Source organism: Gobius niger (genome assembly GCF_951799975.1).
Source record: "Gobius niger genome assembly, chromosome: 3".
NCBI lineage: Eukaryota > Metazoa > Chordata > Actinopteri > Gobiiformes > Gobiidae > Gobius > Gobius niger.
Window position 1 is genome coordinate 32,974,539 of NC_136854.1, and position 243,793 is coordinate 33,218,331.

The 243,793-nt window shown below is 41.2% G+C and overlaps 1 protein-coding gene across 4 annotated transcripts; it reads left to right on the forward strand.

Annotated features, from left to right (window-relative positions):
• The first annotated feature begins 4,151 nt into the window (after positions 1-4,151).
• sorcs1 (sortilin-related VPS10 domain containing receptor 1) lies at positions 4,152-243,319 on the forward strand. Of its 4 annotated transcripts, none has more exons than XM_079553284.1 (27): positions 4,152-4,931; positions 110,533-110,600; positions 126,552-126,651; positions 149,107-149,265; positions 157,491-157,564; positions 172,429-172,493; positions 176,586-176,704; positions 176,851-176,940; positions 181,173-181,352; positions 185,177-185,323; positions 187,955-188,057; positions 192,573-192,649; positions 196,661-196,752; positions 197,465-197,572; positions 203,420-203,537; positions 208,695-208,828; positions 213,400-213,513; positions 215,049-215,220; positions 216,625-216,811; positions 222,001-222,134; positions 225,962-226,085; positions 228,015-228,127; positions 230,849-230,983; positions 235,606-235,705; positions 237,997-238,102; positions 239,120-239,277; positions 242,181-243,319. In XM_079553284.1, the coding sequence occupies exons 1-27, from the start codon at positions 4,356-4,358 to the stop codon at positions 242,243-242,245; spliced, it is 3,618 nt and encodes a 1,205-aa protein (XP_079409410.1). In that variant the 5' UTR covers positions 4,152-4,355; the 3' UTR covers positions 242,246-243,319. The 4 variants fall into 4 exon arrangements, 3 of the variants coding, with proteins under 3 accessions (XP_079409410.1, XP_079409411.1, XP_079409409.1); XR_013792708.1 differs by having other exon boundaries at positions 4,153-4,931; positions 225,959-226,085; positions 239,124-239,277; XM_079553283.1 differs by having other exon boundaries at positions 4,153-4,931; positions 225,959-226,085.
• The last annotated feature ends 474 nt before the right edge of the window (positions 243,320-243,793 follow it).

Below are 243,793 nucleotides of genomic sequence, written 5' to 3' on the forward strand. Positions count from 1 at the left end.
AGGCACCGAGTCACACAGGCCCGCTCCGGGAGTATAAACTTTAGACTGTTTGTTTCTGCCAGATCCAACAAACTCTGATGGCAGTGGCACTGAAGTGAAAAGGGATGGCTAAACTGGTCACTGCAAAAAAAAAAAAAAAAAAATGTCAGGAGTTTTAATTAACTGGTTTTGTGTATGTTACTGCCTCCATGGAAATGTTCCCGCTGCAATTGCCCCATCAAGTCAGGAGCATTGGGTAACCACCAGGCATTTGAGCCAGGTTTGGAGTGAACTACATTGCTTAATGATTATATTGTGGATGTTTGGGGAAATGGGAGCGTGGAAAAGAGAAAACAACCAAAAAAAACATATGCAAATTCCACACAGATACTCAGAAAGGCCTCACGGTGCAGAAATCAAAACCTGGGCCTTCTTGCTGCGAGGCAAAAAACAAAAAACAAAACAAAGCAATAACCATATTTTAGCTAAAGGAGCAGTATTAAAAGGTGTTCTCCTTATTTAAAGGTGCATTATGAAACTTTTATGCAAAAATTTGTGCACCTGTTTGTGACCCAGTGGCTGTAGTTATTATGGCTCCTTTACTTTCTTTCACGGTGGCCTCTACAATGCTCCAGGATCAACTGTTTTGTATGTTGTTGTTTTTTTGTGAGAGAGTTGTCTAAAACTATAGGTCATACCGCCTCTGCTATTTCCCAATCCCGTCAGATCTTGGAAGCTATACAGGGTAGGGCTTGGTCGGTATTGGATTGGTATTATTGATTGACTGCGGAATTCTTCCGCAGTCAATTATTGGTTTTCATGTTCTTTATTATTATTCCTCTTCCATCTTTTTCCCGATTTTCTAGAGCTTTCAGCACCTTCATGCTTTGTGCAATTTATGCAAGTTATGCATCAAAATGTTCCGCATGTTGAGGAGAAGGGTGCTATTACTTTTGGGACTTCTGCAATTTACGTTTTTTCCGCAATCGGCCAAAATGTCGGAGATTTTTTCCATTGACTTATAATGGGGCTGCCGCAAATCCATGCTTTTCTGCACTTTTTTCTGCATTTTATGCAATTTCTGCACTTTGTGCATGTTCAGCTTCTGCAACTTGGGTTTTGAGAAAAAATTGTCCTTCTGCAGTTTTCCAGTTTTTTTATACGGGAGTTTGAAATTTTTGCATTGGTGTGTATGGGGGAATCCAGCCAATGGGGAGACTCCGCCTTTCAGCCATTTGTGCAGCTTCTGCCATTGAAGCACTGAGGCCATTTCCACAGTTTCACCAGTTTATGGAATATAGTTTATGCAACATTAATAATTTATGCAAATTAACCACTTTATGCATTTTAAACCGTTTATGCAACTTAAGAGTTTATGCCATTTTGGACTTATGAATTTTAAAGAGTTTATGCAATTTACATAATTTATGCGAATTAACCCATTCATGCATTTTACCACTTTATGCAGTTTATACAGTTTATGCAACATGACATTTTATGCATTTACCAGTTTATGCAAATTAGATTATGCACATTAAGCAATTCATGCAATTTGAAACTTTATGCAATTTCTGCATTCGCTTCCCGCAATTCCGCAGTCAATTGCAATGGCGCAGCATGCATTGCATTTCTAGTTATTATTATTACTCTCTCTATAGTCTCCACATTTGATATTCTGAGATCATGAGTGATTACAAAGAAATGTCCAACCCGTCACACAGTTCAGCTGTAGACCAGTGGTTCCCAACCCATTCCAAAAACTATGGCCACTACAAATGTTGAAAATAATGAATGCTAAAAATAATTTCAAACAATCTGCAATTGGAGTGTTTGATGCACCCGTACTCTTTTGTTATATACTACAACGACAATATGTTCGCTAAACTCAGGGAATAGAATTCAAGAGACAGTGGAATAAGTATGGATAAATATTAGGGGTTCAGCTCTAACGGTTTAGTTCACGGTGCAGGACCCGTGGTTTGGTGCATCACGGTAGTGTACAATCAAAAAAAGTAATAAGTAGGTTTTGAAATGAAATAGCCTAATGACCGTTGTTAGACAGTATTTATAACTGTACAATAAAATTGGCAATGCGTTCAAAGCTGCTTTAGAAGAAAATGTACCTCTGGGCTCGCAATACGTGAAAGCAAAATAGAAAACAAATGGTCCAGCAGCAAAAAAAAAAGAAAAAAACTACGCAGTGCAGGCCATGCGCTCGTTAAGTTGTAGTTTCATTTTCGCTTTTACTCACACGGAGGAGAAATCAGTCGGAGCAGCGCGTGTGATTAGAGGCTTTTGGGCAATGTTTTGCGTGTACTGTTTTTCGGAGACAAAGCTTAGAGACGGAATACTGCCTGGATCTATAATGAACCACAGCCTCGGTCACTGCAGGAGAGACTTAAACAAAGACGCGCAGATGTCTTTTGGAGGATGTAACTGTACCTGTGCGGAGCGTCTGCAGGTTAGCGGTGAGTGACGATGACACACATCGCACTGTTTGGATGCGCGCACACGCACGGCAGTCAGATCTCGTGCACTCGCGTTGTTGTGACGGCGGGTTGTCCTCGGACAGCAGCACCGCGGTCCATATGGACCCGTGGTCAATGCCCGCGGCTGGTGGGACCATCACGTGGGGGCCGGCCGCGGATATAGCGCCTTTCCAGACGCTCAAAGTTGCTGAACAATTATGCGCACATCAGCCCCCACCACCAACCACGCACAAAGTCACTACTGTCGCCAGGCTTCCTGGTGTTCCCAAACGGTCTCCCATCCCAGTCCTAACCAGGCCCGTCCCTGCTTAGCTTCAAAGTCGGTATGGGAAATAAACATGGCGGCGCCCAGGCGGCGGCCATTGAGATAGCGTTTTCTATAATAGATTAAAACAATTGATCCTTGAGCATCACAGGAACCATTGTGATGCAAGTAAAGGCGTCATCACTCATACAGCCACTTTGTCATCTAAAGGTCTATTACACGCAAATAAAATCAAAATCAAACATTTCCACAAAAAAAGTTCCATAATGCACCTTTAAGAGACCAATAATAAATTATGCAAAATGACGGCCTATAGGAGATATTTTTAGATTCTCTCATCTGTGAGAGGGCACCACTGCATCTTTTCTTCGATGCGATCTTGTTGGTTTTGGTGCCAAGCTTTTCAATACCATGGCTTTTGAATTCACCCTTATGTACATATTCAAACTCGTACAGGCCTATTATTTCATGAGTGTTCTGTATGGCTGGCAGCACTCCCTATTGATGATGAAGGCCATAGTGAACAGGAGATTCCGTGTGTTGGTGTCCTCGAGACACTTATCCTCCCCTTGAATGTCTGAGTACACTGCTGTGAATGGGTGAGTGTTTTTCGCATAATATACTTTGATTGCCAACTGGATACGATAATGTTTTTTTTTAATTTCTGTGCATATTTTGGTGAGATTTGTTCAGCGCAACTTGACATTTCTGATATAATTCTGCGCCTAAATTGCTTTTACTACTTTTATTTTTCCACTCAAGACCTCTGTGTTAAACAGCAGGAGTTCTCATTCCTTCAGCTTGAGCTTTTTCATCCGTTATCTTCCTCCAAATTTAAAACGATTAAATATTTAACTTGCGTCTGGATGTGTGTTTGCTCCATCCAGGTAAGTCCCAGAGCGCGCGGGGATGTGTCACATGACCTGCTGGGATACATGCTCCGTCTCCGAATAACACGCGCGTGGAGACATGTTGAGCAGCAGAATCCCTGTTCCTGCGTGGTCTCCTGAATACTTCATTGGCGTTTAATAAGTCATAAAGTCTATCAGCCTTGGCACTACACGCGCGCGTAATTGGGCGCGCATTAATACGTTCCAATTAAAAAGAGCTCCTGTTGAGAGTTTAAAAAAACCGGCAAACCAAAACACGCTTGTCACGGGGGGAAAAAAACGTCACTTCATTTGCTAAACGAGGACATTTATTTCGTGTGAAGGGCGCGCGCGCGATCCCATCAGCGCCAGGGCACTCGTGGAATGAAACGAGACGAGTGAATTAGCGAGTGCTTTGAGGTAATAAGGGGAATGTGGAAGTGTGGAGAGTGGAGAGAAAAGGCAAAGCAAAACACAAGCACTGGCAACAATTCCACTTTCTCTCCCTCCCTCTCTCGCTCCTCCCTCTCCCGCGCGCTCATCAGATCAAATCCTTCAACTTGGACCACTTAGGCTCGGGCTCACTTTTTTACAACACCGCATTTGGGCAGCGCCACAACTTGCATCGGCAGTAGAGGCAAACGCACCAGCGGAGGGGGGAAAAAGGCGATCGGCATCAGGTTGCTCAAGACACTCCTGGAGACAAGAAAGCGAGAGGCGACGTGGGGTTTTCTGCTTCGGGGTCCAGTCACGATGGAGCGGGGGGTCAAATCGTCAAGTCCGAAGTGGCACCATGCGCTTTGGGTTTCGCTCTTCGCGGCGCTGGCTGCGCTCCACGCGACCAAGGCGGACATAACTTGCAGGTCGTGCCACTCCGGACATATGTGGCGACCGGAGGGATTACTGGTGCGTTTCGACGCGAGCGGAGAAGTTTTGGGACGGAGCGGCAGCGGCAGCGGCGCGGCGGCCCATGCCCGAAGTGCCCGTTGCGCGAGCGGTGAATGCGCGTCAGGATCCGGCGAGGACGCGCGGGATGCGGGGAAGCCGCGGGAGTTTAGCGGTGGGGAAGTTGCCCGCGATGCTGATTTTGTGAAGGGCGAGAAAGTTGGTGGGAAAGCCCGGGCGGATGGGGAGGAAGGCGGTTCGGACGGAGGGGCCAGCGAAGGACGCAGAGTGAGGCGCTCGGAGCTGCGCTGGAGCGGAGAGGAGCGCAGAGCAGCGGCGGTGCCAAGACAAGACGAGCTCAAACTCAACAGCTCCACGTTCGCCCTGTCCGGAGACTCCTCGCACAACCAGGCCATGGTCCACTGGTCCGGTCAGAACAGCAGCGTAAGTCCCCCCTCCCTCCCCTCCGCTCACTCTGACTCCCTGAGTGTGTCCACTAAAGCTCACACTGTTGTGCCAATGCCGCGGTGCACGACGCTTCCATGTCACTAACTTTCCAATACACAATTCAACATCTCTACAGTGTCAATTAAGCACCAAACTACATAAGCAACAAGGGAGCTGACTCGTTTTTTCTGACGACACATTCAGCAGAAACAGCACAACAGATGTCCACGTATAGGTAGCACATGGTACGTGCAGATTAAAGCAAATATACATACCTTCTTAAGTTTTCTGATTTCCTCCCCACACTACTAGTCGACTAAATACAATATGTCCTCAAACGATCAAACGTTTTTACAACACCAACCACTTCCCTTTTGCTTTACGAGTCGGGATAACTTATTGTACTTCCCCCCCTTGTTCAATTTGCTGCGTAGAAAAGGGCAACATTTCAATAAGTCCAACTATAATATACCGGTAAATTCACTTTTGAAAGGTTTTACTGTGCTGTTAGTTGTTCATTTATGCATTCGGTATTTGTTCTGCGTACTTGTGATCACTATTGTCTGCTGTGTACCGCAAGCTTTTGTCATTCAAATTCATGTCCCTTCATCTACAGCGGTTGAGAGATGCTTTGTTGCAGTGTTGGAGTTTAAAAAATATTCGATTTGACCTTGCCAGAGTCCGGATCGCGGGGCAAGTGTTGCTGCAGTGGTGGCACAAGAGGTCAAGCTTTTCGTTATACCCTTTTCTGCTCATCCGGGGGTGAAGCAGGATTACAAAACCAGGCGATTGAGAGGGATACAAAGCATGTAGACTGTATGTACATGAGATTCTTAGTTTCAAGGTTGAAAGTTCAGGGTCAATACAAAATCAAGCTGTGGGTTGTCGGTTTCTTGTGAATTCATTTGGTCCATTACATCTTAAATCATTATATCGCTGATGTTTAGCATATGAAAAGCGGCATAATATAGTAACTCGATGGCCGCGCACAATTTCAATGATTCATAACGCTTGGTGGAAAAGTAGAGGGTGTAATTCTTTACGCTTTTTACTCGCATTGACAGAATTTCTGAGTATTAAAACAAGTAAGATTTAACGACCACATTGTTATACACTGTAAAATTGAGGATGTTTTTACCGTTGAATCAAAATCACAATCTCTACTTGGGGCAATCTCAATAATGGTCTTGGGACTTTATATCCGTCAGGTTGACAGCCATTTCTTTGGTAGAAACAGCGCCATTTAGGTTTGGAGTTTTGGATGAGATGAAGGGACATTTCTGAATGTTAAAAGATACTGGAGGAGAGCATATGTTTTTGTTTGAGCTGCTTTGTGTAAAAAGTGTGCCGAAGTTCATGAATCAGCTACATGTTTTTATTTTACTGTGAAAAAGTAAAATTGAATCAAAATCGATCAATATGAGGAAAAAAAACAAAACATGATACATTCTTTTGCCATATCGCCCAGTGCTATTTGACCACATTTCATTATTTGACATTTTAAATGCATAGACTTGATGCAGTAGACACAACAATGTCAGTATTGTCACCAGCTAACTCATATTGACTGAAGAACACTTTTAACTGACCTTTGAAGCAAAGCATTTCATTTACTTGTGTAAAATAAGTAATGAAGTCTTTTCAACCAACTAATAAGGTATATACAGGTACTTTATTGTCCCCATAGCTTTTGACCCATCCTTCAGTGCCGCTGGGGGAATCTGTCAGGAGCAATGGCACACCGCAATACAGTGGCCCTGGAGCCATCCTTTAATCTTTCGCCAGACTTTTGGTCTGTTGTACCTATAGATGGAGGTGTTGGACTATACCATGCTTTGTTGATAGTGGCTGAGAGTGAAAACTGGAGCATTTATCCTCACTATTGCTTTGGTGAACTTCTTTTCTTTCCATTAAGATGCAGTTACTAAGTCGTGTTGTGAATCATGACAAAGAAAGAAATCACCCCTATCATCACAATCCATTTTCCTCTTCGGTGAATAATCATTGCCGTTATTGCCGCAATTACGCGATCAAAATCAATTCCGTGAAGCGGTTAGCTGCTTGCAACCTTGTGCGAGCTACTTCGATACTTCAAATGCTGCGCTTGTGTTTTTGGCTGCCTTTTTATTGCTGCTTTCTCATTGTTTCTCAATTCTGGCGTTCACCTTCTGTGACGAGCATTTAGAGCAGTCAAAACCATCGTGGGGGCCCAGTTAAACAAACAGCTACTTCTAATTTGTGCTTTGTTTCAGTCTAGCAATTTTAATGTCCCTCCTCTGTACCACTGTTGTATTGTATATCCGCTGTTTTTGTTTTGTTTTTTTAAAGTAATTTTGCTCCATTTTTAAGACGCAAGAGAAGAAGAAAACAGAAAATCCTTTGTCTTATGTTAAATCAAGGAGGAAAAAAACATGGTGCATCCCGAGTGATAATCTTCAATGCTGTGTTTCTGGCGATTGCTTTAAATTTTAATTAACATTGGTGGAAGAAAGCTTTGAGGGAGAAGAAAGTGACTCGATAGCGCGCCTCTGTCTTTTCCTTTTTGAGTTTAAATGCAATTAAGTTTGGACTCAGAGACTCACATAAGCCGTTGTACAGCTGCTGCGATATGAAGAGATGCGTTTAAAGCTGTAGAAGTGTGTTTTCCGTCGGGATGAAAGATTTAAAAAAAAAAAAGTGATTTGCGATATACACATGCCCTTGAACATTAACATTTGACACAAGACTGAAATATTAATTGTTGAACTGTCACAGATTCCTATGCATTTCAGAGCATGCCTTAGGTAGCAAGTTTTGTACATAATAACATGGAATTAGAAAGCTGTTCAGTTGTTTGCAGAGAATGTCTTGTCCCCTAAATCACTGCACTCTTGGTGGTTTGTTAATTACGATTATTCAAATTGCAATTTGGATTTGATTGTAAATGAATTAATCATGCAAGCCTACTTAGATTTCACATTACAGTCTGAATGGAAGATGAGTACACAATATACCTGCATAAGTGTGTGCTTTCACCACTTAAGCAAACATAACAATTTCCAGTCAAAGTAGTTTTGTTTCTCCTAGAATTCCTCCTCCTGAGCACCAATTAAGTGGATGTCACAAAGAAATGTGTTTTTCTTCCAGTAAATGGCAAGTTAAGACATTAAACTTTAAATGGGAAATCACTTATTATGAGAAAGAAACATCACAAAATGCTCCAACTGCTTTTAGAATTAAATCGGAACATTGTAATTCTATACATGTGTACACTTTGACTGTGTATTTACCAATGGCCGCTGGCGGCTCTGCTTTGTGACGACGACACGAGAAGCCGCCATTGCTCCATATAGCTGCTAGTTACCCATTGGAATGCATTGCACTTCAGACACGTTAAAAACAACTTTGAAGCCTGGTTTCTAATTTTCTCAAACTTTGTAAAGCTAGATATTCCTCTTGTGATAATGCTGGGTTAGTTACAATTAAAGAAACCAGGGTGTTTTTTTTTTAAATCTCGTACTAATGAGGGCCGGACTGTCAGCATTGGAGTAGTGCGAACTACACGCCACTTAAAGGCCACGTCTACAGTGAAGATCCCGCCCCATATGCTCTTTTTTTTAAGGAACATGCTTCGTCAGATTTGGGGAGGGGGAGTCTGTAAATCCGCCAGGATTTCCCCCTTGAACGTATTTATTTTGTCAAACGGGGAGGAGTGAGTAATGACGGTCTATTAATATAATATGTCCATGGTATTTACTGCTGCACTGCAAAAAGAATAATCATCTTGAGGAAGAAATTACATAAATCTGCTAAGTGTGAGTTGATTTGTTATGCTCTCAGATCAGATAAAACCTTTTATTCCAAGCAGGACTGAGCGCTGCCTCATGTTCTTCCGTTAGCATTACGGGCTTTGATAAGCTCTATTGGTCAAACTAAGTACTTGAGTTAAACTGTCTGTGTCCGGTGTCCTGAGAGAAAGACAGTACAGCCAGTCTCGCCGTGGTGCCAGTCTGCACTCAGCCGTGATAATGTCACTTAATGTCATAGGTGTCTAGGCCTAGATTCAATACATATTGAGGCAGGAAAGTATCGCGATAAACTATAATATTTACTCTAACGATACTAGATACTGTCAACTCTCAGGCATAAAAATGACAGTAAAACTTTGTACATAATAGTGCACAAGCTGCAATAAGCATGAAATATAAGGTAACTCAATTTGCTTCAGTTAGAAATTAAAGGTTTACAAAGAAAAAATTGTGTCGAATGCTAATAAATCTATAGACAAAAACATCAAGCCCAAAATATATCGTCTAACTGTTATTTATTGAACAAAAAGTCGATATAGTAATTATCGTGACAGCCCTAACTGTCCTCCTACTAATCGCAAAAAGTTATGCTATAGTCTGCGTTTTTGGACAAAACAGTAAACTCTTGAAAGGAGCTGTAGGGCTGAGAGAGACATTCAGCAAACTGTCAGGACGTGGGATGTGAAGTCATGACACTTTTTAACATTTTTAACCTGTCTGCATGTACCTAAAACTGTCAGATCATCTCTAAAGCATCACACAACATACGAACATTTCTATTTAAGCCCCATTATGACAGATGCAGAAACCCTCTTTGCTCCTCTTCCAGCTGTCTTCGGCTTTATTCGCCGCGTGCATTAAATATGTAAAGCAGCATTTGTGTACGATCGGGGCAGCTGTATAAATAACGCCGCGTGAGTCAACACCGAATGAAAAGGCTCCAGATAAGACGCACTTTGCTCTTAATGGTTCACCTTTAAGGCCTTTATAGTGTGCCTTTGCCTTCCCACGTCATGCACGTCGCTCACTTTCAGATAGTATTCAGCTCTAATTATGAATCACATAAGCCCTGGCCAATGGGGATCACATATAGCAGCAGTGAGAACAGCACATTAGCGGTAAAAATACATGCACAGCGATGATAATGGAGCAATAAGACTGTGGAGGCATGGGAGTCCTTTGGCACTTTATGCCTATACAACTGTTAGTCATTATGGATTCAATTATAAAATGTGTACAGTAAGGACACGAACTTAGCCCTGACAATGTCTTTTATGGGGCCAATAACATTTACTGTTTTCATCTTAAACTATGAACTGTTTATTAATGCAAAATTGACTTTTTAGAGCCCTTATCTTGTTACAATGCTTTCCCTTCAGCAAATACCTGAAGTGTTGTTTTGAGCCTTTACTCAGTAAATCTTTGAAGTGGCTCGATACCAGCTTATAAAACCAAATTCTCTTGTTCCCGGGTTCCCCCCTGCTTTACTTTCAACACAGCAGCGCAATTCTTCAGATATTTCGAAAATGGCTCTACGTGTTGAATTTCTCTCCAAGCAGGTTGTCGGGAGAGAAGTTTGTGGTTGAGAAAGTTGCAGCGGAGAAGCGGAGGAGCTGCGTAGGTGGAGAGACAGGCACACGGTGACAGATCTGAAGAGCGCCCCCCGCTGGGCCTCTGAGCGCCGGCACTCATCCGTCAAAGTCACTGAAGGCGCCTCCTCTCAGAACTCGCGCAGCACTGCTTTGCTTGAGGGAATTGGACAATTGCTTTCACTGTCATTGGTAGAAAGGGACACAAGGATTTACACAAACTTTTCGTTTATATGTACTGTAAGATTGCAGTGCTACAAGGAATTATCTGTCAGTAATTGCGTTGTGAGAAAACGATATCTATTGTCTTTTTTTATAAGAACAGTGCTAATGTTGTACGCACAATATCAATCTGGAATGACAGAAGACAGACTTTCCCCTGTCGCTGATTGGATCAAAGACGCCTCATTTGAGCCAATCACAACCAAGCCTCAAAACGTAGCCAAACAACAAACCAGCAGACCAATTTAATATTTAAGTTTAAGATAATGTTATTTTTAGAAGGGGGCGTGGCCTCGCCGAGGGGAAGAGCAAAATATGAACTTATTTATCACATACAAATAAAGTCAAGTCTAAATCGGGTCCATATGGATGTTAATGGTGAGTTCCACTTACTGTATGTCGGAAGTCGGAAAATCCGACCAGGATAAAATGTTTTCTCCGAGTTGTAGCGTTCTAGTTATCCAGGTCGGAAACATCAGAGTGTTAGACTTTGTTGCTCATGTTCGAGCGTCATAATCAGTTTACAGACAAACTTCATTGTAACATTACACAATAGTATAATGTATTCATTATAATTGTTGTAAATACAATTATAATTTAGCACTAGTAGTTTATTTTTTTATTATTTTTACCGTTAATAAGACGCTAGCAACAGAGCGGTAAGGCTTATCCGTTTCGCGTTGACATCTAACAAGTTTATTAGGGAAACATCTGCCAAATAACACAGTTTATTGAAGCTTTACATCTCACGTCTGGCGTAGCCATCGGATTCTGTCCAGTGTAACGCACCATTATTCACAGAAGCGGAAAAAACAGCATTCGTAGCATTAGCACGATGCTAACTGGACGCGTTATGTTTGCATTCTCTGTTATTTATGCATTTATGGGATTATGAGCCACTATGCTCCTCTCCATGTCTTTGTATCTTTATTTAGTAGAAAACTATATTCATAATTCAGCATTTGCTAAAGTAGTTTTTGAATAATTAGAGAAAGTTTAGAGTTTTCTCCAAATTGTTTCCCCCCATAGCTCTTTTCAAACATGACCATATATGGTTGATTCCAGCAATGCCGTCTGTATCTATACCTAATCGTTGTAGTGTTCTTAACAGCTAATAAAACTTTTGGTTCGAGCCATTTGTGGAGTTGATGACAAAGACGATTGACTATAAAGTTTCATGTCATCCAGTGTTCTTTAAAGTAACTGGTGTCCGTCCTACTCTGGGCAGCATTACAGACATTAAGTTTAGGTGCACTTCTGGTTTTATTTTGTTTATTCGTATACTACATCTTGAATAGAAAACGGAAACTTTGACATACCGTATAACAATATTCCGCAGGTTCGTCTCCATCGATTTAAACCTGACGTTTTTTGATGATCAGTGCTTGATCTCCTTATACCGGCCTGGTTGCACATGTGGCTTGCTTACTCGAAGCCTTGACAGCAGGAGCCCTGGTGTGGTTGATCAGAGTGCTTTTTCCTGCTGAGTTCTTGACAGCAGCGTCACTTGCGTTAGTGGATTCATGAAAAGGTTATAGACTTAAAGCAGCCTGCCTCTCCAGGGGTCTGCGGCATTCAGCTCCAATGGATGTAGGACCTGACATGGACAGTATTCTTTACATTAGCAAACGTCGAGCTATACTGATATGGGCGCAGACCACAAGTCATTAAGACGAACATGTTTGCGCTGGAGCGTCCTCTAAGGCTTTATCTTTATGAAGTACAAGTGAAGATATCTTAGAGTGCAATTGCTTTTTGTTGACACTAGCTTGTTGTGGAGCAGCATCACAGAGCAACACATTTTATAAGGGCGAATACTTACATTATAGGGAGGATGGATGCTCTAAGTCAGTGCTTAGAAATAGTATCTAGAAATAGAGATTGACGTGCGCCCTCTGCTTGTGTTATGCATAACTACATTTGATTACATTCGTGTAGCTTTATTCTCTAGATCCACATACTAAAACAAAGAGGAAAAACAAGGTCTGTAAAGTAGTTGAACCTTTTAAACAATGTCGTGTCATCGCTCGCACCAGCCCATTGTTATGATTGAAGACTGTCGGAAATGCGCGCCGTTCATTAGACGCGAACAAGCTGCTCATTCAAGATGGCGTGCCGCTTGCATGCGCCGTGGCAGCTGTAAACATGACAGACGCGTGGCAAAGTGACAAGGATCATCTGGTGATTTTTAGCAAACAGCAAACACTGACTGTTTGTAGAACGACTGCTTGTCAATTGTTTTGTTGCAACAGTTAATTAAGACGACAGAACTTGCAATTAATTGGTGTAACTCAAAGAAGCAAGAATTAGTTGATGAAGAATATATAATGCAATAAGCCATGGAAGCATTTATTGGTGTAGCAAAACATTCTATCTATTGTCATTGGAAGAGATATCCTCCCTTTGAAGGAAATGGCACTGAGTTCAGCACCACGGACAGCTCCCCAGCCTAAAGCCGATAACACACTGACGCCGAGTTTACTCTAAAAAAAGGCCGCCTGGGAAACACATTTAGGAGCCTTTAAGAGAATCCTCGGATCGATCATTATCTGCTGTTTCACAACCTGCAGAGTACAAATCTTTAAGAAACTCTTTGTCCAACAAGAGAACTGCATTTGATCTAATTCGTCAAAGAGCTTGTTTGAACCCTTTTCAACCGTTTGAAGTGATAGCCAAAGACAAAGAGACAATCGTGTTCTTGGAACTCAGTAAAGCATGGCCTATTTTACATCAAATTTTGCTCTTTCTGACAAAATCCACCTAAGTCATCGTCTTAACTTCTATGACGCATTTGTGACTGACTTGAGGCTTTAGTCACTTTGTCTGCTGTTGTCTGCTGTCACTGAGCCTCACTCAAAGACTTGGCAGCCAGTATTTTGCATACATTTGACACATTTACATTTTTAATGTTTACTGGTAAAAAAAAAAGAGTATATTTTCAAGAAGAAATGCGCTCATGTCAATGATGGTTAATTTACATTGAGTTGTTCAATCACAACATACGTTTTGACTGGAATCTCGAACATCCATGTTGTTAAGGCTTCTGTTTTCAATCACCTAAAATCAACTTGTTCAATCAACTAACAAATTTCCTATTTTTGTTTTCATTATTATGTATAGTCTACCATATTCAACTATACTTGTTACTTTGCAATGCTGAGCTGATGATATGAAGAACTTGATGGTTGGATCCAATGGGAGAACCGTGGTGTTGAGAGGGGGTATGTCTGTGATTGTTATTGCCTATTACTGTTCCTTTTATGTCTAGGACCCCCTTATAAACGAGGTGCTTTATCTCAAGAGGATTGATTTTCCTACGGATATTTACTTCAGCTTATCAAACCTGGTTGAGTACATTCTTTCAATTTTACTATATTTATGCCTGTAATTTCTTAACTTGTTACTGAGCATCTGTTACTCCTCCATAGTCTTACTTAGCAATGCTAGTAATATGTCTACACCGCCGCCTAAATCATAGATTCTACAGCCTTCATTCAATCAATGTGTGATTTTGGCAAACTATTCAATGATGAATACAAATGTTTGATTAGATTTGTGTGAACAGTGGTTGTTACATTTATCTGAGGGCCAAACATGTTTCTCGACAAACACTACGGAGGTTGGCAGCTTTCATGAGACAAAAGTGGACCTAAAACAACTGGGAAAAATATATTTATGATCACTGTCCTATAAGATGTATCGTGTTGTATTTGAACAGTGAGCATCCTTTCATGAATCGTTCAGCACCACGGACAGCTCAACAATCACAGCCTCCTTCAAACACAAACTATCCTTCGTAATACACGGCGCATCTGTTTATCCCGTATCGCCAAATTGTATGCGTTTATAAACCCACCCTCTGCCTCTTCGTACACACGGTGCCTCACTAATCTGTCGAAACACAGACCTGTTACTTCACTTCCCGCTGAGATCAGACGAGAAACCCACAAGATGCACGCGTACCAAGCGCCAATGCACGCATTCTCGCTAAAAACAACAAAATAACAATGTGAAGGATTCTGTGTTGGCTTTAGCGTCCTTAGGGTGTGTGCGCCTCGCGGTGATCAGACAGGGAAGCACTGTCACGCTCCAAAGATTTGCCACGAGGATTGCCTTTCTAAAGAGAACTAACCACATCTCCTCACATCCTTTGAGCTAAAGTCATTATTTTTGCGCAGGTTTGATGCCGTCTGTCTTATCTCTAAGGTACTGCGGAAGTTTACAAATTGGGTAAAGGAAGATTTTGACGTTCTTTCGCCCACAGGACCCTCAGGTGGCTTGGTTCCTGTCGGAAAAGAAAAAGCACCGCCACCCACTCTCGGGCAAATTCAGATTACTCGCACTTACGCGATGCTACAGTTTCCGCTTGTGTTTTCGCGTCGGCCCACTCGACTGGTAGCCTCTTCAAAGTTAAGTAGAGAAATCAACCCCCTCGCGGTATTTTTATGTGAGATGAAATGCTTTGTGCACTCCGGCGGCGGATGCTCGGGAAAATAGTAATATTTTTATCTTTTGTTTCGGAAAAACGGTCTCCAAACTCTGCAGCGGGAGACAGGTGTGCTGGGGAGGTACGTTCTTTGAGATCGAGTGTTGACAATGCGATTTGAGGTTTTAGATTTAGTTTCATAATCTTGCCTTGTCTTTTCTGCTTTGGATAGCTCTTCTAGTTTGATTTGAGTTTGGTACTGGCACTAAAACAGGATCATTTCTCTGTAACAAGACAGAGGATAAAATATACTCTGGAAGATCTTAGATGAATTGCTTAAAAAGTGCTCAGATGATTTATGCTGATTGTGAGTATGTTTGGACTGTCTTGAAAGAAGTGGAACAAGCATTAATTTGCTTAAAATTAGGGAAATTACTTGTGCACCTAAGTTGTAGATTTTCTCCAGTTTGGCATTACCTAAATATAAAAGTGAAAAAAGTGTCAAAATAGTGACGAAAACAAGGATGAAAACGCAACCTAATAGTGATGAAAAAGCGGCAAAAGAGCGACAGAAACAGGCCAGAAAAGCAAAAGAGCAAAAAAAAAAATGACAAAGAAGTAACAAAAACTCATCAAAAGAGCAACAAAAAATGTATGATAACTCCACCAAAAAGTGACAGAAACTCACCCAAAAATGGATGAGAACGTGATGAAAACGCAACCAAAAAAGCGAAGTAAATAAAGTGATTTTATAGCAACAAAACCCCCCCGAAAACATTACAAAATGTGACAAAAACACAGTGACAAAGCGACAGAAGCTTTCACATGAGGCTTTGCACTGGCATATTGGCTGTGAAGCTCTGAGAAGCTTTTCGATTTGGGTAAAGTTTAGATGGTAAGTCATTTTTTATATCTAAGACAAGGTGGCAGCTTTTGCAGCGTACAGCATATACGTGAGAGCTCAATTTGATTTTGCCTTCCAAAACTTAGTTATGTAACAGCATTGCTAACTCCTGTGTCATCAAGATGGTTGTTGAGAGAGAAGAGCCTGCATGGAGATATGTTAAAGTAAAGTCGAGTGCAAACTGAGGCAGCACCATTCATTGCACCGGCATTCATAAAAACTACTTCTTTACTTTTTCTTCTGCACCACTGTAACATTGTCACGAGTCTGTATATGTAGAACAATGGCTTCTGCTCTCAACACTGCAGTGACTCTCCCGCACTCCAAACAGCAGCGCTTTCTGCCCCCCACTGTTCCGAGTGCCATTACTGCACCCCCCCCCCCCCCCCCAGTTCCCCCCCCCTGCCGGCCCCCGGGATGTGATTGACACTTTGATGTGAGTAATGCTGATGGAGACGATGGCCTTACAAACAGACCAGTGCGCGGGGAGCGGCGGCGCTACAGCTCACAAATGGGATTTCTTATTCACATATAGCCCTAATCCGTATCCTGATTTGGCTTGGCACTGTAGCATAAAAAAGTGTTATGTATTTGAGATTTTTGACAGTATTTTCTCATAGACATGCTTTAACATCGTCAAATTGAACCAAGAGGCTTCTAATGCAACTGTAACATGTAATCACTTTCAGCCCTAAATAGTGATTTCTCCCGGGCATCTAAGTGGTTACGTCCAGAATATTTTGGATTTTTCAGTTTACCTCCTGGATCTGATTGAGTCATGTTTGTCTTGTTGAGCTGGTGGAGGTGAAGTGATGCCCTCGCGCCGCTGATTCCCCGTCTGAGCTAAACCGATTGAATTGTGCCCGGCGATGTTTATATATTATCTGCTTCCTTTGAAAGATCTCCACCTCATAGTGACACAGATGGACAGGGGGCGATTGCAGTGCAGTCAGCCGCCCCATCTCGCTCTCTGATCGGGGGCAGAATTGAGCGGGACATTTTGGTCCAACAAATTGGATTCTCGGATGTCTGTAAAACTGCTGCCATGTGCCTCAAAGTGGAAATTAAATAGGTGTTTTTTATTTCCAGTGCGTCCTGACAGAGACGAGCTGAGAGTGTTCTGAAGCCAAGGCAAAGTGACGAGTGGCCAGTGCTCTTGCCTCACAACAAAAAGGGCCCAGTTTGTATGTACTCCCCGTGTCCCTGTCAACACAAAACACCTACACCTTATTTAGCCTGAAAAAACGATTCAGTAACACTTTACTTCTTCACCCACATATGAACCGAGCACATTCTCCAGTTCGACTTGACCCAAATCTAAAAGCATATTGAAGAAGATTGAAACAGGCAACAAAAATGCAGCAAAAAAAGCAACAAAAAAGTGGCAAGAATGCAACAAAACAGTTGACAAAAAAGTGATGAAAATGAGACAAATGAGGATGAAAAAGCATTAAAAAGCCCCCCAAACAACTTGCACCAAAACAGGCGACAAGTACGCAGGAAAACAGGCTTCATAAAAGCAACAAAACACTGCAAAAAAGTGACGAAAAGAAGCAACAAAATACGACGACAACGCTAGGGAAAAATATATCAGTTTTGCAGGACTTAGCTTTTAACTCATTGACTGCCAATGATGTCTATAGACGTCAATTAGGTTTTTCAATGGGAACAGCTGTAGCAAAGCCTTGAGCATGTCTGGTGTTAAAATCTTAGTTGTGCTGCCTAATGCTGCCACTTAGTGACTCAATAAAAGTGTTAGGGACCAAGCAGTGAGACAATGAGACAAAGGCTTCAAATCTCAAAAAAAGGCACTTTATTGGCCACAACAAACATAGGCCGATAAAAGAGGTCAACTTAATGTAACTTTACAAAAATAGAATGTGCAAAGGAAACTAAATAACACAAACAAACTGACCTCCTCAAATGAGACAAAAGGCAACTTATATACAGCTTGGACCATACCAAAACATAATGAGCAGAAACACAGGGGAGAAACAAACAAAAGCAAAGGACCAACAAAGACCCCTTAACCCCAGTCCCCCTCTGCAGTGGTCTGGTCCACATAAGGCCGCCTCCAGCTCTCTCCAGGCCCGCCCCTCGCCACTGCTCAGTTCTTAAAAGGGACAGAGAACAACATTAGGTCCAATCTCATATGAACTGGTTACCTCTGTGTGGCTGGGCCATCACAAAGAACTTGCTCTTTCGTTTTCTCAGCTTTTTGTTTTCACCTATTTTCTACGGACAATAACTGAAGAATGGAAAGAGGTACATTCGTGTTGACACAGACTTCGACCTAAATTTTCTGTGGGTCTTGAAAAAACAGTCAAAATCCTAAAAAACCTCTGGCAGTGGGGAGCTCTGGCTGGCAGTCAATGAGTTAAATGAGTCATTACACTGGCCTATAGGCTGTAAGGAGAAGCTTTTAGATTTGGGTAGAGCTGAACTGGAGAACATGTGCTCGGTTCAGGTGGGAATTAAGAGGTTAATTCATCATGAACAATTCATTAGTTAAGTGTGACTAACACTTAATAACTACTTAAAGCAGTACTAAGTAACTTGTTTACCTTCAAAATCCTTTTCGTAGTATTACCCTATTGGGTAATACAAGTGTTAATGGGATGATTGGGGGGGTCTTTCATCTCCCCTTGGTGTCTCTCTCCAGAAAACCACAATTGCAACTTTCCCTGTCACCGACAGGGTGTTAATTAAGTGTTAATCCATCATTGATTAAGGATAAATATGGTGTAGTTATTATAAAGTGTTACCAAGGTGTGTTACAATGATCTAAACAAGAGGGAGATACAAGCATGAATTCAAGCTCAGTGTTGAATAAAATTAACCTTAAAAACAGTTTTTGACCAAGCATCTAGAAAAATTGTCAAGAATGAAGATTGGTCAAACCACACACAAAGATTTCTGGTGCTCGACTGAACCAAGGAGCCCAGAGAACCAAGCTGGTTCACAATCAATGGGATTTTCTGCTCTGGAGCGATTATCCAAGTGTCAGACTCTGACAATGTATGCATCTCTGACTCCTTCAACAAAAAAGTATTGAATATGACTGGTGAAAAGAAGATATGAAGAAGGAACAATATTAAAGCTGTATATTTCTCAACCTAAAATCACGAAACTTATCTAAGTAGTCCTGAGTAAAGATCTAACAAGCAGTTGTTATACTGGAGGCTGCGACACACAAATAGAACCACTGCCTAAATGATTTCTGAAATGTTTATTCAAGTTTCAAACATACAACTAGTCACTCACCATTTTAAAGCCACAAAGGAATAATGAGAATAAAGAATATACATAAAGAGTTTCTCTTTAAGGGATGGAATACCACTGATGGCAGATGACTCATTGCGAATTGCGCTTACAATGAAATAACCTTGTGTGGTCCTCAGACTCTCTTGAAATTAACCTCGCACAACTACAACAAAAATATCTTAGTGCGGTTTTCACTTTGCTCTTATCTGCTTTCTCCTCAGCCCACTCACTTCCTGAATCCACTGTCAAAGAGCGACCCACACAAAGCATGGCATAATGCTACCTAAGTATTAGCCCAGAGCACATTTTTGTCATAGGGAAACAAAAAGATTAGGCCTAATGTTTGAGTGATGGCTTTCATTTATGTGTTCCTGGGTGGTCAAGTTCACACCGCAGCTCCCTCTTTATGGGATGCCAAGGTTTTTAAAAATGCTGCCAAGGAGGCTGTTGAAAATAATGAGTGGTGATGTGGGTGCTACGCGCAAAGCCAAGGTTGGTCTGAAAAAAAACAAAACTGTTGCATGCTTTCAAGTCAACTAAATAATGCAAAGAATGAATAACATTGGTTAGTACGTGATTGGAAGAATTGAATAACATGAATTAGCTTCAAACTTGATTACTCGATGATAAAGGAGCCACAAAAGGTCCCTGTTCACAAACCTCAAAGTGAGGATTGTGTTTGAAAGGGTAATTGGCTTTGAATGTGTAAATACCCACACTAGACACATCCATCAATTAAGCGACAGCATTTGGGAGTATGTACATTAATGGCATACAGGCATTGTCAGTGTACTTGTTGAACCTTTAAAGTAAACCTTTTGAGATGTTTGTGTAGGCCAGGGGTGTCCTTTTTTACCTGACAAGTTACAAAAAACATTGTAGAGCGACTGCTTCAAAGACACTTGTGTAAAATGTGACTAAGGCGGAGTTTGCCCTAGAGTTGCCAAGATAATGGGAAATAAATAACTTGAGCTTTGTCCATATGTGTTACTATGCTGACCCTAATGTCTGCAGAGTATTATATGTTTTGCAAGTTCAGAACAAAAACGAAATGCATAGAATGTGAGTCATCAAGCGTATGTAGAAATGTTGAAAGTGTTTGGCGAGATCCTTGGTGGAGGCTCTCAGTTGTCCAGGCGTCCACCATCGTAGCTTTTAAATGGTCTACCTTCATCAAGCGCTTTACAGCAAAGGACCAGTCAGCCATTCAGTCTCTCATTCATAAACCAATGTACGCAGACTCTGGAGGCAAGGAGGGTGAATTGGCTTGCTGAAGGACACAACAACAGTGTGCACCTTCAGGAGCTGGGATTCAAACCCCCGACCTTTCAATCATGAGATGACCTGTTCTTTCAACTGCGCCATTATCCTGGATTTTTTTTCAGTTGAGGACATTTTGCTGCTTCCGCTTCAATAAAGATCAGAAGACGCCTTTGGTGAAGAGGCAACAACAGTCCAGTCCAGTTGAAAACTTTAGAAAAATAGTAGTCACTCTGTTCATCAAACCTATTGCTTGGGAGCGTAGCACTCACCCCAGTCCAAATTGGCTCTTTCCAACTCCCATCAGAAAACCATTGACTTCTCTGATTCTTGTCATGGCTTTTTCATTGTCGCACTAATTAGTGATTTCCCCCCCAATCTTAGCTTATGTAATCCTTGTAGAGAAAATGTTGCAAATTTAGTCCAAGCAACAGTTCTTTTTTTGTTGTTTTTCTACAGTCAGTCACAGTGGCTCTCCCTCCCATTCAGCGAGAGACATAGACTCTTAGTACTTTCATGCCGACGTTTGAGTCTTAACAAGGGTGAAATGAGTTTGTTATTGCCATTTTCAAACATCACATTAGCTTCTCAGAAAAAAAAAAACCAACAGCAACATATTAGCATTCTTGTTCTTTGGGAAAACAGCCGACCAACAGTTGGTGCTGCTTTTTCACTTATTGCTGGAAATCAAACAAGTCTCTAGGAGAATACAATGACATTGATGAGCCATCTGGAGCACAGAGGAGATGTTTTACAACAGCACAAGAAAGCATGAAAAGTGTTGTATTGTTTAATTAAAGCTGCTATATCCGATTTCTTCCACTCTCGAGCGCTTATAAAAGGAGGAAGCTGAATTTAACCTGTCAGCCATGACTCAAACGCCTGATCGTGATTCTTTACACTGCGCTCCAAATGATTATGCAAATTGTATTTCAGTCTCAAAAAGGTATATAAAAAAAAAAGTTTTTCAATGAAACTCATGGATGGTATTGTGTCTCTGAGCTCTTTGAATCACTGACATCAGTCTCAGGGGGGGACAATTAGTTTTCAGGTTAAGCCCAATTAAGGCAAAAACTACTGAAAAAAGACGTTCCACATTATTAAGCAGACCACTATTTTCAAGCAATATGGGAAAGAAAAAGGATCTCTCTGCTGATGAAAAGCGTGAAATAGTTGAATGCCTTGGACTAGGTATGAAAACCTTAAATATTTCATGGAAGATTAAGCTTCATTGAACTGTGATTTGTGGCTGATTCAGAGCACACACGGGTTTGGGCAGATAAAGGCACAATGAGGGCAGTTTCTGCAAGACAAGACATCAGATTAAGAGAACAGCTGCTACAAAGCAGCAAACAGGTATTTGAAGCTGCTGGTGCCTCTGGAGTCTCCCGAACATCAAGGTGTAGGACCCTCCAGAGGCTGCAGTTGTGCATAAACCTTCTATCCGGCCTCAACCCTATTGAAAACCTTTGGAGCGTCAACAGGCAAAACTTCTATGAGGGTGGGAGGCAGTTTTCATCCCAATAGCAGCTCTGGGAGGCTATTCGGACATCCTGCAAGGAAATCCAAGCAGAAACTCTCCAAAAACTCTCAAGTTTAATGGATTTAAGAATTTTGAAGCTGCTATCACAGAAGGACTCCTATGTTAAAATATAACTTGACCTGTTACGATGTTTTTGATTGAAATAGCTTTTGATTTCAGTAAATATGACCTAATGATACAAATTCAACAAATGACCATTTTCAGTTAATTACAAGCTTTAAAATGTATTGAAACAATGAGTTGCATAATCATTTGGAACCGTAGATTTTGAGTTTTTTTTACTATATTTATTTTTGAAAAAAATACTGTTATCTTTGTGATGTTTTTTCAACCACATTTAAATGATCCTCTAACAGTTTAAGACTTGAAAATTATGCTGACTCTCATTTGAGTTGACAATTCAGAAAATCAGAGTAAAATGTCATTTGCATAATAATTTGGAACGCGGTGTATGTGCCTTACCTTTCCCTTACACTTCATGGATAGCACAACAGTTACATTAATTACCGACCTTATAGCTAGAGCCTGAACCACATACTCTTCGGAGTTGTAGGTCTAAGATTAATTTGTCTTTTTAATTGTTTTGTTTTTTTCCGTCAAATAATCAATGTGGACCTAGTCGTTGTTACGTTTTTTTCTTTCTTTTTTTTCTCTCTCTCATCGTGCCCCTGATCGCACATTGCTCCTTACAGCTTGTCCCAGTGGCTTTGAACGATGCATTAAATGAAAATCAATTGAACAACACAACTACAGTATGTCTGAAATATTGAGCGCTAAACTAGTTCAAAAGCCACATTAATTTCAGATCATATTTGTAGAGGTATAAACTGCAGAAAGTTGTTTTTTACCCACAAATGCAAGTAATACAAACTCATGGAGACTTTGTTGTTTTCGACTGCAATTGATATTTCACAGCTTCTATAGATACAGTATATGAACACACAAAGCTTCAACTGTCTCATTAGGGGCCCATTTTTTATCAAAGCATACCAGGTGCACAGCAATGCATTATTTATTGTTCATTGCGAAACAAGTGGGTAAATCAAACTACACTCGCCTTTTAACGCCGCCAGCGCTGCTCTGCCGGGGTTGTCAATGTGTTTTCTGAACCTGGATTACTTCCTGGATGTTTGGCAGCGCACATCTGTGTATAGAGACATCTCGTAAGACTCGCAGGGAAGACAGCTGGAGATACAGTGCTTGCCGCAGATGCTAATGTCGCTGCACATTTAGCCTGCGCTCGTCATTAGCCGCTGAAATTAGCATGTATCGGTTGCGTGAAGCTTTGATCGTCCCCCCTCCTCTCCCTGACACGGCGCTCCCAGGCTTCATCCACTCATCAAAGGCCATTATAAAGCAGCGAGTGAAGCGCGCGACAGCTAAAGAGTTGCACGCTGTCAAGGTCTCTGTTGGAAATATGAAGAAAAGTGGTGAAATGTAACTCGATGGCATAAATCTATGGTATGGGCACTGCCAGTGTGATGAAATATCTCTGACGCTCCATCACGTCGACCTGTAAAGTTAAGGCCACTGCCAGAAACTGAGCGCACATTTTCTGGCACTGCGTGTGTCTGACTTATCTGTGACTTTGAATGTTGTAAAGAAAAGGGTAGCAAATCTATTGTCCGTACCAGAATTTAATTTATTCACTCAATTATTTAAATGTGGGAATTGTACATTGCTCACAAATAGCTGCAGTTTGAGTACAGAACTGCACAGAGAGTGAAGCCACATACTACTATGGATAGTATGAGGGGACAGCGTTGGTTTAAAATGTCGAAAAATACATTTTAAAATGTCGAAAAAGACATCGATTTTGCATGTCATCCCCTCTAAAGTTGGGTACAGTGTTGGGGGTAATGTATTACAAAAGTAACAAGTTACAAAAATATATTACTTTTTTTTCAGTATCTAAGGAATATAACATACTTACACACAATACAGTAATATATTTGTCATTACAATTCAAGTAACTTGAGTTACAAGTGCATTTAAATGGTTTGCTGATGTATGTATGGCAAATAAGATCTGCGTGTAGCTAATGTTGTCCAAACAAAACATGAGAGAATGGGGAAAGCGAAGGAAAAACCTTCCACTTTCCAACTTTGCACTTTTGCTCGGTGGCAGTATTACTATTTTCGCTTTATATTTTACAAAAAGTAACGTAGTGTAACTCGGCCACATTTTAGAAACAGTAATATGTTATACAAATATAAATATATATATATATATATATTTAAACTGTAACTACTAATATAGAATATATTACAATTTAAAGTAACTTGCCCAACACTGGCTGTGCATTGATTAGACATATAAGTGTTACTGAGTAAGAATACCTTTGCCCTTATGGTTAAGCATTAGTGACAGTAAAGTAACTATAGATAGATCTGTGAAAGCAATGACTGAGAAACAATGTGCAGTTTGTATTAGCGGAAACATTTATAGAAGGTCTGAGAAGAGGACTGTGTTATGAGAAGCAAGCAGGAGTTAGACCTGACTGATACATTATGTTGACGATATGAACTGTTGATTATACTGTATGAAATAGAAAGACAGAGATAGATGTTGAAACAATGCAACTTTGTGTGTTCCATATGAGATAAATGTGCATGAAATGTTGGAAATGTTGCATTGCAGTTTCGGGATGCCGTTTTTCCCGGGGATCTCGTCACGAAAGGCAGATGATAGATGGCGCAGCTACACTGGCTGGCTCATTAGTATTTCGAGTATCTTCCTGTTGAACACTGCAGACACTGGGGTCTAATTAATTCGCCCAGTCCGCAGTGAGTGAATCCAGGGGCACCGCGGACCTTATAAAAGAGGGGACTGTATCGCCGCTCCGATCCCTCCCGCGGCTCATGTATTATGGGCAGAAACGGGACCAAAGAGTGCCTGCCTGGTGCGACGGAGCATCCTTGTCGTTCCTATGGGCTACGAGTGGCTCTGAAAGTGGCTCAGGGGGCCAAAGCTGCAGATTCACTTCCTCCTGCTAGTATCTATGATGTAGCTTTTTCCTCACATATTTGACACTAAACTCAGAGTCATCGCAAAGCCTTGGATTGAGATGAATCCCACGTTAGGGCACCTGAATCATGTTAACATAAATGGGCACTCTAGTTGTTTCATAACATTGTTGCAGTGTAACTTTGTATTCATTGTTTTAGTTGGGGAATGAAACAGCCCTTAGCACCTTTTTAAGAAGTATCATGCTCTAACTTTGATAGGACAGTGCAGCCGAAGCATGAGAAGCGCTGTGATGTTTTGACTCACCACTTGGCCGCGGGGCTGTGGAGGTGTGGGAGAGTGGGAAGCATTACATGAGGAGGGCACTTTGATAAAGCCGACTCTAAGACATGCACAAGAAGAAAGGGAAAATTTCACAATTATATAAACATACTGGATAATTAGCAGAAGAACAGAAGACACAATTAAAAGTAAACCCATAGTTTCGTTTCTTAATGCAATGTAATGAATAGGCTTAAGGAATAATAGTAGCGTAGGTGGAACATTGTTGATTTATTCATCTAATCCAACCTGTTTGCAGTAAGTGCGCATTACTTATCACTACAGAAAAACACTTAAGAGATCAAAATCACTGCTCGCCCGAGAGATGGAGAGGATGAGGAGGCTGGCACGATGTGGTAAAGGTAACAAAACTGAAAATAGAGTCTTCAATTGAATTAAAAGAAGTTGAATATATGAAAAGGTTCTATACTAGATAAGCTTTCTCTTGGGTACCTTGTTATTGATATGTTTACATAAAGAAATGCAATAAGGGAACTCCAGGCTTTTTTTTTTGGCCTGGAGTGCCCTCTGCAGGCAGCAGTGGGATTGACACACTATAAAACAGAAAAAACTAGCTTTTGATTTCTGATAATGGCCTGCTGGAGCTGCAATGAGCACACTTTGAGCACAGCACTGTTCAGAATGGGTCCACTGATGAATTATAGGGTTTTAAAATGTGGAGGGCAATTTTGTTTTTCCTCTATGATGCAAACACATCCAGGAAATTACAGATTAGAGTATTTCAGCAGAAAGGCCCAACAGTAGAAAGTTGACCCTTTCAACCAATTGCTCTGGGGCGTGGAAGCATATACAAGTTGAATAAGAGGGGACCCAAGATTGACCCCTTGGGGACTCTATAGGTCATGGCAGCTTCTCAGGTAGATCAGTGCAACCCCCAGGAACTCATCTCCAGATCTTGTGCTTGGTTTGGTCAGGATTCCCTCGGTTTTAGCCATCTGTGCAGGGATGACCTTTTCTCAGTTGTTTTTCCGTTAAGTGCTTCTTTCTTTTTATAGTCTCTTGTTCTTTTCCATATCAACCCATGGCGGGCGCGTGCCTCTCCCGTAGCTTTGCCCTTTGCACTTCCTCTTCCGTTTGGTCACCTTCCAGTCAGAGCAGCTCCACACGGGCCGGAGCTGTCCAAACCGCAGGGCCATCTTTGCACATTTGGAGCTTGGCCAGGCTGTTCTTTGTGCCAGTGTGACCAGGTGCGGCGTCCTGGTGATCGGCGCACGAGTCGGCTGTGGATCCTCGGGCAGATGGCCTTTCCATGGGGCCACATCACTCACACCAACGTCCACTGGCCTCAGATACGATCCAGTTTGCTTCATTTATGTTGCACATCTACATGCATCCCGAGTTTCCAAATGACTCAAAGTGAGAAATGAATAAAGGAAATAAAATAACGGGGGCCTCACACGCGTTAGACCAACACACCGAGGTTAGTGCCTAATTTTTCACAAAGTTAACAGGATTATCCCAGGAACTCATCAGCCTCCATTGATCGCCTTTTAGCAGTGCTTGAGAACAGCACAAAGTGTACAATTGGGTCTTGTTTACCTCATGTGGCTGCATTGTATTGTGTAGTTAACCACAGCGGCCTTTGTGGACCGGACACATTCGGCTACGATCAATACTGGCTCAATAGACATTTCCCTGGACATCGGAGGACATTGAAGCTGCTGATCATTTTATGGCGCTTATTACAATCTGTCTCAAAATGAAATGGCAGCAATTCTCGACACGCCATGGCCACTCGTCGAAGATTGAAATTCATGGTCATCAATAGACTTTCGGGACTTAGGCTTTCGGGTGTGGAGCTACTATTCTTTTTGTTTTTTTTTCCCCCCAGCACACTTCCTGCACGTCCTGATTGCTGTAAATCGAGAAAAGGAACAATCAATGCCTCGAATGACAGACTACGCCGCGGCTTTCTTGTCACCTGCTGCTCATAACGTGCCCTCACTACTCCCCCGCCGGTGCAGCGAAGGTCAAGGATACTGGCATGAGATCGCAGCAAAGGAGCCAAAGAGAATATAGTGGCCGCTGCGTATCTCATAAGAAACTTCCTCAGGGCCCGGCCGCTGTCACAATGTTATCTGGCTTTGAGATGGCAAGCCTCGATAGGAACTTAAAACAGGCGGTAGTACAAAAACAAGAGATTGGAAGCGGTGATAGGTGGTGTGAGAAGTCCAGCGCTGCACTAATCTCAATGTCAGCCTGAAAAACAAAGTCATTTTTTATCAAAAGTAACAGGATTCATAGAATATTGATGAAATAAAAGCTAAAACGGGGAAAAGAGTTAGGGAGGGGGTATAAAGCTTTTTGGAAGTAATCTCAAACACATCTTTATTTCAACCTTACACTTTGTTGGTCAGAAATTTCACATGATCTCACATGATTTGGGAAATATAGTTGGTGTAGGTTGTGTGGTAAGTGTTTTAGACTTCGCGATGAAAGGATTAAGCTGAACAAGAGATCGAAAGGTCCGGAAAGTATTCTAAGTAGGACCTGTAAGTGAACTTTTTGTGAGTTTCCGCTGCGGTGCTAAGGATAACCACTAGAGATGATTCAAAGATTACTCAAAGATGTGCCAATGAGTTGAAACACAGCCCCAGGTATGATCTTGATGAGAGAACCAAATTGTAACGTAAAAAGCTCTAAAAGTCTAGTTTTTGTTAAGTTTAGTTTAGTTATATCAGGACAATGTGCAGTTACATTAAAAAGATAACTTCACCAGATTTAGCACTATGCTATTTTCCATCTGTAGTCCTACACAATTAAAATTATATAACAGAGTTATAAAAATTAAGTGCAATATACAAATACAAAGTTCAAATTACCATTTTTGTGTGCAATGTCATAACGTGCAGAAAATATATGGAGTGCAACATTTTTTTCTTTTTTTTTCAAAGTCCTTATAATACATTAAACACAGTATAGTGTAATAGCCATCAGATGGTGCATGCGAGAGTATCATCTGATGGCCAAATACCCGTCTGGTACTTTTAGTGAGGACAGGACTGGTGGTCTAAAAGCCAGTCTTTGACTGCCCGTGAGAAGCTGTGAAAATCGGCATTGTTCTTTAGATTGTCTGGGAGCCCATTCCATTCTTTAATGGCTTTATAGGAAAAGGTTGATTGGGAGAAGGCAGCCTTTCTTTTGGGAACATTGCAGTCACCCCTGGAGTTTGCATTCTCTTTAAATCCAATGAGAATACATTTTTTTTTAGGATAGAATAGGGCAGGGGTCTGCAACCTTCAACAACTAAAGAGCCACTTTTGTACAGTTTTTCACCAAAAAAAAAGTCTCAAAGAGTTATAGTAATTATAGTTATTATAGTATTATTAATAGTATTATTATCTGCAAACAACAAAACATACACATTTTTATTAATAGTATGATGAAAAAATATGTAAACTCTTTGAAACTGTTGTAGGAATTATAAGTGATCTGGATGGTCCTTCCCTGCAAAATGTCAACAAATAATTTGTCACAGCCTTTGTTCTGGCGCAGATTTTGCTTCATTGTGTTGCACATATAAATACAGGTTTTAGGAGTTTATCAACTACAGAGTACAGACGATGAATGAATTGTACCTTCATCTTCACCACACGCTTGAAACAGCCGCATGTGGCTCTTGAGGCAGTGGTTGCCTGTCCCTTGGATATGGGATTGTGTTCTGTTTCTGTGTAATTACACTGATGATTGACCATCTTATTACACTTTTAGATACCAAGCTATAAAGATGTAACACTGCCCTGCAAAGTAAAGTACCTGTTACTCAAATGGAGTCGAGGGTAATGCCATAAAACTTTTCTTTGAAGTATATCCATGTAAGTTTGATGTAACTCATTACGACCACCTCTTATAATCAAGCCCTATTTTACATCCACTTTGTTCCTTCCGTTCTAGCGCCTTGCCCCGAATCAACAATGCATTATTCATTATCCGGGGATGGCATGCTCGTGGAGTCTTAACAAACTCCGCAACCGCCACACGCAACTTTGTCTCAGCGGTGGAGAAATAGACACTTGGCTGTTTGCTTTGGGCCGCCGTTGCCTCCTCCGCGCCTCACTCTCGCCTGTCAGATGTTTTGACTGAATCAGGTTAGGCACGCAAACACAAGTGGCGCTGATGAAAATGACAACGCACAGAGTTTTCTCTCCTCACAGTTTGGAAATTGAGATGCACAAAAGTCGCTGGCTCCGATCGGCTGTGGGAAGAATGCGGCTTATGTAACTTGCAGGAGACAAAGCAGGTGCACACACACACACAAGTGAAGCGGGTTTAAACAAGCAATGGGTGATCTTAGAAGGAATAAACGCTCAATTATTAATGTGAGTGGAAAGGAGCATAGTATACAACAAGTACATACAATGCTGCTCTGAAAACAGTAACAGTAGAGACAAACATCTCTGTTCTATTTTGTATGTGTGCAGACACTTAGTAAATCAGGCACTAAGTGTTTCGCCTGAGGACACAAAACTAAACGCATGCTGGCGCAGTTGTAAATCGCCCTCACATGATTTGAAATGGTTTATGTGGAGCTACTGTCAAAAGACATAGTACACTAGGGGTCAGGATCTTGCTGGTAGCCTATTAGCGCTAGAGTGAGACCCATAGGTGCATTCTCTCTCTCTCGTGACATGGACAGTGTTTAACTCACAGTGGGAGAAATAGTTTGTAGTTTGTCTTGCAAAACCTTGATATCTTGCGTGAGGTTGCAGGAAATACTAATGTAAGAGGAGAGCAAAGGGAATGCTCTTTTTTGTCTAAGTGGCGTCCTCAGGCCACCAGCGAAAGAACTGCTGCACCGCTGTTTGTACGCAAGATTCCAACTTTGTCTTGAGCAATGCTGTTGTTGCGCCAGGCGGAAGATCGGGTCCTATTTGTTTGCATAAGCTCTGAGTCATACAGGAGTTTTCCATCATATATCATCTGTACTGGATTGTTATTCACCTCATTCCGCCCCGCCCACTTTTGCCACTTTTTGCGTTGTCTCGGCACTTCCGGTCATCCAGACACTTCCGGTCGAGCGCGAAGCCCGTTCATTTTAACGGAGAACGAGGGAAAATATTCTCCGCTCAAATCTGATGTTTAGTCGATTGATTTGCGTAAAATGTCCAATGTTCATTTGCACCAACATGTAAACACTGCACCGTTTCTCTGCGCGGCCGAAAAACGGATTTGTTTTCGTGTAGTAACTGATTTTATTTGGACTTCTCCAGTCCCATGTTAACATATAGGAGAAAAGGGGCGGGCACAATTCATGGCGGCGCCCACGCGAGCCTCCGGAATAAGGTGAATAGGGCATCAGCGGCAACTAATGATATTTTAGCTGCAGGCTGAATATATACTGTATCAATCTAGTATGGAGAGTTTATGTTCCACACATCTGTATTATTAAACAAAAAGGATTATTGTTTAACACGGTTACATACTCTTTTGTTGCTTTTACTGTAGACAACGCTGAGACGAAGCCTTCAGCAGTTTAATTTTTGCCCCGACAGTAGCTTTTTCTGATTTGTCATTCAAATAAAAGCTGACACAATGAGTGCAGGTGGCAGTAACATTAAGGAGCTTGATGTGCATCCTGGAGACATTTCCAACGGCTGTTCTTCTTTGGCTTTTTTTTTTTTTTTTTTTTTTACATCTTACCTCTGATAAGAACGCGTCAGAATGTGTCGTCTCCGTAAATAGCATCAATCACGAGTCGCTGACGTCAATGGATGAAAGGGCAGGTTAAATCAATTTGGAAGATTTTCCTGCTTTTTTTAAAATGCAAAAATGAGTACCCACAGATAAGTGCAGCATCTTTTTCCATTTTATGCATCGACCTGCATAAAATCCGGCGCTTGTAGTTGAGAGATCTTTTTTTCTTTTCTTCGCAATTTCCAGGTCCATTTCCCTGTGTGGATTCTTAGGTCCCAAAAAAATAGCTGCCCAAAGTTTATTGCTTTAGAAAGAAAAGTCCTTTGAAACAACTCCATAAGCCAATATCATCACGCCTAATAATTAAAAAAAAAAACAGTAATCGAGCACAAATCTACACAGTATTTATAGTTTTAAAATTGTTCAAACTTTCTGATATTTTTATGAGTGTTTTTTCTTTCATTCTTTTTATTGATCCTTCCTTGCATTGTGCTTTGTACGTCCTTGGCTCATCTCTAACAAACCCTTTTGTAAACAACATGAGCAGTAACCTTCCCTCGGCCCAAAGAGTCAACAATGAGCCAGAACATGTGCCTTCACATACGGAACAGTACATTGGAGACATGGGGCCGTGTGATCAGCCAGTGTGACAAGTGTAGCACTGATTTTCAACTCCTTGGGCTTTACGAGACGACATTACAAAATACATCGACATTACCATGACATGTCGATGCAGTTGCATAACAACAAATCCTAAAACAGTAGCAACATGAATAACAAGATGGGCCGAATTATATCCTCTCAGTCACAGACAGTTTGGTACAGGTGATGGTCTTAGAATGCTTAGACAGAAAATGACTGGACTGTGATCTAAGAAACAGTACTGCCCATGAGTGTTGCCATACTGGCCAACCAGAATACGCGCTTTACCTATTCTTCACAAAGACGTCTGGGATCAGGGGTGATTTCTTCAAGCACATTAACCAACCAGAGAAAAGCCGGATGTAGGACGGCATGTGGCGTATTTTGTAAACAAGGAAGTGGTTTTACGAAGCATCGGCTAGAAGAGCGGAGACTATAATGTGAACGATCTATGTAATTTCTGTCACCAAAAACCTATGAATACAAAGGAGACATCAGCTACTTGGGTCAGATTTTAAACGTCGGAGAGTTCATCACGAATGCGTAATGGCTTTTTCAATCATTTCACGTTTGGAAAGAGACAAAAATACTTTCGATAGATGGCATCAAGAAGAAAATACGCTCAAAGAAGCATCATCATCTACACAGGTACATTCTTCCCGTTGTGACGATGTCTTCTATGATTGGATGGATGTGAAGCTTCTCGAGACTTGATTGGCTGATGGCAAAGTTCCACACGGTCCTGCTTTTGGAACAGATGCAAAAAACAGGAGTGGACGGCTGGCCAGGCACAAACTTCATCGAATTAATATGTGATCACCAGCACCAGCATTGCCCCGTCTAGAAATAAAATAATCCGATCGAGCCCATTCTACCACAAGGAACCAGGTATTGTATTGCTTCCAGTTGGACTTTTTTCTTACAGCTCGCCTCAGCAGCCACAGATAAAGGTCTAAGCCTGTTTGAAGTTATTTTTATCAGTACGCGACTCTTCTCTACCATCTTTAGGAGACTTTCTTGTGTTTATATATGTGCTTCATATGCAGAAGTTACCCAACTGGGAATCTAAAATCTTGCTGTTTCTTGCTTTTTTTCCCCCCTTTTTTTCCTTCAACTTGTGGCGGGAATTTGCAGCTCTGCATTTTTTTTTTTTTCAAAGTACCCTTTTTCTTCATTGCCACCACAGCACAGCGATGCGAGCCGGATGTGTTTTTGTCTTTAAACCCGACTGCTTGGATGTCGTACAACGTAATGGGGCAGACGACTACAAAAAAGACAAGTGCTTAATGAGATTTCCTACAGCCTGGGGGCTTGGTGTCTCAAACGTAGTTCAAATGGAGGTCTTATTACCGTATTCCTCAATCGAATGGCACCTTCAGATTCTCACCTCAAGCAAATTTCTGTCCTGTTTGATCCTCCGGTAGCCGTGCTGTTGGGTCGATCTAAAGGGGGAAAAAAAAAGATAAAAAAAAAAGTACAAGAACAGTCAGGAGAGGCCTGCTGTTCCCTCTCCAAGTTTAATTGCTTTGCGAGCGACGGCTGGGTCAGAATGACATCGCCATTTTGTCGTCGCAAGAAAGTCTCCTTCCCCCAGCCCAGAAACATTTGGAGAAAAATAAAACAGACAACGGGTATTACTGCATCTAATTGACAAATGGTGAAGTGTTTTATTTTTGGTGATTGTCTAAAACAATCCATGAAGTTGTTTAGAATATAGTAATATAGTATTGTTCATTTATAGGGCTAGGATTAGGATTAACAATCATTTATATCCAAATCTCAAAGCGTATTGACTGGAGATTTTACAGCATATATGCCAGTGTGATACCTCATTTGAAAAGCCAAGACCTTCTAGTTTCTAAAAATATGTGTGAGATCTGTGTGAGTGAAACCCTAATGGAAGAATGGGTCCGGGAACAATATGTGAATAATTCGATTTTGACAAAATGTCAGACAGAATCTTTTAATCCTAAAGGGACCAAATCTCTCTCCCGGCTCTCCTCTGTGATTGCCTAAGGATAAAATATGTACACAGACCTCTCCTCAACATCCCAACTACGATCTTCAAAGTCCGAAAATGGGTCCCAGGTGCTGCACTGCAGTCACTCCCCGCATGAGATCATTTGTGAAACGCCATTCGTTCTACTTAACTGTATCCTTCCAGGCTGATGCACTCTGCCACAATGGACAAAGAGACTTTACTGTAAAAGTCAATTTAAAGTTTACTAATCTTTTATCACCAGTATTGTAAATAACAATTCATTAGTATGATGTCAACAAAAAGAAAAATACTAGGAAGGAAGTAGTAGTAGTAATATTCTTCTTCTTTTTTTTTTTTTTTTTTTTTAAATAAGATGTGACACAGATGAACAGAGACAGACCTGCTCAGATGATGGAACTGTAAAAACAAAGAGCTTTAGAAAAAGGCGGAGACCCAAACCCAAAGTAAAACTCATTATTTGATTTATATTTATACACTTGTATATTGCTTGGTAGAGTTAATACATTTTGGGCAGAACTGTTACATTGAGGTCTTGTCACAAAATAAAGCAGTGCAAATATATATACATAATTATCGGTGTCATTATCGGTTATCGGTATCGGGACATGCGGAATTATCGGTTATCGGTACAAATTGACATTATCGTGCATCACTAATTTTATTATCAAGACCACCTTTGGTCCTTTCAGTCTTTATGCATTCGTAACTTCCCAGTTCTTTGCTGAAATGATTTTATAAGCAAGCGTCACACATTTCTGAAAGCAGAAGGTACGGTAATGTTCACAAATATCAGCAGTAGACTTTCTTTTAGCATCAGTACTATTTCTGGATTAATAATTACAGCACAGTTTCTCCCCACAGATGTTTGTAAGTATAAATTGATTTCACATCAGATTGAAAATGAGAACATAGAGTAAAGTGCCTTTATGGTGTTTTATTATTATTATTTTTTATTCATTTTATGTGGTAATTTCCTGCTATCTGTCAATTTTATATTGTTATTTTACTGCTGCTTAACCAGAGTAGTAACTGCGACACCTGATCCATCGTCAGACGCTGACATCATTTTCCGTGTGGAACTTGTTGTTTACGGACACGGACAGATTTGCATGAGCGGCACGGGCCGGGCCACAGATAAAACGCTGTTGGCCTGAGGGATATGAGAGTCCAGGCCCCGTCTTCATTACCATCAATCACACTATTGTTCATTTCAGTGATTAATGCGAGCTTCAGTTGCCTCTGCTTTTTCGTTTCGCGCATTTTTAGCCCACGGAGATAGAGCCGAAGCAATGTCGTGACAAGGAGAAATGACGGTCATTTTTGTTTAAACTAATGTTGCAGAAATGTAGTGAATGGATAATTGGTGTGAAGTCAAAGCCCTCGTCATTCACAGGGTAATTTCGAGGCATAATGATGAACGCTAATGTACTGTTTGTTCAAAACTTGTTCAGCGTCACATACCGCTCTGTATTAACATGCTCATTAAAGATGTGTTACTTCACAAACTTTATTTCCTCCTCATTGCCGTTGTGAATAACTGCTTCTATCAAAGTTCTGAAGACACTCCTCATTATTATGCGAAGGTCAAGCAGTATCTCGCCCACAGCTCGTAGATGCAGAACAAATGAGTTGAATTCTCTGAAACTATTTAGTTAGTTTACTACTGTGGACACACATGACATTTCTGTGATTTGTGTAGGTGCAGGGCATAAAAAAACCCCTCTCTGATTATTGTGGTATTTAACATAGAGCAGTTCCTCTCAGCTTCTGTTTCTATTGGCACTGACAAATGCAATTAACCATAATTACACTCTCACAACTCTACCGTTAATACAGCGGGCACGCAAGAGGTTTTTTTCTATTGTTTCCTCGTCTCTCCCCGCACATGTGCTTGGCTGATTTATACTGTCAGCGCAGTCCTCACGTATTTAAGTGACATTGTTGACAGTGAGAGCGGGTTGTAAGCCTTTTTCCTATGGAGAGGCCTGAATTATGCATAAACAAACTGCACCTGAACCCTCCATCACAACACCGCTGGCTGTGATTACACTGATGTTTGCTGAAAAGTGTCACTACTGTTTACACAGAGCGGCTCTATACACGACACTTCATGTTTTCTAATGGGACTTTTCCTAATGTTATTGAGACCGCTCTAGAGGGTAAGTCAGTTTTAAGAACGGAGTATGACAAGATACAATCAACTGGAATCTGCTGCAGCGTCTACTCAAACTTCCACTGCCTCCTCCGGGACATGTGAAAAAACATACTGTGCATTTGGTTTAATTGATTGTGTTGTGTTTGTATCTTGACGTCATTGTAAACGGGGTTTGGCAGCAGAAAAGAGAATTTATTCAATTATTTTCGACTTCGAAGTCAGGTAGAGCCTCATGCCCCTTGAGGCCATAAGCGTCACTGCAGGTGTCGTAGCATGTTACGTTTTTTTACTCATTAATTGTCCCTGAGAGTATATACTATGCTGGCAGAAAAGACAAAGGGAGAGAGGGATATCCATTAAATGCACAATGGAGATTTTTTTTTCTATTAGTGTGTATTGTAGATTCTATTAGTGTGTATTGGTGGCTCCAACACGGTGGCAGGAAAGTTGCAATTGTGATTTTCTGGCCAGAGACATCAAGGGGAGATGAAAGACCCCCCAATCTACGACTATGAAAAGGGTTTATTAAGGTAAACAAGTAACTTAGTACTGCTTTAAGACAGAATCACAGAAAGAGATTTAAGTATCACTTTATTTTTCAGTACCTTGATACATTGTACCTAACTAATTTTAGTACAATGTAATGTGCTCTGCAACAATCTGTAATAACTTGTACCTATGGGTTAGATACACAATGGAATAACTTGTAGTACTTTGTGGGTACATAATGTAATAGAACGTGAGACCCTTGGGGAAGCCTTTTACAAAGCCTTAGGGTTAGGGCTTAAGGTTGGGGTTAGTCTTATTACATTTTGTACCTACAAACTCCTAATACATATTATTCCATTGTGTATCTAACCCATAGGTACAAGTTATTACACACTGTTACAGAGCGCATTACATTGTACTAAATTTAGTTGGGTACAATGTATCAAGGGTAGTATAAAGTAAAGTGGTACGTTGTAGTGTTCCTCTGTATGTGTGATCATTGCAAGATCCTGCTATTTTTTTTTTTTTTAAAGCATCTATTATTTTAAAGCGCATTACTAAGCAACTGCTGTGTTTAACCTATGGGGAGAATAAAACATATAAGCATATATATATATAGGCACACTGCATAACACTTTGGATTATACTGTTGCCAGCAATACAAAACATGCTCTTAAAGACCAACCAGTGTATTTACCAGGTTATTTTTGCTGGGGGCAATCTAAGAATGGCTCTAGATGAGGACGTAAACTATTTAAATCTCTTGTTTGGCTGCCTATAGTCAACATCTCCATGGAAACGAGCTGGAGACGTACCCACTCCCAGTAAAGTGGGGAGAAGTAAGAAGTAATTTAAGATTTTTTTCCTTTGAGACAAGTAAAAGTAATGAAAAGCTTAATAGACATATTAAAGTTTGTCGACTTTCTTCTCCTTAGTCGTGACTCATATCGGTGCACGGTTGTTGCCTCCAAAACTGAATTACAGCGATCACTACATAAGCGGCTGCATTTACTAAGGAATCCTTCAAAATGAGCTTTCCTAACGGTAATAGATTCTGCTCACTTTGGACCATGAGGTTTTGTAAAACACAGCTGGTTTCTCCTGCGCGTTTCCGTGTCTGTAATTAGCAGCGGGGCCTGTTTAGATTCACAATTGTACACAATGCGCGCGATAAATCAGGAAATTGGATGAACTGGAGTATGAGCAATTTGCCATTTAACTCAATATTGCGGTAAATTGGATATGTGTGTGTTTTGGTGCGCTCTGGGCTGTTTTTTTTTTTTCCCTCAGCGTGGGCGCGTGGTGCGAACAGCGTGTTCGTAGAGCTTTCCACAGCGAGCCAGAGGAGCATAAGTCTCTCATAATGTCACCGTGATTCTTTATTGTGACTGCGGCCCCTCAGCCCCGTGGAGAGGACAGCTGCGCGCCCATCACTCACTGTGTGCAGTCATAATGCTCACTGCACAGGTGTACCAGGGGAGGATGCACATAGGTAATAGAATAAGGTCCCACTCATGATTTTTATCTACATTTGTTTGTTTTTTTATATTACAGACACATCTTGACACTATAGAGATAAGCCAGTAAATGTTCAGTTCAAAAAAGCACGATGAAAGGTGGGCGGGTGGTGCTACACTCGCTACACCGCCACAGGGTACAACCACAATCACACTAAAACGAAACATGCACTCACTTTGATTATAAAAGCATAAAAATATTGTTGAAGTCAAATGAATGGAAATACTATTACTTAGTACATTTTGTGCACTGCCTGATAATTTTTTTTTATAAAAGTTGCCATCTGGATTTAAAGGCCCTGTACCTGATTTTCTTTAATAGCGAACAATGGAAGAGGAAGCCACAAAATGAGTTAGTTGTGGTTCAAACTCATTTCTAACATATTTGTAGCATTCCAATTCTACATTGGAGCGAGTTTGTAGGCATATTTTCTCAGGAATGCTAGAAAACTAGCCTGACACGTAAAATTGTTCCACATGCTTTATAATTACAGGCACAGTGTTTTTTCCCATAATTGTCTGAGTTTACAATAAACTCAATTCCGTTCTATTTCAACCTGAAAATACATGATTAGTTTTATTAGATCTTCTTTGGGCATGCTGAATGAATGGAGGAGTCTCCCCCCCCTGGAGCACGGTCAATGGAGAGGCCAAGCGGAGGAGGGGCGGAGGTGGGTCACAACACACAGATGGGAAATGGCCAGCCGTGACCAGGGGTGCAGCTTTAAAGCGACTAATTGATTGCTGCAGGTAGTTGAATTTACGCTTAAGCTTCATTACTATTATAGTGCCTTTAACTAACTGTCATGATCTGGAGCTGCTGCAGTTGGCCAGGTCTAGGTTCAGCAACACTATGTGCCCAAAGAATGAGATCAGCTGACGACCTGAACATTCTGAATGACTGGGTTATTCCATCAGTGGATTTCTTCCCTGATAGCACGGGCATATTCCTAAATGACAATGCCAGGATTCATCTGGCTCATGTTGTGAAAGAGTGGTTCAGGGAGTGTGAGACATCATTTTTACTGACTCTGACTCTGAGTTAAGATCTCAGAGTCAGAGATCTTAACTCTCTGACTCTGCAGACACTAAATCAAAGCAAAAGTCGGTCCAACGAAACATTGAGGCATGTTTTATAGAGACTTGTTTTCGGTGTATATGAAAGTGCTTCCAAACCATGGGCAGTAATTTTAACTGGAGTATTCGTTCCATCAGCTTTCCCCATCCTCAAATTAGCATGTTGCCTGTTCTTTTGTTTGTTTGTTTTTTTTGTCCGATGGTGAGAATTGCAAACCCTAATTTCCCATATTCAAGACAACAAAACCCAATCTATCTTTGCGTAACCTTTGCACCAACCATGCGTTGTGGAGTCATTACATGTTATTTCCATTTCAATGAACACTTCATTGTATATATCAGCGTCATTATATTTTCTACTATTCCATCTGTGGAGACTCATTTATGCCTTCACTTCTTTTCCAACTTTCTTTCCAGCAATTCAAACTTTAAATAAATTCATGGGCCATTTTCATCAAGCCGTGGTGTAATATACTGCTGTCCTCAGGGACTTCGCGCCTTTAAATATTCACTAAAATATTGTTTTATCAAAGTTCTGATTAAATTAAAATAGTTTTGCTTCGTCCGTCTGTGGCTTGGAGCAACAAGAGGGAATGGAGTGATATAACAGAAGAGCTGGCAGTGAGACGAGTCAATGTCTGTACTGCAGAATACATTGAAATACCGTGTCGCATTGTTTTATTTCTTCATAGATTTTGCGGGACCAGTACATTACATGTGTGTATTGACTGTCTGTATTGTTTGAACCACGATCAAATAGGCTCTGCTCACAGTGAAAATATCTCTTTCTAGTCGACATAAAAGACTCCTTTAAACATACGCTTTGTCCTTATATCTCTTTTCTGCTGATCCAGTGCAATGCAGCAGCTCTTCTCTTGCTAATAACACTGCACACCGATTTTGGTTCCGTGGGTCAGACACTTGCCGTGCCTGTGTGAATGTGATGACTGACTTTGGTTGGAGAGTTTGAGAATGACATTTGCCGTGACAATAACTAACTAGACACGCTTATATTCACCGCCTGTGTGGGCCGATCGCGACAAATGTGAGGTTTTTAAAAGTAAAAATGAAAGCACAAACCCATAGTTCATAACTGTCAGAAATCCTTCAAACATTAAAACACTGCACCATGGGAGTGGGCGCACTGAAGAACGCTACGTCTGATCCCCGCAATTTTGTTGTACAATTGTATAATGACAAATAAAGCACTTTTTTTTACATTACAGTAGCGGTTCTCGATATGTAATTAGAATATCATGAGTAAGTGCATTTACTTCTGTTATTCATCTTAAAATGTGAAACTATGTCAAGCCTTTGTTATAATTTCGATGATTATGGCTTACATTCCATTTTTAAAATATTTTTATTTTCTGAGATTTTTAATTTGGGGTTTTTAATAGCTGTGAGCCATAATAATCAAAATGATAACAAAGGTAAATAAAGGCAACATATCTCACTTTGTAGTTTAAGCTGAATAACAGAAGGAGATGCACTTTTTCATGATATTCTAATTATATGACGAGCACCTGTATATACAGTGCCTCTCGAAAGTATTCATACACCTTGAACTTTTGCACATTTTGTCATGTTTACAACCCTAAACATAAAGATTTTATTTTGATTTTTTTACTGAACGTTCACACACAAGTAACAGACAACTGTGAAGTGAAAGCAAAATGATACATGATTCTGTTATTTTTCAAAAAATAGAAAACCAAAAAGTGGGGCTTGCGTAAGTATTCACACAGCATGAATTAATACTTTGTGGAACCCCCTTTTGCTGCAATAACAGCAGCAAGTCTTTTGCGGTATGACTGTACAAGATTTGCACATCTAGAAACTGAATTTTTAGCCCATTCCTCTTTACAAAACAACTCCAGCTCTGTCAGATTTGAAGGAGAGCGTTTGTGAACAGCAGTTTTCAATTCTTTCCACAGATTTTCAATAGGATTTAGGTCTGGACTTTGACTGGGCCATTCTAACACATTACTATGTTTGTTTTTAAACCATTCCATTGTAGATTTAGCTTTGTGTTTAGGGTCATTGTCCTGCTGAAGGGTGAATCTCCGCCCCAGCCTCAGTTCTCTTGCTGACTCCAGCAGGTTTTCCTCCAAAATGTCCCCATATTTGGCTCCATCCATCTTCCCAACTATTCTTACAATCTCCCCAGTCCCCGCTGAGGAAAAGCAGCCCCACAGCATGATGCTCCCCCCCCCATATTTGACACTGGGGATGGTGCACTCAGGACGATGAGCAGTGTTAGATTTGCTCCATACATAACGTTTTGTATTTGGGCAAAAAAGTTCAATTTTTGTCTCATCTGACCAAAGCTTCTTCTTCCACATGGAGCTGTGTCCTCCATATGACTTCTAGCAAACTTCAAACTGGATTTCTTATGGCCTCCTTTCAATAATGGCTTTCTTCTTGCCACTCGTCCATGAAGGCCAGATTTGTGAAGAGTACGACTTACAGTTGTACAGTACAGATTCCCCCAGCTCAGTATTTCTTACCAGTGCTCTCCTTGTTCGCTCTGATATTTTAGATGGACGACCGTATCTTGGTAAGTTCGCAGTGGTGCTTTACTCTTTCCATTTCCGAATGATGGATTAAACAGTGCTCCGGGAGATGTTTAAATCTTGGGAAATCTTTGTATAACTTAATGCTGCTTTAAACTTCTCCACAGCTTTATCCCTGACCTCTCTGGTGCTCCTTGGCCTTCATGATGGTGTTTAGTGACCAATACACTCTGACCACAGCTCTGAGGGCTGTTTAGGGTTGAAAACATGACAAAATGTGCAAAAGTTCAAGGTGTATGAATACTTTCGAGAGGCACTGTATCTGTCACAGACCAGACCCACGTCTGTGCCTCTGCAGAAGGTTAAAAGCCTGTGTTTGTCACCTCAGCGCCGCATCTGTATTCAACAGATCTGAATCGTGGCGCGGGGTCCAGCGTCGCCACGTGTCACAGCAACCTTGGTGTGCGTTCTCTCATAGAAAGTAAAGGAGGCGGCTCTTTTGCTGCGCGTCAAGGCATTTCGGTGTGTGTTGGGCTTAAGAGGCCGCCTGCTGCCAAAGATCATTTGTGTCGGCTCAATAACCTTAGTCTACAATGGAAAAGTTATAACCGAGAGTTCACACAAAGAGAAATGCATTTTGTGACCGAGTGGGGAGCAAATAATACTGTAAAGTGTTTTGAGAAACTTGTCAAAATAATCTATGATAATAATATCTATAACAGAAACCCCTTTTGTTAATGGCAAAGTAATGTCTGATAGTAGCTTCTGTAGTTGTTGCAGTGGTTTAGTTATATGTCACTGAAAGGTGGCTCACTGTCGATTCCTCAATTCACCTGCTTAAGTTGAGGGTGAGAATCCAAAGTTAAAACAGAAGGAGGACTTTCTGACTCAGGAGAATTAAACCCTTAACCAAATTTGGAACACCGCCACACACTCAATCAAATCCACTTCTTGTCAAAATCCAATAGCTTTCCTTTACAGTTTTTGTTTGGGGAGAAGTGAATGAAAGTTTGAATAGAGGCCTTTGTTTTCCATGTCAAACAGCTGGGCCCTGCGCTCCGCTGCGAACCATCGCTGCCTGGGTTTGTTTCCACTATCAAAAGACTTGAGAGAATAGGGCTTTGTGGGGAACTGTGCTGCGCTGCATAATTACAACTCATTATGCTGGTCCCGGGCTAACAGCTCATCACACAAATGTTGGGAATAATATCGACTTATCGACAGACGGAGTCATTGGCAGGATTTCTGTCAAACAAGACACAGTGATCTTTTTCTTTTAAATTGTTGATGTTGAGCTTAAGCGTATCCACGATGTAATACCTCCCTGCGCACTTGTAAGCCTGAGGGTATAGCAAATAATATGTTTAAAACAAGACACATACAAATAATGAAAAAGAAAAGCTGCATATTTAGACATTAACTGTTCAAGGGCTGCTTTTATGAGCTTTTCCCAACAAAAGCAGTAGTTTTTTTGTTGCCACTTTATTATGCAAGTGTCGATTTTACAAGTGTTCTCTCTTTTAAACTACACCAAATACATTTACATGAACTTTGTACCTGGGTCTGCTATCCAAGTCAGTCATACCAAATTAAAGTCAACCTCTACAAAGTCATGTTGGTGGCCTGCAAGAAAACTGTTACAAGAAACTGGCTGAAGAGTCTTCGTTTAACATTGTCACAATGGAAGGAGATTATGCAGGACATTTTCAAGATGGAAATAATCTCGAAAGACTGAAAATGGCCTATTTTGATCAGAGATGGAAGAAATTGATAATTTGTAATACCTGAACATAAATAAATGGCCGCTGGCTGCTCTGCTTCAAGACCACCATTTCTGTAGTACCTCCATATAGCTAGTCTCCCATTAGAAAGCACTGCCCTTTAGACTCGTTATAAACATCTTTAAAGCCTGGTTTCTAATTTTCCTAAACTTTCTACAGCTAGATTATGCTCCTGTGATAACGCTGGGTGTGTTACAATTAAAGAAACCAGGCTGGTTTTTGTAAGAAACATTTTAGAAATCTCGTATACTAATGAGGGCCGGACTTTGATTGACAGGCTGTTAGCATTAGAGCTAATGGCAAAGTCTACATTGAAGGTCCCGCCCTTATGCCCTTTTTAAGAACATGCTCGGTCAGAGCTGGGTAGGAGGAGTCTGTAAATCCGCCTTGATTTCCCCCTCGAACGTAGTTATTATGGCAAACAGGGAGAAGTGAGGAGGAGATGTCTATTATTTTTTGTGGTCTACGACATAAATACCCCACTGTTTGGCAAGAGAAGCTACACACAAGTGCTCAGGAACTCAATACCATAGAGTTGTTGATTTTAGGAGAAGGTGCTCTTTGGTGTTTAGGGGCCAGAAACAAAACAAAAGGCATTCCTCTTCCGCACCGTTGTTTTGCTTGTTTGTTCCATTTTGAAAATAACATACTACAACAACTACTTTTTTGAGATACTTGTTCTTCCACCCCGAAGATATTTGCAAAAGTCTGCAAAGTTGTACCGTATATGAAGGCGAGACTTGGACTTCGGAGGGTTAAAGATTTAAATGCACAATGTGGCAACTGCTCGAAGCCAAAAAGAACTTGGGCCCTTCTTGCTCAGTGACAGAAGCGCAAACATCCGTGTCCTTGCGCATAACGTGCAATACTTGTTTTTTCATGTTCATGCCATTCAGTATTTGAATTCATGTTTACATTTCTTATAAAAGTATCTTATATCATTGCACTATATTTTCAGTTTCATAACAGGTACAATGGAAGAGCTCATTACAATAGAGCAGTTCAAACAGGCTGTTTTTAGATGCGGTCATTAAATATGACTGAGCGTAGCACGTATGAAGCTACAGAGGTTTCTGCCAACTCTCTCACACCGCAGTGTTAATATATTCATAAAGCGATCGTATTTAAAGAAACAGTTCATTATTTATGGCGCCGCTATGAGGTGCTGTGAGCAAGAGAGGAGCGCTTTTGAACCGCCTTTAAATATATTTTAAAGTTGCGTAATGCCCGGATTTAGACAGACTTTCAAGAGTTAGACGCACGAGCCGAGCACAAGGATAAATATGTTCATGTTTGATATGGTATGCATTGAACTCCAACAAAGCGTGTTCTGGAAATCTGAAACGTTTATGATTCTTTTCTTCTCGGAAACAGTATGTGCCCCATGTCATTCCCCCATGACCTGAAAATGAAAAAAAACATTTAATGAAGTTGAGATTGCACAGCTAAAAAAGGGCAATTCTGGATGATGTAATTTGGACGTTGTCTGTGTTGAAGCTTGGCCAACAATCGAATGCCATGTTGACCAAGACAGTGGCAAACATTGACAAACTTCTATACATAAAAGTATTGTTTTCGCTTTGAGGCTTCGAACTAACAATAGCCCATTATTTGACCTTCTCGGATGGACAGCGCTGAGCCTGGAGGCCGGTGAGTAACAGCTTTCACAGTCTGAAGTGCTTCCAACAAGTGTAACTCAAACTAGACACGGCTTTAAATACGAGTGGATTTAGAAGCTATTGTAAATGTGTCAGTGAACGCCCCGGAGAACCGCAGCTATACGCGGGCCTCGGCTAATTTCACTGTCCCTGGGAAAAGAGAGCAGCGCACAGGCTACTTCTCCTAAGTTATGTGGGTTTTCTGGGGCTAAAAAGTCTGTGAGCCCGTGGGGTGGAACAGACTGTCATAGAGCCTTTTTTTTTTTTCTTCTTTTGTCTCTCTCGCAACACAGCGGCTCTGCAGGGCTCGGGCGACTTCTGGAGAGACTTTCCCATGCATTGAGTGGCTCTTTTCAAAGTTTATTGTATTATGTCTAAAAGTTTCCATTAGCAATTTCATTTTTTAATTAAACACAGTGGTGCTTATCTTGTCTGGCATTGGTACCCACTAGGGCGGGCCTCACTTTGAAAGACGGGACTGGCATTTTGTCAGTGACGAACCTGCATTAATGTGGTTGTTTCTGTGGGGCTGTACGACAGACAGACATGTAGCCACACCACGTGCAGAGATCGCAAATGTTTGAAGCAGCTGAAGCCGCAACAGTTAGCGGCAAACACAGTCAGAGTTTAAGCATTATGACAGAAGTTTAGAAAAAGATCGTGAACTGACACACATCTGACCGACTTGCTCTGATGCAGCTGAAATCCTCATGAAATGTCCATATGTTTTAAAGGGGGGGGGGGTATTATGCAAAATCGACTTTTCCAAGCTTTACATCATGTTATTATGTCATTCCCTCATTAAAAACATGCCTGAAGTGTTGCCTTGGCACATTCACGTATTTTTGAGTAATCTATAAAAACTCTGATGGCGGCCATTTTAGGGATAAGTTTGCCTGAGTCCTCCTAGGAACGCCCCCACCTCCTGGAGACGCCTCCGAGCTTTCGTCACCAGCCGAGTAACCAACCACTGCTCCTCTAGCAGAGCCCCCTCCCCACTGATGCCACAGACAGCGTGTGGAGGGGGCGTGTCGGAAAGGATCAGAGGTTCTTAAAGAGACAGAGGCCTATTTCAAGACATTCGCTGCAGCCATTTTGAGAGAGCAATTTTTATACAAGGCAGTTATTCTAATTTACTGCAGTTACAGACCAACAGAAGGTTTCGTCATCATTGTAGTGTGATATAGACTGGTGCTATGTGATTGAAAAAAGCATAATACCGACTCTTTAATAATCCAATATGTACAGGGAGCAGTCAGATCGTTTTCCTCCTTATGATTATAAAGCACCGGGAGGCAGGGAGGCAGTGAGGCGTTCAAGGGTTGTGTGAGAATAAAGCTCTGCACTGCCTAGTTCTAAATGGAAGTGTTATGATCTAAATACCAAAAAAAAACAAAAAAAAACAGAGTTACAAGAAAGTTTCAGTTTTGCAAGTAAATATGACTCTCAGAATGTTGGATCCTATTTATTATACTGCGGGAGTGAGGGGCGTGGGTGAAGGGGGGAAAGCAAGTGGAGAGCAGGATTCACCACTGACACCTACTGACACAAAAAGTTCAAAAAGACAGCTTAGTGCAGCTTTAATAAAGCAATGAATTGTAATTGAAACACCAACAACTTGTCACTTGCCGTAAAAAAGATGTTTACTTGATAAGCACTAATATAAAATGTATTCACAGTCATTATGCTACGGTTCGCCAGAGGATTAACAAGAGCACGCCGCGGTGTCTCAAGGACCACCGTGAAACCTTTACATTATTACCTTTAATGAGAAACAAGTCAATCTCATTTCTGCGTGAGCCGATCCAATTTGGACGAGCAGATTAATACCTAACTACATTAATTTACATGCACACAGCGCCAAGGACACTATGAACACCCCATAATGCAGTGTCTGTTGCCTTCAGGTGTGTCTGCACTGTGGCGTAAAAGGCCTAAGGATGTCCTGACAAAGAGCTGCAAAAGGACCTGAAAGGCATAGACCAGTTTTAAGATACTGGTCTTATTATGACACTGTGAACATACAGGGATCAGACCTGGAACTGAAAACTGAACGGTTTTGTTGTTAGAGTAAAGAGTAAAGAGTAAAGAGTAAAGAGTAAAGAGTAAAGAGTAAAGAGTAAAGAGTATGATATGATACGTTTTTGGAGAAAGAAGCTGTTACAATAACCATAAAATGCATGACATTGTTTAATAGTAAATAGTAAACATAAGATGTAGGGCTGGGTGATCTGTTTTTCAATTTGATTTAACTTTTTCATTATAAATTAAATACATCTTGCTGATTCATTAAATTAGATACATGTTTTATTCAAACCTCAGCTCAAACAAAAACAAATGCTTTCATCAAGTCTCATTTAACGCACAAAAGTCTTCCATTGTCTCGTCCAAACTCCTAAACTAGGAACTGTCTGTGACAAAGAAATGGCTGTAAACCTGTCAATTAAAAAGTCCCATGACGATTATTGAGATTGACCAAAGAAGAGATTGCGATTTCGATTAAAGTTGCCCAGCCCTAATGTATAGTGATTTTTTTCATGATTTATTTTGTTTCACTAAGGACAGTCCAGAGCCTTGCAACAACAATTTTATTATCATTATTTTTTATTTAACTTTTATTTAACCAGGAGGTCCCTTGAGATAAATCTCTTTTCCGAGGGAGACCTGGCCAAGTGGTGCTGGTAACAAGTATGAAACAAATAACAATTAAAGCGACTATATGAAAATGTTAAAACTAAGTATTTTCCTCCCCCTACATGTTCCAGACATGTCCTAATGTGTAGAATGAGCCCAGACCTGTTCACCACAACTGCCTCTAAAATCTTACACCGTCACTCAAAAAGTTGTTACTTCAGGTCCGAAGTCCCGTCATGCACGAGCTTAATATAGACACTGCAGTAGCGAGTATAAAACTGGCATCTAGTCTCTTTAAGCACAATGAAAACAATTTACAATCAATTCAAGAATAACATGAACATGGGAATGAGTTCTTGAAGCCCGAGAGAGTTCTGAATATCATTCCTTGACCGGGGAGCAGCGTAGGAAAAAGCTGTTCTGCCCAGTTCAGTGTGGATCCTTGGAACAGCGAGAAGAATTCGATTAGAGGAGCGGGAGTTGTACCCACTGCAGGCAGGAGACAGAAGACGACACAGATCCGAGGGCAGTTTACCCAGTACGGTAGATGATTAGCCAGTGCTTCTGTCTCCGGGAGTTCAGGATTCAATTCAGTCGATTTGAAAGAGTTTGTAACATATACAGCTCAAAACTGCATACATATTAAAACATTTTATGAAATGTAATTTTTACTAAAACATTTCTTTAGACTTTAGTCTTTGGAGGCCCCTGCAGTGCCTTCTGGACCCAACTGTTGGAACCACTATCTTGAGCCGGCTGTACACTGCACGATTTTGGCTGTCTGCGCTGAAAGATCACTCGCCGCGGGGGAAAATCTCAGATCGTTGCTCTAGATTGTACAATGAGACAAAGATTTAAAATAAAGATGAGCTGCGACCAACATCAATCCTATATTTTGGAAAGCAAGTCGCGGAGTGAGCCTCCTCTCGCTGCATCTGTCGAAGTGTCTCTTCAACAAAATACACTGAGGCGCCACAAAAGCAACACAGACCAGGCATGAACACGGGTCTGACTCTGCATTTCACTTGCACTTCCACTCCATGGAGGTAAACACCGCTAGCATGCGGCTCTTGCCTCAGCTAAACACACGCCGTCTGGAGCCTGAAAGTCTTTCGGAGTGAATTAGGTCCAAAAGTGGCAGTTACATTCGCATGATTCGCCTCCCTCAGCAGATGGGTTTGGTTAGCTGTAATCAGGGCTTTTAACACTGGATAACACAAACTTTAATGAGTTCAATGCAAACTTTCCCTCTCTCCCTCGCAGCCACTTTGCCTGCGAGTCACAAATCAATCCATTATTACAGGTAAAAACAACAGCGGAGCGAGAGGGAGGAGGAGGCTGCGGCCATTAGGCTAGACAAATGGAGGACCGGAGGACGCTGGGTAATTCGTCTGGAGCTGAAAGTTCTTCCTCCAAAAGCCAATGAGAATGAGGGTTTGGTTCAGCACAGCACAGCGTTCATTTATAAACACTTAGAACGCAATTAGGCACAAAATGGCTTCTGCTTTCTTGCTCAGTAAATGCCCCAACTAATCTGCCAGCGGTGAACACATTTTCACTGCAGTAGCTCTGGTACTGACAGCATATTTTATCTACAGCAGTGTTTTTTTTTTACTTCTTTTCTTCACCAAGTGCCGTGTCATAAAATATTTAAAAGCATAACCTTCCAAGTTCCACCACCAGGCTTAGATTGAGATCAAATCAGGACTAAATTAGAATTCTATTTCTAATTAAAGGGGCTAGATAAAGTTGGCCATTTTATACTCACTACTGCCACCTCAGGTCATACGAGTAACTGCACCTTCTATATTAAGCTCGTGCATGACGGCAATTCGGACCCAAAGCAACACGTTTTTGAGTGACAGTGCAGGATTTTAGAGGCAGTTGTGGTGAACAGGTCTGGGCTCATTCTACACATTAGGACATGGCTGGAACATGTAGGGGGAGGAAAATACCTAATTTTAACATTTTTAAACTCCGTATAGTCCCTTTAAATAAAGTCAAAAAGTACGTTTTGTGAACCACATATTTTGCCTCTCATCCTCTCTTTGATCTTCATTCAGGGCCTCCAGCTCTAATTTAAGCAATCTTATAAACGCCAATCAATTTGGGGAAAGAAAATAACCCTTTGCAGGTGTTGATTAGATATGATTTGATTTTTAAATTCAAATCAGATTAATATCAAAATGAATGTGTTTTACTCGGATTGGCTTCCATAACAAGGAGCACTGACAATTGAGAGAAGCCTGAAATATTATGAAAAACTAATAGAAGAATTAAATGCTTTCGTGAGTGCAAACAACGAATTCAAATTAGCCGTTTTGCTACAATCTGGTGTGGCGCGTTTACATGCACTGTTCAAACCAAATAATCTACTATATGATACCCACATGTACAATTACTCACACTAATGCTACAGCTTGTTTCTTTAACCGCATCTATCTCTGCTGCTGTAATTTATATAAACTGTCAGTCCAGTTCCTTCACACACATAGGAGACACATTAATTATCCTGTATGCTATTGAATATCTGTTGAAGGTCCATCTTCAGAGCAAGAGATGAGCCACAAGTGGTGAATATTACCAGCCAGTCGGCTGGATGAGTCCAACGGGTGAGTGATGGTAATGGCGTTAATTTAAGTTATAATGAAGATAGAAGTCTTGAGATGGAATTACATACGTAGTTATAATGTGAACATATTGCCGAGAGTCACGATTCATTAACTCCATCCAGACTGTGCCTCTGCTCCAACAGTTCTTTGTACTTTTATGGCAAAATAAACACATAAGGAAACAACTTGACTGGTACCTATAAATAGAGACAGGGTTATATGCGGTGGTTGTATCCAACGCCCCAACAGCTGGGCTCAAAGTAGATTTGACCAATACAACCTGGATGGTACGCTCATTTGTTTAGAAATCAATTTTATGATCTGATTTAAGTGCCTGACGTATTTCTTTGAGATACTAAAGCAGGCACCTTTACTGAAATAAAAATGTCCATCACCTTGTATAGTCTGAGGGGGTTTGTTTGGGAGGCACAACAAAAAAACGTTGTACAGGCATATTGTACATGAAATCACACAATGGAGCTCATTTTTTTCACTCAAACTTGACTGTAAATACTGTTTAAGTGGTGCTAGCCCGGAGTTAGGTTTGCCCGTTAGCCTGATAACTTCTTTTTCGTGATTCCACCAGTGTGTATTGGGTCTCCGGGACGGAGCAGGGAAAGTTGCAAGGGTGATTTTCTGGCCAGAGAAACCAGGAGGAGATGAAAGACCCCCCACTAAAAACATGTGCAATAGGTGAATCCTCCAGCCAGGTGATTCTGACCATCAGCCTGGCTCCACATCATGGAGATGGGTCCCCGGGCGCGGCACTGCCGTCGACCACTGCTCCTTACGGGTTGCCCCCCCGGCATCGAAGGATGGGTTAAATGCAGAGAACGAATTTCCCTACGGGGACAATAAAGTTAACAAACAAACAAACAAACAAACAATCATCCCATTAACACTTGTATTACCCCCAGAGGGACTACGGAAAGGATTTATTATGGTGAACACGTTACATAGTTCTTCTTCAACATGATCTGTTTTGTGCTCTGCCTTTGCTTAGAATCGTAGAGGAGAAGAAGATATCGATTATGTAGTTTACTAAAATACTATGAGACCCGTCTGTCTTTGATTAATTGCAATTTCCTCACAATTTTTACAATTACATTTGCAGTTTGTTTTCGAATCCGCATTAAGTCCCCTGGGCACATTTTACACACCACCGGAGACCAACCCACTTTAAAGGCGACTGATAAGAATAGGTTAATTACTTCAAGAATCATGACATGTTTGCAGTGGCCTAAACAGAGAAACTTCCGAGTTAGTTTTTAAGACCCCATGGAGACAATCGTCTTTTTATTTTGCTTTCACCGCCGCTGCCTAATTAGCTGTAGCCCTTGCAATTTGCCAGTTGTGACAATGAGGATTGCATTTTTATTTTTATTCCAGATTTAATCTTGTAAACCCAGTTCAGTTCTTCAAGCTCTTGCCATCATCTTCACACCGATGCAGTGTGACAAAAATAAATTTCTGTCTTAATGCTTTATTTTCCACCGAAACCTTTTGCCAACCATCATTTCTTCTTTGAGTATTATTTCTGACCACCTCCATTCGCTTGTTATTCATGTGACAGCGGCGCGGCTCGCCTAACTCCTTTAGCGTTGGCGAAACTTCTTGTGTAGCTCTTATGACAAAACTGAACAGTGACAAGCGCAGTCAGGGTAGTCAAAAATAGTTTCCACATTTCCCATCACAAGAGTTTGAGAAGGCAGAACATCGGCGGCAACTTTTCTCTCCGCGACTCTCTGAAAAGTTTCTCGCTGCCTCTTCGCACTCCTTGTACATTTTGCTGGCTGTGAATATAACTGTATTCGATTGCTATTAACGGAATCAAGACGTCTTACTCCCTGTCAGGCAATACAGTGACTTCTGCTTCGGTACAAACCCAATGTGTCCCCCGCATTCAGTGTTATAAGGATGATTTGAACATTTACCTGTATATCATGCAAATTTATGACTGGATAAGTTAGGGGTTGAACCAAGTGCAGTGTAAACAGGAATTAGGCAGCAATGGTGGTGAAGTGTCGTATCCATACAAGAGGGACATTGTGCGCCAACATCTCACATCTAAACATCGTAGTAATTTTCCCACATTTACGTAGTACTGAATAGGTCATAAGGCCTGTGTGTTTAAAGGGAATAGGTCACCGTTTTTGCGGATATAAAGGGGTTCTATATTGTAAGGCGTAATAATACCTTAGGAGCACTTCGACGTCCGCAATGTAAAGTGAAGATATTACTGCGCAGATGTCAAAGTGCTCCTAAGGTGTTATTACGCCTTTCAATATAGAATATATCCGCATATAAAATCGACATGTTTAATTTTGTGTAACTATACCGCTTAAATAGGGAAGACATGGAAGAGCTTGGTCGCTTCTAACTTAAAGAGGGGGTATTATGCTTTTTTCAGCCACATAGCACCAGTCTATAGGACACTACAATGATGACGAAACCTTCTGTTGGTCTGTCAATGCAGTAAATTAGAATAACTGCCTTGTATAAAATTGCTCTTTCAAAATGGCGTTAGCAAATGACTTGAAATAGGCCTCTGTCTCTTTAAAAACCTCTGACCCTTTCCGACACGCCCCCTCCACACGCTGTCTGTGGCATCACAACAACACTCCGCTCGTTGTCTCAAGTATTGAAACTACGATCGGTGCATTTTAATTTTTATTGTTGGAAAGGACCTACTGTTTATCACTTTGTGAACAATGGCCACACAGGATATTATTTGGAGACGAACCTTCCACACCGGACGCTTGGAAGGGGCTCTTGCCTGAAAAATAACTGCTGTTTGGAGGCTATCTCTTTGCATCTGCCATGCCCTATGGATCTCTAACTATACCCCCATGGACGACACCAGGATCTGCAGGAGCCCATACGATTCAAAGACGGACATTATCTGTGCAGGTGGACAATGGTTTTTCGAGGTTACCCGTTAGCTTGTTATAATCGACTACAGCTCATTGTTGATGAAAAGTCTGTAATAAACCACAAATGTGTAAAGCCAGGCTCATTGTGTGATCATCGTAAAGGCTGCTTCGAGTAGTTGCCGGCTTTATTGACGTTATTTGTGCATAATATGCTGCCTGTTTTCAATGAATGTTGTGAAGGTGAAGGTTGTTAGCTTGTCGCGGCTAATAGTGCCTTAGCTCCGAGAGAAACCACTCGGCTACGACTCACTGTAGATGAAATGTGAGCAATAAACTACACAATCAACAAGCCAGGCTCCGTGTGTGATCATCATAAAGGCTGCTTCAAGCAGTTGCCTGTTTTAGTGACGTTTTCAATGCATAATATGCTTGTATTCAGTGAATTTTCCCGTTAGCTTGTCGCGGCTAGCTTGTTAGCTCCGGGAGAAAACCACTCGGCTATGACCCATTGTAGATGAAATGTGAGCAATAAACTTCCAAATCAACAAGCCTGGCTCCGTGTGTGATCATTGTTAAACGGTTCTTTATGTGTGTGGTGGTTTTATTGACTTTATGTGTGCATATCTCTCGTTTTCACGTGATGACTCGAGGTTTAGCTTAGCATTAGCTTTCTCCGGAGGCTCTGTGCATCATCAAGGCCCAGCGCAGAACCAGACACTGAAATAAGTGTTCTTGTCACCGGTTTTAATCCTGGGTGTTTCGGTAACAGAAACACTGATGTGTGTCTTTGTAAAAGTCTGCTGTGGCTCCGGTTCACAACACATGAAGCTAATCATCCATGATGACTCTGTTTACATCTTAGGGCTAGACACTGCGGGGAGGGGGTTCTGCTGAGGAGCAGTGGTTGGTTACTCGGCTGGTGACGAAAGGTCGGAGGCGTATCCTGGAGGTCGAGGGCGTTTCCTGAAGGAATCAGGCGTTTTATCCCTAAAATGGCTGCCATCAGAGTTTCTACAGATTACTCGAAAATACGTGAATGTGCCAAGGCAACACTTCAGGCATGGTTTTAATGAGGGAATGACTTAATAACATGATGTAAAGCTTGAAAAAGTCGATTTTGCATAATAGGCCCCCTTTAACAACATCCTTGATCTTTTTGTGTGACTGAGCGCACGCACAAAGACCAGACAGTTACGCATCAACTCGTCTACGCTCAGGTAAGAACATTTCTCAGTATGCAGAAACGGTGGCCTGTTCCTTTACAGCTCCGTGTTGCTTGTTGAAAGGCGCACACTTTTTATTTCTTTTTTTGTCGTTAATTAAACTTTTATTTATCTAGTTTTTACTTTTTTTTTGGACCAACAAATCCAAATTTAAAAAGAAAAAGTTATACAACCGTGATTTCTCATAATTGCCAGATTCTGTCAAGGCCACTCAGAGTCAAAAAGGGCCACTCGTGGACTTTAATTAAAAGCAAACGATTAGAGGACCTTGGATAGTTGGATTGGGGAAGTTTAGAATATCATCATAAAACTTTCAATTAATACGAGTAAATGACAGTAATTTTACCGTAAGAATGGTAGGGCTGACTTCAGACACTAAGCAGGGATGTTGTAAGCCGTAAATGAATAATAAGCTGCTGCGGTGGCCAAATGGACGGACGGAAAAGATTGGCAGCATTGCTTCCGTCAGTCTGCTCATGGGCAGTTGTGTCTATATTTTGAGGATGTGCAATCTCTCGCTAAACAAAAGAGACTACAGTAAGTGGTTGAAAAGCCATCTTCTTTACAAGAAGCGTTCGTCCTGTAGCGTCTTGGCAGCTCCTGTCTGCTGCTGCTGAAAGTCTCCCCTGTGGTCCTGATGTCTCCACCTGGATAAAACACAGCTGCCAGGCACTTCCTCAATGCGCACAGACAAACCGACAACTTTTGATGGATCACTCAAGGCTCCGCGGAAAGAACAAAAAGAACTTCACAGCCAATTAGCGTCACATGCCAAAGACGATGTTTCTTTTGCTTGCTCTGCTTGGAAGATGTTAGGAATTGATTATCAGCAAGCTTCCTTTGTCGTTGCTGAGCTGAAATTGAAGGCCCTGAAAGGGGAAGTGGCAAATCGTTTTTGCATTTACATTTGTAGCAGCCCCATGTCTGGAAAAAATCACAAGCTTTGCTTATTAAAAGAGGACACTAGTGGCAGAGAAAAAACAAAGCAAATCCCAGAACAGAGGCAATTCTGGGATCCAACTTCAAATTTGAAGTTCCTTCTGAGATTCAAATTCCTGTTTCCAGGAGAATCACTACCAGAGAAGAAGTCATTATTTAGTGATAGAGAAAACATGCAAACTCCACCCAGAAAGGAATTTGGGATCTTTTGCTGTGATGACAGGAGATGACAGTGCTCAGGACATCGATCAGCCTTTAAAGAGGACCACGTCTGAAGTCTGGGCATATTTTTGGCATTTGAAGAATACAGGAGGGACAGTTGATAGAAGACAGTTTTCCGTTTGCAGAACATGCAGGAAAAAAGTGTCTGCTGAAGGCAGCAATACTTCGAACCTCATGACTCATCTGCGTGACCATCACCCACAATTCTATAGCCAATGCACGTTTACGTTTTAGCTCAAATGCATAATGTGGGGACTTTGGGTTTCAAGGGAAATGCAACGAATCGCCCCATAGTGCAGTCGCAGCCGCCACCGCCAGCATATAAGCCGTGTCGCGTTTACCTCCATATTGAAGTGGCACAATGCATTATGGGGCTCCCAGGGGGCAGATTGCTATAGATTCACTCTTGCTGCATTATTATGAATTGAACAATGATTACTGTCTGATGACATTTTCCCAAATCTGCAAGCACACTGGAAGGACACAAACTGAGGACATTACTATCCTGATATAGAGGGTTTATTTAGTTGTCCGAAAATATTAGAACACGTTTCTGGCACTAAAATGAGTACATGTAATACCCTCGAAACGATCAACAACGCCAGTTTGTGTAGGACTACCAATGCCTTCTGAACATATTCAACATACTTTCAAATAATTTTGGTCACAATAACAGTGAGGTTAAATTTTCATACCGTGACAGCCCTACAACTGTCATTGCCCACCATCAAGCTAGGATGATGAGCTGTGACCCAAATAAAAATACATTTTGTTTTAAAGGTGCTTTATGCAACTTTTTATGTGGAAAAAAGTTTATAATTGTACTTATTTGACCTTGTCGGGACTCACTGACTGTATGAGTGGTCGTCATGGCAACTTTACCCTCCGTCAAAGTGGTTTCGAGGAAGCTCCAGGATCAGTTGTTTGGAAGGTTTTCTCTGCTGATGGACCCTCTCACCAGAAAACCAACAAAACAATTGATGGAGCGTTGCAGAGACCACTGGGATCGAAAGTGCTGACCACTCGTACAGCCGCAGGGTCACTACAAACTAAAATACGAACAAATATCAACTTTACTTTTTCACATAAAAAGTCGCATAATGCACCTTTAAACAATGATAGTGCATTTTTCCCACAAATGATTGTTGAATAAGCATTAGATGAGCCAAAGTTGCTGGTCCTGCCATCTGCATCTGCATCTCGAAAGAGAAAGAACATGAATAAATGTATCGGTAATAGTCACGGTTTTCATGCCAACACCAAACTGCCACGCTGTCCTGTCTGCTGGCGGTGTGCGATAAATCCTCTGCAGTCCAGCCTTCAGCCAAGCCCAGAGCTCCACCTCCCTTCAGAAAAGTCCAGTTTCCAGTTAATCACAGGGGAGAACAATGGACTGCCCGCGCTGACTGATGCCCTTCCCTGGCAGCAGCTCCATCCTCTCACTCTCCAGGACTTTTACTGAACTGACGACTGGTGAAGGTCAAACAGCACAGGGCCAGGAGAATTCAGCCACAAAAACGGAACATTTTTATCACCATTGAGACAAGTGTGACCACAGAATCTAAAGCATTCGGTCAGGTTTACTTCCTTTGTGCTAAACCTCGGCTGTAATAAGAGCAACTCAGCGGAACAGTCATTTTGACAAAGTTACCGCAAAGCAACGGACTTGTCCCCGTTTCTGTTTCCAACCTGATAAGAGCTCTTTCTCATTGACTTTTCCTGTTCTCTTGGAGAATTTGGATTTCCCCAATCAGTCTAGTGCTCCAAATGGACTCTGTGCATAACATCAAATCATAACAACGCCGCCCAAGAAGTGACTTCCTGTTTCGATCCAGCACACCAAAATAAAAGCACACAGCTCGCCTCATTGATTAGTTCAGCAGGTACTTGCAACATTACAAGAATATAATTAAATACACACATTTTAAGTATTTTGTCTGTTAATAGTGAGGCAGAAAGAAAGTTGAAGATGGTGCTTTTATTTTGGTGTGCTGGATTGAAACAGGAAGTTACTTCTTGGGCGGCGTTGTTTTGACTTGAAGCTATACACAGATTCAATTCAGAGCAAAATGTCAACAGCAAAAAAAAAAACTTCTAACTTCTCACTTCTAACTGGAATGCTTTGCACAAAATATCCTCACACTTTGACCGCTAAAGGATGAGGTTAAAGGATGCTTTTATTCACCAACGTATGAACAGCAGACCAGGAGTTTAAGGGTCTTGCCCAATGACACAATGACTAGATAAGCAGTTGCTGGGAGAAGTTACATTGCCGGCGCTATAGCAAATAAGCAAATCTTTTAAAGTAGAAAGATTACAGAGATTCTTTATATTGCACATTTTATTAACAGAAACAGTTTCCAAAGTGCTGCACAAACAACAGTTGATATAAGACGTTAAAAAGAACCCAATTAAGAGTAATAAAAAGCAATAAATGGCAGACAATAAAGGCCCATAATAACAACAACAAAAAGTCGAAATAAAACGAATGATCACATCAAGAAGACAATAAAATGAACGGCCCAAACAACTCATGCAGCGTTAAAAGCAAAAGTAAATGGGTTTGAAGCCAAGACTTAAAACACTACTCCATACATTTTTACGTGTCATCTCTAGAGCTGGCCCTTTGGATGATGTCAGAAAGTCTTTTGTCAGTCATACTTATACATTTGTTTTGGTTTTAAAGGAACATGCCACCGTTTATCCATATTGAGATATGTTCTTACCTGAGCTTAGACGAGTTGATGCGTACCTGTCTGGTTTTTGTGCGTGCCCGTGGAAGAGCGTGGTAGCTTCCAACTTCACCCCCGTTTGGAGCCATGGGAATACATTGGGAGAGGCCAAACGCTAACAACTTCTTTGGTCGTTGTGCGGGACTGAGAGCAAGAACATATCTCAGTATGGAAAAACGGTGGCCTGTTCCTTTAAGTCTGCTTCTACAGGTTTGGAGACCAAGCCTGCACAGCTTTGCAACTACGTGAAACTACCTTGTTACGTTGCAGCGCATTGGTCCAACATTATAATACTGCATTTCACTGTGGCCTACTTTCAGTAATTGAAACAGCTCATTTATCTCGGTGTTAAAATGCAGTGCAAGTCGCTGAAATCCCTCCTCAAGCACATTATACCTTGAGGCTCCTAGCTGTTTACCGGCTACTAATTAGCCACAAAAACACTTACTCGCATCATTTCTACACACACAAAAAAAAAAAAAAAACCTCCTTTTCATTTATATAAAGATGTCAAAATCATGTTACAGCATTTCAGCACATTAAGTTGTTAGGAATTGTTGTCAATCTTCGCAAAAACAACCGATTTTTTATGCAGCGTTGCGTTGCAGCTGCCGCCGGAGGACCTCTGAACCCGCTCCGGAGAAAATATGTCATTGATGCATGGGCCTTCCTCTGCGCGCGTGATTGATACGGCACATTGCAAGCTCTAAATTGCCACAATTTGTTTAGATCCCTGGCAGAGAATATTTTGCATTAATAAAACATTATCAATCATTAGCATGAACGTGTGTGCACCCGTGTGCAAATTACTCTTTCGCCGTGTTTTTTTTTTTTTTTTTTTTGTGTGGCCTGAGACAGAGAGAGATAGAGAGAGACGATGTGTTCCTCATTGCAAGCAAAGCGCCCAAGTCTGGGAATTTGAATAAGCAGAGGAGAGAGTGGAGTCTGTGCTTGAGGCGTAACGCTTATCTGCTTTCAGGGAGGAGAGCTGACAGCGAGAAGCACACTAGAAAACACACTTTTGACTTAACGCTTTTGATGACAACTTATTATAAGGGAGTGTCGTTCTGAGCCGCGCTAATATGTGAGGGGTTACGCATTAGAGGAGAGGATGCGATCACGTGCCTGTAAAGTCCCTTCAGTAAATATGTCAGATTGGACAGTGGTTTGTAACTTTTAGGACTTTGGGTTTTGGTCCTAAAACACATTGACAGCTTCATGAATAAAATGTCAAGAGTTGGCAAACACTTTATCCGTCATCTCAACCAGGTAAGACACAAACGGGCACAGAAAAGTCAGCCGAACGGATCAACTTTTAGCATTTAGATCTTTTAGAAATGCAGAGGCTGAAGTGGCTGGTGGTTTGGCTGCTGCGGTGGGGCGGGGAGTTGAGGCGGCCCGTCGTTGAAAGGGCAGGAGGAATGAGAGAGCGGAGGTAATTGGTTTATCAGAGTTGTTTTATCGTAAAGCTCTCTGAAGACCAACAGGCAGGAGCTGCTTTCAAAGGGAGGAGCGTGTGTTTTGTTGCCTCTTTTATCTTTCATGTAATTCCCCAAAATACATCCTTTCTTTAGTCATCATCCAGACCGGGCCCTTTGATTTTCCCGTTTCCTGATGTTACACCGAGTACAAAGTAGACATTTTTACGCTCCATTGTCTACCAGCTCTGAGACATGAAAAAAAAACAAAAAAAAAACATCCAGACAAACACACTTTTCAAAGGAAACAAGCATTTGGGAAACATTGGCACACGCCTCTTTTAATCTGAAATGCTTGCTTTTTGGAAGCAAAAAAAAAAAAAGTCAAAACGTTAATCATGATTCTTGCCATGATGTGGATGACAGGCGTTCAATATTTGTGCCTCGGCTCTCATTAGCTGCGTAATGAATGGATCAGCAATTATCTCAATTTGTTTGTCCACACGCACCTTCTCCATTCATGAAAGCTATTAATATTAAAGAGCTGATTAGAGTGTGTTCATGAATGTGTTATATTGTTTCCATGGCGTCGTCTTGATTAATTCCTCGCCCTGTTACTGCTTTTTCATCATGGATTTGGAACATTCGCGGAGATTGGCTTGCGAATAACCCCGCTCTATTACGATGTGTTTAGAAATATCAGATCTGTAGGAAAATGCTTCAATCACGAGGCATATTTTGGCCTTGGCATAATTCTCTTCGGGTTATACAGTTGTGACATTCTGCAGATCTTAGCTAAACTGAATTTCTTAATAAATGTATTGTCAGACCTCTTTTGTCATAAAAGTCTATTGTCCATAGACATTACATGAAAGGGTTTTGTGAACATCTGAAGTAGCACTTTTCTTTGTAGCACAATAGGGTGATATGGAAATCAGTGGTGCGCAGTGGGGTTTCAGTCAATAGCAACCTGGGTTCATGCACTCAAACACATATCAACTGATCAACAATAGACATGGATAAATTTGCGTGCCAATTTTGCGTGCCATTTTTTCGCCAAAGGATCTATTGTTCCTCGTTCCTGTTGCTTTGCTATCAAAGCTCTTCATAAGTATAAATATGCGCAAGCCTCAAATCGAATTCCGTTGTGTAGTAAACGCAATGACAATAAAGTTGATTCTGATTCTGATGAATAAATCCACTTCATTTTGCCTCGTTCAGACATTTCACAAGAGGAATATCTGTTTATCAGGTTTAGTAGAGCCTGCCCTTCTGATTGGCTGGAACATCTTGCCCATGCGCAGTTACATTAGGGAGAAAGTAACAGAAGGCCCTGGGATACTGTCAATGTACATCGAATTCATATCGGCTGATAATTCTGGCAGTCACGCTGCGTGTCAATCATGTGTGCGTCCTGACAACACTGGCCCTGCAGAATCTGTGGTGAAGGCCCAAAAGAGTAGCAGCTCGCCAGAGATGTTTAAGGCACTTTTTGAGTAGGAAATTACAGTTACACATCAACAAAACCAATATAAGCGACTCAACTGTACATTATATAAAAACATTTGAAATTAAATATACTATTAAGACATTTTACACTTTTTTTTCCTTCATTTGGCCAGCAGAGAAGGCCTTGCTGGCCCTGACGGCACACCACTGATGGAAATGGCACAAGACAACGAAAGTGTAATAGCATGGTAATTATGGTAATTGCTTGGAAATGGGAAAAACACCAAATTTATTCCAGGATAATTTGACTAATTATAGTCCTTACCCTATCATTTAACCAGTGGTAATGGTGTAAAATACCAGGAATCATTGTATTTTACTGGTAATAATATGAAAACAGTAGTGTGGCCAGAAAGCCTCTCATACTTTCTGTTTAATAGCGGGAGCATCTAGTATGTCCTGAATCAATTGCTTTGTTAGTCCAAACACAGACACACATTGATTTGGCAGAAGGTGACACTGTGTTCTGTCTTGTAATTTTATTTTTAATTTCTTCATACTTCATATAGGACAGACTATGTGATGATTCTCACCATCAGCCTGGCCGGTCTATGACAACAGGGCTGCAAATGACATTAACTCTCATTATCCCTATAGTTACCATGCTTATTCCATCCTATATTATCACCTCAGTACTGCGCTGTAAAGTCAAGTGCAACCAAATCTTTTCTTCTTGTGTTAATAATCCATAATGTCCATGAGCTTCCCCCGCTGTTTGCTATTCGGCATTGGGGACTATCTGAGGGAAAGTCATTAATTGTCAACCTTTTGATTCTTGCTTCTTATAATATCTTGCAGAAAAAAGACGATGGATGTTGTTATGCTGCTTTCTGTTCATTTTATGAACAATGTAAATGACACCAGTCGGCATTAATAAGCTGCTGTGAATATAGCTACAGCTCTTCCCTTGTCAATCTCAATGACAATTGTATGGTGGATAATACAATTGCAATGGATGAAATGTAATTCATAAACGGGTGCATGTACATAGCTGTATTTGTGCCTGTCTATGAAAAGGTCACAAGGGTGTGTTTTTGACTGGGGATGTAATAATAATTTCACATAATACCTAGTTGTCTAAAGTATTTTGTAACTGAGAAACTAAGGAAGGAACTATGTTGCTGAATTTTTGTCTGCAGTTACAGACCTAATGTTATATCGTACTCTATCAATGTTTGTTACGGATTAAGGGGTAGACATATATAAGCTTTTTTCCAGCTTCCATAACTGTATAATGCGCATGTTGCAAGAACGTAAACTGAAAATAAAGTAAACTGAACTAAAACTATTTCATACCATTAGCTGATGTAGTTATGGAAAAGCTGCAGATTATCCTGTATACCAAAATTAAGTTTCATGTAATCGCTCCATTTCATCATTTGCATGTGTTTATGCCTTATTACTTTCCCCAATCTACTTTGAGTTGTGGGATTCGACTTGTCTGTTGCACTTCAGTTCTTTGGAAAGCCAGAGCTTCGAATCCATGGCAACACAGGACGGACATGCTGACACGATGCGAGACCATGTGTTGCCTGTATGAAGAATGCCCCGCTCCAAACTTTTTTGTTGACGCTGATTTGTGCTGTCATGAGCTCTTTCTTCATAACTTGTGTCTTTTATTCCAAGAGCCAAAATGGAGATCGCTGCTGACTGCGACTTGGCAGGGCTCGCGCTTCCTGATGCTTCCTCCATGCAAATTAAATAGACAGAATGACATTTAAAGTAAGAGTGGTGCATTCGCCTTTGACTCGAGCCACTTTGCCAAGTCCCTGGCACTGTCCTGTCTCTCAAAATGATGGCGTTTCCGCTCTCAGCCCCTGTCGCGGCGTCCCATAGAAAAAAAACTAAAAGCTATTGGTGGGGAAGATAGTTTGTTAGTGTGGTGCGTCCTAAAGGTAGAAATGAATGGCTTCACACGCTTCTCAAAGCACTACCGTGTAATTATTGGTCATTCACTTCGCCTCATTTGGCCTGTGGTAAGCTACAGGTACAGCCATTAGCCCCTCCCGGCACTACTAATCACTCACACTGCGTTCACGTAGGCAACAGAGGTGAAATGTCTTGCCCAAGGCCACGAGACAACATGAACAGACCAGAGCAGCATCGTAATCGCCAACTTTCTGTTATAAGATATATACGACAACTCTCTTTATCTGAGTGACTATTGATCTATTTAGACAATGGGACTGCGTAAGGATTCAGAGTGTGTTTTTGAAGAGTCGAGTATACTCAGGGGTCAGCAAAGGAATTGTGCACATTCTGTCATTCTAAGTCAGGGGTCTCCAACAGGCGGCCTGCGGGCCAAATTCAGACTGCGAGATGATTTAATCCGGCCCCTGACTTGTAGAGCACAAATTCCTGAGTATGTCAAATAAAGAAAGTCTCTAGCCCCTGTGCGAGGTTATGATTTAAAAAAAATAAATAACCAGAATGCTCACTCCAGCCACTAGGGGGCAGCTTAAAGAAAGAAAGGAAAGAATTCCACATGTGTCCAGCAGAGGTTAATGACATAATAAGAGATCAGGATATTACAATCCTGTGGTAAATGGACAGTCTGCCCCTGGGCAGCTGTGGCTACTATTGTATCTTACCACCACCAAATGCTGAGTGAATAAATAATGATTACAGTGTGGCAGATACTTGTGACACAGGCTTGTTAAATACAATACAAGTGTAAGCCGAGGTTACGGCTCATTGTTATTCATTTATTGTAGAAAGTTTCCTCAGTCGTATTTTCCCAATCAAAATGCATTTTACTTTAGCTTTTGTTTATGGACCCCGGCAATACGCTTCCGATATATTTTGGCCCCCAGCGAAATTTACTTGGAGACCCCTGTTCTCTTTTTTTATTGTAGTTTTTACCATTTGGACAGAAATATCAATAGCATCGAGAGCATGGAAGCACAAGAAATGTGATTAACGTGGGGTTTTCTTTTTATGTTAAAGATGAATACTGTGATTTTGAGTAAAAAGATGAGATCTGTTTATTGCAGATTTTTTGCGTGCCATTGATAGATACAGAGAATTACAAACACCTCTTAATTGGATGTTCGTTGCTCACCCTATTTCCACACCGCTGCACAAAAGCGCCGCTACATCGGTGAAGGTCTGCGGTTGCTTATCTTTCAATGTAATGAAGTTGAGAGTTGCCAAATCACCCTGCAACATTCTCCAAAATCAGAATGCTGTGCAATAATTTGTTGAAGGTGAGTACACCCCCCCCGCCGGGACTCTGAGCTCTGGGTCTCGGATTTACAGTGCGGTCACCGAACTCTAGTACGGACACAGTTTTCAAAGGGAGTTCTTTGTGAACTTTCTGAAAACATTCGTAATGTCTGCAAAGTTCTGCGATGATACTCTAGTAATACCTCTCTAATCCCCTCATTTCTGGAGGCGTTTTCCATATTCATAAAAAGTGATAGCCGCTTCTTTTTTTGTGGGGGACGGGAGGATATTGCAGCAGCATTTCAGACTGTGCAACATGTGAGTGCCCGTGTGTGTGTGTGGCTCGTCCTCTCTCGGCAGTGCAGTCGCAAACCAGTGGCTACTTGGACTCGGAGGTATTTAAGATAAGGTGCGTGTGAAGATGGAGAGAAGGAGGAAGAGAGCAGTTTCTTTGTTATCAGCTGTGCCCCGGGGCTGGATGGGATTTCCCGCGAGGTTTAAAGTGCAAACAGTCCATACTGGGAAGCCAGTGAAAATGTCTGCTCAAAAACCATTGATGTGCACATAGCGATGCACAGAGGATCGGAAGATTTTTGCCTCTTGTAAATGAGAAAAAACCTCTTGCTCTGATTTGTTTAAAGTGTTTAGCAGCTGTACATAGTAATTGAGTTGGGCAGAAGTTATGCTTTTGAAAAATGTGGCTTGAAAAATAATGACGGTTTGGTTTGATCTTTTCAAACCACAATAGTCTCTTTATTTTCGAGCTTGCATCACTGGAATGTGCACACTGTTGTGTACATGCTTAGAGTGGTGCATTTCTATTACGCATGGCACCCGCTAAGTGCAGGGTCTTTAATGATGTCTGCAGAGCTCTGTTCAGACATTGCTCAGACATTCATGTATGTCAATAAGGACTTGTGCGATAGTATTTCTGTCTGCCCTCAGTTTCACCCTTTCAAAAGCCATTAAACCTGCCCACACCACAGCCTGCAGGCTCATTGACAAGAAAAAGTGTTAGCAGTCATAAATACCTTAACAACACAGCTTTCATCATCTCAAGAGTTCACACCTTGGAGCTTGCCAGTGGCATGCTGGGACCTAATTTCGGCCTGGGAGTTTTATTATTTAGACTGCCCCAGTTGCCTGCAGGTTTGCTCACCTGGCAGGGAGTTGCTTAATAAGGCTGTAGGACCCGTCTTAGCTTATGACACTTTCTCTTTTCACTATATTCTGGACCTGATGCATCTCCACTGTCAAAATATAATGAATCCACATTTACATTGGTTGTTAAAGGGACTAGACGCAAGTTGGCCATTTTATACTCACTACTGCCACCTCAGGTCTTACTCGTAACAGCAGTTTCTATATTAAGCCCGTGCATGACGGCACTTCGGACCCGAATTAACAACTTTTTGAGTGACAGTGCAGGATTTTAGAGGCAGTTGTGGTGAATAGGTCTGGGCTCATTCTACACATTAGGACATTGATGGAACATATACGGGAGGAAAATACATATTTTTTTTATATTTTTAAACACCGTATAGTCCCTTTAAAGGAACACGCCACAGTTTTTCCATACTGAGATATGTTCTTACCTGAGCTTAGACGAGTTGATACGCACCTGTCCTGGTCTTTGTGCATGCCCGTGGGAGAGCGTGGTAGCTTCCATCTTCACCCCCGTTTGGAGCTGTAGGAATACATTGGGAGAGGCCAAACGCTAACAGCATCTTTGACTGAGTGCACGCAAAACGACCAGACAGGTACGTATCAACTCGTCTAAGCTCAGGAAAGAACATATTTCACTTTGGAAAAACGGTGGCCTGTTCATTTAATGCTTATCTTTTACTGCAGCACATGAGTTTTTTTTTTTTTTATCTCTTCACTTCCTTTTGAGACCAACCACAAAACATAACCTCATTGGCATCAAGTAAATGAAAGAAAAGCCAAAAATGTAGCTATCTTAAATTGGCGTTTTGCAACTTTGACCGAAGCGCAACCATTTACTTTCTCTCTAAGTGCAAACCTCTGTGGATGTTTGTACCCATTACATTCTCCAAAGACCTTTTTCCAATCAACACATGCAAAATACTGTCTTGTTTCACATTTGGCTGGTGTTACATTACCATCACTGCTCCTCCTCTGCCTCCCATTGGGCCTCATCGCGGCGCCGACAGGCATAATCCCCGCTCATCTGCTCGTGTGTACTGAACAGTTTTAAAGGCATTGCTTTGTTTCCAAATTGGATCAGAGACTTGAGTCCTGTGTTTCTGTAAGTCCTTGGCCTATTGGAAAGTAAAGCAGTCCGCGGTAACACCCCGTCAGCAGTAACGGATTCCTCCTAATCTATCTCCTCTCATTAAAATGCTCCGCAGCTCATGGACGCGCCGTGACTGCCGACCAGCACCTGTCTGCCTCGCAAATACCTTTACAACGCAGGTGTGAGCATGCAGAGTGCTTTCACCCGCTATAAGGCTTTTGTTTTGTTAATATCTTGTTAATAAATTAAAGCAGAGTTTTGTGAGACCAGTGAGTTGAATTACAAAGCCTTATATCGATCGTGAACTTGCGGGCCAGTTGTTGTTGATTACATTACCGTTACAGTTTTACTCCCTGGAAATTGTGAGACGTGCTTATAAACCTACCGCTATAAAGTACATGAGGATGTTAAAAAGGTATTAGGAAAGTTGGGAATGAGTTATTATGAGGCTCCCGATTCGTTTTTCGTGTTGATTTTATGATTCTTTTATTTGTTTATGAATGTCCTCGCTCCACAGTATCTCTCTGACATGCTGCTGCCCTACACTGCTGCTCGCGCTCTCAGGTCGGCAGATCATTTATTGCTTGTGGTGCCCAAAACAAATAGGAAGCTGCGAGGGGACAGCTCTTTTTCTGTTGCCGGGACCCAAATTGTGGGGCGCACTCGCACTGCATCTAAGACAGGCCAAGTCACTCAGGACTTTTAAGTTAAGTTAAAGCATTACTAAGTATCTTGATTACCTTAATAAATCCTTTCCGTAGTCCCACTGCGGGCAATACGAGTGTTAATGGGATGATTGGGGGTCTTTCATCTCCCCCGGTGTCTCTGGCCAGAAAACCCATGCTTGCAGCCACCAATACACACTAATAGAATCACGAAGAAAAAGCTAACAGGCTAGCAGGGAAAGCTAGCTGCGGGCTAGCACCACTTTAAACCATATTTACCGCCACGTTTGAGTGGAAAAAAAATATCTCCATTGTGCCATTGGATGTACAATATCCCTCTCTCCCTTTGTCTTTTCTGTCAGTGTAGTATTTACTCTCACGGACAATTAATGAGTAAAAAAACGCAACATGCTACGACACCTGCAGTGAAGCTTATGCCCTCTAGGGGCATGAGTTACTTAGTACTGCTTTAAAAGTTAAGTTATACTTTATTAATCTCTGTAGAGAAATGTGTTCTCTGCATTTGACCCATCCTCAATAACGCTGGGCGACCTGTAGGAGCAATGAGCTGCTAGCATGTGCTGGCACTCGGGGACCTATCTTCCTGATGTGGAGCCAGGCTGGTGGTCAGAAACACCTGGCTGGAGGATTAACCTATTGCACATGTTTTTGCCACTAACCTACGCAGACACGGGGAGAACATGCAAACTCCATGCAGAAAGGCCCCGTCCAGGTGGGAATCAAACCTGTTTTTCCTGTGTTTGACCTTTTTGGGGGCATATATATACCACACCGTATATATGTATACATATATATATATACACACACACACACATATATATATATATATACTTTTTCAGTCACTAAGGAATACAACATATTACTTACACAAAATATGGTAATGTATTAGTCATTACAATTCAAGTAACTCAAGTTGCAAGTGCATTTAAATGATTTTTATTGATGTACAAGCAAACAAATCCAAATCTTATCCAAGATGGCGGCGAGTAAGGTTGCCTTGGTGCTAGCGTGCGCTCTGTTGTGTCTGCACGAGTGCACCGAGAAAAAATCCTAGTTTGTGAACCTGTTCTCAAACAATGGCAATAAGTGCAATTTGGATTCTGATTCTGAAATTCCAAACTTCCCGCAAATAAAATGCAGCACTAAATCAAGTTGGACACTGGTGTATATGATCTGCAGTTGCGTGTTGCTAATGTCGTCGAAACAAAAGAGAATGGGGAAAGTGAAGGAAAATAAATTCCTTGAGCACACTTTTGCTCATTAGCATTATTATTCATCACTTAATAGTTAGTCTTTAATATGACTCAAGAACATTAGAAAAAAACATAAAATGGCGTTCTTTATTTTGACAATGGAGTCGTGTTGCCAAACCTTCTGGTGCATATCTAGAATTAGTTTACTGTCAGTGTGGATACAGTCCGCAGAGATGGGCTCAGAGAAGCGCTGGACCATATAGTAACAGCCTGTGGTGTTCCAGAAAAGGATTTATACAACAATAGTCTGGGCTTTAAAGAATAAAATAAATAGATATATGAGATTCCTACCGCATTACCACGGGGCTGATGTTTTGTTTTTCCCTGCCGTGCACTGCATATGCATTTCTTTTACATCTTCTATATTAAAATGTGTTGAAGTAATAGAAGTACTTTTATTTATGGAGCCCAGTCATAAATCCTTACCTGAGAAATACTTTTGCTAAGCGAGATTTTTCCCCAAACTGATGCAGTATTCAAAGAAAGAAAATACACCTTATATGCAGTCTTTAATTTTCCCATTTAGGGGGAAGCTTTTATGGAATAACCACAATTTATGCTTTAAATGGGATACTATCTTCACTCAATTTACGGTTTTCAAGCTCCATTTTTTTTTTATTAGGAATGTACTTAAAGACTGTCCGTGACCTGATAGTGCCACAGCGGAACTCTTCAAGTGTACGGAGTATTTGAAGGAGTACCCTGTTTTAAAATGTCCTCTGTGTGAAGTTGCAGAGGCAGCAGCTCGGTGCCGATGGGGAGAAAATGACTTTGGTGTCTGGCACAAGTCCCCCCCCCCCTCTCCCAGTGGGGACGCACTGCATTTACATAAGTTACATCTTGATTTGCTGTGAAGTGAAATTAGGGCCCCGCGCTATGTTCAATTAACTCAGTGGAACGTCTCGTAATTAAAACTTAGCTGTCACCCCACTGTTCGCTAACTTTGTGCCGGGAGACCAGCGCTGAGCGAGTGATGAAGAGGGAGAGAGAAAGAATATTGATGGGTCGTTCGAAAGGCTAAGTCATTTTTATATCGCTTTCTTTTAAGAAGTCAATCTGATACCTCCCATTATATTTTCTAAGAGAGGCACACGTTTTGATTAAAGTGACACACCTACTTAAATGACTGTTATGTGCTCTATTTACATAAATGTACTGATGGATTGTTGAAACTTGTGCCACAATTGAAGAAAACAGGCCACAACTGCAAACAAAACACTTTATCCTGCTTCGCTATTGTAGTCATTCTTGTGTTTGCTCAGTTTCTAAATGAATAAGAGCTTTTGCAGTCGTCAGTCCCAAACTCTGAAACTCTCTCCCACTAAATATTAGAGTGGCTACTTCAATGGACAGTTTCAAGTTGCAGCTTGAAACCCACTTTTTTGTACTGGCTGGTTAAACAGGACATTGTACCATTAAATGTTTGTTTTTGTTATTCATATTCTTCTGTTCTTGGTTGTGTGTACATCACTTTGGGGCAGTTGATAACACCTTTTTTTTACACTACCCTTCACTACCCTGTACACTACCATTTTACACTAGGGAGACAGTGGGGCAGTTGGAAGAGCGGGTCGTCTCGTGATTGGAAGGTCGGGGGTTCGATCCCAGCTCCTGCAGATGCACATTGTCGTTGTGTCCTTGGGCAAGACACTTCGCCCACCTTGCCTCTAGTGTCTGTGTACATTGGTGTTTGAATGAACATTACTGTGTATTGACACTTCTAGAGCGCGAAGCCAGTCAGGTTAAAGGAACATTCCAATGTTTTTCTATACTGATATGTTCCTACCTGAGCTTAGACGAGTTGATGCGTACCTTTCTGGCCTTTGTGCGTGCGCTCAGTCACGCAAAACGACCAAAGATGTTGTTCGCATTTGACCTGTCCCAGCATATTCCTATAGCTCAAAAACGGGGGTGAAGTTGGAAGCTACCACACTCTTCCACGGTCACGCACAAAGACCAGACAGGTACGCATCAACTCGTCTAAGCTCAGGTAAGAACATATCTCAGTATGGAAAAATGGCGGCCTGTTCCTTTAAAGGGAGAACGAGGGAAAGCGTTTGCCACTAAAATCTAGTGTTTAGTAGATCGATTTGTGTAAAATGTCCAATGTTCACTTGCACCAACATGTCAACAATGCGCCGTTTCTCCGCACGGCCGAAAATCAGCTTTGTTTTTGTGTAGTAACTGATTTTATCTGTTTAACTGATAGGAGGGAAGGGGCGGGCACAATTCATGGTGGCGCCTGCGCGAACCTCCGGAATAAGGTGAATAAGTTGAGACCATTCACCATTTACCCTTGATACATTGCACCTGCCAAATTTAGTACAATGTAAAGTGCTATGTAACAATGTGTATTAATGTGCTTGGAGGTACATAACGTAATAAGACATAAGACCCTACTCTAACGCCATTTTATATGTACAAGAACAATATTACAATAGCAATTACAACACATAAGAGCCAACAAGCTCTTAATGATCTGATGTACTTACAATCACTGATGTTGTCGATATGGTTAGTCCAGCGCAGAGAGGCACCCCCCACCCCCGCCCAAAAAAAGCCTGTTCATTACTTAAAATGAAACTGAAAACCTCTTGTGCGGCGTCTTTTTGTCTCATACAGAGACAGAAAGTGAGGAGATGGTTGGATGGACTTGGGGACGTCTAAAGATAAAAGATAAAAGGCCTCGTCGTGATTTCATCAGAAGTGACCTTGGCCAGGAGATGTGGCTGGAGGAGAGCCACCGTGTCCATAAGTTGAAAGTTAATGTGCATGCATCAGATGTGGCGCTGGCTCTTTATGCTGCCCTTGCCAGCTGTTGCGTGGCTATCGCTAGCTGTGCGCTGGTTTGCTAATGGGATGTTTCTCCTTAAAACGGTGTTAGCTTGTGGTACAAACTGAATTCACATGCGAGGCAAAGTCATTTGACAGATTATAACATTGAATGAGGCCATGTTTGTGACATTGGCTTAGTTGTAAGATATGTGGTTCTCAAGAATATTTATGAGAAAATGTGTCTTTCAGTTCTCAAATTGTGATTATTGTGAAAAATTAGTTTTTTTTTTATTAGCATCATTTATGTCAACCAAAAATACTTCTATTTAATATACAGTATTTAAAAAAAAAAAAAAAAATCAAATTTCAAAAGTAACACAGTACATGTTTTCAGAAAAGGGTGAACTCAAACTCAAACTCAAAAACAAGAAACAAAGTCATGCTTTTCAGTTCAGGGAATCTTGGCTCAACAGTCACATACGGGGTCCCAAAGTGAGGCCCGGGGAGCGTATGTCTCCCTCAGAACAATTTTGGTTGGACTTCAGGTTTCTTGCTGAGTTGGCAGACATCACCAAAGATCTTACATTCTACGGCAATTTTGATCAGGGTTAAGGTATACTTTATTGAAAAATAATTTATTATATTATAGTTATAATCCATATGATTACAACCTCAATACTTTAGTATGAGAGAGCTGCATTAATCTCTTAACCCCCACCTGAACCAAGTACCTTTTCTCCAATTTGGCTTTACCCAAATCTAAAAGCTTCTTGAAAAAAGCGTCAAAACAGCGACAAAACGAGAATGAAAATGCATCAACAATAAAGTGACAAAAAAAAGCAACAAAAGATCTACAAAAACACGATTAAAAAATTATGAAAAAAAAAAAAAACAAGTCACAGATGAGCGACAAAAGTGTGTTCAGGAAAGCAACAATAAAGAAGACACAAAATAAAGAAAACAAAAACATGACTAAACATCAACAAAAAAACATACAAAACCACGTGAACAACGCAACAAAAAAATTCACATCAGTTTTGTAGGTCTTAGCTTTCAAATGAGGCATTACTCTGGCCTAGAGGCTGTAAGCTCCAGTCAAGAAGCTTTAAGATTATGGTAAAGCCGAACTGGATAAAATGTGCTCGGTTAAGGTGTGGGGTAAGAGGTTAAACTTCTAAGCCTAATTAAAAGTGTAATTTCAGAGTTATGCTAAATGCACCCCAATGAAAAAGGGTTAGACTCCCCTGCACTGCTCTGTTGATCTGTCCTCTCCTTCAGGCCTGCAGGATATTACCTTTATTAGGCACTTTCTTGATGACTTTTTCGATGCATTTCAAAGCACGCAATAGCCCATCTCGCGGTATGGCTGATTAGCATGGAGACAAAGCCGACCCTCGCCATCTTCATTAGTTCTGCTTACACCTGCATTCCTGTTGCCTCGTCCTAATATCCTGCTTGCTATAAAGAACCCTGCATATATTAGAAAATACATTACATAAAAGACATCTCAGGAAAATGACCCCCCACACCCCCCCTCGCTCTGTGTGGTCTATTTTTAGAGAACAACCCGTCTAATTGGCTTGTGCTACAGTACTAGTCTCACACTTTGGCGTCTGTGTGCTAATTGTGAAGCACATTAATTGTCCAAATGATCTTGCGCGATTAGTCAAGGCAAGCAGATAAATAATCAGCGGGGATAATTGGGCGTGTGATGTGTTGCTGGATGGTCTTACAGCCCGAAGGGAAGCGTCTATCGGAGGAGGCGCTGGGAGGCAGGGAGTTGGCAGCTTGTGTCCACTCGGGAGCGGCCATGGAAGTGCATCCCCGCCGCGAGGCACTGCTTGAAGATATCACGAATGTGCTGACAGTAATGAGAGGCCCGGGGATGGAGGGGAAGATGGGGGAGGGGGGTTAGCGTTGGTGGGAGGGGGGTCTGGTGCTGAAGGTGGATGTGAGAGTGGATGACAGTGGGTGGTTGTACGCTCTTGTAAGACTATGGGTCATTTGCATTGCCAATTGGTGTCTCAGTATCTATCTATCTATCTATCTATCTATCTATCTATCTATCTATCTATCTATCTATCTATCTATCTATCTATCTATCTATCTATCTATCTATCTATCTATCTATCTATCTATCTATCTATCTATCTATCTATCTATCTATCTATCTATCTATCTATCTATCTATCTATCTATCTATCTATCTATATTCAGTGTCTATCTATATCTATCTATATTTAGTATCTATCTATATCTATCTATATTTAGTATATCTATCTATCTATCTATCTATCTATCTATCTATCTATCTATCTATCTATCTATCTATCTATATTTAGTATCTATCTATCTATATCTATCTATCTATATTTAGTGTCTATCTATCTATCTATCTATCTATATCTATCTATATTTAGTATCTATCTATCTATCTATCTATCTATCTATCTATCTATCTATCTATCTATCTATCTATCTATCTATATCTATCTATATTTAGTATCTATCTATCTATCTATCTATCTATCTATCTATCTATCTATCTATCTATCTATCTATCTATCTATCTATCTATGTATCTATCTATCTATCTATCTATCTATCTATCTATCTATCTATCTATCTATCTATCTATCTATCTATCTATCTATCTATCTATCTATCTATCTATCTATCTATCTATCTATCTATCTATCTATCTTTCTTTCTTGTGGATATCCCTTTTGAAAGCCACCAATAGCTAATTGGTAAGCTAAAAAACTAGAAATCACACTATGCTTCACATATATCCTTGGAAATATGTCACAAAAAAGGCTTACTTTACAACAGGGGTCTCCAACCATAGGGCCCAAAACAGCCCATAGCAGCTGCTGACCCATCCTAAGTATCCAGCAAAGACTTGAGATTATATGATGGTGTTTCATGAGAGTGTTCCGGTAACTGTTTTGGCCTGTTCCCCAATCAACCCTTAAGTGTTCCTGAAACTACTTAATTACAAATTAAGCTCTGGGCGTTCACCGGACGGGCGCTGCTCTCTCACTCCCTCGTTGTTAATCTCGCTAAAGCCTCACACGCTTGCATTCACACTCTTTTTACAGTCTCGCAACACACCAAACGGTTGTTTTTATTCCACTGGGAGTTAAAACATTGTCCTGAGAGGAACAGATTGTACTGATGGCCTCGCTTTAGCACTGGTATCAAATTGCTGGGCTTCAGAAACATGAACAATCAGCACAATCTGATTGGGGAGGCGCCCGAGATGACCAATGATTCCAGTTTAGCGTGTTACCTCCTTGACACACGGTGCTCTATATGATCGCAAATAAAGTCATCAGTGGACAATTACTTTGAAATTAAACTTAATACATATAACATTTCACCAAACGAACACGCTCTTGACACTGTCTAAAAATCTGTGCTCGCAGCAGCCAAGTCTCTCTCTCTAATGGCTGCACCACGGAGGGACCATCTTTTAAAGAAGCAATTTTGTAATCACGAGAAAGTTAATCTTCAATCAATAGAGAATGTAAAGTAGTGGCTTTTGGTGGTATTTGTGCTGATGGCAGCTTAACGCACTCTGGCAGCACTCCTGGACATGCCCCTCTTAAAAGTCCATGAGGGAAAAGCGCATTTTAGGACCAATCATTAGGGATCGGCATGTTTCAAAAAGCATCGCATCTGCGTTATTGCCGCATTTTGAGGTTTGTTTGTGAGTTTCCTTAGTCTGATAAAGAAACAGAAGCAATGTGAATAGACAAGATTGAAACAAAAGCATTTATTTTTACTGTTGAATGAAAAGAAGCCATCATCAATATGTGTCTCCTCAAACCTGCTGGTATCTTTGCTGGGAGCAGGACATCACATGGAGATGTTGCTGCCAAACATGAGGCACAAATACATTCGGTCCCCTTGTAAAGGACTTATTTGTTTTCCCACGACAAAAAGAAACAGCTTTGGCGGTGTCTGGCAGCACATTACAGACACGTATTGGTATTGCTACTATGTTAGTTTATGGTTTTGGAGTTTTAAGATGACAAATAATAATCATAATGCCTCACACTTGTATTGCGCTTTACAAGCCTGTAATACCAAGTTTCACAAAGCGCTACACTGTCGTCATTATTCATTCACGCCATACTAGGTGGTGGTATATAAGCTATTGTTGCCTTCACAGCTGCCCTGGGGTAGACTGACAGAAGCGAGGCAACCAGTCTGCACCATCGGCCCCTCCGACCACCACCAACCACTCACTCACACACTATATTCGCCAGGCTTCCTATCGTCCAGGCCCTTCCCTGCTTAGCTTCCGAGATCTGACAGGATCGGGCAGATCAAAGGCGCTATGACCTTTGCTTGACGCCACATTGTTTCGCAATGTGGCTTCAAGAAAGTATCACAACATTGAGTTTCTGTTTACCTGTATTGCATAAGTGAGTTAAAAATAGTATGGTCATTTTGGGGAGTTTTTATGTATATGGTGGATTTAAAGTTCTTGTCAAATTCTATATGCTAAATTCCGTGCGAATAGTGTTGTTCTGTTGTAAAAACAAAACATAAAGAAACATTTTGTCCTGGCTATTAAAGTTATAGTGCAGTGGAGTGCGAGTAGCAAAACGCCAAACATGTAACAATTTATTCATTTCAATAATTTGATTCTGTTGTAATGCGTTTAATGTGGTTTGCACTTTACACCCCATTTTAGAGATAAATTACTCCACTTGAGTCAGTTTCTAGACCGACTTGGTCCTGACTTTCTCTCCATCTAGTCCTGGTTGTGCCTGCAAGGTTCAATGTTTCACATATATATTTAGGTGGTGAAAAGTTTGAGAACTGCTGTTATAGCGCATTACATAAAAACATACTTACTTGTTCAACACAACCGGACTTGCAATGTATTGTGGGATGAGCAAACACTTTCTCGACTGCAACGCTTCCAAAATTCAGCAGCTTGACTCTTAACGCCTGGACGTGAGAGCTTCACACCAGTTTCATAATGACTTTCTTGGCGGCCGATGGGTTTTGGAGTTGATTTTAAAATAATTGTGTTAACCTTTATGTAATGTCTGAATGGCATCACCCTCTCTTACCTCTCTGACCTGATTCAGCCCAATACGCTCCCTTAGGTCAGCAGATCAGCTGCCGCTTATGGTCCCCAAGACCCAGCTCGAGCTTTGTGGGACTGTGCTCTTTCCGTTGGAGTCAGTTGCCTATAAAGATTAGTCTCACTCTCTGCCTGTTTTTCTCTTGCTTTTGAAAATGTTTGTTGTTGATTATGTATATATTTTCTGCCTACTGTATATATCTTGTGTTTTGTGTACGGCTATACAATTAATAACGATTAAGAAACATTCAAAATGGCGCCCAAAACAGAGAAAAAGTCTTGTGGCTGTAACCCATTTGTAGATAACCTATGAATATTTAACGGGTGAAAATACACAGAGATTGAAACTGATTACTCCACAAATGCTGCATGTTACAGTAGGCACAATGTCTGTCCGCCTTTAAATATTTTGCATGCTGTGACGTAATCTCAAAATCTTCAATAATAGAAGAGTATTATCAGTGAATAAGTAATGAGTGCAGATTCAAAGGCTTTTGGAGCGGCACTCACTGCTTTTATTTCTGCCTCACTTTAAAGTCTGGGAGATCAGGGAGCCAGCGTGTTGTTGTAGCCTTAACATTTTTTTGTTTTGCTGACACCGGGGCTTTTGCTAAGTCATGAAAATGCATAGCAGCTTGTTATGGTAATACTTTGTCAGCTAGCGTGTCAGGCCCTGATAACGGAACTTGGGACATTATTCAACCTTGAATCTTTACGACGCTCAGTAAGCAGCTTCCTACTCAGAGTCCCTGAAAGGATGCATCGAATGGCATCAGCCGCAGGAATAATAGGCAACATTAAAGTTTTATTTATGCATTCGCCGAGCTCAAAGAGATAAACTGTGGCTTGGTGCTGGTATGTTAGGAATATGTACGCGCTTACAGTATCATAGGTCTAAGTGCGTCTTAACCTTTTTACTTAGTCCCTGCTTAGGGGATTTACTGAAAATCTGTTCCGGCCTTAGAGATTCGGCTTGTCTAAGAAAATGTGGTGCAGAGTCTCATATTGATTCATCACCCAAGGCAAACTGAGTTAATTTCAGTGTTGCAATGATTTCAACAAAGTTTTGATAACAGTTATAAAATGTTGTTTTGTTGTATTTCAACCAAGCAACATCCCCAATGATAATAATTACATGGTTACAAAGCAATCTAATTACACCCCCTGGCACTTGCACATGGGAAATTTGTAACAATTTGTCCAATTTTTAAATTTGGTCAGGCGAGTGTCGGGCGTCAAAGGTCAAATAGCACAGCTGTGCGGCCCGACTGGCTTAAAGGGGCTTAAAGGAATAGGCCACCGTTTTTACATACTAAGATATGTTCTTACCTAACCTTAGTCGAGTTAATATATCCCCGTCTGGTCTTTGTCCGTGCGCTCTGTCACGCAAACGGAGCACATACGCAGCCTCTCCCACATGTCATATAGCTTCACGTAACTTTATTTAAATAGGGAACATGTGGAAGAGCTTGGTAGCTTCTATCGTGAGCTTTTTTGGAGCTATATGACATGTGGGAGAGGCTGCGTATGTGCTCCGTTTGCGTGACAGAGCGCACGGACAAAGACCAGACGGGGATATATTAACTCGACTAAGGTTAGGTAAGAACATATCTCAGTATGTTAAAACGGTGGCCTATTCCTTTAAAGGGGCTAGATGCAACTTGGCCATTTTATACCCACTACTGCCACCTCAGGTCACATGTGTAACTGCACCTTCTATATTAAGCTTGTGCATGATGGCAATTTGGACCCGAAGTAACGACTTTTTGGGTGACAGTGTTGTAGTAGTTGGGCTCATTCTACACATTAGGACATTATTACTAGTATGCCGTTAAAAAAAGAAAGAGTAAAATATCGCTGAATTAATCTTCTCAATAGGCATAAGGCTGGAATTTTGAAGTAATTTGTCCATTGTCAATTATACAGTAAATTATATATATATACTTATATCGCGATATAGATTTTAGGACATATTGCCCTGCCCTAATATATATATATATATATATATATATATATTTACCATTATGTACATTTGCTATGACAGTATTGCTTTCCTTCTTCTCTCTATTCCACTCTTTTACTTACAGGCAAAGCATCTAACCCGGTGCAAGTGAAGATAGCAAAAACTGAATTCTCCGCCTTGCCCTCAGTAAACCCCAGTATAATGACGGTTGGATCATTTCATGGATTTGTATGTCATCAACACTGCTCATTATGTCCACTATAAATCATATCTCGCTGCCTCCAAGAAGCGCTCAAAGCTCCTCCAGATTCCCCACACCTCAAACGCATCGTAATCGTGTTGGCCACCTGTTTTGTCTCGCTTTTGGGCCGCGCTTCACCCCATATTTGACTAATTGTACATCATGTCAGGCTGTTTTTGGGATAATTCTGTGGAATATTTGGAAAGTCGGTTAAAGTTTGGTATGCTGACCAGATGTGCTCGGCTATCATCGCTGTCTATTGACTTTTAATGATGGTAAATGATGAATTGCTTGCATATACTGGAGCGTTGTGGACCACAAGTTATTGGGCAAATCTTTTCAAGTGATGGATCATTGGATCATGACCACTACCAAATAAAGTGAATTAATCTTAATTTGTTGCATCTTTGTGAAATTGGTGCAGCCAGTGATGTTTTTTTTTTTTTTTAAACCGTATTCATGTTGAGACATACATCTTAGACGTGTTTATGCATAATAGAATCCATGAAGGTTCTTCAGTCCTGTGTGTTTAGTCCTGCAGCGTAGACTTCATTTAGTCTTAGTTTATTGGTATGTACAGGGCTTGACAGTAGCAAGCCTGTTGTTTTTGTTGTTGTTGTTGCTTTTAACTGTTTATGCTGCTTGCATAAAATAAAATAAATATACATGAAGGTTGACTGATCTATCAGCCAGCTATTATACAATATTAGCTTATCTATAGGTGAAACTCGGAAAATGAGAAAATCGTTTCTACATATGATATAGACTCATTACATGCAAACTGACATATGCCAAGCCTTTATTTGTTATAATTTTGATGATAATGGCTTACAGTCAAAATATTCTAATTTCTGAAATTTTGAATTTGGGGTTTTTACAAACTGAGCCCTAATAATCAAAATTATAGCAAACAAAGGCTACACATATCTCACTTTGCATGTAATGAGTCTATCATATATTAGTTTCACAATTTAAGTTGAATAACAGAAGTAAATTCACTTTTTCATGATATTCTAATTATATGACACGCCCGCCCCTGTATTATTATTATACTTACTTTATAATCAACGTAACAATAGGGAGGACAATAACAGGTAAGGGCAGACACACATGCCGATAAAATAGGTCTATCTATATCTTCCATATCTGAAAGTGTCAGAGATGCATTGGAAAGAGACCCTCCTAGACCACAGGGGAACTGAGAAACATCAAAGTTTGTACACCTCAGATTTTCTGTTGCAGATTTTTGCTTATAACTTCGTAACCACAAGAGCAAGAGACTTATTGTTGTATGTTTTGGAAACTGCTGATTGTGCTGATACACATGAATCAGCCCTCGTGCCTTAATGAAGTGCCCCCTGCTGTTACTGTTCAACACTGTCATATTTGTTCAGTTTAAAAGCATCATACACAGGATTATAGATGAGACACTTGGAAAAATCGACCAATCAAAATCCCCAAAAAGCGGTGTCAGCTTTAGACAACCCTTATCGGTCGACCCTAATTTACATGGAACATTCTAGGCTGAGATTACCATAGGCAATCAATGGCTTTCATTATACTGAAAATATGGGGAGAAAAACTTCTTTATGAATAAAAATGTTTCTAAAGTTAACATGGCGTAACATTTGAAAAAGACAATGAACAAAAAGTATTTATACAGCCACAAAAGCTCTGGGATCGATTGATGGAAATGTGACTGCTCATAACTCACAGGCTGGTGTTTGAAATACTGCTGCGCTCCCCTCTTCACATTGTTCCTGTGTCCTTGGGCAAGGCACCTCACCGATCTTACCGACGCTCGACTGCGTCACTGTTTTTGTGTGTTCGTCACTGAGGCGATGTAGTTTCCCTCAATTTCACCGCCGTCCCCAGTGACTGTGGGGTGAACGAACAAAGCAATGCAGATTGAATTAGCCCAGAGAAGCAATACAAGATCACTGCATATTCCTTATTTCTAAAAGCCAGAGGTGGTGGTTCATAATGAAGCAAAGCAAGTGCTGTCTAAATTGTTTGCTAGTGCCGCGGGCTTCAGCACATTAAGCGCTATATTGAGAGTTTTATTTATTCAAACGGGCATCGGAGTCCGTATTAGCGCACAACAAAATCATTGCAAATCAAACATGAAAATGAGCCAAACTGTGTCGAAAAACAGACGTATAGTTTACATCATTAACATTAACGCTGAGTTTAACTGGAAATGCTAACTGTATCCTTTACTCTTCTACACAGTTTGCAGCTGTGAAAAGATTCCAAATGCCATCACTGTAACTTTATTAGTTTGGGGAACATCTGCTTGTATTTCATGCTTGGCTTTATTTGCTCTTATCAAGTAAGACACTGTATCTCAGCATGGCATATGGCGGCACTTCAAACTCTCTTGGAACTCATAAGTGTGTTTCAATATAAAGTTTTGTTCATTTTAAACTTTCATTCAGCATCTTCCTTTCGCTTTGGTTTGTGTGGCGGGGCGGCAGTGGGAAACAGGAACGGTATATACTGGGTCGAAATTAAACAACTCCCTCATTTATGGCTAAACGCTTAAAGCAGAACTAAGTAACTCTTGCCCCTAGAGGCCATAAGCGCAACTGCAGGTGTCGTACCCAGTTGCGATTTTTTTTAAATACTACGCTGACAGAAAAGACAAAGGGTGAGAGGGATATTGTACATCCAATTGCACAATGGAGATATTTTTTTCACTCAAGCTTAGCTGTATACTGTTTAAAGTGGCGCTAGCCCACAGTTAGCTTTGCCCGTTAGCCTGTTAGCTTCTTCTTCATGATTCTGTTAGTGTGTATTGGTTGCTCCGGTCTGGTGGCAGTCAAGTTGCAATTGTGGTTTTCTGGCCAGAGACACCAGGAGGAGATGAAAGACCCTCCAATCATCCCATTAACACTTGTATTACCAACAGAGGGACTACGGACAGGATTTTTTTTAAGGTAAACAAGTTACTTAGTATTGCTTTAAGCCACGACACAACTGCATCTGGCTTTGGGACCAAATCTTTATTTCGGGTGTACACAATGTTGGGCCAGGGTTGTGGTCATAACAGAACTCCGTTGAAAGAAAGACATGTCTAATGCCCCATGTCCATATAAATTAATTATATGCCACATTGCAAGACATGGGGATTGTCTCCACGATTGTTCATAGAGAGAACTGTAGATACGATTTAAGTTTTGTTGCAGCCTGTGTTTAGCTGAGGCAGGTGCCGCATGCAAGCTGTGTTTATTTCCATGGAAAAGTGAAAAGTAAAATTTGGCCCCATTCATGCCTGGACTTTGTTGCCTGTGACTCTGGCGGAGGTGCTTGTGCGCTGATGTTGTATTTTGTTGATGAGTCGCCTGACAGAGATCCGAGTTGCAGCAAGTGGATGCTCACTCCGCACACATACTGTATCTCCTCTTAATCTTTGTCCCTGTCTCACTGTATGACCTAAGACCTGTGATTTTGAGCTACGACTTAAGATTTTCCCTACCACACAGTGTACACCCGCCCGGCTAATCATAGTATTTCTGAATGTTCGCCCTGATTCATACTACAGTTCGACCAAGCTGTATGAGCACCCAAAACCTGCCCCAATGAATCCAGATGAAGATTTGGGATGTGTTGGGGTGTTGGGAGAGCTTGAGTTGAGGCAGCAGCTATAACAAAATTATAAAAGCAGCCTTGACTTTCACAGCTTGAAAACTGAGAAAAAGAATGGGTTACAGTGCAGTGTGAAAATATAAAATAAATTTGGTTCAAGCGTTTAGACGGCCTGTTCCTTTCCAAAAGCTGACAGTAAATGGGTGAAGGCGAGAAAAAGTCACAAATTGTTTCGGTAAAAGAGGGTTTTGTGAGGATCTTTGTCTGTTCCGTTGCCGGGCGCGCCAAGTGACTGAACTTGGACAGACGAGAGATCAAATTGTCGGGAGGGGGTGTGATAATCAGAGAATCGCGGAGAGAAAATTGCATCAGAATGGAATCATAAGCCCAGCCAGAAGTGTGGATTTGCTGATCCCTGACCTTCTGTTTCTGAGCTGCGGATTTTAAGTAATGAGATCTATGCACTGAGACAACTCCTCTGCTATTAGGCCGGCAGACGGAAAGAGTGCGGGTGGACCGCATAGAGTGAGCGCGAACGAAGGATTTCCACACATCTCCGACAAATGTGCCGGCGCAGCAGCCAACTCGACGGGTTAAAGGGGGAAGGATTGGGAGAAGAATGGCATTGTGTTGGAATACGTATATCAGGTGTGACGCTCCGATAAGGGGCAATGTTTCATGGTGTGGAATAGGTAAAAATAGTCACTTAGGAAACTGCCAGCTACTCAAAAACAGATTTTAGTAAAGCAAACCAGCCACACTTCCATCATTCTGGGGTAGATATTTGTCAGTTTCACTGGCAAATATTGCATTATTGTTATCAGCTACTAAATTAGACAATACAAACGATTAAGGGATATCAATAAGTGGATCCAGACAGGTAGAGGTGATTATTTCATGTACCTTGGAGCAAGAATACAGAAAGACCGATACACTTCAAGCATTACAAAGCATTACAAGCCCTGAAAAAGATGTGGCAAAGACAGAACAAGCGAATGAGGTTAAAAAATCTCAAGGCCCTTATATTTCCTATTGCTACCTGCATGTGAGACATAGATCCTCAGAAAGGACGATGAGCCTGTGGAAACACAGGGATTTTAATAGTGCCATAGATTCAATGTAGAAGAATTTAAGATATCGGAAGTGACTGAGAAATGGTTGCTGACTAAATTTGTAAGACATAACAGCCGAGAGAAGAAAGCTCTGGAAGCATAGGCCTACATACAGATAACAGACAAAGAGGAAGATCAAAATATGGGTAGAACAAAAACAGAGGTGTTTTACTCCATGGAACAAGCAAAAAAAAAAAAGGGGCAGAGAATACACTGTCATTTCTCAATGCGATAGGACAGAGATCACAAACAAACGGACCCAAATGCTGACCCGAAGATCAGGCCCTAAGGCTCTTATGTCTTACTATGTACACATTATTCTAGTGAGTATGTATGACATAAATGCAGGTTATTGAAGATTGTTACAAAGAACATTACAATGTACTAAATTTAGTTATACAATGTACAATGTATACAGGTAGTGTAAAATATAGTGTAACCAACATGCACACTAGGCCAGAATGAATTTTACATGCGTAAGCCCCATGCTCATTAACATGCTCTGTCTGGACCTTAGCAAATAAGTACATTGTAGACTTAATTGATTAAATAGGTCCCACATATCTTTTTCCTGATATTAGTTGGCATTAAACATCCTGTAAAGCTTTGTTATTTTCAGCCATTCAGTGAGATCAGTGAAGCTTGAAAGGTGCTGTTCCAGAATGCCTGCCCCATACAGCAACCGTTGCACATTTAACACTGACAATTAGCCTGGATAATTGACCTAATTGAGCCAATTTGCTTCATTATCTTGTACTCACAGATTGTCTTTGGCTGCTGGGCTTTCTTCTTCTTGGACAATCACTAATTAAACTGTTTGAAAACATAATGAATGAGTATTGTTAATCTGTGTAACATTTGCAAAAGCAGACATGATAGTCATTCAAATAGCATTTTAATTTCAGACCTTACACCAGCAGTGGCCGGGTAACCTTTTTCAGATTTTGAGCCAGTAGGAGTAGCTGGAATTAGATGGATTGACTACTGTGGTTTGTGTATTACCGGGGGTGCTAGGGTGTTTATTAACGATATTTGTTTTTATAAAAGTTGATGGGGAAATTGAGCCTCTTGATGAAACTTACTGAAAACAACCTGATTGAATTTGATTCTTTGAAGATGCATGTTTTGGGGAAAAACTGATTTTCACTTATCCGTGTGCTAAAGTGCAACTTGGAACCAGTATTTTCCAATCGTGGGAAATGCTTTGATTGATGGGAGTTTGATTATAATGTAACAACCATTCACACGTCCAACATCAACATTCAGCTGTCGTCTCCATTGTTCTGTGCCTCTAGATAGTTGTCTCTGGCAGGTAACTTGCATTTGGGGCTGTTGGCTTAAAAACAACTGCTTTGTGCTTTGGAGGCTGATAACGGACCAACTCCTATCCCTGTGAACCAAAGCAATAAACACAGGCACCAATGAAGCAGAGGAGCAGTAGTGTTAAATGAAAAGAAAAAAAAAGCTTTTGGTAGTATTTCAATACTTTGGTTAATATAATTTATATCATACAGAGGGCCCAAGAGGTGTTATTATTGTAGATCTATTCCAGTATATCATGTTCAAGTCTAATAGTGAAAATGTTCAATTTTTTTTTTTTTTCTAATTCAAATCTACACTACACTTTAGAGGCAGCGCCTTTTTGTGTGTTTTTATCATGTATTATCAATACGTTATCAGTAAATTTCAATAATATTTGTGTGTGACTGCTATATAGAGATATGCACAAGTGGTCTGAACTTTGTGAACCCACCTGTTTTGCAGCTTGTGGTCAGAGATTAACACTCAAAAATGGGCAAATGATAAATGTGAAAATCTGCTTCAAAACTCCACCATCTACAAAAAGGAGGATTTTGGCAGGCCATTACAGCCTCTGGTACCTGTCAAAGCTGGATGTGAAACTGTCTTTTTGTTATGTTGATGGATCAAACTATATTTGAAGCTTGAAAGGCCTGTTTGGAGCGAAAAGTGGAGCCGAACAGGCAAAGCAACAGGCTCAGTGCCAGGCACAAACACAATTTTTCCCCCTAAATAAAGTTTTAAAATCCGTACACAGGAAGTAAATACAGTATGTCATAAATTGGCCGGGGTCTAAAGAAATTGCCTCAAACTGTTGCAGTGTTTTTTTGTTTTAGTGACATTTGAGTTCAAAGCCATGTAGAAAGCATACATTTCAGAAAACAGTACCTTTTTTTATTTGATTACTAATAATATAAATAAATACATCATAAACATTTTAAGTTCTCTGAGGATAACCTGCTAGATATATATTTGTCATGGCGACGTGTAAACAGGCAGCAACCTCCCCGTCTCTCGGTGCAGCTGCACTTTTTGCCTTTTTCTGCTAACTGCATTTGTGGTTTCTGTGTTCCACCTAGTTTTACTGAATACTGTGCATCTTTGCTGTGTTTTTGTGTGGTCTGTGTATTATTATTTTTTTTACTGCAAATAGTCCATAATTGTCCTGAAGAAAGCAGCTTTTTAAAAGTAAACTGCTAGCTTATCAACTAAAGGTGTTTGAGACCTACAGTGTCTTAGACACTGAAGAGGCACCGAGAGCCCCCCCACACCTGCCGCACAGTGAAGGAGTCACAAGAGGCGCTACAGGAAACAAAAAAGAGACAAACGAGGAGGTATCCGGGCGAGACTCACAGCTAAGCCTGATCTGCTGAGGCGACAAGGAATAACCTAAAACAGGACAAATGCCTGGATTTTTGTAGCTTTGAAAAGAGATAAACAGAGCCTAATTGCTGTCTTTAACCTAAAAAAATAATAATGATTTGACTTTGATTTCAATTGCAACCCCTAAATGTGATCAGATTGGATCTGGTAGTTCGGTTCATTCCGACATAAACTCCCACGTCATGACTTGTATCGCTCTCACAGCCCTTTCATAGTTCATAGTTGAGAAAATGTCTCACACCACAAGGCACCTGTTCCCTCATCAATGCCAGAAGTCTCCAATCCGACCTGCCTCTGCATTTGAACCGCAGGGGCAAAAGGAAAAAAAAAAAATCTGAGCTTTTCCATCTGCTGCGATTGAGCGTGACACCGAGGTAACCAGGAAAAGCATTTAGGCTTTTAAGTCTGTCCCAGGTCATGATTGGCGCCGCAAGGAGCGGGGTTTTTGGATGATTATTTTCAAAGAATGTTGCACTTTGCAGCAATCACCCGAAAGAGAGAGAGAGAAACGGAAAAAAAGAGGAAAGGAAGAAAGAACTTTACTTTACAGCAGAGTAATGGCATGGTAACATGATGGAAACAGTGTGTAATAACATGGTAATTATAGATAGATAGATAGATAGATAGACAGATAGATAGATAGATAGATAGATAGATAGATAGATAGATAGATAGATAGATAGATAGATAGATAGATAGATAGATAGATAGATAGATAGATAGATAGATAGATAGATAGATAGATAGATAGATAGATAGATAGATAGATAGATAGATAGATAGAGAAGAGTAACAACAATGGTGAGAGAGAAAGTAACACAGAGAGATGTGTAGGCTCATTCTCTGCGTTGGCATTTCCAACTCAAGACATAAATCTCAACTTTGCCATTTATAGTTTGGACTTTGGAAATTGGACTTTTCTTTTGCTTCGTATATGAATGCGTCCCGTGCCCTTAAAAAAGAAGTATCTGAAATTTACTCTGCTTTCTTTTGCGCTGTGTCATCTTAACAAGGGCCAGAGTGACATTTTTAATTATGAAAAGTAAATACGCGAGGGACAGTGAAATTGATCCAGGCCAATGCTGATCCATCAAATCCCTCCGTCACATGTCCTCAGCTAATCACGGTCTTTCCTGAACACACAGCTGTAATCACATTTCGTTGAATAGCCCGCACGCTCATAAAGCCCCCCCCCCGCGCTCATTTCTGTCCCGCAGTGGACATTTGGGAATGACATTTAGTCAGCAGAAGCGCGCAGATTTAACAGGGATTCTCGTAGCTCACAAATCAATCCCAACATAACCATCTGACAAATGAGCCACTGACCTTTTTGCAAACTCACTTTTTCATTTGATCTTGTGACGGATAAGTTTGGCTCTGTCAGGCTTGGATTCAGACTGACAGACAGTCCGTTCATCTCGTCAGGGGTTTTGAAGCTATTTAACATGCTTCAGTTCTGCTTGCAGTATGCAGAAACCAAAGTTCTTGTTGGTTGTGCTGAAGACAAAATAAAAAAGAAAGTTATTTACATCAAGCCTCGTTTTAATCCGTCATGTCCCAATGGCAGCGTACAGTACACATATATATATATATATATATATATTTTAAAGTCAAATGTTTTACTGTTTTTGGCTACAGTGCTTTATTCTCCCATTTGGACACACATTTTCAAGTATATTATTTTAAAATTGGAACAGGTGCAATCATGAAACGTAAGCACAGAGGTTGTGGTTGAGAAAGGGAGAAGAAGATCTTTATTTATATAGAAGAAGATCTTTATTTATATAGCGCCTTTCACAGACATATAGTCACAAAGCGCTTTACATGAGACAATTGTACATTCACTCCACACTCGGTGGTGGTAAACTACGTTTGTAGCTTCAGTTTCCCCTGGGGGAGACTGTCAGAGGCGCTTTCGCGACTACACACATCTGCGCCAACGGACCCTCTGACCATCACCATACATTCACTCACACACAGCATTCATCCTGGCCTATTGTGCATGTTTTTAGTGGTAGGGGAAACCGGAGTGCCCGGAGGAAACCTACGCAGACACGGGGAGAACATGCAAACTCCACACAGAAAGGCCCGTCCAGGTGGGAATCGAACCCGGACCTTCTAGCTGTGAAGCGAGAGCACTAACCGCTGCGCTACCGTGCCGCTACCGAGCCTCCACTTCTGATGTTACACAGTTCCAAGAAGAACAAGAAGAAGAACCAGAAGAACCAGAACCAGGAATGGCTCGTTTAAAAGTTTGAACTGTTTAATTTGTGACACAAAAGACGACAAGTCTCTGTCACGGTCCGTTCCAAAGTTTTGAGTGAAAATCGTTGATGTCGTAGTCTCATCGGCTTAAAAGGTAATTTGGCGCCTCATCCTACAGGTTGGTTGCCTATGCCCAGGGAATTTGTTCTTTACATTTGATCTATCCTTCAAGAAACCAAAAAGAGCTGCTGCACACAATTGGAATATCCTTATCGAAATCATGAGCTAAGATCAGGGTCAGCAGTTGTTCTATAGCTGGAGTATAATCCACCATCAATAGTACTTACTGTAGGCTCCTCTGGGGGTCTAGACTTAGTTTACTATCCAGCAATTTTATTCACACTTTTTCTCCTCCTTTGGGTTGTTACCTTAGTCACAGTTTTGTCCCTTATTGATCTGGTTTGAAACTGGTGGTACTTTGAAAGATAAATCCCTTTGTAGGTGTTGTAACAAGTTTGAGAAGCAATGGCCTTTTGTAGACCCTTTAGCTTAGCGGTGGGCATGGGAGCATGGGAGGATGGATATTAGGAACAGGCCACCGTTTTTACATACTGAGATATGTTCTTACCTGAGCTTAGACGAGTTGATACGTGCCTGTCTGGTCTTTGTGCGTGCGCTCAGTCACGCAAAACAACTAAAGATGTTTTTTTGCATTTGGCCTCTCCCAATGTATTCCTATAGCTCCAAACAGGGGTGAAGTTGGAAGCTACCACGCACAAAGACCAGACAGGTACGTTTCAACTCGTCTAAGCTCAGGTAAGAACATATCACAATATGGAAAAACGGTGGCCTGCTCCTTTAAGGCAAAAGACACTGAACATGATCCAGAATTTGATAACCACTGAAACATAATGCCACCTTTTTCCGTTTGTCCACTCTTCCCAGTAAAAATCCAGTATGGAATAGTTGGCTATAGGGTTACTATCAATGGACAAAGCAAGAACAACTGCCATTATCCGGTCATCCTTTCACCTTGTTTGAGGCAGGGAAACAAAAAAAGAGGGAAGCTTGACATACAGACATCTTCCCTCGTTTAACTCTAGGTCAAAGCTCTGGTCAATAAGCCGTTATTGAGTAAAACTTCCACACCGTATAAACTGCTAATTCTCACCCCGCAATCAGCCTCTAGCCTTCCACTGGACCTCTGCCTCTGTCCGTTTCAGCTGACCACAGGGAATCCATGGTTAACTCCACACTGCAGTGCAATAGTCAGTAGTGTCCTGTGCATGCTTTAGGATGCCTCAGTAAGCAATAAACACGCTCGCAGATATCAGAAGGGACAAGTTGTAATTCGGAGGCGTAATGTGTTGGATGGTTTGCAGCAGGTATCGCTGTATTGGTCTGTCGTGGTGAAGAGGGAGCTGAGCCGCGGGGCAAAGCTCTCGATTTACCGATCGATCTACGTTCCCACCCTCACCTATGGTCATGGGATTTGGGTAATGACCGGAAGGACAAGATCGCTAAAACAAGCGGCCGAAATGAGTTTCCTTTGCAGGGTGCCTGGGCGCACCCTTTGAGATCAGGTGAGGAGCTCAATTACCCGGAAGTAGCTCGGAGTAGAGTCGCTGCTCCTTCACATCGAAAGGAGCCAGCTGTGGTGGCTAGGGCATCTGTTTCGGATGCCTCCCACAGGAGGCGACCAGGGCCTCCTGCGGGAGGTGTTCCAGGCATGTCCTAGTGGGAAGAGGCCTTGTGGAAGGCCCAGAGCACGCTGGTGGGACTATGTCTCCGAGCTGGCCTGATTTCACCTCGGGGTCCCCCCAGAACAGCTGGAGGAGGTGTGCGTGGATCGGGAAGTTTGGGCATCTCTGCTGAGACTGCTGCCCCAGCGACCCGGCCCCGGATAAAGCGGAAGAAAATGGATGGATGGATGGATGGTTTGCAGCAGGGGTTGGGTGACAGACATGGACTGATCAAAGCATAGTCTGCACGTAAAATCTATAAACATTGAAAAGTGTAGCACAACAACACTCTAATAGCTTGCAATGGTGGCAAAGGTTGAATCCTGATAATAGGCAAACACTGTATCACTGAGCCACTGATGCCTCCGAAAGTCAGCTTTATAGTAACTTTTACCACATGTGGAGTTTACTTTCTTTTTGAAATCCTTTTATCTTTTCACAGTTTTTTTTTTTTTTAATGATAGTGCATAGTTCAGCATATTTTCCAAACAACTATTTTGACATTATCTCGATGTATACAGAAAATATATCACCCAGCTCCAGTTTGCGCCTCTGTGATAGACTTGAAACTCCCCCTTTTTTTTTGCATTCAGCGTGTTTAATAATTTATGCATTAAGTTGGAAAGACTCCAGGGTGATATTTCCAATGGCAACCGCTCATCTGTGCTTGCTCAACAGTAAGCAATTGGACGATAGGAATACCATTAAAAAACAGAAGGAGGCTTTGCAGAAACGGGTCAAACATCAATCACTCTCAACTCACACAACAATACCATTTTTATTATACCATTATGTGTGTATATAAAATAAAAATGGTATTGTTGTGTGAGTATATACACAATATATATATATATATATATATATATATATATATATATATATATATATATATATATATATATATATATATATATATATATATATATATATATATATATATATATATATATATATAATCAACAGGAAGTTCAAGCTATGATCCAGGCTGTTGTTTTCCAGTGGGAAGAAAACACATGTAATTGTTCGGGGGCACTTGTATAATAGCATTGCAGGTCAATATGCAGCACTTGAATATATCATAAACACAAACAGAACAATATGTTGACTGGAGGATAAGACATGGCTGCGGGTTTTAAACCTCTCCATCAAAACATTTTCAAAATATAAATCAAATGTATGGTTGACTGAAGCATACATGGTTTCTACATCAATGCAATGTTCAAGTTATAGGGTTGAAAAACTAGGATTGAGTAGATTCTCTATTTATCGATTTATTGGGGCTTCTGTGACGTAGCATCCGTCCAAGAAAACATAGGTCATGGTTGGTTCCCAGCAGCCAATAGGTGTCTTTCCACAGGCAGGCGTGTATCAGCCGAATGTCTGGTCAACCCCGGTTTGGTGAACTTTTCCATAACAAAGGCGAGGGCCCAACTGGTCTGACCAGGTTTAAGTTTTGGGACAGACCTCTGGCAGTGGCCAAAGTGCGCTAACCCGTGTCTGATGTGATGTGAACAGACGCTGGCCTCTGATTGGCAACGAGAGAGTGGACAGCCCTCACTATTAACACACAGGTCATACGGATTTAATATTTCACAACATCATACCGCTGTTCTAAAAGGGGATTTTACCTATATTAGCATTAGCAAAAATGATAATTGTTCCCGCTCGCTGCCAACCAAATAGTTTTTTTGGATAGTCAACAAATTGCCTGATGAAGGACCGAAACGTTGACTATCCAAATAAACAACAAAACAATTATTAAGTGTACGGGAAAAAATATTATTTTTGCTCATGTACGCTGGGATTTCCCTCATCTCCTATACGCACCTGCCCCTGGTAATTGATGTGCGAAGTTTTCTCACCTATATTAGCATTAAAATGTTAGCGCAGTTTTAGCTGGTGTTTGCATAACATTTGCATGTAGCTTACCTTCATAGTTCATATTTAGCGGTTTCTTTTCTGTTTTAATGCAGCTCGGCACCTCTAAATGATTCCATAACTCCCAACAGAAGGCAGTGTTTGTCCACATTTGTTCTCATCACGGCTTACAAAACGTTTAATGACGATCTGTGCAGCATACTCCTCTGTGCGGGCCCCGCCCACAATAAATGCGAGTGTGTGTGGAGGAAACAGAAAGGTGTACGGCAGGGGTTCCGGCGCCCCATGACAAACTTGTGATGGGGGGCCGGGCCGGGTTGGCTGTAACATTGAATTGTATGACCCAGACCAAAATGCAGCAGGCCTCATTGTGAAGTTGTATACTAGCCTGGCACAGCCTGGTCATCCCCACTACTCTATCCACAAGATCAACACTTGATTCCAGCCACATATTTGTTTAGCTGTAGTGGTTTGCAAAAAGAGTAATCAAGTCTTCACACTACAGGTATTCCATACATTTTTTTGTGTGTGTGAATGCGGGACAGCAGATTATGAATAAGCAGATCAGGCACATGTTCATGTGTGCCCAATAACATGTAATGCCCCAACCATAGAAATATGAAATATATATTAGAATAGTTTCAAGGGTACAGTTCACTTGCAGTTTGGAAACATCTGTGAAAAGACTGAAATATGAACGATTACAAGAATCACACATAGATTCAGAACCGAGGTGTTAAATACGGGGTTAGCAGGTTTCAGACTGGAAATCTCATAAAAGGTGAAATGCGTTTTCATCTTCTCGCTATAAGAATGGCACGTTTGAAGGCACATTTAATCTTGTTCGGAATCAGTGCGAGGTGAAGAGACAGAGATCACAGGAGGTAAAGGCCGGTGGAATGAGGGCAGTTACAATCAGAGCTGTAAAAGGAGCCATTAAAGATATCGACGCGGGTCACTGGGAGTATGCGCCTTCTCTCGCTGGGGCTGACGGACTGTGGGAGATGGACATTGATCATGTGCGCTCCTGTTCTCAGCATTAACCCCCCGCTAAACCATCCATACTCGTCGATAAGTCTGACTACATCATCAGCACATGGGCCAGGCTTACCAAACTCTTCCGCTTCCTCCATCTTAGGTCAAAATATAAATGATGCTTGCATTTTTTTTGGTTGGTTACAATTAGACTATACGTTTATGTAGCCCCCCAGTCACTCAGAAATGTCTGTTGTGGCAAATAGCATTTCTAAAGGTAGTCATCTGAACTGGGTAGTTAAGAATGATTGTACAAGTTTTTGGTTTTTTTCGTCAACTTCCCTTCCTGGCCCAACATTCGCTATACTTTTCCAGACTTGGACATTGCAACTGTTGGGTGGCTGAGTTTTCTCATGAAATATTCATTAAGAAAGAATGTTTTAAGTTGTAATACATAACTTTATGTGGCAGCAAAGAAATGAATAAATTACCAAAATGTTTGCAATGCTATATCACAATCTAAAGTTGAATCCAAAGTTAGAGGTTATGTATCAGAAACTTTTTATTTTCTTCCACAAAATGTTGCAAGTCTCATCCAAGACAGTTGTACATAAAAAACAGTATATGCACGAAACCTCACAGCAGAGAGGAAAAAGTGAGAAGCCACACATTTCTTTTGCCATTTCCTGCATGTCGCATCCTGCCAGTTCATTTGTCCTTGGATGTATCTGTGTAATAGGTGAGCCAGCTCCTCCTGTCTGGACCGATGCACAGAGTCTGGGGCCAGGACCGGACTCAGTGGCCTTCATGGACTTCCGGACCAAGTGGCTTAGAAGCGAGAGCAGCAGGAGGATATGGCAACGCTCACTCACCTGGCATCTTTGCTTGTGTCATTTCAGGGATAGTTGGACGTGTTTAAGGTTACTGTTGTTGAGTCTGCTTTTTTTATTGGTTCGGTAAGAGGTGGATTGGGTCAGTGCACACATTCAAAATAACTGTAATAGCTTGATATTTTTTTGAGTAAGATCAAATCAGAAAGGTTACACATGTTGCACTTTTCTCCTTTATATGTCGAGGTTTGCGTTACAGATGATGGAGACACAGTGGTTTGTCAGCTAGCAGGTGTTGAACTATCAACCTTTGGGTTAGCAGGTATTGACTTGGCTTATTTCAAACAGTATTTCAGCAGGGTAGAATTGGACTAAATAAGAATGGGAACCCAAATGTACATCATGTTTGAAACACATATCAAACCTATATTGGGGAAAGAAGGAGGGCATTAAGCAACAAAACAAAATGCTCACAAACCACAACTGATCATTGCAAATGAGAAAATCATATCATGGAACTGGAGAGAAGCAGAGTGGTTCAACAGCCCATAAATACATAATAGCAGAGGATGCTAACCATAATCCTAACATTAGCATCATGGTACATGGTAAGGGCTAACTTCAAGTGCCGTTTTCTTCTACTTCTACTGGACAATCTGACCCAATTTTACCTTGATTTTATATGTATGACAAATATGCTTGAAGCCAGTCAATGATAGCCGACTTCCTTCCCTCTTGAGGCCACGTATCCCTAGTATCTATGTAGTATCTATGGTGCTAAAATTGCAGTGACAAAGAGCAACCACAAATGCCGGAAAAAGGAGACAATATAAATCTAGAAACTTCCCCACTGGACAACGATCCTAAGACTATTTTTTGCTTTAACTGTCCTCCCACCTCTCCGAGAAAGAGGTCCGTGCCAAAACCTGTTTAGATCAACTCCTGACACATCACAGCAACATCCAGTGATCACTCTGAAGACGACTGCAAGTGAGCGGTTAAACTGCCAGGTCAGGGGGAGAAAAAAAGTATGTTGAGTTCAGTGAAAGGATTTCATAGAAGACCAAATGAACTTTATTTCACAATTAACTACCGCCTCTGTATTAGTTGATTGTTACAGAGCTGCCCTTAATTGCTTTACGGTCTTACAGTAGTTGGAAAACTTGCCTGGGGGGAAATACTTTTGGAGATGTGGCAGCCTGTCTGTGCCCCTTTGACCCTCACAAAACCCCATACAATAACACCAACATGTCCATAAGCCAATTCACAAGTGCAACAGTTTGGAAATTTCAAACTGTGGAACAGGCAAACAAAAGAACAGACGAAGAGTAAGTGCATCCATGTGCCGCAGGGGGATTGAGTGGAGCGGAGAATGACAATTTAACAGCGCTGGGAGTTACATCTCAAAGTTAAAATGAGCCTATACAGTCACAGAGTATATATTCAGACGTTTTCACTGTGTTTCCAACCCTGTGCGCTCCTGAACGACACAGAGAAAAAGCGAACGCACAGATGCCGTGATTTGACATGCAGTAGACGCCTCAGCTTTGTAATTGTATCCTATTCAAATCTAAATATGAAACGCAAACACGGTGTTTGTTTTCCCGCGTATGCCGTATACATACATGCATGACACGCCACATACACGCCTCCTCTCTCCTCTGGGACCAGACGACGCCATCTCGTTATCACAAGGTCGCGATCCACGCAAAATATAATCTACATTCCGGCGTAGACGTTGCCTGTTTTCATCTTGCCATGTCTTCTCTACTTCTTTATTACTAAACGCTGTTCGTTTTCCTGGTGGTCGGAACAAATGAGCTATAGGCACAGTGCCGCTGTCCGCTTTGAAGAGACTGTTTGAACAAAGGAGGGTCAGTGTCAAGAGCAAGATGCCTGTCCTGATTACGTCGTACAAGAAGCCGAGCGCTCGTCACATCTTTGTCTAACTACCCTTAATCACATGCAAATGGCACGCTTTAATCTGCAGCTAACGTGAACAAAGGCAGACGGGAACATACATAAAAGCCTGTTAGCAGCAGAGTCGGCTCGGCTCCCCCGGCGAATCCTTCGGGGCGCCTTTTAATCTAGCTTCGCCTTGGGCAAACTGCAACCCGGCCCCACAGCATCGGAACGGTATAAATTGAACACAATCAATGCCACTTAATTCTCTTTGAGGAAGTTGACAAATTCCCCCCATTTTCTGCGCGTCTCGGCGGAAAGTGAAGCAGTTGTAAATGTCTTTAGAGGGCCATTAAACCATTAGCGGCATCTGATATCCTGAATAATTGTGCTCATTGGCAAGAGGGGTATTTTTTATGGTTTGTTTTGAATGCCGCTTTTGACCCTGTGCTGCAGTAGGAGAAGGGGAAAAAAAGTAGCTCAGAGGAGGTTGGCAGTGAGATCCCTGCGACATGAGTTGCACACTGTCATTATCTTTAAGGTCTCCAAAAGTGACAAGACACATTTGATTCCGATTCCGAACCCATCCCTAGTTTCCTATTCCTTCTGTTTCACTTTTAGCTTTGATCCTCCATTACACCAGCGCTTGGGGACATCTCCGTCTTTCTCTGGGCTACGCACTGCCTTCAGCTCTTCTCTCCAACTTCACAGACGTCTCGATAGCTGCTCGATTATTTCCACCGGAGAAACTTTGACACAGACAAATGAATGGTTTATTCAATATATCAACTTTTGTGCTCTGACTCGTATTCCATTTGTTGGGGGTAACAGTCTTCCTCTGGGCCTTGGCGAGTTTGCTTGGTGGAGGCCCAAATTTTTCCTCAGTCAAAAGACAAAAGTCAAGAACCACTTTCTAGAAGTACTAAAGTGTTGTGCGCCTCACAGACCAAACTGGTAACGTTAGCTTTTTCTACTACAGGCGAGAGTGATGGTGGAGAATGGCAGTGCACAGCTAAAATACAAGGCTAATGAAGGGGAGAGAGTAGCTTTGGAAGACTAAAAAAGCAGGGTTGATTGGCTGATTGACAGAAAGGTGACAGGGAGGTAGGAATGAGCAAGTGTTTACGCATAATCACGTCACTTTTCAACCCACCATAGATACTAGTGATGTCAACCCGCGGGCTTACAACATACAGTGCATTCTTATCCATAAATGCCACACAAAGTCGGCTGTGTTTAGTTGAATGTTTAGTTTTAAGGGGCAAACTTGTTTAGATGTCACCTGGCCTATCGCTTCTGTATGACTTTGATCAATGCTACAAATGCAACACAATAGCCGTCCCCAGGCACATAATGACACACACATGTGATGAAAGTAATGCATCAACAAGAAGCAAGTCAAAACTAAAATAAAAGACAGAGCATCTTACTAACCTGAGGAGAGCAACTACTTAGCACCAAGTAAAGGCTGCACCACTTTAGTCCAAACTCTGTTTAGTTTGACAGAAAGAGTCGTCCATGACGTGGTTGAAGTAAAGCCTCATGATAGTTTCTGTAGCAAAACAAGCATCAAGTGCTAATTCCCCTGTTAACTCGCAGTCACGTGACGCGCTGCCCGTTGGAGGGACAGCCAGCTGCAGCGTGACTCATGCAGTTTTTTAATGTGTGTGGGTCGGGTCGGCAAACTGAGAGGCTCGGGTCGGGTTTAAATTACAGCGGGTCGGGTTGATGCGGGTCAGAAAAAAAGCTGACCCGCACATCTCTAATAGATACAGATGGCATTGCATCATAGAAGGGGGCCTCGCCGAGGGGGAAAACAGAATCTTTTGGGAAACACAATTTTTCACTCTTTTTAGCCATTTTCTGGCGAAATATAAACTTATTTATCTCACACAAATAAAGTCAAGTCAAAATCGAGTCCTTATGGATGTTTATTCACAGCAGATTGTTCTGTAGAAGCAAAAAATACGGCAGTTGTAGCAAGCGCTAGCAAGCGTTAGCATTAGCACGATGAAGCATCATGTTAGCATTCTCCATTATTTATGTATTTATGGGCTGGTGAACCACTTTGCTCCTCTCCATGTCTTTGTATCTCTATTTAGTAGAAAACTATATTGATAATTCAGCATTTGTTAGTAGTTTTTGAATAAGATTTTTCTCCAAATTGTTCTCCCCCTTAACTGTTTTCAAACATGACCAGAGAACAGAGAGAACAATTCATTTTTCCCAAATATGATTGAGTATATAGTTGGGAGTAGCTTCATATTCCGCTCAGGCCAAGCATTGGGCTTGTCCTGTTTTTGTTTTATCAGTTTGACGAGTGTCCGTGAATTTCTTTTCAATAATTTTGTCATGTGTTATCGCCTCCCTTATGACACAGTGCTAAACAGTGATTTATGGCCGGCATATACAGTACTGTCTGAGCAGATGCTTTAAAAGTTTGGCACTTGCGTATACTACGTCTACATCAACACAGCGCTCGGCTTTCTGCATATTCATCGGAGCATATGCATGTATTTCTATGCAAGGTTTGCGGCTCATGCATTATGTATGGGGAAGTACAGCGGCAGCACTCCTTGGCCCCACTCGGATTAGTAATATGTCATCTGGTGTCCCTGCAATACAAACTCTATTAAAGGTGTAGTTGTGTAGTACGCTGTTCTGAGCTGTTTGTGGGGTGGCAGAGTGGTTACCCCTCAGTTCTCTTTGAGAGCAGGTTGTGTGTTTATTCTATCAAAGCTAATTCTCGTGCAATATTGGCGCTCTCAACCTCTAGCAGGAAAAGGCTAGGGAATCTATTAATGGCCTGTTTATCACCACTTCCATGTGCCCACTTGTTGCGAACATCTTAAAATGCATTAACGGCACTTTAGCTTGAAGGATCACTTACTTAATGGCCATAATTTTCCCTCACTCAGTTTGGCCTAGACTCTCTGGAGAAATATCTACAAGTTGCAAAGTGGGTCATCAGCCAATTACGCAGAAACAGCCGTTACAGAGAGCGAATAAGTCTATTTCTGAGTAGCACTTTTTGATTTCAAACAGACGGGTTGTATATAAGGCTATATATATATAATCTGTGTGCTTCTTTGTAAATATCACACATCTAAAAATAATCTGCTCCAATGGTTTTGAAAATAGAAATAGCATTTTGCTGTTTTCTCAAGGGAAGACACGCAAGTGTGATTTTAATCAGTAGATATAGTGAGACACATCTCGGGGTCTATGATGGATCCAGGCTCATTTTAAAGCTCGAAAATGAGCTGACAGACTTGTGCAGATCAATACTTTATATCTCAAACTTAAAAAAAACGAACAAACAAATATTGTTTAGTCTGTCTCTTATTAGAGGTATTTAAATGCACCACTGAGATAAATTGCAGTTTATGGGCTAGATCAAGCATGTCCAAAGAGTGTCCCTCAGACTATTTTTTGGGTGGCCATCAGGCTTCTTGTTGTTGTACACACCACCAGAGATGGCACTTTTTACTGCGATCTTAATAATTCCACACAATTAAAACCTCAAAAAGTAACATTTATTGTGAGACAGAGCTGGCGGTTCCAAGCCTAAATAAAGATGTTGATCAGAATATATCAGAATTGAAACATATGGCACTTTATTTTTTAAATTTTTCATTCAATATCATTTTTACAAAAATTCCAAAAAACCCTCAATGCAGCTAGCTGGTGTATTAATATACATTATTATGTATATTTTGGGTTGAGGAGCAGACTCCATGCTGAAATGCCCTATTAGGTCTGAAAATCTAACCCAGTACCTTCTTGCTGTGGGGCACCATGCTGCTCTGCCACGTTTCCGAAGTAACATCATGGGTGGGATGGGGATTATTATTATTCATGAAAATCTTTTGACCTTGATTGAGCACTTCCTGGATGCACTTCACTGTATCATGACTAACTCCACCTCAGCTACTCAGCGCCTGTTGCATGTTCTTTGAATTGCTCATGACAGCACCAAACCTCCAGTGAACCCTAAATCGAATTTAATTTGGCGAAACATACAGTATTACTCTCAGCTGCTTGACATGTGCCAGAGAACGGTATACTTTTTTGCATTCATATTAGCGATAGATTGGCACGAACGGTGAATCTTCATAGGTGGAAGTGACAGGAAAATCCATGGGGAGTAGCAGAGCTCCCCAATCTGAGAGTGTTTGGGAATGAACCTGATTTACATCATTAGACTTGAATATTGCATGCTTTGCCCACATGCTTCATTAGATTTCTGTCATTAAGGAAAATATACACAAAAATGCACAAACATATATCATATAATGCATAGTCACAACAGAATAGAAATAGCATTTCATATGTTGGCACAGTCAAAGCAAGAAATTACTTTTATCTTTTCAATTCAACTCATTTTGAGTTTATTCCATACTGCAAATTAGTTGACTCTGGCAATATCTGACAGTCCCATGTTTGATTCTCAGACTGTGGTAGCGACAGCTGAAACTCTAGCTTGTAAATCACAATATAAATGTAAGTCAGTATTTCTGAAGGATATATGAAATACAGAGAACTATACGGGCACACATTCATATCAAACATTTCTAAAGTGTATTAAAAACACGCATGGTAGGACTGCGGTTTGCACTGGAGCTTCACAGCAAGAAGGATCTGCGTTCGATCCCCAGCCGAATGGGGACTTTCTGCGTTAAGTTTTCATGTTCTCCCTGTGTCTGCATAGGTTTCTCTACCACTAAAAACATGCACAATAGGTTAATCCTTCAGCCAGGTGAGTCTGACCATCATCTGGTTCTACATCTGGGAATGGGTCTCCGGGCGCCAAGTGGCTGCCCACTAATCCTAATCCAAGGAAGGCTCAAATGGTGAGGACAAATTTCCCTATGGGGATCAATAAAGTACACCTTTAAATACAGTCAGATTACAGACGGAGATGCTGACAAAACCCAATGGACATTGACTTATTTTCATATTCACAATGATGCTTTTATTATCTTTATACCAAGTTATATTCCTTTTATATGTGTTTTTTTAGCCAAGAAACACAGTACTTTTGTTCAGTATAGAGTTTTTTATTTTTTATTTTAACATTTTGACAGCAGCAGTCCTCACCTACTTCATTGAAAATACTGTATGTGTCCACAGGCAAAGCACTTTACCCATCTCGCCTGCATTTTTGCAAGTCATGGGGTGATGTTTGATGTTAGCAGCTTGACCTTAGAATTTCATTCAACCCGACTGTGTGACAAGACTCACATCTTTATGTTTTCTGTGGTGATAATAATTTGTGGGCATAAAACGTGTAGCTGTCCCTTGAAGATATCAGGCCACTAGTGATTACAAAAATGAGATGTAAGAAAAAACAAATAGTTAAAAATGCCCCGCGGATCAAACTGCGAGTCCAGGCCTGTGTTTTGGGAGCCTGACAATCTGCGCTAATACTCTTTCATATTTGTTTATTCGGCACCGCTCCGCCTCAGGAAATGGTAATTGTTGTTTGTATATGCATGTTTGGGAATTTTGATCCACAATGATATTTTTGCTTCTCTATCCAAGGACAATTACCACGCGGTTCGAGGAGATAACAGTGTTCGCTGGCAGCAAAGGCAGACTTTTGATTAAAAAGAAATAATAGGGAGATATATTTGAAACAGGCAAAAGCTTAGCAGACGCAGTAGTGGCTGATCCCCACCTAGAGCTGAGGATTCCCGCTGCATGTCTAATATCGCCAACTGCAAAACCTTCTGCCGCTGCACCAAGGTCAAATTTAACTTTGTACTTTAGCTGTGACTAGACCTTCAACTTATTATTATTATTCCCTGCGTATTTGAATTAGCTATGGGAGCTTTTATGTTACCATGACATTGTCCAAGAAATACAGGAAACCTTGACATGTTTTGAGTGCTCAATGGAAGTGGAACACCTCTGTCTTAATTGAGTTTAACAGACATCACCTTCTTCCCATCCCGAGATCAGATCCCGAGGCAGCTCTGTCCCAGCTCTGACCAATGTGTCATGATTTTCTCAATTTAGCTCCAGTTTACCCATGTTTGGTCCTGATGCTTTTATTCTTCAAGTGCTTGTTCTGACTCAAATTGATGAAAAAAGCAAGACGAAGTGTCTATTTTTGGTTTGTATATCGAATATTGCATTTCTTTTCACTGTACAACCCTAGTACTATATTGCAGATCACATGAAGTGGGCACAGATTGATTGTTCTATTATAGAAAAGTAGCCCCAATGTGACCCCATTCCTCTTACTTTATACTGCATATAAAAACATTTATACTTACATGCCTTCTCCAAACCGTTGTCTTTAGACCCATGAAGATAATCAAAGGAACAAGTTGCCCACATCTAAAACATGTTTTCTACATGTTCACAGCTCAGAATGGTCCATCATTATCACGCATTTACATTGTTATTTTAAACTTCAATAAGCACTGGCTTCATTACTCCTCTTGAATGAGCGGAAAGCCAGTTTCTGTCTTATAAAGTCAGTCACCGGAGATGTTCTCTGACTTGATACTTCGCCTTTTTTATCCTGACTTGAGTGGGCTGTGTGACTGCGGCGGTTACTGTAGCATATCCAACATAGTGGCAGCTCCTTTTGATCATCCTTGGCTCAATCCTTCAGATGTTTCCACACTATATCTAAAAAAAAACAGCCTTCTTTTCATTACCGACAAAGTGCAAGCGCTGGTTCACATTTGACAAGGTTGGATCTTATTGACTGTGTAGCAGAATTTCCTGGAAGATATTTAAGGTTGTCGGGATAATGAATGAAGTCACAGTCGCTGTTGTTGTTGTTGGACAGGAGCTGATGCACTACGGCACACTCTGAACCTCCTTGTTGTTTTGCTAAGGTTTAGGATTAACTGAAGAATGTGCATATTCTTTCAGGGTCTAGGTTGATCTTCTCATGGTGCACCAGGTTTCTGACATTGTCCTACACATGATGACCATATGAAGTATGCATTTCAGTCCCTCCAAGATTTCACAATGTTACTATTACAACTAGTAATGCAATAAACAAACTGCAAAGTCAAAGCTACTTAACCAAAGTCCCTTAAATTTTAGAATCAGAAAACTGTATTAATCCCATTGAAGGGCAATGCATTGCATTAACCCAGCCAACCATACACAACAGAACAAACATGTATAACACAGTATGAGCTACAACAGTTCACAAGCTAACAATGGTCCAATGAGACGGAATACAAAAACAAACCCATAGTTTGAATTTGAAAAAGATAAATGAATTTGAATAGCGATTAGTTCTGATCACAGGCAGGTAATAATGCTGACCTAAGGGCATTAAAACATGACAATAAGATGTCCCTCTGATCTAAGCTTTCCTAGTGATGCATACATTCCCAAACTATTGCAAAAAATTAAATCAGTTGCCATCACTGTGGAAAGAAAGAATCATACACACTCCCAAATCTGACCACTTCTCCTGCTCATTCTTGACAATCTGCATTGGCCCAGCGTGTGGCCGTTCCAAAGCATCTGTTAAACCCACACACCAGCAGTCAGACTTGAACTCATCGCGATGCCTTCATGGTCCCGTGCACATCTCTGGCCTGTCAGCAGTGAGCGTGTGCCTGGTCTGGGAGGGCAGTGGCTACAGCAGGACATGCCCATAGGCCTAATTGGCAGTGGTCAAGTGGTGGAGCATATGGGGTTTCCCTGTGGGGGGCGTTTGACAGACGGACGCATCCTGCCCTTCATCTCATCAAGCCGAGTGACCAGCAATTACCTCACTCTTCCCAATGACTTTACACAGCCTCGCAGCGATGATAGAGATAAAATGGACACACTATAGACACACAAGTCATTTGGACAGTAGTCACCTTGATGTAAAAGCATAACTGGACCATTACCCCAACCTTCACCTAACTCCTTCGTAATAGTCTCTGCACAGATCGCCCCATTCCATCTGATAGTTTTGGTGTCATGAACTGCTGAGCACGCGCAAAGGAACTATTTTCAAAATAATTGGGTCTAGCATGTGTGCAGTAGCCTTGTTAAGGCAACTGTAATTTAACATTTACGACTGCAGGGCCGTGAGATTAAACAATGTATAGTGACTTAGTGCACACGGCAGGTTTTGGCAGCACTATCTTTGCTTTTTTTTAGACTTCTAATAACTTTTTAATTATACTATTGCAACAACACATAAGCGGTAGGGTAAAATTTAAAATTTAATTAAGTTACAGGCCAAGTTAAAGTGATAGTCTGTAAATTTAAATGTGTTACGAAATTCATAGATTGTGTATAATTGGATCTGAAATTTGACATAATAATAATTCCTCCCTTTTATTTCAGCTACTAATCAGAATCCCTGGGCTATCACCTTGACCAATGAGATGAGCTTTCCTTTGAACCGGCCTGTCAGGTCCAATCAGGAGAGAGGGGCAGGGAGCTTGATTACTCGCTCAACTGGGAAAAACTGGGAAACGCGGGTTAGAACAAGTTTCTGCACCGGACTGCGTAAATCAGATGGTTTCTTTATTTACCATTTACAAGGTGAGCTTTCTGGTTAAAGCAGTACTAAGTAACTTGTTTACCTTAATAAATCCTTTTCGTAGTCCATCTGGGGGTAATGGGAGGATTGGGGGGTCTTTCATCTCCCCCGGTGTCTCTAGCCAGAAAACCACACCGGTCGGAGACACAATACACACTAATGTAATCACGAAGAAGAAGCTAACAGGCTAACGGGCTAGCACCACTTAAACAGTATTTACAGCCAAGTTTCAGTGAAAAAAAAAAGATCTCCATTGTGTAATTAGATGTACAATATCCCTCTCACCCTTTGTCTTTTCTGTCAGCGTAGTATTTACTCTTACGGACAATAATTTGTAAAAAAAAAAACGTAACATGCTACGACACCTGCAGTGGCGCTTATGGCCTCTAGGGGCATGAGTTACTTAGTACTGCTTTAAATGCTGCAACATTCTTGTGTTTTCTGTGAGCTGCCGTTGTCCTCGGAGTAACGTAATTGTGAGAGAAATTACCAACGTTAATGCAACACAAAAAGAAAACTTTTGTGATATTTCATAAAACCAACAAACCAAAGTTTAGCTTTTTAGACGCTAACACCACATTTAAATGGTTAGCTCAGTTAAGCGCTAATCAGTAAAAAAAAATAGCGTCTTTATTAGGTGTCATAAAAGCAACACACTTTCCGATATAAAAAGCACATGAACAAAAATGTGTTGGGCAAAAAAAAAGAACACAAACGCTTCTTTAAATTGCATGAGCTGAAGACATTAGCAAGCAGAACTATGCAGCCTCAAACTTGTGTCCGTGGTAAAGTCATTTGGATGCAGGGGTCTACCCAGTTTGGACTTTTTAAGGTCACTCACTCCCAGGGCCAGCTCTCTCCAAGTACTTCTCTGAATCAGTGACTAGATTCTGTTACTCGAACATCCCCCGCTGTTGCCACGGGTCACAGCGGCCCTCCAAAGTCTTGATGGAACCGTTTGGGGCTCTGCAGATGTTGCTGCATGCTTAATAAGGGCTGATCGACACAACTCCAGCGCCGCAATCTAATTCCTTCTACCCGAGGTGCATCTGTTCTGCTTGTACTCACCGGAGCCCCATGCTGCGGCTACACTTTCTCAAAGTCACCCCAGTCGTCCTGCGGAGGCTGAAGGAGAGACGGCCCGGGCCAAGGGGAAGCGGCGGGGTGACGGCAGACAGCGCAGCGGGGTGGACGCCTTACACACAACAAATAAATGGTCGAGCCGAGGCGTGTTTGTTTTATTTGGCAGGAGCAGGTGGAGCCGGAGTAGCCTCGGTGTCAATCATCTCGGAGTCATTGGTGGTTTGTTTGTTGTGTTTGCTGGTGCGAGAGGAAAATCAAAAGAAAAACGCAGCTTCAAGGGGATCTGGGACTACACAAACACTTTTTCAGCACACATTGATTCGTGTTCTCTATTTCATAAAACATTTCACAAAATAAAGATAAGTCAGCTGTTATGGGGGGTAAACAAAAACAGCAGGCTTGGTAACAATAAGTTACCCGTGCCGTGTTTCCATATGATCAGCATTTTGTAGTTTTTGTTAAGAGTAGCCAATTCTCTATGGTGATTTGGCTTTTTTCTTTTTTAAAGCCCACATTTCTTCCGTTGTGTGATGGAGAATTTTTGTCGTACACTCACACACCTACAACTATGGAGGGTTGTACCTGAGTTGACGCATACATTTGCCAACTACCCCCAGGTTGCACAGCTCAATTTCCACTCTTAGCAAACCACACTGATATTGTGTCTTTGGGCGAGACAGTTCAGATCAGCATATGCGAACATCTTTAGTGACTAGGTTATACCTTCAATGGATTTCTTATTCCCTGATGGCACGGGCATAATCCAAGATGACAATGCCAGGTTTCATCGGGCTCACACTGTGAAAGAGTGGTTCAGGGAGCATGGGAGTCCAAAGGGGTTAAGATTAACCCCTTTGAGAATCTTCACTCTCTCCCATCAATGCTGCACTGGATCTCCTGACATTGCAGAATCTTATTGAAACAATGCCAGAATGTGTGCTGTAATCAAAGCTAAAGGTGGTCCAACGAAATATTAGAGCGTATGTTAACATGGTATCTTTGGAATCGGCCATATATGGTCATGTTTGAAGGATTTGAGGGGGGAAACAAATAGGTGAAAAATCTGAACTTACTATAGTTGTCTACTTAATAAAGATTCAAAGACATAGACAGGAGCAAAGTTGTTCAACAGCCCATATTTACAAAAATAACGGAGAATGCAAACTTGATGCTTCATGTTAGCATCATGCTACAAGCTAATGCTAGCTACGACTGCCGTATTTTCGCTTCAACTGAACAATCTGCTATGAAAAAAACATCCGTATGGACCCGATTTAGACTTGACTTTATTCGTGTGTGATAAATAAGTTTATATTCTGCCAGAAAATGGTTAAAAAGAGTGAAAAGACACTTCCTCCTTGGAAGTTCCTTTTGGTCAGGCAGTGCACGAATATTTTGCTTGCACTGGTTTTTAAAGCAGTACTATGTAACTCTTGCCCCTAGAGGCCATAAGGTCAACTGCAGGTGTCGTAGCAAGTTGCGATTTTTGAACGTATTAATTGTCTGTGAGATTAAATACTACGCTGACAGAAAAGGCAAAGGGAGAGAGGGATATTGTACATCCAATTACACAATGGAAATACTTTTTTCACTCAAACTTGGCTGTAAATACTGATTAAAGTGGTGCTATGATTCTATGTGTATTGGTTGCTCCGGTACGGTGGCAGTCCAGTTGCAATTGTGGTTTTCTGGATACACCAGGGGGCGATGAAAGACACTCCAATCATCCCATTAACACTTGTATTACCCCCAGAGGGACTACGAAAAGGATTTATTAAGGTAAACAAGCTACTTAGTACTGCTTTAAAATAAGTGGCAAAATCCAGCCACGATGACTAGTTTTTGAAAAAGTTTGCTTGGGTGGATAACGCCAGTATGTCTGTGAGATTACAAGGCACTGCAGTTTAAACGTCTTTCTGTTTGTTTTATTGAATTCGATTAGTTCGTTGGCTGCATTTGTCATCCTAATATTCTACATAGGAAGACAAAATGTAACTCACGCCCAAAGATTCTTGTACCACTGTCCAGATATGCAACATAATATGAATTGATACCTCTCATTTCGGCACCATCTCCTCCTGTGTGCCCACGCCGCATCACCTGACCGCTGCGCCGCAGGTTAATCCGCGCTGTAGCGATTGTACTGTCACCGCCGAATCTCTCCCTGGGGGGCTTCCTCTGCTATCACAATGAAACACAAGTCAGGGGGAAGTGAAAGTAAAGCACTGGCGTACAAGTGCTCCAAAAAACTCAACTTTATTAAACCTCCAAACTGCCGCGCTCCCAGTGTAAATGTACTGACTTTTATCCAATTTAAATGCACCTCTAGCCACAAAGTAAATAGATTTTGAATTTTTCCGCAATGCCTTTTTATGCTCACAGCGATATATATAATGTTTCTGCCAGCCCGGAGTCGTTGGCTGCCCCACTTTTCCCTGATCCCTCGCACCTTGAGGCTGTGCGCAAAAAATAAGAAATATGTACAGTTGGGTGCTATAAATCTGATTTGATTAGGTTTGAACTTCAGAACAATAAACCGAGGGAGAGATGAGCGGGAAAAGTGTTTGAAAGCTTTCCGTGTGTGGGTGTAAGTTTGTTAGCGGCTAAATGACTTTGTGACAGGGGCTATATTTCAGAAAATCATCATCTATGGTTATGAGGATATTAAGAAAGATAAAAATAGTGTGTGAAAATGACAATGTGCAAAAGTAAGTAACAAAACGAACGCCTGTACTTCAAAAGTGCAGTCATAACATGCTGGCTTTTGTCTTTGTGCATACAGGGGCACAAAGCAAATTCATCTATAATGAAGGGGAGTGCGCTTCAGACAGAATCATCAATAGTCTACTTTGTGTTTCTTGGGACTCGTACCATGCTTTGTTATTTACTTTAAAAAAAAACTTTGTCTTGATGCTTTCAGCACACTCGCATGCGCATATCAAGAGGGTATTCAAAGTATTCCAATGAAAAGGGCAACGGGTCAGAGCGGTTGGAACTGTAAATAACAGAAAACTATGTCGGAGTTGAGATCTTGGTATATAATGCTGGAGGACAATAGCTCTTTTGCTTTTTAGCCAAAATCAATTTCAAAAGCTATCGATATAGCACAGTGCATTATAGATTGTGCCGAGTTGTACCTTCAACCCCTCAACTTTAATATTAACCGGCCATGGGAATATTCCCAATAAGCTGTTGCTTGGTATTTTGCTCACAGAGAGACGCAACAGAAATGTCACGGCAAAGAATGGCTATGAATTAAAGGAATAGGCCACTGTTTTTCCATACTGAGATTTGTTCTTATCTGAGCTTAGACGAGTTCATGTGTACCTGTCTGGTCTCTGTGCTTGCGCTCAGTCACGCAAAAAAGACCAAAGATGTTGTTAGCATCTCGCGTCTCCTCCTCTCCTCTGTGGTGCCAAACGGGGGTGAAGTTAGAAGTGAAAATGCTCTTCCACGTTTTCCCTATTTAAATACGGATACGTGAGTAGTTACACGATCCAAGTCAAGTTACACAAAATTTAACATGTTGATTTTCTAAGCGGATAAAAAGGGGTACTATATCGCAAGGCGTAATAATACTTAGACTTTTTTAGCAGACGGTAAAAACATTAGACAAAAAAGAACAATTCTTATCACTATTGTAAAGTCTTTACCAAACCTACATTTACAGGAGTTTATACAGCTGAATGTAAATACAAACACACGCTCATCAAGCAGAGGAGACTGTAAAATCCCATTTAGAAAGACTTCTTTTGGACAATCTGCCTTCTCAATACATGCAGCTCACCCCTGGAACTTGATTCCAACAGATTGAGGAACCTGACCTCATTCCACACTTTTAGAAATTCTGTGAAGAAGTGGCTTTTAGAGAGTCAGACATGTGAACACACCATGATCTAAAGTCACCAACCACTGATACATGTCTTGCTGTGTGGAGGATTGTGGTGTTTTGTGTATTGTCCCTTTCTGATCTTTTATCTGTAGTAATTTACCTTTTTTTTTTTTTAACTACAGTATATGTTGTCATTCATCATTCACTGTTTGTGCCTGTTATATGTTCTATCTGTCATGACATCAACCTGCCATGGGACTATGGATGAAAATTAGCCTATATGGCTAACTCTGGCACATTTACATGTTGAAAAAACACATGTTGATTAATGTGCACTGTCCCAATTCAAATAAAGATAAAAAATAAATAAAAAAATACCATACCAGCACTTGACTATACTTGGATCATGTAGCTACTCACGTAACTGTATTTAAGTAGGGGAAACATGGAAGAGCTTGGTCTCTTGAAACTTCACCTCCGTTTGGCCCCATAGAGGAGAGGCTAAATGCTAACAACATCTTTGGTCTTTTTGCGTGACAGAGGGCATGCATATAGACCAGACAGGTATGCATCATCTCGTCTAAGCTCAGATAAGAACATCTCAGTATAGAAAAACGGTGGCCTGTACCTTAAAGTAATTGAGTCATTTATTATTATGGACCGGACTATGATTTATACTATAAAATGGAAGGACTACCTGGAATATATCAGAAGTAGTGGAGTGTTCTGTATCATAATGTGCATGTCAGCGCTTCTGAAGCTACTGAATAATAATCAAAGGATGATTAAAGGTTTATTCCACCAACTACACCTTAGTACCTTGTATGTTGCCCGTCTGCAATGTAGCCTGCATTTTGTGAGCACTTCGGCTTTTAACATGCATTTATGAAATTGTTCATATGCTCTGAAATGTGAGGCTTGTTGTGCTTAATGTAGCAGCTATATTGAAATGGAGTCCGTTTAATCAAATTTCAATATTGTGACTAATATGACTGAGAGAAATACATGAACAGATTGACAGCATTGAGTATCATCTGGTTCATATTTTATCTTTAGTATATTTATTTTTCCATTTGTTCCAACTCATTCTAACATAGATGCCGGCTCGTTCTAATGTGTTGCCAAAGTCTCTAGAATGAATGATGAGAATTGTTCAATATAAACATATAACAACAATGTCAATTAATAAATATGTTTCACTTGCTTTGCTGCCACGTCAGTGAGCCTTTTCGTCGCATGTTGTCATCAGCAACGTGTATTGTTGGGCACAATTGCGCATGCCCATACCCTGTGGTAATATGGGGAAAAGATAATGTTTTTAATAGTGCCTGTGTACACTGGTGTATGAATGAGAGTGTGAATGGGTGAGTGGTTCCTTGCTCTAAAGTGCTTTGAGCGTCTAATGTAGGTGGAAAAACGTTATGCCATGCAGGAACCCACATGTGATTCTCCTAAAATCATCATATACAGTCTGCCGAATCACATTTGGAAACACCTGAAGCAAACTTGTGGGTCCCCCGTTTCATCTCGCGGTCAGTTTGGCCTTGGCTTGAAAAGCAAAGGAGATTTCTGCTCGTGATAGATCGTCAATAGATTGAAGATTGGAATATCGTATTGGAATACATGATACAAACATGTTGGATTAAGTTGCACCATAACAAACTGCAGAACGAACATTCACGAAAATAGACACTGACAGTCATTTTCACATTCATATCGATGCAGCACTTTGCTTCACACACACACTTTGAATTCTTTCCCATTTGCTGTTGTTCGTGTCAGTGGTGGATGCATCACAAAGCTGAACTCTTTTTTTGAGCTTTATTCCCAGAATGGTGTATTGACTAAAATGTTTATCTCGTTTCGCAGGTGATTCTGATGCTGACCAAATTATTCGACTTCAACCTCAACAGCGTGACCGAGAGCTCTTTGTGGAGGTAAGCTTGTCACGCCGCACGAGCCGCGCACCTTTTATATTTCACACAATAAATTGGTCCAAAGAGACTGTCTAGTTTTTAGTCCTGCCGTTTCAACTGCTCACGGCAAAAAAATGTAGGGAAAAAAATGCCAAACCAATGGATCTTATAATGTGAATTAAACATACCCAGCTTGAAAAGGACGATTTCTCACACGAGGAATGTAAAATTGGCCGCTCTGTCTTGGTTTAAATGTCTGTGGGCAGCCGTGATAAAAGTCGCCCATCAATGCCTGTAAAGCTATAGAGATGTTCAGCAAATTACCTTGACCAGCCTTGAACATGGTGTCGGCACATTTCTGATGTGAGGCTGTCAGATGGCTCATAGCAAGTAGCTGCTCAGAGAATTAATGCCTCTAAAAGCGTGGTAACAAGAGTGTTTTTGCAAAAGTGTTTTCAAACCCATATTGAGCAGCAAATTGCTTTTCACATAGCGTACACCTGCAAAAGTTTGGTGACTAATAGAACATTTTTCACTAAAGTATCAAAGTCTTATTGTAGCATCGTTTTTGCAGAGAAGTGCAGAGACAACTGAAAAAGAAACGGTTTGCAACCTTGTGAAAGATTATCAAGGAAGAAACTTGTAGCCTATGTCTTTTCTTCATACAAGAATATGTGAAATAATAGCCTCAAATTGGATCTTATTGTAACATAGTTTTATCAGAGAAGTGTAAAGAGACATCTGAATAAGGAAAAGTTTGCAACCTTATGGAAGACTATTAAAGCAGTACTAAGTAACTTATGCCCCTAGATGCCATAAGCGCTACTGCGGGTGTCGTAGCATGTTTCAGTTTTTTACTCAGTAGTTGTCCGTGAGAGTAAATACTACACTGACAGAAAAGACAAAGGGAGAGAGGGATATTGTACATCCAATTACACAAGAGATTTTTTTTTTCACTCAAACTTGGCTGTAAATACTGTTTAAGTGGTGCTAGCCTGCAGATAGCTTTGCCTGTTAGCCTGTTAGCTTCTTCTTCCTGATTCCATTAGTGTGTATTGGTGACTCTGACCCGGTGGCAGCGAAGTTGCAAGTGTAGTTTTCTGGCCAGAGACACCAGGGGGAGATGAAAGACCCCCAATCATCCCATTAACAATTGTATTACCCCCAGAGGGACGACGAAAATGATGTAAAGGTAAACAAGTTCACTAGTACTGCTTTAAGGAAGAAACTTGTAATCTCTTTTCTTCATACAGGAATATGTGAAATAATAGCCCTGAATCAGACGTTTAAATAAATGTGTTTAAGACGTTAATTACTTTGTTAGGTCTCTTCTCCATACATACGTTGATAATACATAGCTTTCTTTTTTGCAAATTTACAGTATAAGCCACACATGTTAAATGCTTAAAGTGCATATGACACATTAGACAACATTTTTGATAAAACATAGTTAATTAACATTGTTTACAGCTGATCTTATCTTATCTTATCTTAACACGATTATATTAAGATTTTGCTAAAGATCGTACCCAGCTTTCTTTAGTTTGGCCATTTTTGTGATGTTTATAGTTTCACTTCCTTATTGGACAACGACAGGAAGTGACATAGGTATAAGAAGGTAAACAATTTTAAACTGTTGCTATGCCGACAATGTTACGTCAATGGGAAATGAGCCTTCTCCTATTTCACTTCCTGTCAGCAGCTTACAAATTCAAACTTTTCTGCCCAACATTTCTTCATTAAAATTGCTGCTTCACTGAAATAAAAGGATGATTATGCAACTGATGTTATCATTCTAAATAAGCCATATTTTCAAAAGCATTAAAACCTGCCTTATGCACTGTAATAAAAAGAAATAAACAAAACACATCAACAATGCATATTCCACTTTCTGCTTTTTCAAATTGTTTCTGTCCTATGACAGCCTGAAATGAAGAAATAATTTGGAAGATCAGCTGTAAACAATGGTAAATTGATTTTTTTGGCCGTGCATAGGTCGTACACACTTTACAATCACTGAGCAAACTATGTCAAATTCTGATTGTGGATTTCAAACTGATGGATTCACTGGATCAGGCAGTTCCTTGTCTAAATTCAGAGAGTTTGGCTGTGTGACTGTGAAATTTGTTCCAGGCGTGTGTGATCACGGAGCTACAGTCACAGAATCAAGTGAATCCAGCCATTGTTGATCGATTGACTTTGTAAGAATAGAATATCAAATGATTTAAAAAAAAAGATGTATATTCATATACCGTTCTGAACATAGTTTGTAACACGTAAATGTGTCTGAAATGTCAGTAATGTCTGTGCTAAACTTCACAAATGAGTTAAAGTTTGGTCCATTCTTTCAAATCCTCAATCGTCCAAGATCGAGACGAGAACTAATAAAAATGTCAGCGATTACATTTTGAAGACTTACTCTGTTCCGAAAGACTCTCACTTGTGTTCATTTATTCATTATTTTCCCTCAAAATTTAATTCTAGATAAGCGCGTTATCAAATATGCCGGGATTATGGAGGGAAAGTGAAATAAAATGATAAATAGTCCGAGATGATTGGTGCTGATGTAACGGTGCAACTTTCGGCCGTCATTCGCGCCCGGATGCTTCGCTCGATATTGGGTTTCCTCTTGGCTCATGGCGCTGGTGTAATGCCGTCAGTGTTGAAACTCGTATCAATATTTCAGGTCCGTTCATAATGAATCTTCTCCGTGCTTATTGCTCAGGCCTGGCCCTCAGTGCGCAGACAGGTGATGGATATGTGGAGATGAGGGCTGCACCTGGGTGCATTTGTCAAAATAAGAAGGGCACAGGGAACACAGGCAGAGAGAGAAGAGAGCAGGGATTCACTGTGCTGCAATATGCAAACAATAACCAGCTAAATTTACGTAGATGTGTTGTAGAACGAGGATCAATGGTTTAAAGATAGCAGTGGTTTTCAAAGTTTAGTGGTCTTAACTCGCATCAAGAATTTATGTAACATACGAGATCAAAGATTAATGTTCCAAATTCTAAGTTTTTCAGTTTTTCTTATTTCCATCAGTAGTCCTGGGACAAACTGCAACACCGTGATGTGACGCTCATGACCCAATCAGCTCTTTTGAAAAGCTCTTAAAGGTGATCATTTCGAATCTGATCTCAATTGTGACAAGTCAACTAACAAGTGAAAGCTTTTTGTGCTAAAAATGACAGTTGTAGACAGTTGTTTTCAAAGGGTAAAAATCAGTCCCATTGTACAGTATTTTGGGATTTATTCGATCAAAAGGGTTCGCCTGATAGTTTGAGTTTTCTGGCTGGTGTCATTAAAGAATCTATATAAAATGATCCACTCTTCCAGTAAAGAAAGTTCTGGGGTCAATTCCCAAATCACGGGGAGGCTTGAGTGGAGTTGTCGTGTCTTTGTGTCTTTGTGTCTTTGTGTCTTTATAACTAATCATGTACCTTCGGTTTGGACCTGAGTAATAATGACCAAACCTTATAGAGCGGGTTTCATTAATCTTGGAGTTATGTCCTGTGTAAGGGGCTTTTTTAGACGTGGCAGTTGAGTTAGTTCATTTCCATCCCGGTTTGGTTGTGATTCTGAATGCTGTATATTTCCTGGGGTGATATGACTATGTTTTTGAATCAGGTCTACACTGTTTAAAGTAGAGTATAGGTACATTGTATGGCACAGATTAGTACTTTTTTTTTTTTATCTCTATGGCCGATAACATGCGGAGCCGATCTGTTGGACTCACTTTTGGATATGTGTCCTGTATTCCTGGCAACACCCGTTTGTAAAATACTAAGTTACAGGTACTCTGTCACTCTTAAAGCAGTACTAGGTAACTCATGCCCCTAGAGGCCATAAGCGGCACGGCAGGTGTCGTAGCATGTTGCTGTTTTTTACTCATTAATTGTCCCTGAGAGTAAATACTACACTGACAGAAAAGACAAAGGGAGAGAGGGATATTGTACATCCAATTACACAATGGAGATATTTTTTTTCACTCAAACTTGGCTGTAAATACTGTTAGCTGCTAGCTTTGCCTGTTAGCTTCTTCTTCGTGATTCCATTAGTGTGTATTGGTGGCTCCTACCCGGTGGCAGCGAAGTTGCAATTGTGCCATCGGGGAGATGAAACACCCCCCAATCAACCCATTAACACTTGTATTTCCCCCTTGAAGTACCTTCTTCCTACAAATATCCACAGGGTGCAAAGGTTCCTGCCTATACTGCGCATTTATCCAAAGGGAACCCTCTTATGCCTGTGGTTATATTTTGTAACATGGCAGAGAAACATTGCAAATCAACCCCCATCGCGATTCAGCGATAATTACTTCATTTTCATCTTTTTTTAGGAAGTAGAAATTACTCGTTTTTACATGCCCAGTAATGTGTTTTCAAATGTAGCCTTGCACAACCCCTGAACGCCATATGCCACACTTGATTAAATGCATTCCTGGTGCGTACGACCAAATTGCTTCCACTATAGATTTAACTCGGCTGTGAAGGGGCTACATCTTTGAGGGCTAAAAGTCTGCCTCGGGCTACTGCAAGTGTAAGCCTTTGCTTCGTCCTCAATAGCCCGTCCAACTAAAATGGAAGATGGATTCCTCAACATGGCATTTAGTGTGAGTTGACCATGGGAGTGAATGATCTGAAGGACTATTTGGGGCGCAGCCGTCTATATCGTGAATATAGCATCATTTTTGAGGCGTGACTTTGGGAATACATTTATCTGAACAAGTTGCCGAAAAGTTTATGCCCCCCCTCAGTGGAACCGTAAAGTCTTCCGTTGTGAAAGAAAAGCAATGCGGAGTTTCCATAGGGGCTGCCCTGAGGCTGTGTCCACACGCCGACTGCGGTAAACGGATGTGAGTTTGACTTCGCTCAGTCTTAAAGGTAACAGGGCTGTTTCTTTCCCTGCAGATAACATTGACCCGACAATACTAAATCTATACTGCTGTTGCTGCAGATTATTGTGAGTAAATAGCCGCTCATGAAGGAGAGTGTTTTGAAAAAGAGGCCGTCTATAATTAAAGCATTACTCATCCATGTCAGATCTGACAAAACACGACTCCACTGATGACGAAACAACATTATAACAAGGTAAATAGCGAAAGAACAGCCAGATTAGTGTAACAACCTCCGTGTAAATCCATTATCACTTTTGCCTGGCTGTTTGTTTACAGTAGTTTGAGAGAGATAAGTCTGCAACAAATGTGGCCGGCATTACCAAGCATTTCAGCCCACTAACGCAACAGATAAATGCTTTTAAAAGCTCCTCTTGGCATCCCCGCGCTCCTCGAGGGAGAGTTTGAGACTAAACCAAACACATCAGCGTGTCCTGTCCCCGAGACACAGGCGCATGAGGTAACAGCTTGAAACACAAAAATCCATACTCCTTGAAATTATGAGACGAGATGTCAACAAGCACAACCGTGCCGAGTGGATTGCCGCTAGTTTTTACCATGAAACAAATGGGATACAAATGTTTTTTTATTTTAACAGAACAAGTCAGCCTGTCGCTTTGGCTAAGATCATGAAATCCTCGACGATACAGATCAAAATATTTCAGACCTTTTTTCATTATAAACTAAAATCTATAATCTATTTATTTTCTACTGGTAAAAACGAATCTCCTTCAGGGACAATGTCTTTGTCAGTTTCAATATAACAGGAATGGGATGAACACGTATATAGAACTCATCATCACAGTCATACAAAACAACATCAAATATTTACGGAGTCCATTCCACAAAGACCCAAATACCGTCATTTATCCAGGTCGAGAAAGCACCATAACCATAAAAGCAATATAACATTAAGCATAAAACGACTCATCTCAATCCGAACAATACGTACCAATGGGCAAATAGCAGAACAATGTCCACTTAAAAAACAATGAAGGCGTGTAATTGGTGTTGTTTTTAGTGTGTAAATATTGTAATTTGTTCTGTGTGGTTGTAGTAGCTGTCTCAGTGGTTTTGGAGAATAAGCGCATCAGTGGAGCAGGAGAAGACACACACGTTTCCTGCCTCAGGCTATTTGGGAGAATGCTTGAATTTCTCTTATTTATTCCTTGATTTATCATTTTAATGGGTTACTCTGGATTCGTTTTTGCAATTTGCTCCCACTGTATTTAATACATTAAGTTTCGCCTTCAACAAAATCTCAATGTGGACATGTCTTGCCAGCAGGGTCGGTAAACATGTCAACCCTAAATCCAGAAGTTTAGTAGTTCAATGCTCATTTCCCTTACTGTCATTGTGCTCTTGATGTGTGTGTTATAGATACAGATGGCATCTCTGGACTCACCCATATATGGTCACACTTGAAAATGGTTAAAGGGGGAAAACAATTTGGAGAAAAATCGAGACTTTCTCTAAGTATTCAAAAACGACTTTAACAAATGCTGAATTATGAATACAGTGTCCTACTAAATAAAGATACAAAGACATGGAGAGGAGCAAAGTGGTTAATTAGATACATAAATAACGGAGGCTAACATGATGCTTCATGTTGGCATCGCGTTAATGCTAACGCTAGCTGGCACTTGCTACGACTGCTGATTTTTTTGCTTCAACTGAACAATCTGCTGTGAATAAACATCCATATGGACCCGATTTAGAACAATTGTGTTTCCCGAAAGATTCTATTTCCCCCCTTGGCAAGGCCACGCCCCCTTCTGTGACATTATGCGGATATACACTTAGTTATACACACTTATACACTTAGTTACAGTTTGCATGTTTTTCTTGCTCTGGTTTCCCTTTCAGACTTTTTTAAAGAAGCTACCCCCTCTGTACCAACAGTGCTTACCCTCATGGCCTCCTTGCCCCCAGGTTGAGAACCACTGGCCTAAAACATGCCCAATGTGGTCTTGAATGTGATGAGTAATCTTGCAGTCCCACGACTTTCTAACAGCCCCTGCAGTCATGAAATTATAGCAGACACGCGCCAACGTAACAGGCACAAATAGGGCGCAGACTCCTGGATCACTAATCACATCCTGACACTGAGCCTCTGAGTCGAACGCATTTGTTGTTGTTTGCCCCATTTGGCCCCGATCTGGGACGCTCCACTGTCACCGCCCCGCTATGGGCTCATGCTGCTTCCATTTAGATGAGCAAATAGACCCACGCTAAACTTCCAAGCCCCAATTACCCCTGGCCCACACTGTGTTTGTGTAAGCTCACAGACATAGGAGTTTTCCATGGACAAAAGCTCTTAAGCAGTCATCTGTACTGGGTTGTTTTCATAGGTATTTTGCCTCTCACTCTTTTTCACAACATTTGTTCTTTGTTCTTCTTCTAAAACTTTGATTTCTAACTGAAGCAAGTTGACTTACATTGTATTTCATGTTTATTGCAGCTTTTGAGGAATTTGAGGATATGATTATACTTTTAGAACAAAGTTTTACTCATTTTTATGCCTGAGAGTTGACCCTCTCTAATATCATGAGAGTCGATATTATCGTTTATGGCGATATTTTCCTGCCTCAGTATATCGGACTTCAAATTTGTTATTGTGACAGGTCTAGCAGCACGTGGAAATGAAATAAGCCAGCAGCAAGCTTCTAGTACCCTTCTATATAGGGTATCTGGTTGATATGTTTCACATAATCAAATGCAAGTAACTGTAGTAGATAAAAGAAACACACGAGAAAACACTTAAAACACTTCATTTATTCTATTTACATTGGTAAACTGGACACTGGGCGCAGACTTTAGATTAAATTCAACATCATCTGTTTTTTGTTGTTGTTTTTTAATGTAGACTCCTCCAATGCATGTTTTCTGTTGCATCCCACAGCAATTGTATTAACAATGTCTTTCAAAACAGCGAGTCCAAACTTTCAGCTTTCAACGCACTTCTTCAAAGCCTTCAAACTGCATCAGACAAAATGGTAGAACATGTAGTTACTCCTGTCTACAAAACATCAAAACAAGCAATATTACATAAAAAAAACCTTTTTGTCTAAACATTTTAGCATGGCTTTGAGATGGTCTAATGGAAAATCCCTTTTCTTTTCAAATAATACATTATTAGAACTAGGTTTTCAAGTGTTTGCCAAAATGTTATTACAGAAGTCAATTTGCCTCTTTGAACCACTTGCACATGTATGAAAGTGCACTACAAGTTTCCTGAAATTAAACATAACAAAGAGTAGTGCAGAAACTCTTCGGAAGTCCTGGCCCTAGAGAGAAATTCAATTCAATTTTATTCCGGACTCGTAGTCCATTAAAAATGAAATGAAAGACAAGACAAACAATTAGTGGAAAAACCGGCGCATGTTGAGGAAACCAACACATAGAACCGACCCCGGGATGATCGACAAGGCATAGTGAGCGTTACTCATCTATTACAGTCACAATATTGTCTGACTTTATGCGACAAAAAGGACATCTATGAAAACAACAATGACAACTGCAAACAAAAACACACTGCACCACTTGTCGTGTCAACCCAAAACTGACAAAAAGGGGGCACTAAAGCTATAAGAAATATAACTTTTTGCTACCAGTGTCTCATGCGGGTGTTTGCAGAGCGCTAACTGAGCCCCTGACCTCATGTTAACTGCTCTGAAACGCAGCCCGCAGCCTCCGAACATCATTAATCCTGCCCCACTGAGAATGTAAAAGCTCCCATACACCGACTGCCCATCACTGCTCTGTGCTCTCCAGAAATTATAATTGAAACACTATCTAATAAGGGCTTTAATAAGTCACTCCAGACATCATTCTAATCTATTACAGAGAATGTGGAGCTGAACCAAATGGGGCTTTAGGCATTTTGTGTTAGAATAAAAGATTGCGGGACAGAATTTAGAGACCAGAGAATGAGTAAATTATCCCACTAGCCACTCTTTTATAAAGGCGTAATTCGATAGACATTAATCTTGTCACTTCGTTTCACGACCACTCCAGCCCTGGTTTCCCTGGTCTTCCTCATACTTCTTTATTTTTGTTTTAACCTGCTGAAAAATAAATTTGATTGAAAAATATTAATTTGACTTTTTGCAAGGTTAAAAATTCAGAAAATAAAGCAATCACCTATGTGTTATTTAGTTACAGGGAAGGGCTTATACAACATCTGTATAATGCATTCCAGAAGATTACATTGTTCATGTTTGCACGGGCTTTCAGTCATCCATAAGCTTTCTATCATAGTCAAAGTTTTCCAAAGTTGTCGACTCACCTCTTTCCTCAGAGGCTTCTTTACATTCATCTGATTAGGATTCTTGCTTTTTATTATAACTTCTAATGCAACTATATTAACAGATTTCTTGCTTGACAAAACACCAATTTACATAATCCCTATTAGTTGAATGCCCCTTGAGAGGTAGCATCTCATTTTCGAGGGTGTCCATGGTCCATATTATCTTTAAACCTTACAAACCTCTCTATTATCTCCAAATCTTGGAAATCTGCTTTTGTGCACACTGGGCTATCGGGATTTGTGCCCGAAGCCTTGGTTGTAGTGCCTTCCGTGGGCAGAAGGAAATAAACAATGCTAAAAACTGGATGCAAGCTTTCATTTTTTCCCATCAGTATGCTAGCAAACCAATGGTGCCATGATGAATGCACAGCAGAACGGCTCCAGGAATGAAGCCGAGGCGTTAATTCAACCTGGTAGACTAATATCAGCATCACCTACCTCCAGCCAATGATCACTTCCGAGAGGGCCCCACCTCCGCCTCAGCCATCAGCGTAAGAGCCGCACCTCCGTAGCAGCCAATAATCGCCCTCGATCCCGCTTTTAAGCTCCAGCAATCATGGTTCGTTCGCTTCCCAGCTGTGCTGCGACCCACCTCCACCCCGTCTCCACCTCTTCTGCCCATGGCTTCTCCCTGCTGCATCCATCACGGGTCCACCACCAGTGTCCAGGCTCCGGGGGAAGACATCCCTAACTCCAAGCTGTTCATCCATACTGACTCACATACATACATCGATGTCTACCGCCGGGGTCTGATCGCCAAAACTAATATACATGTCAATAAATCTCTGTAATCGCAGCCTGTGTGTGTTTGAGTCTATCCATGTTGAATTGGATTCCAATGCTTGAAGACAAAACAGCCCAAGTAGACAGGACACCTCAAAACTTTATAAAGGAAAGTCCTGCCTCAGGGGCAAAGATTGCAGGGTCTAAATCAGTGACACCAACTGACTGAAGGACAGCTTTACCTGGCTGCCTGGAAGCTCAACTGTCAAATTACACTAATTTATACATTTGATTTTGTGCTGAATAGTCTTTACTCTGATCTTTTTGCACCATTTTTGCACCTTTGAGAGCAACATAATTTAGATTTTAAGCATTTGCATTGCATGTAATGGATAAACAATTGAATTAAATGGTTAAAAGCAAATTTGGTATATATGGCTTTTCCGTCAATATTATTAATGGATTTTTCACTTACCCCCCTTTCTTTCTCTTTCCCTCCCAGTGAGTTTAATCCCACATGTGGCTATAGTGAAGTATTACCTGCCCTGCGGAGCCAATGGAAACCATATCGACTGGTCACCTCAGTTTCCCACCCACGCGCCGCGCTGTCAATAGCCTCTCACAAGTTTCTCGCCACATCGGCCGTCCTTGAGAAACCATCATTCTCACTTTATGCCTCTCTCATCTCTGTGGCCTCTGGTGGGCTTTTTATTGGGCCGCGGCTGAAAGTTGCAATGACACTAAAAATAAGCCGTTGGCCCCTGAATCATACAATCGGGTGTCCCCTGTGAGGCAGGTCGATATCGGTGATGTCACTGTCCCCAGATGTGACCAGGGCGGTCGCGAGGAATGGTGCTGAGTTTGATTAACGGCAACGGCAAGTCATATCTTGAAGGGGTTAGGAATGAGAAAACATGTGGTCTCATAATAATCTGGCTCCTATTGTGCCGCCCAAAGCTTCTGGTCAGGCAATTTTATTTGTAGAGCACAATTCATACACAAGGCAATTCAAAGTGCTTCACAGTTGCATAAAATAGCAAGAAAGCAGATCAAGTCAATCCATAAAACATCAACATAAAAATTAAATAATTATTGTAAAAAGCAAGAGTGCAGATAAAATACTTTCAGTTGAACATTCTCAGTGTTGTGGCCTGTCTCACATCCTCATGAAGCCTGTTCCATATTTTAGCTGCATGAAACTGAAACGCAGCCTCACCGTGTTTAGTCCTGACTCTGGGAACCACCAGGAGACCCTCCCTGAAGTTCTCAGGGTCCAAGATGGTTCATGTGGCTCAAAGAGATGTACTTCGGTGCTAAACCACATGTGACCACAGGTGATTTCATGTGACCCCTGACTTGTAGAGCATAAATTCTAGAGTATGTTAACAAATAGAGTAAGTCTCTAGCCCATTTCTGTGCGGAGTTATGATTTTTTAAAGAAATAACCATTGTGCTCATTCCAGCCACTAGGGGGCAGCGTAAGTGTAAGCCATCGTTATTGATTGGGCTACAGTCAAGTTGGCTTTGACTAAATCATCTATTTTAAAATCACAGCTCATTATTATTATTTATTTATTGGAAAAATGTTCGTATTTTCCTGTTTGCATTATATGTGGCCCGTGACCCACCATGGGAGCTGAATTTTGGCCCACGACCCAAAATGAGTTTGACACCCCTGCATGAAAAGACACAAGCAGAGCTGTTTTAAAGTCTATTCTCTGAGTGACAGGAAGCCAGTGCACAGACCGGAGCACTGGACTAATATGGTCGTATTTCCTGGTTCTTGTTAGGACTCGAGCAGCAGCGTTCTGGATGTACTGCAGCCGTCTAACAGCTCGTTCCGCTCACTAACACTGAGAGCACTGCAATTTATAACCCTTTGTTTATTACTGTATTTGGCTTTTCTTTCAAAGTGTGAGGCAACCAGCCAGGAGGGACACTCAGGGACTTTCTTGCAGTGAGAATGCAATAACTTGCTACTGCACAAATTTCATATAGGGCTGAGCAATTAATCGAAATCGCAATCCCTACTTTGGTAATCTCAATAATTATATGATACTGGAGGAAAGCGTGTTTTTGTTTGAGCCGAGGTTTGTATAAAACATATGTCTAAGTGCATGAATCAACTACATTTATTTATTTTCTTCCAGCCGTACTTTCATATACAACAATCTTAACAATATAAATCACTTGTTCTTATTCCGTAGATTATTCCTTATTTCTGTTTCTGTTTCTGTTCTGTTTATTTCTATTTCTGTTTTTAAATCAAACTGAGGCTTAGTGTTAGAGACAGGGAGAGATATTTAGCAAAAGGCGGGATATGAACCCAGGTGTTCAGGACAAAACACTGTTGTACATCATATATACTGTATACTAGACCACTGGCTGCACTTCAAAATGAGGATGTACTCAGTAACAGGGCAGGAAGGGGAGACACATTCTTCACACAATTGTAAAATATGCTATGAAACTGCATTAGAGGAATGAAGCCTTCCGAGAAAAGCTGGCGACAACAAACACGAGTTGATGCCGGTGATTGCCTCGTTTGAAGTCTCAAGGGGTTCTCTCACGCTGTCTCTGCGTTTTTTGTTGGGCTTTCTGAGAGTTAGCTCTATTTTCACGTGAAATTAGTCCTAGAAGGAGGCTCTCGAAATAAATCCGTCTCGACAAAAGTATTAAGTCATTTGAAGTTTTGCAGATGCGGTTGAACTGAACACAGATTTGGAGTTACTTCATGAATAGCGGAGCTCATTCCTCTGCCTCACATCTAACACTTCATTCCTTTTATTTATTTGTGAGTAGTAGATTATATTTTAAAGGACCAGTTTCAGAATCAGTCCTGCTGTTTTCCACTGAAATTCCACTTGGTCCATAAACAACATAACAACCTGGTTCTAAACCTGGCTCTGGTCCAGAACTGACAAGTCTTCCACCTTGGAGGAAAAGGTGCCTCAGTGACTCTTGACTGTTGACCTGTTGCCGCCCGCCTTAACCGAGTGCATTGTCTCCAGTACGGCTTTACCCAAATCTAAAAGCTTCTTGACTGGAGAGTAACAGTGAGTAAGGCCTACAAAACCTGATGCTTTTGTTGCGTTGTCACCGCATTTTTGTGCGTTTTTGCTTTGTTTTCATTGCTTTTTATGACGCGTTTTGGAGGTTTTTTTTATATATTTGTTGCATTTTTGTCATTTTTTGCCTTTTTTCATAACTTTTGTACGTTTTTGTTGCTTTTTTTACACATTTTTCTTGCGTTTTTTTAAGAATTTGAAATAAATGAAAAATGACACATGATAAGGCAACAGCAATTTGACATTGAACAACAGCGGGGTTGTATTTACAGATGTGTAGGCGTATAAAGTGATGTAAGGTGATATAAAGTGATTAAGTGATAAGTGATATAAGGTGATAGTAGCGGATCTAAGTGTGGACACACCACACAGTGCAAGTGCAGATAACATCAATGAGTCTGTAACTGAGCTATAGAAACTTGTTTTTGTTCATTAGTCTGACGGCGGAGGGGAAAAAACTGTAAAGCCAAACTGGAGAAAATGTGGGTTAAGAGATTACCTCATAAAACATACTATCGCCTCTATGCGCGTACAGTTGTCCCATATGATTGTCTTTTTATGGAAACATTGACTGTGTTCACTACAATCGGCCATTACAAAATATTGAATCAGTTTTGGCTTCAGGGTGACTATGGGATCCCTGTGACAAACAGTACAGCCTTTAGATATGATTTTGTTCTACAAGGCTGACTATTGACTGATTTCTCATTATGTTCTGACTTCTAATGCTGTGTTGCAGTGTTTATCCGCATAGAGTTATCAGTGAACGATTATGTGTTTTGGACGAACATTCACTTTAGCCACACACGGAACCTTTTGGCTTCGGAGTGCTTTTAATATCTGCGGCCAACCAGCACACTGAATGATAAATTTGTTTTTTTTGTCCTATTTGTTGAACACATTCAAATTCAGCTGCAAAAATACACCCTTTTCAAAACAGCGCGGTGCACAAAGTTCACGTTTGGATCTGCGCTGCTGGGACTTGGTGTTTGCGAGGAGGATTAGTGCGACTTGGCCGGTGTTGACTCGTCTCTGAAGGTGCTGTGGGGTTGAGGTCAGGACATACATCAGAAGAGTGTGCTCTGTGTGGACACACGTCCGGGGCAAAGATGTTCTTACCCCATTGGCAAAGGCAGCACAGACGCACAAACTTTCACCGATGTGTTGACGCTGAAAGTTTGACTCACTAACAATGATACCAAACTCGAGACTGCGCTTGGGGCTGAGCCAGTTATGGACAAAAAAAAAATTGGATACTGAATTTGACAATGATTATTTCTGCATCTATTTCATATCTCGTATTGCAACTGCAGTGTGATGAGAAGAGCTTTTAGCTGTGGAAATAATGCACATGGCTTTGCAGGCATTTGAATTATTATAAGATTCAAACTTGGCTTTTAATGGGGGATAATGGGATAATGGGCAAAACAATGTTTCACTTTGCCTTACGTGTGCCAATGCTCTCTGGGTTGTATTGTTGTTCCAAATTTTGTCATTCTGTCGCAAAGTATTGTGTTATCGCAGATTGTGAACGTCATTGGGCTGTGATCTACTGTAAAGAAATATGGCTAAAAGGATCCAAAAATATATTTATCAGGGATTTGACAGCAGGCCTATCAAACAACATTGGGAATCCTCTTGGAAAATCGTGCTCAGAGTTTTCCAAAACATAATAACATTAATGCAAAATTGTGCACTTTATCATGAAGTGTCACCATTATTTGGCAAGAATTCATTGTGATTAACTAAATGCTTGTTGCCATCTATTGCAAATACATAGTCATTCCTCACTTATGCTTCATTCGTAGTATAGTAAATGCCAGGTGAAAATTACTATTGTTATTGTTCTAAAGATTATTCCACTTCAAAGACCCATCCATCCATCCATCTATTTTCTTCCGCTTTATCCGGGGCCGGGTCACGGGGGCAGCTGTCTCAGCAGAGATGCCCAGACTTCCCGATCCACGCACACCTCCTCCAGCTGTTCTGGGGGGACCCCGAGGCGACGCCAGGCCAGCTCGGAGACATAATCCCACCAGCGTGTCCTGGGCCTTCCACGAGGCCTTGTCCCACTCCCGCGGGAGGCGTTCCAGGCTGGGCCGCTCAGTTTAAATGTGCAGGTGTGAGGTCTGGCCAGCAGGGGGCAGGTGTGAAACAGAGACCTATCTTTAATCAAAGCGTATGAAATCATTTGCACTTTTATGACTGTTCAGAAAACAGAAAATATCAGCATGGTTTTTTATTAATAAATAAATAAAATAAGATAGACTTTTTTTAAAGGCAACAAATAATCGTTGGAATAATCGGGATTTCAATTATGACTAAAATAATTGTAATTATTATTTTTTCAATAATCGAACAGCCCTACTTGGAATATTTAACTGTGCACATAGAGAAAAGTCCAGCACTTCATTACGCTGATGGTGCTTCAAATGTGCTTGTAACAGCGTGAACAGCTGCGGCTTATAGACCAATGCGGCATATATGTACTTTTTCTTTTTCTTTATAAATTATGTTGGTGCAGCTTATATGCAGGTGCGCTCAATAGTCTGGAAATTACTGTTATTCTAGTGTAGTTTGTTATAAACCTGGTAAAAACACGAATAGAACGTTATTGTTTTTAATAAACATTATGCATGCATTTCCCACAAATCTTGCGTTGTCCCTTCATTAATTCTCTATTAGTCCTGTGAATAAGCTGCTTCCTAATGAGAGCCACTTTAATTAACATTCATTGGAGGCGAGTTGTTTGTTGCTGATAAACCCGGCAGCTGAAGGCAGTGAACAGTGACCGCAGTGCCATGGTCCTGCCGAACCACCCCTCTGCTCCCCGCCCCCGTACCCCTCCGCCAACCTTCTGTCCCAAACTGCACTCTGAACTCCAATGCGTCAGCAGCCTTCATTCACCAAGTCTGTATTCTTACCAAAGACTGTTAATGGCAACAAATTGATTCACGAATATCTGTGTTACGTTGCAGGTCGACGGACCATGGAGCCACTTACCAGAAGCTTAATGACAAAGTGGGAGCTAAGACCATCCTCAGCTACCTCTACGTGAGCCCCAACAACAAGAGGAAGGTAAGAACATAGTGGTTGAAATATTGTTGGGTCTATGAGTGAAATTGGTGAATAAATGATCTGTCATTGTGTCTCCCACAGTGCAGTATGTACTTTAGAATTTCTTCTATTTTGTTCAGGCCAAATCACCGGATAGCAAAGTTCAAAACAACACAGCAGGCCTTTAATTTAGAGAAAAGCCAGTGTTTGTCCAGACTGATATCTGGTGTTCTGCAGTGTGAAAGTTATAGTTTAGTAATAGTATAGTTAGTGTGTACAGATGCTGTCTGAACATCCCACTATATAAAAACTTTTGTCTATGCTGGAAAACTCCTGTATGACTGAATGCTTACACAAACATTTTAAGTCTAGCAACACCACAGATATACTGTAATATACAAGAGATAGACGGTCCGTCATTCAGTCTCATACATGGTAATAGGTGGTAATGTCGGCTCCCAGCCATGAGGGCCAAAGAAAAGCGCTTCCCTCACCCATTGAGCTACACTAATGAGAAATATCATCTTTTATCCTTCAAAATCCTCACAAAGATCTCAAAGAGCTTAAGTTACGTTGGCGTCATCGTTTTTGTCCTTGTTTGATAAAGCTAAACATAGCCAGACTAATTAATGCGTGCATCAATGTCTGCTCCAGTTAACTGTAGGGCAACGCTTTTGTGCTCACTGCGAAATCAACATCCAACTAAAGGGGCACATATTGTAAAAGCAATGAACGCCTTGGTTGAACTGAAATTTCTGTCCTTTTGCTTTGGTCCATTTGCTAACTCATTCTATGGACAATTCAAGGCCAAACTCTTCGTTATCTGTGTGTGTGTGTGTGTCTCTGCTGCTTATTCATTGTATAAGCTCAAACCATCCGTCTCCATTTGCTGTGATCGTCACCTTGCTGCCTCACAAGACTCTTAATAACCCAAAGCCAAGTTCTCCTGACTAATTATCTTCGGAATAATGAAGAAAAAAAACGAGTTGTGTTTAATTAAAGAACTCTGACCGCCCACATGATCGGTTTGGCCCGACGTGATTGGCAAACCCCAGAGGTCTGCCGAGGTGACGGGCTTCAAATTACTCGGGAGGTACAGTTGGGAGCAGTGTCTTTTGTTGTTATTGAGGGAGGATTGAGGTGAGGAACCCCACAGGTTTTCCTTATTAAATCTACAGATCACTTTGAGAGAAATGACATTCGGCAAAACACTGGGGAATCAGCAAGGTCGGACAAACCATGTAGACGGAAGATAAACACCATGAAATGTTTGGAGGCTGAAGTAGCATAAAGGTGTGTTTTGATGTGAACAAAAAAAATAACCTCATGCAAACTTTTCAAAATTTAAAATATAGTGTTATGTTTGGATGATTGAGGCACAGCAGTTCTTTCTTTGGCCGCACTGTATGAAGGTCTCGGCTCCGTTCCCTGGGCTGGGGCCATTCTTTGCATTTTCTCCTCTTGGCTATAGCAGGGGTAGGCAAGCCCGGGGGCCAAATCCGACCTTTGAGTGTAAAACCTTGGGCTGAGGTGATTTTCAGAAATATTATTACACAATTCAGAGCTCAAATACCTACTCTAAAAATAATGGAAAATGTCAAATCCTTAAAAATTCCCTTACTCATTTAGTCATATATGATGTTCAGCACTGACATTTGCGGAGAAAACATGCTTTACTTTGGGCTACAATTGGGAGGTTTGCAAATCAAAAAATTGGCCCTTCCTCCATAGAAACATGTACATTTGGATTCCTTCTGGCGCCTGGACGAATGGGAGTGTGTTTGAGTGTGGGACAGTGGTTGGAAATTAGCCATTCGTTTATTTAAAGTGACATAACACGGCTGATTTCCATGGTAACGCAGGGAAGCTGGATACCAGACAGTTATCCATAGACTTAAAGTAAACAGCAACTGATCAATAGCTATCTCAAAAAGTTAGAAACTACATAATTAAACTACAGTATCTTGCCATTTTGACCAACAGAAAGTTCATTGCATTATGTCAGACCTATATAAGCTAATCACGCTAATCATTCTTTAGCATTTTAGCATTATAAACACCTTCATGTCAAAGACCATGCAAATAACTACAGACACATCCCCTCCCTAACCCCGCCCCAATCCTTCAGCGTCTGCGTTCATGACCTTATCTCAACTCCCCCACCCTCCAGTCGACGAGGGGACGTCCCTCCACTACCCAAGAAGAAATTCCAACACGTGACTTCATGTACTGTGTATTTCCCATGTCTTGATTCTTTTATGGGTGTGCTTTGCTTTAACTTTAACCTGATTGTAATTTCGCATATCTTCCGAAATGCACGGTATAAATAAAGTTGCCTTGCCTTACCTAGGCAAAATACTTTGTAAAATGCTTTAAGATGTTGATGCATTATGTGCAGTGCCCCTTAGTTGAAGTATTTCCTGACAGGATATAGGAGCATAGAGGAGATAGAGGACATAGTAGCTTTGTGATTTCAATTCAGTTTCAGTTTGCTATCATTAGCAGCAGAAACATGATCTAACATGGCGGCGGGTGGCATTTTTACGTAACTACAAAAGTCTATGCACTGTCCCAAGCCAATAAAATGTAGTAGCAGCTGCAGGATGTAAAAGGGACAAGATGCAAGTTGGTCATTTTGCACTCACTACTGCCACCTCAGGTCTTACGCGTAACTGCAGCTTCTATATTAAGCTCGTGCATGGCGGCAATTCGGACCAAATTAACAACTTTTTGAGTGACATTGCAGAATTTTAGAGGCAGTTGTGGTGAATACGTCTGGGCTCATTCTACACATTAAGAAATTGCAAGAAAATACATAATTTTAACATTTTGAAATCTGTATAGTCCCTTTAAGATTGTGCACGACATAAGCAACATAACACAATATCCAGTTATTTTCTAACTTTATCTGTGTCTGTGAGAACAGTGGTGTTGCTCTCCCCTTTCAACCAATGCATGAAAGTTTCGTGTCAGATTAGTAGTAATTCTCTGATCAAAGTGAACAGATGAAAGTATTTGTCGGGGTTAAATTCTCTGCAGGTTTCGCCTAAAAAATACTTAACAGGCTGTAGTACGTCCCAGCCAACCCAATGCATCTCCAATAAATAACTCGTGACAGGTCTTCCAGTATACACATGTTTGTTTTAAGTGACTGAAATACTGAACTAGGTAATTTGCCAAAGATGAGACACTTTATAGCCCTTTCCCGGTGCTGTTTGTGCTTTGTAAAATTCCCGTTGTGACTAATTGCAATTGATTTTCGTTGAGTGACTCATTAGGCCGTGGGGGATAGGTCTGTCCTTGCTTCTTTGCCAAAGTGACACCATCTATCATCGGCAACTAGACTAGGTTTGGCACTGGTGATAAGCTTTTGGGATTGAATGTTTTTTTTTTTTTTTTGAGAGAGAGGTCAACAGGAAATCACCAGAGTCCAAAATGTGTCTGGCTGTGCAGTGTCAGACAGTTTAGCTGCAAAAAATTGCAAAAGAGAAAAAGACCTGGGAACGACGTGACGCTCGTTAAATAAATTTTCCTCTGACAAAAGCAGAAACGCTGGCAAAATATGAGCAGCATCCCTTCTGTGAGTCAACACTGTCGGAACTGGCCGCGAGTTTAAAGTCATATATACGTGTCTGGCATAGAGAGTAATCATAAAAACACTCCTACAATAACTGACTTTTCTTTTTTTTAGAACTGGCTTGCCACTCTTAGCCACTCCCCGTCATTCCCTAACACCCCAATTTGAATAATTCAGTAGGTTTATTAACTACCCTAATCATCTCGATAAATAATATGTCTACCCCGGAGCTGGCATGGAAAATATTGTTCTCCATATAGGGTGATTTTCCAGCCATTGCACATAATGACAGTCTCCATTTCACCTTGTCTCAGTGTTTGACAGACTTTCATCACCTGCTGCCATAACTCAACCATGAAGCAATAAGACCCGCCCGTGTATGTAATGCCACAATAGAGTTGAGATAATGCATTTTAACAGTCTGTAACACTTCCTCTCCAGCTGCATGGAGACAGAGATCGGATCATCATCGTCTGTGTCAATCAGCCCCCCTCATGTCTCACAAGGACTGAATTTATACTCATGTAGTGCTAAGGTTAAAGGGATATTTCAGCATTTTTGACATAGGGCCTAATTTCCTAGTTATCCAGAGTGTTGTTAATTTCTGGAGACATATTTTTTTTAAGTCATGCGGTCCTTATATTTGAAGAGTTTAGTGGTGCTAGGCTAGTGCTAGGCTAGTGCATGTCTATGGTAACTAGTAGCCTGTATTAAAAACAGTCTGACCAGAGCACAGTGCACCTGTGGCAAATCACTCATAACACCAGACTACCGATATAATTATCTGTGTTGACTGATTAATTTTTGAAATATAACCATTTTGCATTTAAAATAACTTATATTTGAGCAGCATTAGCTTCCTGGTTGTAAGCTACGCAGCGGCGGGGCAATCTGCTAGGTTACCGGATCTACAGTAGTTTGTTTACCTGCGGCCGGCATGACTACACGTGGAATTCACAAGGAGCTTTCTACAAATCAGATATGGCAACGTTTGGAGGACGACCCGATGATTTTGTAGAGGTTTTTAATGCAGGCTACTAGATAGCATAGATGTGCACTCGCCTAGCGCTAGCCTAGCACCACTAAACTCTTCAAATATAAGGACTGCATAAATAAAAGAAAACATATGTATTATCAGAAATCAACAACACTCTGGATAACAAGAAAATTAGGCCCTATGTCAGAAATCCAGAAATATCCCTTTAAGTTATACTATATTAATCTTTACCTGAATTTTAAAACCTCTTGAAAGGAAACACATCAAAAAAGTGACAAAAACCCTCGACAAGAGCAACAATAACACAATAAAAAAGGGACAGAAACACGACTAAAAAAGTGATGAAAAGGCAACAAAAAGATTGATAAAATAATGACACAAAAGCGACAAAGAAGCAACTAAAATGTGCTGAAAAAACTGTGAAAACATGACAAAAAATTGGGACAAAAACGGGGCAACAATACAATCACTTTTGGCGCTCTTATAGCTTTCACATGAGGTGTTACTTTGGCCTATAGGCTGTAAACTCCTGTTGAGAACCTTTTATATTTGGGTAAAGCCAAACTGGAGAAAATGTTGGTGCTTGGTTCAGGTGAGGGTTACGAGGTTAAAGCCCCTCTCGGGAACACACCGAGTTATAATGGTGTCATGTCTCAGGAGTAACTGAACTGTTGTGAGCGATACCAAACATGCTCCTATTGAATGAGAAATAAATATATGGAAGACAAGACCCAAATATATCATGCAGAATGAACCATATTATGAATGATCTTTTCTCCATTATTTCAGTCACACAGAGAAATCCATGGTACAAGCATCTTCACCAAACTCCTATTCCTATTTGTGGCCAAGCTTGCCTGATTGCCGGAAGCTAACAATTCCCCAGGTTACATCTTTCTTCCGCCCGTTCTGCTCACCCAAGCAAAACAAAAAGTGCCCCCTCTGCTGCCGCTACCTATAATCATGCACTTAAAAACTCGACAAAAAAATACCAAGGTGTAGTTGTAAACGCATGAATAAAGCATAGGACATTTACGCATATACGTCATGCCAAAACAGCAACATCTCCATGGAGACGAGCCGCCAGTGCAAACTTATGAGTCATGTCTGAGGAGAGGCCGCTTAAAGTAATGACACCTGGTTGTGGGAGTATTTCATAAAAAGAACAGTTGTGACAAACCTAATGCTAGTGTTTTACTTTATTTATTAAAATTTGACGCAAAATGGGTTTAAGCTAAGTTTTGATTCCAAAGTGTAAAAGCAAGCTACAGCTGTATCCGCCCATGAACACGTCAAGTTACCCTGATTGAAACCAAGACGACCATGCTCCTTACTGTAGAATTTAATGAAAGAACCGGCAAGCTCAATAAAGCACTACGCCGCATCAATTTGCAATCTGTTAAGACAGATTTTTGGAGGAAGATTAACAAAAAAAAGTTTCTAAGAGTGTCAAAAGAGCATCTTTTTTGTAGCTGCATTTCAAGGAATGCTTTTAAAAAAAATAGAGGCATAACACAGACTCCGAACACTCTGAGCTACTGATTTTCAGCTTTGATGGGAAATTATTTGAGCTCTGACCCGACAAACCGTTACTCGTGCTGTCTATTGATAAATTGATCAAATCTGTTGAATGTCGTAGTTTATATATTCACCCCCACAGATCTGAATTCCTCCCATGATGTTCCCCTCGCCCTCTCTCTCACACAGACTCAGAGGCAGGGGAAGTTTGTGTGGTGGAGTGTTTTGGTCAAAGAGGCTCGGGGCTCGTCACTCAGACTGTCACCCGCGGCGCTGCACCGTGTGACCACAGCCGGAGCACACAGAAAATCCCCTACGCTCTCACCGTGGAAGTAAATCAGACAAATGTATGAGTCTGCAGAGAGAGAGGGCTGTGAGAGGGAGGGACAGAGCTGCGATTACATTCATTTAAGCCAGATCGGAATATGATATTTTGCCTGTTTCAATTGTCAACATGAGGCTTGTAATCGACAGGTTTACAGCCGACCCTGTGACAGCAACAGCTTTGTTGTTTAGAGTATGAATTTTGAGGAATAATGTGGAAAATATTTAGTCATGGCTGTTGTTAGAATACTAAGCTTAAAGCAGTACTAAGTAACTCTTCCCCCTAGAGGCCATAAGCGCAACTGCAGGTGTAGTAGCAAGTTACGATTTTTTAACTTATTAATTGTCTTGGAGAGCAAATACTACACTGACAGGAAAGGCGAGGGAGAGAGGGTTACTGTGCATCCAATTATACAATGGAATTTTTTTTTTTCACTCAAACTTGGCTGTAAATACTGTTTAAAGTGACTTTAGCCCGCACTTAGCTTTGCCCGTTAGCATGCCATGTTAGCTTTTCTTCGTGATTACATTAGTGTGTATTGTTTTCTCCGCACCGGTGGCAGTCAAGTTGCCAACATGGTTTTCTGGCCACAGACACCAGGGGGAGATGACAGACCCTCCAATCATCCCATAAACACTTGTATTACCCCCACAGGGACTACGAAACGGATTTATCAAGGTAAACACGTTACTTAGTACTGCTTTAATATCTTTTTTTCTTTCTTAAAGGAACAGGCCACCGTTTTTCCATACTGAGCTTAGACGAGTTGATGCGTACCTTTTTGGTCTTCGCACGTGTGCTCAGTCACGCAAAAAGACCAAAGATGTTGTTAGCATTTAGCCTCTCCTCTCTCTCCTCTCTCTCCTCTCCAGAATCAGAATAGGTTTTATTGCCATTGTCATGAATAGGTTCACAACTAGGAATCTTGTTCGATGCGGGGCGGCTGTTACATGGCGCCCCTTTATGTTGCTGAAAGTAGAAATCACAATAAAGAAATGCACATACATGCACAATTATACACAAGAATAGGATAATACACATTATGGGCGGAGAGATAGAGTCAGTGAGTGAGGTGGACAGAGGGAGGGGGTTTGTTAAGGCAGGTCATGTATCGTGTTTTGTAGTAGGCTCCTGGCTCTATGGGGCCAAACTCGGGTGAAGTTAGAAGCGTTTTCCCTATTTAGATACAGTTATGTGAGTAGTTACACAATCCAAGTATAATTATACAAAATTAAACATGTCGATTTTCAAAGCAGATGAAAAGTACTATAGGTATTATAATAAGGGTACTATATTGTAAGGCGTAATAACACCTTAGGAGCACTTCGACGTCCGTGCAGTAATTTCTTCACTTTACAATATAAGAAAATCGACATGTTTTATTTTGTGTGACTGTACTTGGATTGTGTAACCACTCACATAACCGTATTTAAATAGGGGAAACATGGAAGAACTAACTTCACCTCCGTTTGGCCCCATAGAGGAGTTTTTTTTTTGCATGACTGAGGTCACGCATAAAGACCAGACACCTACACATCAACTCATCTAAACTAAGGTAAGAACATATCTCTGTATGGAAAAACGGTGGCCTTTAAGTTAAGGGTACAAATCTTGAGATACTGTGACAATGCATTTTTTGCGCATCAATGAAGATTGTCTAAGTCTACGATTCAAGCTACTGATTATGTTTAGTAGTTTACGGGCCTCTGGCAAATACAATACATCATTTTGATAGTTTTTGATATAGTCTCAAGATCATTGCTAGAATATAAGGAACTACTGTATGAAAGAAGAACTAGCCTATAGTACTCTATGAAACAGGTCCCACAGTCCCCCAAAATATTTTTATTTGTTTTTATAATTTTGAGTTGAGTCCGGAAGCTGCATGGAGCCACTTATAAATTATAAATGCCTGCGATATATGAGAAAGTTTACTTAAAGCTACACCGCGTAGAATTTTACCCAACAAATACAATTCAAATACAAGCATTTATATTATTTTTGTCTTTGAAAAATACCTCATAAATGTACAAACAAACATGAGCCTTTGCTATGAGCGGCTCAGCTCTCCTAAGACATGACTGTAACTTTGCCAGGAGTGGGTACATCTCCACTTCGTCTCCATGACGATGTCGACTTAAGTCAGCAGACTTTGAGATTTAAACAGGTTAGATCCTCATCCAAATCCATTCTTTGATTACCCACTGCAAAAAGAGTGTTTTTCTGTGTAGAGCATGTTTTGCACTGATGGCATTAGTAATCCAAAATGTTACGCAGTGTGCCTTTAACCAAAAAAGTTCGTAAAGCATTTCCCCTCAACTCACAGACTCACTTTTAGCCTGAAAAAAAAGGGGAAATGTTTAAATTTGACAAGTGTGTTGTAGTGGGAAGGGAAAAGTGGCCGTGCAAATAAACTAAATTGTGTAACAGTCCAGGGGTCATCTCCAAAACAACATCAGTGCCACAGTTACCTCCATTTTCATGCTGCACTCCACGGTGATGCTCTCTCCGGCAGATGGGGCTCTCAGACACATTAGAGGGGCGATTTAGGGCTTTTGCTGCGGATTCTGGGTGAGAGCTCGTCATTACAGTCAATGATGGAGTGTGCCGTTAAAAACACACGAAATCGAAGCTGCATACGAATGGTTCAGATGGACAGTATTTTGCCCAATGGTGACACAATTTTAACACTCCTCAATTAAATCCTTTTTCCTAAGTTTCTATAACATTGTCGCTGAACAAAGTCATATTCCACAAATTTAAATCGCAAGCACGCAAACATGCTCTTACTTCTTCTTACTTTTGAAAATTAATTCGTTGTGTTTTCACTTTTATACAGCACATGTCCTTGTAATTCTAACATGATATTCCATAGAAAAAGGAACAACCCACAGCATGCACAATTGACAAAATACGATATAGTTATGAGTTAAGGGATGATAGATAAGCAAGTACTTTCTTTTAATTCAATTACATCTAATATTTTTTAATGTCCATTTTTAGGGAGTAGTCTTTTCGTAAACAAATCAAGGGAGGAAAAAAGAAAGATATTCCAGACGTGAATATATAAAGGGTGCATAATAACATAATTTCATCCTATTTGCTGAAGTCACATGACCATCAGTGGGCCCTAATGCTCTGTTCAGTCCCACAGGAGAAGACTCATTCTTGTGTTCAGAAACAATACCATCTTTGTGAGCCGTGACATAAACAGTCGGTGGGAGGAATAAGAATGTGCGATCGCTCCCACTGCAGAGGTTCAAAGAGCTGTTGTCGCCTTTGAATAACACCAACATAAAAGCGGCGTTTAATATTTATTACAGTCAAAAGTGTCCTCAACCTGCTGTTGACAAAAAAAGGAAAAAAAGAAAAGTTGAAGGGGAATGATGATGCAATCTCAAAGTTCTCAAACACATATATTAAAATGTTTTCTTTTTTTTAATTTCATTTTTATTTGATTATTTGGTTGGGACAGTGCATGTTAATGAACATATTTAGGTCTCATGCATGTAAACACGCCACATCGGATTGTAGCCCCATGTGCACGCTCAAACACCCTCTCATTCATCCTGGCCTTTTGTACATGTATCTGGTCCCATGTGGAAAAAAATAGAAAATTGAAGTCACCATTCCGAAATGTAATCTTAATCATATTAACCATCACAACTCTTTCCTGTCATATGATCTTACAATCTTCGGAACACATCTCGCAACACATCCTTCAATATCTTCACTAATGGATACAATTTAAGTTTTAAGATAGTGTGTTTTGCTAATGCTAGTGGCTGGAGACAATAGGCTGTCATGTAGGTCAGCCATAAACTAACTATGTTTTGTTATGTAAGAACAGAAAACCAACCGTCTGTAACAGAGCAGATGTAGAGGCATACATTTAGTCCTGCAAATATGGCATTTTGTTCTACGGCACATTACGTAAGCTTTCAAATGTTGACCTATTGATGTACAATGTAGCTTACAAAGGACTCTATTTCTTTGAGTCTGTCTTAAAACTGTGTTTATCAGATGCTGCGTACCACTGGTGGTACTCATTTTCGACTTTTTTTCTTCTGGTTTACAGTTTAGACATCATTTAGTTCACTTCACGTCTGTTTTAGACCCGGTTTGGTCCTGATTTGAACGTGATATAGACGCGTTGGTACTTGGGAGGTCAAATGTTTTATGAAGTGTAACTTGGTGTGAAAAGTTTGAGAACCAAACAAATATTGCTGTTGGCAGACTAGCAGAGTGGTAACCGTTTATTACTTATTACTAATGTAAATACATGATTGGCTCAATCCCCAGGCCGACCATCAGTATGGAGTGTAGATGTCAACAGCATCATTGACTAAAACTTAAACATACTACTATAGTATTTATGGTGCATATTGCTATATTTTTAGTTTATATAATGTAGCGCTGAGCAGTTGTGGATGAACACTCGGTTAGCATTTTTGCTCATTAGAGGTGAAGATGTGTTTATTTCTTTCGTAGGCCACCCACAATCCCTGAAGTGGAGTATGTATAAGCTCAAAAGTGTTGCATAAGCATGTTGCACATCTTTATTTCTAAACTTAAAACACATCGGCTCGCACACTGGCACAATGTTTTGCACATCATCAAAATGCTAAAGGCCTTTTTGATGCTGTTGTAGGCCTTTGTGATTTGCTATTTGTGAAAATGTTTTCATGGCAACCACAGTCATACAGCGAATGAAAGATCGTTGAATTGGTTGTACTGTTCTGTCTTTTGCGGTTGACAAAGATATTTCTCTCAAAACACGCTTGTGTTCAAGCCTTCTAAGTGTGTCATTGTAAACTTTCTTCTTCATGGCAGAGCCTGGAGGATTTCTCAGGTGATTCAACAGAGGCGCAGTGACAAACATCTTTTTCATCTTTATCTATTTCCCGGGACAGATCTTGTGCCAAAATGCATCACTCCAAATCACACCGGACACTCCTGCACACACCAATGCTATCCAGGACAAGCTGACAAATGAAGACTCAGGCAGGACAGGGGAGACGGGAGATAGAGAAAGACAGAGGGGGAGGAATGGGAGGCGTAAGGGGGGAGAGAAATGGAGAATAGGATAGCTGCTGTCCCCTTGTATTGTGCACATAGGAAAAATGTGTCCTCGTGTTTGACCCATACAGACAGCATGTTTGGAGTTGCCTCCAAACATAAAGGCTCCACTCGACGCTAAAAATTAAACACTGGACCGTCTTGCTGTGAGGAAAGAAGAATGAAAAAGAGCAAGAAAGAGAGAAAAAGATGGAAAGAATGAGAGCGAGAGAGATCTGTGGGGTTGAGAGGATGCAGCATCTGTCAGCCCTTAGGCACTGTCTCCAAATGGCTGAGGACCCAAGCTTTAGAGAGAGAGAGAGAGATATAGACGGCAGAGAGGCGGAGGGAGAGTGACAAGACTGTGTGACGCTGGGATGAAATAGGAAAGGCGGAGGATCTGATGTTGTAAAAGACTTCTCTGCGATGGGTAAATCTCGGTGAGCCGTGGGAATCCATCAATATTCCTTAACGCCTTTACGGCACAGTGGTTTGGTGCGCAGCCTCGGAGCGTGTGAGCCGGTACAACTCAGTGGCGCTAAAGCTGCCAGGAGCCCGGACGTGAAGAGACTCCAAAAGGCATCACTGACTTCAGGCCGTGCGCAGAATGAAAGTGTCCACCGCGCGGACCGTCTTGTCTACGAGCACTGCACAGGGGAGAGTCTGGATCTTTGGAAGAAGTTCAGCCACTGTAAAGTTTAACTTTAAACTTACAGGAGTCTAAGGGATGACAGTAGCTCAGTGGTTAGAGCTTTCGTCCATGGATGCAAAGAATGGTGTTTCGAATCCACCTTCAACCGAAACCTGTTGTCATTGGGCGAGACACTTCATGGTAAATGGTAAATGGTCTCAACTTATATAGCGCTTTTTCCACCTACATTAGGCACTCAAAGCGCTTTACAGCAAGGATCCACTCACCCATTCATACACCAATGTACGCAGACACTTCATATACCCGTTCTATGCAAGAATTTGGCCTCCTGGAACCGCCACCTTAACGTGGTGGAGCACCTGAATGACCATGGGGGCTTTGTTGTCAGGGGCTTCGTGCCACTGGTAGGGTCTCCCATGGCAAACAGGTCCTAGGTGGCGGGTCAGACAAAGAGCAGTTCAGCCCCTTATGAGAGACCAACAGGCCCTGTTTGAAATGTGAGGCCGTCCTTCCGTGGACCCGGAAACGGAAAAGTGGAAGAAAATGGATGTTCGAAGAGTCTGGCCTTCGCGCCGCCGTCAGTCTATGTCCCAGAACAGCAGTGAAAGCGTTATGAAACTTAATGTGCATAGAGTGAAGGGCTCGACGAGTGTTTGAAAGTGCTATAGAAACAAAATTCCATTTCTGTTGGGGATTGAGGAAAAAAAAAATGGATAACGGAGAAGAGAAAGAAACCATATTTTTGAGAAGGGAAACAAAAACTCTCTCCACAGACTACGGTCAATCATGCTAAAATAACCGGCAATTCTGCAAGCACCCCAGCACAGAACAAGAGGCCACTTAACCATCAGTCGAGGGAAACAACAGGGTGGCTGATGGTCAACCCCAAGCAGAACACTTTGGCCATTTCACAAGACGAGAGCAAGTGGCAAGTCTGACTTCTTCACATTAGAGGGGTTTAAAGTCCAGTTTGCAAACCAGAAGGAAGTGATGAAGTCTCTCGGATGAGTGATGAAAAGTCTTCAGTTAACTCGGTACAAATGAAAACCTTTTAGAAACTCTTTTATTATGGAAAACTCTATGACTGTATTGAGACAAGTGCCTATGCCTATGCTTATAAGGCTGATAATCATTATTGAAGGTGATGCAGGTCATCTGCTGTGACCAGTTTTAATGAATTGTTTAAGTGTTGCTTATAAATGGCTCCTCAAAAGTATTCACTCTTTTGATACACAGATCATGAGGTCTCAGCTAGAAAGTTAATTGGCTAAACATACAATACCTTGACCGTGTCTGCGCTGATGTGATGGATTTTGATAAACCCTTTTGCCTCGGAGAAAGGCGTCTATCACTTCTTCTTTGGTGATGTTTCCCAATTACAGAGAAAGGTGGAAGCTCGTGCGGATGTCTTTGTCAGAGGGGGAGATTTTGTCAAAATGTCAGGCAATCTTCAATTAGCGCCCGCGTAAATGCCTCGAGCCGACACAGAAGTTAGATTTAAGATGGATCAAAGATGTAGGAACCAGGAAAAAGCGAAGGAGAGGACGAGCCAATGGGAAAAGTCATATTTATTAATATGTGATATGTTCTTTCATGTCCAGCACTTATAGAGCACACACGGTCAGGTTTGATGGCTACAGCGCGGCGTGAATATTCATAAGACCTCCAGAAAGTTGATTTGCTCCGTGCTGCTAATGCCTTTTCATGTGTTCTGCGTTAATATCGAGCCGCACAGGCAAATCTTGAAGAGGTGGTTGGAATTAATATAATTTTCCACTGCATAATACCGCACTGAGGTATAGAAATCCACATTTACTAGTGACTAGACATTAACATTAAGCAATTTAATACATTTTTTAGGGCCTGGATAGTGTTTTCGGGGCGCAGTAACAGCACTACCCTAAAGGAGGCCATATGTCAATGTTGGATAGACATTACTACATACAGTATCTATTTAAGCGTAAAGTTTAGTGCTGCAATATTCATTGGCAACACCCTCTGGAGATTTATATGACATCTGTGTTGTGTTGATGGAGCAATTACAAAATAATTGCTTAGTTGGGAACAGGTGAGTCTGATGTACTTTGAATAAATTACATTTGTCACTAGAAAATACAATTACCAAGGCATAAAATCAACACAAATATAATCTTACTGTCAAGTTTGTTGCTTGAAATTTGAAACAGTGCCAGCCTGCAATGTATTCAGTCTGCGTGTTTGTTCCCTTTGGATGCTCAAGTTTCCTCAACCTAAAACATGCACAGTAGGCTATTTTTCTATCCAGGAAGCCTACTCGGAAAGAGGGGAAATTTGTGATTGGAGCGAACATATTTACATTTAGTGGTAGTGTTCTTTGCTTTCATGTTATTGTATTCCACTGATTCATGGGTTTTTTCCCCTGGAGATTTTAGTGTACCGTTTTCCGGACTAAAAGTCGATCCGGAGTATAAGACGCACCAGCCTAATGAAGAAAAAAACAACAGGCTGAATAGGCATGCGGTTTGATAACGTAACACATAGATGGCTAGCTACATGAAACATATAACAACAAACTAAGTAGGTGCCTCGTCACATAATTAACTATAGCATAAAGAACAAACCAAACTCTTGATCTCACTCCAAATCACTAAATCCATTGAAATCTTCATCCTCACTTCTGAACAGTCGCCTTGGCAACGACCTGGGCACGGAGGCGTAATAGCACCGTTGACATGCCTCTCCCCGCAGCACATTTTTCAAGCTCTCATTTGCAAACTCGTTCCTTTAGCTGTGGCTCTAGCTTTTAGCTCGTGATTAGCTTTTTTTGTTTTCTTCATTGTGGTAAGGGTAACCTCCACCTTTTGCCAGTCCTTTCTCACTCGCTACAAACTTTCTTTCTGCTGCTCAATTAGCCTGCAGTGACCTCTAGTGGCATGGGAAATTATATATTTGAAATGAAATTAGTCGCTCCAGAGTATAAGACAGATCCCCAGTCAAACTATGAAAAGAAGTGCGACTTATAGTCCAGTAAATACGGTACTTCTTTATATTTAGTTTTAGACAGATTTTTTGTTTGTTTGTTCACCTAATCCTATAACCTTTGAGACTTACTAATACTTGGAGAGCCCCCAATCGTGTGCAATCTCTTATAGTTTAAGGTTAAACATGCCAGAATAAATAACTACATAACTGCACACTAGGATGATACAGTATCTAATTTATGTGCATACCAAACACTTACATTTCCGAACAATTTTGATTTTTAACGCTAAGTACCCAACAGCCTTTGCAAAATGTTAACTTTAATTAGTCTGAAAGTGGACTGCTGTTTTTTTACATCTCTGTGCTTGACCTTCTCTTGATATTTACTGTGGCCAAACATGTGTGACTTTTACTTTTGACTAACAATGAGATTCAAGGTCCTGTCCCCACTTCCACTTCGCTTACATAAGTTGTAGTTTGCACAAAGAAATAGCCGTAAAGTTTGATCATTTTTGGACAACGTATCTTCATAATCCCTCCTGGAACCGCCACCTTAACGTGGTGGAGGGGTTTGAGCACTCGAATGATCCGTGGAGCTCTGTTGTCGGGGCTTCACGCCCCTGGTAGGGTCTCCCATGGCAAACAGGTCCTTGGTGACGGGTCAGACAAAGAGTGGTTCATAGCCCCTTATGGGAGACCAACAGGCCCGGTCAGAACCATGGTGGCCATAGGGGCTGGTGCAATGTGATTTGGCAGCTCCAACAGCTGCCCCCATGACCCGGCAACGGACAAGTGGAAGAAAATGGATGGATGGATGGATGGACGGACGGACGGACGGACGGACGGACGGATGGATGGATGGACGGATGGTATCTTCATAATCACAGTTATTCATCTCTTCTTCAGACATATTTTGATGATTCAATACCTTTTTTGTCAAGAATCCTTGGCCATTGCTGCTCACGCATGGCCCATACAAATGGAGTTCATGTTGAAAACATTTAGTTTGTGTCTAATGGAACCCAAATCCATTCAGCTATTCACACTGTTCACATTCACAGACCTACATAAAAGCTTCACTGGAAGAAATGTTCGCAGTTGCAATAAAAAAAATGTATCATTTTGAAAGAGCTGAATATTTTCTCCTCTTTAAAGGTATCAATATGTGAATGAAATGTCTAAGCACACTTGTAAGGAGCAGTTTGTCACTAGTTATTTATACCATTTCCTTGTTTTCATTTGTTTGTTGTCATTTTTTTGATGCTCATTGTCTGGAAATTTGTCTCATTTTCTCCAGATCATGTGCCAGGATCTTTGTCAGGATTGCCTACAGCCAATTAATGTGTGCCGATTCATTACATCTACCTCTTTCCCTCTTTCCACCGCACAATTCAGGTCTTCACAAGGGGAGAACATGCAAGCCCTGCACAAGTCTGTGATTTTGGAAAAAAAAAAAAAAATAATCACCTTGACTTGTTATGTTAATTCCTGTGGTTAAATTCCCTTCATTACAAAGCAAATGCGATTCCTAAAAGCCTATAACTGCTTTCCATGCTCCCGCTACGAGCAAAAATGACATCTTGTATGCGCAGAAATTAGGGATGAGATCACCTATTTTCCTCACAAAGAGGACATTATTTTTTTTTATATGAAACACACTGGAATATCTAAATTACCTTGGTTGTTGTAATGAAGGCCAAAATGTTCTAACTTTTCAGGTCAGCCTGTTTTCACACTGGATGTCAGACTTGGAACGGGGAACTACTAAAATAGAAATATGAATTTATCTTATTAGGGTAAAATGTTTTTGAGGTCATACTGCGCTCATTTCATTCAACGTCTGGGGTTTGATTATTTTTGATGATTATTTTTGATAGTTTGGTTCTTGTACCGCTTTTACAAATCCTAACTCGATCATTAATGCAATTTGTTTTGCCTTCACAGACGCAGGTCAAGAGGTTTAAGATTTGTTCTAGTAAATGCAAAATTTTGGCCGGAAGGTTGCGTCTGCCCTTTACTCTTGATAAGGCCTCACGATCAAAGGGTTTACCAGGCAGCGCTTGCTTTAGGGCTCTGTCAAAGCCAAGGTATTGCACTGAATGGACGCTCTGCTGTTGCTCCTATGTGTCCATTAGGCCGTATTAAATCACAGGGAACCAAACAAGTGTCATCAAAAACCACAGAATGGACTTGTCCTGAAGAGAAAGGCAGGCTGTTCACTTTTCATTTCACCTGCAAAGACTTCTCACAAAAGCCTATTTACGCCTGCCCTATGGCGGCGGGATATCGCAGATTTATAGACTCCGCACTGAATCCAATTAAAGAGTGAGTGAGTCAAATAGTAAAGTGCGGAGCTAATTTCATTAATATTCTATGGGGGCGTAATTCGGGGCACGCAGCGGTGAATTGACTGGAGTATTCCTTACACATATCGCCGGTGTCCTGCCGCCGGCTCGTACGCGTCATTAACCTTTGTCATTTGCAGCCCTTTTGCCCTCCTAATTTACAGACTCGCTCCTCACATATATGCACACCCACGCTCACAGCTGCGGAGTTAAATGTTAAACTCAACAAGAAAGTGCAGCTCAAGTGCCGTCAGTGAAACTTTTACGGGCAGGTAGTAATGGGCATAGTGTTTTGTGGAATGCAAAATAGGGTGAAAATGGAGACCGGTTTAGCTGCGTAAAATAGGCCTAGATATGCCAGCCATGAGGAGGCCTTGTATTGGTAAAGCAACGTACTTTTTTAACATGATCATAATACAAACCTAAACCGTACTCCAACAACAAGGAGGTGCTGCAATAGCCTCATTGGAAAACGCTAGCCGAGATGGCACTTTAACCACAAAACAACAGTACCAAGAAGCATTAGTTACTTCAGTCGAAAGCCCGCTGTGCATGTTTTGAGAGGCTGACTGGGAAAGCAGAGAGTACATTAGAGACCCACCAAGATACGGTGCCAAACATGACGCACAACTGAAGCTGAATAAGATGAAATTGGGTTTTCTCATGCAGCACGAGGTCATTGGTTTGGTCATTGGTTGTGTAAACATCTGAAAGCCGAGAGCCTCCAGCATACAGTCACTGAGTTTCAAAATTGGAGGACTGAACTGCCATTAAAAGGACTTGACTGGGGATCGGTGCTGGGATTGTCACTGCACACTTACTAAGCGTCTGCTCATGTGCAAAAGTCAAGCAGCTGCACAGTGTTTTTTTTGTTTTTTTTAAACATATTTTAACATATAAGTGAGTAAGTCTACAAGCGTACAACAAAATAGTGTTAGTCCTGAGCCGCTGCAACTGAGCTGCGCTGCCATTGTGGGCCGACCTGACCCGGAGGTTGGGGAAACTGTAGCACCCAGAGGAAACCTGGTTGGCTGCCTTCATTTCTCCTCTGATCCTCTGAAACGGTGCAGCGCCTCCTGGATTTGTCCCTATTTCAGAGCGTGGTGTCCTGCACTGGTCAGCTCCACCACCTCCCCCTTCCTCTTCCTCCTGCGCAGCTCCCTCCACTCCACAACAGTCTTTCACCAATCTTCTAGGAAGAGCTTAGCACTTCTGTTTTATTCTCCAGTGAACGACCATTAGCCAGAAAAACAGAAGGCATCTTTACCTGTGAGTCTCGCCTGGATACCTCCTCGTTTGTCCCTTTTTTTGTTTCCTGAAGCTCCTCTCGTGATCCCTCCACTGTGCTGCAGGCGAGGGGGGCTCTTGGTGCCTCTTCAGTGTATCAAAAGAAGACATTTGTTGGTCTCAAATGGAACACAGAAACCGCAAAGGCAGTTTGCACAAAAAGGCAAAAAAATGCAGCTGTGCCAAGGGACAGGGAGGTTGCTGCCAGTCGATTTGACATTGTTTATAATGTCAAATCAGGTGCAGATTTGCACAAAATAGCATCATTTATTTTGCAATTGCTATTTAGCACCTCTTTTGATGAATGACCCCAGGAGAGCGTATTGCTTTTAAATACTGTAGCCACAATTACTGTATTTCAGCAATAATAATAATCACATGAATCATGAGTGGTCAAACACTGCTGACTTTTGACCTTGTAGCCTGAATGTCAACACAAAAAAGATACAGACAAAAAACAAGTCAGTATGAGGATAACGTAATCATTGCCCTCTGATATAGATCCAAAATAATTCTCCTTGTGCCTATAGAGTTTGCATTCGCTCAGCATGTGTATGGGACGAGCTGCCTGCACCGACTGAATATATGGCACAGTAAACAGTATAAACAGCTACACGCTAAAGTGCTAAAGTTGTATTTCAGGCCCGATTGTGATGCAGGAGGCGCCGTGTGCAGCCACCGGAGCCGAATACAAACAAAGTAAAGCCATGTATCTCCACAGAGCTGCATTCATTACACCACTACAGTAATCTCTTTTATCCGGCACTTGTTCTGTACAACTTTGCTCTTTTGATGCGAGGAGGACAAAGACAAAATTTGAGTTTTTATTTTATAGCTCAGATGATATTGGCTAAGCAATTAGCATTAGCAGGCCGATTTACCCAATCCCAGTGAAGCGTGAACTTTCAGAGGCAGCAGTGATTTTAGTTCACTCTTCACAGGAGAAAGATACTAAGTGAAGTAAGCATAGCTCCCACATAACCTAAGTCTGTCTGATATAGCAGCACAATAACATGGCATACATTATTTGCAGTGCAGGACACCACGCTCTGAAACAGGGACAAACCCAGGAGGCGGTGCACCGTTTCAGAGGATCAGAGGAGACTGAAGGCAGCCAGACAGGTTTCCTCCAGGTGCTACCGCTACCTCCAAAAACATGCTGGTCAGCTTGGCCCACAGTGGTGACGGGCTCAGTCTCAGCGGCTCAGGACTAACTCCTGAACCCAATTTCATTGTACGGTTGTACAATGACGAATAAAGCACTTACTTACTTACTCACCTGCTCCCATCTGTGAGGAATAATCATAGGATGAATTAAATGCGGTAGGACGTCTGTTCTGCAAAATTGCCTTTGCAAATTGAAACTACTCCTCCAGCAGCATCGCCCCCGACTGAGTTTTGAAAATCATACAGTAATTGGGAGCTGTAGTTTTCGTTGTGCATGTGCTTTTGCATGAGCCGCACGTCGATGACACCGCGGCTGTGTTTGTGTGATTGATGAACTGGTTATGGAGGGGTTTGCCCACTGTGCCGCTTACACTGCGCTGCAGCAGCAGACAGATGACCGGGTCTTATGAGGAGAGCAGGGGCTGGGGATGGGGGTGCCATGCTGAGAGGGATATAAAGTGTGAAGCAGGATGTTTTCTCATTCACGCCGCTGACTGACGACATAATGGAGGCGCAGGGGCCACGCCAAAGGCCAAGTGAGAGTCCAGAGTAGCAGACAGCCACTGGGAGTCGTGGTGTGAGGCAGAGGGCTCACGGTTACCGCTCTGACTGGTTTGAGACAGAAACAAAACACTCTGTGTGATTCTAATTCTGTCAGTATTTGAGAGATTGAATACTCTCAGTATCTGGAATTTCGTGAAATCGTCATTGTTTATCTTCTAATAGTGCTATGAGGGGCCTTACAACAAGATGGTGGGAAGTTTTATGTTCTTCTTAAAATATAGGCTAAATCCTCCAGCTAGACACTCCCGACTATGATCCTGGCTGAACATCTGGAGAAGGGCCTAATGCGCTGTACTATGTTCACCCACTGCTCCTGTTTGCCAGTGGCAATGATGAGCAGAGGTCAAATTCTCTTATGGGGACGATTATAGTCTGAGTTGAGAATTGCATGCAGGTCATGTGGATATAAAGTTCATAGTCTCTGAAAATGATACCTTTTCTTAACTTTTCATTCTGACTTCAACTTAAAGCCATAACAAATATTTGAATTTAATATATGCTTTATAGGGCGACACGGTAGCGCAGCGGTTAGTGCTCTCGCTTCACAGCTAGAAGGTCCGGGTTCGATTCCCACCAGGACGGGGCCTTTCTGTGTGGAGTTTGCATGTTCTCCCCGTGTCTGCGTAGGTTTCCTCCGGGCACTCCGGTTTCCCCTACCACTAAAAACATGTACAATAGGCCAGGATGAATGATGTGTGTGAGTGAATGTATGGTGGTGGTCAGAGGGTCCGTTGGCGCAGACGTGTGTAGTCGCGAAAGCGCCTCTGACAGTCTCCCCCAGGGGAAACTGAAGCTACAAACGTAGTTTACCACCACCACCGAGTGTGGAGTGAACGTACAATTGTCTCATGTAAAGCGCTTTGTGACTATATGTCTGTGAAAGGCGCTATATAAATAAAGATCTTCTTCTTCTTCTTTATATGCTCTATAATATGCAGACAGAGGTGGTCACATTAAAGGCAATATAGAGCCGACACCTGCAGTTCTGTATTTGTGAAACCCTTAAATTGTAAAACTGAAACAGCATGTGTTTGAGACAAATATATATTTATATAAAAACACTTGGTGTTTTGGTCAGCTTGAACCAAGCAGTCGATAATCTAGTCTACAAGCAGCTGTGAATGTGTCAGCGCTTTCTAGTGCCCAACAGTTTTCTTTTGTATGCACCCTAGAATTGGCTAAATATGCTTCACAAATAAGTAGCTTCTTTTCTGGTTTCTCGAGCTTAAAGGAAAACACTCTTATTGTATCATATCTAAATTCGATGCTGTTCCACTCACTCCCACCCGGTACGAGTCTGAAGTTGTCCAATCTGTCAGAGGGATTGTTTCAGTTAGATGCATGATTCTGTCTTTATGATTTTATGTCTTTATTTTATTCGGCTGAAGTTTTGGCAAGTGTTGGACCGCTAAGAAAATACAATTCCCATGGGAAATTAGTGTGTTCAAGGCTTCACAGAGCTTTGGCAGCCAGAATCAACTGAGAGACAAACAAAGGAGATTGGACTTATACCACTTTTTTTTTTCTGTCTGGCATCATGTTTGAATGATAGTTTTATTTGGAAGATACAATGACATTAGTTCAGATTTTTGTCTGCCTTACCAAACTTTGCAAGCACTGACAGATGAGCGGCTGTGTAAAATTGAAATGTGAATTGAACAACCAGAGAAAAGTAAGCACTTTGTATGAATATCAGGAAACTATTTTTTCCTTTTACTGTTTTAGAAGCAGCATACACATACACAAAATCCTTCTGGTCAAAGTGTACGGGAATATGTCCTCTGTGTTTGGCCCATCTTGTCTCTCTGGGGTTGCCTGTCAGGAGAAGTGCCTCACGCCCGCATGTTTAATCACCAGGCTTTGTGGGGCATTCTGCTGAGTGCTCTAGTTCCCCTTAAAAACATGCACAATTGGGTCCCATCGAGGGCCACATGGGTAGCTTTTTCAAGTCTTATTTATGTCTACGTGTCCGACGAACAAGCTGCATTGATTCTTAAAATACTCACCATTGATATCTTTTCCCAGATCATGCTCCTGACCGACCCGGAGGTGGAGAGCAGTCTGCTGATCAGCTCAGACGAAGGTGCAACATATCAGAAATACCGCCTGAACTTCTACATCCTGAGCCTGCTCTTCCACCCGGAGCAAGAGGACTGGATCCTGGCCTATAGCCACGAGCAGAAGGTCAGTGACCGGCCCGCCTCTGTTCGCTCCAGGTTTAGTTAAGGCTTGGCAGACTTCTACTCCTTCAAACGCCTCAAAAGAACAGAGTGCAAATCCAGATAAGCAACAACAGTGAGCCAGTGCAATGCCTCAAAGCAGTGCGGGCGCGGGAGAGTTTTTGTTGCACAAGGCTGAAGGGCAGATGCAGAGGGAAGAATGGATTAGGTAACACAGGTGCTTTTAAGGTTATATACCGAGCAAGGAGATAAAGTCGTCCAATCACTATGGCATCTAGCAAGAGTTGTCAGAGCAGAAACCACTATTATTCAATCAAAAATACCAAAAAGTCTTTGCTAGGGCCTGATCGATATATTTTGGGTTCCGATACCCTCTCTCAAGTAGCATAGTTCAACATTATTGTTATAGTAAAGGTCAGTTTTGGGGGTAACGTATTACACATATTTCAGAAACTAAGGAATATAACATATTACTGACATAAAATATGGGAATATATTACATTTCAAGTAACTCGAGTTGCAAGCGCATTCAAATGTATCAACGAAAAAATGCCAAACTCCCCCCAAATAAAATGCAGCATCATATCAAGTTGGACACAGATCTGCAGTTGCGTGAAGTTAATGTCAAAACAAAACACTGTGGGGAAAGCGAAGGAAAAGGGAACTGCACTTTTGCTCGTGGCATTATTACTATATTCAGTTTATATTTTGCCAAAAGTAACTCAAAAGTAACTCAAAGTAGTGTAACTCAATTTACATTTTTGAAACAATAATATGTAATACAAACAAATTACATTTTTAGAGCTGTAATCACTCATAGAATATATTGCATTTTTTAAGTAACTTGCCCAACACTGGTAAAGGTTTCAATCATAGAAATATAGAAATATATATTTTAGAAGTTGACCAATGGGGGTTTTCTTGTTTTTTTGGCTGATATTTTTGGCCAAATGTTTGAAAATGTCTGGTCTATAATCCTGTGTATGATGCTTCTAAATGTGTTGGTGTTGAACTGTGACAGCAGGGGGCGCTGTATGAGGGGCTTTGGGCTGTTTCATTCAGGACATTCATGTTTAGTCGGGACTTAAGAGGGGGCTTGTTTGAAACTCTCACCAGATGTAAAAACAAAAGTCGCTATCTCCTATGGTTACGGAACTATACACAAAAGTCTGCAGCATAAAATATAGAAAATAGATGTACAAACAGCGATGTTCCCCCCACCCCCTGAGGCCTATGAAGTTGTGGGAGAGCTCGTTTTAAAGCACAGAGTAGCGACCTGAACACAGGAATCCCGTTGATGAATGAATGTGCAGACGGCACGCTGTTAATTTACAACTTCAAGGCGATTATCAAAGCATGAGGAGGAAGGCCACTATCAGGGAATTCCCTTTACACAATATTATTTCTGCCTGCTGTGTGTAATCTGTCTGTCAAACACTTGATAAACCTGTCAACCTTGATCCCAAAGGCAAAAGCTTATCACCCTAAAGGAATTTGTTGAAATATGAATCTCTTTTTTTTTTTTTTTTTACCCCAACAGAACTAGACTAAAACATTTTTGAGTTTTGAGTTAAGACTGAACCTAGGCTGCCAAAAACCACTATACAGTTTAAATGAAACCATTTTGACAGTTTTTCATCCATATGGAAACTTTTCCTTTTCAACTGTCTGCTGTGAAAACTTTCTCTGCCACGTATAAGAAATTGCACATTATTTCAGGTATAGACTCCTGATATTCTGTAACTGAATTATTATTGTTATCAGGGGATTTGGGGGGGTAAAATGAAATTGCAACAACTCAAGTCAAATCAAAAATCCATCTTCCCATTTTCCCCCCAAAACTGGCAATAATACCTTACAAGAGAAGAAAAATAGTTATATCGCTTTCGCTTATAAAGCCAGCAGGCGGTGAGCCGGAGCCGAGGTGGTAGTCGGTGTGCGCCAACAGGTAAACACATTGATTGGCAGCGTGTAGTCGGCGTACTAAACGCGGGGCGGGTTCTATAAATAACAAAACTCTGAGTGAAAATGTGAAGAAAACGCGGAGAATATGGATTGCGGGGAGGCAGCGGACCGTGGGCACCCCTGCGAGGCCTGGCTCTGACCGCTGTATTGAGTTATGAAGCAGGTGCGGCGCAGGCTCGAGCACTCATTCAAACATCAACGGAAAATATGTCTCAGAGTTCAGCCCTCAATTCAAAAGGGAAGTGCCTGAATATGAAAAAGTTTAAAGGCTCTGTAGGTGTTATATGGTAAATAAACTGTATCTCTGAGTTTTTCCTATCTCTGATTTTCTCTCCTGATTGAACCATTGCATTCAGAAACCCATAAACCCTAAAAACACTTGATCTGAGGAGCATCCGAGAGGCCACTTTGATGGAAAACAAAGGCGCCATGTCAACCACCCATATAGCTGCTGGGTCACTGGAAGGTCACATACCCACTACGTATTACCAACCTTTCGATTCACATAAAAAGTTACATAATGCTTGCAGTTTGAGTGATTGAATATTTGCAACAGATAATCTGGCTCCTCACTGCCATCTCTTCTTATAACCAGCCCGCCCCACACTGTGGAGCTTCAAACCGCGCCTGTTTCGGCAGTGCAACCAGGATTTCACTTGGACTGATTTATTTGCGTGCCTCTCGCTGCAGATACGAGTGCATGAAAGGACAGGCTGCTGACACAGTCTAGTATCCAACGTGGCTGTTTTGATCCTGGCATCACACTTTTTGTGATGTGTCACACTCTGCCTGCATTATAACTCTGTGGCGTCATGAGTGTGAGATTATTAGCTGTAGAAAATGTATGTGGTTGCACTAGACTTAGACTAGAGACGGCGGCGCTCTCTGCACTCTTCAGCTTCATACCTTGCGCAGTAAATGTGATGGACAGACTCCCGTGGCAGTGGTCCCTCCTACAGAACTTATAGACTGGAATATTTTCTGTTACTAGACCAGGCTGTGGGTGTGTGTGTGTGTGGGGGGGGGATGAGGGGCACACACGCTGGTGTTTTGATGATGTTTCTGCGGCGTGGAGTTTGCCCCGTGCACTTTAATGTTGGCGCTGGAGCAGGACCATCAATATATTCGGGAGATGGACAGTGTTTAACTCACAGTGGCAGAACTGCTTATAGCACACCACGCCTCAGCCGACCACTTTTCTCTCTAAGCGATGCCCTCGGGCCACTGGCTAATGTACTGGTACACCGTTGTTGTACGCACCAACTTTGCCTTGAGCATCACTGTTGTTGTGCCAGCCGGGAGATCGGGCCCGTTGTGTCCCATGCAGGATTTCTGATTTGCAACTGAAATTATTATAAAATATCTAGTCTCCATATACACTACCATTCCAAACTTCGGGGTCTACAATCAGCAGTTTTCAGCAGTGCTAGCATAGTTGCATGAGTTTTCTAATCATCAATTACCAATGTCTAGACTGTATTTCTGATTAATTTAATATTATCCTTATTAAAAAAGCAGTGCTTTTCTTTCAAAAATAAGAACATTTTAAGTGACCCCAAACTTGAGGTAGTAGTGTACAGTATTTTTTTTTTTTTCTTCAGTTCCGGTTCCTGAACACATGATTGAGATGGCATCAGGATTTCATAAGGCTGCAAAAAGAGATGCTCGTCATAAAGCAAAGTAACAGAGTGATGCAACTAAAACAGAGGGTGTGCTCTGAGATTGTCTCTGGACACATTGTAGCCATAATGTCCAAGACCAAATAGCTAGAATAAGGTCAATTATTTGTAGTATTTGACAATTATTGCCTGCAAAGTATCGCTTTTGCACGGACATGCATAATTTGCCACAGTTTGAGCTTGTCCACTTGATACTGTACATTCACCTCCCTCTGAGTAACTCTTGAACTCAGCCCCGATTTTAACTGCAAAAATATTCCACTTGTCAGAGTGGCTTGTGTGGTGTTGGCTAAAGTCTAGTTCTAATAGAACTCAATGAGGTGCTTGCATAAAGCAGTTTGTCCTGGGTTAACTTTTCTGTGTGGGCTCCAGCTGCTCACCCACTCACCATCTCTGCACCGGCCTCGCCTGGACTTTGCAATATATCTATATATCGAGGATAGGAACTTTTTTGAGAAGATATGCAGTACCCCTGCAGCATGGGACTATTCTATTTAAAAGAGAAACAAAAGTATGCATTTTTTTACACAAATTGTATGACATAGAAGTAAAAAAGAAACCATGTTCAAATTTTAGTTTTTATTCTTTTAAATAAATCCCAAATCTTTCAATCCTCTAGTTTTAATGAATATGTAAATATTTAAGTGATAGGCTACTGTAAGAAAAAAAAAAAAAGACTGAAATCATGATTTGAAAGATTTTAGGACAGATAGCTTAGAGCAGTGGTGCCCAAGCTTTTTGTCTCTGAGGGCCAAAATGAAAAAGTGTCAGTGGGTCGCAGGCCAAACACGGCAATGTCAAGCGTGAAACACCTATAACTGCAAATTATAATAGTTACTTTATTTTTTTTCTGGTAGCCTGAGTTTAACCACGCAAATAGCAATCTATCTGGCAAAATCCTAGTTTTAGTTGAGCAAAATCAACAATTGTAGCAATGTAGTGCAAAATGTAAACAACTGTTTTACAGTAGCCTACCTACAGTGACTTTCATTCATTTGTTAACTCAAAGAAAATGCCATTTACACCATTTTGAAAGTGTCAGTTCGGCATAAATTATTTTATAAGTACATTTTTAACATGTACCTTTGTTGATGTCAACAACCTTTGCAATAAAAGTTGGAAAACTGGGAAAGTTGATGTGCTGCAACGCTCTGTGATTGATGAAAACCAAGACACCACCGCAGTGTTTCCTTAACTTTGTGAAAGGAGTGAAACAGCGCCCCTAATTTTAAGCTGGTGGCCAAAAAGTTTACTGCATCCATATTTGCCATTGAGAATGAATGGGAGCGAGTTGGTGTTAACCAGATGCGGCAAAAAGTAGGTCACTCTCTGGTGGGCCAACGAAATTGTTCTGGCGGGCCATATTTGGCTCGCGGGCCCCACTTTGGGCACCCCTGGCTTAGAGCCAGCACCTTGCCTTGAGGCTATAAAATAGAAATTCTTTGTTTATTTAGCTTGTTTTGCACTTGTTTGTGACCCTTGTATTGTTGTGACAATAGCAGTGTGACACTGTCGTTAACGTTGCTTTCTGCTTCAAAGCTTTCTGTCGAGATGCGTCTCCAATGCATCTTTACAGAAAGCTTAGTTTATGGATGACATTAGTGTTTATTGGCCCATTAAAATCTCCAATCTGCATTAACACAGTGTATCCACCTCTTCTCTCTTTTTTTTGGAAACTTAAAAAACACATGGAAGAAAGGTCATCATTTTGTTTTGCATTCACACACCACAAAACAGCACAAAACCAGGGAATAACTGACTTTTGAGAACCTCTAATGAACTCAAAATTTGAATTAGTAAACAAACCAAAGCAAAAACAACACAGAGGAAAAGAAACCTGTACTAATAAAGTCCAAAACAACCATCAAAACATGTGTTGCTTTCACAGTCGGCGCACTCAGATCTGGACTTTCTGGATTTGGTTAAGTCATAGATGCAACAGAAACATTTTTACTCCATATTTGTCAATCCCATAATCCACCACTGGACCCGTTCTGAGCAGTTCTGGCCATGGATTTGCTAGACTGCCATCAGCCAAAAGTAACCATGGTTCTATGATGTATCATTCTCACTGCTACAGTCTCTCTCTCCTACAAAGTAAATAATTCACACTTTAAAATGTAAAGCGAAAAAAAAAAAAAAGCGAAATAATGTTTTCAGCCTCAGCCATGGATAATCGGTCCATTTTAAATGCATCAAAGTATTGTAAACCTGAAATTATTCATGCATTGTCCTATTAGCGACAATGCATATGTTTTTTCATGTTTAAACTCGAACAAAAGTTTTAGGGATATGCAAAAATGGGAAAGGGCAGTTTTCATATACATTTTCTCTGATGCTTAACTCCTGAATAAATGAGCACAGCATACAATATGAAAAGTAATTAACACAAACCAACAAAGTCATATTGGTTATGGGGTAATAAATGGCTGTTTACATTCATGCGTGACTGCTCATGCCTCAAATGGGGAAAAGTCCAGGGCCCAACAGTGGAATAAAGTTTCACGGCTCATTAGACTCCAGCTGCAGACGGCTTTGTGTTTGTTGGGGCTTTGGTTTGTGGTTTAGGAGGCTGCAGGTGCGTTCAGAGACAATGGGATTTCAGAGCGTCCTGTATCTGTCAGAAATGTGGGTTTAACTGGAGAGATGAAACACACAGCAGTTTATTTTATTCATTTAAAGGAGGGAACAGTGGCTCATGCACTACAGCGATCCTCTCGCCAGTTGGTATTGCCCTACAATGCCCAATACTGTCATGCATATTGGATTGGATCTTGCACCAACAAAAAACCCCTCTCTGCCATTTTTAATTGATACAAATCCAGGCTGGCGGCTCAACAGTCAAGCAGACGCCACACTGGTTTGTACTTGCACCATATGGCTACGCAGTGAGAAGAAAGAAGAGGGAAACAAGCTTTGCAGCCCCATCCATCTTTTAATTAATTTCCCCCAAACTATCAAACCAAATTGCTCTAAATTAGGCTTTGCTGATCTAATACAGTCTTTTTCACAGCCCTGTTTTATGTATTGGGATTGTGGTGCTTTTGGTGTTTTGGTTATTTATAATTTTGTGATGTGGATACAATTAAAAAACTAGATATTTCTATATGTCCGTCCTATTGACACCCACCCAAACTACAACATGTGCCAATGTTGTGTGTTGTTGCTGCTTCTTCATGGTACTGCGCCACTGCCTGCCTTTAAACGTTTACATTTTGTGATAAGTTAATTTTCTTGGATGGTTTTTCCCATCTCCACATAATGACCACCCGATTAGAGCCGGTGAACAATGACAGCGTTCCCCTATTCACGAAATACTGTCGGTCACAGCAACATCAAATCCTCCGTGTGTCTCCCCATAGAATTCCATGCACATTCAGTTTTTGGGCCTTGTGTTAAGTATTGAATGTGAATGAATGGCCAATGTTATTGTGAGCAGACAATACTTTCACATAATATGAAAAGTGAATAGTCATGCTATTGTCATGAATTGTGGTCCCACTGAAAGCTGATGGTAAATGTTGAACAGTCCTTCTCCGACAGTCATTTTATGCAATGTTCAACAATGTTCCCACTTTTTTCAGTGACTTAGAGGGACATGTGCAAGTGCATTTTGGAGAGAACATTTGGGATGTAACTGAAATGTTTCAATTGTTTTCCTTTTTCTGACTTCTGGGATAGTTTTGCTTCTTTTTCTGACTTTTCTGAAAAAATCTTTGGACTTTGATGCGACTATATGCCATTCTGACAGTCGTATGGCAGACTCATTGATCAATAAATTAGTTAGATCCCCATTACACAGATATGTAGTTTAAAGCAGTACTAAGTAACTCATGCCCCTAGTGGCCATAAGCGCCACTGCAGGTGTCGTAGCATGTTGCGTGTTTTACTCATTAATTGTCCCTGAGAGTAAATACTACACTGACAGAAAAGACAAAGGGAGAGATGGATATTGTACATCCAATTACACCATGGAGATATTTTTTTTCTGTATATACTGTACAGTTCTGCAGTTCGCTTTGCCCGTTAGCCTGTTAGCTTTTTCTTCGCGACTCCATTAGTGTGTATTGGTGGCTTCGACACAGTGCAGGGAAAGTTGCAATTGTGGTTTTCTGGCCAGAGGGACCATGGGGAGACGAAAGACCCCCAATCATTGCATCAACACTTGTATTACCCCCAAAGGGACTACAAAAAGGATTTATTAAGGTACTGCTGAGAACAAAATTGACAGGCGGATTGACCAGCCAGCAAAATGCCTGTTCTTGTTCAACATGGTGGCGTACTGTACGAAGACATGCAAAAATAGCTTATTAAGATCCCACTTATGATTGAAAAACAGCGCTTTCCTGCCAAATCAAAAGACGATCTACTCAACTCCTGTGTAGCAGGATTTGAAAAAGTCTTGCGCACTTGAGTGACACGTTACAAATTTGCATCAGTGATCGGATTGATAAAAGACTCAGACGCTCTAGTTTCTGAACAGGAATAGCTGGCTGGGAAGATGAGAGAATCACAGCAGATAATTGTCTCATGTACCTGATGCAGGTTCCTCGCTAAATTCCATGTCTTTTTTTTTTTTCCACAGTTGTACAGCTCAGTGGAGTTCGGACGGAGGTGGCAGCTTGTGCATGAGAGAGTAGCTCCCAATCGATTCTACTGGTGAGTGTGGACTTGCACTTAACACTGCACACAGAAGAGCACTCCAGATAATTTTAGTTCAAACTTGCCCAGTGTTTTGTAGCGTCCTGCCACAAGGTATATTTTTCTCCACTAAGTGTATAAAACAGGTGAAACAAGTGATTACATGAGTGTCTTACATAAACCTACCAAACTCTTGAGACTTCCTACGTCAATCAAAAAATGAATAAATATGACTGATTGCTAACAATCTATTGAGACATATATATAGCTGTAAACACTACTTGGTTGGGACAGTGCACGTTGAACAAACAAAATAAATAATAAAAAAGTTCATTAGTACTATGAGTCTTTTTATCTTTCCCATTAACGGCCAAAAGTGACGGGTAAAACAATGTTCTCGAATAACAATAGTCCACCTCCACAAGTTTATCTCAATGTCAGGACTCTTTTGTCTCGGAGTCTGAAGTCAGTTTGCCGAAGTTTTTGACTTTGAGACGTCCGGGACAGTTGACGTCATCCGTTCACCCCACAGCAAGGAGGAGATGAGCTGCAGTGGCTGAGGTTTTAAGGCTTTCATTATTCATGTTGGTGCCACACTTGACGTTGTGGGTGGCAGACAGTTACATGGTATGACCCTTCTGAGCTTCGCTAGGACAAGGCGACAAGGCGCCATAATCAGTTTGGGCCCAATATGAGTTTGACTTGTTTGTCTTCTCAGAGAAAAGGTGAACAAAATAATCAAGACTCGTGGATATTTTGTACTTTTATTGCTTCTCCACATTTTCCACCATGAAAGGTTTATTCAGTAAAAATCAAGTGTTTTTGGACATGGCCACGCACTAACGGCAATAAAGGAAATCATAAGGAGGACACACAAATCAAATTACAAACCTTTTATAATAGCTCAGAGCTGTAATGTTATTGTCAGAAAGTCTTTTATATTTCCTGATGTTTATTCTGAAACTGCCCGTAGTTTACGTCATTTCCTTTCTGAGCCCATCCCATCCTCATTCCCGACTCTGCGCTCGATGGGATGGTGCCTCGTGTGCGTAATTAATCAAAAGTAAGTGTTGTCCTGCCCTAATCTGTAAATACGACTATCACACCTGTTGAAGTATTGTTTACATTCACCTGTGTACCTGTTCAGTGTCTTACGTGCATGTTTTTGCCCCTTCGTGGGTATTTCTGTAGTGCGTAGTTTAGCTCTCTTTGAGCCATGCGCCCCTCACGTGAAGACCGCATGGGGTGCAGTTGCGCCCGCTTCCACTAGAGGGAGGCAGAGACCACCGTATCCATTAAGAACCTACTTTGCCTCATTAGCCCCTGTACATTCGTTGTTTATAGTGCTTTTGGGCTATTTGACAAGATTAACGTGATTTAGTATTCCAATTAGATGTTTCACATTGGTTTGAATATTGTTTGATACTTTGTACATTGTAATTAATATTATTTTATTCTTTGTTTCTTTTATAGACCACACACACACATATGCACACCCATCTACATCCATAAATATTTGTACCCAACTTCATAATAAAGTTCTGCTGCTATAACTTCTCCGCGCCCATCTCTCTGACCGGAGCCCTGTCAAAAGGAAACTGTCGGACCACTACAATTCCCCTCAGAGTGTCCCACTCTAGCACATGGTCCTTCGAGCCGGATTCGATAGCTTTCTGGAGACAATATGGAGCCAGGACAACCATCTGCAGATCCAGCAGTGCGTCCTCGATCCCAGCGGGAGACACAGCTACCAGCATCCCTTGCAGACTTTGAAGTTGGGTACACACCGAGAGTCGCAATACCTCCTACCACCGAAGCTGAGGAACTCGGAGCAGCAGCCCCAGCTCACGACATCCCAGTCCCTGATCCGCTTTCACTGCTGTCTGTGAGAGCAGAGTCATGTCGTTCCCTGGCATCTCATCGTAGCAGACCGAGATCTCAATGCAGCGCTGGCTCATCAACCAAGAGATCTGCTGCAGAAGGGCTATCCGAGATACAGAGTGCCATGTTGGAGGAACAAGTCAAACGCATGGAGCTAGCAGAAGTGCATCGGCAGATTATGGAGCAGACGCTAGTGGACGAGCAGTGCACTCTTCTTGACAAAGAAGCTAAAGACGCCCTCCATGAGAAGGAGGAACTTATCAGAGAACAAGAACGGCAGAGACGTCGACTTGACGAGAAAGCAGAGATGGCGCACAAGAGTAAAGAGGCTATCACCAGGCATCAGATGTTGCAACGGCGACTGAAAGAGAAAGAGATGGAATTGGCGCAAGCAGCTCTCATCACGTCTTTCCTGGCGGAAGAACAAATTAAGAGTTCACTCTCCCCCAAGCCCCTTAGTGAATATGATTACGACCCAAGGTCCTCATCCAGAGATCAACATCTTCTACTGCAATCACAAGGTGCGCCTGGACTGCTCCATTCTACTCCATCTACTCATGATCCGCCACCAGTCTCCAGTGCAGTCACTCGTCCATCTGTCTCAACAAGTCTCCCCTCAGTTCAAGTCCAGCCCGCTCCGCAAGTGAGTGCTCCTGCTACTACTGGTATGCTAACCCAGACACTGCCTACCTACATGACCATGCCTCTTCCTCCTGCAATTCTCAACCCAGCTCCGCCAGCGGTGCCCAGACCAGTCGTGAGTGCCGTCACCTCAGGTGCTCCAACACTGTCAGTAGCACAGTATATAGCCCCACGTGGCCTGCCACAGATGGTCTACAGCCAAGCCCAGGTCCAATATGTGCCTCCACCTGTTCCACCTCAACAGCCAGTGTTACCAGCTGCCAATACGCTGTCCTATCCTTACTCTGCCATGCCACCTTTGCCACAACAGGTGACAGCGCCTCCAGGTTACAGGGCAGCGCCGGGCACAGACCTCATGGAGCTCTTAGTTGCCACTTCCTATGGCCTTCCTAGACCCACTCTACCTCATTTCACCTCAGGTAAAGAGTCAGACTTTGCCCTACTCAAGATGGCTTTGGACAATCTGCTCAATACACATTCCCACCTCACAGAGCAGTTCAAATATCAAGTCCTCCTCGATCACCTGAAGTTGCCAAGCGCCTACAAGCTAGCCCAAGCCTACATGCACGATCCTAGACCCTACACTTCAGCCCTTCAGGCTCTCCAAGATAAATATGGGCAACCGCGTCAGCTTGTGCAGAGCGAGCTGGGTACCATCTTGAATTCACCTCCCGTAAGATCTGGAGATCCTGAGGCATTTGACAACTTTGCCCTATCAGTACAGGGTCTAGTGGGCATGCTCCGCTCCCTTGAAGGTGAGAATGGCTACGAACTGCGATGCGGCTCCCACGTTGACAGGCTACTCAGCAAACTGCCCACCAACTATCGAGACGGGTTTGTGGAGTACAGCATAAACCGAGGCATCCTGAGGACCGGCACTGATCAGACCTACACACTTGAAGACTTCTCTGTTTGGCTTCAGTTAAAGTCACAAGCAAAGCGCATTTCATCCCGAGCATCTCTGATGTTCCAAGACCAGCCTAAGCCAGTTAAGGGCCAGAGGAAACCCCAGGGTCCTTCATCCAACGTGTTCTACAACACAGAAAGCCCAGCTAAAGTAACCTCTTCAGATCCTACTCACAGCCCAAAGTCACCCAAAGCTAAACCCAGTGTGAAGCCTTACTGCCCGTACTGTGACACCCGAGAGCATTACCTCAGCTTGTGCCCTAAATTCAAAGTGCTCACTCCAACAGAGATTTCCACTTGGATTAAAGACAGAGGTTGTTGGAGATGTGGCAGGAACCATAAACCTGAGGCATGTACTCTCAAGAAGCCTTGCCAAGTGTGCAAGCAGCAACACCTGACTGTGCTCCACGAAGTGTGTCCGCAAGAGGCCAAGAAGGTGCTAATGGTCAGTGCTGCTCCCAACACCATCTATGTTGACCGCCCGAGTCGTCCGCAGAGAGTAATGCTGAAGCTAGTAAAGGTGCGCCTGTACAATGCCGAGCACTCCCTGGAAGGTTTTGCCATCCTGGATGACGGATCAGAGCGAACCCTCATCCTTCCCTCAGCAGTCCGGCATCTCCATTTAACCAAAGAGCCTGAAAGCTTGCCTTTGCGCACTGTCCGCCATGAGGTGATTCATCTACAAGGAGCTGCTGTTTCGTTCGACATCTCCCCAGCTCATGCTCCCAAACAAAGGTACAACATCTTACATGCTTTCACCGCTGATGAGCTGAGCCTGTCTGAGCATAGCTATCCTGTCAAGTCACTCATGCGCAGATACTCCCATCTGCAAGATCTTCCTCTGCCGAAGGTTGACAAGGTCCAACCGCTTCTGCTCATAGGCTCTGACTTTCCACATCTGCTGCTTCCCAAACAACCGGTTCGAGCAGGTCCTCCTGGGAGTCCAGTAGCTGTACGTACTGCTCTTGGTTGGACATTGCAAGGCCCAGCCAACCTCAACCTCACTGGTGAACACTGTTACTTCACCATGTCTCCCAACACAGAGCTGCAGCGGCATGTTGAACGACTGTGGCAAGTCGACATAACTCCGTATGCCAACGTGAAGACTGCGACCCGCTCTAAAGAAGATCAGCAGGCCCTAGAGCTGCTGGAACAGCGCACAGTCAAAGAAGAAGTGGATGGAGTGACAAGGTATGCCACTCCACTACTTAGACGCAAAGCGAGCCCCACACTCTGGGCTCCAAAGCACACATTGCTCCCACAGCTACGGAGCACAGAACGCCGTCTAGCCAAAGACAGTGCTCTAGCTAACACCTACTGTCAAGAAATACAGAAGCTTGAACAGTTGGGCTACGCCAAACCTCTACCTCCAGACACAGTAGACAGCTCCACAGAGTCCTGGTATCTGCCGCACCATGTTGTCCACCACAATGGGAAGGCTAGGATTGTCTACAACTGTTCCTACCAGCACAACGGTCAAAGCCTCAACAGCCAACTGTTGCCCGGTCCGACCTTAGGCCCTACCCTCCTCGGTGTACTTCTTCGGTTCCGAGAACACAGTGTGGCTGTCAGTGGTGACATCAAAGCGATGTTTCATCAAGTTCGCCTGCTGCCAGATGACAAGCCCCTTCTCCGTTTTCTCTGGAGAGGCATGAAGAGGGAGGAGGAACCAACGGTGTACGAGTGGCAAGTTTTGCCGTTCGGAACAACATGCAGTCCCTGCTGCGCCACCTACGCCCTCCAGCGGCATGTGAAGGACAACAGCAGCGGCCATGAGGACATCCTACACCTTGTGGAGACTGCCTTCTATGTCGACAACTGCTTGACCAGTGTCACGAACGCTGATGAAGCCAAAACCATCATCAACCGGATGCGCAAACTGCTATCAGCTGGAGGCTTCGACATCAGGCAGTGGGCCAGCAACACCCCCACAGTTGTTGAGCATCTTCCAGTGGAAGCGAAAGCAGCGAGCACCGAGTTGTGGCTCTCTCAGCCCCGCCAAGATCCAGAAGAGCCAGCCTTAGGCCTTCGCTGGAACTGCCTTACCGATCGCCTTGGGTACCGCCACAGACCCGTAGAGTATTCACAGCCAACTCTGAGGAATGTCTACAAGGTGATGGCAACACAATACGATCCCCTCGGATGCCTCATTCCATTCACCACCCGAGCGAAGATCCTGATTCAAGACCTGTGGGGAGTGGGAGTTGGCTGGGATGAACTGATCCGACCAGAACCTCTGCTGGATGTCTGGACCCAGTGGGAGAGTGAATTGGTCCATCTTCCACGAGTGGAAATCCCCCGATGCTATGTCCCGTCTGTAGCAAACACTGGGGAACCCAGACGAGAGGCACACATCTTCTGCGATGCCTCTGAAAGAGCCTACGGGGCAGTCGCTTATCTTCGCACCCAAGACAATCAAGGTGAAGTTCACGTAGCATTTGTGATGGCTCGATCACGAGTGAGCCCCCGCAAACAACTTTCCATGCCACGCCTCGAACTGTGTGCGGCTTTAGCCGGAGCCCAGCTAGCTAAGGTCATTATGACAGAAATGTCGCTCTCTCCCCAGCAAGTCACTCTCTGGACTGATTCGACGACAGTTCTGACGTGGCTCACGTCCGACTCGTGTCGCTACAAGGTCTTTGTGGGAACAAGAGTTTCAGAAATTCAAGACCTCACTGAAAGCTCGACCTGGCGGTACGTCGGCACCACTGATAATCCTGCCGATGACCTTACTCGCGGCAAATCCTTGCTCGAGCTCAGCCAACCGAACCGATGGATCCAAGGTCCACCATTCCTCCGACAACATCCAGACTCCTGGCCAGTGCTTCAGTTTACAGAAGCCCAAGAAGCAGACGAGGATGAACTTCGAAAGACAGTGTTCTGTGGAGCCACCACCTGCTCTCCAACCACGACACCCATGTCTGATATAGACAACTGGGACAGTCTTCTCAAGGCTACCCATGAGAGCCTTCACGGGGCGGCCAATGACCAGAGCAGGCCCACCATGACAGCAGCTGACGTCCAAGCAGCAGAGCTACATGTCCTCAGACAGGCCCAGAGTGAGTCCTTCCCTGAAGAGGTGGAAACCCTTGCTGCTGGTAAGCCCATCTTAAAACAGAGCCACCTGATTATGCTTGCTCCAGAGTATGATGAAGCTGTTGGTCTGGTGAGAGTGGGGGGCAGACTACGCAGAGCAGAAGATCTTGACCCAGATGCGATACATCCTATCATCCTCGATCCCAAACATCATGTCACGAAGCTGCTCATTAAGAAATATGACAGTGAACTGCTACATCCTGGTCCCGAGCGAGTTTTCGCAGAGATGAGGAGAAGATATTGGATCCTCCGAGGAAGAGAGTCCATCAAACGTCATCAGCACGGCTGTGTTGAATGTCAGAAATGGCGCGCTTCTCCAGTGGTCCCTCAGATGGCAGATCTACCCCCCGCCAGACTCCGTTTATACAAGCCACCTTTCTGGTCGACCGGAGTCGACTGCTTCGGCCCATACAACGTCAAGGTGGGACGGCGCACAGAGAAGCGGTGGGGTCTGATTTTCAAGTGCATGACGACAAGCTGTGTGCACCTCGACCTACTGGAGAGCATAGACACTGATGCGTTCCTGATGGCTCTCCGCCGCTTCATCGCCCGCCGCGGCAAGCCATTTGAGATCCTGTCCGACAGAGGAACCAACTTCCGAGGTGGAGCTGCAGAGCTGCAGGCCAGTTTTGCTGCTTTAGAAGTTCCTCTTCAAGAACAGCTGGCCGGACAGAAGATTGAGTTCCGTTTCAATCCCCCTGGTTCTCCACACTTTGGTGGAACATGGGAACGAGAGATCAAGTCGATTAAGTCAGCTCTCCAAGTCATCCTCCAGGACCACACCGTCGCCGAACCTGTGCTGCAGACTGTGCTGATTGAAGTGGAGGGAATACTCAACGCTAAACCACTTGGATACATCTCCGCCGACGCTGCTGATCCGGATCCCGTCACACCGAATCTACTGTTGATGGGACGCCGCGACGCATCACTCCCGCAGGCAGTCTACGCGGCCAGTGATCTTCTCAGCAGAAGAAGATGGCGCCACAGCCAGATCCTGGCAGACCATTTCTGGTCCAACTTTGTCCGTCGCCACCTCCCAGACCTGCAGAAGCGGTCGAAGTGGCACAAGGACACAGACAATCTGACTGCTGGCCAGGTGGTGATGGTGGTTGATTCGCAGCTACCCAGAGCCCAGTGGCCCATTGGGAGAGTGGTGAAGACCTGTCCCGGCTCGGATGGACGAGTCAGGGCAGCTGAAGTCAAGATCAAGGGACAGACCTACCTACGGCCAGTCGTGCGCCTTGTGCGGCTGCCAACCTGGGAGGATGAAGACGACTCCAACTAAGTAGACTTTCCCTTTGAATTCAAATTTATTGCTAAATTTGGGGGCGGCTATGTCAGAAAGTCTTTTATATTTCCTGATGTTTATTCTGAAACTGCCCGTAGTTTACGTCATTTCCTTTCTGAGCCCATCCCATCCTCATTCCCGACTCTGCGCTCGATGGGATGGTGCCTCGTGTGCGTAATTAATCAAAAGTAAGTGTTGTCCTGCCCTAATCTGTAAATACGACTATCACACCTGTTGAAGTATTGTTTACATTCACCTGTGTACCTGTTCAGTGTCTTACGTGCATGTTTTTGCCCCTTCGTGGGTATTTCTGTAGTGCGTAGTTTAGCTCTCTTTGAGCCATGCGCCCCTCACGTGAAGACCGCATGGGGTGCAGTTGCGCCCGCTTCCACTAGAGGGAGGCAGAGACCACCGTATCCATTAAGAACCTACTTTGCCTCATTAGCCCCTGTACATTCGTTGTTTATAGTGCTTTTGGGCTATTTGACAAGATTAACGTGATTTAGTATTCCAATTAGATGTTTCACATTGGTTTGAATATTGTTTGATACTTTGTACATTGTAATTAATATTATTTTATTCTTTGTTTCTTTTATAGACCACACACACACATATGCACACCCATCTACATCCATAAATATTTGTACCCAACTTCATAATAAAGTTCTGCTGCTATAACTTCTCCGCGCCCATCTCTCTGACCGGAGCCCTGTCAAAAGGAAACTGTCGGACCACTACAATTCCCCTCAGAGTGTCCCACTCTATCACAGTTATTATGTTGTTCCATGGTCTGGGCTCAATTGGTTGGATAGTGTGATGTCACAGCTCTACTTCAAGGTCCGTGCCGGCCGGAAAATATGCGAGAAAAAACTCTTAAAAACCACAATCAATATTTCTGAAACTCAGAAGAGAGTTACTGAACCTACTTATTTCTCAGACTCATTAGCCAAAAATGACACACCTACTGCTAAAAAAAAAGTAATATTTACTAAAGTTGCTACTTCCGAGTTTTGGTAAATATTACTTTTATAGCAGTAGGTACAGCATTTTGGCTAATGGGCCTGATAAATAAGTATGTTAAGTAACTCTCTGTTGAGTTTCAAAAATTGTGGTATTGAAGCGTGTTTTTTTTTGTAGTTTCTCGCACATCTGCTGGTCTATGAGGACCTGGAAGTAGAGCTGTGACGTCACCACTTCTGCAGCTGTTTCCATAGTAACGACAAACATTTGAGTTGTAACTAGTTTCAGGTAAAACAGCTTAAAACATTAAAAAAAACCTGCACTGGACTTTAAAAAAAAAAGCAAACTGGCCGCAATGAACAGTTTCAGTTTGTGGGACCATGGTATAAGCGGATTAGATTACTCAGAGACGTGCATTATACAGTTTTAACGCACTTCACGGAGGAAAGCATCCTTACTTATTTGACCTTTATTTAACCACGAAAGTCCCACTAAGATTTCAGAATTTTATTATTGAAACCGCCCAGCAAACTCCACATAGAAAGGCCGACTTGACCTGGGAATTGAACCCCTGGACCTCCTTGCTTTGAGGCGAATGCAGTAACTTCTACGCCATCGTGTTACCTGGAGTAGAACATGATATTGCCTCTCAACAAATAAACTCTTAAGCTGTTTTTTTTTTTAAATGCAGTCCCTCTCCCCTACATCATCCTGCCACAGCACACAGCACAACTCTCGCAAACAAACACATATTTCTAGGCTACGGTGCAGCGGTTTGATAACATTTTCCCACTTTTCCATCATTGCTGACGCTTTTACCTGCCAGCGCCAAAGTGTATCAATACAAAAACCTTTTCTTCCTCAGTCTCTCTCGGTTGAATTCTTTTGTGTCACTTCCACTTTGTTAATAAATTGTTTCGGCGGAGGTCTTGTCCAAAGTTAGCAGTATGTAGCCTGTCTCCGGCCTCTCTACACAAATACATGGTAGACTCGTGTTCCCTTCAGCATCGGGAAGAGGAGATGTCAGGCCTGGTAACAAGCGGTCGGGGAGTGAAGGCAGCCTAAAGGGAATCTGCAGCAAACTGAGAGAGCTATTTTAAGGCCAGCTCGGTGCATGTACATCTGTGTGTATATGTGTGAAAGGTGGGGTGCGATGGCCAAGGTAATGAGCTTGCATCGGGAACGAAGCACTGTGTGTCTGCTCGAGCCACCAACCGTGTGAGGAAATGAGGAGGCCTAATAGGATTGGGTTGGCGGGGATCTGGGTGGAATCCAGCTCAAAGTGTGCATTAAAAATATACCTACATTATGTAAGCGGTTTGAGAGCTTACTGCAAATGTGTGGAGTATTTTGCAGGCGCTATTAGAGTGGACTGAAAGTGGCTCAGCGGGACAATATTGATCAGGATATTTTTGATAAGTTGGAAGAAGAGGAAGAAGAGGAGGAGGTGGAGGAGGCGGACGAGGAAGAGGAAAAGAAGAAGAGGAGGAAGAAGAGGAGGAGGAAGAAGAGGAAGAGGAGGAAGAAGAAGGAGAATATGGTGAAGGAGAAGACCGCGCCCCGACTTTGGAATGAACTCTCACTCGACTTGTGCTCTCTAGACTCCGTGGACATTTTTAAAAAGCGCCTAAAAACACATTTGTTTACAAAAGCATTCTAGTCCAATCAACTCACGCTGCTGTCATTGTCGGCATATGTTATGTTTTTAAGACTTTGTGACTTTGTGTCTGTGAAAAGCGCTATACAAATAAAGTTTACTTACTTACTTAATTAAGAAGGAGAAGAAGAAGAAGAAGAGGAGTAGGAGGAAGAAGAAGGAGAATAAGGAGAAGGAGAAGAGGAGGAGGAAGCAGAAGAGGAAGAAGAAGGAGAATATGGTGAAGGAGAAGAAGAAGGAGAAGAAGCCTTATTTATATAATGAAAGCCCTCACCTGGATCTCAAGACAAAATGCCTTTAAACATGCATCACTTCGGTTTAAGTGATGCATGGGTATCCCCACATTGCTATTTTACGTTTCATTTTGGCTTTTTATGTTATAATAAACTTTCCAATATCGTCACTCTCAAAGTGGAGTCCGTGAGGCATGTGTGATCATTTAAATATATAGTAATAAACATTTCATGTAATGTAATGATGTCTGTAAGAAAAATGCTTTTAACCACCTGAATGTATAATATGATATTGATTTGGGAGTCCTTGGGGGATTATTTCTGTTCAATGATTGGTCCCAATTGCAAAATATTTGAGAGCTCTTGCCCTTAAAGCAAACCTTGTGTACTGTATAGTTCACGTCAGTTTTCCTGAATGCTCGGTCTGATTCTTTCTCCAGAGCTCATACATCCATCAACTGATTTATAACACAGTGCCCTTTTTCTGCAGAAAGTGTTCCTCCATGTTTTTAAAGTCAGTCGACTTTCACTTGTTGTATTTAGTGTTCGCTTTAACTAAAAGCATGACTTTTGATAACACATGAAAAACTGACACCAAGGTGTCAAAAGTGTTTTGAAAAGTCTGCAATGGTGGTAAGCTCTAACTGCCATCAATGCCTCCACTCGGGTGAGATATATGGAGTGTTTAAGAAAGCAAAGGAAGTATAGACTGTGTCACATGGAATTTGAACCACCTAGTTTCGATTTGAGCTGCCAGCTCTATCTCACCCACCCAAAACATAAATTCACATTTCCTCCTCTTTCTATCCACTTACTGAGTGTATCTAATGCCCAGCCATGAAATGTTTTGCATATGACATCACAAAACTGGACCAAAACATCTGGAGCTGCCAGACTGTGATTTTTCTCCTTTGGCTCCAGAGACTCAACTCATATTTTCTTCAATCTGTTGCGACGGAAAATCCTCCTGTGTTGTCCAAAGCACTTCCATATATTACTACACACATATGCAAAACTGTCTGTTTTACATATTCTACGTTATTTAGTTTTAGCGACAAATGAAATAGCAAAAAATGTCATCGAAACAACCCTGCTGCTGCCTTTTTCTGCCCCTGACTGCATTATTCAGTGGAAGTGGAAATGTGAATTGGATAAGTAGGACAGCCTATTCACCACAGCATTTCAATGGGGAAATTACCAATGTACCTAATGAGGGGACGCTATAGTGGCCACGCGTCCGCCGCTCGCTCGCGCCTCTCTATTCCTTGCAGCGGAAGACGTGCCAACCTGTCGACAAACGCAGTCTTATCGGTCCTTCTTTAGCCTCGCTCTGATCCCCCAGTCTGTGTAATACATATTTAATGCCCTAATGATTATGTGCTGTTCCATCGACTGGGCTCTCACTGCTCATGGCGGAAAATAGGACTGGTGTTTAAAAAAAGAAAGTGGAGTGCGGAGCAAAAGTATTTTAAACTAAATACGAAGTTTAACAATGCAATAAGTTCCTCACACATTTGACTGTATAAATTTTTAAGGCAGCAATGAAGCCTTTATTGAAACCACACTGCGGAACAACCCAGGTCATACAGAACTATATCATCATGGCTTACATGCTCTGAAGATCAGTCCAATAATGACAGAGCTTATCAGTCAAATCAGTGGTTGTATTTCAATTCATAAAAACTGGATAAAATGTTGCTGTGGTTTTAAGGTGAGACACAGTGTTCCATGTTTATATTTTTCTGCTCATTTTCATCTTATTAGGTTTAGGTTTTCTTAGTGTCTTAGTAGCTCCTACAGACTTTGTCTTTTTTTTCCAAGGGATTCTTTGATATTTAATTCCCAGCCTGATTAATTGAGCTTTGAACCCAAAAAAAACAAATACATTTAAACCCGAGGCAATCTATTATTTAGATTTTGTTGCTGAAAATATAGGCACATTTGGCCAGTTTATAATGTGGCATATAAATAACTTTATTAAAATATTAATTTTAAATATGAAAACGGTCAGCAGATGGCGCTAGCGCATAAATAGTATAAAAGCCCACCCCGGTTCACACTTCTCACTGGTGTCCTCTGTTTTCCGGGTCCAGCGGGTGGTTGAGACCCTCAACCCGCACCGCTCCATGGTGTCCATTGCTCTCGGTTTATCGTGGTCTGGGGTCTGCTGGGGGTCCTCGCGTAACCGGGGGGTATCGAATCACCGGGCCGGCCGAGTAGGGCTAGATGTGAGCGTGCGACGGTGAGCTTGTCGCTGCTGTATTGTTTATTTTTGTTTCACACTGTGTTTTAACTAAAAGCTACTGTGAACAAATTGTGATTAACTGAAAGCTAGCGTGAGCAAATGAAAGCTGTGTCAGGAAATGTCTAATGTGAACCCGAACAGGACACAAGTAAAACATAGTTTATCAAAGGAACATGCTGCCTCTCTCCTTATGAGTCAAACCTGTGTGTCTTAAAGAGACTAGATGCAAGTTGGTCATTTTTATACTCACTACTGCCATCTCAGGTCATACGTGTAACTGCAGCTTCTATATTAAACTCGTGCATGACGGCACTTCGGACCCGAATTAACACCTTTTTGAGTGACAGTGCAGGATTTTAGAGGCAGTTGCAGTGAATAGTTCTGGGCTCATTCTACATATTAGGACATTGCTGGAACATGTAGGGGGAGGAAAATACCTAATTTTAACATTTAAAATCCTTGTAGTCCCTTTAAAGCACATTCATTTTCCAGTCATACTGGATGGCGTTGTCTGGCTTTTTCATTTGTTAAAGGGACTATACAGAGTTTAAAAATGTCAAAATAATGTTCCTCCCCCTACATGTTCCAGCCATGTCCTGATGTGTAGAATGAGCCCAAACCTGTTCACCACAACGGCCTCTATAATCCTGCACTGTCACTCAAAAAGGTGTTAATTCGAGTCCAAAGTGCCGTCATGCACGAGCTTAATATAGAAGCTGCAGTTACACGCATGGCCTGAGGTGGCAGTAGTGAGTATAAAATTGCTAACTTGCATCTAGCCCCTTTAACATACTACCACCACTCGTCTTATCACACATAAAATGTCTTATTTTTATATGAAAACATAAAATGGCAGAAAACTTACAGCAAAAATATCCAATTTACACCTCCGGATTTATTTTATTTTGCCTATTCATCTGCAGTTACAATAGGACTTTATTGATGGGGATGCAAATAGACAGGGAAATGTGCAATCAAGTAATAGTAGCTAAAGGTATCTTTTATACAATGAATATTAAACTTTTAGTGACTGTACATTGCATTACGACAAAATGTAGAAAGGGAAGTAACAGTTATTCAACAACATATACTAAATGGTTCATAGTGTATAGAAATATGTGCTCAAAATCCTCATCAAAATTTTAATCAAATCTCGAAGCTCTAAATAATGTAGAATAACTATCACGTATATGAGTTTGGCCTGTATGTCAAAATTGTTCCGAATGCCTTTAAACACCCCTGGATCTGCTCTACTTTCCAATGTGTTATCTATCGACAAATCCTTCCTTATCCGCTCCTCCCCGAGCTCAGCACTGATCCCACAGTCTGTGTTATACATATTTAATGCCGTAATGATTAAATGCTGTTCCATGTGCGGACCCCCAACACACGGCGCAGACAAATCAATGGCTGTTCCCACGTTAAAGATGTCAGGACACATCTCGCTCCATCTTTCTCTATCAGGGAGTTTAATCCTGGGGGACCTTTTTCTCCCCCCTTTAGTTTGTCTGGTCTTGCTGCAAAGACAAAGTGCGGGTCATTCCCCGGGACTAATGCTGATGTTTACCACAGCTGTCATTGCCGCTGACAATCCCCGCGGTTTGGTATTTGTCGAACTCCCTCTCTCTTTCTCACAGGTTAGACCGCCAGCGAAAATGGTTGCTAAAAAATCCTATAAAGTCCAAAAACTAAAGTGTCATGGTTTACAAATGTTGCTCGTATTTCATTGGGGGAAAGGCCGAATTGATGAGAGAGAACAGCAAGGCGTAATTGCTGTTAAATTCTCCTTCTCCTTCTCCTGACCTTGATCAAATTTAAATATTCATCAAGCTTACTACTCCTGTCAGTTGAAGCGGATACAGACGTAAATGTGTTTTTCTTCACGCGCCCCTCTACCACAAATTGGGCTGCTGCGGCCCCACAGTAGGAATAACGCTCGGTGATGTTCCTGAAACACATTTGTCTGCCTTTCAGGTCCAAAATGGGTTTGGACAAAGAGGCCGGCCTAATTCACCTGGAAACCAGCATCTCTGAAGGACGTGAGTAATTGAATTCCCAGTTCACTCCTCCATTTTCTTGTGTCTTTCTTTGTGCTCCGGTAAAGTGTCTGGCAAAAGGCGAGTTGTCAAGTGTGTAGCAGACTAATGGCGTGGCACATAAAGGGGACATTTCAAATGAATAGAAAGAAAACACGTACTTTTCTAAGGCGTATGTTTTAGTAATACATTTGCGTGGTTATTCAGTCTTGGAAAACTCCATAAGTCTACGTAAGGCAGTGGCTGTAGTACAATCATTAAAGTATAATGCTTTTCGATGGGCCTCCCACAAGCTATTGACTGAACTAGTGCTGCAAAGTGCTAATCATTTTGTTTAAACATTTGTCCATTGATTATGTGATCCATGGTTTGAGTCAATGATGGGTCTGTACAAAAGAATTGCTGTTAGAAATATATAAGGTCAAATAAGGATTTTTTTTTTTTTATGGATTGTTTTTTTCATAACAGCTCAATTTGTTGTAGAAGTGCATGGTCTATAGATTTTGCAAATGTTTTGTTTTTTTGTCCAACGAGAGCAGAAACTTTACGTCAATTCTTTTGTGTGATGCTTCGAGAGTTTTCACATTGTGAAATTCTCTAGGCCAGGGCTCCCAACCTCTTTTGTCTCACATACCCCTTGCACCTGACATTTATACTGAGAGGACTCAAGACCTTAAGGGCGCTGACAATTACTCAGAAAGTGATCAACTAAACTCCCACTCGTTACTAAGAAGCCTCATTCATGAACATCTTTTAAAGAAACTTCAGTGTTAGGAAGCTGCACCAGATTCATGACATGTTCTTAAGTTGGGTAAATCCTTCGTGACGGTGTTCTCAAGTTTGGTGAGGACTAATTAGCATATGTCACCGCCTCTGACACAAATCCAAAACTAATAATAACCAACAAAACCCCCAAATAACCGGTGCCACACGCTCGATGCCCCTCCTAAACCTTTGGGCATGTGAATTAGCTCTCATTACAAAATGTTTAAATAGATATACTCTGTAAAGGGTTTTCCTTCTCTGCTTGCGAGTCGACACTTTGCAACACTCAGCCCGCTTAGCTCACTGAGCAGAGTGTTTGCCTCTGGAGCAGGAGGTCGCAGGATCGAGGCCCATGTTCGTCAAACAATTTTATGCAGAACGATAAACATTAAAACCCAAATATCTGTCCCACATTACGTGACTAGCCACATGACCAGCGGAACACAGCAACTCTACACTACAGGCTTGTCATCCCAACTACGATTGAAAATGTGAACTGCTAATGACTCCTTAAAGGCACAATACCTGAATTAGTGCTGTCCTTTATTTGTTTAGTCCTCCTTTAGTATTTTGTAAATTTAGACATTTGATGGGGAAAAAACACTGTGCATCTACTTATAAAGCATTTGCATTTGCATTTGTTTTCTTTATGTAATATTGTTTGTTATTAGGTATGTGGTATAAAGCCTTTAAAGAGCCTATATCATGCTATTTTAGACCTTCCAAAGTCAACTACAGGCACATATGGTTCATATTTCTCATTTGGCAGAAATAAATAGTAATTTATTAAGGAATATGACTCATTTCCGGACGCTCTCACCACACACTGTTTCTATTCAGCCCCAGCTTTTACGCTTTGTCCCTCGTCCACTCTGACATGCAACCTCTCACGAGTTTAAATATGTCGTACTCCACTGAGCATAAGGATGTATCTCTCTCTGAGCCTGTAATAGTATAATTGATATACACACAGTCATATGAAACGCCACCCCCAGCGTCTTCCGTTGGTAAAGCCTAACTATTTATTCACTATTTTCCAAGGCAACAGAACATGCATGACAGATTATGCTCGAAAACACAGCGCACACGACACAGTTTTATAATTAGCCAACTTACCGCATGGCCTCTTCGTCAGCTGGTCCTCTCCAGTCGCTCCGAGGCAACATCTAAGTAATAATGTCCAGCAAATACAATCCACATGTAAGCAGCAAAAGTTCTCAAAGCAGGGCTGCCAAAAGTAAGAATCCAAAATCCAGTCCTTGTAAAGAACGGGAAAAGACCGTAGTCTGTTACATTTTTAGTGACTCATTTGCAATTTGTTGAGCGCTGTTATAGTCACACTAATAGTAATGTTACAATATCTGCTTCTAATCTACAGGGGTTTGAGTGATTTGGATAATAGAAACGAACAATTCTAAGAAATAATGCTGAAAAAAAAATCCTCAAAATTGCAACCATTTCAAATATGAGGTGTGTGTCAGCTTTGACTTATGAAGCTGATGCCAGTCTCAAAACTTGTTTGAAAAAGTCAAAAGTCTGAGACCCTTTGGGGGTTATAGAAGATTCCTTACATTCATCATCTAAACTCTGTAACACACCCTCCTCACGTATCCCTCCTCGTTGGGAGCATCTGTTCCACCTTGATGTCAGCGCGGCCCTTTGTAGCTGACACAATAGAGAAAAAACAATCATACAAACACGCTGCGCCAACATCAGATCTGTCAGAAGCTACCTCCACGGCCAACTTCCATCACTATTGATCACGGCGGCAGCGGGAGCCCCCACACGTATTTGGCAGGGGCTAATATGTCGGGACAGGCTGTGCGATTGAAGGCAAAGAAAGCAATTGGCCCGTGTGGTCATCTGTCTTTCCACCAGACCGCCGGTCTGAAGAGCTTTATTGACACCAGTAAATGTAGAGACGCCTAAAGGAGACACCTGAGTGAGAGGTGAGGGCCGGGTTTTCGTCATTGACTGGATAAGGGGTTTGCAAACTGTGGGGCACGGGCGACAAGAGGCACTCAAGCTTCTTCTGGTGTTAATCAGAACGGCTGATTTAAACCCTGTTTTAGTGGTGAATTGGTCATGTTTATTTGGGGTTTTGGGCTGGTTTTACAGTGTTGTAGATATTTATTTAGTTGCATTTTAGAGCACATGGTCATGTTTATGAAATGGTTTGGCCCTTGTTTAGAGTTGGTTTGGATCTAGATTATTTATTTATTTAATAGGCACAGTCCACATTAATGAGTAAACATGCCGGATTATAGCCACAAGGCTCATTTACATCTGTAGTCTCTTGTAGGCAGATGACAGAAGTATTGAAAATTATGTAAACAATGTAACAGAAGTTAGTACAGCATAATAATGTTAAAAAGTACACTTAATGGTCACAAGACTGGTTTGAGTTAAAATTCAAGTATTAACATGAAGTTACCCAAATGAGCACTTCTTGGCTCTAGGATGCAGTGGTTTCAAAAAGACATTACAACTGTTGCCTTAAGCTGCATGTGAGCACACAAGCAGCAGTTTATATATGTGGACCTTTCAAGTACATTACAAGTGTAAGGCATTATTATCACTATTATTATTAACTTTGAGAATTCAATAGGCCTGATTGCAATCTGCAACTAATGTTTGATTTGAACATGTTTACCTCATATCTGGGGCACACATGGGTCAGGCTTAGGAATTGCTCACCAAAAAATGAATAATAAATGAGATACATGATGGTTTGAACTATTCTAAGATAAAAATGCTACTGGAACAAGCAAACATCCCATTGAAATTAGACAAAATTCACTTTTGCTTTTAACAACATTTCTGTTTCATTTTGAATGATACACAATTATTTGAATTAAGAAAAAAGGTACGTGTTCCAATGGCAAGAAGAAGCTTTATCTGATAGGATCAGACAAAACTCAATTCGAACTTAAGATGTAAAACTCTACATTCAACTATATTCATGTAATTTCTTCCTTAAAGTGATCATCCTTTTTCCAGAGTACCCTTAAAAACATGTGAGAAAGATGTTCTTCAAAACATACATCTTCGGTTTGGAATTGCAGTAGTTTGACATATACTGCAGTAAATGGGTTCAGGTCAAAATTCAGGTAAAGTCAATCCCGCTTAGTCAATATGAAATATCTCTCCCCACTTTCTCCTCCTTTTCTGCAGTTAAATAAAGCTTATGAGACATCTATGTGTCAAAATAGAATATTTCAAACAAAATGTTATTTACAGCGGTGCTTCCTAATTTTTCCTTGAGGTCGCGCTTGCCCTGGTTTACCGTGCCATTTCTTGATGATCTCGCTCTCTCTGTGTTGGGAGCAGAGGCGCTGTACGTCACCTGTAAGCTCCAGAACTGCACTGAGGCCAACAAGGGCAAACCTTTCCCCGGATACATCGACCCCAATTCCCTGGTGGTGCAGGACGAGTACGTCTTTGTTCAGGTATGTAATGGTCCACTTTGCTCTGTTCAGATACAGGGGAGGAAGGAATAAGGGGTTGCTCAAGGTCTTTGTTACAAAAGGGTATGCTTTGTGCTTGATTTTATGTAATTACACAGTGTTTTTTCTCAATCTTTCACGGTCTAAAGGTGTCGACGACGGGGCGCCCCATCTATTATGTGTCTGCGAAGAGAGATGTCTTCACTCCAATGAAACTACCAAAGTACACGCTGCCCAAGGTAAATGCTAGTGTCAGAAAGCAAGTGCTTAATTTGTTAATAAGTACAGTAACAGGGACACTTAATAGATGTGACCGATAAGCAGAAAGCAGATACTACATTTACCACTATTTTATCATCTGAAATCTTAATTATTATGTCATGTCATGGTAAATAAGCAGCAACCTCTCTTTCTCTTGGTACAGCTGCATGTTTTGCCCTTTTCTGCAAACTGCATTTGTGGTTTCTATGTTCCATATTGTTTTACTGGATGGTTCTATACGTCTTTGCCGTGCTTTTTAGAGATTGGTGGAGGATTTTACTGCAGAGCCTATTATGGTCCTGAGTACACTTGCTAGCATATGAGCTAAAGACATTTTAGACCTACAAAGTTCTTCTGCTGAAACACTGAAGAGGCACCAAGAGCCCCCCACACCTACAGCACAGTGGAGGCATCACAAGAGAATCTACAGGAAACAAAAAAGGGGAGGTATCCGGGCAAGTCTCATCAGAGCTAAGCCACACATGCCTTGTATTGTTCTGGCTAATGGACTTTCACTGGAGAATAAAAACAGATTAACTGCTGAGCTTGAAGATGGAGAAAGACTGCTGTGGAGCAAAGGGAGCTGCAGGAGGAAGAGGAAGGAGGAGGAGCTGACCAGTGCTGGACACCACGCTCTGAAACAGGGACAAGCCCAGGAGTAATTCTCATGAGAGACCAACAGAGAGTCATTAAGAATTTGCCCAACAATCAAACTGCATTGACCGTGACATCACTTCCGTGCCTTTTAACATGTTTGATCTAGAAGTCCACATGTGTCCGCAAATCCAGCCACAAGAAAGCATTTCCGTAAGAAGTGGTTTATAGATTTATGGATTCACCCATAGGCAGAAGGAGGGCTTGGTATAGACATAAAGCTGGGGAATTGTTAGCATAGACGTCTTCAGATCAGAGTTAAGTCTATATAAAACCTTGTAGGAAAGTTAATTTGGTGAAATTATAAAATAAGTATTTGTGTAGATTGGATTATTTGTTTGTTCCTATGTTGTTTGTTTCTATGAGACCAATCTGGCCCCAAAAATGACAACGATTTAATGAGACACTGCAGGCAAAACTCTCTTTTTTTTTTTTTGCATTTTCAGGTTTATAACATATGAACTTACGCCTGGAAACAAACAAATGACCTAATCTTTGAGTATTGCACTGACTCAGTGTTTCTTTATAGGTTTACATGGAAAATTGTAATTTCAAGAGCCTTTTTCTCAAAATGATTTTTTTTATCTCCACATCAGTAGTACCTACAAACGTCAACGTTTTTCCAGAGGTATTTTTTAATATCTAATTCCTACCATGATTTTTTGAGTTTTGAATTTCAAAAAGCAAGTCTTTTTCCACTAAAAAACATCCAAAAGATAGCCAAAATCCCCTCAGAAAAAGTTGTGCAAAATAAAACCATAAATTTAAACCAGGCTCCATTCATTATTGATTTCGTCACCGAAGATATGTGAAATTTAGGGCATTTTTAGACATAAAACATGAAAACATAAAATGACCAAAAACTACATTATGTTGTAATATTTATGTCAGTAATCTACAGCAAAGGTTTCAAATTGATACCTCAAAATTTAAAAAAATCACCTGCAGTGTTTCCCCTAAAAATGTCTTGGGTTAAATTAGACACAATAAAATGTAACCCATTGCCCTTTACATATTAAATGAGCATATTTGAATATTTGAATCTTGTCAGGCTATGAATTACATCACAGTAAACTGCATGATGTTGCCTAAAAGGCCCTCTCTCCTGTCTTTTTCTTCTCCCAGACCCCACAGCTCCACTCGTCAGCATGACAGACAACATTTAAAATTGCTTTTGTATAATTTGTATTTAAAAGCGCCGCCCGCACTCAACCAGCGCCGCTTGTTTGTATTCAGTCCAAAGTCGACGCAAACCGTGGAATCGTCAGTGCCTCAGCGTGACTCTGTCTTTGTTATTTATGGCCAAATCACCGCTCAAAGTAACTCCAGCAGCGCCCGGGCCCATTGTTATTCCGCTGCGCTCTCCTCCCGCTCTCCAAGGCTGCACCCCTCACGTCCCCATTGACAATTAAACATGTTTTATTCAATCAGGCTGCGGGCGTCTCCCGGCGGCTTTGGGCTCACTCTTATTGGCACAGTCAGCGGTAGATGAAGCACGCGCGCTTAACGGATCGCCGTGCACCTTTACGGGCCGCGTGCACTAGGAGACCAATATGGCTGACGCGGTGCAACGGGCGCGTGGACTCGAAAACACGGACATGGAAGCAAGGGAAGCGTCCTGATTAGAGGATATGATTAAGCGCAGTGGGTGTCTGAGCATAGGAAATGAAATGAATTTGGGTTCACATAACAATTGGTGGGAAGGCGGGGTGGCGCTTTGCAGAATGGAAATCATAAGCGGTAATCAAAGGTGTCGGTGTTGAGAGGCTATTTCGTGCTCAGTGGGAGATTACGCTCAAGAAAATAAAGTTTAGCTCTTTGCTCCTGAAAGTTAATTGATCCTTGTTAAGAATACTGTTCATTTTGAGTAGCAGCAAAAATGTTTTCCAGTGGTTCTCAAACATTTCACACCAAGAACCAACTTGAACTTTCAAGTACTATGGACTGACCTCAAGGTCAAATCCAGATTAAACCAAGTAAAAAAACAAAGGTCTTAAAGCAGTACTATGTAACTTGTTTACCTTAATAAATCCTTTTCGTTGTCCCTCTCGGGGTAATGCAAATGTTAATGGGATGATTGGGGTTTTTCATCTCCCCCTCGTGTCTCTGGCCAGAAAACCACAATTGCAACTTTCCTGCACCGGGTCGGAGGCCCCGATACACATTAATGGAATCACAAAGAAGAAGCTAAAAGGCTAACGGGCAAAGCCAACTGCCAAGTTTGAGTGAAAAAAAAAATATCTTCATTGTGTAGTTGAACGTACAATATCCCTCTCTCCCTTTGTCTTTTCTGTCAGCGTAGTATTTACTCTCACGGACAATTAATGAGTACAAAAAATCGTAACATGCTACGACACCTGCAGTGGCACTTATGGCCTCTAGGGGCATGAGTTACTTGGTACTGCTTTAAAGTGGGGTAAATAAGAGGAAAACACCTAAGTTAAATTAAATACAACATTAAAATAAAAGACACTAAGAACCACCACAGTGATCTCGTCGCTCAGTAAAAGCTGAAGGAGAACACGCTACGGCTTTCTCTTTGTGTTTGCAACAGTGAACCAAGTCATCCAAGTTCATCATTGCGCAAGCTTAACTCTCTCACTGTCTTGGCTACACCTGGAGTCAACTGTAATGGAAAGTGTGTCTCTCCTCTCTCTTGTTCAGCGGTCCTTAACCTTCTTTGATGCATGCTGCGGTCAAAGCGGTTGACCCTCTTCATCTTTCCACCCCGAGCTCCATGCTTGTCTAAACTGTTTGTATGAGACATTAATCTATTCAGAAGCTGCACACAGCCCATGACACTGTGATGATGCAGTTCTCTCCACTATGTTTCAATTACCCACCATACTTTCATTGTATTCTTGGGCACACTGCTGTAGAGATTTGCGAATGGTTCCTTAATGTAAAAAGCTTGGAGAGCCCAATGGAGGGTGAAATGAGGTGTTAAAATGTCAAATTTCTGTTAGTAGCTGTAGCTGTGTAATGCTAAAAGAAATCGTTATTGTTGGAAAAAAGTGTTTCCTATTTTTGCATTCAAGTTTTCATTCACTTTACTTTGTTCCCACATTAGTAAAACTGTTAAGAAGGTCCTGGAACTGAATTACATGTGACCCTTTAATTGTGTCGCTTTGGTCCCAAGAAAATTCCTCCCGTGCTTGACTAAAAAATTAAAATAAATGTAAGAATTTCTGATGAAATATGAGATATTCACTATTTTAAAATAAGTGTTTTATTCATTTTTCTTTGATCTTTATTTGACTTGGTAAAATGTGTGAGAACTAATTATCAGAGGCCGAAGAACATCCAACACACAACTTACACTGACAAAGCAAAACATTTTTGTAAACATTTTTCATCTCACCAGTTTAAGATGACTGATTTTTTTACTGTAGAATATCGCATATCATCATTGTCATTAGTGTATTATTATTTTGTATTATTTAAACAAAAAACAACTACCATAAAAAGGTTTTTAGACCCTTCTGTTTGGTTGGAGAATAGACAAACATGTCATGTGTGGCCGATTGAGTATTTCTGATGTCTGTCTGCCTCTCAGGAGCTGCATGTGATCAGCACTGATGATAACCGTGTGGTGGCGGCGGTGCAGGAGTGGAACCAGAATGAGACGTATAACCTCTATGTGTCGGACACTTCCGGGGTCTTCTATTCCCTGGCTCTGGAGAATGTGGTCAGCAGCATGGGCATCGAGGGCAACGTCATGGTCGATCTCTACGAGGTAAAGAAAACCCCTCATAACGTAATACGCCTCACTGCATACATTTTTATTGCATTTTAACCATGGGCAACAACCAAATGAGGTAGGAGCAATCACAGGTTTATTGAGAGGTTGGCACAATCTACGTTCTTACATTCACCTATGTGTTCATGACCAAAAGGACCCAATCCAGGATACAAACGCTCTTCTGGCAGGATGCACGCTTAGCAATAGACTGAGAAGTTCAGACACCTGGGAGGACATTGGAATAAAGCTGCTGCGCCTCCATGTCGAGAGGAGCGAGCAGAGGTGCATATCTAGATGTGAGGTGTTTCGGACATGTCCTACCTGGAGAGGTCGTGGGGAAGACCTATACACAGGCGAGACCACGACTCAGCGGGCCTGGGAGGACTTCGGGGTCGCTTCGGAGGAGCTAGAAGAATTGTGTGGAAGGGGAAGTGTGGGCATCTCTGATCAGATGTGGTCGAAAATGGATGGATGAATAAGCTTGTTTTGCCGGGTCCTAATATGGGTCCTAATATGCTTTGCAATAAGGGAAAAGAGATAAAAACACAGGAACCCCAACAATAACAATAGATACAGGCTAAACAGGCTAAAATGATGGCAAGAAAACACCCAAAAATAAACATACTGAAAAAATTGTGTTTTATTTTTTATTTTATTTTATGTTTCCTAAAAATGTCTCCAGTGTAGTAATTACAGATCTAAAACATGTGAACACAAATATAACTGAGCAACCTCTTTCATAATTGGAAAAGCCTTTACAATACATTGCAAAGAGTGTGTTCTTGATGAGCATCCAAACCACAAGTGTATTATGAGCGCCGATCAATATAGCAGAGCTGGGAGGCACTGACGATGAAAAGAACTTGTTTTGTCATTTTGGAAGCGAACCGCTGTAGGCCTACACAGCTCCAAACGCACAGAGTGAATACGAAGCAGTTTCAAAGTTGCTGACGCTGAAGAAGACACACAGGGATTGTGCCAAGGATATATGGATTTGGGGGAGGAGCAGATTATTTCTTTCTTTGATGAATAACCGCAGATATTACTTCCTGCAATGAGCCCCAGCTGAACAAGAGTGAAGAAAAAATCTGGTTAAATGGCTAATTTTGATGCTCTGGGAGGCTATAAAACATTATTAACTGCAGATGTTGACTGAACTTCAAGTCTAGAGAGAATACTGTGACTAATTTGTGATAAAGTGTTTAGAAAATACCCCAGTGCGTTACAGTATGCAGTCGTATAAACAAAACGCCAGCAGAGGGCGCACCCTGGAGGAGAAGAGCAGCATAGGAAAAATGTACCCTGCCTTCTGTGCCCCTGTGGCCTCCCACATGTGCGAAGTTTTTCTTTGCAAAACATTATTAAACTTTCTAAATTGCTCACAGGATCAGAATATATTTGGTGAAGGTGGGTAGAACTCTAAAAACAAAGAGGAGCTTCATGGATTTCTCTGTATCCAATATTAAAACTGAAACCTGACTCACATTTCAAGTGTCTTGTATTTCAGTCGTTTGAGGCAAAGTATAACTTATTAAATGTTGCGAGAATAAAAACAATTCTGAGCTCTGCACGTTCTGTTTGTGAGGTTTAAAGCTAATTAAGACCGTTGCAGTTTGACAAAAAGGACACACAGCGAACTGCAGCTTTTTATATAACATCCCTAATTATATCACTCTGTTCAAAACTTTTCTTAAGTGTTATGAAAGAACAATAAGGCAATGTCTGCAAGCCACTAAACTTCAGCTCATACTTTCATACAAGTCAAAGCATGAAAAAACATACTTCCGCAGCGCTTTTCTATTTTCGTCCCATATCCCTCCGTCAGAGCACTAATCTATCTCCTGCTCATGTCTCGCTGTGGCCTCACTTATAGACTCCGATCCACTGTGTTGATTGGGGTCACCACCCGAAAGGAATGATATGCTAAATCTCCTTTTACCAGGCAGACTGAAGTACCTGCCAATTACCAAAGTGGACATCCGCCGCCTGACTGTCTCTACGATGTCCCCCTGGGCTTTGCAGGGATCTCTAACAACAAGTCGCATCTATTAAGAGCAGCATTGATTACTCAGTCCCAGCCTGTGGTCAGTCGATGACATCCACTCAGTGTTGAAGATGCTGTATTTGTATGGTGCTGGTGACGCTCAAGTGCTTGTGGTGTGGATGTGCAGCTGAGGAGCGTCGGATTTGCTTTTCTGATTGATTCCAGATTTCAATGTGACGTGGAAAGATATAAAGCAAGTATGTTGTGTTAAGTGCACTTGAGTAGACTTAGGAAACTGCTGGATAAACTTATGGGCGAGGTAACTTTATCTGTGAAGTTTAGTGTACAAGTGAAGTTGTACACAAATTAACTTGGCCCTTCTTGACATTCTTATTTCTTCTTAGACTGTGCAGACTTGAATGTGATTTATGGTGCATTCCAGGCAACTGGTAACTGGTATTTTTCCCACTTGAAAATTACAACTTAAGACCTCAGAGCGTCCAGCTGAATAAACCTGTATGTAAATAAACGACTAATACTACAACACTTAGCTAATAAGATGCTAACGTTTCATGAATGTTTCTCCACATATAGTGCGAAACATGCTAAATAGCATTATATTGAAGGCTATGACCAAAAGTAACATTCACTTCACTAGTGCAGTGGTTATGTTACCGTTTTATCATTAGCTGCACTCCTTCACTGGGTGCTGCCATTACTGTCTTCGTCTTGCATCCAAACTCGGAGCTCTCTGTCTCTGAGTTTACAAGTTGTAATTGGCATTTTCCCAAGTGGCAGGTCAGAAGTTTAACAATTACCAGTTACCTGGAACGCACCATTAGGACAGTCTAATTTTGGCTGCTGCTGCAATTTAGATTTTTCAGTTACACTTTATTTGACACTATCTGTAATAACTTGTACACAATGGAATAATGTGTATTAGTACTTTGGAAGTACATAATGCAATAAGAATGCCCTGAGGGTTTAGGGTCTAAAGTTAGAGTTAGAGTTAGGCAGGTACAATGTATCAAGTGTAGTGTAAATTAAAGTGTTACCCATTTGTTACAGATTTGTGTCCTTTACAGAAAACATTTTCTTTAAATATTTTGTGCCCACCCCTCCTGGAACCGCCACCTTAACGTGGTGGAGGGGTTTGAGCACCCGAATGATCCAGGAGCTATGTTGTCGGGGGCTTCGTGCCCCTGGTAGGGTCTTCCAGGGCAAACAGGTCGTAGGTGACGGGTCAGACAAAGAGTGGTTCAGAGGCCCCTTATGAGAGACCAACAGGCCCGGTTAATCATGAGGCCAGGAGGAGCCATAAGGGGCTGGTGCCATGTGATTTGGGCAACTCCAACAGCTGCCCCCACGACCCGGCAACGGACAAGTGGAAGAAGATGGATGGATGGATGGATGGATGGATGGATGGATGGATGGATGGATGGATGGATGGATGGATGGATGGATGGATTTTGTGCCCATTCAAACAATGGAGAACAGATGTATTACTTCGTTTGACTGATACAGGACAGTGCCCATTAACCAACAGTGCAACCGTATAATATGCCAGAATTAGCCAAAAGCTTATAGTTTTCATCTGTAGGCCTTTGCCAGATGTACAGAGGGCAACCTACACCTACAACCAGCACAAAAGTACAGGGTTGAAAAAAACAAAAACAGTTACAGTATATTACAGTTACACAATGTATTACATAATAGCAGCAGGATAGTAATTCTGTATCAACAAGTAAGAACAGAAAAAGCAACAGAAAGACCAAAACATACACCATGTTAGTTACAGCAGATTGATGCTTTGGTCTCTTGTGTATACACACAGGTGGCCGGGATTAAAGGTATGTTCCTGGCCAACAAACGGATTGACAACCAGGTGAAGACGTACATCACCTACAACAGAGGCCGGGACTGGAGGCTGCTGCAGGCGCCCAGCAAAGACCTGCGGGGCAACAACATCAACTGTGTGCTGGTCAGCCCTATAGACTGTCTATTGTTGTTTATTATGGGGGGGGGGTGCGTCTGTGGGTGGGAGGCAGTTTGTGTGTTGTGGCTGTTCTCTAGGCTCTCCAGCTTCCTGCATAAATCCAGAATGTTCACAAATGCAGCTCTAAGATCAAACACGGACACATGACGTCTACTTTTTCCCTTGGATATGAAGGCATGCTGTTGAGCCCCTTCTAGACTGCTTTATAGACATAGATAAAGAAAGTACACGTGGAGTTTTTTTATTTTTTTTTGTACTTCACCAAAGAAAAGGCCTTGACAGGAGCTGACTGACTCACACCGCAGCCGGAAAGAGCGGCCGCCGTCAAAGCTGAGTGCTCTGAGCCGAAAGGTCAGCCATTTTGATTCAGTCCAATGAGCTGACCTCCCATTTACGAAACAGAGATGAAGAAGAGGTGTTTGACAGGAACACAAAGGCGTTTTTCTTTTCTTTTCTTTTCTTTTCTGTCACTGGTTTAAAGGCTTCTGTAAAGTTGTGTTTCACGTTGGAATTAGAGTACAAAAGTTCTGCGGAACGGAAAGATCACGCCCAAGTGTTCTGCAGTGTTCTGCTATATATAAATTCTGTTGACAGAGTGTTAGTATTGATGGGTCTGTGAAGTGACTATAGTTAAGTAGATTTAATAAAAATATATCTTTTTTTTCTGTTTATCTTGGACACCTTAAGATGTAATGGGACAAAATGAAGGCCACATCCTTCTTATACACTTAATGTCTGTATCATTTAATCAGATTTTACACACGGATCGCTAATACCGGTGTATATTTTTAGTTAATCTGTCTTTTTCACCCCCATCTTGGAAGATTGGTACATCGTACATGTTTTCTTTTAGTGAGAGAAATGTTAAAACCTGTCAAAAGCCAGATTTATGGTACTTAACACTCTCCCCACCCGACTTCTTGACCGATTTGTTCACCTAAGCGTTGCACCATCTCGTTAATGCTTTACATGAAACTCCACACACAAATAACTCGCATCTGATAAACCAATTAGCCATTCAGCGCCGGAGCTCACCTTCTGCTCGCATTATGCAGTTATTTGTCAGGGAATGTCAGAGTTTTAATAAAGCTTCGAACGGGCCGTCACAACACAGGCTGCACTGGCATTTGGCTGCCTCGTAATGAGAATTGTGTCTGTAAAGGTTAACCCAATCAAAATTAATGGTGAGACCGGCCAATGGGGAAATCTTGTCGGGGATGAAAACTCAGGAGTGTTGCATCCGAGACATTGTAACTGCGGTTTTCTCACACACACTGCCTGGTCATTGTAACAATATTATCGTCCACCTGGATCTGGGGTTGCTGAAGTTGGTCAGGTTTTGTCAACAGTGCAGTTTCGCCTCCGTGCCCAGATAGTTGACAAGGCTGGTGCGACTTATACTCCGGAGCGACTTATATATATATTTTTCTTCTTCATTATGCATTTTTTCGCTGGTGCGACTTATAGCATTTAGCCTCTCCAAACATATTCCTCTGGATTCAAACGGGGGTGAAGTTAGAAGTGACCAAGCTCTTCCGCTTTTTCCCTATTTAGATACGGTTATGTGAATAACTACACGATCCAAATACAGTTGCACAAAATTAAACATTAAAATTAAACTCGTCTAAGCTCAGGTTCATATCTCAGTATGGGAAAACGGTGGCCTGTTTCTTTAAAATATTTTAAGTATTTTCTTATTTTCCAGAGTATCTTTGGTTTAAACTGAGGTAAAATGCGAAGAAAAGTTTGATTTTGATATAAAAATAGAATTTTTTAAGCAAAAAAATAATCCTGCAACTTTTTACCGCAACTTTAGAAAAAATGGCCCCCAAAATCAACCGTTTTAGCCCACCACAATCGTAAAAAAAATGCCTGCAAAATCCTGGGGGGATTGATTAATGAGTGCGTTTACAATTGCCCGAAATTCACGGTTATTTGCTATATTCCGGTTATGGCAGTTTTCGGGATATGGTGCTTATATGACACTGAGAAATCTGGAAACTCAAATCCGCGCAAGAGCACCAATACGGTGAAAATATTAAAAGCATAAGTGTGTGGCTTATTGTGGGCCTTGTTCTTTGAATACCCACTTTGGGCTCAATGTTTTTTGTGGATAAGTGGTTACTTTTACCCATCTTGGGTCTGTCTTTATCACTGACATGGACCAGGCAGCACTGGGAGAAGCCGGGGCTGGTGGGAGTGAGTGGAGCTGATGGAGTTTACCGATAGTTAGTGGAGGAAAAACTTAATCCGGCTCTGTGTTGTAGTCGACTCCTCTGAAGTTTCGCATAAATCCACATTACGATGCTTCTTTCCATCTTAAATATTCACTGCTTTTAGTTCTTTCATGGTTAAAATATAAAACTCTGTCTCCTCTTGAGCCCAGAAACAGGAGCTCTTCGGACATGCCGCCGCCGCCATGTTTGTTTGCGATTAATGGCGAATGCGCGAGAAATGGGAAGTTTCTTAAAACCGGAAAATAGTGTATACATGCAGTTATATCCCGGTTACTGACGGAATATTACGGAATATTAAAAACTAATAACCGGGAAATTCTAGCCTTTCTAGCCTTTTTTTTTTAATCAGGATTTAATTGTGTTTATTTTATTTCTACAGCCATATTGCTCGTTGCACCTCCATCTCCACGTTTCGGCGAATCCCTACACATCTGGCAACATCGCGAGTAAAGAGTCATCTCCGGGATTAATAATTGCTTCAGGTGGGTCAAATGTTCTATACTTTTATGTTATTTATATTCAAGATTCTGATTTATAAAGAAATTGTGTGGTGTTTCTTGGTTTCACATTTTTTCTTTGACTTAATTATAAAGCATTAACACAGGACGTGGCATATGGAGAGGTAGAATTACTGTCTCCATGCTGTACATCAGGGCCTTGAGCGAGTCCCAGATCATTCCTGTCACTTAACTGCTTGAAGAGAGAAAATTGGCACTCGACTGGGTGTACAGCTATGAGAAAGACTTAAGACTGACATTATCCCATCAAACTAAGAAATGATCAGAAAAACATGAAAAGTTGTCATGCACTTAAGCGAGTAAGTGAATTCTCCTTGAACATACACTACAGTGACAGACTTTTGTGGTTCTGCCATGCATGCACATGATGCCATACAAGCCATAATGTAGAGAGTCCTTTGGGCTTCACGGTGGTGCAGCGGTTTGTTCTCTTGCCTCGAGAAGGTCCTGGGATTTATTCTGGACCACGTAGGGCCTTTCTGTTCTCCTGATGGGATCTATGAGTGTGTGTTAGTGATCGCGAGTGTGGGGCAACAGATGGAAATTAGCTCTTGGCTACAACTGTGGCTTGTTTAGCTGCATGTCTCGTGTGTGTTCATTAACATACCCTAATCTAAAATAAACAAATGAATAAAGTTTGTCCCGATAAAAGTGTACAAAAAACAAACTAAATGGCACATTTTATGAATCCCAGATGCTGGTTTTGCTGAATTAAAAAGTGCTTAATCTTAATACATGACTTTTATGCAAATGTATCATTGTATTACCTTGTCCTGAAATGAACAATATTATTATGACTGGATTAATTGCATAACAAAGTGTGATTCACAAACATTAAAGGTCCTATATCATGCAAAATCGACTTTTTAGAGCTTTTAGCCATGTTGTTATGCTATTTCCTTATCAAAAACACCCCCAGAGTGGTTTGTGGCTTCTTGGGCTGGACAGACACCCATGGTCAATGCTGATGTTATGTACAACAGTGGTCCCTCCCTGACCTTTTGTGCCCTACAAACCAATGCTATCTCTGGAGCGGGGGAAATTTAAGCAAGATGTCACTCTCTTCTGTGCTAACGCTGCTGTTGTGCCTGGCAGAGGATCGGACCCATAGACTTCATATTCATTCGCAGCAGACAACCGCTCCAGCCTTCACCTTACCACGTCTTCAATTACCCAGACGCCCTATACTGTATACACCAACCATGACCCTTCACCAATGTTTTTTTTCTGAAACTGTTGATGCCCTCCTCCCTCGCTATGTTTTATCTCTCTAATTCTTCTACACCGATTGTGGTTGGGTGAGACTATGTGTGGGAGATGGAGCTCCCACACATAGTCTCATGATTTGAAAAGCGATCAACCCTTTCCAAATCTTTTTTTTTTTTTCTTTTATGGATGAATTTCAACGTGTATATAAGTTGAAGACACATACAAGGCCTTGAAAATCATTTCGACAACCTCCACAAAAGAGCGTTGTTTTACTTAGCTCAAAATGATGCCGCCTAACACCTCAGTGCGGCGAGAAACACCATTTTCTGAACCTCTTTTCTTGCTCCTTCATAGATCTTTGTATTGTTTGTTTCCCACCGGCGTATATATGACAACCCGCATGTCACTTCACCTTTCATTAGAGCCAAATGACAGGATGGAGACGCAGCGCCGGGAAATGCTTTGGGCTTCACAAAAACAACAGTCTCGTGGAGTTTGGTTTGGAGAAATAAAGAAAGAAATAAAAGGAAGGAAGCAACGGAGCCATAGTGCAATATGTGTCCAGAGGCCCCCAGGTGAATCCGCACCTCAGTGATATTTACTCGGCGTGTGCTCGCATTGTCAATAACACATCAGCACACGGCTCAGATGTCCCAAGAAGACCAGGCGAAAGCACAGACAGTGTATTGTGAAACAGCTTCACTGTGAATGTGGAGCCACTGGCAGGCCCAGATGTTGAGGATAAAGAATGGAAATGTGCACTTTACCTAATTTGTTAATCACCTATCTATGACACACTGTTAGTTGGGGAAATTTACAAGGCAATGTGATGAGGCCAAGAGGACTGCAGTTGCAATTTGCAGCTGTATTACATGAATGTCTTGTTCACCTTTACAGAGAAATATGGGGGAATCTTCAAATTTATATTTCATACTTTACATTTGCCTAAAATTGTTTATGATGTGCGAATGAATGTCAGAACCAGCATTACCGATTGAATTACGGTGTTGGGAAACAAACCACGTACCCACAGGCAAACAAACATGTGAATGACACTAATGAACAACTCATAATACTCTTGTTTGATGATCTCTTACATTTCAATCTATTAAACACACTTTATTCAGCAATATGTGAAAGAATGTCCTCTAAATACCATTAGATATGTTTGATTGGCATTGTGATTAGTGAAGAGGAGTAATTAGTTTACTTGAACTCTCACCCTGTTATCTGTGCAGCATTTTTAATTAACATGAAAAGTGAAACACTCACACTGCACTACAAATGATTCTTGAGCTTGACACAGTGCTTGACTGAAATACTTGAATGATTAAACTTCAATATAAACATTATTATCACAGCTCTGGTTATTTATCACTTACCATAAAAAATACGCTTCATTAACTGGGTGTTTTGCAATCTGACGAAAGCTGGTTCAAATGACAGAGAATAAACAAGAGCTGTTTATACCTCAACAGAAAAACAAAAAAACAAAGATTTCAGTTTAAGCAGAAGAGTTATGTTTGGTTGGGAATCTCAGACAGGCGCGCAATATTTCAAGTTCTGTTAGCATGGGAATAAACCTGAGAGCTGTTTATTGGAGTGAGGTTTTAACGCTTTCTGCCACAAATCTATGCCAAACAAATGGGCCTCACCACACCTCTGCAGCACTGCCCCCGTCCCAGCCTCATGTCCAACCACCTGTCTCCAATTACGACTAAATGAAAGCAGTTAGAGCCGACTGCGGTGAGCCTCGTCTTCATATGACACCAGCCGCCGAAAGGAGCGCAGTAATGCGGATTTATTGGATAATTTGAGGGGAAGTGTGAATGTCACTTCACACGAGTGTTATTACTGCACCCTCAACTTCTTCTTATGGATTTGATAATAAATATCGATGAACTGTGTTTTTAAGTTGTTTGGACACCATTGCAAATTTATATATTTTATAAATGCATATGTTTGGACCAGCACCATTGCATGTCATCAGCAGGTTGGACGTGAGTGTTTTTCTAGCTCTTGAAGAAACATGCAGGATTACTCAAATATGCAAAACACCGTGGAATTTAGTTGTTTTGTGAGGCAACAACATGACGTGAGAATGTTTTGTAAACTTTTCTAGATTTATTGCCAATTCATGTTAACTTTACCTCTAAAATACCATTTAAATCAGTGCTAAATAACTCATGCCCCTAGAGGCCATAAGTTACAGTTTTTTATCATTAATTGTCCGCGAGAGTAAATACTACGCTGACAGAAAAGACAAAGGGAGAGAGGGACTTTGTACATCCAATTACACAATGGAGATAATTTTTTTCACTCAAACTTGGCTGTAAATACTGTTTAAAGGGACTATACGGAGTTTAAAAAAAGGTTAAAATTATGTATTTTCCTCCCCCTACATGTTCCAGCAATGTCCTAATGTGTAGAATGAGCCCAGACCTGTTCACTACAACTGCATCTAAAATTCTGCACTGTGATCAAAAAGTTGTTAATTCGGGTCCGAAGTGCCGTCATGCACGAGCTTAAAATAGAACCTGCAGTTACACATATGACCTGAGGCGGCAGTAGTGAGTATAGAATGACCAATTTCATCTAGCCCCCATTAAGTGTCGCGAGCCCACAGTTAGCTTTGCCCGTTAGCCTGTTAGCTTCTTCTTCGTAATTCCATTAGGCTGTATTGGGGCCACCAACCCAATGCAGGGAAAGCTGCAAGTGTGCTTTTCTGGCCAGAGATACCATTGGGAGATGAAAGACCCTCCAATCATCCCATTAACACTTGTATTACCCCCCGAGGGATAACGAAAAGGATTTATTAAGGTAAACAAGTTACTTAGTACTGCTTTAAAAACCTGCTCAGAGCTCTTCGGTTTCACAAAGCACATGTCTACTACTTCTCTCCAGCCCTATGTCTGTTTTTAAGTTGTTTCTCTCCTATGTAAAGCGTCTTTGAGGTCCTTTAATACAAATACACAAGATGCTAACTTCATGATTTCTTTTTTATCATCATTTTTATTTTATTGTATCTCGGTTTTGAATTGACCGTGTCCCAGAGATAAAAGGCTTCGACCCAATACTTTTCTTAGTTTATGAGCAGTTCCCATGAGGGCAATCTTTTGGACATTATTATCATTGTCACTGTCAACCCAATTTATGTAGATGAACCGAAACTCATATCAGAAATCTAAATGGATTTGGAACAGGAGTTTTGTTTTTCAATCCCATACCTTTTTTCTGACACTCAGTTTGATAATATTCCTGCTTCTTTAGGATCTTTCGGGGCAGAGCTGACCAGCACCAACGTCACAGTGTTCATCACATCTGATGCGGGCAACACGTGGAGACAGGTGAGTGGGACCGGGAGTTCGAACGTGTCTCTATAGCTATAACTTAATCATGCCAATAAGCACATCGACATGGCACTTAAACTACTGCAGAGTAATAACATGTGCATGTTGTGTAATGAGTTAGAGTAGAGTCATATTTCCTTAACATTTGGTACAATGATAAAACTCACCGCGGAATTAGGGAGGTGTGAAGTAGTGTTAATTTGGTCGAATCAAATATTTAGTCAAAGTAATATTTTTTCAGACTAAAGTTGGACTAAAACTAAATAAAAAGTTTTTCATGAGACTAATACTATGACTAAAATGTCCAGATATTTTCCTCGACTAAAATATGACCAAATAAAAATGAAAAGCACTAAAATCATCCAAACTTCCAACGACAGTTTGAAAGAGCCTCGTATCATTTAAATTCACTTCCAAAGGAACAGTTCTGTGATCTGTTCATGTGGGAGAAGCTCCATGAACCTTGATTAAATACAATTATAATGAATATTATGAATGCAAAGTCGACTAAATTTGTCTTTAGTTTAGTCGACTAAATTTACACGTGATTTTAGTTGACTCAAACTAGACAAAAATTGAAGAGTTTTTTTTTACTAAACCTCGACTAAAATTGAAATACGTATCTATCAAAAGACTTAGACTAAAACTAAAACTAAATAAAAATATGTTGTCAAAATGAACACTGGTGTGGAGTGAGGATAGTAGTACTCCCAACAAGCACTTCTTCACATACATTTGTCTAAAATGTATAGAGATAGAGGACTGGGGTTATGTGGGTCGTGGAGGGTGTTAATAAACTATATCCACTTATATTGGCAAAAATGATGTGAGGGGCATGAGTAATGTTATATCCGAGAGGCCCGTTGCCCATTATATACGCCACAAGATTATCTGGGAACCACAACCCGAGAAAGCACCAACGGAGTGATATAAAATGCGTCAGATACACCGTGTGGATGAGTTGTGTAATTGCATTCAAATAGTGACATGAACGGCAGTAGAATATGCAGTTTCTATTGTGGGCCGGAGTGGTGCAGTACAGGCCCGTTCATTCATACAAATCAATCTGAATTCTGTAGCTCATATCATCCGTTAATATAGTCACGGTCAATAATAATAAAGTCGATGAATTAATTGCTTATGAAATTTATAACAACTTCAAAATCAACACCCTTTATATACCCTCTCATCTTACAAGGTGCAATGCATTCATACACTCATAATGCTTGCAAGCATGCGTGTGTACATCTATTCAGCAAAAACGGCAAAATTCATATTGGCCACCTAATTAAATCCATTGAAGTCTCATTGAAGTAAGTGGATGACCATGACATGTGCACACCCTCCGAGTTTATCTTTCTATCTCCTCTCACTTAAAACTAATCTCCCGTCTTTTAATCACTGCATTCGTGCTGCTGCTCCTTGCGGTCGATAATCAAATAAAATCTCAAAGGTAATTGAATCCAGTGGCGGGATAAAACGCGAGTGGGTGGCCCTTTCCTCTCTTGATCTTGTCGCTTGCAATTTACTGGGCCTGTTTCTGATTAAAGGCGGCAATGAAAAATAATGATGTCAAAGTTAATATCATGAGGTAGGAGCGAATGTATATAGGCCAAGGCAGGTGTGTGTGCTATTATTTCTATAATAGACTCCCAGGGTCCCGGCGGAGGGTGGGAAGGAAAAGCACTGCCAGAATTTTAACTCTATTTCAAAGTTTAGAATGTGGGGAATTTATAGGTTTTTATGTCTAATGTTAAAGGTGCATTAAGCATTTTTTTTTTTACGTGGAAAAAAAGAAGTTGATATTTGTGACCTTGAAGTGACCCAGCGGCTGTATGCATGGTCAACATGGGGCCTTTACTTTCCATCACAGTGGTCGCTGCAGAATCAATTGTTTGGAAAGTTGTTTTCTATGCTGAGCGCATCTAACCTGTCTCTGGCAGTCACCCGCTATATTTGCAAACTAAATAATGCATTTGGAAGAGGACCTAATGTTTGGTATGATGTCAAACCATAAAACAGTATCTCCATGTTGATGAGGAGATGTCTTGCTCCTGGCCATTTTCAAATAGTAATAATACAAATAATCCAACAATTCTGAATAGCGCTTTACAGATTTACTTTACTTATTCACAAAACAGTCAGTGGTTATGAGACAAGCCAGAGGAGGAGAGACGATATAACTTAATAAAGACACAGCTTTGTGTTTCTGCACTGCTGAAATCATTGTGTTACAGGGGTGGGACTTTAGCACGTTAATTTTGATTGATTCATTAATTACAGTTTAACGCGTTAATTTTTTAAACGCAATTAACCGTATTTACCCCGATTTCCCCCCAAGATGGAACTCCCGAGCCGGAACCGTTCTATTTGCGTGTTTCTGATACACCCGTATATATCTGACGCACATCCGCCCACAACAGCAATGGACGGAGACGCTTCACTCGGCCTGTTGGGGAAACAGTTTTGTTTTGAAAAACATCCTGATGGGACGATAGACAGCTGTGTGCAAGTTGTGCAAAAAAGAGTTTGTCTTTTGTCTGTTTAGTCTAAAATACCAACTCAATGCAAACACAGCGACGTCCTCAATGCTAATGTTAGCCTTAAGCCTCAAACAAACGTTCAAGCCAGCCCACTCTGAGCCAAAATAACCCTAACCCTTGTCTGAAATTGCACTTGGATTTCTGTTACAGCAATTGTTAAACACTTAAAGGAATAGGCCACCGTTTTTACATACTGAGATATGTTCTTACCTAACCTTAGCCGAGTTAATGTACAGTGGGGAAAAAAAGTATTTGGTCAGTTTCACATAGACATTCTATCGGATTTTGGCCAAATACTTTTTTTCCCCACTGTAAACCCGTCTGGCCTTGCATTGTGCCGGGCTGTGATAACAAGCAGAAAGTATATAGTGTAGTAATGTTTCACAGATTTCCAACTCACCCCGGACGACGGCACAGGACTCAGGACCTCTACCGTGAGGTAGGAATGCGAGAGCACTTTCCGAAAATATATTTGCTTGTTGTAAAAGGCTCTACAAGTCACGCAGCTTCTATTGACGGAAGTGAGCGGGGAAGTCTTTAGGAGTTACTGCGCGGACATTTTGCTCCTCGTATCATTACGCCTCACAATATAGTACCCCTTTTATTCTGCTTATAAAATCGACATGTTACATTTCTGTGTAAATATACTTCGCATGAAAACACTTCACGTAACTTTATGTAAATAGGGAACACGTGGAAGAGCTTGGCAGCTTCTATCGTGAGCTTTTTTGGAGCTATATGACAAGTGGGAGAGGCTGCGTATGTGCTCCGTTTGCGTGACAGAGCGCACAGACAAAGACCAGACGGGGATATATTAACACGTCTAAGGTTAGGTAAGAACATATCTCAGTATGTCTAAACGGTGGCCTATTCCTTTAAAGGCGCTGTTTTATGGCCCTTTTGCTTTATTTATTTTTTGCTTTTATATAAATATGACATTATTATCACTGTTTAATGTACTCTACAAGAGAGTTCCTTAAATTCTTGAAAGCTAAATAGCTATAAATGCACTTTGCCTCTGTTACTTGAATAACTATACAGATTAAGAATAATAAACACATTTGTTGTTGAACTCGTGTTTCTATCTAATTATTGAATAATTTAGGTGCAAGAAAATGTTGTTTTTGGTTTTCGAATAAAATGCGATTAATTGTGATTAATTAATTACAGACCTGCGATTAACTCAATACATTTTTTTTTAATCGAATCTCACTATTATACATTTTTATTATTTCATTATCATTAGTATTAAAAACACTAGCCATAGCTGCTTCACTCATCAATACACTGACCAAGGAGAGTACGAATAGGAGCCCTAAATTACACTTTGAGGCACCAACATGCAACAGATGAGTTTGTTTGGGGGCAAACACTACAATGATGATTGTATTGTTTACCTAATAGACCGATTGGCGTAATTGAACCCAGTGTGTGGTGATTTGGACATGTGTTTTTGTCACTGCAGATCTTCACCGAGGAGTACGCCGTGCTGTTTCTGAACCAAGGAGGAGCTCTGGTGGCAATAAGACACACTCCGCTCTCCATCCGACACCTGTGGTAGGTCATTATGAGAAGAGGCATCTGTCACAGCAGCACAGATAAAGCTCTTTGGGAAGCTCCCAAGTCATAAACCAGTCACACAAGAGCAAGAACAGGATGTCTTCATCAGTTTGGTTGTATGTCAAGTTGTATGTTTTGTATAATTTTAAGGAAAACAATACAATTTATCTGCTTTTTTATTTATTTCTATTAGACATTATTTACTTCATCGAACTTTTCATCGAATGCAATTTCTCCATCTGTGAGATCAATAAAGTATCATCTTATCTTATCTTATCTTACTTTTAGACCAAATTTGACACATTTAAGTATATCTAAGAGGACATTGTATTTGTTGATGAGTTTTATGTTCCTGTATGCAGCACATTATGATTGCTTTTGTTGTATTGTTGTATTATATTCTGCTGGACGATAATTTGAGAAAGAGAGAAAAATGCCTAAAGAAAAATGTATGCATCAAATAAAAAACTATAGATCCGCTATTATCGCATAAAATGGCAGATTTCTGTACATCCTGCTAACAACCACTAAAAATAAGGCTTTGAACAATTGCTCTTTGATTTCCCTTTTACAGCTGAACTGATGAGCACAGTGGCTGTTAATGTAATGTGTATTGAGTTGGTTCTCAGTTGTTAGGGTCATTAGTTTGAACGTATTGAGAAGGATTTGCAGCAGCTCTGTTACACTGAGCCCATATGTCTGTGTACAGGCTGAGCACAGACGAAGGGCGACAGTGGAACAAGTACAGCTTCACCAACTCGCCGCTGTTCGTGGATGGAGTGCTGGGAGAGCCCGGCGAGGAGACGCTCATTATGACGTGAGTAACGCGATATAGAAACAGAGTGTGTTGTCCTCTGAGACCACTGTTCCAAGTGAAGCGCCTTTTTATGGTTGACACAAAACTGACAATTTTAAAGACATGCATATAATATAGTAGTATAACCTGTGTTTGTGTCTAGAACATAGACGTTTGAAGACGGTAAAGTGAAGTGCTGGTGCATGTTTGTGTGTGTCGGGCATCACGTCTCTAAGGGACAACGTATTTAGGTCTTTGTGATTGAATGACCTCATATTCAGTGAGAATGACGAGAAAGAAGAGTTAGGAAAGTGTGCAAACGTGGCCAGGGATCCGGGCATCGCTCCTTTTCCTGGTTCATTCAACAGGCAAAACATAAAACTCTTGGCCTAAATCTTATCCAGAATAACCTGGATACTCAGGTGCACATAAACGCACTCATGTCTAAAACATTACTTTTAAAACGTTTACTTTTATAGGCTCTCTATCTTCAAATAAGATTTTACAGGAAACCTCAAAAGACTTGGGCCTCACCAACCGTTTTGTACACATAGTTCTGTCCAACAGATTAAATTGACTTGTTGGTCAAAATTACATTTCTGTAATCTCAGTCAGACGCTGAACCACAAAACATGTGCAATGCAGTTTCTCATATGGATATTGCGATAACAACACAGTGTAGCGTTCATCCCTAATTTCGGTCCTAGTACAGTATGTGATTGTGAGCTAAGCCTCTGCATCCACATCTAGGTCTGCTCAATTCAAAATTCCCAACCTTTTCGGCTTTTTTCCTCCTTCCGTTTCATGAATAAAACAGCTTCTTTTTCAAGGTCTATCCAACATCAGAACTGCTCAACACTTCAGAATCACAGGAGATCAATGCTCCTGCTGAGAGGATCAGGACGATGCAGCATTTGATGAACCGGAAGCAAAATTATCACAGCACGTCTGAAAAGAACATGCAAAACTACAAACATGACATTCTGATTGAGTGGAAATTTGCTTTTTCTTGTTTAGTCTTCTCACATTATCTTTTTTGTTGATGTGCACAGTCGGAGCGCAGCCTTTCGGTGTGGAGTTTGCAGAGTGCTACAGTGGTCTCTCGCTGGAGATTTGAATTTGCAAATGTAAATTGCCTGTAGTGCTTGAATGGTCGCCTCTCATTATCTGTAAAGCATAAGACCTACGATTAACTGGCCATTGTCCCGAGTGAACCTCACCCCTCATCCAAAACAGATTAGGCTGCCACGACCCATAAGGGGTAAGTGCTTGGAAATTAATATTAGTCATTGTTGGATGATCACTTGTAAAATTTAGTAGTTTTTCCTCGCAGTGGAGTAAAGTAATAATATGGTCAAATGCACAGACCTGTAGATCTGTGGGCAGAAAGAGGCAGGATGAAGTTAGGGGCACCACTTGCTCACTCATTAACATATTTCCCCAACTTTGTTGACTTAATCTCCCCTTTTTCCCTGCTTGGGCTCGGTACTTTATTGGACAGAAGATACATTTCAGTGGGATATTCTGGGTCTCATGAAAAAATTATGAATTTTCTTTTCATAGCTTGAGTTACACAATGTCCATGCTTCCTTTAACAGTTAAAAACACATGGAAGCACATGGAAATCACAGCAGCATTAGCGAACCAGGTCTACCTAGAAATTAAAAGTTATCTTGGTGTAGTTCCGATAATGAAAAAAAAGGGTAAACCACATAATACTACAGTTGCACGCCAACATCTAGCTTCCTCAGCAACTGCACACAACCCACCGAGCATGGAGCAATAGACGCCACGGAGTAAGGCTCTTAACCACTTGCATTAAGGGGACACTACGGGCAGTTAATGTTTTCAGTTTTCAGGTTTTGGGCCAAATTGGTCTCTGAACATATAAGCTTTAACCTGGAAATAAGAAATATACCTAATCTTCACAATAGCATGTTTAAATATTGCACTGATTCAATGTTTCCCCATAGATTTGTATAGGAAACGTAATTTCAAGGACCTTTTTCTCGAAATGCATTTTTCTCTCATTGTGGCGACGTGTATCTCCACGTCAGTAGTAAGACTTCAAATTTTCTTGGACTGAACAATATTTTGGAGCTTTTTTCGGAGGGATTTTTTAATATCTATTTCCTGGCCTGATTTATTGAGTCTTTTGGATGTCAAAAAATAAGGCAAACGTTCAATTTTTTACAGATTTTTCCACTAAAAAAATAACCAAAATCCTCTCTGAAAAAGTCTTGGTAGCTCATTTATCAGTGAAATAAAAGCATACATTTGAACGTAGCTCAATCCATTATTTCAAACCTTGTTTTTATATGAGAGCATAATATGACAGAATTTTGTTTTTTCTCGCATAATGCCAGCAATCTACAGAAAAGTTTCAAATTGATATCTGTACAGTTACATTTTTTCCCTATTCACCTGCAGTGTCTCACCTTAAAGGCTACACCAAAAGAATGAAGGGATGAACAAGAATAATCTATTGAATAAAATTGATAAAGCCACATATGGAAAGATTGTGCCAAACCTTCGCTCTGATGTTGATCTTTGCATAATCATCCACATTTAACTATTTAACTACATTTAACTATTCATCCCTATATTTAGGCACTCAAAATTACAAACTTTCCTCTTCCTTCTATGCTATAATTGGCTCGCGCGGGCCGTAACCTGTCTCTCTTCCCTGCACCACCAAATTAGTCTTCGGTTCTTGTTACAGAGGATTTCCACAGGCTTCACATCAATGTTTCATGACGAGTGCCACCACAGACAGACTGGCAGTGCTTTGTAGTGCGGCCTACAGGAGAGACACAGGGGCACATAGACATGCACAGACACTGATTTGAGTCGCAGTCCCGGGTCTACTGCAACTATAGTGCCAGAGAAGACGCGCAATTAACTTTTGAAATTACGAGTACAGTAAAAGATCAACCCAATTCATATGGAGAATACTATGGAAAGTGTACTTTTTGGGGCAAACCGAGCGCATCATTTGCTGTTTTGTTTCAATCACAATGCAAATCCAGCGTCTCTGAGCTCCAAACACTTCATGCCACTCTTCTCTGAGCTTTTAAAATCCTAAGCTCTTATCTCCAAGGCAAAAAAAAAAAAAAAAGACACAAGCTTTGGATTTTTTTAAAGAGCTAAGATACTCGCACAATCCGTAAGAACACATTCTACAGGAAATGGATACTTAACCTTCACCTCAAAAATACTTGCAAATACTTCAGAGCGTGTGTGAGTGCCGGAAGACCAATGGTGCAGATAGGCAGCCTTGTTTCCGTCAGTCAATGTCAAGAGGCTTACCAACACCGAGTGAATAAATAATGAGTACAGTGTTGTGCAGTTGTTTCCAAACTTTTTTGTCTCACGCACCTCTTAAAAGGAACAGGCCAACGTTTTTCCATACTGATATGTTCTTACCCGAGCTTAGACGAGTTGATGAGTACTTGTCTGGTCTTTGTGCGTGCGCTCACTCACGCAAAAAGAACAAAGATGTTGTTAACATTTAGCCTCTCCTCCTTTATGGGGCCAAACGGGAGTGAATTTAGAAGAGACCAAACTCTTCCACGGTTTCCCTATTTAAATACGTGAGTAGTTACACGATCCAAGTATAGTCACACACAATTAAATATGTCACGCAGTAATATCTTCACGTCACTGCGCGGACGTCGAAGTGCTCCGAAGATGTTCTCACTTCTTTCAATATAGTACCCTTTTTATCCACTTAAAAAATGGACATGTTTAAATCTGTGTGACTATACTTGGATCGTGTAACAACTCACGTGACCGTATTTAAATAGGGAAAACGTGGAAGAGCTTGGACAGGAGGAGAGGCTAAATGCTAACAACACCTTTGGTCTTTTTGGGTGACTGAGCGCACGCACAAAGACCAGACAGGTACACATCAACTCGTCTAAGCTCAGGTAAGAACATATCTCAGGAAAAATGGTGGCCTGTCCGATAGAGATAGATAGATAGATAGATAGATAGATAGATAGATAGATAGATAGATAGAGTTTTAGCGGCTCTCCCATGTTTTGCCGCGACCACAGAACAAGGGACACGCCATTAGTTTTCATAATGCCATCATGCACTGTTTTCTTATCAATTTGTACTCATTTTTACTGTAAGTGCCTGTCACGGCCTGGTGCCTGGAGCCTAATTGACAGCGTGATTGTGATGAATAGGCTGCGGTATGATCGGTGAGGGCGGTCAGTGCGCAAAAACGCACCCACTCCATCTGAGGCGGGAGGGAATGTTTATCTGGTTAGCCATTGTGATTACCGCACGCTTTGAGGAAGGGAAGTGCATGCTGATCAATCTCTGTGTCAGCTTAACTGGATAACATACATGACTGTTTTTTCTAATATCAGGGCCATTACGGCGCTATGGGTCTGCTGTCTGCTGTTCACAGACATGTATATGTTGTTTTTTCATTTGTTGTTGACTCGATATTTATATTTATTATATATTTATGCAATTTCTCCATCTGTGAGATCAATAAAGTACCATCTTATCTTATCTTATCTTATCTTATATTATCTTATTAGACATATATAACAATCACAATTGGAAAAAACATTGCTTCTTGGACTCATTATTCAGCACATGGATGTCAAACTGTAGTGCATCATTGCCGGGTGGAGGAGATCATTTGTTGTTAGCTTTAGGCCAGGTTTAATTTTGTGTTAGTACAAATTTTAGATTTCTGACAGGTTTAAAAGAAGAAAAATGTGGAAAAATTGTGGCCACATTTAGGACTTAAAGTGCATAACACACTTATTAAAACATAGATTTAGCTCAAAATTGTATCTATATATCTATAGTTTTCTTTAATTTGACCATGTTTGTGATGTTTGTAGTTTCACTTCCTCATTGGACACTGACAGGAAGTGACCAACCATGTTTTGTCAATGGGAAATGAGTGAGTCATATTATCTTAGACAAACATTGACTTTAAAAGTGCTTGAATTATTCTGATTTTGAGACGGTTTGGACTCGTCGAAATGCGATTGCCAATGGAACTAGACAGATGTTTCTTGCCTTTGACTTTTTTTAGTCTCATTTCAAGTTAATTTCTCTTATTTCAAGCAAATGAATGCTTGTTCCATTGGCAATCTTATTTCAAGACGAGCCCAAACCTACTCAAAATCAGCATTGAAAGTCTTATTTCAAACACATTTCAAGCCATTTTTCTAAGATGAGATGGTATTTTTGGCACTAAAGAATGACATTGTTCGATATTCTTTTTATTAAAATACAAAAACAGAGAGACATGGTACAAAACTCATTCAATGATTCAATGACATCTTTTTCTAACATTTTCTGTCAGCTTGACAAAGCTCAAAAGGTGCTCCATTTTGCGACCAATTAAATATTGAAAGATCTCTCGATTCCTTTGTTTAATAGAATGGTTACAAATGATGAGAATCCATAAATGCACTGATTTATTTAGTTTTTTCTCATTTGTGACCTTAAAATTACAATGGCGTTGAAAAAGCATTCAATTTTGCAGGGTTTATCTGAGTAGCAACTCAGATGAACTCTGTCAAAATTGTTTTATTTTATGTAGAACGGGAAGATATTCTCAAACCAGTTCAGGAAACAATTGCGTTCATGTTAGATCCTTGTTTTGAAAATCGGGAAGTCCTACTTTATTCCAGATGGCTATGATTTTCAACATTTTAATTGGCCAAATATTACAAAAACATATCTGTATGTTACAGCACCATTGAACCTACATTGTTTATATTAGAATAGAAACACTGCATCTATTCTTCATGTAAAGCAACATCTGGATGGAAAACAACCAAACTTTACACTCTTTCATAACAAGCCTGTGCATCTGTGCTTATTTCGCAGGATTTTTGGCCACGTCAGTCATCGCTCTGAGTGGCAGCTGGTGAAAATCGACTTCAGGTCCATCTTCAACCGCCGATGCAGCGAGGCAGACTATCAGACCTGGCACCTCCACAACCAGGTACACCGCTTGCCCAAACTCTTCATTCCGCCGGCCCGTCACTTTGAGCGGGACAGATGGAGAGGGGAATATAGAAGATCTGCGCTCGGTTTGAACATAAGAGCAGAGCTTAAAGTGACACATACTTAAGTTTGTGTTCAAATCTTTAAATTGGGCCGCTGGGTAAGCATAAGATATAGCACAGCATCCGAGCACTCGATCTTCTGGTCAGATTATATGTTCATCAGTTTGGCGTTTGCATAGTGCTGACAAGGGACTAGACAGTGATTAACTTTACGCCTGATTTAAACAACTTTTTGATTGAGAAGATTTGTAGTACTGTGTCACTGTACTTGATACAGCCTGGTTAGCAAACTGTGGTGGTTGATGTCCTGTAAGCAGTGCTCAAAAAGTCATCGACAATGAACTTGGGAGTCATTTTTAACCCATAGACCTTAATTTAGACCTGGATAACTCTTGCCTCATCATGTTTTGATCATGTTTTTGGTTAGTCCTGTTTTAGAGATGCTTACATTCTAGTTTGGACTTTGAAATAAAACATTTGTCTTACATATCAGCTTTTTCTGACAATCTTCCTGTAATTGATATTATTATAGTGATGTTACTTATTTTATTAGTTTGTACTTAAGAGTGTAATGTTGAAATAACACTAAGACATTGCATAAGTGGATCTGAGGCAATAAACAATGTACATTCAAATGCCGAATGAAGACAAAAAATTCAAACAGTAGAGTTGATGTTCAGAATGTCAGTATAATGTCCCATCGTAATTATACTTCCACAACTAGGGTAGCAAAACCCCGGGAATTAACGGGATTATATGGGAATTATTGAGAATGTACAGGGAATTACCACAACTGAAGGCTACTTCTTTTATAGACAGATATAGCCTGGGAACCAGACTCACCACTGTAGCAGCGGGTAAGTGTGGTCACCGCAGCGTCAATTCCATTTCCCACAGGGGTACATACGCAAGCAAACAGGAAGCGGAGTCAACCAATCAGCGAAGGCCGGGCGTCTGCCGTTGATGTGGTGTTATTAGTGGTTTTGTGTTAATATTTGCGCAGGATTATGAATCATCATGTGCTTTTGGTCATTTACCACAGATTGGAGACACGCTCTTTCTCTCTCTCGTGCGTGGTTCATAGATTGGTATTAAAGCAGTACTAAGTAACTAGTTTACCTTAATAAATCCTTTCCGTAGTCCCTCTGGGGGTAATTCAAGTGTTAATGGGATGGATGGGGGGGTCTTTCATTTCCCCCTGGTGTGTCTGGCCAGAAAACCACAATTGCAACTTGACTGCCTGTATAGAGGGGAATCATTCTGGTCTCAACAGGCTAAGACAGAAACATGCATTTCAAATGACATCACACACAGTTCCAGCGGTCATTTTGAATACCAAAGTAGCATTATGCAGTACTACAACATGTAAAATATCTCTATTCTGAATGAAAATGAAAGACAACTGAGTGACAGTGGCATTTTTATGTACTCATAATCATTGCTCAAGAAGATAACAGTTAAAACACAACCCCAGGGATGCATGTTTCTGTGAAGAAGAAATGTGGCTTCACTCTGAAGACTAAATTAACACATAAAAGAGGAAACAGGAATCCTTTCTCTGTGATTTTTATAGTTTGTCATGTCAACAGAGTCTCAGTCTGAGTCAGTGTTTAAGATGAGATAAGATAATCCTTTATTGATCTCACAAGCTGCTCAAGACGTTAGCATGCTACTGGTTAGCAACTGTTAACCAACTGTCAATGGCTTCAAGACGATGAACACATGTGTGGCTCACATCTATGAACACTGAGGAAATACTACAGTAACAGCTCAGCTCTGACCTATGTCATATGTTGTATCCAAGGTTTGGAGTGTGGTTCAGGGCTTTCACTTGGAGAGGTCAGCGCTGAGCTGAAGCTAAATGCTAACCGGTAGCATGCTAACATCTTAAACACTGACTCACTGGTTTCTTCACTTAAACGAATGTTCTTGAGCAATGATTATGAGTAAATAAAAATGTCTCTCAATCAGTTGTCTTTCATTTCTATCCTCGGTAGAGATATTGTTACATGTTGTAGTAGTGCATAATTCTACTTCAGTATTCAAAAGTCACATGACCGAACAGCATGTATAAACTGCAGCATAAGAATAGCAGCAGTTTATATGCAGCGATTCTGCATATAAACTGCAGATCCGATTGATTATAACTATCAATCGGATTTGATAGTTCTAATCTGAACTATGTCACAGCAGAGATGAAAAGTGTCAACTAAATCATCATTATGTCTGAGCACCAGGGTTTTAAGAGGACGGTGTTTTAGGTGTTTGAAAGATACGAAGAAGAGTGTTTGGAAATGGATTAGACTCATTCCATGTTTGCGTCCATCTGCGGCAGTATTACAATATTATACTGTTTCCAGAGTCTGTGTTATAGAGAGAGGTGAATTGAACCAACCACAGTGTGATTAAACAGAATCATTTTATAAAACTTTGCCGTTTGTCCCAGTATTAAAAAGAGCATTAACAGACTTTGTGTATGGATCTGGGGCGTGACATTTATGTTACAGAACATTATTAATGGGTAACAAATTGTTCACAAATTGTTAATTCGACGGAAAATGCCAAATCATAGTTTATTTAAGCGTTTTGACAGTTTGACAGCCCCTTTGCAACCTTATCCACAACTTATATCTCTACGGATCAGTCTTGTACTGTGTCCTTGGGCAAGACACTTCACCATGTTTGTTTCAAGGCCAAGTAGAACCTGTCCCTTCCTTTCAAGGCCCCGATATACACGCGTTTGTTCATCCAACTATTGTAATGATCCTCGGCATATTTTACATTATTGGACGATAGCCTCATGTCTCTCTTTTTCCCTGATTATTTACGCAGCGTGTCTGCAAGTCTCCTCTCCTCGCATAAATCCGACCCATCCCAAAGCTCTTCAAACCTGTCCGGGCCAAAAGCCAAGCAGGAGCGCCTCTTTATTCACATCACAGATCAGTAATTGCTCTGGACTCCCATATGTTCACAGTGGGCCAGTGATCAAACTGTGAGGCTTTTAAAGATGACATGAGTCGGGGATAATTATACAGGAGGTGCTAAGGGAGTGCAACAGGGTACAGCTATGCAGGCAAACTAAAACAGGAAAATAAGACATTAGTTTGGAAAGTGCTGGGTGTGAGGAGAAGACAGGAGTGCCGGATTTGCAAATCATGTAAAGTCATGTGTGGGCTTCTTTCAAATCAATTTATGTTTGTAAAGGCCAATACCTCAACAGCAGCTGCCTCACAGTGTTGCACAATAACAGTATAGACTGAGGACAAGATGAAGGACAGGATACAAGGATGTTTTCTGAATGCTTTTTCAAATGTTGCCATTAGTCCCGTACGGTGACACAGATAAACAGTCTGCATATCAAACACTGAAATGGGCATTGAAAGACGCGGAGGTCTAAACTTGCACAAGGTTGAAATGGGACTAAAACAGGACTGAACAATTCTGAATGGGATCGAACCAGAAATAAAAGGGAACTAAACGAGGAGAAAAACGGAAATTCAAAGAAGCAATTTTTGTGAAGAAACAAAATCCCTCCATGAACAGGAATGGTGGACTTAGATGTCCCCACTGTACAGTAACCTCCTGCGCCCCAGGCCTAGAGAAACCCAGCCCTGGTCAGATCAATAGGCATGTAACTAGCAGTGATCAGCTGAGAGCAGGGCCGTTCAGACTGAAACTCAGGTGTGAGTTAGGTCATTAGGACTTAGAACTACAAAGACGTTTACCCACAGGTGAGAGCAGCTGTTAATTGAGGGGACGGACTTACCAAACTAAACCCCACCCAGTGGTCTATATCCAGTCCGCGGGCTGAGCTTAAGCCTTTTGGATGAGAGGCGAAACATTCTACACTTCAACTACAGTGTACAGAAGATGACTCAAGAACCTTTATTGAACTCCTGTATGACTGAGAGCCGACACAGACACTGTAGATAAAATACATATATATCTTTTTTTTTTCCTCCGCATGATATTATCTACATCAGTTCTTCTCAGCTGGTATGGCGCCGGGAGCCATGGCCAAAATAAGAAATCGACGTGTTGTATATACTGGAAATTAGATATTTTTTATGTTATTACTGTATTTAATCCTTATGAATCTGAAATTCTCAAAACAACTTTAAATAATTTTATCAAACTTAGGAGGCGTTTCAATTGTTTTATTTTTTTTAGGCAAGGCAACTTTATTTATACCGCGCATTTCGTACACAAGGCAACTCAATGCGCCTTTTAGTTGATAAATATTGAAACAATTGTTTGGCTCGTGACCAACTAATAATAGTCCTGCAACCCACTTTTGGGTCCAGTCCCCATCAGTTGAGAACCACTGATCTAGTTTGTTTTAACAATGGGGTCTCGGTTTATTCACATGGTGATTTTGGGAGTCCTGGCCTGAAAAGTCTGGGAATCCCCGATCAAGATGAATACTTTTAAACCCTTTGCTATACCAAGGTAGATGGCAATAAGACCTGGATTAAATCAGGAGCTCACAGGGATTTAACCAAACTACAAAAGTACAATATATTAGTCTAATTTAGTATTAAACGATATTAAAACTAAAATGAACTACTGTACAATTAAAGCTGGCGAAACGTATTATTTATATATTACTGATGAAGACCCATGAATATCACCTCAAGAATCCTGCATATTTCGTTTGGAAACCTGTCCATAGTTTTACAGAGACGGCGCCGCTTCTTTGACATCTCACTAGTGACACCTAATGCACGCAGAGTGAACTTGCCGCTGGTTATCTTTTCATCTTGTTTTGAGTTCATTTCATATTCACTTCCCACACGAGCTAAAAATGGATATAGACCTGGCAGCTTCTCCGGATGCAGTGTTATTTTGTTCATCTCAAACCCTTAAAAAAAAAAAAAAAAGAAACCCTGAAAAACACGCTCATTCGAAGCGGTGACTCAGACAAGACTTTTTGCAGCAGGAGGCAATGTTTTTTTTCACACGAGTTGTCGGTGGATGTCTTTGTTATTTATGGGGACAAGTGCGGGAAAAGCAGGTCATTTTTAACACATACACATGCACTACTTTTATGTGACTCACCTCTCATACAAATATATGCATTTTTTCAACTGCAGGGGGAGCCGTGCCTGATGGGGGCCAAGAGAATCTACAGGAAGCTGAAGTCGATGTCCCGCTGTGTGATGGGGAAGAGGTTCGCTCTGTCCATGTCGTCTGCGCCGTGTGACTGCACTGAGGCAGACTTTGAGTGGTGAGACACTTGTTACAACTGTGCTGCTTTTCCTTTTTCAGTACTGGTGCAGTCAGTAGAGACAGTTGCCAGCGAAGCCAAAAGTTCTCAGTGTGATCCAAACTAAGATACGTTGTTAAAATGTGCTTGGCTCAAATGTATTTCAAAATACAACACAAAGCACCACACTGGTATGTGGTTAACACTCTCAACACACTGGGAAGATGGGGCCTTTAAGTGCAGTTTGCAAGTTCTCCTTGCCAGTTTCCCTTAATCTCTTAACCCCCACCTGAGACAAGACCAATGCAACACTAGAGGCCGCCATTGCTCCGCCATTGCTGTAGTACCTCCATATCGCCGCTGGTCCTCCATTGAAAAGCATTGGACTTTAGACACACGTTAAAAACAACAAACCAATTTTTTTGGAACAATCTAGAGCTAGATATTCCTCCTGTGATAACGCTGGGTTAGTTAGGCTGGTTTTCGTAAGAATTTTAGAAATCTCGTACTTAATGAGGGTCGGACTGTTATCATTGGAGCAGCGCGAGCTACACGCCACGCAAGGGCCGAGTCTACAGTGAAGATCCCGCCCTTATGTCCTTTTTAGGAACATGCTTCGTCAGAGCTGGGGAGGGGGAGTCTGTAAATCTGCCATGAATTCCCCCACGAGCGTGGTCATTATGGTAAACGGGAGGAGTGAGGAGAAGCTGTCCATTATATATACAGTCTATGGACAAGACACTAGGTATAAAATGGTCCCCTCAGTATCAGGTATTGTTCAAATATAATAACGAATAACAACTGATAACGAGACATATTGAGGACATAATGAATGCCAGTTTAGCTTTACCCAAATCTAAAAGCTTATTGAAAAAATAAGTGTCAAAATAGCGGAAAACGAGGATGAAAAAGTGACCTAACATACAACAAAACAGCAACAAAAGAGTAACAATAAAGTGGCAACATTAGGAAAAAGATCCATTTAGATCAGTCTTGTAGATTTAAGCTTTCAAATGAGGCATTACTCTTTCCCAGAGGCTGTAACCTTTTAGATTTGGGTAAAGCTGAACTAGAGAAACCACACTTGCTGAATTCGGGGGTTAAGAGGTGTGCAATAGGATCCCTCTGGGACCACGTCTTCCCTATAAAAGATATTCCGGATGCCGAGACTTCTCTATCGACGCATTCCCAGACCAGTTAAGACGTTAAGCAGTGTTCATTTCGTCGACTAAGTGATATTTTTGCTGACTAAATTGGACTAAAACTAAATTAAAAGTTTTTCATGAGACTGACACTACGACTAAAATAAAATAAGATTAAATAAAAATTAAAATAAGAGGCTAAAATCATCCAAACTTCTATTGACAGTCTGAAAGAGCCTCATATCATGTAAATTCACTGCCAAAGGAACAGCTTTCATGTGGGAGCAGCTCCATGAAGCAGAAGTATTATAAATGCAAAGTCAACTAAATGTGTAAACTAAATTGACTTGCAATTTTAGTCTAAAACTAGACTAAAATTGAAGATTTTTTTTTTGACTAAATCTAGACTAAAATTGAATTACATTTTCGTCAAAAGACTAAGACTAAAACTAAATAAAAATATGTTGTCAAAATTAACACTGATGTTTAGTCCCTCGAGCATGTCCTATAGGTCTTCCCTGGGGCCTCCTGGCGATGGGACGTGCCCAGAACACCGCCCCTGGGTTCAATAAAAAGATGAATAAATGAGTCAAGTGGAATAAAAGTTTAAATTATAAAAAAGACAGTCTAGTCATTTAGACATTTCCTTTATAATATGTTGAATGTAAAATCATTTTCACTCAAAACATCAAAAACTGAGTTAGGGATTAACAATTTTTAGATCAACATGTTTATGAGACAAAGTAGAGGCTGCTTTTATTCATCTCACCAACATTTAACCTAAATTTAACTTTGTTGCATTTTGAAGTCAGATGCTCATTGGTCACTGTTTAAACCTGCTGTCACTTTGCCTCTGCCCAGGGACTACAGATGAAAATTAGCTTGTAGCTATCTCTGGTCTGTGCAACACATTTGTTGTGCAATGTCCCTGTCAAATAAATAAATAAATAAATAAATAAATAAATAAATAAATAAATAAATAAATAAATAAATAAATAAATAAATAAATAAATAAGATTACAAATAGTCAAAACAGCATTTCCCTCCACCTTCTCTTCATTAACCAGTTTCCCCAATACTGCAAAATGACCTGAGTAAATTAATTCTATCGTAGCATCTCGGGTCTGCAGGTCTCTTGAGTGAAGCGGTTCTTGGAAGAGGCCTGGTTCACTATAAATCAAAGGCGTAATAGCTTTCATTAACAATCACCACACTTTTTCCATCTGTGCGCGCGTTGTATTAATTGGCCCAATTTGTCCCTATCATTTTGGAGGAAGCAGCGAGGCCCGGGCTTTAAATCTGTAGGATAAACAACTGCTGCGCTTTTAAAAGCAGCGCATAAACCCGGCGTGTTTTCATGGTCTTTTGAAATTGTTCTCTGTTTTTAATATGTGCAGTCGTGAAGTCATGTCCCATCTGTCTGCGTCTGAGGGGCATCAGTCATTCCTTAACTAAGTGTCACTGCCGTCGCCTTCATCACGGCGGCGACTGAAGCCGCTTCAGAAAGAGCTGATCTGTCTTTGTCATGTGCCGGTCCCTCCCCATTTTCTTTCTCGGATTTTTACATGATTATATTTTGTATACAGTTCAGGTGTATTTTCCATTCTCAATATAATGAACAGGGTTTAGTTTTTAAAACCCTTTATAGTTCCAAGGCTTTGGTCAACCTTTGTTCCAGCAGCATTGACCGATGCAAATACGTAATATCTAGTATAGAGGAAAAATGTCTCTGTAAATAAATAATAGAACAGAACTGATTAAATAAAGAATTATAATGTTATGAAAGAAAAAGTAACAAATACATTTGCATATTTGAGTATGTCAGTATAATAATATAGTGTGGTTTAATTCCATTTTATTATATCAGTTTGTGATCAGTGAACCTTTTTCATCTAGTGTACCCCTTGAGTGTTTCATTAATGTGCCAAGTCCTTATCTCAAGTTCACAGCTGATTTTTTTAGGAAGTGCTGAACTGAACTCCTGTTTATCAGTATTTAACAGTGTTAAAAACAGTGTTTAAAACACTTTCAAATTCAAGTCTGTTTCTGCCTGTCTAACCTTTTAAGGTGGTTAAGGGGTTAGCGCACATTTTTTCCAGTTAAGCTTCACCCAAATCTAAAACCTTCTCGACTGGAGTTTACAGCCTATAGGCCAGTGTAACGCCTCATTTGAAAGCTAAGTCCTACAAAACTGATCGTAGCTTTTTTGTTGGCTTGTTGCACATTTATAAGTGTTTTCGTCTCTTTACTGACTCTTTTTTTTTTACGATTTTTTGTTGCTTCTTTCATCGTTTTTTTCCCCCAAGTGTTTTCGTCTTGTTTTTGTTGCTATTGCTGCGTTTTCTAACACTCTGTTCAAGAAGCTTTTGAATTTTGGGAATTTTCTTCAAACTGGAGAAAATGTGCTTGGTTCAGGTGGGGGTTAAGAGGTTAACCCCCACCTGAACCAAGTAGAACTCCAGTTTGGCATTACCCAAGCCTAAAAGCTGAAAAAAAGCATCAATATAGAGACAAAAATGTGGAAAAAATAACACTACAAAAATGTGGGGCGGGAAAAACGATCAAAACACATCCAAAAAGCAATGAATAAAAGCTATGAAAAAGCAACTAAAACACACTGGCTTGTAGATCTTAGCTTTTAAATGAGGCATTACACTGTTGCTCTCCAGTTAAGAAGCTTTGAGAGAAGAAAACGTCCTTGGTTAAGACGGGTGAGAGGTAGGAGGTTTTTAATGAAATGCTATTCTGTTTTTCCCTTCTGAAATCATTCTAAGAACCCCCCTAAGTGCTTGTGTCCCCCTTGGGATTCCCGTACCCCTGGTTGGGAAACACTGATCTATTGTACACAGCAAACAGCTGAATAGGGCTGATGCGGCTTCCACAGACTGATTTAGCACTAAGGCATGAGTGCAGTTGTGTGTAATAGCCTCTTTCCACCATCATTGATTTCACACAAAAGGACTGTATCAGCTGCTCGAGGGGAAATAGAGAAGCTCTAATCATGTCCGCACTTCAACTTTTTATCACTTTAAAGTGGATCAACAGTGGCGGAGGTGTTTGTGTAAGCTTCCAGTCATGCAGGAGTTTTCTATTGCAGACAAATGATCCAATAGGGAGGGGTTTTACCTCATCAGTTACCTTGACAATGGACAGTTAACCGGCAGAAACCAGGTTATTGATGCCAGAAATCATTCAGGCTATTGAACTAGTCGAGATTAGCTTTTTTAGAACAAAGACGGGTGGATCCAATGAAAAGGTTAACCCTGCTCTACTAAGTCGGTATAACTCAGCCTGCTGCCAAATAAATCATTAGTGACTGACAAAGCCTCTTGAGGGGACAGACGAAACACCAAGCAAGCCGGTAGAGATGACAGCTTCAGAACCTTTGATGGAATGTAAAATAAAATCATGTTGCAGTCATGTTTTACCACAAAAATCGTTATTTTTCAGTGATTATGGATTTGAACGACGCACCAGCGGCAAGTGCGCTTCGGCCTTTTGGTTCCACACGTCATCCACGTCCAGGGGCTGCACCACAGGGATGACTTTTCTCAACAGCACCGGGTAAGATTATATAAAACATAAACAAACAAAAAACTCCTGTCTGCTACTCCAAAACTTTAAGAACAATGAGCAAATTAGACAAGTAGATGATCAGTCGTTTTTTTATGAAACGGTGTAGAGTCAATGAGGCAACTTCTGGATTCAGTTTGAGATACAAATCTGTTACAAGTTGAAAGTTATTTGTTTGTTATTATTTTTTGAAGAAACAAAGCTCACAATTCACAACTCTGCATCCATCTTTGTATGAAGGCCCGGTAATTGGTTTCTCCGGGACAGAGGAGGACAGAGGGACATGTGGGCTGTGCTAATCAAACGTCCACTTCAGCAAAAACAATGACGACCCGCTGAGGAGAGTTAATCACGCGATGGAGTGAAGATGAAGCCGTCCTTTTTTTTTTTTTCTAAGCCAATGACTTTTGAATCAGGCCCAAATGCAGTTCATAAAGGCTCACTGTTGAAAAGTCGTAGTTTATGACCAAAGAGGAGGCTGTCACGAGGACTTGATTAATGAAGGATAAAACACTGACAAGTTCATTTCGTAGACCTTTATGCATTTGATAATGGAGAGCAGGCCAATACATAAAATTGTTTTGTAAGCTGATCATTTTGATTATGATATGAATTAAACTTACCGTTGAATGTGACACACACTTTATCTCAGTGACATGAGAACATCCTAATCCACTTTACGTATTATGGCCATAACTGATGCAATGATTTGTATACGATGACCTTTGTATGGAAATATTTCTAAGTACAGTATTACAGTATTAGTTTGATAAATAGGAATAACAGTGAGTACTTGGAGTGTACAAGTTATTCTTCTCTAAATAAATGGGAAAACTATTTGCCCCCAAACCAGAAATAAAGTTCAATCCAACCAATGCATACTATACCTGTGTCAAGTACTTACAGTGTGTAAAGTTTTCAGACATTATTTACACAATGAAGCTACAATAATACATTAGGAAGATGAGTTTTGGAAAAAATTATATGTCAAAGAAAAGCTTACATTTAGTTGTAATATAACTATAACCAGTGTTGGGGGTAATGTATTACAAAAGTACCGAGTTAGAAAAATGTGTTACTAAGGAATATAACATATTACTTACACAAAATACAGGAATATATTAGTCATTACATTTCAAGTAACTTGAGTTACAAGAGCATTTAAATACATGAATAAAAAAGATCCTGGAGCGTCCTAGTGACCACTGCGATGTAAAACAAAAACGCCATGCTGACCACTCATACAGCCGCTGGATCACTAGTCAAATACTTACAAATATCTACTTTTTTTCCACATAAAAAGTTACATAGTGCACCTTTAATATCATCAAAACAAAACACTAGAGAGTGAAGGAAAGCGAAAGGAAAAGGAAATGAAAGGAATGCTACAGTAATATGTAATACAAACATATCACATTTTTAAATCTGTAATCACTAATATAGAAAATCTATTATTTTTCATCAGGTAAAATTGATTCATTGGATGGTACAAAAAGGATGAGTATGATTCCGTTTTGTGTGTTTAGCTACAGGAAGGTGGTGTCCAATAACTGCACTGCGGGGGTGAGTGCAGAGTACACGGCGCGGAGGCAGCCCTGTCCCGCGCAGGCCCCCAGAGGTCTGCACCTGGTCACCAGCGAGGGCACCCACACCGCCACCACAGGAGCCAATGTCACCTTCCTCGTCTTCCTGGAGGAGGTGGGATGATATCATGTTGGTTGTTATTATACTGTTACTACATGTGCTTTCATGACAATACGTAAAAATACTAGTCTTTAAAGTCTGATTGGTTTCTATACTTTAGAGTAGGGCCCTATAACGGTTAAAGACCCTTTGCCTGACTTTTTTCTGGAAGTGGGTTAAAATTAGTCTGGTCCCTAAGTATAATTTATAAGGTAAAGGACTAACAAATTACATTTTAATTTTATTACTGGGGTTGTTGCAGTTGGTCAGGTCGAGGTTGAGCAACATTATGTGACCAAAGAATGAGATGAGTTGTTGACCTGAACATCCTGAATGACAATGAATTTCTTCTTCCCTGATAGTGTGGGCACATTCAAAGATGGCAATGCCAGGATTCATCAGACTCACATTGTGAAAGACTCAAGGGGCCCGATCTTGTGTCTCAAAACGCAGACGATAGCATGACATTTTGCGCTCAGTAGGAGCGCACTTAGAGATCTTGCCACTCCAGACTTAGCACATTTAAGTGGGTGGAGACACACATGTTTCTCCAACCAAATCGACTCTGCGGCTGGTAGAGGGGTTGTGGGGGAGTGGGGGGTGAACGTGTGCATTTGTTTTGTTTGTCGTTCATGCCAATCGAGGGCCGTTCCGCGCCACAGTGGACGCTGTAGCTCTTTCTCTCTCGAGACATTAACATCGTTTAGCTCACGATGGGGTGTTTTTATTTTTTTGTTTGACCTGTGAGAGCCTGAGGCTTAAGGAAGAACACAAGGCAGCGCAATGTAAACGAGGAAATGAACGTCAGCGTGCCATCAGTGCAGTCACCTCCTCTTATGACGCCCCCTCACAAGTGGCGGAGGCGAATGCCGCATATAGCTCCGCCACTGGGAAAATAATTCACCAAGAGCCTGCGCCCCTCTGTGCGCCACCACAAGATCTGGCCCAAGAATTGAGTTCAGATCTTAGCCCCATTGAGAATTCTTGGGATGTGCTCGAGAAGGCTTTGTGTAGGGAATCTTTTGACATTGCAGAATCCACAGTGAATGTGTGCTGTAGTCAAAACTAAAGGTGGTCCAACCTATTATCAGAGCGTGGGATCTTTTTTTTTTATGGCAACTTTTTTGTTGGTCCGGCAGTGTAATTATAATGTCTTTTTATCAATCATTACAGCATTAGTATTGCTTTCTAAAAGTAATGAAAAATGTTTAAGTCATCCCTGTTTAAAATTGGGAAGTTAGAAATGCATTAAGTTAGGAATGAGGTTGGACCACAACTTATTGTTCAGACTTACACATAATTCCATTCATTATTTGTGAGCAATACCTGATTCTACTCTCAGGTATAGGGCCATCAATAGACCATTGAATTATAAACAAACCAAAATAAGATCCATATCCTGCTTATGCTCTTGCACAGGGCGACGGTGCGAGGACGAGCATCACTCTGGACTTTGGGGACGGACACGCTGTAACGTACTCCAACGTGAGCTCCATCGAGGAGGGCATCAGGCACGTTTATAAAGCCGTGGGCATCTACAAAGTGACCGCCACCGGAGAGAACAGCCTGGGCTCAGAGACGGCTGTGCTCTACCTGCACGTCACATGTGAGTCTGTGGAAATTGGACAGATAAATGTTGTTCAATGTCAGTTTCCTGTTTCAACATATATTTGTCTCACTGAAAATACGAACCAAAAGAAAATTGTTGCGCTGCAGATTTGAAAAGCCCTTTCACTATGTTGTATTCCATTTGCATGTGGGCATAGCTGGTACATTGGATGAGCTTGATGCGTTGTGTTACAGCATGCTATGTCCAACATTGGTTCAAATAAGAGGTTTTTAAGACGCCACTTAACTTGCAGTGCAGCACACAAAATAATGTGAGGGAACACTGTTAAAAAGTAGTGGTAAAATTATGTGTATGCTTTGAAAAATACAAATTACCTGAAGGATTTTTGTGCGTAAGATGGAGAGGTCATCAGTCTCACAAAACCCTTGAGGTAATTTGTATTTTTTTAAAAGCAAAAAAAAGAGTATAAACTTTGAAAGAGTGGAGGTTATTGAGATCACAGCTGCGGGTTTAGCTGACATGTGTAGAGACATGCGCCTTAAGCCTGCGTTGAGTCAGGGATTAGAAGAGACGCGATCGAGGAGAACACAGGCCTTGGATGCAAAGTGAGGACTGCATTTGCATAATGGAAAATACACATAGAAGGGATCCAGTACATTGTATTATGTTGAAATAAATAAGTCTCACAAACTCTCTCGAAGCCTTACTTGTACGTTACTGGTACTTGAAACAAATTGAGCACGGGGAAAGAAGCACATTAGAGTTATCTCTTTGAACATTGATTGTCATAAATAAATGAGCTTTCAAATAGCCTCTGGGACTACAAATTGGCTTGCTTGATATGCACATGGCGTGGTATTTATAAGTGTAACAATAGATACAGACGGCAGCACGTCATACAAGGGGGCGTGGCCTCGCTGAGGGGGAAGAAAACCTCTCATAGGAATCGCATTTTTCCCACTCTTTTTAGCAGTTTTCTGGCGGACTATGCAGACAGAAAGTAGGCTAGTCCGGGAGACTTTTCAGTCTGTTAGCCTGCTCAATGTTTTTTCCTATAGCCGTCAGCATTAGCCATCACACATCGCACATTATGAAAGATCTAGATGTCGTCAGCTGTTCTCAACCCATCGACCACATTTAGGTGAGGTCAACAGTGCTAATTTTGACGACATATTTTAATTTAGTTTTAGTTTTAGTCTTTTGATGAAAATGTAATTCAATTTTAGTATAGTTTTAGTCAAAAAAATATCTTCAATTTTAGTGTAGTTTTAGTCGACTAAAATTGCAAGTAAATTTAGTCGACTAAATTTAAGACGAATTTAGTCGACTTTGCATTTATAATATTCATTATAATCATATTTAATCAGGTCCTCTGCTTCATGGAGCTGCTCCATCAACAACAACAACAACAACAACACAAAGCTCAGAGCTGCTCCTTTGGCAGTGAATTTATATGATCTGAGGCTCTTTCAAACTGTCAATAGAAGTTTGGATGATTTTAGTCTCTCCTTTTCTTTTTTATTTAGTCTCATGTTAAACTTTTAATTTAGTTTTAGTCCAATTTTAGTTGTCAAAAATATCACTTTGACTAAAATTAAGACTAAATATTTTAGTCGACAAAATTAACACTGGAGGTCAAAGCCTAGTTAGAAGTCATTAATGAATGTGCAGACCTTTTCAGATTTTACTTAAAGGGATATTTCAGGATTTTTGACATAGGGCCTCGTTTCCTAGTTATCCAGAGTGTTATTGATTCTGGAGATGTTTTTTTTTTATTTTTTTATTAATGCAGTCCTTATATTTGAAGAGTTTCGTGGCGCTAGGCTAGTGCAAGGCTAGCGCATTAGCCTGCATTCAAAACAGTCTGACACACTCCACAGGCAAATCACGTATAAGGCCAGACTAACGATATAAATGTCTGTGTTGTCGATAGAATATTTTTTAACCCTTTTGCATTTAAAATAACTTATATTTGAGCAGCATCAGTTTCGTGGTTGTAAGATACACAGCAGCGGAGTGATCTGATAGAAAAAAGTCCCTGAAAATGTGATCATTCATGTGATGCAAGGCCAGTTATATTTCAAAAACTATTCTATCGACACAGACATTTATATCATTAGTCTGGCGTTATAAGTGATTTGCCTCAGGTGCACTGTGCTTGGGTCAGACTGTTTTTAATGCAGGCTCGCTGATACCATAGAAATGTGTATCTCCAAAAATCAACAACACTCTGGATAACTAGGAAATGAGGCCCTATGTCTAAAATCCTGAAATATCCCTTTAAGATACAAATTAGCGTTATACAAGTGTTCTCCGAGCTAAATGCTAACTCATAATCAGTTTTTGCTTTTTGTGAGGTCATATACACATCCAATGGCCACTAAACTTTATCTTATAAGATGCCATGAAAAGGACAAAACATACCTCCCCATATGTTAGTATTGCGCCTTTGCCTCCCTCTTTATTTGTATTTGCATTTGTAGGAACAGGCTCAATTAGCTCAAGGCATTTCTGTGATTCCTATGGTTGAACTACTTTGCTACTCTCCGTGTCGCTGTATCTTCATTTAGAAAAAAGAAACATATTCATAATTTGTTTTCCCCCTCTGGCTGCTTTGAACATGACCACATATGGACAATTACAAACATGCCGTCTGCCTCTAACATTTAGAGATACTGTTGTCCAAAACGTCATGGTGCTGGGAAGTAATAAGTTAACAGTGCTGAAAGTGCTCCTTTTTGTTGGAAGGAAGCATAATCTATATAAGAAAATGTTTTTTTTCCCACATGTAGCCCTTGTATGCCAGCCTGTCCATTAAAAATAAATAAAAATGCACTATGTAAGGGCTATTCTAAGCAAAGTGAATCTGAATACTCAGTCGATATCTTGCAAAACTTTCCCAATATGTTTTAACATCAGTTTGCCTATCACACCAGCGCAAACTTGCATTCTTGCTTTTTTCTAAGGCGTGTGATGCGCATTTATTCAGATAGGAGTCTCTCTGAGGTTTTTTATGCATTCAGCTCCCCCCCCCCCCCCCAGTTTCCCCATTCTTTATCACACTGAGCGGGATTGCGACTGTCAGCATGTACACAGTCACACATTTGGCTCTCTATCTCTTCACAGAGCGTATCCCAACAAACAAGTGAGATAGAACAAATCCCATTTCACCGGGGTTGGCTTATTTTCTTGCGGATCCGGATTTTTCGTGGGCCAACTATATACGAAAACAGCGGCGGTGATATGTAAGGCTGACCGCCGGCGCCCCCCTGTGGGTTCGAGTGGCAGATGTAATGGAGCTGACTTATTGATCAGGGAGTGCGGCTGCCCCCTCCAATCTGTCAATCCTATGTGCCAGACGTACAAATAGAGCCGCGGCGTTCTCATGAGGAACGCGAATGAAAAATAACACGCAGATGGCAACCAACACAGGCGCCAGTGCAGCAGAGAATACTGAACTCGCAGCTCACACCTAAACGCGTCCCAGCGTCTATATTTGAGTTTCTGAGCCGACAACATAACAAGCCATGGCTCTTCTTCTATTTGTGTCACTGTCGGTAAAGAACATACGGTGAGGTATGGCAAGAAGATGGAATGAAACTTAAAAAGTTGAACTGGCAACTTTACGATGGTTCACACATGGAAGACACAAGTAGGGCTTTGTACTTTGTGCAAGGGGAAACCAAGTACCTTTCTTTGGGGCTATCTTAGGACCACCCACGCATCATGAGTTGGCATCTTAAATTTATTTTACCATTCCCTGTACCGAGATGGGGGTATACTTTTATTGAGACCAACCCCCATACAGAACTTTTGCCAAGTCCTTGCGTGACTTTAAGGAACAGGCCACGGTTTTTACATACTGAGATAAGTTCTTACTTGTGCTTAAAGGCCTATTTCTTTAAGTTTTGTTTAGATTGAAATGCATATCCCTTGGCCTGGCACAATAACAACATTTTAAGTCCGGAAAATATTGTGATAAACGATATGATTGAACCACTTTAAAGCCACAGAAACTAAATCTAAATCCTAAAAAATACAATAAAGCTTTGTTCAAAAAGGGCTTAATCTTGAAATATCCCACAAAAAACATGAAATACAATAAAACAAACTTTGGGCAGGGCTGGCCCAGCCTAAATGCAGACTAGGCAACTGCGTGGGGTCCCACGAGGCAACTAGGGGCCCCTTAAGCATGAAATTCTGCTCATTTAGACTCGCTAAATTTAGGTGATCCCTTCAAGAAGTAAGCGATGGCAAATATAACTTAAGCACAATGCAATCATTATTATTATTGAGCTCAATCAGCACAAGTTTAATGTGGGTCCCCAAGTCAAATAATGCTTAGAGCCCCATGAATCAATCAATCAATGTTTATTTATATAGCACTTTACAACAACACCAGGAGGACCAAAGTGCTTCACAGGAAGATAAAAACAATTTAAAAACACAGAATTACAGCACCCTAGACATAATTCAGTGCGTTCCAAGTATTAAAAGGCAGTTTGAAAAATGGGCTGTTCACAGTGCACAGTTTAGGCACGGCGATCACAAAGGAACAATAGCCCCACCTTTTGTACCAGGACCTGGAATCATTTGATCTGAGGACCGGAGAGCCTGGGCCGGTCCTGACTTTGGGTAAAAAAATATGTATTACATTAGGAAAATTAGGACGAAAATATCCAATAAATGTACAAATGATAACAAAAATGTATTATTTGTATTATATTATTATTTAGATCCGTAAAACCTTTCTTTTTAAAACTGGTCCTGGGGAGTAGAAAGATGTCTCTAACAGCAAGTACATTTTGTCCTATGTTTTTCTTTAGCTTGCGTCCCATATTGTATTTGTGTAACAATGGCTTTTTACGGCAACATATGCTGCTTCTTAACAATAGATAGGCGTGGAAAATATGCTCTACTTTTGGGTGTGCTTTGTGTTTAAAACATCTGGACACAAATATTGATGATTGCTATGATTGCACAACATAATTTGCTTTGAAAATCATGCATGGGCCACACAACCACCCGAATGTGCATCTTTCTCACCAACACAAATTGAATACACTTTCTTGCTGTTTTGACAACACTATTCCTGCTACTTTTTTTTTTCACAATTCTGTGGTTTATATTTTACACAAAGTAGTTATCTGAATTGTATCTATAGTAAAGTTTTTTTTTTTTTTCTCCTTTGCTCTAACTCTGTGGTGCATCTGTGTTGTGAGTAGGTCAGCTGGAGTATATCCATCTCTCGGCTCCCTTTGTGGCGGTGCGGAATAAGGAGGTGAACCTGACTGCAGTGCTGTGGCCGAGCCAAGTGGGAACGGTCACCTACATATGGTGGATTGGAAATAACACCGAGGTACCCCCCAAGACTTTGTTCTCTCCATGTTTCCCTACGTTTCTCTGTACTCTTTGCACCTCTGCCCATTTGTAATTAAGTAGGTTGCTGACTCCTCGGCTCTAAAATACGCAATCATTATTTCTGCGCAGAACCAGGTTGCAAAAACTCCTGGCCTTGTTAATCAGCTTTGAAACCGATTGTGCAAAACGCTGAGGTGCCAGATATACATAGAGTTAATTACTGATGGCCACTGAGGTGTGGATATCACTTATTCTGCCGCAAAACTTTCCCCAAGTAACTTTTAAAGTGAATCAATGCACAGTTTATAGTTTACAGTTTCCTAGGTCAATATGGGGACAGTTCGTTTCACTTAAAAGTGGAACGCTGTTGTAAAAATGTTTTTTTTCCCCTCAGATTATTTTATTAAAATGTATGATAGAAATATATGATCACCTGTAAATATGAACATACATTGTTTTAAGATTTTATGGAAGAACTAAGGTGCAACATTTTGGAAGCTTAAACATGTTATTTTTAGAGCCTCTCTCTTGACACTTACCTGTCATAGTACAGTTTTGTTTAACAATTTTGTTAAAGGCTGTTGCCCATTGATATTTTGATATTTGTCCTCTGGCTCCTCAACCCCTACATACTGAAATGCATCTGAAATGCCGGAGCCATATGGACCATCTCGGGCTCTGAGAGGCTCAGGGAGGAGTCTCCAAGTGGTTTCCGAGAGTCAGGACTAAACACAGTTTTGTCCATATAATCTGGAACTCATGGTCCTGAAGAAAGCAACGTTTTAGAAGTAAACAAATGGTAAATGGTCTCAACTTATATAGTGCTTTTCCACCTACATTAGGTGGAAAAGCATTAGGTTGCGCTTTACAGGATCCTTGCTGTAAAGCGCAAGGATCCACTCACCCATTCATACTCTCATTCACACACCAATGTACGCAGACACTGGGGGCAATGTGGGTGAAGTGTCTTGCCCAAGGACACACCAACAGTGTGCACTTTCAGGAGGTGGGATTCGAACCCCCGACCTTCCGATCATGAGACGACCCGCTCTACCATCTGCGCCACCGTCGCCCCAACAAACAGCAAGCTTATGAGCTAAAGACATTTGAGACCTACAAATGTCTTCTTCTGACACACTGAAGAGGCACAAACCCCCCACACCTGCAGCACAGTGGAGGCGTCACAACAGCTACAGGAAACAAAAAGGGGACAAACGAGGAGGTATTCGGGCAAGACTCACAGCTAAGGGATTGTTCTGGCTAATGGACGTTCACTGGAGAATAAACCAGATTAACTGCTACGCTCTTCCCAGAAGATGGTAAAAGACTGTTGTGGAGTGGAGGGAGCTGCGCATGAGGAAGAGGAAGGAGGAGGTGGAGGAGCTGATCAGTGCAGGACACCACGCTCTGAAACAGGGCCAAACCTGCAAAAACATGCTGGTCAGGTTGGCCCACAGTGGCGGCGCGGCTCAGTCGCTGCGGCTCAGGACTAACACCTGAACACAATGTTGTTGTACGGTTGCACAATGACAAATGAAGCACTTACTTATGTTCAAATCCAGGCTATATGACAAATTAAAGTATTTCATGAGAACATCAGCAGTATTTAATAGTTTACTTCTAAAAACATTGTTTTTGATTTTTTAACGGTTTTATTCACCTTCTTAATATACTTTTATGTAGCCTACTTGAAATACCTTTTTTTATTATTTAACATCATTGTACTTTGAATAACTTACAAATTGTGTTATGCAAAAAACAACAACTTACTTTGCCTTCTGAGTCCCGATCAGTTGCGAATCACTCGTATTTAGTGCAATATTGTAAATGGCTGGTCAGTTAATCACAGAAATGGGTCGTTAGGATATATTTATTAATTTCACTAAAAGCAGACCATTTTAGATGTGCCAACTTGCTGAAAATAACGATATTAGTCATGTGCCAGGTTTCTGCACAGTTGCTAATTTCCATCTGTTTTCCCCAGAGAGGCACGTATTACATCACATAATAAATTACTACTCCATTTTCTAAATCTCACCCTCGTCGTAGGTTATTTCTGTTCATACAAATTTACTGAGAAACTGTTATTTTTTATTTTTATTTTTCCATAATGATACAAAAAGACCTTCTAGCTTTTTACAACTACAATGTTTGTTGAAACGCCACATTTGCTGCTGGGAAACTAGCGTAAATCCCAATTCTCAAGACCAACAGATGCAGCGCTCGCTCGACGCACCGTGCCTTATATAAGAAACGTGCCACTTTGTGCGATCTGTCTCCGTAATTGCACTTGTGTTAATGTGTTTGCTCAGCACTAACATGGGGCCTTCCACAAGGACGGACATTTAGGTCTATGGTGCCATCATGAGTCGCGGCGGCATTAGCATCTCCGCGCTCTCCTGGAAGAACAAATGGAGTTGTGAAAGATGACAAGAGCAGGCTCAGAGTCACTGAGGGAACTCTCCGTAGACTCCGAAGCATCAAGGGCGCAAAGCTGTTTTCTATGCGTAGTGCCAGGAATAGGAGTTGTGTTAGTTGCAGCTTTAGTCGGAGTACAAAATGTTATTGCATTTTTAACATTTACACTCCAAAAAATGTATATTGAGATTTGTTTAAATGTCTCACATTGAGCATAACATTTTTTTTATTTTTTTTGACTAGTTAAGATCTAGTTCTACATTTGACATGACTTTATTTCGGGTTGCCAATGGGGTAAAAAAAAATTGCCCTTGCCCCTTTGGCATTTTTACAAATTTTACTAATTACTTCAAGCGAGATAGAATAGAATAGAGTAGAGTAGAGTAGAGTAGAGTAGAGTAGAGTAGAGTAGAGTAGAGTAGAATAGTCTACCTAGGTAGAAATTCATCTTTGGCTCACCAACACATAAAAACACAAGACTAGGGACAATACAAACGTGCACAATAGAGAAAAAAAATACATATGAAAAAACACGTAGAAAAATAAAACTTTTTTATTATTATTTTTATTTTTATTACTATTATATAACATTTTAATATTAAGCATGGGTTTAAATGACTTGTATGGAGAATATCAATCTAGTTTTGTGCGGGTTTTCTCATTTTTCCCCCTGATCGGACCAAGGATACTTTGCTCGGCAGACTGGTTTTAACTTCTTAAAGTTCAGCGTCACCCAAATCTAAAAGCTTCTCGACTGGAGCCAACAGCCTATAGGCCAGTGCAGCGCCTCATTTGAAAGACCTACAAATGAGGCGTTTTTCATCGTGTTTTCATTACATTTTTGACTTGTTTTGTTGCTTATTTGTTGCATTATTGTAGCTGCTTTGTTGCTTTATTTTTAATCACTTTTCATCCTCATCCTTACGCCTCATTTTGTATGCCATATAAGAAGCTTATACGTAGATTTGGGTAAAGCTGAACTGGAGAAAAGATGCTTGATTCAGGCGGGGGTTAAGAAGTTAAAACCAGTCTGACAAGCAAAGTATTCTCAGTTCGATCGGGGGAAAAAATCTAAATGAGACAAAACAACAAGATTCTCCATTCAAGTCATTTAAACCCATGATTGATGTTTCATTTTTGTAGTAGAAAGGCGGGTGAAATGTCTTGCCGAAGGACACAAAGTCAGTATGCAATTGGGCCAAGGTTTGACCCATATTATAAGTGAGTAAAACCATAGATGCATAATTGTTGCTCCCAATAAGAATGTTATTTATCTTTATCGGTGGCGGTAACCTGACACAAGCATTGTCAGAATACTTGGTGAGGCGCTGCTAATAAGGCTCTCTATAGGAGGATCATCCCTACATGTTGTCCACTCATTTCCCTATGTATCTGTGTGTGCAGCAGCCTCTGATCACTCTGGAGGGCAGTGTGGCGTGCACGTTCCCGCAGGAAGGGGCCAACTCGGTGACAGTGCAAGTGACGGCGGGAAACAGCATAATGCAAGACAGGAAAACCATCGCTGTGCACGGTGAGCTCATATGGTGACACTCAATGCCAGTTTCTTCTAATTGAGATTTTGGGGAATTGCAATTATACTTAGTAGTTTTAGTAAAAATGAAAAACATATGGGAGAAAACTGAAATATGAACTGCTAAATACTGTCCATATCGTATTGTTTCTCCTGCAACAAAAACAACAGATTAAATATGCACTTAACCTCTTTTTTTCTCCGGTTCTGATCAGAACTTTTGTCGCAGCATTTTTGTCACATTTTTGAAGTGTTCTTGTCGCGTCTCTTTTTTGTTTATCAAACTGTACATTGGAAATTACAGTATACACTATTTCTCTCATAGGAGCTATTGATTGCACTCAATTCTTGTGTTGTGACTCCACAGCCGTAAATATCTCTGTGCACTGGCGTCTTGTTGAATATGCGCGGGTTGCAGTTTTTTTTAATACTGCTGAACTGCAAACATGTACAGTACAGTACAGTACAAGCTAATTACTTTGATTATACTCTGTCGATTTGTGTGTATATATTTTGATCAAAACATTGCAACATCATAAAAGTTGCTCTCAATTTTTTTAGGCTCGTTCAAATAGCTTTCCGATTCAGCCCATTAAAACTTTCCCAGCCATCAAATCTGCAATTATCATTTTATAGGCAGCTTCCAGACACCGTATTTTCCGGACTATAAGGCGCACTTTGTTTCATAGTTTGGCTGGGGGTGCGACTTATACTCAGGTGCGACTTATATATAAAAATATATAATTTCACATGTTTGTTTTTTTCATTCTGACAGCCACTAGAGGGCGCTCTAGGCTTGTGTACCAGTATCTACTACTCCTGTACCATTGAAGATTTAAAAAACGGTAATCGAGCAGCAGAAAGAAAGTTTGGATTGAGCAAAAAATTTGTGAGGAACTGGCGAAAAGCGGAGGTTACCTTACTGCAATGAAGAAAACAAAACAAACTAATCGCAGGCTAAAAACTAGTTGGGCACAGCTAGAGGGACGAGTTCGCAAATGAGAGCTTGAACAACGTGCTGCCAGGAGAGGCTTGTCAACGGTGCAGTTACACCTCCATGCCCAGGAAGTTGCCAAGGCTGGTGCGATTTATACTCCGGAGTGACTTATATATATTTTTTTCTTCTTCATTATGCACTTTTTGGCTAGTACGACTTATACTTCAGAGCGACTTATATATGTTTTTTTTCTTCTTCATTATGCATTTTTTGGCAGGTTCGACTTCTACTCCGGAGTGACTTATATATATATTTTTTCTTCTTCATTATGCACTTTTTGGCTAGTACGACTTATACTTCAGAGCGACTTATAGATGTTTTTTTCTTCTTCATTATGCATTTTTTGGCTGGTTCGACTTCTACTCCGGAGCGACTTACATATGTTTTTTCTTCTTCGTTATGCATTTTTTGGCTAGTGCGACTTATACTCTGGACCAACTTATATATGTTTTTTTCTTCTTCACTATAAATTTTTTGGCTGGTGAGACTTACACTCCACAAAATACGGTATTATACCCATCGAAGTATGTTTCTTTGGTCTTGATTCTGCGATGAAGATTTGTCCACTCTGTCTGTGTTTTGATTGAAGTCTTTATTTTGCGTTCTAGATAAATACATTATTGTGTGTTGCAACAAAAATACGGCTAAGGTGTCTGTTTGAAGTAGTTGCAAAAGTCTGAAATTAATATAACATAGGACTTTTTAGTGAATGTGCAACCAAGGCTGAGATAATTTGAACTGTTATCCATAGGACTTAAAGAGTTTTTTTCCTTTACAGGGTCAGCAGGAAATTTCTTCCACGATCAGACGGGGACATGTTTGATAAATGCCCATGCAATCTTTACTGAGACTCCTGCCATATAATAGTGCTGACCTTTCCATCTTTTGGGTCATGCTAAAACACACTCATATATTCTCCCATCTCCCCGCAGACTATTTCCGATCTCATCTCCTCGCCTTTTCATCAAACCTGGACGACCACAACCCCGACGTAGCCGAGTGGAGGCTGGATGTTAGCCGAGTCATCAAGAATGCCCTCATCCAGGTACGGCACTTTTCTTTTTTTTTCATCCGGGTAAACAGTGGCTGCACCTCTGCTTCTGTGTGTCGACCCCCCTCAAGGATTTCCAGACAAGCGTTTGACTTTTATGATGATAAATGGCGCAGCAGAGCGGGGCAGAGGGAAATGCGGTTCAAGAACATGCTGATTGCAGGGTTGGTTGGACGCACACTGCAGGGTTCAGGGCCAGAAGGGAGCGCGGTTTTGGGATGGTGAAGGAAGTAGTGATGAGATGGATGAACGCTCAGATAGACAGATATTTAAAGACCCCATGTCCAAACTCTTTCCTAACTTATAAAATAGTCTTCACAGGGACGCGTTTATAGGCACATTTCACAACTTGCAGGGTTACTTTTCAGGGTTGTTTTCATAGAAATGCTCGAAATGCTTTGTAAGTAGATGGGCAGTGTTTTCCCCACAAATGTCTGAGTTTACAATAATCTAAAGGAGGACAAAACAAATATGGTTCCACTACTAGAAAGAAAAAAATATAGTGCCTTTAAAGGCCCTATACTTGATTCAAACAATGAAAAAGGAAGCCATATTTGTAGCATCACAATTCGTCACAGGGACAAGTTTATGTGCACATTTCACAACTTGCAGGGTCACTTTTCAGAGTCACTTGCACAAATATGCTCGAAAAATAGCCTGAAATTTCATTCAATTGTTTGATAAATTGATGCACAGTGTTTACCCACAAATGTTTGAATTTACAATTGTGCAAAATGAATTTTGTTCCATTTCTAGAAATAAAATCAGGTATAGTTCCTTTAAGAATAAAGATTTAGCAATGGTACAGTAATAGTAAAGTAATGGTTGGTGTAAAAATTAAAAATAATAATAACAAAAAAAGCCTATATTGGTGGCAATTAAAGGAATAGTTGTAATTAAAGGAATAGTTCACTGTTTTTCAATACTGAGAAATGTTCTTACCTGAGCTTATATGAGTTGATGCATACCTGTCTGGTCTTTGTGCCCGTGGAAGAGCTTAGTTTCAACAAAACTTCTTCTAACTTTACCCTGTTTGGAGCTATAGGAATACATTGGGAGAGGCCAAATGCTAAAAACATCTTTGGTCTTTTTGCGTGACTGAGGGCACGCACAAAGACCAGACAGGTACACACCAACTCGTCTAAGCTCAGGTAAGAACATATCTCAGTATGTAAAAACGGTGAACTATTCCTTTAAATCTCGAATGGATTGAGCCATGTTTAAATGCTTGGTTTTATTTTATATTTTAATCGCATACACTCTGTTTTTTGTCATTCACCAAAATTGTCTCTAGTTTAATGGCTAACACTGTCTTCTCAATTGAAGGGAGTTTAATAATCTCTCCAGATAGATAGTCATAGGGATCGGACCAGGATTAAAATGTGGGCATATCACCAAGTCGTACAAAAATATAATAACATACTGAACCCCACAGAAAATAGTAGAAATCCAGCATGTCGCCTCTTAAACAGTACTGTACATGACACTCCAGGTATAGCTCTCACCTCATTAACTCCCTGTTTGCAGCGACACCCACCAAAACATCAATCCCCTCTCCCTTCCTGAAAACACCGCAGCCTTGCATCATGTTTTCACACTTTTTTGATCGGGCAGAAATCAAAATGGATGCCAAAAATATACCTCGCTCTCGTCTCCCTCTTCATTCTCCACTGAACATGTCAGATTTGTTATTTGTTATTGACTTCATTTTCGTACAACAACCCCAAACCCAGGAGGCAAAAACATGAAAAAAAAAAAAAAAAATGCAACGAGATGAGGATTTGACGCGACTGTGGAAAACATTCGAAATCAGGCAGGAGCAGGGGATTCAAGCAGGGCAGTATGGAGGAAGGTTTCACGTACCGGTGCATGTTTATTTGCATTGCATTGCAAAAAGGTCGTTCTGTGGCTTCAGAAAGTGGTCGTATTTTCTGTTCATTATTTCTCTTCTAATATGCAGCTGATACTGAAACCCACATTTATTTTCCATCGTAAAAAGTCTTCTTTCAAGAAAAACGGGGGGATAAACATTTTATCATAGTGTTTCATTCCCACTTCCCTTTTTTATGAATCATGAACCCTCTGTATATCATTATATTGAAATATTGTTATCAACGTTGATCCTTCTTAAAGCAGTTCTAAGTAACTTCTTTACCTTAATAAATCATTTTCGTAGTCCCTGGGGGTAATACAAGTGTTACCTCAACCTTAACCGAGTGCATTTTCTCCAGTTTGGCTTGACCTAAATCTAAAAGCTGACAGCCTATAGGCCAGTCTAATGCTTCATTTGAAACCTAAGACCTACAAAACTGATCTCAATAGATCTTTTTCCTTGCCTTGTTCTCATCAGATTTTTTTTTTTTTTGTCTTTTATTTCGTTCTTTCTTGCGATTTGGACTTTTTTCAAGAAGCTTTAAGATTTTTTTCATTGATTTTTTGTCACTTTTTTGTCGCTCTCATGTTGTCTTGTTGTCTCTTTGTGTCCGTCTGATTTTTGTGGCTATTTTGACACTTTTTCATCAAGCTTTTAGATTTGGGTAAAGGCAAACGGGAGAAAATAATGTGCTCAGTTCAGGTGGGGGTTAAGACGTTAATGTACTGATTTACTGTCTGCATTTCTGGTGTTGGAGATTGAACTTGAACCCTCTACTCACCCTTATGTCGAATACATGTTTCCATTCTTGCTCATATATTCTGTTCACCATTCATTTTCAGGCCACAGGAATGAGAGAGGAGCAGCTCCTGGTGACGGTGCTGCCTGGTTTACCCACAGCGGCTGAGTTCTTCCTACTGCCCGACAAACAGCTGACAGAGGGGAAGCCCGACAAGAGCGCGGCACATTTAGACCAGGTCAGATTAATTTTTCATTTTATTTAGACAAGTGGTGACAGTGGCTCAGGTGGTTGAGTCGTGACTTTGTTTAAAAAAGAAAGAAAGGGGTCTTTGCATTTGAGATCTGTTTAAACCCTTCATATTAAAGAGATGTTCGAGTGATCAAAGTGGTCATATATTCCGTTCTAGATACTTCATTTAAAAGCCTTGATGTGCCTTTAGAGAGTTGACATACATGTATACTTTTGGAAAACAAAAGAAAAATCTAAGTGGTTGCTAAAACATGTTCATTGTAACAAAAGTTTCCAAAAAGCAGTCATCTAGACCAGTGGTTCTCAACTAGCTTGCCTTGGGACCCACTACCACTACCCTTGAATGACATTCTGGAAACCCAAATAAGTTTTTTTTTTTTCAGGTATAATGCAAAATGCTAAATTTGTTGTCAGTTTGACCTCTTAACCCCCGCCTTAACCTAAAGGCTTCTTAAAAATGTGTCCAAATAGCGACTAAAACGAGATGTAAATGAGGAAATGCAGCAAAAAAAAGCATCAAAAGACAAAACAAAACAGGGTGATGAAAAAGCGACAAAAATCTAACAAATAAGCAGCAAAAATGCAGTAAAAATGTGACAAAAACGTAAGAAACAAGCGACAAATGAGGCGTTACTCTGGCCCATAGGCTGTAAACTCCGACGAGAAGCGTTTAGATTTGGGTAAAGCTGAACTGGAGACAATGTGCTCGGCTAAGGCGGGGGGTAAGAGGTTAAGCCCTGAATAAGATAAGATGATACTGAGACTAAAGCGGAAATCATAATCAACACAGCTTTGCTTCAGTCGTTTTAACAGACTTGCCCAAGAAAGACTTGGACTCATTGTTAAAACCTTGAATAATAAGTTGTTTGCTTTTTAAATGAGGGAAATAATTTACTTTCACAATACAAATACAATAATGCATTTCGGAGCCACTTTCCGGCTTTTGTGTGTAACAACAGCAGCAACACCAAGCTGCAACCTTTTATTTGTCCAGCAGATGTCAGTATTGCCACACCAAACAAAGCCTGCCTTGGTTTGTGACAGAATCTAGTGTAGCACTTGCCTGAGGAACACCAACAGTGAGGATTTCTGTTGCCAGAAATTAACAGGATGTGACTTCTGAGAAATGAGAGAAATGATGTGCAGATACATGCCAGTCCAAGGGAAAAATGTGATTAGTCATACAAAAGTGCATATAATATTCATATCATGTTGAAGTTGGCGTATAAGGCAGATGAAGAGCGGTGCTGTGGAGATGAATGTGAATTTAAGGGATGGTTTTGTATCGTTTCATTTATCAGATTGTAGCTTTATATCCATGGGTTTCAGTCTCGTGTTTTAATGCTAAGAACTTGAGCATGATCATTCAATTCAACAGTCCTAATTCTTCATCACCTGACACCTTTGGATACTGTGTTTGAGCTTGACTTTGAGGGCTTAGAAAGGAAATGGATGAATATACTTTCATGCATGAGTTTCTTTTTATTTGCTGTCTGGTCATCTAATATACAACCAAAACACCACTACAGCAGCGCCCAAGGAAATGGTGACCACAGTCTTCACAATACAATTAGCCACTTTCTTGAGCGGTCCTTGCCCGTTGCTCCCGAGGTCTTCCTCATCACTGGACACGTCTGCTTCGTGATGGCCCCCGGTGTCGTAAGACGTCGACTCCGAATCAAATGCTTCAATTGTGCAACGGCAACGGTTGATGTCGACATTTTTGCAGAGATTTGAAGCATCCACTATCTTCCACGTGCGGCGTTTGTTTCCCAGGTTGCCGTTTGAAGTTTCCGGGTTGGTGGAAGTAATCTGGCTCATGCTAACTTCCGGGTTGGCGATTCTCATTAGGGCTTGATTGACCGTCATTGAGGCCCCGGCTTCTGCGTGGTACGCTCCTCTTTCTCGGCCTTGTGTGATGCCATGAGCCACAATATCAAAATGTTTGTCTGCATCATCAATAGTGGGAAGGCTTTTAACGTGGTTTTCCTGCAGCTTTCTTTGCAGTGTTTCGATTGTGACTCTTGATCTTGGAATCTCTGCATCTTTTCCTTTAACGTTCCTCATGTTGTTTCTTGATCTGCCGCTGCTGCAGACGGAAGTTTTCATTTCTGTCTTGGCCTTAGCGTTGACCTCTCTCTGCAGTTTAAAAATCTCTCTTCTTGTGTTTCCTGGTTATCCTCTCACACTCCTGCTGAGAAATAATTGAATGATGTAATACATGTTGCCTGGCTGCTCGAGGACATTGTCTTCACTTGGATTCAGCGGTTTAGACTTGAAATGATCCAATAAGTGAGCTCTGCTGCACTGACCTTGATTGTAGAGGATGATCTGAGTAGCTTGTGTTGCAGCTAAAAATTCAGAGGTGGACTGAAAGCAGATGAGAGAGTTGTTTTTGTGATGTGTTTTGATTTGAGTCCATAGCGACGTCAATGTGCTATGTTTCTCCAATTGCTTTTGATCCTAACGTACAGTTTGCAAGGAACTCAGGGACGCTTTTTATAATTCTGTAGTCCGTTCAACATATTTTATACCCACATTAGTCATCAAACATTACAACTTAAGAGTGATCAATATGTTCTTGGCTGTGGTCAACCCATCGGCGATTGTAAATGCAAAATCTTTACACACCCCTAGGTCTCTAGATGAAGGAGAGTCGGAAGGTTGTAAAGTGCTTGATGTGCACGAGCTAAACCGGAGTTTATTCTGAAAAGTGTTAAATCAAGGCCTAAATAAATGGCAACATTTCCACATTGCTGTTATATGCTCATATTCATGAGATTCCAAGATCAAGAGCCACAATTGAAACTATTATGTATATATATATTGATGATGAAAACAAACATTTTGATATTGTGGCTCATGGCATCACACAAGGCCGAGAAAGAGGAGCGTACCACGCAGAAGCCGGGGCCTCAATGACGGTCAATCAAGCCCTAATGAGAATCGCCAACCCGGAAGTTAGCATGAGCCAGATTACTTCCACCAACCCGGAAACTTCAAACGGCAACCTGGGAAACAAACGCTGCACGTGGAAGATAGTGGATGCTTCAAATCTCTGCAAAAATGTCGACATCAACCTTTGCTGTCGCACAATTGAAGCATTTGATTCGGAGCCGACGTCTTACGACACCGGGGGCCATCACGAAGCAGACGTATCCAGTGATGAGGAAGACCTCGGGAGCAACGGGCAAGGACCGCTCAAGAAAGTGGCTAATTATATATGCTCATATTCATGAGCATATAACTATAACATATTCATCAGATAGCCTAGTATAGACCATTGTCACGCCTCATTTGAAAGCTAAGACCGACAAAACTCATCAAAACGAATTTTGCTCGTGCAGCATTGTGACTTTTTCCATTGCTTTTTTGTATCGTTTCATTTTTGCCACTTTTTCGTCACTTTTTTGTTGCATTTTTGTAATGTTTTAATTGATTTCTTTCTCATGTTTTCATCAATATTTTTTTTATGTTTGTGTCGCTCTTTTGTTGCATTTTCATCCTCGTTTTTGTCTCGTTTTATTTGCTATTTTGAGACTTTTTTTCAAGAAGCTTTTAGATTTGGGCAAAGCCAAACTAGAGAAAGTGTGCACGGTCCAGGCAGGGGATGTTAAATTAATTAATAATTTGGCTTTAAAAGGCAAAGTTTAAAGAGATTAGCTGCAAGTTGGTCATTTTATACTCACTACTGCCACCTCAGGTCTTACATGTAACAGCAGTCTCTATATGAAGCTCGTGCATGACGGCACTTCGTACCCGAAGTAACCACTTTTTGAGTGACAGTGCAGGATTTTAGAGGCAGTTGTGGTGAACAGGTCTGAGCTCATTCTACACATTAGGACATGGCTGGAACATGTAGACAGAGGAAAATACTTAGTTTTAACATTTTTAAACTCCGTATAGTCCCTTTAAATTATGTCCTCAGGAGCAATGTCCTAAGGTGTGAGCCTAGACCTGTTCACCACAACTACCTCTAAAATCCTGCACTGTCACTCAAAAAGGTGTTAATTCGGGTCCGAAGTGCCGTCATGCACGAGCTTAATATAGAAGCTGCAGTGAGAAGACCTGAGGTGGCAGTACTGAGTATAAAATGACCAACTTGCATCTAGCCCCTTTAATGATAAGGTGTCTCAAAACTGAATCAACAAATGTAGCCCATTACACCTAATATTTAAAGAAGTGAGTTGCAATCTTGGGAATTAGGATTGCCAAAGTGTCATTGTGCCTCGAGAGCTTCTGATAAGGTTTATATAATAAGCATAATGTCATACTGTTCCATGTATTGGTCTGTCTTACATGACTTGCTGTTGATTCTTACACACAAACTTACCGTAGCAGAAGCAGCGCGCATGAAAGTGCTGTCAAGGGCAAACATGATTTGAACGCCATTATTTTTCACCTGACATTAACAAATGAATCCGTGCAAAGATTGATCAGGACTACAAACTAATTTGCTCTCAAATGTCAGGACTATGTTGATAAATGAAGCGGTAGAGACAGATGAGCCTGAAGTTAGATGAACTTGGGCGATGACCTTTCTCTCCTCTGTACAATTTGTGTTATTATTTTCAAACGTGCCTTTTTTTTTTGTCTTTGTCTTTACAGTTGTCTGAAGTTTTGCTCAGCGCCTTAAATCAAAACCTGGTCCAGTTCACGTTGCGGCCAGGTGTCCAGGTGACGGTGTATGCGGCGCACTTATCAGCAGGTAATCACACACACACATTTATGCGTCTAGCAGTGGTCAGTGAGAGCTTGTTCTCAAAGTCCAAGCCTAATTCCAAAGGTTCGGATCTCTCATTCATGCAACGGCTAAATGTATTCCATCCGATCCAAGTTTTTTTTTGGAATTTCCTTGGACCGTGACCTTACTAACAGAAAACAACACTTCCACTCTATGACCTCTCCACACAATGTGAGTGTGATGCATAATTGTAATGTTCAATCTCATGAATATGCAATAAATACATTATTTTGATACATTACATTCCATTTAATTTAGAGGTGCATTATGCAACTTTTTATGAGGAAAAAAAGTTGATATTTTTATTTAATGTTGTAGTGACCCAGCAGCTGTATGAGTGGTCAGCATGGTGACAGCCTCTACAACGCCCCAGGATCAATTGTTTTGTAGGTTTGTTGACGGACCCTCTCACCAGGAAACTGACAAAACAAGTCATCCTGGAGCGTTGTAGAGACCACAATGATGGAAAGTAAACATGCCATGCTGACCACTCATACAGCCACTGGGTCACTACAAGGCCAAATACGCACATATATCAACTTGTTCTCTGCATTAAAAAGTTGCATAATGTACCTTTAAACAAAAATCATGAGCACATTCTTTCATTTGGCTAAAAAGACATAGGCACGCACATCGATGGCCGTAAAACCTGCGTGCTGGAGCCAAAATAAGATTACAGAGATTGAAAACCATAATATGTGAGGTTTCGGGCCTCATCGTCGTCTGATGAAGGGCATGAGGCCCGAAACCTCACATATTATGGTGTAAGAAACAATTAAAAAAATGGGGTGCTTTCACTGCCGTGCGGACCCTCACTTTCAATCTCCACATTCTTTCATTGAACTGTGTCAAAACAAGATTTCAGAAAACAAGACTTAAGCCGACTTTGCTCTGCCCGTCAGATTTTAGAAGCTAAGCAGGGAAGGGCCTAGTTGGTACTTGGATGGGAGACGGTTTGGGAACACCAGGAAGCCTGGGTAAATGTAGTGAGTGAGTTAGTGAGTGGTTGGTGGTGATCGGAGGGGCCAATGGCGCAGACTGTCAGCCTCGCTTCCATCAGTCTACTCCAGGGCAGCTATGGCAACAATAGTAGCTTACCACCGCCGAGTGTAACGTGAATGAATAATGCACTGTAAAGCATCTTTGAGTGTCCAGAAAAAGCGTTATATAAAACCAATGCATTATTATTATTATAATTAAATGGCACAATATTAATAACATCCAGATAAAAAATGAACTTTTAAGTTACCATCCATTTTTGTTTTAGTGTTTGTTGTGTCTTCTTCCTCTATTGAACTGCATCACCTGATGTTGTGATCATGACAGTTTGGAAATACATAAATGTAAAGGCCTGGAATTGCTTTTATCAACACAGTCTTGTAAAGATAAAATTAATAACTCCTTGAAAATCAATAAACAGCCGCTTCATCTGCATGGAATGAGACGTCCACTTTGCTCTGTTAAGCTTCGGCTGAGAACCTTTTTGTCGGTCTGACATAACGCATGCAAACTAATAGGCAACATTTATACAGTATAGACGATAGCCAGGATTATTAACTCTATTTGTCCCCCACGTAAACTAATCCAAGCCGCTCTGTGTGTGATTGGCTCCTCCCCCTTTAGCAACACAGAGACATTCAGAGAGTGAGCTCCGGTACAATGTGTGCCTCTTCCTTTTGGGGATGCTGCTACTGTCCTAAAGGGGCTAGATAAGAGTAAGGAAGTCCACACTACTGATCTTTAACTCGGGCCGTGTTCACATTTGGTCCACTTGAAGCGAATCCTGGGGGATTTTCTGGAAACACTTTAAATACCGCTAAAAATCAGTTTTAACAATGAAGGAGCCATGAACTCTTTCTTAAAACATATGTCCATCTAACAGGAACTCGTTAGTAGAGATTAGATTTCAAATGAACGGAGAAGTGCAAATATATATATTAAATCAACGGTTTGAACCCTGCCAACACAAAACAGATCTCATATAAATCTCCATAGAGTATCTGCCTATCGATATCGCTTTAGTCTGACTCTGGCGATAGAGCTTTTTCTGCGCTCTGTGAGCACAATCAAGACCAATGACCCGTGTGAATTAACCATATGGATCGAGTCCAGTGGACCAAGAAGTGTGAACACGGCCTCATAGAGGTGTTAAAATGGTATTGTCTGCTTGTTGCATGATTCTTTTTTAGCCTATACATCTTTGCCCTTTGGTGGTTATGTTGACGGTGATCTAGTTGTCTTCCCTGTCTCCGCAGCGCCCCTTGTGGACACGAGCGAGAACCACAGTGGATCGGCAATGCTAATGCTCCTATCAGTAGTGGTCGCGGGTTTAGCTGTATTTGTCATCTACAAATTCAAGAGGTAAAGTGTTTGTGAAATGTCATGAATATAGTCATCATCGCACAATGCAGTGAGAGGTGTCTGAGAGGTGTCTGAGCTCGTCTGGCCATTCCTGACAGCTTTATAAACAAAGGACGCTCACCGGGCTCGCACAGGGAAGCTCGGTATCTGCCTGTCAAAAGCTGATCGCTCAAACTCCCCCGATGCGCAACCGGTCTTTTGTTGGGTCAGACCAGGAGCTAAAGAAATGTCACTCAGCCTTCAGTTGCTATCTATCAATATTAAGCCCTTTATATCAGAGCGGTTGACCTTTCTGAAATGTTAAATTATTTCGTCTCGCCAAGGTGCGGTTTCAAGAGGAAAAGGGCATGAGAGGTCAGAGCGATCAGTAGGCCAGACGGGAATGAAACTGTTCAGCCATTGTCACACGAGTGGGGGATATTTTACATGCATCAGACTAGGATAATAGCTAATCACAATGGCATAGACCCATGTATATTATCCATAGAGAAGCGATTCCTGGGCTAGTTGCTTAGTCGTCTTGTTTCAAAACCTTTACAAACTCTTCAATTTGACAAGCTCTTATATTTTAAGTCATTTACATCCATTTTTAGTGTACTTTTAATTGCCATTGCCATAGATTGGTCCACTTTTTTGAGAAGCTTTGGTGACCTCAATTTGGGACCCGCGCCCAAAGTTGTCTGATGGATTTTGTGTGTACATGTGTGTGTTCAGTCATGTTTCTGCCATAAAACTGCAGAGCTGCTAATGCTCCTTCCAACCCTGACCGAGCACCTGGCTCATATGAGAGTTTACATTATTTACTGGCAATGAATGATGGCAAAAGAACAATTTTCTTATGCCGATTATCTATATACCTGATAACTCTAATAGTTCTGGCCAAGTCCTTATTTTTGTGTTAAATTCACAGAAATAATACCTCAAAAGCCAATCCCCCTTCAATGGTTGGTTCCCAGAGCGAACGCTGACAGCGCCAGTGTTTGTGTCCGTTTGTCTCACTGTAAATCTTTCCTCAAGGAAGATCCCAGGCCTCAACGTCTATGCGCAGATGCAGAACGAAAAAGAACAAGAAATGATGAGTCCAGCTAATCCAACAGAGGCCACGCCCACCTCACAACCGGACCGCGCGCCCTCTTTGGAGATACTGGACACTGCGTTCAACCCGCGGCCCATAGGTAAGTAAATACAGATCTATTCAAATCTAAAAGTAGATTTTATATTTGTAATTTGACTTTTTTTTTACCTGTCTTTTGCATTGTGTTTTGTCATCATGTCATTGTTCATGCGAGAGCCACTAAACTCATATTTTTGTTGTGTTTCTCAGAGGTGAAATGGGCCGACCCACTGGTGAACGATCACCAGGGGAGAATAGGTCCTTTGCAGCTAGATCAGATGGTATCTTCACATTTGGCATGATTAATTAACTACAGGGTGAATAAGAGTGGTGATTGACGAAATATTTGAAGAAGATGTATCTTGTCATCTAGAAGTCAAATTTTATAGGTTGAAGCATGAGAATCATTGTAAGTTGGCCATATGTGTAACAAGTTGGCCTAATTAGGTGCGTTATTATTTCATACCTGACAATTTCGGCTACAACTGTGGCCTTCCTCAGGGGTGTCACGTCACGTTCCTGCTGACAGCGCCATCTGCAGTCCAACTTCTTCAGAACGGTGTCTCAGGTGTGGGAAAGTTCGAAAGCATGCACGCGAGCAGCTAGACGACAAGCAGAACAGGAGCCGCTAAAGTCAGACCACTGCGAGGCTCATGTACTGAGACAAGGCCCACGTCATCGGCACAGAGCGCAACAAATATCACCATTGGATCAGGGAAGCCATCGAGATCCGGAAGAGCGCTCCTCAGACTGTGAACCGGGACAATGGGGCAGACTGACTTACCCACACCTATTACACAGTTCTTGAAGAAGCCGGACTGCAGGTGGCGCTGTCAGCCTGCTACAACAAGCAGGAAGACAGTGCCAAAAACTGTTTAACATCAAGTGACACCTCTGAGGAAGGAATAATGTATTGTTTTCAGCTGCTACCAATATTCTATAGTTTCAAAAAAATCTCTGAACATCATCTTTATTCATATCCATCACCATTCTGCACACCCATGATTTTGTTTTCCTTGATTCTTCAGTCTTTTGTTTGCTTTTTTCATTGCCTTTTCTTTGTACTTTTCTTTACATAAACTACTATATTTACTCTAACAGCATTGCTCTTCAATATGTCTGAAAACATCTCTTTTTTTTGAAATCTATATATTAAACCTTCCTGTTTAGCTATTTTGCTTTCACACCTGTGTCTTCAGCTAATGTAAATTTAACCACGGTGCGTTCATTGAGGGAGATGCGAATCTGCTAATAACATGTTTGCTCCAAAGCAGTCTCCGAGACTGTTTACAGCGCAGTGGTGGCTTTCCTCAAGTCTAATGCCTGGGTGGTTTGTTTACTGTAAAACACAGACACCAGGTGCACGGTGTTTAGAGGTTAAAATGGAAAAGCCAGGAGCAGCTGCATGAAGCCTGTGGCCTGTGTTGACAGTATGGGCCACCTGTCGTTGCAGTAGAAGAGCATAATAGTCATGGGTGACAACTATGCGACATGTAAGTGGGACATACCTGGCACAGTGGCTGAGTGGATAAGTGCACTGACGTTACAGCAACAATGCTTTGTTCCCCCTGATGTGTGGGCTCTATCTATATGGTCTGTAGGGTTGTTTCCCCCTGTCTGAGTGGGTTTTCTCTGGGCACTATGATGATGGCCCTGATGAACATGCACGAAAAATACAGATGGCATACTCAGAGGGCCTGTCCTGTCAAAGGGGAAGAAAGCCTGTAATGGGAACAAAAGTTGAGTCAAAATTGGGTCTTATCAAAGCATTCTCTGGAATTGATCTACCACTAAAACATGTACAATAGGCCAGGTTGAGTGAGAGTGTGTTTGAGAGTGCGAGTTGGGGACAACGGATTGAAAGTAGCCCATGGCTACAATTCAGCATGGTGTGTTTACATGCAGAGTCTCATGTACAGTATGTTCATTAACATGCACTATGCAGACCAAATGAAAAAATAAAGTCTTTTGAACCTGCTGTACATAAAGATGGGTCCTCAAATGCAGAACGGATTTTCCTTTGGAGACAATGTGTTTCCAAATGTGTGCTAAATGAGGTCCCAACACGCCACAAAGTGCACCTTAAACTTAATTGTATTAACTTGGCCAAGATTTTGAGACATGCAAGCATAGATAAAATATAATAAAGATGAGCAGGAGCAGATGACCATTCAGCCCCATTCATTGAAAAGGTTCCCGTCGTGTGTGAACCTTAATGGCCGTTCTGTCTCCTTCTACGCAGCTTGTGCCTTAAAAGGACAAAAGGGCGGGAAGCCCTGCGCTCTTGGGGTGGGCGGAGCCTCCACAGAGTTAACCACCCAGTTAATGCACTGAAAATGCTTCCAATTTTAGGGCTTTTAAACAAAAACCAGCGTGGTTAAAAGTATTTCACCTACCCCAGCATTGTCACATGGGTCATCGCGACTTTTAGAAAAATAAAAACTCTTTGGAGCCAGGCTTTTAAGCCATTATTGGGACATTTGAAGTCCCATTAGAAACAATGCTCCCAAGTGTCTCTTGGAGTCGCCCCTGGCCAACAGGGGGTGGTATTACAGCAATGTCAGCTCCCCACCATAAGGATAGAGAAGTGCGTTCCTCACCCATTGCATGCAAGGTATTATGTTTTCTCAACTATGTAGTGTATCTCGACACATATGTTCAGTACAAATGCTCTCGAGACATTTGGTTGATGACCTATTTTGGAATGGACATAAAGTAGATAAAAACTACATAAGCAATTCTAGATTCGCAAACTTACCTCACTGTACCCTGCAAACTTGCTGTTTTAATTTGCCGTCTTCCTCTCATTTAATTCCATGCATTTGTAGAGTGGGTGGATCATGAGAAACTAACTCAATACCCTGCCTCATGACCAAAGTCGCTGTGACTAGATGATGGATGATATCTAGTAGTCATATTTTCTAACATGTTGCTTTTTCCTCTCCTCTGTGTCGCCCCCTGCAGGATGTATGAAGCCTCATGTCCATCATGTGAAGTTTTCCACAGAGCTCCCCACATACATCGTCTAATCATGGACTGGATGCTGCGCTCCAGCCGTTTCATGGATATTTTTTTACCATTTCGGGACTCAAAGGTTTCGAGCTTTATACTTGTGCATGTTGGACCCCTCTGACATACTGTGCCCCGTTCACTCCAGGACAAAGACTGTGTACAGGCTCAGCTTTTAACACTTTTGAAGAGGACATTTATTTATAAAGACTGATGAATATCCCGACGAGGACTCCAGCATGACTTAGAGAAAGGGGGAAATGTACACAGTGTTTTGGTTTCGCTGACGGATCTCCTCTTGGTTTGCTGTTCGGTGAAGCAGCAACAGCAGTAGTGTATTATTTATTCATATAAATATACTTTTTATGAAATATGTGGTTAGAGTGAAAACACATTTATTTTGTGAATCATGAATGTCTATGTTAGAATATTTGTGTACTTAAATAACAGACGTTATATTTAACAGAAATGCTGTTATATAAATTGTAATAGCGTTCATCAAGGCATTTGGTCCATTGTCTCCAGAAAGATGATTAACGGCACAATGCACATTTTCTACTCACACTGCGTCATTTTCAGTTTGAATACAGTACACTACGAACAGTATCTCCCAGCATTATGGAGGAGTCTGTAGTGGCCTTTCTTACTTTTATTTCCTCCCCATAGTAAAAAGAAACTATAAACTGAAATTACAGATTTAACCTTTTACTTCTTGTATTTTCAGTGAATTACCTTTTTTACTCCAAATGTTGTATAAACTGAAACGTTTCAACGGATGTTTGCCAAATCTGTGTGTTTGAGCAATGTTTGTTTTTCCCTTACCAGAAATGATGATACCTTATTATTAAAGTCAGGTTTGTTCTTTCCACAAATCCTGTTAAATGTGAGCAAGTTTACAATAAGCTTAACATCAAATGACTGACTCAAACACAATCATTACTTGAAAAAAACTGAAGCAAAACATACAAAGTTAGGGAATTGTAACTTAATTGGCATTTAAAATTGATTTCTATTGGGATTCAAAATTGATTTACAACTTAGAAGTGATGCTCAAATATACGAGCCCTGCCACCGCTGTACCAGCAACAAATATTGTTTTGCTTTGGAGCCTCAAACGGTCTTTTAAAGCGAGGAAGAGATCAAAGGTAGGTCCTAGTCATAGACATAATAATAATAGACTGCGTGGGAAATCATGGCAGATTTACAAACTACCCTGCGCTGACGGAGCATGTTCCTAAAAAGGGCATAAGGGCGGGATTTTCAAAAAATGTACCTTACGAAAACCCGCCTGGTTTCTTTAGTGTAATTAACCAAGCGTTATCACAGGAGCAATATCTAGCTGTAGAAAGTTCCAATAAATTAGAAACCAGGCTTTACAGTTGCTTAAATCGTGTGTAAATTGCAATGCTTTCTAATGGAAAACTAGCTTGTTGTGCCACCCAAATATGGAGGTACGGCAGCAATGGTGGACAATGACGTCCCCTAGTATTGCGGTCATAAAGCAGTGGTAATAATCCGAAATAATTAAGGAAATAGAACTGATCTCGGTCACTCAGCAATTATATACA

Bases quoted from the DNA above. Each gene is read 5' to 3' on its own strand.
- sorcs1 (XM_079553283.1), top strand. From the start codon at position 4,356: ATGGAGCGGGGGGTCAAATCGTCAAGTCCGAAGTGGCACCATGCGCTT. The intron at 110,601-126,551 runs GTAAGCTTGTCA...GTTACGTTGCAG, and splicing joins ACCGAGAGCTCTTTGTGGAG to GTCGACGGACCATGGAGCCA. The intron at 226,086-228,014 runs GTGAGCTCATAT...ATCTCCCCGCAG, and splicing joins GAAAACCATCGCTGTGCACG to ACTATTTCCGATCTCATCTC.